The 288358-nt window shown below is 44.3% G+C and overlaps 1 protein-coding gene across 6 annotated transcripts; it reads right to left on the bottom strand.

Moving 5' to 3' along the window:
• Positions 1–57427: 57427 nt before the first annotated feature.
• LOC146796134 (GTPase IMAP family member 9-like) lies at positions 57428–266569 on the bottom strand. Of its 6 annotated transcripts, none has more exons than XM_085628516.1 (6): positions 237427–237462; positions 234630–234729; positions 188555–188680; positions 157961–158000; positions 98930–99022; positions 57428–58866 (listed from the first exon to the last, which is right to left on the bottom strand). In XM_085628516.1, the coding sequence occupies exons 2-6, from the start codon at positions 234669–234671 to the stop codon at positions 57860–57862; spliced, it is 1308 nt and encodes a 435-aa protein (XP_085484642.1). In that variant the 5' UTR covers positions 234672–234729; positions 237427–237462; the 3' UTR covers positions 57428–57859. The 6 variants fall into 6 exon arrangements, with proteins under 6 accessions (XP_085484642.1, XP_085484641.1, XP_085484646.1 ...); XM_085628515.1 differs by having other exon boundaries at positions 57674–58866; positions 237145–237442; XM_085628514.1 differs by lacking the exon at positions 237427–237462 and adding an exon at positions 266444–266569 and having other exon boundaries at positions 57723–58866.
• Between the last annotated feature and the right edge of the window lie 21789 nt (positions 266570–288358).

The following is a 288358-nucleotide window of genomic DNA, read 5'->3' as shown; positions in this document are numbered from 1 at the left end:
ATTCCCCAGTCAAATTAAATCAAATCAAAAAGTTCTTTATTCGACCTTCCGAAGAGAGGTCATAAAAGATGCAGAGGCAAATACAGTGTTAAAAAAGACATCTCATTAAAATATACCAACAATATAAAATTCATCATCACTGATCATAACGTTAAAATAGTTTTAACAGCCAATAAATAATAAAAAAATCAAACATAACATTAATACGGAAAAACACTTGTATCCCATTGTCAGCCCAACCTCTGCATTAATGGCTCAACAGAATCAATTTAAGTTCGCTCTATGGCGCATGATGTATTGTAACAAATTAGAGACAATGTAAACCAAGGCCCCTCCATCCAATTGCTGTAAGAAGAGAAAGGCTGGGCGACATGTTCGAAAGCCCAGTCGTTTTAACAATGGGATGAGTAGTTTTTTCCGGTGATCCGTATAAAACTTACAGAAAAAAATAGTGTGCATTGTGGACTGAGTAGAAGTCTCGTCGCAAGGGCAGGGGGAAAGTATTTTCACCCAATTATTTCTTAGCGGGAATGCAACTAGCCGGTGAAAAAAGTTCAGCCTAAACCTAACCAGAAGAAATAGTTCATAGGGAGTAAGGTTACAGGTTAGGTACAGCTGCATCCCGAATACCGTCTGCACGGTCAAACTATGTCTAACAGATTGTTTCATGACTTCGGAGGTAAGTCTTAACTCTTCGAGGTGATTTAAACAAAGTTTCTTAAAAACCTTCCTCGGTACCTCGCAAATTAAAAAGGGATCATGGTAGTATTTTACTAACCCTAGGTCAATCAGAAATCTTTTGACATAGGATAACCAGCTAGATTTAAGTGCATTATCTAGGACTTTACAGTCTTGAATAATTGATTGTGAAAAGACTGTTTTGTCCGATGACCAGATTCGATGCCACAATAAAAGTGGCTGAATTCTTGCGAGATCTGCCACATACGGGAGACCCAGTTCCAGGTGACAGGAAAAATTTGCGGAGCTCCTTGGCAATGCAAGAAGATGCTTCAGAAAGATATTTTCTATCCCCTGGATAGAATCCAAAGCAACATAGCCCCACACACCTGCTGCGTACAAGGCCACTGTGGTACATTTAGCCGTATATATTTTGACCATTTCCAGGGGTACTATTTTACCTAGTTTACTGGAGAAATTTACAAGGGCCGTGGTGGTTCTCATAAATTGGAGTTTCCTCACTTCAACTGCCGCCTTCCAATTTAATTTCTGGTCTATCATCACGCCTAGGTAAGGATATTTATCAGTAGTTGCCAATTTTTCCTTGTTCAGGTAAATATCCCTGGTTTTATTATTTTTTATTTTACCTACCCCAGCCTTCATGACAAAAGTTTTACTAATGTTGACCTTAAGGTCCAGGTTAGCCATGAAGGATGAGTACCTGTTTAGCGCCCTTTGTAGTTTTTTTTTTTTTTTTTTTTTAAGTTTCAAAAACCTTTATTATGATTGCAAAACAATTGTACATCATCGCGCCTACAACCCCTCGGGCCGGCTACAATTAACCACTTATAGTCGCTGTCATCTTGTATATCCACAGCCACTTGTCCGACATCCCGGAGGCTCGGAGGCGATGTATTGCACTCAAGATCACAAAGCGTCCGCACATATGTTCTGGTCAACCAAGGTCCTCATGGCTATGGTGTGAGAGTGGCCACCCCACTATAAAGTGCTACCACTACAAGGTCAGATGTTTGAAATAGGTGCACCCCTCTCGTCCAGGCGGCCGCTCCTGCACGCCTATATCACGCTTTTGTGACAACATCATCTCTCCCCCCGCTGTCTAGCGCCCGCCCATCCTTATCCAGCCGCACGGGACAACCCCCGCCCCCGGGTGCTAACTCTCCGAAGCTGCAGCGGATCCAGCGTTACTCGCCGCAGGAGATCCGGCATTCTCAGCCATTGTCTGTGCCTCCAGATATGCTCTGAGCGGGTCCCATATATCCACGGCCCTACTACTCAATGGTTGCGTGTCTGCGTATATTGTATTCTGTTCCTGACAATACAATAAATCCGCTATCCATTCCTTAAATTTCGGTGCGCGGCCTCTTCCCCACCTGCACGCCACCCGTCGTTTCGCCATCAGCAGAGCTATATTCCCAAACTTCCGATGTGCCTTGGCTATATCCATCGTATACCCCAGGAGCATCACCAGGGGATCACAGTCGATCTTGGCACCCAGCATCGCCATCAGCGCCGTGTGCACCTGCGCCCAATATTCAGACACCGCCGGGCACAACCACGCCAGATGTAAAAACCCAGCTCCTTCCGCGCGGCACCGTTCACATCTGTCGTTATCCGCAAGACGAAACCGTAGCTTCCGCACCGGCGTGCAGTACAAACGCTGCAGAAACTTATAGTGAATAATACGCAGTCTACAACTAGCCGATATCTGCGCGGTCTGTGCACAGCAATACTTCCACTGCGCCGCTGTAATGTCTCTCCCCAGATCCGCATTCCACTGGCCAAGCGCTCTGCACGCTCCGCCACCACTGTGCTCTCTAATACTACGATAGAGGTTCGATACTAGGTGTCTGCCATCCGCGGACGTAAGTAAGACTCTCAGAGGCTGAACCACATCGGGTTCCTCTGGGAACTGTGGTAAAATAACCTGGAGTCCCTGCCGCAGTCGAAGATAATAAAACACTTCCAGCGGAGTAGGCGGATCCCCTTGAAACCACTGGTCTCTCGTTTTGAACCGCCCATTCAGGAATAAATCGCCCCAGCTACAGACCCGCCGCCGAGCGCACATCCCCTGGAACCCTCTTTCCTGCAACAAGCACAACTCCGGGTGATACACCAGTGGCAGGGTCGGTGCATATAAGAGCTGAAGCGCCACCTTACAAAGAATCCGCTGCCACGCATCTATCGTACAAGTCACCGTAGTAGCCGGCGTCTCAATCGCTCTAACCGGGCCGTGAATAATGCCGCGCAGCGGCAGCGGCCTAACTATCCAGTCCTCCACAGCCACTTGCGGCATGAATGGAGTGGGTACAAACCAATGATAGGCATACTGAGCTTGAGCACTCAGGTAGTATGTTAAAAAATCGGGGACATCGAAGCCACCTCTATCATATGGTTGGGTTACAATCGACCACGCCAGCCTCGGCTGTCTCCCTGCCCAAAACAGTCGTATCAGCTCTGAGCGGAGTCGTCGGAAGAAATATGCACCCGGATAGTACGGAACATTTTGGAACAAATATAGAAATCGAGGCAGCACCACCATCTTAATGAGTGAGGCTCTTCCCGCCATAGTAAATGGCAAAGAAATCCATCTAGTCACATCATCCGTTAACTTGGTAATGGCAGTTCCGTAATTTAGACGCACCGTCTCCTCCTGTAGCCTCGATACCTGAATCCCTAAATAACGTAAGTCCTCATCGCACCATTCGATCGGATAGTCCAGTGCAAACCGGGGCACCGCAGGAGTCAGGGGGAAGAACTGCGATTTCTTCCAATTAATCTGTATACCAGACAACCGGCCAAACACCAAAAATTCTCTCAGTAACGAATTAAGATTGGCCTGTGGATCCACCACGTATAACGTCAGGTCATCTGCATATAATGACACATCTATTTGACGCTGCTCACAGTGAAAGGCGCTGCCCTTGTGCAGCTGCCGGATACGACACGCCAACGGCTCAATTGCGATAGCGAATAGCAGCGGGGATAATGGACAGCCCTGTCTAGTACCTCTGGTCAAGGAAATCAGGTTCGACATCTCTCCATTGATAAGGACCCGTGCCGTTGGATCGGTGTACAGCAACCGTACCCATGCTACAAATATTTTGGGAAACCCCATCCTATACAAGATCGCAAAGAGATAATTCCACTCCACAGAGTCGAACGCTTTAGTGGCATCAAGAAATATGGCAGCCACCGGCTTATCCGGCGCTATGGTATGCATCAGCGAAAAGAGGGTAAGGAGATTGTTAGCAGTGGACCTCCCAGGCACAAAACCGGACTGGTCCGGAAGGGCTATCTTAGTCATCAATAATGACAGCCGATTGGCCAGTACTTTCGCCAATATCTTAGCGTCACAATTAATCAAAGACAGTGGTCTATATGCATCACAATCAGCAGGATCCTTGCCCGGCTTTAACAGCGACGTAATCAACACTTCCCTCATCAACCGCGGCAACATGCCCACCTCTAAAGACTCCTCATACACCTCCTTGAGGACTGGGGCCATTATTTCAATGTAGCACTTATAAAATTCCACTGGCAACCCGTCCAAGCCAGTCGCTTTGCCATTGGCGAGGGACATGATTGCCTCCCGGATTTCATCTAATTCAAACGGCGCGCCAAGGAACTCCCTATGTTCGTCACTCAGCCAGCATAGCGCCACCTCATCCAGAAAATCCCCCCATGCAACATCCCCCACCTCGTGGGCAGTATAGAGCTCAGTATAGTGCTGAGTGAAAAGTTCCAAAATACCTTTCGTATCCCGCCGCGTGGTCCCATCTCGCGCATGCAGTTCCAATACATGAGTCATACCTCGCGGCGGCCTCGTAACCTCCGCCAACGCGCGTCCCGGCCGCTCACCTTCGCAATATCTACGGGCCTGCCAGTATTTACCCCGGAACTTAGCCTCCCGGTCCGCTTCCTGTTCAAACTGCGTCAGCCGTTCCCTGAATTCTGTCTGAACGGGGCCCATCGGTTCCCTGGTCATCCGAGACTCTAGGTCCCGAAGCTCTCCCTCCAATCTAGCTAGTGTCCCTCGTATGTTTCGTAGGACCCCGAAGCTTTTGGATATGTAAAATCCCCTAATCGTCACCTTAAATGCCTCCCAGATGGTGTCCACACTTTCTACTGACCCCTTATTGCGAGGAAAGAACTCCGCGATCTCCTCTCCCAACTCTGTCTTAAACAACGCATCTAACAGTGCCGTAGGGTGCATGCGCCATCGGGCTCTAGTGCTCCCGTATCCCGGGACCATTATCTGGACCAGAACCGGGCAATGATCCGAATACGAACGCGGCAAGTGCGCTACCCTTCCCAAATCCGACGCTATACTCCGAGACAAAAAACAATAGTCCAGTCGAGCCCACGTGTTAGCATGTGCCGTAAAATGCGTGCCCTCCCGGAGTCCACCATGTACAAACCTCCAGCTGTCTACCAATCCCCCCTCCTCTACTATTCCCGCTAGAGCATCCCGGGCCGTCGGATGATATTGCGGACTATTGTCTGGCCTGTCCACCCCAGGAACTAAAGCCACATTGAAATCTCCGCCCCATATGATATGCATAGAGCCAGTGTCTAGTATCTTTCCCCATAGATGTGTGAAGAAGGATGGCGTATCCACATTGGGACCATAGCAGTTGACTATCGTGACCGTGTCGGTGCCCAGCCTACCCCATAACACCACAAATCTCCCCTCAACATCCACCTGTTCCCCCATCTTCACAAAGGGTATCGTTTTTTTTATTAAAATCGCAACTCCCCTGGCATACCCTGAGTACGACGAAAAGCTGCGTACTGCCGCCCACCGACCCGCCAGTGTGTAATGTGGTCTGGGACTAAGATGTGTTTCCTGCAGTAATGCAATATGCACCTGATGCTGCTCTAAGTAGGCCAACACCTGTCTACATTTTCGAGCATCATTCAATCCACGTACATTCCAGGAGAGAACCGTGAGCCGTACCCCCCTCCTCATGTCAGCCATCTTACAGCGAGTCCCCACTTCCCTAGCATCCATTTGTCCCCTAGTGATAGTCTTCGCATCAGCAGTAGCTCAATGATCAACATACGTCCCAGCAACCATAGCCTCGGTCCTCCCAGAAGAAACAGTACACACTCCTCCTCCCCCAACATCCATGCTTTGTGCTTGAAATCAACTCTCAACCCCAACCCAACCCCCCCTCCCGCCCCCCCGCCCCCCCCTCTCCCAACCATGCCAGAGCAACCTCCCATCCGCCCCCCACCCACTGAAGCACTCCCCAACTTGCCAGCAAATAATCCCCCCCGCCCCTCCCACAAACACCCCAAAAACCGAAAACCGTAGCATTATCAAACCACCCCATATAAGCTAGGGTATTTCCCGTCAGGGATTGCGTCTAGGTGGCACCGCAGTTCCCCCCTCATCCGTCCCAGACTAACAAAGGACTTGCAGCCTGACTCAATGACCCAGAGGGGGGTGTCCAGCGTTATGTCCAGCAGCAGCTGAGAGAGTGCACTCCCACACAACATCTGATATGTCCCATAGAGGCGGAACTGCAGTTGTACTCACTTAGCCAGAGCCAACCCCTCAGGCCGTTCAGTAATCGTCACTGCAGCCCCTTCCCATTGCAGCATGGAAATCTTATGCAGCCCTTCAAACCAATGTGCCCCTTATGGCCATCAGATTCCACAAGTAGTGCTCCCTCATCTAGTGTTCCTGCAACCCCAGGTTAGCAACGCGCAGCTTTTATTAACCCCACTCACTGTTCACCGTCCATCTCCTCTCCGTGCTGCGGCGACCTCTCCGCCTCTGCCACAGCCCCAGACCTGGCAGTTCGCTTGTAGTGTTTGAGGAATTCCTCCACCTGTTGTGGGTTCGTGAAAAACTGTTGTTTGCCCTGGTACGTAACACGCAGCCGGGCTGGATAGAGCAATGCATAATCCAATTGTAGCTGCCGGAGTTTGGCCTTCACGGCTATAAATTTCCTGCGTTCCTCCTGGACCATCGGCGTGAAATCCGGGAACAGCGTGAAAGCGTTGCCCTCATAGGATAAGGAGCGCGTCCCACACGCCGCCCTGAGTGCCGCATCTCGGTCCCGATAGTTGAGCAATCGAGCTATAATGGGCCTGGGGGTCGCACCCGGCTTCGGCCGAGGGCCTAGAGCGCGATGCGCGCGTTCCACAATAAAGTGGGGAGATAAAGCCTCCGACCCAATCGCTGCCAGTAGCATCCTTTCCACATAGTCCTCCATCTTGCCTGTATTGGTCGTCTCAGGAATGCCTACGATGCGGACATTATTGCGCCGGCTTCTCGCTTCCAAGTCCTCATTCTTAGAGGCTATCACTCGTAGTAAGTTGTCCATTCTGGAAAGCTGCGAAGTATGCCGCGTGGCAGTGTCCTCCGCATCTGATATACGTTGTTCGGCCCCCTTAAGGCGCTCCTCATGTGCATCCAACTTTTGCACCACCGCATCCATACGGGACGATATGCGGTCCACCTTATCCGCTATCGTTGCAAACCCTTGGCGCATCTCTTGCAACACCTCGTGTAGACTGGCCTCGGCAGTCGCAGGGTTCCTTGGTCCTCCATCTGCAGTAGCCGGGGCAGGCCCTGCTTCCCCGGTCTTTGCGGCCTTCTTTCCGGAGTCAAAGGTGAGCTTAGCCTGTCGCGCCTCCGTCTTGCCCATGGCTGTCTGCAGGCACTACTGTAACTCTCACCGTGTGCAGATCCACACCGCAAATCGTCTCAAGCAAGCAGGGCTAGCCGCACCGCAGGCACCATCCTCTCAGCAGCACCCGCCTCATCAATCCTGCCGACAATCCGTAGGCCTGCCGTACGGTCAGCGGCGCCGTCACCAGAGCCGGCGTATGTGGCCCCCAACCGCCAACACTGCAACGGCGACCCGTCCGACGCCCAGCCTGGGGGCACCAGCGGTAGCCCCCAGCACTCCTACACAGCGCCCGATACCCAACAAGCGCCACTGGGAAGGAGGATCCCTGGACAGTTCTCACCAGGCCGCAGGTGTTCTGTTTATGGGTCCGCAGCTCCCGTCCGCATACCCGGGCCACAGTCGGTCCGATCTACCCAGCTCCACACTCGACAGCAATCGTGGTCCAGGAGCCCCAATGAGTCCAAGGTCTGGATCGAGTGACGATAAGGGGACGATTCCGCACACCACACCCCCGTCACCTCTGTGCCTCCTCGCACTATCTCTCAGCGTCAGTCTCCGGGAGCATCGCAGGTCCCCCCAAGTGTGTGGGAGGGTGAGAGAGGGCTCCTCCGTCGCTCACAGCCCACAGTACCGCAATTGAGCCCGCAGCGGCAGCCACGCACTCGTCTCTGGGGCCAGTCGTCTCCTTCCGCGCTCTCTCGGCCCTCAGCCGTTATTGCAGCCACACTCTGTCCCAGCCGCCGTCGCCGACAATGCGCTCCACAGTCCCCAGTCGCGCGACCCGGCCAATCTGTCCGAGCCGCTACCGACTCGAGCGCGGCACCGATTGCATCCAAACTTCGCTTAGTAGCAGTAGACCCTCCACACCACCTCTGTGTGCAGTTTCAGCTCCCTCAGCCACCGCAAAAGGATAGTTTGATTGGATAATGTCGCCGGACTGCGGGAAGCCTTACTCAGAGGCAACCATACGCCAGCGCGCCACCTAGCGTCCCCACAGCGCCCTTTGTAGTTCATTTGGGGTGCGGGCCAGTATCACGGCGTCGTCCGCATAGAGAAGGGCCGGAATAAGGCGATTGCCTACGATGGGGAGGTCGCGGACCCCCCTCAGCATATCTCTCTCCAATCCGTTGGTATAAAGGGTGAAGAGAAAGGGGGCCAGAACACAACCTTGCCTGACGCCCCTCTCCACTCCGAATGGCGCAGTGAGTTCTCCACTGGTCCCATACCTCACCCTGGCAGTCGCATCTGAGTATAATTCTCTCAAAAAGGTGACGACTCTCTGCTCCACCCCCATCTCTAGCAAAACAGACCAGAGTTTCGTGTGACTGACGCAATCAATTGTGGCAGAGAGGTCAACGAAGACCATGTAGAGGACTCCGGTCTTAATATTTACATATTTATCTATCAAAGGTGATAGATTTAAGGCTTGATCAATAGTCCCAAGGCCCTCGCGAAACCCATATTGAAGGTCGGATAAGATGTTACTATCCTCGGCCTACTCCTGCAAACGACCTAGAATTATCCGACCCATCATTTTCCCCAAGGAATCTAAAAGGGAAATTGGACGATAGCAGGAAGCTAGATTTCGGTCCCCTTTCTTGAAAATGGGGAATAAAATGGACTTTTTCCAGGATTCCGGGAATCCCACAGTGCACAGTGCGTTAAAAACCCTCGTCAAATAAGGAATCCAAAGATCAGTGTGAGTTTTAAAAAAGTCTATTGGGACCCCATCGGGGTCCGGGGCCTTCCCTGTCTTACTTGCACTTAAGGCCCGGGTTACCTGGTCTAATGAAATGTCCAGGTCAATAGGGAACGGAGAGGGCCATGGATCACAAAAATCACCAGTGGTTTTATCGGTGGATACTGGGGTTTTCATAAAGATTTTGGAGAAATAATCTACCCAGTCATTTTCATCAATAGCAACCTCAATTGTGGGGGAGTCACCACTATCCGTTAGAAATGGAGATTTTACCACTTTCCAGAAAGCGGCACTGTTTTTCGATAAGCAGCTCTCATGTAGTTGGTCCCAAAGTTGTTGTTTTAACTCCAATTTTCTTTCTTTTAAAGCAGAGTTATAAGCCCTCCTCAGTTTGGAGATCTCAGCAGGGACCCTAGTTGTCAAACGTAGTGCGGATTTTAAGTTTGAATAGGCTACGGTACAACTGTGATTAAACCAGCCCGATCTATTCCTTAATTTGTTGTTATTTTTCGCCCTCAAAGCTTCATTTATGGCTTTAGTCAAAATTCCGAAGTTGACAACAACATCAATACCTGCTGTGACCAAATCTAGACATTTTTCAATGGGCGAAAGTACATTGGTGACCACGGTTTTAGTGATTTCAACAGGATCAACAAGGGCCCACTTAAGGGAATAGCCATTACACCTGTCCATAGCTAAGTTATTTTGATCCAATAGGCTGTGGATATTAAGATTGTGTCGGTGAGAGAGCTGAATGGTGACACTCAGGGGATAATGGTCACTCAAGACAATCTGATGTAAATAAAAACAGCTATCACCAATTAAAGCTTCGTTAGACAACAAAATAAAGTCAATAGTAGAATGAAGACCTCTCCCATGAAAGGTGGGAGCCTTTTTGGATTAACTAGATTGTTGGCAATTCCTAAATCTAAATTGGACATAGCTTCATTTAGGGAGCTGCCCAGTCTTGTATGACTAAAATGGGGAATAGGGTTGTCACTCTCATCATTAATACCACATAAAAATTGGTTAGCCACTTGGCAAGGGGGCTGGTTATAGTCACCACCCCATAAGGTAGTTACCCCCTTAGATAGTTTCCTTGTAATAGATGAAATTAAGGAACTAATAGTATTTACTAGGTTCGCAGCTTCTGTCTCTGAGAGGTTATTATAGAAATTTACCAAAAGAAAAATGTCCTTTGTATTTATTTCAAAACTAAGGATCTGGTAGTTGGGATCAAGTTTTATTACCCTCAGATTGTTAATGTCGATCAGATTTGAGATGTAAATATTTAGTCCGCCCTTAGCCCTTCCAAACTTAGATGGTTGGGCGGGTGAAAAATAAGTTTTAAACCCATCTACGTGAATCTCCATTGTCAGCCACATCTCCTGTAAGCACAGAATGTTGAAGTTGGAAATGAAATTACTCCATACATCATTCCCAAGTTTGGAACATTGTCCAGCTACGTTCCAAAATAGGACGTCAATTTTAGGCTTAGTAATCTCCCGATTATGGCCAATCGTGGTATTTGAGGATGGGGAGGGGAATACCCGTGGGACGCCCATCCAGGATTGTTCAAGGGTTTGATCCCGTTGTTGAATGTTATTGTTTTGAGCTGTGGAAGAATCAGGGCGAGGAAGCCGGGAGTCACAGTTATCAGATGACTTATCACCAGACCCCAGGAGATCCCAATTTTTTCTCCCAGTAAAAAGTCAATCCACATCCTCCAAACCGCGGAGAAATGAAAAACGATTGGAGATGGGAATATTGAAATTTGGGCCCCCGGTTTGGAACCGGGGATGAATTGTAGGGTGTATGGGTTTTCTCAATAATGGCTGTGGGTAAAAATAAGTCAGATCATAAGTTCTGATAACACTCTGCCCTGCCCCTTGGTAACAATTTACTATGTGCGTTGTTGCCCTGTGATCTCTAAAATTTACAATGATCAAATCCCCTTGTATTTCTTTCGGTCTAGGGCCGACCCAGCCCAGTCTACGGACATTTAAAATTTGCCCATCAATATTTGGGGGTAAAGGTCTATTCTGGGCCAGCCAATGAACGACCTTATTCTTTAAGTCAGAGTATCCCTCTTTTTTCCTTTTTTCTAGTATTGGGACACCTGCTAAAGCGATATAGTCACCACCCCATAAGGTAGTTACCCCCTTAGATAGTTTCCTTGTAATAGATGAAATTAAGGAACTAATAGTATTTACTAGGTTCGCAGCTTCTGTCTCTGAGAGGTTATTATAGAAATTTACCAAAAGAAAAATGTCCTTTGTATTTATTTCAAAACTAAGGATCTGGTAGTTGGGATCAAGTTTTATTACCCTCAGATTGTTAATGTCGATCAGATTTGAGATGTAAATATTTAGTCCGCCCTTAGCCCTTCCAAACTTAGATGGTTGGGCGGGTGAAAAATAAGTTTTAAACCCATCTACGTGAATCTCCATTGTCAGCCACATCTCCTGTAAGCACAGAATGTTGAAGTTGGAAATGAAATTACTCCATACATCATTCCCAAGTTTGGAACATTGTCCAGCTACGTTCCAAAATAGGACGTCAATTTTAGGCTTAGTAATCTCCCGATTATGGCCAATCGTGGTATTTGAGGATGGGGAGGGGAATACCCGTGGGACGCCCATCCAGGATTGTTCAAGGGTTTGATCCCGTTGTTGAATGTTATTGTTTTGAGCTGTGGAAGAATCAGGGCGAGGAAGCCGGGGGTCACAGTTATCAAATGACTTATCACCAGACCCCAGGAGATCCCAATTTTTTCTCCCAGTAAAAAGTCAATCCACATCCTCCAAACCGCGGAGAAATGAAAAACGATTGGAGATGGGAATATTGAAATTTGGGCCCCCGGTTTGGAACCGGGGATGAATTGTAGGGTGTATGGGTTTTCTCAATAATGGCTGTGGGTAAAAATAAGTCAGATCATAAGTTCTGATAACACTCTGCCCTGCCCCTTGGTAACAATTTACTATGTGCGTTGTTGCCCTGTGATCTCTAAAATTTACAATGATCAAATCCCCTTGTATTTCTTTCGGTCTAGGGCCGACCCAGCCCAGTCTACGGACATTTAAAATTTGCCCATCAATATTTGGGGGTAAAGGTCTATTCTGGGCCAGCCAATGAACGACCTTATTCTTTAAGTCAGAGTATCCCTCTTTTTTCCCTTTTTCTAGTATTGGGACACCTGCTAAAGCGATAACATAAGGTACCGCCTCTGGAGGCAAATCTATGTGCTCCCTGTTTGCCCTGTCGGGGTAACCCAACACACTCGGTGCAGTTCCGTTTTGTCTGGGCGAGACAGTCCCAAGAGATTGCTTCCTGGGATTTATCTGCCCGTTATCTGTATCGGACACAACCGTCTGATATGTTGTCAAGAGTTTAGGGCTCAAGAAGGATGGTACTGTTTGGACGGCTACTGACCTGCTCTGTCTATCGGCAGTCAATAAAGGTGGATTTAATAATGACGGGCGGTTTGGATGTGTCACTCTATCTGAAATATGAAGTTTTATTTGATTAGTGTTACTTTGGATCGAATTTTCCAGTGACCCAATTTGGTTGGACCCTCTCTTCAATCTTTCTAAGAATGGAAGAAGGAGTGATCTAACAAGAGACTCCAAACGTTCCGTTAGATCATCAATTAAAGAATCAAAAAAGTGAGGGTCCGAGTAAGTCTCGCCCCCAGGGACCTTTGCAGTGTCTGAGGAAGCAGACCTCTTGGAAATTTTAAATAAATTAGTTTTATTGTGACCTTTTTTCCCTCCCCTTTTCCTTTTCTTAGGTGGTGGGCCGACAGAGAGGTTTTCTTTACTTTTGTTCATCTGGGATGTTACAGTGTCAACACTGAGAGTATGACTCTCTGAGATAATAGAAGCTGGGGAAGAAAGAGAGGATTGTTTGGGCACATTCCCTATGGTATTATTAGAAATTTGAGTCAAAAGAATGTTATCTTGCACAGAAATAGAAGTATTAACATCGCTCAATGAATTAATCCCCAGGCAAGGCAGGGGTAAAGCAGGCTCTGGGGAGGTGGCCAACTGTAATGAGCCTAGTGAAGAGCGCTTATTCGATAGATGGTCGGCCGATAAGCGTCGCTCCGCCAGGGCAATTTCTTTTTCGAGTACAGAAGTGGCCCTTATAAGAAATTTGTCCAGAGTACCGCGTACAGAACCTCCTAAAAGCGATGGTCTGCCTTGGGAATTACGGGAAGACATGGTGAGCAAAAAAGTATACTTTCGCTACTCAGTGGACCTTAACAGTCAATGCGATGAACACACCAGGGAAGACACAGACACGGAATTGTATGCCCTGACAGGTGATTGTCGCCTCAGCGATACGGTTCAGCCAAAGAATAAGGGTCTTACAGTAGTAGTCCGGTGAACCAGAGCCACGATATGGGGCCCTGCCCTGCCACCTTCTGCCCCTGACGGCCACAGACGGCCCGCCCTTTGCCCGGGCTTAGCCCGGCGCGGCCCGTGCGCTGTCCCGCGACACGGGAGAAAGCCAGTGATTTATAGCGCCTCCAGGCGCGTAGGCGACGTGTCCAGGTTCCGCCCTCAAACTGCTAGGTAGCCTGGGAAATGAAGTCCCTCCACACTGCAGCTGCGATGGTTTGGCGGTGCAGTGGCGGGAGGGAAGGCAGAGGGCTACTACACCCAGGTCAGCAGCGAAGAAAGATCAGGTAAGTTCAGTTTCCACGGTGTGATGCGTGATTCAATGTGGTCCCCCACTCCACCGGAGAAAGCCAGTGATTTATAGCGCCTCCAGGCGCGTAGGCGACGTGTCCAGGTTCCGCCCTCAAACTGCTAGGTAGCCTGGGAAGTGAAGTCCCTCCACACTGCGGCCGCGATGGTTTGGCGGTGGGGCAGCGGGAGGGAAGGCAGAGGGCTACTACACCCTGGTCAGCAGCGAAGAAAGATCAGGTAAGTTCAGTTTCCACGGTGTGATGCGTGATTCAATGTGGTCCCCAGTCAGTATTCATACAGTTGCAACAAACACCCTGTCACTCCCCTTGCACTCCTCCAGTGACCAATTCAGCACCATGAACTAATCCATTCACTGTACCAAAAGCCAACTACTTATAAATTCACCCAGGCACTCTCCTTGCAGTACTCTAATCATTCAGTCAGTACCCAAGTACTCATGCAGTTAGCCAGGCCTTAGCACATGGACTGCTACAAACCCCTATCCACCATGCTTGCAGACATCTAACCACCTACACACTTCTCTTTCACACCTTCAGTTCCCCAATCAGTACCCATACACTTCCGGGAAACACCCTGTCACTCCCCTTGCACTCTTCCAGTGACCCATTCAGCACCATGAACTAATCCATTCACTGCGCCAAAACCCAACCACTTATAAATTCACCCAGGCACTCTCCTTGCAGTACTCTAATCCTTCAGTCAGTACCCAAGTACTCATGCAGTGAGCCAGGCCTTAGCACATGGACTGCTTCAAACCCCTATCCACTATGCATGTAGTCCTCTAAGCATCTACAGACTTGTATTTCACACCTTCAATTCCCCAGTCACTATTCCTACACTTCCAGGAAACACCCTGTCACTCCTCTAGCACTCCTTCAGTGATCCATTCAGCTCCATGTACTAATCCATTCACTGCGCCAAAACCCAACAACTTATAAATTCACCCAGGCACTCTCCTTTCCGTACTCTAATCATTCAGTCAGTATCCAAGTACTCATGCACTGACCCAGGCCTTAGCACATGGACTGCTTCAAACACCTATCCACTATGCATGAAGTCCTCTAACCACTTAAACAATTCTCTTTCACACCTTCAATTCCCCGGTCAATATCCATACACTTCCAGCAAACACCCTGTCACTCCCCTTGCACTCCTCTAGTGACCCATTCAGCACCATGTACTAATCCTTTCACTAAGCAAAAACCCAGACACTTATAAGTTCACCAAGGCAGTCACCTTGCAGTACTCTAATCATACAGTCAGTGTGTAAGTCTTCATATAATGTCTCAGGGCTTAACACAAACACTGGTAGGAACCTTTGTCTATTACACATGCAGATCTGTAATCACCTATACAGTTATGTATACACCTTGAATAACAATTTCAATTAGTGATGAGAAAAGAAAGTGGTTAAATGCTTTTTTATATAGAATGTGTTTGTATAATAATTGACAAGTATAATTTATAAATGTATTACAATACATTTATTTATATTTATTTTTTTCAGATATTGTTTATCATCATTACAATAAAGTTATCATGCCTGAAAAATCAAGAAAGAGAAAAGAACAGTTAAAGGACACTTATGCGACGAAAATTCAACAACAATTATAGGATGACCAACATAATGTGGCTAAAAAGAAAAAGTCTACCAGTAATACAACAAAAACATTCATTAAAAAACTTACAAAGCAGAGAAGCATTGTGCAGAATGTGCAAACTACTGAGAGTGGTTCGACCACAAAGAAGAGTACGAATTACAGGAAAGGAAGAAAAGAAAATTTAAATTCAAAAGATTTGATGTATGGTAAAAGAAGGCAAAATCAGTATAAAGAAATCCATTAAAAAAAATGTATAATAGAGTTGTTTTTAACTTGCTTAAAGATGTGAAAAAATATTGAAAAAGAGCACTGTTTTATAAAAAGAAGAAGCATATTGAATCCATTATTCAAAAGGCTTTTGTACTAAAAAGGAAACTATTCATTTTAGTTTTAAACAGAATTCGATCATTGGATAAACCAATCCATTTAATGAAGGCCAAAAGCAAGAGGAAAAGAGTAATTAACATAACTAATTTTTGTGATTTTTTTTGGGTGAATGGAAACACAGTTCAAGTTCAGAGCCTTTCTTTAATGAAGAGTTATTTATAGACCAATAATTTATTGCATGCAGTTGATACCAGTGGTGGAGCTTATGAGGTTAGAAATGGTTGTCCAATTGCGAAAGAGAAGATGGTTCCCAGAGATGTAGAAGAAGTGTTAGCTGATAAAGTGTTAGCTGATAAAGTTCTAGGGAGACGTCCTAAAGCCCCAGTGTACACTTGGGATTGCAGTAGTATTTGTAGTGTACGACAAGAATCTATTGATATTTTACGCAATTTCTTACGAGAATATAGTACAAAAAGTGTTAAACAAAAGATTAAGATGTTGCAAGGACTAGACCCTTGTAGAGTGAGAAAAATTCTGGTTTGCAAGGTCATTCTCTGGCTTGTCTTTCTAGGAAAGTATGTCAAAGTGTTTTTCACCATTTCAGGATGTTAGCAGTACATCATTCTCAGATGCGGAAGTTAGTCAGAAGATTGTATTATGCAAAAAGTCCAGCACTAATGTTAAATGAGTTGAACATTGCTCTTTTGCGTGGATCAGTTTCAGATGTGAAGAAGGTTTGTGATGAAATTGAGTTTTGTTACTTTGGACGTGAACAAGAGAGTGCAGAAACTGACACATTAATTGAAAAAAAATGTTGAAGGGAATGTGCAACATAGTACTACAAAAAATGTTGAAGAACAAATTACAAAGTTTAAGGTGATATCAGGTGAAAGGCCAAAATATTCTTGTATTTGTTGTCGGCAAACTCACTGTAAAAATCAGACTAAGACTGTTGATCTATATTTAAAAAGTGAAACAGAAAATAATGATAAGTGGTAGGAATTTGCAACTTATTTGTTGGTAGAGAATTGTTTCGATTGGGGTTCTGAACAGCGTATTTGTAAATATTGTTATAATAAATTGGATGAGAATAAAATGCCTGCTAGAGCTGTGCATAATAATCTAGAGTTGGTAACTATTCCTCCAGACCTGATAGATTTAAATACCTATGAGTCTAATCTCATTCAATGTGTGCACCCATTTCAGGATATTGTTCGTATGGAGCCTAAAACAGGTAAATTGCCTCCTTCAGATTTACAGAGAGGATTAAAAGGAAGAGTTGTATATTTACCTCTAGATTTAAAGAAAAATATTGAAACAATTGGTGTAGAGAATGTAGAAAATGAACCACTAGTTATTCTAGTTAATGACATTCCTACTAAGAGCAAGAAAATCTGGCAAGAATTAGTGGATGTTAGGAAAGTGCAGAAGGCAACATTGTATCTGATTAAAAACAATGAGTACTATGAAAATGTGTATGTGGGACACTCCTGATAAAAGGGAATTTTACTATTTAGCACTTTTGCAACTGTTCAAACCGTGGCGTTCAGAATTGGAATTAATTGGAGATTTTCACAGTTATGAAGATTCCTACAATGCTTGTAAAGATACCATAGAATGTACTGTTTTTGCAAATTATGTGAAAATGTTGAACGATGAAATTGATTGCAGCTGAGATTGCTAGGGACAGTTCTCAAGACAGTCAAAGCTCTGCTCCACTGAGTCAAGATCCATTAGGACAACCAATTGTTGAAAATGAAGCAGCAATCGCCATGAATGAGGTGGAAACAGCAATGCATCAAGTTCAGGAAGATATTATGGACTTAACCAACTTGGAAGAACAACTAAATGTTGAACAGAATAAAATATGTCAGCAAGTGAGACAACAGAATGACCATGGATTTCTTCATGAAAAGAAAGAATGCACATGCACCTCATTTCAACCTATACGAATGTATGTGAGTGGACAAGCTGGAACAGGAAAAAGTTTCTTAATTAAATTAATCACCAGTTATCTGCAGAAAACAATGGACTCACATATGCCTTGTGTTGTAACTGCTCCAACTGGGTTGGCAGCACACAACATTAAAGGAAATACATTGCATCGTTTACTTATGCTACCTGTGGAGCATGAAAACAAATTGGAATATCACAAGCTATCTGGAGAAGCTTGTTATGAAGTTTCAAGAGTGCTAAACAAAATGAAACTTCTGATTATTGATGAAGTAAGCATGGTCTCAAACTTAATGCTTGCTTTTGTGCATTTAAGAATGCAGCAAATTCTTAAAACAGAGTACGATGTGTTATCTGGAGGAAAACATGTCATAGTTTTTGGAGATCTACTGCAATTTACTCCCGTAAAAGGACAACCAGTATTTAAAACACTTGCACATGAAGACACCAAAAAGTCCTTGGAAAGTGATGGAAACGTTAACATTTGGTCATATTTTGAGTACAAAGAACTCACTAAAAATATGCGACAGGCAAATGATGCTGAATATGGAAGTATTCTTCAAGATATAAGAATTGGAGTACTGACAGAACATGGCAAACAAGCTTTGCAAAGTCGACTACTTATAAACTTGTTTCCAAATGAAAATTTACTTCCTGAAAAAATATATAAAAAAGTTGGTGAAAATAATTCTATAATCTGCTTAATGCCAACAGTGCGCGAGTGCTCTATTTTCAATGAAGAACTTTTGAATCTAGAAAATGAACAAATAATAAAAATGGAAGCCATTGATAAAATAGAGCATGAAGGAATCACTATTATTTGGACGGACACATGGAAAACAAAATTGGATTCTTTAGAAAAATCTATTTCTTAAACTGCAGGTTTCGAAAATAATTTTTATGTATGTGTAAACTGTCGGGTTATTTTGCGGCGTAATTTGGATGTGGAAAAAGGGTTAGTGAATGGAGCAATGGGAAAAGTTGTTGATTTTGTGAATTATCAAAAAAAAGATGGAATTGAATATTTAAAAATCAAATTTGATCAGATTGAAGAAGTGAACCAAATTGCTCGTTGTTCTGCTTGTTTTTTGCTTGTTAAAGACTTGTATGTACGTGGAAAACAGTTTCCTCTTTCTTTGGCATATGCAGTGACTATTCATAAATCTCAAGGATTAAGTGTAGACAGTGCTTTGGTGAACATTGGAAGTACCGTGTTTAAAGAGGGTATGGCATATGTTGCTTTGTCGCAAGTCAGAAGTTTATCTGGTTTGTTTTTGATTGATTTTGATGAGTCAAAGATTACTGCAGATGCAAACTATGTAAAAGAGTATAATAGGTTAAGAAGAGTGTATGCTCCCCATTTAGGGCAATATCCTGTATTTGAAAAGCGTGTGGTAGGTCGAAAAAGAAGATATGAGAATATCTGTAGTGAAGGTATAGAGATGGAAAAAAATCATAATAATGTTGAGATTGCAAGCAAAAAGAAAAAGGATACTGTAGAAGAGATTGTTGGTTATCAGTTTGAAAATACTTCTGGTATCAACTGCTATGCTAATGTGGTGGTCAATGTTGTTTTTTTTCTTGAAAGATTGCAACAGCAAATTGTGGAGAATCAGGAAAAAAGATTTTGTTCCTTGTTGCATTCTGTTTATGAAAAATTGAGAACAGATAAAACTAAAATACAAAGCGTTTCTGACATTCGTAATCTGTTGGATATATGTTCTGTTTGTACACAATTTACGCAGAATATCCAACAAGATGCTCAGGAATTTCTAATGTATATGCTTACCGTATTGGAAAATGAAGGCATAGAAATTGAAAATCTTTTTGGCCTTCGTTATAAATGGGAACATCAATGTGAACATTGTATGTTTACATGTAGCACTGACATAGACACTGAAAGATTTATATATTTGACATTACCAGACTGTAAATCTGTGTCTTTCAAAAAACTATTTAAAGCAGCAAATAAGAACATGTAGCCAATGCAACTCAGAAATGTTATCAATATTATATTATTTATACAAAGATATGGACAATATATAAATTTAATGATGCAACGTTGTACAGCTGATGGAAGAAAATTGGAAACTTTAATAACATTTTTTTTAGCAAGTCAACTATCAATATCAGGAAGAACTTTTGTAGCAGTAGCAATAATTTTCCATGATGGTCCTTCTATAACATCTGGACATTACACTGCGTATTTAAAATGTGATACTGGATGGACATATTGTAATGATGCTCAATTGGATTTTAAACAACGTTTGCCTTGCGAATTACCAAATTCCTACCTAATATTTTTAAAGCCAAAGTTTTAGGAACATAATTCAGCGTATTAGGAATATGTTAAAGTGTCTTAATATGATTACTATTGGACAATTTCAGTTTAAAGGATTTCAGCAATACCATTTGGCCCTGAGGAAAGGTATATATTTGAATTATGGACTTTTTGTTGCACATTCTCACAGCATATATTTTTTAGGAACATCATTTACAGTGTACAGAAATTATAAAAATAATTCTTTTTTGAATCCTTATTTGAGTACTTACAGATTCAAGTAAAAAAATCGCTTAGAAGGAACCATTTTAAAAATATGTGTGATTTGTATGAAATGGTGTGTTATTGAGGATGTATGAATAATAGTTCATCGTATTATTTGATTTCTTTCATATTCAAGAAAGAAATTTCTCTTAGAAGAAAGCATTTTACATATGGGTGATTTGTATTATGTGGTTTGTTATTGAGGATATAGTTTTTGTGGAATATTCAAAAACAGTTGGATATATGATAAATATGTTAGATAAAGTTTTTTTTTTTTAAAACAATCTAATTGATTGGTTTTTTTTGCCCGCTGTTATGTGATGAGTACGATTGAAATCACTGTTTGTAGTGAAATTCAATATATTCTGAGAACAGCAAAAAAGACAAAGAAAATAATTTAACAAAATGTTAAAATTATGTTGTGTTGAAAAAATATATTATTATATATTATAACTGTATTTTTTCTTCTCTTTCACAGATACTAATTCTAATATTTGAAATTGTCTGAAATTTAAATTATAAAAAACAACAGAAAAAAAGTGGTGCTTTTCTTTTTCTATTAATGTGAAGGTAAGTTTAACTAAGTATTAATATGCACAATGCGCAGTTTTTCCACACTGGTGAAGAAAGGGGAGACGGATGGAGTAGATATGTGTGGAAAGATGCTCAGAGTGCGTTTTAAGTTACAGGATAAAGTTAACATGAATACTGAGTGTCCCTGTGGCCAAGTAACCCACCAGATATATGCAGAAAGTGCCAAAGACTTGCATTGGAGAGAGGTATAAAATGGGACATGGTTTCAGAGCACCTCAGTGCAATGCAGCTGTATGGTGTTCAATAGAGAGACATGGAGGGTTAGTAGGGCCCAGGGACTTTCAGAATTAAAAAACACAAAATTCCTCAACTTAAAACACGTCACAGAGTGTGTTTGCAGATGTGACATTAGGCTCTATCCCTTCCCTTCACTACTCTAAAAACATGTCCTATCACTTTGCCAAAACCTAAGTACTTATAAATGTATCTTCTTCTCTCTTTGCAGTAATGAAATTACTCTGTTTATTAGTCATATAGTTAAGGATTGGCCTAGCCATTAACACTAGTACAAGATAATTTATTTATATACTTTGCAAAAAAGATCTGCAAAAAGCATTAAAGTATTAATACAGTCTTCAAAACAGCAAGTTTATATCTATGTAGGTTTGGAATCTTCCTGTCATAGGATATCATGTGACCTGAAAAAAAAAGAGTTGACTGGTTCATAATATTTCCCATTGTAGCTATTGAAGGACCGCAATCTTTTCAATCATTCTTCTTTGAGCATCTTTGGAGACAATAGTCTGTGCTTACCTCCTATCATTCTCGTGCAATTTTTAAAACAATGTACTAGCAAAATGTTCTTATTGTAATAGTCTGCCAATCCCTAAGCACTTATAGGACAATTTTAGAAGCATCCTGTGCCAAAAATGTGTCACTTTTTGTAACATACTTATAGCCTTATAGCGCAAGACACTCGTCCATATTTACAAAGAGAGGAAAAGGCACTCTGTGTAACATTTCTTCTCCATGTAAATACGACCTCATCAAACACACCACTTTGTGTTGAAAGGGCGTTCTATAGGTGTTGCTGTGCGTGATTTCACAGAACACTCATAGAACAAGACACAACTCCAGATTTATCAGAAATAATAAATCTGGATTTGTGTGTGAATGCTGCACCATCCTCCAATTGGTATAGCAAGGCACAACAAGGAGATTTGTTTTCATTTCTCTTTATTTTTTCTCTTTCAATATATGCTACAATGCTCAGCATACATTGAAGGAGAAAAATGCCTTTATTGATTGTTTTTGTGCAGGAAGATGTGTCTTCCTGCACAAAAACAAACTTATTTTTTTTGTTGATTTTCTGAACAATTTTTTGATTTTTTGGGATTTTTTTCTAAAGGGAAAAAACAGAACTGGAGGAACAGAACAATGAACTTCAGGGGGAAAAAAAAACCTCTAACACCGATGGTTTTCTTGCAACCGGCAAATTAAATCGATGGACTGCTCTCCATAACTCAATAATTTGTTGCACTTCATGCAGTGCACCTTTAGGGTTGCAAATTGTGGACGTATGTCCAGATCTTCATCAGAGGCAGACGTCCTGGAAGTACTTGGCACTGCAGGTGGTGGAAGAACTCGCATTCTTCAACACTCCTCATGCACCAGGTTAACAAGATGCAGAGTCTTTAGATGTTTCATCATGCTTGCAGTCCCGCAAGAGTACTTTTTTGTGGGATCACCGCGTGACAGGACTCTTTGGCAGATCTTGCATGTCACTTTGGTGGCATTGGTTTTATTTTGTCCCTCTGGAAATGCATTTTTTTTCCAAACAATAGAGGTCTACCTCTCAGGGCGTGGAGGTTCAGCCAAAAATTCATCATCTGATGAATGCTCAGATTTAGGTGATGGGTGCTGTCCTGAAGCCATTGTTTGAGAAAACAAATCAATACTAAGTGTCCACTTAGCACAAAAAAGGTTCTTCAAAGAACAGAGATTCTCCTCCAAAGAAGGTCTAAGAAGAATGATTGAAATGGGTGGGGTCCTTCAATAGTTAGAATAGGAAGTCTAATGAACCAATCAAATCTCTTTTTTTCAGGTCACATGGGGTCTGCGCACCCTGCGCATAGGCACCACGTACCCAGCGCGACTTCTCGAAATCTCATTAAAAAGTAATACAGGTTTAAATTATTTTTATGATTAGCTCAGATTATGTCTTGCCTTAATATTTATATTAAAAACATATATATATCTTTTTTTACATTAAAAAATTTAGCGGGACTCGCACACCCACGGCGCCAAATACGTATATGACGACACACGGAAGCGTGCAAGCGTCGCGTAACGTACAACGTATGCATCGTGTATGCACCTGAAGTTGCGTACGGGTCGCATAGCAATCGCACAGGAAAATACGCACCCATCGCACACCCTACGCGGATCCTGAACAACAATTGTAAAGTGACGACTAGGTTCCGTGCATTGTTCGAGAACGGTACGCATTGGGTGCGCGACTTCCAAAAAATAATTTAAAAAACAAAACAATAAAAAATATTAAAAATATAATTTGAAAAATATCAAATAAAAAAATAAAAGTAGAGTTTAAATATTTTGTAAAATATATTTTTTTAAATTTTACATTAAAAACATGTAATGTAATTTAAAAAATATGTAAAAAAAGAAGTTTAAAAAATGAAGAAAAACAGTATAAAAAAACTAAATAAAACAATTAATACACTTAAAAATTATGATTTTAAAAACCTATGAAATTCAGTAAAAAACTATAGGTTAGAGATATGTTATAGATAGGAATTAGGTTTTAAAAAACCTTTGAAATTCACTGAAAAAAACATAGGTTTCAGGTGCGTTATAGTTAGGTAATAGTATTTTAAAAACCTTTGAAATTCACTGAAAAAACCATAGGTTTCAGGGGTGTTATAGTTAGCTGGACATTTCACTCGTACAAAACCATAGAAATTCCTCTGTTATAGTTAGTTCTACTAACAATAACTCGCGCGCCCGCAATCCACTGCTGATGATGTCGCATATGACATAATTCATGACATGGTCAGTGACATCACTGATGACATCACTGATGACATCTCAAAAGACATCACTGATGACATCATCCACGTGACAATCAGATACACCTCATCTTACACTAGAATAACCTTTCATCACTATGTAAAATACAGAGTACCTTATTTGAATCCATTGACACCAATATAAGTTTCAAAAAACTCACTCAGTGATTCCTAGATCTACACACACATCTAAACACTTACCTATAGATTCATTCATGCATGCTGACAAAGATTAATAGAACACTATCAAATGTACTTAAACACCTATATCGACATTACACACCAGCACACATCCTATTTACTTATGCAGTTATCCAACTCACTTATGCAAACAATGGAACATACTTACATTTAGTCAGCTACACACTTATACAAATGCCACCTTTACTTATTCATGTAGATAGTAACTTATACTTAGTGTGTTATAAAATCACTATTACAAGTATTCAGTGATCCATACAGTCACTCATATAATCTCTGAGTGTTATGTATACTTATTTCTATACAACAACTGTCACATACACTGCCTTTTCTTTTTCTACTTTGTTGGACATGTACCATTGAGAGATGTATTTGCACAACACCACACCCATAAAGATATTCTCTCACGCAAATAACAATTATAACATGCAGTCTTAACCACATATACCGACTGAATCAACTATTCACACATCTTTGGGCAGTCACACACCCCCCACCGAACCACAGACACATTCACTCTCCCATACAAATACTCAGTTAACTAATCAATAACTAATATAGACTTGCATGTAGCTAGAAACCAACTGGTGCAGCAGTTTACACAACAACTGACAAAGTGATACAGATATTTACACACTTTAGTCACTATCCAAAATATTTAGTGAGACACTATAAAATACTCAAGTAAAAAGCCAATCACACTGCTACTAAATCCTCCATCCAGATATTTATATATCCACTCATTCATCAATGCAGATTGGTATATATATAATACATATTTAAATAACGAACCAAACCAAATTCACTGGATGATGTCATCAGTGATGTCATTTGAGACGTCATCAGTGATGTCATCAGTGATATCACTGACCATGTCATGAATGATGTAATATGTGACATCATCAGCAGTGGATTGCGGGCGCGCGAGTTATAATTAGTACAACTAACTATATCGGAGGAATTTCAATGGTTTTGTTTGTGTGAAATGTCCAGCTAACTATAACACCCCTGAAACCTATGGCTTTTTCAGTGAATTTCTAAGGTTTTTTAAATGCTAATTCCTAACTATAACATACCTGAAACCTATGGTTTTTTCAGTGAATATATATATATATATATATATATATATATATATATACATATATATATATATATATATATATATATATACACACATATGTAGGTAGATATAGTTGGGACCTATTTTCAATAGGAAATCTGCAACATTCTATTTGAAATAACTTTGGCGCCGATTGACGAATCTTCGCGAAATTTTCAAAACTTTTGGCCAGCTCCGGTCCGCTCCTATCCTGAAAGTTTCACAGTGATTCATAAAGCGGGGGTCGAGAAAAAAGGGGGGTCCCAAAACCCGTTTTCCCCATACAATTTCCCATAGGACCTTTAGCCGCAGCTACAGCCCGAACTGCTGAATGGATTTACACCAAATTTGGCAAAGAGGTGGTCCTTAGTTCAGACTCGTGCCTTTTGCTTAAATGGTGTAAATCCGTTCAGTAGTTCGAGAGAAAATGACAGTTAAAAGTACATATATATCTATGGCCTCGGAGGGTCCCCGTACCCTAAGCGCACCCTGCCGTGCATGAGCTGTATTTTAATTGGCTGCCAACACTCTGAACCAGGAAGTGTTGGCAGCCATCTTGTGCCAAGAAACCCCCCCAAAAAACATCGCAAAACGCGAAAAGGGGGCAGGGTAGAAATACCCTGACCCCTAGGCCTGCGCATCCTGCCAATAAAAAAAAAAAATTAAGCGTGGGCTCCCGCGCTGGTTTGTTATCTAGCTCCCAGGGGGCCAAATCCCAGGGGCAATGAATTTAATGTAAAGGGTGGCCCAGAGGACTGCCACCCCCCGGGCTTTTTGAAATTATGCCCCCCCAGCCCCAGGGACCGCCACCCCCCGGGGCTTATTCAAATTGGGTGGGGGGCTCTTAGACCCCCCCGCCCCAAGGACCGCCACCCCTCGGGCTTTTTACAAATGTTGGAGGGGGCCACGCGGCCCCCCTCCTGGAGCCTTGTACAGGCCCTGGAGACCGCCACGCCCTAGGGCCGGCTCCTGCAGTGTCCCGGGGTGCCCACCCCGGGACACTGCTGTTTGCAATGGCAGGGCGGGAGCCTCGCGACTCCCACCCTGCCATTGCAAACTGCTTTGCTTCATTGAAGCGAGAGCGGGGAAACCTGCTCTCTCTTCAATGAAGCAAAGCAGATTGCTTTTCCATATGGGGAGCAGCATGTTAGCTGCTCCCCATGTGGAAAAGCAATGCCGACTCCCGCAGGAGGCGGGGATCCGGCTGGGACCGTGGTGGGATTGGGGACCCCCCATGGTCCCCAACGAGAGCCAGGCCCTGGGGGATGGGGTCCCCGGGCCATAAGTGGCCCGGGAGGGGGGCCACGCGGCCCACTCCCCATCAAGCAAAAACAAAAAAAAATGTATAAATCAATGGCCGGCCCCGGGGGATGGGGTCCCCGGGGCCTCCAGAGGAGGGGTGCTACGCAGCCCCCCCTCCATAGAAAGATTTTAAAAGTTGGCCATGCCCTGGGGATGGGGTACCCGGGGCACGGAATTGGCCACGGGAGGGGGGCCACGCGGCCCCCTTCCCGTAAATGTTTTTTAAAAATTTTGGTTTGGGGTTGAGGCCCTGGGGGATGGGGTCCCCAGGGCCACAAAAAGTAGGAAGGGGGTCCAGACAGCCCCCATTTCATTTTTTTTTTTTTTTAAAAGACGCAATCGTCCCAGGCCCCACCCCCTCACAAGCACACTCTGCAAACGCCCCCTGTGACCCGTTTTAAATTGGGGAATTCATTCCCCTTCAATACACAGGGTCCCTGGGGGCCAACTAGCCCACCAGGTACCTCCAGTAAGCGCCACATGGCTGCATTGCAGAGAGGTGATCCAGGCCATGTCCCTTTTTACACCTCTCTGCAACGCAGCCTTGTGGCGCCTACTTGAGGTACCTGGTGGGCTAGTTGGACCCCAGGGACCCTCAGGATTCAAAGGGACTTAATCCCCCAACTTAAAACGCACCACGGGGCGTGTTTGCACAATGGTGAAGGTAGGGGGCGGGGCCTGAGGTGATATGTGTGCAAACACGCCCTGTGGCACGTTTTAAGTTGGGAAATTAATTCCTCGTCAATCCTGAGGTCCCCTGGGGCCCAACTAGCCCACCAGGTACCTCCAGTAAGCGCCACGGAGCTGCGTTGCAGAGTGTTGCAAAAAGGGGCGTGGCCTCTGAACACCTCTCTGCAACGCAGATCCCTGGCGCATACTGGAGGTACCTGGTGCACTAGTTGGCCCCCAGGGGACCTCAGGATTGAAGAGAAATTAATTCCCCAACTTAAAACGCGCCACAGGGCGTGTTTGCACACATGTCACCTCAGGCACCGCCCACTTCCTTCACCATTGTGCAAAAATTCCTCTAAAATCAGCCGAACTACGAATTCTGATTTACTCACCTGTTATCAGGAGAGAATCCAGTGCTGCATCTTTTAGCCCAGCACTGACCCTGAAAAGTAATTCTAAGTGTACTTACCAGTAACTTGTATTTCCTTCCATAGAAATCCATTGTGTGGTTTTCACCAGAAAAGTTTCTAAGTGTCCATTTTTGAAACGTACAAATATTCCCCTAAAAGATCATCTGTATGACTTAAACACATTCTTTCAACTGTTTACAGAAGATTCACCAGTGCTGGATCCAGGATCCACCACTGAGTAAGAAAAGGTAACGATAACACTACTTACCTGCTAAGTGAATTTTCTGCCATAGGATAACATTAGTGATTCTATGTTAAAAAATTTCTCTGTGTCAACTTTTAAAATACAGTAATATTCCTTAAAAATCACCACTGTAACCAAAATGCTTTTACTCAACTGTTTACAGGAGATGTCCAAGGACTGAATCTAGGATCTAGTCCTGTGGTTAGAAAAGTAATCCATAAAGTAACTAATTGCATTTGACTAGAAATTCAGATTGAGCTCAATGTTGCATTGTGTTTGAAATTGTGTTGCCCATTGTAACTACTGTACTTAAAAGTCTATTGCCTATTTGCATAGTATTTAAACTAAAGTAATTCATTCTGAGAAAGTATATTTTGTATTGTAATGTATAATGTAATTATAATGTAATTAAAATAAAAAAATATCTAAAAATAAATAGTTTAAAAAATGCAGTAAATCAGTATCAAAAAAATCAGTATAACAATTAATACATTAAAAATTGTCATTTACAAAACCTTTGAAATTCACTGAAAAAACCATAGGTTTCAGGCCTGATATAGTTGGGAATTAGCATTTAAAAAAACCTATGTTTTTTTCAGTGAATTTCTAAGGTTTTTTAATGCTAATTCCTAACTATATCAGGCCTGAAACCTATGGTTTTTTCAGTGAATTTCAACGGTTTTTTAAATGCTAATTCCTAACTATATCAGGCCTGAAACCTATGGTTTTTTCAGTGAATTACCTACTGGCGGTCGCCAGTAGGTAGTTATAGTTAGGACCACGTTTCCATAGGAAATCCGCAACATTCTATTTTGAATAACTTTGGCGCCGGTCGACGAATCCTCGCGAATTTTTCAAAATAGGTGGGGCGCTACGCTCCGCTCCTACCCTGAAAGTCTCGGGGGGATTCGTCAAGCGGGGGCTGAGATAAAAGTGGGGTCCCAAAACGCGTTTTTCCCATGCATTTTTCCATAGGACCTTTAGACAGGGCTACAGCCCGAACGGCTGAACAGAATTACTAGAAATTTGGCAGAGAGGTAGTCCTCAGGTCAAGGAAGTGCCTTTTGTAGGTTTGGTGTAAATCTGTTCAGTAGATTCTGAGAAAATAGCCTTTAAATCAATATATATATCTGAGCCAGCTTACGGTGCGCTTACGGTACGCTTACCGTACGCGTACGGTGTCGTGCGCGAGCGCGATTCTGATTGGCTCTTAGATCTTAGTAAACATTCGAATCGGCCGAAACCAGGAAGCGGCGGCCGCCATTTTCTCTCTCGCACTGAGAGTGATTTCTAAAATATAAAGCCCAAAAACATGTAAAGGGGCTGTTTAGACAGCTCCCACACACATAGCCATGTTGGGGGAGTCCCCAAAGATCCCCCAAGGCCAAAAACGGAATTTTTATTTTTTCGGTAATTTCGCCGATTACGCTTACCGTACGCGTACGGTAAAAAATTTAAAAAAAAAAAAATTATCCACACTCTCTCCACCCCGTGTGCAATTGGTGCCCGCAGGGCATCAATTGTGCATGGCTTATTAGAGATGAGATAAACTAAAATATTAAAAAAAATAATAATAAAAAAAAAAATTATCCACACTCTCTCCACCCCGTGTGCAAATGGTGCCCGAAGGGCACCATTTGTGCATGGCTTATAAAATATACGAAAAATTAAAATATTACCTTTCAAAACGAAGTGCATCATATGTCCTCCATGTGCGCACGGTGCGCGAAGCGCATCGTGCGTACATGGCCCATCTAGCGTAACGTGGGCACGCGGTGCGCGTAGCGCACCGCGTGCCCACCGTGCGTGCACGGCACTAACTGCGTAAAGTGGGCGCGCGGTGCGCGAAGCGCACCGCGTGCTCACTGTGCACGCACGGTGCGCGAAGCGCACCATGCGCGCACGGAACGAACTGCGTTAAGTGGGCGCGCACGCCACGAATGGCGTAAAGTAACTTAGCATTTAAAAAAACGTACAAATTCACTGAAAAAACCATAGGTTTCACACACGTTATAGTTAGGAATTAGCATTTAAAAAACCTTGCAAATTCACTGAAAAAACCATAGGTTTCACACATGTTATAGTTAGCGGAAATTTTACTGATAAAAAACCAATGAAATTCCCCCGTTATAGTTAGTGCAGGCAACTATAACTCACGCGACCGCAATCTTCTGCTGATGACATATGTGTCTTTATGAAAAAAAAATATTTGTAATATATGTATAGCTAAAAATGTATGGAAGAAGACATGGGCAAATAAGTGTCTAAATACAGTATTAGCATCAGCAGAGGATTGCGGTCGCGTGAGTTATAGTTGCCTGCACTAACTATAACGGGGGAATTTCATTGGTTTTTTATCAGTAAAATTTCCGCTAACTATAACATGTGTGAAACCTATGGTTTTTTCAGTGAATATATATATAGATATATATATATATATATATATATAAAACAATTATAAACTTTTACAAACACTTTCACTTACTGGATGATGTAATCAGTGATGTCACTGACCATGTCATGAGCGAGGTAATATATGAGGCCATAAGCATTGCATTGCAGGGGAATGAGTTATATTTAGCTCAGGTAACTATAACTGCTGAATTTCACTGGTTTTGTATGAGTAAAATCCGAGCCTAACTTTAATGTCCCTGTGAACTTTGGTTTATTCAGTGAAGATATATATCTTGTTGGATAAAGGGACAGGTACCATTCAGTTGTGACCCAGTCACTCACAGACCTTCTGACACATCCACACAGACACTGATACACCCACTCACACACTCACACATTCAGTCACAGACCCACTCACACATCCACTCATATATCTACTCAGACTCTCTTACACATACTCGTAGACCCACTCAGATATGCATGCACCCACTCACAGACCTACTAAGACATTCTTACACCCACTCCCATTACCACTCAGACACTCATGCACCCTCTCACAGACCCACTCAGACATGTATACCCACTCACAGACCCAATCAGACACTCATGCAACCACAGATTCACTTACACTCTCTCACACCTACTCACAGACCTACTCAGAGACTCATGCACCAACTTACAGTCCCACTCAGAAACTCACATACCCACTCACTCACAGGCCCACTGACAGTCCCACTCTGAGACTCATGTACTCACTCACTGACGCACCCAGAGAATCACACACCCAATCACAGACGTATTCAGACACTCGTACACTCACTTACAAACTGCCTTAGACACTCATGGAAGTACTCACAACCCCTCTCAGACAATCTCTCAATCACTCACAGACCCACTCAGACACTCACTCATACACCCACAAAGACACCCACTCAGACACTTATGCACCCAATCAGACACTCACACACTAACTCACAGACCCACTCAGACACTCACACATGCACTCACACACCCATATAGCCACTCACACACCCACTCACAGACCCATACAGCCACTCACACCCACAAAACCACTAACAAACCAAGTCACAGACCCAAACTGCCACTAGCATACCCACTCACCGATCTATACAGCCACTCATACACATGCTCTCAAAGGTTATAGGTTACAGTTAGGAAATAACATTTTAAAAAACCTTCGAAATTTACTAAATAACCCAAAGATTGCAGGGATGTATAGTTAGGAATTAGCATAAAAAAAACCTGAAATTTGCTGAAAAAAACAAAGGTCACAGGTACGTTATAGTTAGACTCAGATATCACTCGCACAAAACCATAGAAATTCAGCAGCTATAGTTAGCTTAGCAACCTATAACTTACACACCCACAATGCACTACTTAAGACCTCACATATTACATAACTCATGACATCGTCAGTGACATCAGTGATGACATCAACTGATGACATCTCAACTGACATCATTGATGGCATCATCCAGTGATTGTGAGTGTTTTATAAACATGTATAAGTGTTAAACATATATACTTTTGTACTACAAAAGTTAAATTACAATACTTTGTGTACTAATAATGAGTGAACATATTTCTAACATGGTATATGTGAGTCACTGTGTGACTGTGTATCCCTGTGTGAGTGGATGTCTAAGTGGCTGTATGGATGTGTGAGTGGCCGTATGGGTGAATACATGGGTTTGTGAGTACAAGTAAACTGTATGGTTGTGGGAGTGGCTGTGTAGCTGGCTCTGTTGGTGAGTAAGTGAGTGTCTGAGTGGCTGTATGGGTGAGTGGCTATGTGAGTAGCTATATGGGTGAATGAGTGGGTATGTGACTGGCTATATGAATGATTGAGTGGGTGTTTGATTGACTGTATTGGTGGGTGAGTGGGTATATGAGTCGCTGCATAGGTGAGTGAGTGGCTGCATGGGTGAGTGAGTAGGTGTATGAGTGGATATGTGAGTGGTTGTTGTAGGGCCTAAGTGACTGTGTGATTAGCTATATGGGTGAGTACCTCTATGTGTAAGTGGCTGTATTGGTGACAGAGTGGGTGTTTGGTTAACTGACTGGTTGTGTGAGTAGCTATATTGGAGAGTGACTGTCTATGTGAGCGGCTGCATGGGTGAGTGAGTAGATGTGTGAGTAGTTGCATGGGTGTGCGAGTGAGTCTTTGAGTTGTTCTATGGGTGAGTGAGCGGCTCTGTTGAGAGGCTGCATGGGTGACTGACTGAGTTTTTGGGTGACTGTATGGGTAAGTAAGTAGTTGTGTGAGTAGCTGTAAGTGTGAGTGAGTGGTTGTGTGAGTGACTGTATGGGTGAGTGTGTGGCTGTGTGAATTGGTAAATGGGAAATGAGTGGATATGTGAGTGTCTATATTTGTGAATGAGTGGGTGTGTGAGTGAGTGAGTCTGTGGATCAGTGAGTGGGTGTGTGAGGTTATATAAGTATGTGAGTGGGTGTATGATTGGATGTGTGAGCAGATGATGTCATGAGTGACATGATTTGAGGTGACATCAGTGATGTCACAAAAATTGCCATGAGTGATGTAATATGTGAGGTCATAAGCAGTGCATTGCAGGAGAGTAAGGAATAGTTAGCTCAGGTAACTATAACTGATGAATTTCACTGGTTTTATATGAGTGCAGTTCGATACTAACTATAAAGACTCTCTAATCTTTGGTTATATATATCAAAAATCATTTCAAATCCAATAAAGAAAGAGAGTAGCACTCCAAAAGTGGATCCTCTAAGTGGAATAATTTCTTGAATACATACACATGACACCACACAAATTTAGGTTACTTGTAATGATGCTTCTGGAATAAAGTAATAATATTAGAACTTTTAGAAAACAAAAATATTACTCACTGAGCCCCTCAGCCTTAATACCTAGCAGTTTCAACAGTTCCAGTTTCCGATGCAGGATGTCTGCCCAGCGGTGCGCCAATTGCTGCTGGATGTGCAGTATATCAGTGTTGCGGTGCATAGAGTGCCTCACTCACTTACAGAACACTAATGCTCCAGCAGGGTTTAACCCTTTCTAGACCTGCTGCCTACTGCCAACATGCAGGGGAAGTGGTGCTGCACCCAAAAACATGAGTGTGACAACCTCCACCCTGCCAAACATAGGGTGGGGTTGCACCCCCACCCATCAATGACACCCACAGTGGGTGCAGGTGGCACTGTAGGTTTCCGCCAATGCGAACAGTCGTCGGAGTGGGATGGAACACGCGATTACACTGCTGTTTCCTGGGAAGCCTGCTGACAAGGGTGAAGCGCTTCAAGCTTGCCCCAACGTGTGTGGAACTGCAGCCAGACAGCGCTTGTGTGGGAGGAGCTGTCGCAGGTGATCCTGCTATCGCTGGGGACTGCATGTCCCACAATGCTGTGTGGCCAACACAGGTGGAACAGCCAATCCATGCCTCTAAAGAGACAGGCCAGGGCCACCCCCCTTGGCTTCGGACTTCGGAGATCTCTGTAACAAAACTGTGAGTTGTTTCTTTCCTACTTCCCTTGACTCTGCCTCTGGCTTCCCAATAGGAACCCAAGCATTACCTACTGAACCCGGTCTCAGTCCAAGGGCCTGTTTGAATTGATTGACTCTTGTCACAAACGATATGTCTGTTCCTATTCTATCCTTGAGTTTTATTAAGGATGTTTCTTGTGTAAGTTGGCGTTGCTTCATCTCACAGTTATTTATTCTAACCTGTTGTAGTTGGCACTGTTGGAACCAACTTACTTGGTTTTACTGCATGAAATTGGTCTCACAAGCTTGGCAGGCAGGGGAGTGGGGGGTGTGAATAGACCAATGTTCTTCCCCTACTCCTCCTAGGCTTCCCGTAATAATATGAGAAAAAGGAAATCGAGGGAGTATGACCACGGGGACGAAGGGGCTCGTTCTAAATCTAGTAAAACCAAGCAAGTCCAAAGTCCGCAGGTGGAAACTGCGTTCTTGACCGTATAGACAACGTTCTTGGCGAATGCGAGGAAATTCTAGCACCACCTGATGACTTACCCCTGATCACTTGTTCTTCTAGTACCTCTAGTCCTCACAGTAGCCTAAAGCTCAGCCAGCCGAAACGGATTCCAACGATGTTTAGAAAACCAAAGAAACGCAGCACACAAGACTGCTCTCCTAGCCATGTACTAGAGTCCAAAACATCAATGACCAACATTGAAATAATTGAGGCCAACTCCCCTGCCCTTTCCGCTGGGGACACAGCTACGGATCTAGTTAATACAAGTCTAATCACTGACCTCACCCTTTCTAATAGGTTTCTCCCACTTCAGCATTTGTCCCACGCAGTAGTGGCAGAGGTACGGGCAAGTCTTCCACCTTGGCTGGTATGGGGGTGGAATTGGAAGTTGGCAGAGAACCTCTAGGACCTTTAGTACTACATACAAGCGAGTCTACGAATGTGCTTACAAGTGAAACCCCCTGCATAGACCTGATGGGCAGGATACCATGAAGATCATATTAGATCTGAGGTCAGAGGTAGATTCTTTAAAAAGAGCTGTACAAGATCTAACAGAGCAAATAAAATCTTTACTTACTAAATGTGCCTCTGATATCCAATCATCCAAGCAACCATCCACTAAACCACTGACTATAGTTAATAACTCCGCCAGCCCATATGCCCCTCCACCAGCTCTGGCTGTGTATTCCACTTGTAGGATGTTCTTTGACCCTCACTCTAGAAATCCCATTTCCTACACTAACATTCTCATCGTCCACCACTAGACCTTCCTCAAGCCAATGTCTCTCCTCCCTTCCGCTCCACTGATGAACACTTTCACTGGCATCTTAACGGTAGGCAAACCCTAGGGCCCACCAAGAGCCTCTACATGGTTAACTTACCAAAGGTGTCATCTTATGGTAGGGACGAAAAGGAGAGCTCGCTAATTAATAAATGTATACATAGGATTCATCAAGTGAGGGGGTGTCATTCAGTAATTAGAGAGGATATCCTGGGGGCAAAAAGCATCATTTGAACCAACACCCAGATGGAATGCATTGAGCTGTCCTTAGCCGACGCAAACCTGGCCCATAATCTAATAGCACTAGAGGCCACGATAAATTCATCAACTTATACTGGGGTATAGTTTAAATACAGCCCATCTCTGCGACCTTTGTTGCTAGCCACCCACCATCTGGCACCCTTGCATGGCCTTGGTTCTAACTTTGATACAAATGATTGACTTGAACTCCAAACCTCCTTGATTGGCCCTACAATGTATCCATGTAAATCTAATGCTTTTCCAGCTAAGACTAGTCACTATGTGGCTGCAATATCACCTCCATCCTTGATCCCTTGCCCTATAGTGCCCCTGCAATCTATATCCATCATTGATGGCTACAATGAGGGTGGTTCCCCCCAGCACCTCAGATAGAGACTCCTATTGGTGGCTTAGGTGTAAGAACAAAGTTCCTCCCACCAGAAAACCAAGTAGATTTGAAAAAGCTCACAGTACTATCTTGGAATGTGGCTGGGGTGAAGTCAAAAGTTACACTTGCACACTGGTTACAATATGTAGAAACATATGATATTTGTATTTTCCAAGAAACGTGTTCCTTAACTCCCACTTTCATTCCTGGGTTTATTACTTTCCATTGACCTGCAATCAATTGCAAGTTCTTGATTGAACAAGTTAGGCTGTCCTGTGGGGGGTTTCCTGATTCTTATTAAAATAGAGATCCATTGCTCTGTCCTAGAGCTTCAGACCAATAGTCCAGACATATTTGCGGTCCAAATAAGGGGTAACGATGGGATAGGGGTGGACCTTTTTAATATCTATGCTAGATAGACAAAAGTGGGTGTTATATTATCCACTCTCCTGGAACTAGAGAGTCTCCTTGACACGAGGGATACCACGTCCACTCTAATACTTGCTGGTGATTTTAATGTCACTTTTGAACCTCTAGGGCAGGAGGATTTGTGTGAAAGCAGGGAGGAGGAGGAGCTGTGGCAAATGCTCGTACCAATTCAGATAAGTCAGGACCAAATACCTTTAATCGGACCACAAATTTGAGTCGTATAGACAATTTCTTACTAGACCTGAGACTATGGCCGAAAGTAATCGATATGGCTGTTGGGACCACTATAGATAGCGACCACAACCCGCTCGAGTTTACTCTGATCTCATTATGGGCCAATCGCTTATATCCCCCAAACACCATCTTTATAACCAGGGAGATCTTCCCCTTCAACGACAACAGTCATCTTAAATGGGCACGCGTTGCCATGGATAAGGTGAAGCTAAAACTAATCAACACCGATCTGGAGTCTAGTACTAGTCAGATGCTTAGTCTGCTAGAACCCCAGGGGGACTTGTCTAAAATTGCAGACTGTCACACAACCTTTTTTAATCAGCTAGCCTCCTACTTTAAAATTTCACTTCGAACACAGGGAGGGACCAAAAGTCCAAAGCCACAGTTTGCTTGTTTCAATCACGAGTGCAAATGATGTGGCTGTAGTGAGGGAAATTAGGAGAGACTACGAGAGAGCCTTAACTTCAGCCAAGAAAGAATGGGAAATTGAGCGCTGAGCGCTGATTAGTGACGCTTGTCTCAAAAACGATATCCATCGTTTTTGGGTCTTAATAACAGGGGGGGATGGAGTAAGGCCACCCCTCCTGACAATAATGTTGCCATTGAAAATTGGCACCATCATTTTTCCTCATTATATATAGAAAAGCCTAATTGAGCTAGAGAAACCCCTGGAGATGATTACAGCAATATCCAGCCTGATGGATTTTTTACCCTAGCGGAAATAAGCTTCAGCATCAGTCTAAGGACCAGATGCCATTCCTGGTGGTATATTCCTTAGCAACATAGAAAATGTGTTGACATATATGTTAGCCTTGGCTAATGGAATTGCCACTGGTTCCCCTATTCCAGCTACCTGGAGGGGAGATGAGGTAGTCCCGCTTTATAAGAAGGGTGATCGTTCACTGCCCTTGAACTATAGACCCATTAGCCTGATCGACAGTGTTCAAAAGGTCTTTGCCCATGCCCTTCTTAGGGAAATCCAAACTTGGATGGGTGACAATAACATCCTTTCCCCCTTCCAGGCAGGGTTCAGACAGAAAATCAGCACTGTCGATCAAGTTTTCCGCTATCTACTTCTAGCATGGAAGACTGTGACCAACTGTCAAGGCAACCTATTTGTAGTTTTTATTGATTTAAGATCGGCTTTTGACCTGATCCCAAGACACAAACTTTGGTGCATCCTGAAGGAAATGGGCCTCCCTGGCGAGATATTGGCATCGTTAGTACGCCTCCATGAGAATAACTATGCAAGGGTTCGATGGGGTAGCCAGGGCCAACTGACCGACCCGATTAGAGTAGACAGGGGAGTTCGACAGGGTTGTGTACTGGCCCCCACTTTCTTCTCACTCTTCATTATTGGAGTCGTGCATAAACCTCGCTGAGAGTCCAGTTGACGCGCCAACCCTGGGGGGGGGGGTCAAGGTAACAACCTTACTTTTTACTAACAACACCTTGCTAGTTTCCAAGACCCCAGGCCGTTTGCAACATCTTTTAAATCACTTTGAGTCTTTTTGTGCACTCAGAGGCCTTGAAATCAACACCACAAAGACCAAACTTTTATTGTTGGATCCGGACAAATATTTTAAGGGAAAGCTATTCCTAGATGGGTTTCCCCTTGAGAGAGTAAACACCTTTGATTATCTGGGTGTTACCCTCTCGGATGACCTAACTTGGAAACACCACATCGAGAAGCGGAATCTCCAACATAGGCATACCACAGGGGCCTTGATTAAAGAGCATAAGAACTCATGAAGCAAACCAATAGCTGCCCCTCTCCGCATATATGATCATAAAGCGGTGGGAGCAGCTTTATATGGGGCGGAATCCTGGGGGTTTAAAAAATTAGATACGCTTCTTACAACTGAAAACAAATATCTAAGATCAATTTGTTCACTCCCCCAGAGCACCCCCCTGCATCAGTTGCGTCTGGATATGGTCAGAGCCTCTATCGTAGAAAAGGCACAGCTATGCCCCTTACTCTTTTGGCTTCGCTTGAAAATTACCCCCGAGCTACTCCCCTACGCTGAGGCTCTGGATGAGGTTTATGCGCTTGACCATCTTAAGAAAATTGGCTGTCTGACTACGGTGAAGGCTCTGATGATCGCTGTGGGGCTGGAAAGTCTCTGGGACACCAAAAACATAGAATCCCCACCCAGCAAAGCATTGATTAAGAAACAATACTGGGGATGGGTGACGCTGTCCGACATTTCTCATCCATCCTGGGGTCGTTTGACTCTCGATTTCATGGAGTTCAAACTAGAAGGAGCTTTTGAGCAGTATCTGGAGGTTATCACAAATCCACAGGACCGGAAGCTGTACATGCAGTTTAGATTTGGATCCCACCCTGTGCATTCCTTTTCCGCCTCCTGGTGCCAGCCCTATCCTGCTTCGCAGCTCTGTTCGAGCTGTGCTCTTGCTGTTGAGACAATTAGCATATCCTCTTTGTATGCCCCAGATGTAGTCGTTTGAGTTCCAGGTGGATAGCCCCTGTTTGTAGAAGGTTTGGAACCCGTTGTCACAAAAACACCCTGCGCTTTTTAAAGTCAGACTCCAGTACCCAAATAGTATGCGCAGTTGCTAAATTCCTGGGCAAAAGATAGATTTTCAGGAGGCACACAATGATCATGTAGCAGATATAATTCCCTTAAAACTCTTTTTAAGAATGCTATTATATACGCAGTGACTTATGTTCAGATGAGAGCCATTTTTAGATCTGTATCCGCATGGCAGGTCATGTTGTCCAATATCGACTACATAGACATAGTTCTTTTTGGTTTTCTCCCTTTTTAAACTGTTTTAATAAACTGTTTTATTATCTTTTATTAATTTTATTCAAGTTGGCAACTGATGGATGAACTGTTTTAGCCACCTTCATGCTTTCATTGCCTCATTTGCTCCCTAGGTATTAGTACTTTGAGCGGCCCTCACACCATCACTTAAGTTTATCATTCAAGTTAGACCTTAATTTTTCTTTTTTTCCTGATATTGGTTTTAACTAGTGAGGTAGAAATGATATGCACTGCATGCATTTGCACTTTCTTGTTTTTATTCCTTCATACCTCTGCTACTTATTTATGATGTCTGATTTTATTTATTATGCAGTAATTGACCATTCCATCTAGATACTACGGCCCTGTGAGGGCTGCTGCACTGCTATTCATAAACTTGCTTGTTGTATTCTGTTCATATGATCTGTATGCACTTGGCACTTTTATGGTCGTAAGAGCCGAAATAAAGTTACCGATTGATTGGAAGGGACACAGGAGGACAGAGAGGACAGATCATGAAAGGAAAACAAAAAAAAATTGCAGAAATGTCAGAAAAATACACTCAAAAGGTAACTACACACAGGGAAAATCAGAAAGTAATACAATAAATTAAGGAAAATGTGAGATTGAGAGAAATCGTGATCAGAAGGAGTGGATTGGATGTGATTTGTATAGCAGGAGAAGAAACTAGCAGGAGCAAACTAGATAAAACAAAATGACAGTGATCTTGCACATCATGTGGTGGTGTTTGTGCTGAGCTCAATTTTAGGGCAGAATGCACTACTGGCGCTAAATCGAAGAATTCAGTGGAAACTCGTGGAGTTTTTATGAAACTCCATGGACTTCTGCAGAGTGAATTTCCGCAAGTTCTGCCCAAGCCTCCATACAACACTCTTTTCCTGCACAAGCAAGGCAGATTACTCACAACAGAGAAAGAGCTGGGAGCATTGTGGGCCGAGCATTTTAAAGAAATCTTGAACAGACAAGTACCAGTAAAGGAAAGCGGGTCTCCAAGAGGCAGTGACAGACTTGGATTTGAATTGCATCACACCACAGAAAGAAGAAGTTATCACTCCCATCCAATCTCTCAAGAATGGAAAAGCTCCTGGCCAAGACAACCTTAATGCAGAAATGTTCAAGGCAGCCCCTGAAACATCAGCCAAGATCCTCCAACCACAGTTTACATACATTTGGGAGGGACAGAAAGTACTAAATGACTGGAGCATAGGCATCATAATCAAAATTCCAAAGAAGGGAACATTAAACAACTGGTGTGGAATCATCATTCTACGAATCCAGAGTAAAATCCTGGTGAAAATTATTATACAATACATTTCTGATGCCATGCACCAGCAGTTAAGAAAAGAACAGACTGGGGCTTCAAGGGCAGAGGGTGAATTGATCAGATCCTTTCCTGTGCAACATCATAAAGCAGTGCAGAGTGGCAGCGACCAGTATACATAATGTTAACTGATTTCAAGAAAGCCTTTGTCGCACAATGACAGCCTCTGGGACACTGAGACCCTACGGCATACTGTAGCAGATAGTTCTCATCAAAAGCTTCTATGATAATTTTACTTGTAAGGTGGGAGATAGTGAGTATAGCTTTGAAGTCAAGAATGGTGTGAGACAGGGATGTGTGATGTCAGCACTGCTCTTCAACCTAATCATTGACTAAGTGATATGATGCGCAACTGAAGACCAGCTAGAGCCATTAGATGGACCTTTTTCTCTACACCAGAGAACCCTAACTATGCAAGTGACCTAGCCTTGCTCTCTTATGCACACCTGCATATGCATGAGAAGATATCACTCCTCGACATTTAGGCACAGCAAGTAGGTCTGAAGATCAGCAAGAAGAAATCAGAAGTCATTTCCCTCACCATCCCAAACACTTCACCCATCAAGGTGGATGGAGAGGACCTAGCCATAACTGAAGAGTTAACCCACCTAGAAAGTACTTCTGGACATGATGGAGGGGCAGGCAGTGACATCAAGAGCAGTCCGAACAAGACCAGGAATGCTTTTAGGATGCCAAACAGTGTTTTGAGGCCATCCAGTACATCATCAACACCAAGCTGAGGTGTTACTAGAGCTGTATTCTGTCAACACCATGGATCAGAATGCTGGTGGATGACGTAAAGGGACATCATCAAAATTTCAGCCTTCGACACCAGTAACCTGAGAAGAATCTTGCACATTTTCTGACTGTGAAACATCTCCAATCAGGAAATGCAAGAGAACAATGAAACCATTATTATGAGAAAAAGGTGGAGATGGATAGGACACACTATCATAAGAGGACAAGATTCCATCACAAGAACAGCTCTCCACTAGTCCCTAGAAGGGAAACGGAAGACAGAGAGGACAAATTGAACCTAGATGCAAACTGTTGAAATAGGAATTGGTACCCTGAACCACAGCTGGGGCACTGTACAGAAACTTTCAAACAACAAACAGAAGTAGAGATCCTTTGATGTTGCTCTACAAGCCAGTCAGCATAACGCGTAGTAAGAATTGTTGGGCAGCACCTTCATGTCCTCCATTCTAAGGAGGTAATTCAGTGGATGTCAACTGGTCATCCATCATATTAAAAGGGTTAATGACTGCAAGATTCTGGGAGCTATTTATATGTTTATATTTATTCAGTTCACTGGAAAAATAAAAGTTAAAGGAGAGATAAGGCAATAGCAGCTGCACTGCAAAGCCTCAATACATGAAAGTTCTAGCTTAATTTTAGCTCACCCACCCACCGTCCTCATTTAATCGGAATTCCAAGTCCGGGCTTATACCCTTAACTATATAGAAATTACTGTGCTGCAGGCTGTTAAAGCCTTTTTGCCCTTGTTTATATGGATCTCAATATGTTTTATATATTTGTGATATCTTACAACATGAATGGTGGTATTCTGTGTGTTTAATCATGTTCACAGTTGAAATAAGTGTTTGGTAGGAGCTTTGCTTAGTGTTACGTGAGATTATGCAGCAGTGCTCCTTTGTGTTTTGTCTTTTTTTTCTGGGAAAAATTCAAGATTACTTTGGGACATTCATTGCTTCATCAAGACCTATCTCCGCAGATTCATCTTTTAGACTTGAAATGTATCTTTGTCTTGGAAATGCTTCCTTCTGTACATTGAATCAGATGTTTGTGGTGTACTATCATATGAATCATATTTGTTCTCACTCGCTCTTTAGCTGGCTATGGAGACCTGCAAGTGTGTCTTTCACAATCTTTCCAATTGAACTGTCAATCTTTTGGAAGCATTGACAACTGACTTTTGAACCAATCCATTCACCATATACCATTGCCCATGAGGTTATAGTACAGACACCTCCAATGAGTATCGCGTGAGCTATTGGTAGCTCTCCTGCTACAAGTAAGTAGCTCTTCTGTATGCAACTCAAAGTACTAAATTAAAATCATTTGCTTGATTGCATTAATATTTGGATTCCAAAATTGAAAAGTGTGAACTTGGGGTGAAATGATGTGTATATTTTAGAATATACAACCTGATGTGTGAAGAAAAATAGTTGGGTTCCTAAAATATATTTATTGCTTATATTTTAGTGATAAGCCATAAGGAATTGGGGGTACTTATTACTTATATGTTCGCCTTTGTGCCAGGGACATTGCAGCTGTGGCTCTCAAGTATTAACCATGTAGTGGCAGTCCAAATTGATGAAGCCTTTTTCACATTTCTGATGGCAACCATGCACGATGCACGGAGGTGATCACTGGGGATAATATTGCATGTAGTGTCTGCTAATATAATCTTGTCTAACATGATCACTATTACCACACTAAAAATATTAGCAGCTCCATAAGATTTTCATTGAACATAAGTAGCTCTTGATGTTAGAGTGGTGTTGGAGGTGTCTAAGATAGGACTATTAAAGAAAAGCTCTTAATAGCTCATTCTGTTTCAACATTCTGGTATGTCATCTTTCCACATTAATGAGTAAATCTTTCCACCTGAAGTAGTCAATCATATCTCCAGTTGTATTCCATTCCAAAATTGGTATATTTAATTCTATGTGTGGGGTTAGATAAAATGCTATTGGCCAGATTTATCAAGTGATTGTGTTGCCCTTGCTTCATGCAGGGTTTCACAAGGCAATGCAATCCCTAAGTCAAATTTACCAAGCAATTCATGGCCACCTTGCATGGTCCTACATTGCTTGGCAATTCTGGAGTAACATAAGGCAGTGCATGCCTCGGCCTTATGTTACTCTGCCCTGGGAAGGCATTCCATGGGTGGAGTGTGGTTGTTCTCACTCATCCATTAATGAATTTTGGCACATTCCCAGATATACCAACATTGGTAAAACTGAGAATTTGTCAAAATGCTATGCCTTCCCTGGGGAAGTGCAACGATTAAATCTGTCTTTATTTCTCTTCATAGTTTCCTCTTTCTAAGTCTACTGCATTCCGCAACAGACTTAGAAAGAGATAAAATCCACTCCAATCTGCCCCACTCCAAGCCAAAACAATCTGCCCTACTTCAATGTGCCCCGCTCCAGTCCAGAATAATCTGCCCCACTCAATCTAAAGCACTCTGCCCCACTCCAATCCAAAACAATCTGCCCACTCCAATCCAAAACAACTTGCCCACTCTAATTTGTCCCACTGTAATCTGTCCCACTCCAATCTGCCCCACTGCAATCCAAAATGATCTGCCCACTCCAATCCACATCACTCCAATCAAAACCAATCTGCCCCACTCAAACCCATCCCATTCCAATCTGCCCCACTCCAATCTCCCACACACCAATCTGCCCTATTCAATTCTGCCCCATACACATCCACCTCACTCTAATCCAAAAACATCTGCCCAATCCAATCTGTCCCACTCCAATCCAAAACAATTTGCCCATTCCAATCCAAAACAATCTACCCCACTCCAATCTGCCCCACTCTTATCTGCCCCACTACAATCCAAAACAATCTGCCCCACTCCAATATGCCTCACTTCAATACAAAATAATCTGACCCACGGCAATCCACCCCACACCAATCCACCCCACTCGTTTCTCATCTATTTTACCCCAATCCAATGCACCCCACTACAATCCAATCCACCTCAATCCAGCCAAATCCAATCTACCCCACTACAATCCACCCCACTCCATCTACAATACACCCACCTCCACCCCATTCCAATTCCCGCAACCCCAATCAAATCTACTTCAATCTAATCCAATCCACCCCACACCAATACAGTTCATCCCACCCTAATCAAATCCACTCTACTCAATCCAATCCACGTCAATCCAAACCACTCCACCCCACCCACTGCAATTTATTCTACTCCACTCCAATCCACCTCATCCCATGCCAGTATAATTCAACCCACTCCATTCCACCCACTCTATTCCAACACACTGCAGTTTACCCTAATCCTGTCCAACCCACTCCAGTACAATCAACCCCACTCAAATCCACCACACACCTGTCCACCCCACCCCAATCCAATCCAATCCACCCCACGTCACCCCATTTCAACCCAGCCCACTCAATTGAATCCACCCCACCCCATACCAAACTAATCCTACCCACTTTGTTCCACCCCACTCCATTTTCCCACATTTAATTCTACCCTACTCCTGTCCACCCCACTCCAGTCAAATACACCCACTCCAATAAATCCCATCCACCCCAACCCATCCCACCCCATTTCAATCCACCTCACTCCAATCTAAGATCCCCCATCTAGTCCACCCCACTCCAGTCCACCCCTTCCCAGTCGAGTCTAATCCATTCCCTCCACTCCACTCTAATTCACCCCACTCCAAACCACCCTTCTCGAACCAAATTCACCCCACCCCAATCCAATCCACCCCACCTTCAACCATTCTAATCCACCCCACTCCAATCCAATCCTACTCCCCATTTCAATCCACCCCTCTGACCCCACTCCAATTCAATCCACCCCAACAAGTCCACCTGCTCCAATTCACCTGCTCCTATCCACCCCATTCCATTCAATCAAACCCATGCTACTTGAATCCAACCCACTCCGATCTATTCCAATCTAATTCACACCACAACCTAAATCCACTCCAACCCACTCCACCCAATTCCAGCCCACTCCACTCTACACCACTCAACTCTATGACACTGCACTCTATGATACTGCTATCTAGGGCACTCTCTGCCATTTGAACATTGAACTCTACACCCCTCTAATACACTCTACTCCCCCTTCTCCACTCTACGACACTCTAATTCCAACAAATCCAGTCTACACACTCTAATCCCCCACTCCACTCTAGGACACTCCACACCACTAACGTTTAGCCTTGCTGAACAGCAGCCACACCGGTGAACAACATGACAAAACCACATTGCCAAAGCCAGTAGTTCTTGTATAAGCAAGACATATTTGCTTTTTAAATGCTTGTTATTGAAGACCGTATATATGATTGAAATCTACGAGGCTGTGATGATCATCTTTCATGCTGTAAATTGTCACTTCAACAGAATGAATCTGAAGGGAAGAACAGAATAATTAGAAGAAAGATGCTCATTATATTTGAGAAACACATCACAAAGACGAGAGCTCGTGGTTCAAATTAACCAAAGCTCGTTAAAAAGCACCATGTGAGTGAATGTAGCACGAAGGTTCACCGCGCTAAATAACACAGCTCATTTAAAAAGCTTCTGTGAGCTGTAAATATGAAGGTTTCACCGCGTTAAATAGAAGCTACAGTTTTCAGAGCCGACTTACGGAATAATATAAAGGCAGAGAAGTCCTTCGTTAAGCATTTCCAGCTGAAAGAAAAGATAAAGAAGACTAAACGGACGAAAAAACACACTAGTGTACATTGCTGTCAAAAATCAAGAGCCCTGATGAGAGTCCGCATATTTAATATCAGAGACTTGAAACGAGTTGGCTTAATTATGATTCGCAATATGAACATGGAGGAATTGTGAATTTATTTTTTGTCAGGACATAGAGAAAAATCCCATGTAATTGACATTAATGTTATCCCCGTGTTTGCTCATTTTGTCATGTTTCCTTCATAGAAACGCTGATGCACACAACATTTGTTGGCAATTTATGAAATAATATCTATATATGAAATAGGATTTTGATATAAGACTTCTAAGACATTAGGATGGTTTGTTTCACATTAATGTTCATTTAGATTGTGTATTTAGAACACAATTTTGTTGTTTAAAGTTTTTGTTAACTATATGTACACAATTATTTTCTGTATATAGACATTGGGGCAGATTTATGTTGCACTTGCGCCACTTTTGCGCCGCCGTTGCGTCACTTTTGTGACGCAGCAGCGGCGCAAATCCTGCGCCATGGTGCGGGGTATTTACAACGTGACGCATCTAGGAGATGCGTCACGTTGTAAAGCCCTGCGCCACATGTAGGCGTTCCAGGGCAGGTGGGGGCGTTCCGGCGCAGGAACGCCTCCTAAAAGTGGCTGAGTGAAATCTACAAGATTTCACTCAGTCACTTTTAGGCCCATGCTGCGTCAAAACCCTGCGCCTGCTTGAAGCAGGCGTAAGGATTGACGCAGCATTGTACAGATAGGGCCCCCCAGAACATTGCTGGAGCTGCGTCGCGCTTGCGACGCAACTCCAGCAATGCGCCACTTTTACGGCACAGATGCGTCACACATCTGTGCCGTTTTTGCCCCATGGTGCGCCGCATTATAAATGCGGCGCATCCATGGTGGCGCAGCTGTGGCGCATAATAATTGGCGCATCCCTGCTGATATGCAGGGATGCGCCAGTTAACATAAATCTGCCCCATTGTCTTTTTCTGTTCCAAATATGCAACAAAGATTTTTTTTAAAAAGCTGAAGAAAAAGTTACAAATAAAGTACCAGATCAAATCAAAGAAATAGTTTGGTCTAGCGCTAATTTAAGACGCAAAAACAAAACAGGTCCTGGCCCACTTCCCTGTTACATATATAAACGGCCCAACCAGAACCTGGCCCGCCGGGCCTAACTCCCCTAGTTACAGTAAATGATCAGTTTGGCACAGTAATCCAGCAGCCATTCATCATTAAAAAAATCTGTTCAGCAATCCATCAGCCCTCTCAGTACTTATTTAAGACTGTCTGCTATCATCAGCACCACTTTAAAGATTTACCTTCTTTATGTTTTTTCTTTACTTCCATCCCTTTCTTTCCTTCTTATTCGTTCATTTCTCAATCGTCTTCCATTCTCTTATTTGACTCCCACTTCCCCTTCTTTTGAATTATTTTTTCACTTTCCTCCATTTTCTCTCTAGCTACTCTGATCGGAGCCTACTGCAAAGTTTTGTGGAACGTTCTGCTAAGGGATGTCAATAGGTAGCTGCAAAAAACAGTTCTAGAGAATTGCTGAGAAATGTTCAGCCAGTTTAACCAGTTCAGAGTTTCTCACTCACCATGCCTTAGATAGTTGTGCGATCAAGTAGTATCTGATTTCAGTGAGCGGAGGAAACCTATTAGAGCCTGCAAGCTAAAGGTAACCCTGAGGCCTACTCACTTATGTTGTTCTTTACCCCAAAATATCGCCCTCAGTTTTACTTGCTGGAAGCATTCTTAAGGAGTGCCTTAGTTTCTTGTAGTTTAAAACTCCCACCATGAACAATCGACCCAGCCACTGGGTGCCTCCAATATACCGAAATTGATGTTTTCTATGGTTAATGCAATAGATAAGATAATATATTCCTCTTATTAGCTACAAACAAGCAATCATTCACCATCTCATTAAAAGCTGTTCATGGACTCAGGACTTCCCCTTCGTTCTCATATCCTGATGCTCTTGTCATCTCCTTTCTGTTTCTTTTCAGACCTTTTCAATAACCTTCCTTTACCTTTTTATTTGCACATGAGCCCTCTTGTACTGTTAGAGCTGTTTGTGGTCGTAGATGTCTTGACGTCAAGGTATCAGGTGCTCAATAAAGACTATAGAGATTAGTTTAGTATTACTCATTTGGCTCACTGGTATTTGATTTACAAGACTGAAATGACCATGTTAACGTGGGCTCCTTCCAAAACTAACCACATCAACTGCGACTTGTCACAATAGTTGATGGCTTCTCCCTCACTCTTACCTGGAAGATACTATCACTGTTTTCCATAATTTACAAGTATGACATCAGCTTGTATATGTATGCTGACGACATGCTGCTTCATCTCTGCCAAGAAAGATCTGAAGCTAATTAATAAGTAAGCATCATCATTACTAAAAGCCTAATGAAAATTGTCTGCACCTAAACTGCCTTTACCTTAATGGTACAAAGACAAAAATCCTGTCATTTCCCTTTGTTTACCCATACACATGTGGTACTCCTCTATCAATGCAGAATGTTCTGTGGACTTCACACAAGTAGGTGAAATGACCAGGGGGGTTCTCCAAATTTTGTGGTACTATTCCACAGACTGTGGCTTAGATTTATCAAATATTCAAGCACTGCAGCAAGGCACCTTGCTGTGATGCATGAAAGGGACAGGTCAGGAGTGTGCTGTATTTACCATTATATGGCTTTTTACTGTTCTCTACTGGCCTCGCACACAAACTGCTGCTTAGTGCCAATGCAGGCACCCTTGCACCATGGTGCAAATATGCCTGCTTTGTAGGTAGGATTGTTTTTGTGCAGAAAGGAACACCTTCCTGCCCAAAAACAACCCCTGAGGTTTTATCCCCTTTTGCAGCACAAGCAGAAAGAGAAAAAACAAGGAGAAATAAAGATATTTCTGGTGAGGTGAAGTAGCATTTTGATTCACTCCCAGGTCTACCACTAATGGTAAACTTGGGAATGCACCAAAATCCATAAGTGGATGCATGGGAACAGCCACTCTGCATTAATGGAATGCCTCCCTGAGGCAGAGTAAAGCAAGGCAGTGACTTGTGCTGCCTTCCCGTACTCAAGATTTACTAAGCAACGCAGGGGCATGCAAGGTGGCCTTGGTAAATCTGATCTAGGGATTATGTATTAAGTTAGCAGTGTTAACATAGCAAGTTTATATGTGTAGTTTGTGTGATGTAACATCATTTTCATGAATAAACTGTAATAATACTTCATAGCATTTAATATATTGATGAAGTAGGTACACACAGGAGACCTTTCTGGGTCTTCAAGTATTCATTTCCCACCAACAGTGGGGTGATGTGCAAAAGAGCTTTCTCAATGGTGTTGTCAAAGTTAATTGGTAATAGCTGGTAAGTGGTTCTGCGTAAGTGTCACTTCTTTATGGTCACTGGGGTTGCTTTTCGCGGCAAGGCCAGTATCTGTCACCTCTTGAAAGTTAAAGTGTCTCTAGAAAGACTAGTAAAACTCACATTCCATTACAGCACAATTTAATATGTGTTTCTATCTACAGGTTTACATCCAGGGACTGCACGCTATACAAAAATCTGTTTTCCTGCAATGTTCCTACAACCGTTTGTGAAAAAATAACATTGACTTAAACTTTACATTTTTCTTTACATATTTATTTTGAATGCCCCTCTCCTCCCCTTCTACCTTCTGCATGCCTGTTGTGTATATAAACTCCTCCAAATTGCAATCCTGTCGTGATCTCTTTCTTATAAACCATATCCCTGCAGCCTAACAATATCTATCTACTCCATCAACCTTGGCTTCTCACATAACCCCCTACCTGTCATTAATGTCCAACAAAGAAATGAGTAAATGCATAGAATAGTTTTGTTGGGAGCACAAGACTAATTCCAATAACCAGTGGCTTGACCACTAACTTTGGGCTCCCGAGTAGCGTGCTACTCTCCATAAAGCAATTCAACGGCTCGTCAGCGGTAATAAGTGCTATATAAATGCAATTTCAGAGGGCGTGGCTTGATGCCTGAGGCGACTGGCAGCGTCTGTGTGAGGCCCCGCGGGATGGGACGGAGCAGCCACACCCTGAGGCTTCGTCCATAAACCTAGTTAGGGGCTTTGGACAGAAGAGGATGTATTGACCCCCTGTGCTTTATTTCGGGACACTTGTAGTTCCATGCGACTGGTAATCTTCTATGTCGCACTCTGCATTTCTGACACGCTGACTGCGACCGCCGTCTTGAATGCAGTGCTCCCCCTTATGACTCCTGGTGAGAAGAATTCTGCTCATATCTGTTCACGATGGAATCACCTTTTCAGTAACCAAATTAAATCACATATGGGGCCTTAGCAACACATGGAACCTCATGAATGATCATTTCTCTGCAAATTCAGCTAAATGCTCGCTATTTTGTTATCCTGCTTTGCTCCTGTCAGGAAAATGCGTAAGAGCCTGTTTGTGAAATTCTTTTATTTTTTCTGAGGTTGCACTTCACCTCCTGCTGTTGAACTATTGTGCTTGATGTTTGAACTACATCCTATTTCAAGTTCATTCAACTTACTTTTTTACTCGGCATGGTTTTGTATTTAAGGGAGCATAGCTACATTTATTTATCTTGTTTTTGCACAACTGAACCTCATTGCATCATCTCCTTTACTTTCTTATGGGAAGACTGAGAAAGCTAGGGCCCCCTACGTCACGTACCATGTACACTTTTATTAAGAATTCCAGAATCTTCTCTGAATTTTCTAAAACGGAAGAGTCATTAGCATCTATTTCCAAAGCCTCCTCTTCGTCGAGCATTGGCGCCTCTTCTCCTGTATCTTTAGATATGCTATTGGAGGAGATATGGGCGCTTTGTCCCTTCATGGAAGATACATCTACCAAACTTCAATTCTTAACTGAAAATTGGTCTCAGATGAACGAAAGCTTTACCACAGTGGAGCACAGTGTTTCCTCCTTTGCTCAGACAAATGAGAGAGTTAACAGATTTCATTACTGCAGCAACAGGTTGAGGATTTGAAAAATAGAAATAGAAGAAATAATCTTTGTATTTATGGCCTACCGGAAGGCGCAGAGGGCTCAGACCCTCTATTTTTCTTCAAATCCTTACTCCCTAAACTTTTGCACCTACCTGAAGGAACTTTGCTCGATATTCAACACGCTCACAGGCTTGGTCATCAACGTGCAGACACCTCCTCTTCTCGAAGACCAAGAGGGGTCATCATGCATTTCCTCGAATACACAGATATTCTCAAAGTGCTTTCAGTGGCTAAATACATTCAACTTGTTTCATGGTCTGGCTCTATATTATTTTATGCTCAGGACTACACCAAATCCACTGTAAATAGATGCAAAGAATTTCTGAACATGAGACCTGATCTGCGCGATACGGCCTCTTTTACCCCTGCCTTTTCAAGGTTACCTATAAAAACGACAAATTATGAGGATCCCGTTAAATTGCAGAGTTTCATCAATTCTTGCAAAGCTGACTCTATGGATTTTTCTGGAGCTTCATTTTCTCAAAATATTTGATTGGTTATTCCATTTAATATAGCAATTTCTCTTTTTGACTTCATTGTTTCTAGGTCCTAACATTTATTACATCAATTTAAAGTATTTGCCTATTTACAATTGTGTGTTTAGCCGGTTTATCTTGTTTTGTTATTGTACTTTGTATTCCCGGTTTCTTTGTTATGATGACCGTTTCTCTCTTCTTCACAGGTTTATTGATGTCCGAACCCATTATGTGCCCTTACCTTATGTGAAGTGCTGTGGTTTGTTCTCGTCTTCGTTCCGTTGAGTGTGGATGTGCCATTTGGTTCCACGTGGCCTCAACTCCCTCACCTCTTTATGATGTCTTTAGATTTAGGTATGTGGTATCTTTTATATTGTTGTGCTTTTTTTCTCTTCCCTCATTTTCTTTCTTTGTCTCACCTATCTTTCTTTAACATTCTGTATATCTTTCTTTCCCTCTTCTTGTTTAATGCTCTACACTTAGGGCCTCATGTAGGTAGCCCAATACCGGTCGGTAACGGCCGATTTTCGGTAATTATACCGTTACCGACCGGTATTTAGGCTTTTGCAATGTAGGGGGCACATTACAGGAATCGGTAATTTACCGAATCGGTAAAATTACCGATTCGGTAATTACCGAATCCTGTAATGATATGTAGGGGGAGTGTGTGGGTGTCGTGTGGAGTCGGTATTTACCACCAACTAATAGTTGGTGGTAAATGAAGAATGGCTCTGTAAATGCATTTTCAAGTGCTTACAAGTGTGCAATGTGGCAGACATACATGCCCTTAGGGCATGTATGTGTGCCACATGTGCACACATGCAGGAATCAGGGGTGCAACAGGGTGTCAATGTGACACCCTGCCACCCTTGATTGTGTTCCCCCCATTACCGAATCGGTATTTACCGATTCGGTAATGAGGCATAACTTCCCATTGATTCAATCAATGGGAAGGTATGCCTCATTACCGAATCGGTAAATACCGATTCAGTAATTACCGAATTTCTACGAATCGGTAATTTTTACCGCAGGAATACCTACATAGCATTTACCACTTCATAAATACCGAATCGGTATGATTCGGTATTTATGAAGTGGTAAATGCCAGGCCACCTACATGAGGCCCTTAATCCTTTACCAATTCTTCTTAGTTCCCCTTTCCTGCCTTACTTCTTGCTCTCATGGATGGCTTGTCATTTATTCTGTTTTATACTTGTTCATGGTTTGTTTAGTCCCACATTTGTTTGTTTTCTCAACATTATTTATATGACTTTGAAGATCGTTTCATGGAATGTCAGGGGTTTGAATTGCCCCATCAAAAAACCACGTGTCCTAACTCATCTCTCTAAATTGGGAGCCGAAGTTGCTCTTATACAAGAATCTAATTTAACAGCCACAGAATCTATGCAATTGAAGAGAGTTTGGGTTGGAGATGTTTTCTTCTCACCTGGAGATGGTAAACGTAATGGTGTAATAACACTTTGTCACATATCACTTACTGTTAAATTGCTTTCCCAACTCTCTGACGAGGATGGAAGATGGCTATATACTAAATTGCTGATTGGAAATGCTCCAGTTCCTTTATTTAATATTCACGCTCCTACTTTTAGTGATCCTTCGTTTTGGTTATCCCTTTCTCAACAACTCTCATCGTGTTTTGATGATAATTTTATCCTTGCTGGGGACTGTAATCAAATTGTAGATCCATTTATAGATCGTCATTCATCAGTTTATTTTAAGCGGCACAAAATGCATAACATGTTCCTTCAGACCTTCCAGCAATATAAACTCATAGAAGCTTGGAGACTTTGTAATCCCACTACAAGAGAATATACTTTTTACTCTCCAGCTCATCAGACTCAATCCTGAATTGATTATTTTTTTGTTTCTCATGTCATTTCCCCATCATTAAGAGGTGCAGAAATTGGTTCCATTTTAATTTCAGATCACACTCCCATCTTCAGTCAATTGGATATAGCACCTAAACCCAGCGTTCCCAGGAGATGGTGTTTTAATAACTCACTCTTATTAGACGCCAAATTTACCTCCTCTTTTACTTCCTACTTCCATAAATATTTCTCCTTAAACCAATCTGATATGATCCCCTTCCATGTATTTGGGATGCTTTCAATCAGCCGCAAGAGATTTTATTCTTGGCTTTGTTTCTAGGAAACATAAAGAATTCATGCAAAGTCACTGGTGATCTGTTAGCTGAGATAAAGAGACTGGAGCATTCTTATTACACTTCAAAATCCAAGCAATCTCTGTCTCATCTTGTTAAGACAAAGTTCTAATTTAATAAGGAATCGACTGAAAATGCATCACTTTATTTGTTAAAATCTAGTGCTAAGTTTTATGGAGGACAGAATACGGAGGGTAAGCTTTTAGCAAGCTATTTAAAAGTTAAACATAATAAATTTGATATTAACTGTATTATGGATGAACAAAACACACTGCAATCAAATGTTTCAGAAATAATAAATGAATTCCCCTCTCCTACAAGTCACTTTGCACACCTCAAAAGGTTCCCTCGCATTCTCATATTGCACAGTTCCCTGACAACACTCATCGTACCCAAGACACTCAAATAGATTTTGCTCCTTTAGAAACAGACATCTCTCAACAAGAACTTCTTGCTGCTTTGCTCTCTCTAAAGAAAGATAAAGCTCCAGGACCGGATGGTTTTAAAATGGAATTCTTTGCACACTTTGCTTCATTACTCCTTCGCAAATTACTCACTTCCTTAATTCATTTTCACATGCGGATGAATATTCTGGATCCTTTCTGGAGGCTCTAATATGTCTAATTCCTAAGGATAGCAAAGATTTAAAATATTGTAAAAATTATAGGCTTATCTACCTTGTCAACATAGATTACAACATTTTCTCTAAGGCATTGGCTTTACGTTTGGAGGCTTTCCTTGCCCAATTATTCGGTGCAGAACAATCTGGATTTGTAAAAGGTCATATTATTTTGGATAACACTCGCTTTTTTTTTTACATCCTTTCTAAATCCTCTCATTTATCCCATTCATTAGCTGCTAAAGCTTTAGATGCAGAGAAATCTTTTGATAGGGTCAATTGGTCGTACCTCTTCCAAACGCTTAAATGGTTCGGTTTTGGCTCAAAGATCATCTCTTTGATTTCAATTCTTTATTCCAACCCCATGCAGCCGTCTATGTAAACGGCAATACATCTTCGTACTTTGATCTGAAAAGGGGCGGGCATCAGGGATGCACTTTATCTCCATTCCTTTTCAACTTAGCTTTGGAGCATTTTTTGTCCAGATTGGGTCAAAATAATGATATAAAAGTATTTGAAGTGAAGGACACCCAAGTTAAGCTGGCTGCCTATGCCGATGATATTTTATTATTAATTTCAAACCCACATTCCTCTATCCCAGCCTTTTCACATGAAGTGGAGCTTTTTGCTTCTCTCTCCAGTTACAAACTAAACAAAGACAAGTGTGAAATACTCATCTTAACTAAATATACTTTTAAAGGTGATTTCAGTGCCTCAAATGTTTCCTGGAATTCTCAGCATATAAATATTTGGGACTCTTTTTCACCCCTTTACGTTCAACTACAATCTCTTTGTGTATGGAGAAATGCATACAAAAAATCTCCACAATAACAACTAGGTGGCATCCCTTATATCTCTCCTGGTGGGTTCGCTTGGATACTATTAAAATGATGCTCTCCCCTATTATTTTATACACTCTCTCTAATATTCCAGTTCCTATTCCTTAAAAAAGTTTTTATTTAAATTCTATACTTTCATCATTCTTGTGGAATAAAAATAAATCTCGCATGTCACTGTTTAGATTAATAAAGCCCAAATCAGAAGGTGGAGTGAATTATCCTGATTTTCCTAATTATCACAAATCCTTCTTACTTCGTCAAGCTTCCAGATAGCTAGATGACTCTCTGTTAGATTGCCCTCGTTGGTTAGACCTCGAACGTAAATTCCTTTTTCATTTAAAGAGTATATTTCTTTCTCCTGTAGACCACAATTTGTATCTACCCCTATTATTAAACACACTTGTAAACTTCTAGACTCTGGTCCACTGTGACCTCCTGCCGATCCAACCTCCTTTCTTAATTCCTCTTTATGGCATAGCAAAGCCATACTAATTCATGGGAAATATATTTACTGGAAATCTTGGAGACAAAAGGGCCTAATTTGGGTATGTCAACTTTTTTTCAGAATATTGTTATATCTTTCTCCAGAGCTAGCCAACTCTTTGACTTACCTTCGTCTTTTCATTCTAAATATAACCTTCTTTGGCAGGCTCTACTCAATGCTTATACTCAAGTTACTTCCCACTCTCCTTCCAGTCCCTCTCCTACTGACAAATTACATAATCTCCTATATTCCTCCCCTAAAGCCTCCATTGTTTATGCTCACCTGCGCTTATCACCTTCGGTTAGACAAAAAACTAAAGTGGAACTCGCCTGGGAAGAGGACCTTGGGGCAGATTGGTCAATTCTTATGCGGAATAAAATTTGGACCAAGATCAGAAAATCCTGTAGAGCCATGAGCACTACTCAAACATTCTGGCAGATTTATGTTGCACTTGCGCCACTTTTGCGCCGCCGTTGCGTCACTTTTGTGACGCAGCAGTGGCACAAATCCTGCGCCATGGTGCGGGGCATTTACAAACGTGACGCATCTCCCAGATGCGTCACGTTGTAAAGCCCTGCGCCACATGTAGGCGTTCCAGGGCAGGTGGGGGCATTCCGGCGCAGGAACGCCTCCTAAAAGTGGCTGAGTGAAATCTACAAGCTTTCACTCAGTCACTTTTAGGCCCATGCTGCGTCAAAACCCTGCGCCTACTTGAAGCAGGCGTAAGGATTGACGCAGCATTGTACAGATAGGGCCCCCAGATCATTGCTGGAGCTGCGTCGCGCTTGCGACGCAACTCCAGCAATGCGCCACTTTTCGGCACAGATGCGTCACGCATCTGTGCCGTTTTTGCCCCATGGTGCGCCGCATTATAAATGCGGCGCATCCATGGTGGCGCAGCTGTGGCGCATAATAACTGGCGCATCCCTGCTGATATGCAGGGATGCGCCAGTCGTCATAAATCTGCCCGATCGTTTTTTATTTATAATAGGCTTTTATTTCATCCGGTTCTATTGAATAAGAGACACACTGACATTCCTGACATTTGTTGGTCTTGCTCTTCCCCATCTGCTGATTTGAAAGACCTCCTTTTCACCTGTACGCAATTTTTTTGGTCCCAGATTAACTCAATCTTGGTTCTAATTTCTCTTTTTCCGATATTCATTTATTTCTAGGAAGTTTATCACTGATTTGGGAGGATTATACTTACAACGTAAAGATTATTGATTTAGTGTTAGCTGTTGCATTTCAACAGATCACTAAAAAATGGAAGGATTTGAATCAATTATCGTTTCAGGCATGGTGGTCTGTCATGTGTTAGAAATCATAGACTTGACACAGCTTTTGTTCATCTTATTCATTTTGCTATAAAACATTTGAATCTATGGTCACCAGTTACACTGTTCATTGATGCTAGTGCTAAGCGCTATGTTTCCCTAATACCTATTTAGCAAGAAGTTGTCCAGCCTCCGTGACATTCCTCCTTTTGATATCATATTGTCATATCTCTGTTTATTTCATTTTCATATGATTTGAAAATATACTACCTTATTGCTTATAATGCTATCTTGTTGTACTGCCATTCCGTTACAGCCATGATTGTATATTTTATTTTCGTTGTATTTATCTCCCTTTTTCCTTCTCTTTTGTATATATATTTTGTTCTTCATATTTTGTCATTTTTACTCTTTGTCCTTCAATAAACTTCCTTTTTCAACTCGATAACTGCAATTTCAATACAGTTCAATACAGTATGCAGCAGGCTGCTCTTTTTCCTGATCTACTAACAAACCCAATATTTTCACAATTTAATTCACAAGCACTCTGTTCGTGATCTACAGCAGCCAATATATTCCACTCTGTATTACATCTTCCGCAGGAGGTGCTCCGCTATCTAACTGTCTTGATCTTGAGTATCTTCTTGATACACATGCAGTTTGGTCAGTCATGGGTTACACATACGTCCCAGTGAAGTTTGGAGCACTATCCACTAGTGTTCAATTAAAAAAAAGTCTGCTAGAGAGGAAAATATTCTAGAAGTAAGGTTTATTTTTCATATTCTGCAAGAGTTCTCTAAAATCATAGGGAATCAAAGACAAGCCAAAGTAAGCATTTTATACACATTGTAGATGGTCATTACAGACGCCCAAATAGAGAACAGGCATGGGTATTCAAAGCTGAGTCACCATCATCGAAACAACCAGACAGACTAGTGATAGTTGGCAAGTCTGGGTGTTATTTTGTTAACGAATCATTAAAAACAGAAGGCAAGATTTCTTGAAATCATTTATTCATATATTGTATGCAGTGATACTCATTAGGGGCTAAGGGTGTTGATTTGATTCCAGAACAGTGACATGCAGTTTAGCTTGAATGAAACATTTTAGGCAGCAACTACTTAAACCAACTTACAATAAAAAAGAGTAACTCTCCATTGACCATAACAGTAATTTGCAATATCAATTCTATCTTAGTCTAGCGCACAGGTCAGCTTGAATTTTCTTCATGGAGCTTTTGGTAGCAGCACGCCTGACATTTCTGATGTCTTGTCTACACTTTTTCTTTTCCTTTTCTAGAGCATCTATAAGTTGGTTACACAACCTATTTTTGATTTTCTCTAGTTTTGCCATTGTATCCTCATCTTTTTGATCTAAAATGTCTTTGTACTTCGAAGAATTATACTTGACCACTTTTAGCATCCTATCAGTCTTTTCTTGCAACTCTTTCTGTAGTGTTTGTTTGTAGTCCTGCTCCAATGTTTCAAGTTTCTTTTCAAACATATCAATGTACTCTTTTATCAGCTCGGCCTCTCTCTCTTTCACTATCTTCTCTGCGTTGGCATACATTGCATTGGTGTAGCATCTGCCATCATTCTGCTTCACCATGTTGTCAATCATCCTGATCAGATCATCTACTTGCTTTTGACTTGCTTCTCCTTCTAGCCTGTTGTTAAAGGCACAGTATCGGCCTCCACACATCCTGATCAGCTCCTTGAGATCTTTATTGCCCTCATTAACATACTGTTCCATCGTTCTATTATCACTCTCTATCCGATCCCTTCCATTGAACAAGACGATCATGTATTCTGCCGCCTGTCTTCCAAATAAATCTTGAATCTTCTGGAAAGCCATCTTTTCTTCGTCTGTGAAGCGGCCGGTCTGTAGCACCAGCAGTATAGCGTGAGGTCCAGGCAAGGACTCTGTAATACTACGCCCCAGCTCCCTGACTACGTTCTTGTCTGAGAGATCTGTGTCAAATAAACCTGGGGTGTCTACAACCACAATCTTTCTGTTATTATATTTTCGTTCATGCCTTTCACATTGCTTGGTTTCTGAATTTGAAGAGTTGCTTGAAGCAAACTTTTTCTTGCCCAGGATTGTGTTCCCGGCTGTACTTTTGCCAGCTCCAGTTTTACCCAAAAGTATAATCCTGAGTTCCAATTTTGCGCTGTCATATTCTGCATCTATTTTACCTGTTGAAGACATGGAAAAATAATTATTTTCAATTCCACCAAATGAAACAACATTTTTTGTTTTTTGATTGCTCTCTCTCTCTCTCTCTCTCTCTCTCTCATAGTAGTTGAAGCCTGGATTGTTGAAAGCACCTGTGAAGACAATGATGCGGCCCTGAACTCTGAACACTAGTGTAGGATCAGTGTCGTCAACATTTCGATATCCTAATCCACAATCTCTTTTTCTCTTCTGCCTCTCATCAGGACATAAGGTAATGTGAGAGGTAGATGGTGGTCGAGGAAAAACAGTGAGCCTTCCCCTTCCTCCTCCCAAGGGTCACAGAGTGAGTGATCAGCTGAAGTCGCATGAGCCATGAAAGGGGATGGGAATCCTCTTGAGCTCATGTCTCCATACATGCCAACATTTTCAAACTGAGAAGTGGGAGATTTTGAAAAAATAACATGAAAAATGCATTTTCCCCATTGGTTATTTTCAAGCAGAGGCCTTTGTAGGTGAGAGACGCCTAAAATAAGACTATTTTTGGCTTAAAAATCAGGAGTCTCCTACCTCAATCGGGTCTATTGGCATGTGTGTGTGTCTGACTGTGACATGCTAAATGAAGAGAAGTAATTCTGTCTTTGTTAGTTTCTGCTGGAGCTGTCAATGTGGCTGTAACTGACAAACACGGAATAGTAAAAGACCATCCATGACCATTTTGAATTCTGGGCCTTCTTCACTGCTTTATTTTCATTAGGACATACTCTTTAGAGCCGTCTATTAACCAGAAATTAAAGTCCAGATTTGTTGCTATTGGTGCTTGCTGGCAGCCTAGGCTAATCACACCTTAAATATCTAGATTTCAAAAGCAGAAAGTTGTCAGAGCCATGTTGGGATGCTATCATTGCTCCCCTGGACATGAAATTATATTTCCAGTTTAGGGTTGGCGCTCTGCCCCTTAAAACATTCTCTCAAAAATAGGCCCCAATTGGAGATTCTGTATGGCCAATTAGTAAATTTCTACAGATTTGATTGGTCTTGCCTGCCCAAGTTACATCATTCCCTAGTAAGAAATGGATTAAACCATTATGCAGTCAACTAAGGACTTCTAGCAGTGGGGTTGCACTCAGAATTTCTCAGGTCAGACCGTTAGCTCACTCATGCATGTGCTATTGCCCAATTTTGGGGTGGATTTGGGTAATCAGAGCTAGGGGAATGAGGGAGCACTAAATAAACTTAACTGTCTTTGATTACCTTGTTTGTATAATCTTTTCTAATGGCCATGATGAATGATATAGTCAATTTTTTGTCTATTCAAGATTTGTTTCTATTAAATGGATGTATTATGTAGTCGTCCTTCTTATTTTTTATTCAATTTACTACGAGTCTACATTGGGGTCTGAGAAGTTGACCTCTGTATTATTGTGTACGCTTAGGAAGTTCCATTCCTATATGGTGCGATGCTAGGGTTCTCATACCTGAATGAATTCATATGCTGACTACATATATTTTATCGTACATATTTTTATCTTATAATCTTTTTTCTTTTGCTTTTTAATTGCTTTTATGACTGAAATGTTGAATGAAGCGTATTAGATCGCTAATAGTATATTATAGTATTATAGTATAGTATATTATAAAGTAAGACGTGTTTTTACATGTCCTGACAGTACAAAATCCATATTGTTGTTTTTTTCTCATTGAAAGGCTAGTAGCTCAATTTTTGAATCTGGCTCCTTATTACGATGCTTCAAGGTATGAAACAAATTGTTGTATTGAAACTGACTTGACTGAAGGCAAATTGAATGTACGGTTTGTCCAAATGGTAACTTCAGAAGATTGCCACTGTTGTCCAAAGATTTTTAGTGACTGTTTACAGCTGCACACAAGTTTCTATACTTGAGACAGCCTTCTGCCCTACTGGGGAGAAGTGTAAACGGCTCTCAGGAAGGCACACAAAGGATCTGCCAAGGCAGGAAGTATGACCTCCTCCTAGCAGGAAGTTCAAACAGGGTGTGAGCCCAAATGGTAGTTATACACAAACAGGGCTGCTCTTTCATTCTTGCAGGTGAGTTAGCATTGAAGACAGAGAGGCAGAAGCTTTTATAAAACTGGTTCTAGGGGAGTGTAGCTCCCAGGTAGCCAGACTTCTGGGTTGTGCTAGTAAGCTTCCATCACCAAGAGAATAGTTTTGCCATGTTGGACTGAATAATGTACCCTGGGATGGATAGATGCCACACTTCACAGGAAGTTGTCATCAAGAAGGAGGGATCAAGTAGCCTGATTAATTAGTTAGCCACCACAGTCCCGGGGGATACACGCTGGACATAAAAGTGGCAGCCCTAATACCCAGACCTCAGATCATGTCTGTACTGAAGAGTGGACAAGGAAGGACTGCCGGGCTGCTCCCTGACTCAGCAAAGAGAGGCTGAACCAAGACTGGACTACACCTGTGCTCCTTAGACAATTAAAAAGGGCACTGCGCCTGTGGTAGGGGTGGGCAGTAAATTCCGTTCCGCTCACGGAATTTGTGAAATTTTGCCAATTCTGTGTTCCGCGGGGAACGCGGAATTGCCAAAAGTTCCGCGATCTGCAGGCGGAACGGAATTTATTATGATCATGGTGAGACTGGAGTAGAGGTATTGCACAAAACTGTGGCATCTTCGTGGAAAAGTAGGCGGGGCAGGATTCATTCTGGCACGATGCGCCTGTCACAAAAATTAAACCTCAACAGGAAGCACTTACAGCAGGTGCCCGAGTTAAAGCTCAAATTCGGTAACGCAATAATCAGCCCTACAAAATCGTGAGCTCGGTCAAGGCTGGGCAGGTGTGCTTTCTCTACCGTGGAAAAATTAGCCATGAGGCTTGATGGAAGTCTTTGCATCCATGACTTTCTCGAGTGCAATCACTGTGTAGTTCCTGTGACCAGGAGCTTCTTTCTCCTCATCCTCTGCACTGATCGGTCTCTGACCTTAAACAAGAGGCATGTGTGAACTCGCATAGAAGCCCAGCCCCACACACACTAGCGGTATGCAACGTCTTCCCGCCCTTTACCCACTATAATGGACAGCTCACTCAAGGGACCCCGGTGCCTTTCGGCGCTGTGATAAAGTTACAGACACACATGGTCACTGAAGACAACTCTTCTCTTCTGGCACTCTTTTATGCAGCTGTAGTGTAGGAAAGAAAGGCACTATACATTTACCCAATGAGGTAGCACTTACTGATTAGCCAGTAGTACTCCAGTTGAGTAGAGGTATTGCACAAAACGGTGGCATCTTCGTGGATAAATATGCTGGGCAGGATTCATTCTGGCACCATGCTCTGAGTCCTGTCACAAAAATTAAACCTCAACAGGAAGCACTTACAGCAGGTGCCCGAGTTGAAGCTCAAATTCGGTAATGCATTAATTGGCCCCAAAAAATCGTGAGCTCGGTCGAGGCTGGGCAGGTGTGCTTTCTCTCCATATCTACTGTGGAAAAATTAGCTGTGATGCTTGGTGGAGGTCTTCGCATCCATGACTTTCTTGAGTGCAATCCCCGTGTAGTTCTTGTGACCAGGAGGTTCTTTTTCCTCATCTGCTGCTCTGATCGGTCTCTTACCTTAAACAAGAGGCATGTTGTGAACTCGCATAGAAGCCCCGCCCCACACACACTAGCGGTATGCAACGTCTTCCCGCCCTTTACCCACTATGATGGACAGCTCACTCAAGCGACCCCGGCGCCTCTCGGCGCGGTGGCAAAGTTACAGACACACATGGTCACTGGAGACAACTCTTTTCTTCTGGCCCTCCTTCACGCAGCTGTTGTGAAGGAAAGAAAGGCACTATACAATTACCCAACAAGGTAGAACTTACTGATTAGCCAGTAGTACTCCAGTTGAGTAGAGGTATTGCACAAAACGGTGGCATCTTCGTGGATAAATATGCTAGGCAGGATTCATTCTGGCACAATGCTCTGAGTCCTGTCACAAAAATTAAACCTCAACAGGAAGCACTTACAGCAGGTGCCCGAGTTAAAGCTCAAATTCAGTAACGCATTAATCAGCTCTAAAAAATCGTGAGCTCGGTCGAGGCTGGGCAGGTGTGCTTTCTCTCCATATCTACTGTGGAAAAATTAGCTGTGATGCTTGATGGAGGTCTTTGCATCCATGACTTTCTCGAGCGCAATTCCCGTGTAGGTCCTGTGACCAGGAGGTTCTTTCTCCTCATCTGCTGCTCTGATTGGTCGCTGACCTTAAACAAGAGGCATGTTGTGAACTCGCATAGAAGCGCTGCTCCACACTAACTAGCGGTAGGCAACGTCTTCCCGCCCTTTACCCACTATGATGGCCAGCTCACTCAAGGGACCCCGGTGCCTTTCGGCACTGTGCCAAAGTTACAGGCTAACATGGTCACTGGAGACAACTCTTCTCTTCTGGCCCTCCTTTATGCAGCTGTAGTGTAGGAAAGAAATTTGTTGCAAGAGACAGGGGTCCCTGAAAAGTGAAAGAATAACAATGCAAATGAATATAGCCTCAATCAGTGCTATATTTACGCCAATATCCCGCCAGACAGAGGCATTTTTTAATATAAATAATGATTCAACAATGGTACATGAAATGCAAGTCAAAAGATGGCAGTGGGATACAACCCTGTATCCAAGGACCTACATATCAGACAAACTGTAAAGTACATAGAGGCTCAGGCAGTTCATGGTTGTTTCATTCAGTAAATACTTAAATGGCGAAACAACTAATATGCTAGAGGTCACCTTCACACAAAATTATATACAAGAAATACTGCGTGTAAGGCTGACAACTGTGTCGACGGTGTTTCGATCCTTATCAGGAGGATATCGGATCATCATCAGGACAAACAAATTAAATGCCTGTAAACAATTGCCTAAGAATAAACTCAGATGACGCGATGATCGTATGAAAGGCAGGAAAATCCAACTGACGGAGGGGGAGCAGTTAGGCCAGCTGGGAGACGCGTGCAGTGGCTAAAGCTACTGTCGGGATCTCTATTAAAGCCTATGGAGAATGTCGCAGTATGATTTTGCAAGATTAAAAACACTTCTAGCAGGAGTTCAAGTTCAATACTTTAGGGTTAAGCTTTTGAAGGGCCCACACCCATGAGAGTACCGAGGTACCACTGTTACCTGCCCCAGGGAAGCCGGGTGCCTAGGTCGTTTTCAATGTTGGGTCTCGGGCTGATTTTCAATGGCAAAACGTGAAGAACTGCTGCTAGCCACAAGCGTTGTCTTTGTCGTGAAGAATGAAAATGTAGATCTTGTAGAGAAGGACCTGAAAGCAGAGGGGACAGAGTCTGGGTCACGGCACAGTGACCAGGGGGCTCAAGAGAAGGAGCCCTTCAATGTCGGGTGCTTCCAGGTAGAAGAGGTGTAGCTTGGATCGTCAGCCACGGGGTCCAGGAGGCGTCAAGGAAGGCCAGCTTCTGGGGGCCACTGTCCCACAAAGGATGGGGGTCACTGCGGTGTTAGTGTCCGAATTGGATCCACTAAGCCTTGGCAACCGCAACCCACGCAAGAAACACAAAGCAGCTACTGGTGCAGACCCACGAGGTCTGAGCGAGCTCCAGCGAGGAGACTGAAGAGCAGGCCTGGAGCAACCAGGGGAACTCTTAGAATCGAAGATTGACCTCTGCTAGGGCCCACAAGTCGAGAGACAAGGGACCACAGGAGGCAGCAATTTGGCGTGCGTAAAGAAGCGCCCACGGGTCGCCGGAGCGGGCTAGGGTGTCGATCTTTGGCACAGATGATGCTGAGAGGTTGGCTCAAAAATGGGCCAAAGCACAACTTCCCCACTCATCGGGGTCGGGTGCTATGCAAGAGGTGGCCGGTGTCCTGGGGTATTGGGGATCTCGGCACCCACGGGGTCCATGGTGCTGAGCTTTGCTGTGCACACTCACAGGCCTCTGTGATGTTTGGAAACCCACCTCAAGGTAGGAAAGAGTCGTCGATGTCCGAAGGAGCAGCGAGGTTCCAACTGGGTCACTTGCAATGTTTCAGGTGCCTGCCAAGCAGGGGGGTAACTCCTTTAACCCAAGGGAGATTTCTTCCTTTAGCTGTGCGGCAGCAAGTCGAAGTTCAACACTGTGAAGTTCAAGAATAATCTGAGGCTCTGGAGACCCAGTATTCACCTTTATCCAAAGATTAGGGGAGGGTCCAGGTCAGAGCCCACCAATGAGAGGTCAGACGGGAAAAGGGTGGCTACACCCTCTCCCCTTTGTGTGTTTCCCACCAGGGCAGGGGACAGGATGCCCCTGAACCGGGTCCAGGTGGTGTATGCAGAATGAAGGCACTGGGGAAGCCTACGTGCAACTCTGAAAGGCATCCTATGGTGCACCCACCCAGTTCCAATCCACATAGTCTGTCTGGGGAGGTGGGAACACCTCCCTGCAACAGGATCCCTATTGTCCAGCTGCCGTGGCTGGAGTTCTGCCCAGCAACAGGCAGCCAGAGTCGTGTGGGTGGCGGGTAGCATCCATTTTGTACTACGTGTGCACTTTTAAATTGGTGTCTAAATTCTGCCGCTTTTCCCATATCGCCCCTCTAGCAGGGGGGAATCATGCCCTCAGTCCCATGGCTGGATTGGGGGTATGATTCCTACATGTTTGACACCAAACACAATATGGTTCTGTGTAGCCATTCTCAAGTTATTACGCTAACGCAATATACTTATAATGCGGTTAAGAGTATATGGTATGGCTACACTACAAGCAACCCAGCAATGGTTTTACGAAGGTTGCAGAGGGGCCCTACTCAGGAAGGGGTCCCCCCACTCACATATCTGAGCACCCTGCCTTGTAGGATTAGCAAGACCTGCTTTAGGGGCGACCTATGAGGATATATGTGTTGTATTAAGTGGGATACAGGATACCTATATCCTTGTAAGGAGTGCAAGCACCACCTTACCCAGACTACAGTAGTGGTCTAGTGGTGTCATTTGGTATGGCTGTCCCAGGGGTGGCACAATAAGTGCTACAGCCCCTGGTAGGCATCTGAAGGACCCATGCCCTGGGTACCTAGGGTACCATCTACAAGGAGCTGATAGGGTGTCCTCAGTATCCAATTGGAAGGAACCTAGGGTACTCACATCAGTTTAAAGAAGAAGCAGATAGGCTGGGGTCCTGGATAGCAGGGCCACAGCCTGGCTAAGGCCATAAAACAGTCAAAACATCAGCATAAAGTTGGGGGCAACTATGCAGTCGATGCCACTATCCTAAAGGCAGGATTCATTTTCGCACGATGCTCTGAGTCCTGTCACAAACATTAAACCTCAACAGGAAGCACTTACAGCAGGTGCCCGAGTTAAAGCTCAAATTCGGTAATGCATTAATCAACCCCAGAAAATCGTGACCTTGGTCGAGGCAGGGCAGGTGTGCTTTCTCTCCATATCTACCGTGGAAAAATTAGCTGTGATGCTTGATGGAGGTCTTTGCATCCATGACTTTCTCAAGCACAATCCCTGTGTAGTTCCTGTAACCAGGAGGTTCTTTCTCCTCATCTGCTGCTCTGATCGGTCTCTGACCTTAAACAAGAGGCATGTGGTGAACTCGCATGGAAGCCCCGCCCCACACACACTAACAGTATGCAACGTCTTCCCGTCCTTTACCCACTATGATGGACAATTCACTCAAGGGACCCCGGCGCCTTTCGGCATGGTGGCAAAGTTACAGACACACATGGTTACTGGAGACAACTCTTCTCTTCTGGCCCTCCTTTACGCAGCTGCAGTGTAGGAAAGAAAGGCACTATACATTTACCCAATGAGGTAGCAATTACTGATTAGCCAGTAGTACTCCAGTTGAGTAGAGGTATTGCACAAAATGGTGGCATCTTCGTGGATAAATATGCTGGGCAGGATTCATTCTGGCACCATGCTCTGAGTCTTGTCACAAAAATTAAACCTCAGCAGGAAGCACTTACAGCAGGTGCCCGAGTTAAAGCTGAAATTCGGTAATGCATTAATCAGCCCCAAAAAATCGTGAGCTCGGTCGAGGCTGGGCAGGTGTAATTTCTCTCCATATCTACTGTGGAAAAATTAGCTGTGATGCTTGATGGAGGTCTTAGCATCCATGACTTTCTCGAGTGCAATCCCCGTGTAGTTCCTGTGACCAGGTGGTTCTTTCTCCTCATCTGCTGCTCTGATCGGTCGCTGACCTTAAACAAGAGGCATGTTGTGAACTCGCATAGAAGCCCTGCCCCACACACACTAGCGGTATGCAACTTCTTCCTGCCTTTTACCCACTATGATGGACAGCTCACTCAAGGGACCCCGGCGCCTTTCGGCACGGTGGCAAAGTTACAGACACACATGGTCACTGGAGACAACTCTTTTCTTCTGGCCCTCCTTTACGCAGCTGTTGTGAAGGAAAGAAAGGCACTATACATTTACCCAACAAGATAGAACTTACTGATTAGCCAGTAGTACTCCAGTTGAGTAGAGGTATTGCACAAAACGGTGGCATCTTCGTGGATAAATATGCTAGGCAGGATTAATTCTGGCACAATGCTCTGAGTCCTGTCACAAAAATTAAACCTCAACAGGAAGCACTTACAGCAGCTGCCCGAGTTAAAGTTCAAATTCGGTAATGCATTAATCAGCCCCAAAAAATCGTGAGCTTGGTCAAGGCTGGGCAGGTGTGATTTCTCTCCATATCTACCGTGGAAAAATTAGCCGTGATGCTTGACGGAGTTCTTTGCAGCCATGACTTTCTCGAGTGCAATCCTCGTGTAGTTCCTGTGACCAGGAGGTTCTTTCTCCTCATCTGCTGCTCTGATCGGCTTCTGACCGTAAACGAGAGGCATGTTGTGAAATCGCATAGAAGCCCCGCCCCACACACACTAGATGTCTGCAACATCTTCCCGCCCTTTACCCACTATGATGGACAGCTCACTCAAGGAACACCGGCGCCTTTCGTCGCAGTGGCAAAGTTACAGACACACATGGTCACTGGAGACAACTCTTCTCTTCTGGCACTCCTTTATGCAGCTGTAGTGTAGGAAAGAAAGGCACTATACATTTACCCAATGAGGTTGCCCTTACTAATTAGCCAGTAGTACTCCAGTTGAGTAGAGGTATTGCACAAAACGGTGGAATCCTCTTGGATAAATATGCTGGGCAAGGTTCATTCTGGCACGATGCTCTGAGTCCTGTCAGAAAAATTAAACCTCATTCCGCGAGCTCGCGCAATTCCGCGTGCTCAAAGAGATTTTTTGCGGTTTTGTGGAACTTTGTGTAGCGCGACTACGCAAATTCCGCCCACCCCTAGCCTGTGATGCCCTACTCGAGGAAAAGTCATCCCTGAGTCAGACAGAAGGAATAACACTAAGCGTTAGTTCTCTTCCTCCTTTGGCAAGTTGGTAGCCAAGAGTGCCTGACCAGAGCTGACTGTCAAAGTGCAGCCTGGGAGACCAAGTCCTGATCATCAAAAGTTGCACCCAAGCCTGTAGGATCGGAGTGAGTCATCAGAGTGTATTTTGGTCACTCAAGTTGGAAGTTATCTCCAGTTAAATGGTACTGCAGGATTAGCTGTAGCTGGAGACCAGTAGACCATTGTCAACTGTTTTTTGACTAGACTTCAACTGGACTTAAAGGGACATCAGCCCAGGGGCCAAAGTTGCCCCACCCTGCCTTGGACCGAGAGGTAGCCCTAGAAAGCCTCCTTCACCTGATCAGCATCCTCAACATCCTTTAGCATCTTCAGCGTGATGCTTTCCTTGCATGAGGACTGCTCCATTGAAGTCTTTGATGGTTATCTCACAGAACTTGGAAATGGAGTGGAGACTGCTTTCACTGCAAGTCTCATTGACGCCTGTGACTCACCCCCTGCAGAAGTTGGTCACGAAATCAGGCCGGAGTATTTCATTTACAATTTGACAAAAGTTTTCAAAGTAAGCAATAAAAACAGTAGTTGCCAATGATTGTTTCCCGTTTAAATTAGGAGTAGTTATTTTGGATATTGTTCATTTTGGTGTCTAAATTTCATATAAATAAGTTCTGTTTTTATAAATTGGTGTCGATTTTCCTTTGTGTCGTGTTTCTTTCTTATTTAACTGTTTTGGTACTTCTAAATGCTTTGCACTTGTTTCTTTGACAAAGTCTGACAGCTCAAATTCACAGCTATCCAGGGTTATGCTAAGGTTTTGCAAACAAAGCCTTGTGGAACCCAAGATTGATTTGTAGGTTTTTTACAAAGTGAGGTCGCACACCACACCATATAATACACCGCTGTGCTCAGTATATAATTTTGTACTTGCACATTACATGCCTTTTAAGACATGGCAAAGCAGAAGCACTCTTTCTGATTCTGATAAAATGAGCACAATTGAGGAATATAACTATAGCATTTGTTATTTAGAGTACATACTATGATGTAACTCACAGCTACTACTACTTCTATTTCTACTACTATCAGTACTTCAACTAGGGGTTCAGGCACTCTTTAAATATGAGTAACAATGCTGTTATTATTAGTAGTGTCAGTTGTTAACCATATAGTTTAAAATTCAAATCTGTTGCTATTCCAATGAGCCCAGCTCTCCTTTGGTTTCACTCCCTATGCCATTATTGGATTTTATTTTGTGGGGTGTCGTACCATGCAATGTTCATAGAGCCATTTTATGGGCTTTGCTTGGTTATATTTGGGTATATTATGTTGTGCTAGTTAATGTACAAATACATGTAAAGCATTGAACCAGATGGGGCTTGGCCGGCAACTCAACATGGCAGTTGTGCTGTGTTTCGGACCCCGCCTATTGCTCACACACCCAGATTAATCCCTGAGTGCTGGGTCGTCCATTTGCATCCATGCATCTACGCCGCCGAATCCCAGGAACCCATCCAGGGCAAAAAAAGGGAGTGCCCGACAAATGGGCGAAGAGCGTCGCAGTCCTAAAGGTGTCACCACAAGTTGTTGCAGGCAGTGGGCCATGGAATGGGCCTTTGCTCACTGTGCCACTTGATTCAAGCTACCTGGCTGATGAGTGGTCAAACCTCCAAAACCGATCCCAGGATGCTTGTTTCTAGTCCAGGGAGGACCTGGCTTGGCCGTCCGGGCTGGTCTTTTCCCATGAGGAGCAGGATCAAGACTGATTTTCACTTGACTGGGTCCACACTGGGGTGGCATAGTGTGCAAAAGAATGATGTTTTAAACCCAGATCTGTGACTGGGGTTGAGCGGTTGAAAAGTTTCAGCACTCCATCCATCATATTGTACATGGCTTGGTAAAAACTGGAGTGGCATAGTGAGCAAAAGAATGATGGATCAAACTCAGATCTGTGGCTAGGGGTGAGCAGTTGAAAAGTTTCAGCACTCCGTCCATCATGCTGTGTTTGCTGTGGGCCTAAGCAGCTCACAGAGAGTCTGGTGGATTTGCCGCTAAACCAATACCTGGCCCGATTGGAAATGGCCAGTACCTCTCCTGGTGAGCCCAATACCCCGGTGAGAAGCAGAGTGCCCTGAGTGCTTTGGAGTTCCAGGGCCCTTTTAGATGACAACACAGTGAGGGTGAGTCACGGCCTATTGTTTTGCCCCCTCCATCCTGCAGGGCTCACACAGTGCTGCTGTGGCAGTGCCCAGTCCTCTATAGGCTCTGTTAAGGCAGCTGGTGCAATGGAGGGCCCAAATGCACATGACTCTCCCTGCCTTCTGCTCTGGAGGTCTCTACTAACCTGTGAAGAGCCCGAATTTTGGAGCTGCTACAGTAGGATGCCCAGGGTGTATAACCCATTCTCTCCTGGGTGGGTAGACAGCCGCTTCTGGAAACTACTGTATTGGGCCTTTCAGAGTGAATTGTGATTCTCCACCAACCCTCACACCATTATTGCCTTCTCATGCCTGGCCCCTGAAGCCCTGCTGATCCCTTCTTAGAGTATGCTGCCAGCATGCTTAACTCGTCACAGAGCATGGCCTGGGCAGTCACTGCTACATCAGGGTAAAGAAACAGCGGATTGAACTCCATAAGCATAATTTATTTGCTGGGCCTGGTTCACACTGCTCATTCGGCCCCCCCGCCTGGCCTCATGTGGGAAAGAGGGTCTGCAACCTCTTGCAGAAACCGGTGCACATTGGCCCTCCTTGGAAGCCACCCATTCACTTCTGCCTTCCATCATCAGGGACACCTGTTTCCTTTGTTGGTGCCCGCTCTGCATTTGCTAGCTCTGCACTCCTTTTTATTTGTTGTCCCTGGGTCCCTGACCCCTATGTTCCGGCATCCACTGGCAGGTGGTCCCATCCCACTCTTCCAGGGACACAGACAACATCTCACATCAAAGTATTGCAACAGTGTTGGCAACAATGGACTCTCTGTGATGTATGGAGGGTGCGTAACCAAGTCACGCATCTCTCATCTTTTTATTCTCCAATCTATGATCTCTGTGTGAGGTTGAATAGGGTGATAAACAAAAGTGGTTCTACCCTATCTAAATGTGAAAGTTAATAATAATTATTTATTTTTAAATTTTAAGTGATGGTAAGTAAGGTGGAAATGAGTGATCCATGAGGTGTCACGGAAAACCTTATGTGTTTTTAAAATACCCCTCACACACTATGAATCCCATAGTGTCATGCTTCATCATGGGGGTCTTCCCGTCCCTCTACGGGGCGGGGCGTGCTACTACCTACGAATACGTGGGAGCACTGTTGGTATGAATAGATAGGCTATATGTAGTGAAGGGATGTGAGTGTTAGTGGCTGGACATCCAGTTACACCTCAATACATCATGGCGGAAAATACAGGTTTGACATTTACCGACGAAGAAATAGAGAACATTTTGTCGTCATTGGGAACCTTTGAAGGACTGAATACAGCAGAACCCTCATTTGGCAACAATGACTGGGACGAGATAGAGGAATTAAGGCGCACTCAAATAAGAACTGCCCTCCATGGTCTACTCATGTCAGAATACCTAAAATCAAATGCAGCACCACAGGGTTTGATTGTTCGCAACGAACCATACATCTTTCAACATGACATGAGGTTCAAAAAAGACTGGTCACAAATATCGTGGCATTGCACAAGAGACTGGATTGTCCTAATAATAAAAACAGCAAGCAGATTGGCATTAGAATTGAAAACGGAAATCCAAACCATAGAAATAAGACTAAAGAGTTATGAATCTCCCAGTAGCCTGAAGAAACATCTAGAAGAACTTAATAAAACGTTGAACGACTTTGAGGCTACTCTCAAACAGAGCAAATATAACAAACTAAAAAAGGATACCAGTAGATTCAGTCACGAAAAAATATATCCATATATCAGAGAAGACTACAAACCTCAACAAGAAGTGACCACAGACAATGATTCATCTGATACCGGTTCCAATAGCTCGGGGTCCAACCACGGGAGAAGTCCCAGATATCCAAGCATGAGGAGCAACTATAGACGCACTAATCAACAAGGACCAAGAGGATGGGGCAATTTTCAAGGGCCAACTATGTATCCTCCGCAATTCTTCGGACCACCCCCATTTCCACATCCTCAAGGGACATATCCACCATGGCACTATCCACCCCAAGAATACTCCTATTTTGATCAAGTTCCTTTTTTAGGAACACGCCAAGGAAGAAACAGAGGAAGGAATCGGAGAGGCAACAACGTCCATTGGACACCCAGAGAAGAAGAACAAGTGAAAGTATCAACCAGGAGCATGACGAAGGCATCAACAAGCAAGAAATGAACCTGGTAGTGAATCTTACCGATGAACCATTAACAGCAGCACAGATCTCAGTCCTAGAAAAAGGACTAGGTTTTGTGCCAACAGCAAATATGGATGGTTTCCTACTATGTAAGGAAATACAAGAATTTATGAGGAGACTCAAATTACAAGTCTTTTTTAAAGACAAAGAACCAAGAGAAACACAAGAGGGGGACACTGGTTTAAAACTAAAATCCACCTTCATACCACCGGATATCACTCTTCCCATAGAACTGCTCACTTTTGAGAAAGCTGTAATGAAAGATTTGGAGAACCTGCACCCAACCACCAATCAAGTTTTCCAGAACACAACCAAAAATGAAAGACAAGCAATACGAGAACTCAAGGGTAATCCCAACCTGGTGATAAAACCTGCTGATAAAGGAGGGGCCATAGTTATACAATCTAAAGATCAGTATGACAATGAATGTAAACGTCTACTTCAAGACCCTAGAAATTATGAAATCCTGGATCATGATCCAACAGAAGGAGTTAAAATAAAAATTATGAGCATGGTAGAAGAAGCACTCGCTCATGGATGGATAACGAAAAAAGAAGGAGATTTCCTGATTCAAGAGTCGCCATGAACACCTTATCTATATACTCTTCCCAAAATACATAAAAAACTAAAAGATCCTCCAGGTCGTCCCATCGTATCTGGTATAGGATCCATCCTAGAACCAGTTTCAAAATTCGCAGATGCATATTTGAGACCCATGGTTCAAAAAACATCAACGTACCTGAGAGACACCAAAGACGTTCTTGTGCTACTAGAAGATCTTCCTTTTGACCCCGAACACCAACTGCTAATAAGTTGTGATGTTGAAAGTCTATATACCAGCTTACCGCATACAGAGACTCTAAACATCATTGAGGAAGTCCTCTTTGATACTGATTGGGAGTATCAAACACCCAGAAACTTCCTCATGTAATGCTTCAATCTAGCACTGAGAGAGAACTTCTTTAAGTACAATGATACCATCTATCTTCAGAAGCACAGGACCAGCATGGGGAGCACCTTCGCTCCCAGTATAGCTGGTCTCTATGTGCATCATCTGGAAACAACAAAGATTCTACATCCCAACTACCCTTTTCATAACCACATTAGTATCTGGAAAAGATACATAGATGACATACTGATCATCTGGGACGGCGATGAAGATACCGCTAATCGATTCATTACTTGGCTTAATTACCAAGATGAATTTCTAAATTTTACCAGCACAATTTCTAACAAGGAGTTGATCTTTCTTGACTTGAATATATCACCAAAAGATGGGAGACTGTTGACTACGACACACTTCAAAACCACAGCAAAAAATTGTCTTTTACTATATCTGAGTTTTCACCCCAAACATCTGCGAGACAATCTTCCTTATGGACAATTTTTGCGTTTAAGACGTAATTGTACAGAAGTCGATGATTTCAAAATCCAATCGGAAGATCTCAAAGTCAAACTTGCAAAAAGACAAATGGATCATAGACAAAGCATACAAAAGAGCGCGCAACAATTGCAGAGAGAGCCTTCTTGAACCTGCTACACCCAAACTCAATGAAAATCGACCATTCTGTATCACCACATATAACACTAATTCCAACAAAGTTACCAAAATTGTGAACAAGCATTGGCGTATCCTGAATAGTGGAGGACTTAACCTCCCGAAACCGATTTTCTCACACAGAAGAGGGAAAAGTATTCGCGATATGCTTGTCCACACAAGACCAAGCCATAATGAACCTACAGGCCAATCAACAGCTATGGCTAAAATTCAAGGACACCATCCATGTGGAAGATGCAAAGTCTGTTCACTTACCAGCAAGAGTGCAAGTATTACCTTTCTTGATGGCACTAAATGGGAGCAGAGAAAATTCACCACCTTTAACAGCAACAATGTTGTGTATTTGATCACATGTCCCTGTCAACTAGAATATATAGGGATGACAACGCGAAGCGTAAAAACAAGAATTGGAGAACATAAAAGTAACATCAGGTGCAAAAGAGGTGCTACAAAAATGGCAGCACACTTCATTGATCTTGCCCACACACCAGAAGACATATCAATATCACAGGCCTGAATGACGATATTCCATGGAGTCAGTTATAACTACATTAAGAATCTCCTTCTGAGCTATGGAACTAATGCTTCCCCCTTTTGGAGATTTTCAGTACTTATTATTTTTTTCATTTAAAATGATTGTTTTCCATATGTAGTTTTTCCACCATCTATGAGAAACCAGGAAATGAAATATGTGGCATTTCAGAACCTATTATTTATTTATTTATTTATTTTTCACTTATTATTATTTTTTTAATCACTTTTCCCATAACGTTTTACCTATTACAATGACCGTTTTCCTAATGCTTCTTGCACCATCTGTGGAAAACGAGAAATTGACATGTGCAGTACTCCACAGATTGATCCGGGACAGCCACTTTTTCATGGGCCACGCTGAGAAGAGGTAATTTGCCTGGGCAATACAGGGATGCCCGTGATGTCGGTAAGCCGCCCGGAGGTAGGAAACCAGTGCTGTGCTCACACAGAAGCCATCCCAAACGCCTCGCGGCGGCCCTGCTGTTTGAGCAGCTTAACTTGGTCTCAGTGGTGACAGCACTAGTCTGAGAGGTCCCAGAGGATCCCGGACGTGCTGCCACTGCAGCAGGCCAATTTTAAAGGGCTATGTTGAGTCAGCGGCTGCCACATGTTGTTGAGGGCAGCTGTCTTTTTTGTTTGTTTGTGTGTGTTTTAATTATTACCTGCTGCACTTCATGACCTGCACCTATATCATTTGTGCCTTACATAGTTAGGATAATATTTAACTTTTCAGGACCTGCGTGGAATGCATAGTAATGATGTTTAGGTGACGTGCACATGGAAACTTCCCTTTTATTGCCCACATTGTGATGTTATGACAATTGTTTAGTTGATAAAGAGAATGTTGGTCCATGTGGTTTTGGGCTATGTTTCTATGCAATACATAAATGTATTTTTATGTCATACTGTATGAAGTCTCTTTTGTGGTAAATGTATTGTATCACTGGTGTATGCATGTGTTTGGCAAACACTTTACACACTGTCTCTGGGATAAGCCTGATGTTGGAAGGTGGGTTATTTGGAGTGGTAGGTAGGCACCTTACACCAGCCACAAGGCCATCAACATGGTACTAAGTCTAAAATCGGGTCCCTATAAGTGATTCCCTTGCATAACCCTTGGTGTCTGACACATAGCTATAAGGCTTCACTTAGGAGACAGGCATGTAAAGCATTTGAAAACTCCATTACAGTAAATAAGTAGGACACAACACACAATACAAAACCCACACCAATTTATAAAAAACTATTTTTATCTTTAAAATGACACCAAAACCTTGAAACTTCAATGCAGGGATCCGGTTGTGTGAATTTTGAAAGAATATAAACTTTCCAGTGTTCAGAAAGCAATAGCGCCGCTTTTGGAAATCTGGTTGCTCTTGACTGGGACAAAGTCAAAGTTTGAGGCCCACTGCAATGGAGCCCTGCTCGAATATTCCTTGCGGTAGGCCACGGTCAAAATTTTACCTTCGAACTTAGAATCTTTTCAGGAGTTTTTTTTGCTGAGGGCCCTCGCTGCTCTCGACCACTCCAGGTTACATGAGGGTTCACCAGCTTGACTTTCAGGGAGCTGCCAGTCAAACTCTTGAAGTCGGACCTCCGGAGCTCTTCAGCAGGACAACCCTGGAATCTGGGCCGAGTTGCTGTTGAAGGTGGCTGGCTTGGCTCTCACGGTCGGGTTGGTAACCTCCTGGAGCTTTTATAATAAAGTTTCCCAAACCTTCCCAAACTTCTAGAGTGTCCAAAACACAAATACAAGGGCCTGGAATCTCCTCAATGGTCCTTGGCAGGCCTAGATGTCTCTTCTCACAATGCACTTGGTCAACCCTTTAAAACACCACTGGACACACTCCAGGAAGGGGACTCTGGCTGGTGAAGGGTCTGTTAAGCTCTGCTAACATTTAGCTGCAGGGAGTCCATCGTTACTCCTTCTTGAAGCAAGGCAAAGTCCTCAGTGCTGTAGTGCCAGATAGTGCAGCAGTCTTCACCAGGCAGGTCCTTGGGTGCAATCCAGGATTCCAGCAGGATAATCCTCCTTCTTCTAGTAGTTTCAGGCAGAAGAACTGAGAGGCTCTGCACCTTTTACATATTTATCCAGTGATGTTTGGCAACACGCAGGGAAGGCCCCCTGTCTAATGAGGTGCAGGGCAACACCACAACACATGACAACTTCCTCCAAATTCAGAGGATGGCTTATTTCCGTAAACTCCCCACACTCACATCTGTAAATTCCTTTCTTAAGCCTCTCATCTGGCAGGGAAAGGGGTGGCACAGACTGACATGCTTGCTTTACCTGTTCTTTTGAAGCTGATGCTTTATGGTCCAAACCCCTGCTCTGGCATTCCTGTGCCCAGCAGAGCTCCCTCCATCATATAGCCTCTGCCTGGCCAGGCCACTTATCACCTAATCAAGCCAGCTTGGCTAATCCCCTCAGGGTTGACTAATCAGGGAAGAGTGCTAGAGGTTGGATTTTGGCTCACAGCAAAGAATGTCTCATAAATTCTTTTTTGTACAAGTTAGGATAAATTCCACAAGATTAATCTGTTGGATGTATCATTACCATTCTGTTAAGTCTTTGAATTATATTTATTACATTCCGAGCAATAGTTATGCATTCATATAAAATTGCCAAGTTAGCCCATGAAGCCAATTATCTTCAATGGAGAAAATGAAATGTGCAATTTTTTTGCTCTCCAGAGTTTATAAAACCTCTTTTATAAGCCCCCTGCTCATAATTACAGTACCCCCGCCCTGGAATACAAAGGGGAGACCTGGAGTTTTCCTAATATGCAAAAACAATCTTGGTTATTGCTTCACAGTGTCCACAACACCAAATTTGATTTTGTAGTGAATTTCCTACACTAGGGAAAAACAAAATGGGCAGCTTTCACTCTCCAGGGTTTATAAAACCTATTTTATAGGGACCCTGCTCATAGTTACATGACCTCTTGAGCACCTAGGGGAGACCTTGTGGGTATCCACAATGTAAAAACAAGGGTAATTGTCACTTTTAAAGGGGCTGAGAAAGTGTATTGGAGCGTTGAATTGGAAGTACGCATGGAGGAGTGGGGCAGGAAGTAACAGTGGCGTTCATGCCGTGCCATGGATAGGCCCGAAGATAAGCAGCTTGGTCAGCCAGCTATTTGTCCCGAGGAACATCACCTGGGGGGTGGAGCGGCAGCAGAGGAATCACCACGGCCGCAGGTCAGTTTTCCCACCGTGCCTGCCTGGAACCTTCCACCAACTTGTTTATGCTGTTAGTCAGCCTTCTGGAAGTCTATACTCCCTGGCCGGCTGGCTGGCCATCCATCCATGAGGTACTGGGAGGGGCCAGAGCAGCGGTGGAGGTGTCATCTTGGCCGCGGGTCAGTGCATGCCTGGAGCACCGCCTGGTTTCTGCTGCTAATAAGACCCCTGGCAGCTTGCACTCCCCTGGCTGGTCCGGAAGAGTGGGGGGGCTCGCTGCATCTCGCTGCAACTGGCTTTGACCCAGAATAGTTTATGGGTGGGGCTGTAAGACTGGGCTAGGAGAGAAAGAGTCAAAGCTTTAATGAGAGGGACTCCTTGGTGGAACCAAAGAAATAGGGTACTATCAACAAGTACATAAGAAGAGTATCCTTCAGTTCCTAATCTTTTTACAATACCTCTACTCTTTCATACCATTCGTCTAACTTTCACTCATGCACATGCATGCAACTGTAAATACGGCCCAAACAGTAAGTCCACAATAGGTCAAGCACAGCTTCTTGCTTTGATTTTAAACTAAAGCAGAAATATATGAAGTGTCAGAAAGAGTTTTTAATAAATTGTGTACTAACTTCTACTCTTGACGTATTGTGGACTTACTGTTTGGGCCATATTTACAGTCGCATGCACTTGCTTGAGTGAAAGTTAGATGAGTGGTATGAAAGAGTAGAGGTATTGTAAAAAGATTAGGAAGTAAAGGATAATCTTCTTTTGTACTGGGAGAGAAAGAGGGCAGAGGACAGAGGAGGAGAAAAAGGAATAAGGAGCAAGGTATAAACCTCCCTCTGCAGCGGCAGTTTGCAGCATTTCGCTCTACCACCTACATTCTCAGCCCACCACCAGCCCCCCAGCCTTCAGCCTTCAGCCTTCAGACTCAGAATCAATATTAGTACCAGCAACAGCACCAGCATCTGCACCAGCAGGCATTGCAAGCCATCATACGTTGCAGACTACACGCAGAGGCCTGGTTGATGGGCAGCAAACATTGAGTGGGGACGTTTGTTTGGACTGCTGGCAAGGGGATTCGGTGTCCCAGAACACCCTGAAAGTAGCGAGGAGATGGAGCCTGGGTGCACGCCCACACCGCTTGCTGAAAGTAGAGACCATTGGAGGGTGGCTGGGCCTACCCTCTTGGTCCCTCTCTTTCAACAATTGTTTAACTGACAGGGTTCGCAGTGTCATGAGGAGGATCACAAAGGACTGGGAAATCAGGTTGCCCAGTTCAGCACGGTGCAGGTAGGGAAGGACGATGTTCCCCTGTGCTATATCTTAACTTCTCATCTCCCACTGTTCTGTGACTGGGTGACTTTTTTGGGGTTGAATTGGCAACACAGCGTGATGGGCCTGCCCACCCTGTTTCTTTGTGTGCTTTTGTCACAGCAGTCTCTGTTCTGGATTTTTATGAGCTACCCCAGTCTCTAGTACCTACACTGTCTGTCTATATATGGAGAGTGTAGAGCAGATATCATTCCAGTCTGGGATTGCTATGGGTAAACGTAAGGTGGCTACGCTGCCTGTAAAGGCCTCTACAGGCACAATAGTCACCATGGACTTTTTCCTACAAAGGGCGGCTGGAGTTCTTGATAAGGAGATAGAGCTGATGACTCGGCACTTCTCTGCTCCCATGTCAACTATCTTCTTTCAAGTTCCCCTAGGATGCTGGTGATCCCTAAAACTGTTCCAGGACTGTTCAATAGCTCTTTAATACAAGAATCAGAGGATGTGGCTAGCTGCGTGGCTGGTCAACATATACCCCTCTCACCTACTATATTGGTCACCCACTTACCAGGGATTAAATTACCTACCACCCAGGAGCAAGCTATTAGTAGCCCTGACAAGCAACCAGCTGCCAATATGCCAGCTCCACAAGGGAGGACAAGAGCAAGGGTAGCGGCCGGTATAGGCTTGGGCACGAAAACGAAAGGCCTTTTGATTGGGGGGGAAGGCCAAAAGGCAGAGGGCTGAGGGGACGAGTCAAAAGCATCGAATGAGCAAGTACTCTCAAAGGCAGATATGATGGCAGCACTGGAATCCTTTCAGGGCTCATTACTGGATATATTGGACTGAAAATTTGACTCACTTTTTCAATGCCTCACCTCTATAGAATAGGAGCCCTTTGACCTTAAATAATGTATCACACCTAGGGAGGAGGCATTGAGGACCTCAATGGGCCTTATTGTAACTGAGGGCCTTAATTCAGATGATCCACATGTAAAACATAGGGAGCAGCCACCGCCATCTTCAAAGCTATTACTGGGGACTGCCACTAACTGCCCTCAGCATCGATGGCCCCCGCCTCCTTAACAGAATCAACTGGGCTCAAGTTTAGGATCTGCGGAAAGGGCACCTACCTTGGAACAAATGCTTGACCGTGAAAAGGGTAGATCTAATCAGAATTTAGTTAATTTACATCTCCCACCAGAATCGAAGCTGTATGTTATGGTCTTGGAGAATGTGCCAACTCTTTCTCTAGGTGTCAAGGAAGACTTTTCTCAATTGAAGAATAGAGTCATTCATTGGTTGTCTGTGTAACACTGCTTTGGGTACAAGAGTGGGAAAATATATCAACATGGTGCGTAGGGTCAACTGGGTGGGAAGGTCCAAAAAGGCCTACAAAGGAGACTGTGTTACTATCAACTTTAATAGACCATAGGTTGTGGAAAGGATCTTATCTTCATCTTCCAGCTGTAACTCCCTTGGCCTGCAGTCCACCATCATGGCCTTTCCTCTCGGATTCTTTTATAAACCTGAGCCCTGAGGTTGGAATAACATGATCAGTAACAGAGATGTCCCGCTTGGAAGGTAGATGTCTGCCCTCCCTTCATAAATGCTTTCAAACAGTTCAGCACCTTGGAACAATCCTAACCACACTTTTTGGGCCCCTCAAGGTGGGCAGATGTTTGTACTGCCTCTCCTGGAGTCATCTAATAGCTTAGCACCTTTGGGCACCTTGGATGCTTGTGATTGACTGAGTGGGGCTGTTCCAGTGGAAACAGGGACACCAAATATTCAGCAGGACATTCCTCAGCAAGGCCGTAGCATCATGGGTGGAAGGGATTGTAATTTCATCTCATGGAATGTTGCTGGCTTGGCCAAGTTTCTTGACCCCTCATGGATCTGATTCATAAAAAGGTTTAATTTGATTTGTCTGGAGGAAACATGGGCCATTACGAATAGTGTCCTCTTGGAGGGTTATAATTCCTTTGTTGTTCTGGCTACTCCCTCAAGTTCAGAAAGATCTAAGAGTGGGCTTGTGAGCCATGTCTCCCTAGCAATAGAGGGCCAAGTATCAGTGCTTTCCACGTACAACCTCTGTTTACAATCGTTGCTGCTGCGTTAGGGGTCCTGTAAATTGGGGCTTTTGGACTTTTATAATGCAACCACTTGTCCCCAGGGTGTGGGTAATATATCTTTGATGGCTCTTTTTTTAAGGAAACAGCTCAAGGAAGATTTCAAAAACGTTATGATTGCTGGGGATTTTAACATCCACCTATGCGGGGACCCAAGGATATCTAGCCTCATCGCTCTGGGTTTCCCACGTGTGAAGGGAATTCACTTTGAGCACACTGCACAAGTGATTCCTTTAATGACATGCTACATTTTGATTTATCCTCGTCTTTGTGTACATTAGAACCCTGCAGTAAGTGTCTTAATCCATCCATTGTTGGGTGGGGAAGAGGTTCATTTATTGATATTATCCTCGTATCAACGCCTCTCCTTGAATGGATGTCAGGTTTTACCATTGAGGCCAGCATAAATAGTGACCATAACCCCCTATGTGTTCAAATCAGCTGAAATCTACTAGCACCCAGTTTGGGCGTAGGGAAGCGTGGGATACTAAAAACAACGGATGGAGGAAGAAGGTTAAAATGGGAAAGATAACCCCTGAGTCATTCTACAAATCATTAACCGCCCTGTGTGATGAGTTAGTATTGTGTACAGCCCCGTCAATGGACCTGGGCAACAATGTAGAAGCTTTTAAGGTCATCGCCTCTACCATAACAGACCTTCTCATAGCCCCCGTGCGGTGATTCTCTGTTTTGGTTCCCAGAAGGTTTGACTCTGATTGCTCCTGTGCTGCCAGGAAATTAAAGAAAGCACTAGGTAAGAGCCCATGGGATATTGCTTTTGTCAGAACCTGTCGAAGGGAGTATAAGGCAGTACTGGCCAGGCACAGGGTAGCACTGAAGGAGGAAACCTGGAAGGAGTTGATTAAGGCCAGCACTTTGAAGAGCAGCAACAAGTTTTGGAGCATAATAAACAGCCCTTTTTTAAATGAGGATGCAGGTAATGTGGTGGGGGCTGACATTACAGAGGAGGAATAGGTGAATCATTTTGAGGTTATGTTTCAGTGTCCCCTCAACATAAATAGACCTCCCGGTTTAGCGGCAGCGGAATCTGCCCTGGCTTTCTCAGTAGAAGAGGTTAGGAAAGGTATTGGGGGACTGTCTAATAACAAAGCACCGGGTCCTGACGGTATTCCACCGGATCTTTATAAATCTGATTTGAATATTCCGGTACCTGCCCTCACAGCTGTTCATAATGCTGCAGTAAAAACTGGTCCTCCTGGTTCTTGGGCTACCTCCACTATAGTGCCAGTTTTCACAAAGGGTAATCGAGAAAGCACCTATTGTTATAGACCAATTTCTTTGTTGGACTTGGTGGTCAAGGTGGTGGGTCGTGTCCTCCTAGACACGTTAACAGGCTGGGCAGAGGATAATGATATTCTAACCGATGTCTAGTATGGTTTTCTTCCGGGATGGTCAACTGTGGCCCAGTATCTTAATTTATTTTTTATCCTTAACAAATACACAGTTGCCCGCCCCGGTACCATTTATCTGGCCTTCATGGATCTGTCACCCGAGTTTGATCTCGTGAACAGAGCTAAGCTCTGGCAGGCTATTTTGTCCATTGGGGTGGATGGTGACATTGTCCATTTTCTGGAGCACCTCCATAGCGACACCAAGGCTGAGATTCGATACTCACAAGACCTCAAGGTCTCCTTTCAGTTCTCTATAAAAAGAAGAGTACGTCAAGGGTGTATCTCACCCCCTTTTATGTTTAACTCGTATATTAACAAATTGGAGAAGGTTTTATTGGAGTCTAAGGTAGATTATCCTCAGGTCGGTCGACGTGGTCTGCCGGTTTTATTTTGCACGGATGATGTGGTCCTCTTGGCCAGTACCGCAAGAGGGTTGCAGTCACTGCTTAGCTCTTTTTCCTCATTTATCGCGGATTTGGACTTGTCAATAAATGATTCCAAATCATAAGTGATGCAGGTGGGACCTCGCACAGGAAAGCATTGTATGTTTATTGTTGGCTCTGCCCTGGTTCCCCACCCAGACGACTTTTCTTATCTTGGGGTCCTGATAGATGACAAGATGAAATGGGGGCCACTAAAGCAGAGAAGGAGGGGATATCTGGTGTGTGCTAACATGGACATTTTTGACTTCGTCTCAAGATTAGGCAAGAGACCTATTGCGGCACTTCTGCAGGTATACCAGGCAAAATGTATTACTAAAGTCTGCCATGGCAGTGAAATCTGGGACTATGTTGCCATGGAGGAACTACAAGTAGCTGAGAATAACTTCTTGAAACGTCTTTTGTGTGTGCCCCAGAGAACCTCAAACTTAGTGGCTCATGACGAGCTGGGTGTGCCCTAGCTTTCCAATCTGTTGGCCCTTCACCCCCTAATAATGAGGTTGAAGCTTTGGCTGAATCAAGGATCAACCTTAAGTAAACTGATTCTGAAGGATTGTATGGCTCTTGACTATGCCTATCGTATTCCGTTGCCTAATTACATAAAGAGTTGCCATGGGAGGCTGGGAAGAGCTGGCCGATTCTCCAAATCAGATTCAGTGAATAAGAAATCCCTGGGCTGGGTTTGGGAGACCTTTTTTAGTCAGAGAACAATAGATAGGGAAGAGTGTGACTTGAGGAAACCTAGTGTCCGCAGATTTGTTAGCTTGAAAACTGTGCAATTGACTGAGCCATATCTCCTAGGGCCTCTTAGTACTTACAATAATTTTTTATTGACCAGGTTTCATTTTGATCTCTTCCACCTCCTGTTAGCACAGCCTTGTGGGTGTAGTAGAGTTCAGAGCCTAGAGTCCTGTGGCTGCAACGGTAAGTCTCCACAGGACATGCTCCATGTTTTTATGTTTTGTAATTACTACGAGATTCCCCGGAAAAAAATTATTTGTTTGGGCAGGTGCGACCAGCTTTTATTTTTTTACAAATGTTATCTGGTAACACTGTTTTTTATGTCCTTAGTTTTTTTAAATCAACCATGAGGCTCAGAACCTGGAGTGATCAATTGATAATGGCTCACAATGTGATTGTACTGTGTCTCAGTATGTATGGTTGGGGAACATCCAACCCAGTTGGGATCCCGGGCTTACTCCCCTCCTATTTTAAAGATTTATTATATACCCACTTTTTTAATACACAATCATTTTTACGTATCGTATATGAGACTTTTAAGTAAGGTTTGTTAATCATGTCACTTTTCTGTATAATGCATTATTTTAGGTCACTTTTTTGTATAATGTACTGTTTTAGATTATTTTTATGGTTTTATATAAAAAAACGAATATATTGAAAGTGAAGGGCCCATACACCAAAGCTGAGTTTGTGGTGAATTCTACTTTAAAAAAAGCAATGCTGCAACACAGGGCTGCTTTTAAAGTGACCTCAGGCTCTCAGAAGTGCACACATGCTAGAGCAAGAAAGGCTGCAGGCCTCTAAACTGCCATGCCATGTTATATAATAGGGACTTATAGGTAGTTTTTATCCCCTTCCTCCATTATCTACTAGGGACGTATAGGGTAGGTTGTGCCAATTATAAGTGTACCTCAATGTATGTGTTTGTTTTTAACATAGCACTGACCCTGGGGCCGGTCCGTCTGAATTGCCAGATCTGGTTTGCATTCTCAATCTGGCCCTGTGTATCACAGATATATGAAAAGATTACTGTAGATATGATAATTGGCACTCAGCACTGCACTTGCACTTTTTCCAGGACCAGGTGGACCAGGAGGACCAGGAAAAGTGAAGCGGGGGGACTCTATTACTCAATAGGCTTCGCGGCCCGAGTGCCATCGCATGCCAGTCTCGTCATCAACGCGCCTGGAGGCCTGGAGGTGCACTCAGCACTGTACTTGACTTTTTCCAGGACCAGGAGGACCAGGAGGAGTGGAGCAGGGAGACTCAATTACCCAATAGGCTACGCGGCCCGAGTGCCGTGGCACGCCAGTCTCGTCATTAACGCGCCTGGAGGCGCATTTCTGCCTGTCGGTTCTCCCGCCGCATGGGACTCACGCAGGCATTCCTGGGCAAAGCCCAGCCCAAGGGCTGGCCCGTCTGCACCTGTCAGAGCCCTGAGGAGGCTGGGCTGGGCCCCCATCGGATAAGCGTGAAAAGAATCAAATAAGATTCCTCACAACTTCAAGTGATGGGTAAGAAAAAGACCATAAACGACCAAGGAGGGGGCCTACATCAACTACCCTAGATGCCTTTCTATCTAGGGCTGCAAATTTACTCTCAATCAAGATCGAATTGACTGAACGCTAGTTATCTCTGGAGGAGGGTAGGCGTGCTCCTGAGATACCCCAGTCTACTTCTCAGACCCCTCCTGTTTCACCCCTTGTACCTACGTCTAGGCTCCCCCATGAGGCTTTGCCCCCTGTCCTAGCCCCTGTAGCAGTAATGGTCTCCCCGTTACAGTTGGATCAGTTCCCACAACCTGCTGCTAAGAGGAAAAGGGGGTATAGCGCATAACCAACCTGTGACAAGAAGCTTCAAAGTGCCAAGAAAGGGCCTACCACGGGATCTGAGCGAAGAAAAACCTCATCCCCAGAGCTAAGAACTGGCATCAGCCAAAACTTTTACTTTGACTGTAATAAGTTGGAAAATCTGGTTAAGGCTCTGCTTGGTCCATTCCTTGGTAGACTTGAGAAAATTGAGAAACTGGATATCTTCCATCATAAATTCCAAAACATCTATGGCCCCTCCACCCATTCATAGGCCTGCTGGCTCCCCCAGTGGGCAATTGGAGCAGGCTGTAGCACCATCTTTGCCCTCTCTCCAGTCTCTCCATGCCCCATGCCGTGCCTCATTTACCACCTTTATCCATCCAGAGGCAGTTGGTAAATCCGAGGGCAGCAAGATGCATTATCTCCCCTAACACAGATCCTAATAGGGTCACAAACAACAGAGGGGGGCAAGAACACATTGAAGACAGCGGGTGAACTGCAGGCCAACTAGCACAATCCCGGGACTTCAACTCAGTACTGGACCTTTCTCCCGCAGCATCCCCTCTGGTTCTGGTTTTGACAAATGTTCTTCCGCTGAGGGATGGCCAAACGGAAGATACTGCACAACTGATGGACAAATCTCTCCACTGGCCGAACTCTCGGGCCCCTACCGTTGAAGGTTCTAGGGGCTTGGCCAGACACATCTGTGGTGGTAAATTTCAATAATAAACATGTCACTCGGTCCTTATTACACTACTTTCAGACCAGTCTCTTCTTTTCTTCGCAGATTTCTGTATTACCGGTAGAGCATTTCTATAGCTTTCATTCAGGTCCACCAAAAAAGGTCATTGGTCTACCAACTGAGGGTGTAGTAGGCATCACCAAGTCAGGGCATTTAGAGAAAAATGGGTTGGTCTTAGCAAATAGATTTGAGTCCTTAACCGGGCTGGTAAACTGGGAATCCTGTGACTGTCAGGGGTAGCCACGAGCCAGCTAAGGGAGTTAGCAAATACGATAAATACCCAGGACATAAAGCCTATTCAAAACTGTCAAGACAGGGAGGCTGCAATAAATGGCTTGCTCTCACTTTAAAAATAGCCACATGGAATATTTCAGGTGTTTCCTCAAAGTTGAGCAATCCAGATTGGTGTGCACAATGGCAAGATTCAGACCTTTTATGCTTTCAAGAAACATGGGCAACCAAACCAATATTTTTAGACAGGTTTCGCTCGTTCCAAACAGATGCGCTCCCATCAACCTCAGGTAGAGCAAGGGGGGGGGGGGCTACTGACTTTGATTGCAAATACCTTCCCCCTCAAAATAAAAGTATTTAGGCGCCCAGGTCCTTATTTCCACATTCTTTTGAAAGAGGGCATTAAGGAATGTGGTTTGTTATTAGTGAATTTTTACAATACTAATTTCGGGGGTAATATGAAGGATGTGGTGAACTTTAAGATATTGAAATTCAGATTAGTATTAGCGCAACTCATGGAAAAGTCATGAACATCCTGTGGGTGGGAGATTTTAATACCCAGCTATGCAAGTTCAATGAAAATAGGGTATGTGGGCTTGAGGACACCTTGGGAGATCCCATCCGCCATTTTACCCACCACGCTTATGGCCATGGCCTAAATAAATTGTTAATTACTAGAAACCTGTTAATTATCAATAAGTTAAACCCCACAACTGATAAGTTAGTTAAAACCTTTCAAGAAACGATTACGAATCAACACTTGATTTCGTAATAGTCTCAGCTTCACTTTAGCCTCATATTAAGCAAGATGAAATTAAGCCATCCCCATTTAGTGATCATGCAATTCTCTTCGCCTCATTGGAGACATGTTTGATAAATGCTCTGCCCTCCCAGAAAATCATGAAACCCATGTTGGGCAGGAAAAATGGTTTCCAATTAAAATGGAATCAAATAGATAAAGAAAAAACAGTCCAGCTAATTTTAAATAACAGTATAGCGCTTGTTATGAGATGCTTGGACCCTGACAATTCTCCAGATCAAATCACCTCTGATTTTGGGATCTTTCTTGGTAAAGTAAAAAACGCAGTGACATGTGTAAACATCCCGACTTCCCCCACCAATTCGATGGTTTGATCACTCTTGCACACAAGCACTCAAATCCTTGCACAAAGCCCTGAATGCACGCCTGCGAAATAGTGCTATGATAGCATCTCTAAGGAAAAGTTTTTCTGGAGCCAGGAAGTTAAGGGAGCGATCCCTGAGAGAAGAGGCATGGAACAATTTAGAAAAAGCTGCATTATTTAAATCCAGGGGTGATTTCTGGAAAACAATTAATGCTCCATTTTTAAAAAATCACGATGATCCCACATTAGATGTTCATGTGGGAGAAGAGGTCTGGGTGGCATATTTTGAGGGGGTCTTTGGTTCAGGAGAGAATGGTGCAGTAGAAGATCCACCTAGACCCCCTCTGCCTGAAAAGCATTTGACATTCTCTCTGGGAGAAGTACAATCAGGTCTGGGTAAATGCTCAGGTGGGAAGACACCAGGCCCAGATGGGGTCCCAATCGATTTATTTCTGACACATCAGGACTTTTGGGCCCTCCTTCTCACGAATGTGCGAAACGCAACAGTAAAAAGCCCCCCTTCCAACATGGTCATCAAGTATAATAATCCCGATCTTCAAAAAGGGAGATAAGAACAATGCCAAAAGCTATCGCCCTATTTCCCTGCATGACACAACAGCAAAGTTAATGGGGCGCTTATTGTTACACAGACTGGAAGAGTGGGCTAAAGATAAAAACATACTGATGGAAGCTCAATACAGGTTCCAAGGAGGGAAAGGCACCATTGATCAGTGCCTTAACCTGAGCCTGACAATTGATAAGTACACCAGAGCTAAGGAGGGGTTAAATCTATTTGGCATTTATGGACCTTAGTGCCGCATTTAAGTCCGTGTCCCACAGTAAATTGTGGGACCTAATGGATATCATTGGGATCGATGCTGCAATAATAACCTTTATCCACCAACTATACACCAGTGCTAACGCATCATTTCGGTTCGGCAAAAATTGAGAATGCACTCGCCCCTTCAAGATCAGCAGGGGAGTTAGACAAGGCTGTGTTCTTGCCCCCTTCCTATTTTCTAATTATACCAATGGGGTTGGGGGAGCACTCAGGGGGTCTACCCCAGATGTACCCATCTTTAGCGGACGCAATGTTCCTATACTGGTATATCTGGACGCCGATGTCTTGATTGCCAGAACAGGTTTGGCCCTCCAGCGTTTAATTAGAGATTACGTAGCCTTTATGGCCTCAGTGGATTTGTAGGTAAATGAGTAGAAATCCTTTATTCTTGTGCAGAGATCGTCGGTGGGGAAAAAAACACCTTCCTTTCACTGCGGCATTCGAATTTTGGAGGAGGTAGACTAATTTCCCTACCTTGGTGTCGTTTTTGACAAGTCTCTGTGCTGTGCAAAAATGGTCTACAGTAGGGCTCTAGTGATGAAGGGGAGCGCAGGGGCAATCTCAGCCTTCGCTAAAAGACTGGGACTAAAACTTTTAAAACAATTTACCAAGGTCAAACAGTTTTTGCCACCTCTTATCGAGCAGGCATTTGGGGTATGGCAGCTGTCACCTCTCTTCAAAGCTTGGAAGATAGCTTTGTCAATGATTTATCCTCTATCCCTAAGTCCTCTACAAACTATATATGTCATTTAGAGCTTAGCGTGCCCTACCTGACTGATAGCATTAAAATGGCACCAATCATGTTATGGCATTCGGTATGGCGTATGGATACGGTGAGCCTTACACAACGGATAATAAAAGATTGCCTTAGACTAGATAACTGGCACAAAATAGCGTGGCTACATTACGTGGAAACGACCCTTACTGATATTGGGTAGAAGATACTGTTTGAGGAGGCTAGTACTTGCAAAAAAATTCTAAGTGTGATGTTAAGAAATCTTACTTGAAAAAGCCCGCCCTTGAACGTTATGAATCGAATCGTCTAAACTTAAGAAACTGGTGATTTTATACTAACAAACACCCCCAGTCATGGAGGGAGATTATTCTTATTTAGGAATTATTAAAAATTCCCAACATAGATTCATTCTAATCAGATTCCGAATGAACTTAATTCCGTTGATGTTGGACTTTCCTGCTAATAAGTAAACCTATTCTGACCTAACACCTTGCCCCTGTGATATGATATCGAAGCAGTCTGATCTTCATATTGTTTTATTTTGCACTTTTTATAAATTGGCCTGAGCAAAGTATATTTTCCCAATTTTAAAACGTCGTAATTTTAGACAATCGCGAGTAGCATTATATTTCTTAAAATCTCTCCCAGATTCTTTTATATGCTGCTCAGTTGCTGCGTTTTTATGAGCCTGCATGAGCATTAGGAAGACCCTGCACTTTAGTACTGTCCGATAGTGTCATGGCCATCTGGTTCAGGAGTATTTACCTGGCCTTGCCTCTCCACACTTTTAGGCTCTGTTAAAATGCTGAGGTACTTTTATCTTCTATCCTTATCCTACTCACTTGATTGACTTTTTGCTTGTACTTTGCCCGTTTGTTTGTACAAAATGGATTTGGGCTTTTTATGTGTTTTTATCCAGAACTGTATATTTTACAACATTGTTTCAATCTCTTGTATTAATAGTGATGTTATGTAAATACACATTGTAGGCTGTAAAGCGAGCTGTCTTTTTTCTTGTGCTTTTATGGATTTATGTGTAAATCGGAATAAAGTTTATGAGTGACTGGTTAAATATGGTGGGCCCGATTCACAGAACTAACTTAAGACAAAATCCTAAACTTACTACCATTTTGGTATTCACAGAAGGCACTTACTCATTTCGGTATTCACAGAAGTTAGGACTCCTAACTTTAGGACTCCTAAATGCCTTCTGTGAATACCGAAAGTCTTAAAGGGGCATATCAACAAGGGCTTTATCTCTGCTTTTTTGGCTTTAAAAGCCAAAAAAGCAGAGATAAAACTAGCACCCTATCAACAACAGGGTGCTAACATTCAAATTCGCATGTTAGCACCCTTTTACTCCACGCTTCCCCTTGCATCTCTAATGAGACAATGCATCCAGTCAGTTTCATTAAATAAATCAATAATGAGGACCTTCAGGCAGACACGGAATAAAACAGCAACAATTGTTATGTAAATAATTGCTGAAGATGTTCAGGCAAGCACAGAAACCCACAGAAATAGCCATCACCAAATAATCAGTCAGCATTGTTATTTTAAACAATCTAAAAAAAGGTAGAGACTTGAAGATAGTGCTTGATAACAGCCGAATGAATACTATTGTCACTGTGGAGTTGCTGCAAAGCATCAGCAGAAACCAGCATCGGGCAACGTAAAAGCAGATCGCAAGAGACCCGATTCAGACGGGAGACTTCGAGTTGTAAAGCTGAAAATGGCTTCATTCTGGCTGTCTCCCACCTGAAATTGCCTTTGCTTCAATAGAAACTAATGAGCGAAATATACTCTCCAGATTATTTTTCTAAAATCTCCCACTTTACTCTTCTAGATTTTGGGCATGCGCGAGGAAGGTACACTTACACCTGTGGGCAGAGCAGTCACCAACATTGAAGAATATCGATATAGTAATGGAGAGTAAAATATTTTATTTTCTATTCAGGGTGCTATGTACACAAACTGGGTTAATTAAAAGCCATTCTGTGTTCTTCGTTGCTGCGTGCTGTAGGACTTTGAATAACAGAATGACCAGGCGCCCTCTGAAAATAGAAGTGGGGTGCCCCTAGTCGCTTCACGGACAGGAGCCAAGGCAGGGAGTCCTTCATCTATTTCGCCTTGAAGTGGGACGGCGCTGGTGAGGTAATGTGGGGTCGCCTCGATGCTGCACTGTATAAGGCATCGTAAGGCTAAGGATCAGCTTCTTTTCGCTCCACCGTGCACCCTGCCAACATGCCTAAGCAACCACCCACTCACCCACTCCTGAAGGAAGGAGGAATAGGCGAATTTTCTTGCAGCACAAAAAGGGAGCTACAACATTTTGGACTGATTTACTGAACTTGCACCATGGAGGGTTGTTGTTTTTTGCTGGGGGTCCTGGACCTTCTTTCCTTACCCTGGTCATGACTGGAGTTGAACGTTTTGGGGGGGGTTTACCTCGTGACAGGTACCCCTGCAAGGACGGAGAGCTATGCAGTGCCCTGGTGTATGTGGAACTGTGGGTATTGCCCATCCCTCTGAGTGATGGAGGGGAAGTTACCATTAAGTTATGCCCCTGATGCCCTTGGTGAAGTGTGTGGGCATTGCATATAGAAAAGGGACCTGCTGGCACTTTTGCATTCCGAAGTGTTGTGCTGTAATGGGTGGAGACAACTGTTGTATTGCTTGCACAATCTTTGAGCTGGTTTGCTGATCTTACGAACTCTATTTTCATAACAATAATGTCTTTGGCTGATCTCTAGATTGTGGACTCATAACAATAAGGGATGCTTACCTATGGTTATCATTCCTCACTGATGCAATGTGACTATGTGAATAAAAGGCTACGCCCTTGGTTAACCCACACTAATTGCATTTGTCTATCTCTTTGAGAATCCTTTCAGTGGGGGGTAGTGAGTTGCAAGTGTGAGTGCACTTTGAGAAAGGAGATCAACTCAAGGAACACCCTTGGCTGTACAACTCATAAATACTGAATATAACGACTTGGAAACATTCTCAATTAATACATTTGCACTTTCAGCGATTTTAAAAGTATTCAGCTCTTAAAACACAAACAATGAACCTGTCTGTGCAAAGGTGGGTTATGAATTCTTACAACTTTTCCTTGCAATCTTAGATTGCCAAATGGCACAATCTCTCATCTTCAACACTTAGGGCCTCATTTACAAGGTTTTGGTGTGAGGCAGTGCTGCAAACCTTCCTGCTGCACTGCCCTACGTCAAAATAAAAAGGCAGAATTGTAGCGTATCTATGAGATATGGTGCATTCCTGCCCTCTTCCACAGCTACACAAATGGCTGCCAATCACCAACTCAGGCCCCTTTGTACCATGGTGCAAGGGTGTCTGCAATATAGGGATGATTGTTTTTGTGCAGAAAGGCACACCTTCCTGTACAAAAACAATCAATAGATGTGGTTTCCTCTTTCTGTGTGTGCTGCTCAATGCAGCACACAAAAAAAGAGGAAAAAACAAGGAGAAATAATGGTATTTCCCCTCATTTTGCCTCCCCTTAACCTCTCCTGGGAGTCATGAGCTTTTGATGCATTTCCAGGTTTAGAGCATGTTGTAAATTTGTGAATGTGCCAAATTCCATGGGTGTTACATGGCACGCCTCCCTGAGGCAGTGTGAGGCAACACAGCAACTTGTGCTGTGCTGCCTCACATTATGTCTATGAGGCCATGAAAAGCCATGCAAGGTGACTGTTGGACCTGGCCCTTTTTACAGGGTCATCTCTGAACTTTTTTCCTTCCTCCTAGTATTTTTTCTGGCCTGATCTTGGTGGTTTTAGGACTCTGGGCACCTTATCACTGCTCTCCAGTGTTAAAGTGCATGTGCTCTCTATGGTCTACACCTATTTGGCGTATTCAATTTACCTATCAGTCCCTTGTAAAGTGGTATCTCATACCCAGAGCCAGTAAATTAAATGCTACTTGTGGGTTTGCAGTGCTGCTTGCGCCACCCACCAAGTTAGCCTTTCAAACCTGTCTCAGGCCTCTGCCATTGCAGGGCCTGCACGCACAGTTTGCTGCTGCTGTGATGTGGCACATAAAGTGGGTGCCACGTCTGTGACTCCCCTTTTACTACATATCAATCACCCCTAAGGTAGGCCCTGGGTAGCCCTATGGGCAGGATGCAATATAGGTAAAAGTTAGGACATGTGCCTTAACTGTGTGGCATGTCCTGGTAGTGACAGCCTATTTAGTTTCTCCCTTCTCTGAGGCAGCCCTCTCATGGGAATGCATTGGGCATTCTCCGATATGTGTTTCAGTGGTAATTTCTGATATGAGAGGGGTGGCGTGATCAAGTTTGGTATATTTGGAATAGTGGTACTAAATGCTGGGTAATGGTGTTCACAGATTTATTATCACTAGTTTAGAAATGCCACTTTTAGAAGTGGGCATTTCTGTGTGCTTTGTGTCTTTGTGCCTGATTGTTGGGTATTGCATGTCTGGCTCTGGGTGACAGGGGCTGTGGAGGTGCAGTGGCTCCAGAGGGGCTGGTTGAGTCAGCGCTAAGCTGATTATGCTGATCTGCATTTGGAGTAGTGGGAGTAGTAGCACCTGACTCTGAATAGGACAATGCCTGCCTTACACAATGCTGGCTTGGCCCCCCTGTGGTGTGTCTGGGGTCAGAGCCTCCAATAATAATGAGGGTTGTTGTGCACCTGAAAAGAGATGTGTAAGTGCTCCCCAGAACTGCTTTGGACCGGGCACAGAGCCCTGTGCCAGGGGGAAGAACAAAGACACTTATAGTATACATATTGGGACTGTGACCCCATGTTTGGTGGTCTCTGGTTGGAGCTGTGTTGCTGAAGGAATGTTGGGCGCCAGGAGGAACCACCATGGAAGACACCCCGTCTGCTAGAGGGCCCTGTGAGCTGGCCTGCCTGGGCCCATCTCTGCCCTTTGTCAATCTGAAGCTCAGAAGAGGAGAAGCGCTTTCTGTGAGGGAGAAGCAACGAGCGCTGCCTGCTCCCTGTTCGGTCTTCATTTGGGAGACAGGCTGGGGGAGGAAACAACTTTTACAACGCAGTCATTTCATCACACTACCTTTACATAGCAGTCATTACATCGCAGCCATTACATTGCATGTCACTGCAACGCATGTCATTACAATGCATGTCACTACAATGCAGACATTACATCGCAAGTCATTACAATGCATACCATTACAATGATTAGTACCCTTACACTATCCAACACTTACCCTACTGTTGCACTCACTGGAGTTAGAATAGTAATTTTTACCCCAACACTATCCAACACTTACCCTACTGTTGCACTCACTGGAGTTAGAATAGTAATATTTAGCCCTACACTATCCAACACTTACCCTACTGTTGCACTCACTGGAGTTAGAATAGTAATTATTACCCCTATACTATCCAACACTTACCTTAAATGCGATGTAATGGTATGCATTGTAATGGTATGCGTTGTAAAGGTATAATGCGATGTAATGGAATGCGTTGTAAAGGTAGTTTCTGAAAATGCGATGTAATGGCATGGGATGTAAAAGAATGTAAAGGATGTTGCGATGCAAAAACTGCATTGTAAAGGCATGCTTCTAAATGTATGCGTTGTAACGTCATACATTCAGCTGGGGTATTCATATTTGTCTTATTTGCCCAGGACCTAAGCTTGGAGCGCTGCTGCATGCTGGCAGTTGGGGCCCCTAAGGAGGTGTTCATCTGCGTCCCTGTGGCATGGGGACCTTGTGGTGTCCGCACACAAGAAGAGCAGTGGGGGCTCTTCCTCGTGTTTCCTGCTGAGCCCAATGAGTTGGCTCGAATCCTGAACAGGTGAAAATAGCCACAAGCGCGAACAGGAAGTCAGGCTGAGGACGCCCGACTTTGGGTGGAGCTCCCGTGTGGAAGGCGAGAGCACCGCGGATGTTGTCCGCCATCATTAGGGGTGAGGCCAACCGCTAAGGAAGGCCCGCCGGAAGTCAGGCAGAGTCTACGCCTGATGATTGGCAGGGCCCACTACAGCAAGAGATAGGCCTCAAATCCCAAAGTCGGGCGGGAGCCTGCCCCGCATTTGTGGGCTTCCGTGGCCACAGAAAAAGTCAGGCAGTTGAAGCCTGGTTGTGGGCAGGGCTGGAGGCGAGCAAAAGTCAGAGCTTGCAGGCTCTCGGAGCAGTCCAGAGGAGGGCTGCTCACCGGCAAGAGACTGAGGAGTCCCCGCCGAGGAGCCCTGTTGTCCTTTTTTTTTGCCTGATTGCTGACGTCCGCGGGTTGGCCAAGGGAGGTCACCCCGCCGGAGCAGACAGTGTATGTACCTCCCACCCTCAGGGGCCTGTATGTGCCACATTTGTTGTTGGCAGTCCCCATCGCATGCCTGCTGGACTGTCAGGCCATTACTCCTGAAACTGAGTGTTGGGGGCATTCTCCAGTGACGAATACAAGAGTGAGTTGCAACCCCATCCCCTTTGCATTGCATGCCGTGTTGCTGCTGCATCAGCAGCTAGGGGGCCAGTTTGGAAGCTTTATGTCGGAAAGAGCATTTTTGGGGTAAGCCCAGGACGGGGCCCTGGGCACCCCTGGGTGGCAGCTTGTACCGTGGTGGGGACTTTAGGAATGTGTGCACTGTACAAGTGCTTACTTTGGTGCACTGCTTCTGCTGCTTAGGCTTAATGTGCTATGCTGAGCACCCATGTGTGCCCTGATTGCTGTGGTGCACTGTTGCTAATTATGATGTATGCATAATTCTTATTACTAGGATGCGCTGATGATTATGAAGTTCATGTCTAATGCATTTGTGCTAAATGTATCCTTACCAGTAGTTACTGGTTGTCTTCACTAACTGTGAGTTATAATGGTTATGACAGTGGCCTGATTGGCCCTTTAGTGTATATAATCCCTGTAAGGTCATACCAAGTGCCAGGTGGCACAGTGCATATATGTTATTACATTCTAATGTGTTTTATGAGTAATACAAAGGCTATTTTGATATCACCTTGTGTGGAGTTTCTTTTGTGGTGTGCCTAGTGTGTCGCTGCTGTGTGAGTGTGTTGCGCAAACACTTTACACATTGCCTCCGGGATAAGCCTGACTGCTCTGCCAAGCTAGCAAGGGGGTGAGCAGTGGTTATCTTCAGTGTGTAATTCCTTTGCCCTGACTAGAGTGGTGGTTTCTGCCTGACTTAGGCGCTTGCCCTAGCCAACCAGAAATCCCATTTCTAACAGTGACTTTCTGGGCCTCTTAGATATGGCTAAGCTCTGCTTGCCACCAGAACGTCCAAAAATGTGACATTCAGGAAGCGCACAGGGCATGTAGATAAGCCCCTTAGAGGCTTATTTATGAGAGGCTTGTGCCACCGGAGTGTCACTTTTTTTGATGCTCTGGCAACACTAGCGTCTCAATCATATCTATGAGGTGACGCAAAGCAACTCTGCTTGCCTTAGCATGATCTCATATATGTAAAGTAAGATAAAGCAGCACAAGTCACTGCCGTGCCTTACTCTGCAGCAAGGAGGCATTCCATGGACATTTCAAGGGGGTTTTCCCATGCAGCACCCATGGATTTTGACACTGCCCCAGATTTACTTAATCACATCACCCAGGGCAGCGCCAAAACATTAAGCCTCTGCAGAGCAGGTATTACAAGGAGACATATTTGAAAACGTCTCTCTGGATTATTTTTGGGCAGGAAGGTGCCCCTTTCTGCACAAAAACAATCTACCTGCAATGGAGGCACCCTTGCACCATGGTGAAAGAGCGCCTATGATGGCGCTTGGCAGCAAATTGTGCATCAGTACAGGGGGAAAGGACAGAAAAGCACCTTATTTCATAAATACAGGGCCTTCAACATTGGCGTAGGACAACTCAGCAAGGAGACTTGTAGCACTGCCCTATGCCATTGCCCATAAATGAAGCCCTTACAAAACATCAATCAATCAGTAAACAATACTTTGTTAGATTAGAAATAATCACAAAAGTAAAAAATAGACAATAAAATGTAAAAAAAAATCAACTTCTGGCATTTCATAACAGATTTTAAAAATGAAGCTCACTGCAAAACAAACATCTTTCCTCTTTCCCCTTTAGGAGCTGTAAAAAGCACATGGGTGATCTACACTGAATACAATTGTATGTCTTCAGCTTTTATCCCACCGCTGTATTTTAGCCTGTCTTTGGTACATATTTGGCATTACAGTAGAGCTACTTTACGTAGACTATATACCCGATTTCGTCTAGTTTTGAAAGTAAACATTGGCGATACAAAATAAAGGCCTTCATTCACTCACACGAACGCCCCCCACACTTCAGTGAGTTCTGTATGCTGACTGACAAAAGGAAAGTGCTGAGCTTGTGCGACTCTTCGGTAAATGACAATATCTCTGTATCCATCAGCCAGGCGCTGCACTGACAAAACACTATGAGCCAGATTTACAATAAACTAACGCAGTGCGGTGTACCAAGTCATTTTGCTGCTCCGCGCTGTTAGTTTGGAAGCACAGGGATGCAATATATTTACAACAATATGTTGCATCTCTGTGCTTCCCCCTGCGCTGGCGCACAAACTGCTGCCATGCGCCGATGCAGGCACTCTTGCACCATGCTGCAAGGATGCCGACGTCACGGGGATGATTGTATATGTGCAGGAAGGGTTCCTTTCCTGCACATAAACAATAAGAAATGGCGTTTTACAACTTCTATATGTGCTCCATTAGCAGACATGGGACTTGTAAAAAGTCTTTATTTAATGGATTGTTTATGTTCAGAAAGGGGCAACTTCCTGGACATAAACAATCACCAGAGGTGATTTCCTCTTTCTATGTGTGCTGCAGAATGCAGCATGCATAGAAACAGGAAAAAAACGAGGAGAAATTATTGCATTCCTCCTTGTTGTGCCTCCCTACGCATCCCCCGGGGAGGCGTAGCATTCAGACAAATTTCAAAATTTACGATTTCTTGTGAATCTGGAAGTGTGTCTGGTTCCATGGGTGTTGCATGGGAACACCCACAGCAACACCCATGGCACGCCCCTATCACGCAAAGTGCTGTGTATAAACGGGCTGTATTTAAAAGGACAGGAAAATCCAAGCAGGGTGGTAAAATGCCATGCATGGTCTCTTTTCCTGCCCTTGTAAACATGGGGCAGAAAAATGCGCTGTCGGTGGGTCAGAAAAACGCACTGGTAGCGCAAGGGGCTTGTAAATGTGCCCCACGGTGAACTCCTTTTAACCAGCCGTGGCCCGTGGAGGGAGTTCTGTGGGGCGGTAAGGCGGGAGAGGGAGGGGCATGGTGGGGGGTTCTAAACTAATTTCGTAGCGCGCGCTGTATCGCATTTTGCGATGCAGCGCGCGCTACGAAATTCTTTTTATTTATTTAATTGTTTACTTACCTGCAATTATCCATATTCCGGTTTTTAGAACCCCCCACCCTGCCCCTCCCCCGCCCTGCCTTACCGCCCCGCCTTACCGCCCCACGGAACTCCCTCCACAGGCTGCGGCTGCTTTTAACACAAGGGATGTCAATGCGTATGACCATGAATGCTTTAAATGAAATTGAACGCTCTTCTCTGTGATAGAAAACTGCTATAATTCATCATATTTTGCATCACACATCAGTTTTGCCTAAAACAAAGAAGGACACTCACATACCTAAATGCGATGTTCTTATTTCTTCTTCGTTAGCTTTGTGACGTTGTAACAGCCGTCTTACATTTTCCTCGCACCATTCGAGTCTGTCTTTGACTGTAGTGGAAAAAATAAATTTATCAACGACTTGTGTAATATTCACACACCACATCACTAAGCCCAACAGAGCTCCTTTTTAAATCAAGACAGATCTTCTACCGATGGGGGAATTTGCTGATATACAGGGTGAAATGGCCTGCAGGGTATTTATTCTGGCAGCTCCAGCAGGAGTGGTCCTCAGAGCTGCCAGGATTTCGGCTGGCTCATGTGTGATATTTAAATGATTTCAGTGTGCTTGTGTGTGACATTTCAAAGCCTTATGTGTGACACTAAGAGTGACACATATTATAAAAAGGACGAAGCAGTTGTGTCCCTGCAATAAAATAAACCACAGAAACGATCCCTTTCATGAAATGTAATCCTCGAGGAATGACCTTTAAAGAGATCAACATCCTTCAATTGATTAAGGGCCCTACCCCAGTTCTTTCTTCCATTAATATCAACCTGCATTTGTAAAGACGGGGTCTGAAGCACAAAAAAACACTATAGTGTTTCTAAGTGATCAAGCTAGGTTTGGGGATCCCCTCCCCATTGAACATTCTAAAATAGTGTGGCGACAAAAATGAGATGGATGCAATGTAAATCAGGCAAGAGAAAGGCACTGTTCTCTTTCTGGCCAGCGCAATGGCTTAGGATGGGCCAATCTTGCCCCTTAATGCCTTCCTAGCAGGGCATGAGTGATGCTTCAAACCTTGGTACAGGGTAAAGGAACAGTGCTTTAGACAGTGCAACTCCAAATAAAGGAAACAAATGCCACAGTTGCTTACCAGGAAAGACTGGGTTCACCGAAGCTTGTCTAGTTCTCCCCACTTTTTCGTTCCACTTTCCCTCGTCCCATTCTCTCACCTCCACTCTCTTGCCTTGTTCTTTCCTCCACTCTCCTTTCTTAGGCTCCTCTCAGTGGCCACTTTTACTTCTTCACTTCTGTTCTCTACCCTGCACTTTCCTTTCTTGCATTTCCATCCAGTATTCTTCTCCTTTCTTGCTTTGTCATCTGTCAACTTTTCCTCATTCCTTTCATTCTTTCCCCTCTATTATTCTTTCACCTGCCCCCTCTCTGTCCTTTTTATCTCCTCCTCTCATATGTTCCTTAAGAGGGTCGGCTTTAGTGCTGGTGACACCTGTGCAACAATGTTTTTTTGGTGCCCCTCCAAGAACCTCCTTCTCCCAAGATTCCCTCACTACCACCCACCACCGATGCCCCTCATCTCTCTATAGTCCCTCTCTCACGTGCATTTCATATTGTTTTCATTTGTTTTATAACCCTACTTCTACCAGTGTCCACCACGCAAACTGTATACAGAGACAATGAATCAAACATGTGTAAATCAGTCTTTAGGAAATGGTACATAAAACAATGAGAATTCCCAGATGAAAGAATCACATTTCATCATTAGTATATTTTAAGAGTGTTTGCTCAGAAGTACAAACTCAGGATTGAAAACGTACCGCAGTGTTTGGGAGTTAGCTTTACTAATAAGAATGTTTTTCTATCCAAACAAATCCTTTTCTTTGGACATTAGGATAATGTAAGACTGGGGAAAACATAAACGCTAGGACCCATACAATGCAGTTTGCATGCAGCTCTTTGATAACAGCTCATAGGTCTCTATATATTGGGTTGTAACTTAATAAACTGCAAGTAACAAACATACTTCTGTGACAAAAGCAGTAGCTCACTGAGCTAACCACATAAAATCCAGTTCTGTGATCTGCATGGTGCTCTTTCTTTTCAGCAGGCATGTTAACCCTATGTGCTACTATGCTACTTTATGATGCGTTAAAACTGGCACTAGAGACAACTCAATGTCTCTCCGGCAGTTATATAAATCACCAGATTTATTCTGACCTTCTTTTTGATGCCTGAAAACTGCTGGACTTCCAAAGAACTCTCATTTGGGTGTTTTTAAACCCATATGTTATTTCTACATAGAGCACCCCCACCCCGCCACCCCCCCCCCCCCCCCCAGGCCTCAGCGCCAGGAGCGGCTGCAGAGGTGCAGATTCACTTGTTTTCCTTGGTTTCTGAATTCCACTCAATACTAGCTTTCACTTCTCTCTATTGGCCCTCTTTTCCTCTCTCTCCTCCTTCATTACTCTGCTCTCTCTGTGTCCTTGTGTTTCTCTCTTTCTCCCCCTGTTCTACCCTCTCCCTTGATTTGCTTCCACATCTCTCTTCTCTTCCTCATTCCTGTATTCTACTTCTGCATCAGTTGCGTTTTTTGCTCACTTTAATAGATGGTGCACTTAGTACATTGTTTCATGCACCACAGCAACCAACTGCGGAGATGCAGGTAAAAAACCCCACAACAAACCACTGTGTTATGAGTCAGAACGATCTGCATTTCAGATACGAAAATGTCTCCGCCCTTTACTAATCTGGCTTTTTGGTCTTCTCCATAGTCCACAAGCTGACACAAAACGCCTTCCTCTACTTGAAGGCATTGAGCAAACTTAGTACTGCACCACTTGGACGATATAAAAGAAATGTATTATATTTATTAGTATCTCATTGTTCGTTGATCGATTTTTGGAGCGCAATGCTACTACGCCCAAAATAAAAACATGCAAAAGCAACAGTTGATGGACAGAATGCAGAACAATGTCATACATTCACCCCAGTACAGAGATCTGGGCGTAAATCCATCATTTTTTTTGCTCACCATGCCATTCCAGTTTGAACCCAGCCATATGCAAATCAGTCTTGAACCTGTGCCTCATTGCAAAAGTCCAGCCTGAACTGCCAAGCCAGGTCCTCCCTGGACTGAAAACAAGCATCCTAGGACCGGTTTCAGGGTTTCACCCCTCTTCAGCCAGGATAGCTTGATTTCAGTGGCATGAAGAGCACGGGACCCACGTCTGGGCATACCCGTCCCACTCGGGGTGACACATGCAAAAACAACAGTTGATAGACAGAATGCAGAACAATGTCATACATTCACCCCAGTGCAGAGATCTGGGCCCAAATCCATCATTTGTTTGCTGTAACACTTTTCGCCCTAAGTGGGCTGTGTATGCCCAGACGTGGTCCCTTGCCCACTGTGCCACTGGATTCAAGCTAGCCTGGATGAAGAAGAGAGACATACCCTGAAACCGGTCCCAGGACGCTTGTTTCCGGTCGAGGGAGGACCTGGCCTGGCAGTTCGGTCTGGACTGTTCCCATGGGGCACAGGGTCAAGACTGATTTGCAAGGCCTAATTGCTACTACTGAAGGCATTTCTGATTTTCCTCTCCACAGCATCATCCTCTCCAGAGCATCAGGGAGTGAAGGATCCTCAGAAGCCAAAATTTAAGCAGGTACCATACTGACCAAGATGGTAGTAACCTATGACATTTGGGAGAAAATTCATATCAAATTATTCCATTGGTAATCTTTATACTAAAAATCTCAGGAAGGAAGATTTATCATAGTCTTTCCACTCCCTCAACCCCATTACTTTCACTATCTCATGGAATTGCCGAGCATCTTCCAGAGAAGCTGTATACTGCATAATGAAATCACCCTCGTCCTGTTGAAACTTTTCCTGGAATTCCAGCGTATCCAATATTGGCTGTCTCCTTTATCAACTGATGCCCTTGAATATATTTTGCTTTAGGACTCTCATCAGTGTCCTTGTCAAAGTTAAGCCTTTGTGTTTGTCATGAGGCTCAGCTAATGCTCTATTTTGCCCCTTTTTTTATCACTGATTCCAACGTTCTCCTTGTAACAGAGACTAGCTCCTTTGTCTTGTTCTCAGCAGAAAATTTTCAGATGATTCTTTTTTAAGTACTTTTCTTAGGCTTCAGTATGACCTGCAGATACTCCTCAATCAGTCTTCATTATGGCTCACAGTGGCTTAAACTATACCGTGATTAACACCCAGATGTAATCAGTCGAATCATCATAAAGGGGCTGATTACGATGTCAGTCGGAAAGCCTCCGACCACTAATCAGAAGCTTTCCTACCGCAGTCGGAGGGTTTCTGACAGACGCGGTCAGTTAGCAGTCCATCTGCTGAATTACGATGTCAGCGGTCGGAGCGTAAACTGGCTGGTCATTCCGACACAGTTCCAACTGGCTCTCAGAGTCTTCCGGGTGGTTGGAACCGCACCATAATCCCCTATGGATGGCGTTTCCGCCATCAGGATTGCTATGTCGTTTTCCACAGCCTTTCTGTGCCAGCCTGTCCGACACAGAAAGGCTGTCGGAAAGGGATTTTAGGAGCCCCTAGCAGGGCCCCCTTGCCTCCGCGGCCTATGGTTGGTAGCGGAGGGGGTACCTAGGGGAACTCCTGTAAATCCATGCACTGGTTGGCCGGCATCACGGGGTACCTGCCACGGGATGCAGGGTTTTCCACACACACCCATTTCTTTATGGGAGCCTGTATTATTGACGGTTTACGGCCGTAACACAATCTCCCATAAGAAATGTGAGTATCCGACCGAACAGTGTTTGGTCGCATTGTAATCAGAGGTCGGTTGTTCCTAAGAACGAGACGGTGTCGGTCAGAGGCAACTTCAACCAACATTGTAATAAGGCCCAAAGTGTCAGTAATTAGTGTAATAACATCACAGCTAACAGTCAGCTACTATAAATAGAAATCCTTTTTTAGGACTTCATGCCTCTCACTTTTTTTTTTCGTAGGCATCATGTCAGTATGGATAGCAGTCCGTTCTGGGGAGAAAATTTTACTTGACAGATTTTTTATAGCAGAACCTCTAGATACTCCGTTTTAAATGTCTTAAGTGAATGTTTTACTGGGTCCAAACTTAAACAGACTGCTTTTATAATTTACGGCAAGAGGAGGGCTCGTACCTTAAAGCCTCCAATTGAGATGCTCATTCCTTAGGCCACCAGTATTTTCCCTTTTTTTCAGCTATTTTTCTACATAATTACTCGCCTCCTCCCAGAACCTGCAAAACCCGGGTGTGCGACCCATTTGTGATGCACCATAGTGCCGGGATTCAACAACTGCGATTCAATCTCTGCTACAGAGCCTGCCCTGTAACCTCTCCTTGCCCCAGCTTAGCTCATGAACGTGGAGGGTGACAGGCTCTCCTATGCCACAGGAGAAGCACTGCCAGCCTTGCTAGCCACACTATTTACAACAGAGACAAAGCACTTTATTAAATATAAATCTCACTCTCACTTGATCTTCTTACCCCACTGGGACCCACTCTCCAATACGCTAGCACGCCAACACATTGGGCAAGAAGTAAGTGACTGGGGGAAGGGAGGGGATTCAATGGTAGGCAGAGTTAAAACAAGCATTGGTAAATTTGTTTTGCCTATGTGATTATTAATAATCTGTTTTTTGTTGTATGTTGTAGCTTGCTTAGTAGTTGTACAATATAAGGTACAGAAAGCCTGTTAAAGTGTTATGACTTTTTTATGTACAAAAAGGCAATATATTGTGCTGTTACTAGTGGTATAGTGTGGGTAAGTGACAGAACGTTTTTGAAAAATGAAATGAAAGAGGCAAATAATAGAATTAATTGATGTGATTGCAATATGATGTGTTTAGAAGAGTTCTGACAACTTCTGGGCCCGGTACCACTGCACCTGCTGCACCATTCAAATCATGCCCCTAGTTACTGTAAGATAACTCCATTCATGACTGGCTGTTTAGTAGTAAAATATAGCATTATTTGGTGTCCATAAATGTTATGACAACATTTAGCCCTGATGCCACTGCACCTGCAGCACCATTTTAATCATGGCCCTAGTGCCTGCTAGATAACTGCACTTGTGACCGCCTGTTTTGTAGTAAAATTTAGCAATATTGTGCGTTTAGTGGGGAACTTGGAGCTTTTGGCCCTGGTGCCACCATTCAACTCAAGCCCCTTTTAACTGCAAGATAACTACAATTGTGTCTGCCTGTATAGTATCAAAATGTAGCAATATTAGGGGTTTAGAGGAGTTCTGACAACTTTTGGGCCCTGTGCCACAGCACCTGATGCACCATTCAAAATCATGACCCTGTTGTCTACAAGCTAACCGCACTTGTGGCTGCCTGTTCAGTAGTAAAATAGCAAATCTCTTGTCTGTTAACTATTTTTAACGACAATGTTTATTACAAAATTTAGAATTTGATTTTAATGACCAAATTGATTACTGAAAAAATCTATCTGATAATGCCTACAAAGTGCAATGAAAGGTACTGAGGCATGGACAGGAAATGCCACAAACGTTCTTAGGGTAAAGCATCTGCCTAGCACAACTAAGTAATAAAATAGAGGCATACTGTTAGAAGCTGTCTGCCTTTTCAGTGGGAAGATATCTTATCTTGACAGTGAATGGGGCTTTAACTGTGTGAACAGCTTTAGTAGAAGTATTGTAAATACTTGAAGGCAGGAAAAGTTAACAAATACAAAGTTCCACACAAAAGTGAATAAACACAGTACTTTGGCTATGGGAACTAATAAGAGCCCTCTGTTTAAGATATATTAAATACAAGTGATTTCAACAAGTGAAACCTAAAAAGGGCTACCTTATGTTTTACAGGATATGTGAGGGCACTGACACGGAGGGCTGAACCTCACCTGTTAAGACTGGGATGAGGCATGAGAAGGAGGAGCTAATGAGTGCTGCAGTCTCTAGATTTCTCCAGAGGTGACTGTCTGGAAGTATGACAGTGGAGACAAACAACTATTGCTTACAAGATGCAAAGCCAAGTGAGCCTCAGTGAGGGAACATGCCTCAGCAGTGTCTCATGTTGTGAACAAGTTCAGTGTCAGCCTAGCAGAGCAACACAGCACACAACACACATGCAAATGTCTTAATAAAAATACAATGTAGCTGCGTTCACCTATCAAGGCCTGTCTGTACCATATATACGCAACCTCAGTTCTACTTGACTCTTGGCTGGGATCTTCCCTGCAGGATAACAGGTTGCACCGGTTCCAATACCTGAAAGCTGACCCTGCTTAGAGTAGTAAGTCACAGACTGAAGAGATTGCTTTGAATGACCTTACACTTCAATGTCTTGATGTGTTTGCCAGCACTGAAATGCGTTAGATGAACCCCGGATGTGTGGCACTTGGCAGAGCTGGAACTTACAAGTCAGTGTGTGGGCATGTTGTATTGTTTTTTGTGGGCCTCTTTTATGGTCTGGTGTACCAGTTTTTACTGGTGATTCCCCTGATATTATCACATATATAGCATGCAGCAAAGACAAATACATGCAGTCTTCATTTCTTTGATGAACACCCATACAGTGTGTCTTCACATTTTCAAAACTGCCCTTGTTTCAAATTTGGCTGTTTTCTAGCTATTAAAATCTCTAATGGAGGCAACGTTTATTTTGATGCCAGACCTACTTTCTGTCCCAGCCTGATCCTGCTGCTATACATGAACCAATCTCTAGAATAAATGAGCTAACCATTCACAAGTTTCTTCTTATCTGAGAAAAGAGATATTTCAACTAGTTCAGTTACAGGTTAATTACTATTTTATCACTGTGTGTTACTATCAGTCAACAGAGGATTTGAATAACACATAAAATAAAATAAAAATTATTATAAAAGATACACAAATCTCATTTCAAATCAGTTCATGGGGATGTGGCCAAAGATGAGTATGAAGAGGTTCACTTCTCTGGTGCTCTTCAAACACCAGGAAAAACAGCTTTCTCCTCCCCAGAATGTGAGCAGCAATGCTTCTGCAGATGGGTCTTCACCCTAAAGAGAAAGAGGACTTCCTATCATCTGGAGTTCTTGGGACTTGGATTACACAGCAGTTCAAACATATGGAGACATACCTGGGCTCGCTGAGACCAGAAGGGCTCCTCCCTGTATAGTATGATAGCTGGTGGTTAGATGCGCCCATGGTGGCAGGGATTTTAGAATCAGCATTTCTGGCCACTGAGGTGAAACCTAGGTGGTATCGCCATTGTGCAACACTTGCAGAAAAAAGATACAGAAAAACAGCTCTGGGTCCCTATTGTTGGCTCTTGCACTTCAGGATCCTCCCCATAAGAGACCTGAGACAACATATTTTGTCTGCCAGGATCCAGAGCCCACTTGATGTTTGTGATCACTCAAATCCATCACTGATATATGAACATCAAGCCTAAAAGCAGATACTAGTTAAGACTTTGACCCAGGCGAGCACCTGTGAAGCCATCTAATGATCAGACCTGCATTGAACACCCTTCGCTGTTTCCTAGAGTGAGTGTAACTGAAAGTGAGGAAAAACTGATCCTGGAAAGGGTCTTCTGAGTAGGCAAAAGGCCTTGGTAACTGATGCTGGCGGCGAAGTGAGACACTAGCGACAACAATGTGATCAGTTGTCCCAGATGGCGCTGTCCATCAGGGTTGCACTTCAGAATGTACTGGAGGCTTGTGTTGGCTAGTATGACTAGCAACAGGAGCAGACAGGATAAAAAAGTCAAGAACATCCTGCAACACTAGTAGACAAAGAAAGACAAATATAACCACAAATTTTCATTGTAGCCCTTTTCACCGGACAGAACACAAGCATAAGTAGAATGTGTGACACTCACCAAGACTTTCTCAAGCATTTCCTCAAGGAAATAAAAATGGGGGTAGACATGAGGGTAGACATGTCCATAACTCCATGAAAAGGGCTAAGAATAACCCACGTGAGGCTCTTTTGGAAACACGCACCAAACCTGCAACTGACATCTTGACCTGTGTTACCTCTTTTACACCTGATTCCACCAGGATCAGGAAGATCATCTTGAGAAACTGGAGTATTCTAGAGACGGGCAATCTTAACATACCCAAACCTAGGTTTGCCTATAAACGTACACAGAACATAAAGGACCTATTGGTCCATACCAGACCTAGATTAAACACGACCGCTTCACAAAGGACAATGTGGGACTTACCCCCAGTCAGAGGCCACTTCCCTTGTGGTTCCTGTGTAGTTTGTAACCTGACTATCACCTGCAAAGACATTACTTTCAAGAATGATTTCCACTGGACACTTACCAGACATACTAATTGTAACACCAAAAATTGTGTCTACATGATCAAATGCCCCTGTGATTTAGTCTATATAGGCATGACTACCCGCATGGTTAAGACTAGGATGGCGGAACACAGGAGCAATATACGTTGTCAGAGGGTTACAACCAAACTCTACACGCACTTCAAAGAAATGCAACATCACACTGATGCCATCAGCTGGGTGGTTTTAGAAGCGCACCCCCAGATCTCTCAGAATGCATTGTTTAGGCTAGAACAGAGATGGGTCCTTAGATTATCATCACACTTGACCGGCTTAAATGATGACATTCCATGGTCTGCGCTCACTGGTTGAGATACTTCCTAATGTCACTCGAGTCTTCCACTCCAGATTTCCTTTGTGTGACTGTCATCTCACACAATCGTTCAGCCATGTCCTGTGACCCTTGCCGCTTACCACTCCCGGTCTTACTTTTCTGTGACTTTACTATACTTCACAGTGACATCATATTTTTTATAGAGTTTTTCCGGTTTTTAACCCCACTGTATTTCGCAGGCATTCTCACTTGCACCCTCCTTTTTAACTTTTGTTTTATTAACCCATTTCTCCTTGTTTTGCTCAAGCGGACGAATGCCGTTCTGGTCTGTTTATACAGATGCACTTTTGGCATCCCCCCTATGTAGACCAGACCTTCCCTATCCATCATGGCCGCCATGATTGCCACCTTTTTTAAGTCTCCATTACTATTCAACCCGGGTCCATGGCATCTTTGCAATGTCTCCCGTATGGTTTCAGGTCCTTTTTATTTTATTTCACATAACTACCCGGACCACAAACCCTCCACCTATGGGGACGTTTCCCGGTTGCTAGTAGATGGATCTTCTGACCGTTCCAAGATGGCCGCACGGACCGCTACTCCTCCCCCTATGGAGAACGGCTCCTGCGGTCACGTGTTGCGTCATCCGGCTTGCAGCTTCCTTATCTGGTCCACCTCCGATGACTCCTGCACCCATCCCAGTTCCGGCGGCAGGGGTAGGTCATGGTTCATACGCGTCTACCGACGCAGGTGAGTTCAACACGCTCCTGTATTCCCCTGATTCCAGACACCTATCGAGGTGAGTCTCCATCTACGGAGGGGGTTTTTTGCTCCATATTCCACTCCTGTGACACCGTGGGCGCCACCGTCCTTGCATTGACCCTTCCGCTGCCAGGGGCCACGGCGGTCCCCGCAATGCTCACGAGGAGTCCATGAGATTATGGCATTCCCCCCTGATCATCTGGGCGGCGACACGCCGTGGCCCCTGGGTATGAGGGCCACCTTGGTTGCACACCTAACCGCCCATGGTAGTACACCACGGAGGACTAGGCTGCCTCACCTCCCTGATTCATACTCACCCCCGTTGGGGTCATGATATGAGCCAACTTCTTCAGCCATACGAGATTTGTTTTTTTGTCCTTTTTAAAAAAAAAAACCCATTCTCCGGTTTGATTTCAGGACCCACGTTGGAGTCCTTTTACCCGCCGGTCACTGCTGCAAGATTTCCTTGCCAGTAGTTTAGGTGAGTTGTTCACCTGGTTCTTTCCCCTGTCTCTACCCTTGGTCCAGTCACTGTTTTCGCCCCCATGTTTCTCCACTACCCACTTGGGAGTATGTTACCACTAATCTCTTGATGATTTCATCTTGTGAGTACAATTTTATTATGTGATATACTGTCATGTGTTGTTTTTCTCTTTTGTTTTTTCTCTTTTATTTTTTTAGGTTACCTCCAAGCACCTATTAGGTATGTAGAATCCACACACCTTTGTTGTAGATAGTTTGTTTCTTTGATCCTGAGGAATTGCCGTGACCAATTTCTGGCTACCTAGGCATGAAACATGTTGATCTCTTTGAGCGTAGGGCATACACAACTAGCTACATAAACCACTAGTGGCTATACCCACCTCATTTTCCATTTGTTTTAATTAGGCTGTTCACCACTTTAATAAATTTTTCATTCGTGGACCAACAGTACCTATTTTAAACACTTTCACTACATCTACACACTCTAGGGCCTCTTACCCCCACAGCACCCTTCGGCAGGAATAAAAGATCCCCGCTAAAGAGCCCCATTATTGGGAGCCCGTCAGGAATTGCAGCGCCGACCTGACGAGGGGCAGGCTCAAATGATGAAGCATGACACCTAGCTTGCTGAGTGTGTGAAAGCCCTAGTTCCGAAAAGGGTTTTCCCCCCTTCCGTGACACGTGACAGACCTACTAACAATCCCCCCCTCAATATCTCTTTTTCTGACTAGAGGAACTTTGTACCCTTTTTGTAATACTGGTCGACTTTAAGTCCCATTTAATTTAGCAAAGCTATGGAATTTCTTCAAACTCAAAAGATCCCTTATTAATGCAAAAGGAGGTGATGGTCAAAACTGTTAAAGCTGCTTAGGAACCCCTGGGCCCTGGAGCTGTAATGGATGCCTCTCTAGAAGCATCTCCCAGTTGTGATGAACTGGGATCAAGAATATCTAAGTGGCTGAATGTGCATTACATAAGGAAGCCTTCACCTCTAGGCGCTATTATGATGTTTGTTGGCTGAATAAGGATTTCTTTGACTTGACTTCACCTGAAGATAATGTTGTAACTCCTGCCAGTGTACTCTGACACCAGAGAGATTTGGTTAGCATACAGTGATCATTTAGGGTCATGGAAAATCAGCCTCAAAATCTCAGGGCAATGAAGAACATTCTAAGCTATCCCCACAATATGAATGTAAACGTTCTTGCTGGTAGGGGGAAGGATGGCTTGAAAGGTAGAAATGCACCACCTTAAAATGTAATCACTGCAAATTCCATTTCGGATCGGAAAACCCAACAAGCCACTGTTATAAAGCCCCACACCCCTATGTTTTTCCTTTCATGTTTTGTTAATGGGTGTTAGGGAAATACATTCTTTGGGGCTATGTTCATGTGCTATTTGATAGGATAATGGAGCGCACTTCTTTCTCATATCAGTGAATTTTGTCCTTATTTGTTGGATGCATGCGTTCACCTTGTTTTACAAATACTGAAGACGGATAGATGTAATGCCAAGGGCCTAAATGCACCAGCGAAATCCTCAGCAGTTTTGAATATGTTATTTGAGTCAATTGTGACCCATGACTTATACAAGAAATGCTCCTTCTCAAAAAGAATGGTTGTAGCTCATCTCTAGATGGTTTCCAAGCCAGTATTTTTCCAAAATTTCTACCAAACTAGATGAGCCTGACGTCTTGTGTCACAGGGTATTCCCCTTGATGTCCTTGGCATTATTTCCTATGGGGTTGTATTTTAAGTCCCTACCTCTATTATTTTCTACTGAAGGATGTTGCAGTGCCAGGGGTTACCCATGAATGGTGCCTGATGTACTCCAGCTCTCAGCTTAAAATTAAAAGTAGAAATCGTCATCTAACCAGTGGTCAATATATACATGCCTTAATTTAGCCCAGAGATGTTTTCTACCATAATAGAAGTAATGGATATAGCAATAGGGAGAAAAATCATTAGATGTATCCCAATACTCTCGTTTTTAATGCTAAATTAAATGTGTTTATATTTTCAAGAATTTTAAATATTGTCATTTAATCAAATATTTTTCTATGGGGTTTTATTTTAAGTCCTTACCTCTATTTTGTTCTATGGCAGGGTGTTTCAGTAGCAGTGGCTGGCCCTGTGTGGTGCTGGACGTACTCCAGCTATCAAGTTAATGACTGTTTTGGGTCCTTTTGACTATAGTAACTTTAGAAGTACATGTTGTGAATAGGTATGAGTTTACATGTTTGTGGGCGCATGCAAAACTTTCCCTAACACTTCCCTAATTCCTTCTTGTTTCTCCCTTAACACTTTACCTTTATCAGTAAGCATACTTCATTTTCCAGCCACTCCTTCCTGCCCTTCCCACATTTACTACTAAAATGAATGCCTATGGCTTGAGGGACCAGATCTCTGTACACAGAATAATAGGAGAAGCGGAGGTAGCTCAGAATGTGGGTTGGTGAATAGCATTTTGTTGTATGATAGTAGTGCTCTTGTAGTACTACAAAATGCATTTTGTGAATAGGCCTCAAAAGTATTTTTGACCATTCACCATCCTATTTCCACGGATTCTCTGCTACTGAAAATGAGCACCTTAAAAGGGCTGCCGTTGTGAGATGAGAATGCATCATTGCAAACCTGGTTCGTAACAATGGGTTAACGCTGTCAACCCCAGGCTCAACATTTGAGAGGTCAGCTTAATTATCATGAGGCAATACTATTTTGCAGAACATTATGAAAATAAAAAATGTTGTTTAATCTTTGCAAGTAACATTTTCTTGGATTCTCCAGGTCTCTAGTTTTCAAAAAAGTGTAATTTTATATTGGCATGGGCAAAATGTACATGATGCTGAAGAAATGTGCATAGTTTTTGTAATTTTGCATTTTGCTTGTTACATGAAATTTCCGAATCATACCAGCATGCAATTTTTTGTAAACTTGCGCCCTTCACCGTAAAAATTGCTGCGAGTGTGCATTTGCGGTAAAAAAAAAAAAAGTACTACAAACACACAGGAACAACAGAACACTAACAGCTGTTTTTTTGCCAGACAGTGAATAAAAATTGGGGTTAGGGAATCTGCACAAAAGTCAGGACTGAATTTAAACAATGATTGGTGCAGGTTGTTAGGTCCCAGGGCACAATCATTGCGAGTTTTCTTGATGATCCCAGGTATTCTTTTTTTTGTGAAGCTAGACTCTTACCCATTAGGCTCATTAGTGGTCCCCGTTTGGTTTTGCTGCATATCAAGGTGGTCTTTTTTTAACTTTATTGTATCCCTTCTGGTTAAGAACCAGTAAGGAGGACCATTTGGTCCCTGAGATGTTCGCATTATTTGCCGCATTGCTTCCCTTCTCCTGGTTATTTCCCATACTCCAGAAGCTGTTGAATTCTTGACTTTGCCTAAATGGGGCAGTTGTGCCTGAAATGTGTCATTTTCCTCTCGCCTTGAAGCCCACATCTCTTGTTTATATTTGTTCTTTACATTTTTAATTGCAGTGAACAGCGTGATGTCTTTTCATGAACACCTCAGGAGTGTCATCTACTTCTTTAGTTTATTTTTTCACAGATCTTGGGTGAACCAACTGAGGGGCATATTATCAAGAAAGGTGATCAAATTATCGCCGCTTTAGCGGCAGAGAACTGCCGCTAAAACGGCGATAATGGGCTTGATAATATGCTCTATGGAATTCCAATTGAAGCTCAGGTTAGATGTCCTTCACATCTAACATGGGCTTCAATTGGAATTCCATAGAGCATATTATCAAGCCCATTATCGCTGTTTTAGCTGCAGTTTTCTGCTGCTAAAGCGGCAATAATTTTATCGCCTGTTTTGATAATATGCCCCTGAGAAAGCTGCTCTTGGCGCCCAAGGTGTAGGCCCTCTTTGATTTGGGCTTGAATTCATCTACCAGTTGTCCTGTTGCTACTGCCCATACATTTATCTGGCAGTCTAAGGTGAAGGTCAAACTATCCAATAGCATTTGACTATTCTCCATGATCCTTTTGGCTATCTTTCCATTCCTCTTCAACTTTTTTATTATCTGGGTGCTTCATTCATTGTCTAACTCTAAGCGCTGTGGGAAGTGGTCACTTTCGGAGCACTGATCGATATTGAACACTTTTATGTAGCTGAATAGGGAAAGGCTTAGTTATGTATAGTCTATAAGGGATTCAGATTTTGTTGAAATACATGTACCGGATGGCGGCTTATGATCTTGTGCCCTTCCATTTATAAAATGTAGGCCCACTTAACTACATTAGCTTAAGGCCCTTTCACCTAGTAAGTCCCTTTGTTTAAGGGCTGCTTTCTGTTGTTCTGGGATATTACACTTCTCGTCTTGTAGCGTTACAAACCCAGCTCCATGAGGGGCATGGATCCAGTTTATTTTACACTCTCCAGTTAATAGTATTAGTATTTTCGAGCTAGGTTTTGAGATTAATTACTGCAGCTTCAAGATAATCTTGCACTTTTGTACTGGGCGAGGTGTGATATCGATGTTAACTATGACCAGTTTTCCAGTTTTATCACTAGACCCCTTTGTTCCTCCACATCAATGTGGTTGCTCTTTTGTTGCTAGGTCTAATGCAATGTAGATTGCAGCCCACCTCTTAGCCAATCTTATGGCTTTGTTTTCTGCACCAGGCTTATAAATTCAATGTAACCAATTAGCAGGGTCGAGGCCAGACTCTAGGTCTCATGCAGAATTATGATGTTAACTTCACACCAGTGGCTTATTCACCCAGGTCACATATTAGGTACTTTAAGTGTCTCACATTTGAAGACCACACTTTTAGTACTGTTGTATATGATCGTGGCTTTAGTTCCTTTGGTAGCCAATTTCCTGACTTAGTTGCTAGTACAGATGGCAGCCACGACTAGTCAAATTTAAATTCAAAATACTTTATTCGGATACTTTAAAAGCATACCATAAAAGTACATGTCATGGGTTTATACAAGTTAAAAGGAACGAAAAAGATATAACACTTATAATGCAATTGATTTCCGCAGTTTAAATTGTTTTTTTTTTAAAAACAGTAGTAGCATAAATTATATATTCGTTATCCAGGAATTGTAGTGCTAGTAATGCGGGCGACATTGTCTCAGTCCTAATTTTTTAAGCACTGGTACAATCCATCTTTTCCTAGGATTATGAAAAAATTTACAGAAAAATAGAATGTGTAAGGAGGATTGTGCGGAGAGATCATCGCACGGACATTTACATAATATTCTTGACCAGTCGTTCATTTATGGAAAACTTAGAGACCTAAATATGATATTTAAGCTAAATCTAGTTAGCAAAAATCTTTCGTAATCACTAGTAACCATTAAAATATAAGGCTGTATGTGTTCAAAGGCCAGAGTTAGATAGTGGGATTGAACTGTTATTTTGTCCGTTTCACTCAATGTTCTCTTTTCAGTTAAGAATTTCATGCAGCTGGACTTTAGGTCCGTTCTAGACACATTACATAAAGTGCGGGGATCGTAATAGTATTCCTGATGGCCTATCTGCCCTAAGAATAGTTTAACATATTCTAGCCATCTTATGCTTTTAACTCCATCAAGGCCCATGGCATCTTTTAGTATGTGGCGATTAAAAAACAACTCATCAGTGGTCCAAACCCTATGCCACAGGAGGACAGGCTGGATCTTAATTGTGTCTTCCAAGTAGGGTAGGCCAAGTTCGGCATGACAGATGGAGTTAAACGTGCTGTCTGGTACGGACAATAACAATTTAAGAAACATATTTTCCGTCGCTTGCAAAATAGTAACGTTAGAGAAACCCCAAATGCCTGCCCCGTAAATCGCAATCGCAATGCATTTTGTCTTATATATATGGAGTAATTCCCTCGGGGGGCATTTTCCCAACTTTCTGCTAAAATTTGCCAGTGCTGCCAATGACTTACTAAACAAAAGTCTTCTAGATTTGACTGCACTAGTCCAGCTTCCTGTTTGGTCGAATAGAAACCCTAGATAAGAAAATGTTTTAGTGCATTCTATGGCCTTATTATTAATGTAGATAGCGTTACACATTTTGTTTAAACCGGTACCACAATTCATAGCAAAAGTTTTTAGAGCAATTGATAGGAAGGCCAAGTTTGGACATAAAATTATTAAAAGAAGTAACTACCCTTTGAAGGCCGAGTGGCGTACGTGACATAAGAACCGCGTCATCAGCGTAGAGGAGCGCAGGGATAGAGCGAGTAAATACCAATGGTAAGTCCCTGCACTCCTCTACAAGGGTAGTCTCTAGGTTATTTATGTACATAATAAATAAAAAGGGGGCAAGGACACAGCCTTGCCTGACACCCCTTCTGACTCTGAAACTTTTTGTACATTCCCCATCCCGGCCAAAGCGGACCCTTGCCCTTGCGCCCATATAGAGTTGCCTTAAAAAAGAAATTAAAATAGGATCTACCCCAACCTCCCCTAAAATTGACCACAGCTTTTCATGCACGACGCAATCAAATGCTGCTGTTAGGTCAACAAAAGTTAAAAACAGTCTTCCTCCCTTTGCCTTTGTATATTTATCAATTAAAATGTGTAGATTTAATCCCTGATCAGTAGTCCCTAAACCTTGGCGAAAACCGTATTGTAGATCACTTATAAATCTATGTTCGTCCATCCAGGCCTGCATTCTCTCTAAAATTACTCGACCCACTATCTTCACAGTGGAATCCAATAATGAAATTGGGCGATAGCAGGTTGGACTCTGCCTATCGCCTTTTTTAAAAATTGGAACTATAATGGAATCGTACCAGGTCATTAAAAATCCCTCTGAACAACATGCATTAAACTTGCGTTAAAATCGACCACCACAGGGCCAGATTGGATTTAAATAAATCAACTGGAATGCCGTCAGGCCCTGGCGCCTTTCCACCTATGCTTGCGTTTATGGCATTTTTGACCTAATTCAGGGTGAAGACCAAGGGTAGCTTAAGGGATGTCAGGGGAGGCTCAATTTCGTCGCCAATTACCAAGGTCTCGTTGCCATTTCCAATGACATTATTGTACAGATTAGAATAATGTGAGATCCACTCCGTTTCTGTTATGGCTATCTCTATACTAGCTTTGTACCTCAAAGGGGTATTTACTGCTTTCCAGAAAGCTATCGGGTCTCGATCAGTTGATGCCTCATGCAAAGCATTCCATGGATCCTCTTTTAAAGTTTTTTTCCTTGCATTTAAGACCCTCCTATAGTTCCTTCTGGTTTCCCTGATATTATCCTGGTTCCTTACCCCCCTGTTCAAAGCATGCTTGAGTTTGGTATAAGCTTTTGTAAAATGAGAATCAAACCATCCTTCATTCCGTGTATTCTTCCCTCTTGTTTTTACCCACAGTGTGTCTTTAATGTGGGAAGCAATATTAGAAAAGCTCATAATAATTTCTTGGTCAGTGGACTTCTCATTTAGGCAAGAATAAATCATATTTTTACAATTTGAGACAATATTTGTGACAAAATCCTCTATATTCCGTTTCTCCCACTTTAATGCATACCCATTTTGTCTGGTTAATGTAATATTCCTCATCAACTGATTATGGTTGCCTTTCGAGTGGGAGTCGTGTTTCCAGACTGCAATGTCAATACTCTGTGGGTAATGGTCACTTAAAGCCATATCATATGTAGTAAATGCTTTAACACATGTGGAGTGCCTACATGTTACCAATATGAAATCAATTGTAGTAAGTGAACCTCGTCCATTAAATGTTGAAGAAAAAGGGACCATCGGGGAGCATAAGTTGTTTGCAAAACCCATATTGTACGAAAAGATGATCTCGTTTAGTAAGTCTCCTAGGAGTGAGTGTGGGAAATGAGACAAAGTGATATCTCTTCCAAGTGTTAATCCACATGCCCCCTTGGCATCCCTTTGACAGATCGGGGAGTTAAAATCGCCACCCCATATGACGATGGATTCATTAATCGAGTGAGGGAGTAGCTTGTTCATCTCACCCATTAATTTACGCAATGTAGTCTCGATCAAGTCAGTTAGGATGTTATTATGAAAATTTAATATAATCACTCGTGTACCTAAATCAGTTTGTAAGGTTATGAGTTGGTAATACCTGTTACTTAAAGTTAGTTCAGCTTTCTTCAGATTTAAATGATTAGAGGTATAAGTACATAGTCCTCCTTTGGCTCTACCATGTTGGGATCTAATTGCAGGGGGTATGGAACGTTTTGAAACCATTTATGTGAATTGGTTCCAAAGCCCAGGTTTCTTGGAGGCTTATTATCTCAAATTTACGCACAAAGTCCAACCATAAATTAATGGATGTCTTGCTTTTTAGGCCAGCCACGTTCCAAAATAGGACCTGGCATTTATCTTGCCTGTCTGTGCCCCTCCTCCCGACCTGGCCCTCATCTCCCTGCAAATTAATAATCCCCGTTTGTACAGGGGAAAGCAAAGTTGTTGCGACCGGAATTTCTGTTGTTAATCCCGCACTTGCCTGTATTGTGGTAAATAAAAATACCGGACTGAATTTCATACGGAATCTTAAAATAAAGTAAATAGCTCAAAATAACAAGAGGCAGAATCCGTGGTATAAGAGGTTTTCTAATGGGCTTTATTCCATTCAAAATGGCCGACTCGAGTCGCGGCCTTCAGGTTCCGTCACCACGAGGGTTCAGGAAGTGAAGTACAATAATTCATTAACAGACATGTATTTTTATAATAAGTGCATTACAATGAAACGAATGTAGAAGGCGTAACATTTGATAAGAAAAGTGACAAAACAGTGACATAATCGAAACTAGGCGTAATAAGGAATAAAAGAAACATGATTGGTTAGAATTATCAGACATAGGTGGATCTATAAGATAATACTTGGCATAGATGCGCGCGCGGCAGCATGACGTGTAATTGACGTGCAACTAGGGGGTGAAGGGGACTTGACATTTAGCTCTACATGTGGAGACGAGAAGTCTGGGGTCAAGTCAACCTAATCCCAAATCATATCTAACATCCTATGTTTAAAGAACTATGTTATCCACAAGGAAGAACTCTCGGACAGAATCTATTCTATACTGACTGTGTGCGTGTACAAGCGTCTAAGTGTCTATATGAGATGCGAGGGATAGAAAACTTTCCATGGCAACAGGGCTATGAATCACTTGCAGGAGGACGGAAAGGCTGAGTCCTTTGCTTGTGAGCTAAAGGAAATGTTTACCTAAATCACTGGACAGGAATGCATCGGCTGAAGAGTAAAATAGATAATTCGAAGGTGAAATACAACTTCTTGGCAGACAGGCGAAAACTGGCCGAGGCAGTCACCGTTAGCTGCACAGGGAGTAGGACAAAGTTCATGGATACAGATGCGAGCTCAAGCTGAAGCTGTCAAAGACAGAGAGCAGGGAAAGGCTTTGAGGACAGAATCGGGCCTACTTGCCTGAACTGTAAAAATGGAGTAACTTAGCCATATAAAGTCGGTGGCTTTTCATACTTAGGAATCGAATATCCAACCCTGTGATGGCGGATCTGACAGAGAACATGTCAACGGTAGACACACATATGTTTGCGTCTTAGAAACTGGAACTGGAGGGAACATACATGTACTTGTAACATGCATATAGAACCGTTGGGGTCCAAGATAGGGGACATAACTGATCAGGAAAATCCACATTTCCACATTCCCTCCTTGTCCCCTTCTTGCCCTTCACGAGACATCAATCTTCATCATTCCATTGATTTGCTCATGGAGCATCATTTCTTCTTCCTTCTTCTTCCGGTATTTTGAACGAAAACCTTGATGTGGAATACACGATGTGGCACACAGACCACAAATCGCTGGTCCACATTGTAGGCATAAACAACAACTGAAGAGCATAAGAAGGCCAATACCTAGGAAGGATAGAACTCTCCATCCCCAGGCTGATATCACACTCCAAAACCACCCGGACCACGTCCAAGTGCCTGGATTCTCGTGTATCTGGCTTACAATCTTATGAAGGCGTGTTATAGCTTTATATACAGATGGCGAATTTTCTGGTATGAATATGCAGCAGCTGGATCCGATGACCCTGCAAGCTCCGCCCCTATCGGCCAGGATGACGTCAAGGACAAGACGATTCTGGAGAACAACAATTCTCATCACTGATTGTTCCTCTGTCAGATTGCCTAGGGCGGCTATAGTCTCGTTTACTACAGCTTCAAGAGTCTTGGTGAGTCTGCGTATCAGCTTACTATTTGATATTGTACCTATATAGGGAAAGATACCTTTATTGAAATCTACATACTTGTCCCATGCTGTTTCAGTATAATCGACAACTGGGAGATCTCTTTGCTCTCTATTGTGTACTAAATGAACATTTCGATAATAATCAGGGGGAGCTAGGAAAACAGGTGGCAAAAGGAATGCTATGTAACAGGTACCATCCCAATCTAGAGGCAGACGCATATATGCCGTCTGACCACATATAAAGTAAGAATGGCGAGAAGCTCTAAATGAAGATTTACCTTGATCACTATATTCTACTGTAGTAACGCATTGGCTATGGCCCATGTGTATGGAACCAACTTTTCTTACACATAATTCACCCTTAACTGGAAATACTGACATAGTGGGCAGAATTAGTTCAACTTCGGATTTGACATTCAAAATCATAAGATTAGGCGTAAAATTACCTAATTTATACACTTCATTTTCTAAATCAGTTCCTGTTCTACTGGGGTGACCCTCCTTATTAGGGTGACAGACTTTGAATAAAACTAGATTCAGATTTCCCCATATCCAATGTTGTTGATAAACTGCTGTGTCTGGGTCTATGGAATTTAATGAACTAAACCATGCTCCACAGGAGCCATTGTGTGTGAACGGATGTGGAAAGAAAGGCAGAACTCCTTTGTTATTCTGATAGGGAGGGAGTCGGCCACACACCCAACAATTGGTGGCATTACTAGTCTGATGGGAATGATGTAACATACTAATGAATGTGTTATTACGCAGCGCAAGTCTATAGGACAACTCATGTGGCGGTAGGTCACTAAAAGAGTGTTCATCAGTTATATTGAAAACACGTTTAGAATCAGGATAATACATATGCAACAATATACTTGCAGTAACTATTAAAAAACTCAAGAAAAACAAAATTAATAAAGTCACAATACAGTGGCTACGCAGTGATTTACAATACGCCTGTCGTTTCAACATTTCTCGGGTATTTTCTCTACTCAGGTCCAAGGGATACATGTCGGAGACAATTCAACCGCTTCACCTTGGAGAGGACTTAAACAATCAAATTGCTCGACGGTTTGGGCCTAAGCTTTAATTTATAGCACTGAGAGTCATTCTTTTCAACAAAAGGAAGTTTTGAATCAGTCTGTGAGGGAGTGCAGGGCACAGTGTCTATATCTGAAGGTAGTCCATGAAATTTTTTGACGTGACTTGAATGAATCCACCCTTTACGTCCCTCGATCTTCACGGCTGTTCTTGTGGTCAACAGGACCAACTTCGGTGCTTTCCACCTGGGCTCCAATTGACTTTTCCTGTCGAAATTTCTCACAAAGACAAGATTACCCGGAACAATGTCATGGGGTTTCGCCTCAGTGTTGTCGGGAAAGGCTGCAGCTACCTGTGAACGAGAAGATTGTAGTGCAGACATCAAGGAAGCCAAGTAATCTGTCAGCATGTTACAGTCAATGTCAGTTATTTTGCGTGGTATAGGCGTCCCCCACATATTCGGTGGTCTACCAAAGATCACCTCATACGGGGATAGCCCTGTTCTAGAGTGTGCTACCATTCTCATATAAAAGAGTGCAACTGGTAATGCTACTATCCAGTCGACACCTTTCTCTCTACATATTTTGGACAGTCTGATTTTCAGTGTCTGGTTATGTCTTTCTACGAGACCTGCTGCCTCGGGGTGTCGGACACAGTGGAATTTCCACTGATATCCCAACAAGAGTGAGACATGTTTCATTAATTCGGATGAGAAAGGCTGACCGTTATCTGAATATACAACACGTGGTAAACCGTACCGTGGGAAGAATTCTCGAACTAGCTGCTTGGCAGTAGTCGGGGCAGTGTAATCTGATACGGGATACGCCTCTGTCCAACGGGAGAGAGCGCAGACAACTACGAGGACATATTTGAATCCTCGACAACGTTCCATCTGAATATAATCCATCTGGAGGACTTCAAAAGGATGGTCAGGAGGCTGAAATCCACCCTGCTCTACGGGAACACTCTTTCCTGGATTAAACTGACAACATATCATACAGGTACGAACTTTTTGTTTAGCTGCTGCTCGTAAATGTTTGTTGAACCAAATGTGCTGAATGCTGTCTAGCATAGCCTTCTCTCCTAAATGTGCTGGACTGTGAACTGTAGCTATAATGGCTTGAACCATGGAATCAGGGAGAAACCATACAGATTTCTCCTTTGTCATCCACCCTTGATCTGTCTGGATCCCTCCTAGTTCAGTCCACTTCTTTATTTCTTCTGCTGTGGCATGTGTCTGTATGTCAATTACATCAAGTGCGGGATCCTTAATTGTCATACACTGTGTTGGTGTCTGAACTATTGGCTTTGTCATGTCTAATGTGCGATTCTGAGCAGTCTGTTTAGCTGTTCTGTCAGCTAAATCATTGCCTTGAGAAATGGTATCAGTAACCTTCGTGTGTGCTTTACATTTCATAATCGATATAGCAGTGGGTAGATGTATTGCGTCTAACAAAGCATGAATGAGGGGTCCGTGCTGAATGTGGGCACCATGGGACGTTAAATAACCTCTCTCTCGCCACAGCACGCCGAAGTCGTGTACAACTCCGAATGCATAACGTGAGTCAGTGTATACATTAACTTTCTTATTTGTGGCTTGAATACAGGCTTGTGTTAGAGCAATGAGTTCTGCTGCTTGGGCTGACAAAGTATCTATACAATTTGTTTCAATAACTTCAGTGTCTGTTGTGACTGCATACGCGGCCACTAAATCTCCTGTACTTGCTCTCATGCATGATCCGTCTACATACAACGTCAGGTCTGGATCTAACAATGGAACGTCTGTCAAGTCTTGTCTAGGTTTCGTCTTTATTTCAATGATTTCAACACAATCATGAGCTAGTGGGTCTGTTCCAATTACAGGTAATAGTGTAGCAGGATTCAATGTATTACACCGTCGGATCTCTATGTGTGGTTGAAACAATGTCAGTTCATAACCGGTAAGTCTTGCTATGGTCAAGTGTTGTGTTTGTGTTCGGTTCACAAGAACCTCTACTGCATGTGGTACTTGAACTGTCAATGGGTGTCCTAATACTATGGCATCGCTTTGTCTGATTGCTAAAGCTGTCGCTGCCACTGATTTCAGGCATGCAGGCAAAGCCTGAGCTACGGGATCTAATGTACTGGAAAAATAAGCACATGGCTTGCATGATCCTGCTTGATCCTGAGTGAGTACTGACAAGGCAGTACCTTCGCGTTCTGTAACAAAGAGTGTAAAATGTTTGCTATAACATGGCGTTGCTAAAACAGGTGCTTGACATAAAGCTTCCTTTAGGCTTTCAAAAGCTTGTGTATGTTCCTGAGTCCAAGGGAGAACAGTCGATGTGGCTGCCTCCTGTGTGGTTAACTGAATAAGTGGTTTTGCTAGAAATGTCTAACTAATCGTGGTCTCTCTTTTGCAATACCTGTAGCTATATTACGTTTCAGGACTTGACAATCATGTACATAATGGCCTAGTTGTTTACAGTAATTGCAGGTTCCTTTTACAGGAACTGCAGAATCACCAGAATGTGTCACACCCTTTTTGTGACCATCTGCTGGTACTGTCTGAGAAACTAGCATTTTCATTTTTGTATCCTTCATGCGTCTATGCTCGTGTTCTTGTTCATCCCTAATTCTATTGTGATGATACTGTAACATTTGTAGCATTTGCGACGGAGTGTTACTTTGCCAGGTACTCTCGAATTTCAATATTCTATTCTTCACTGGAGGCAATGCATTTTCCACCAATTTTGTCACAAATAAATGTGGATATGAGTCACTACTTGCTTTTATACCACTATTTATACCAAAACATTTTTCAAATCGAGCATAATAATCGCTTGTGTCTTCATCTTGCTTTTGTTTGCAGGCTGTGATTGCACCCCAATCTTCCTTTTTTTGTAGTTAATAAACGTGGCAGTACCTGTACTAGTAAACCTGGTAACAGTTTAACTTTATCCCCGAGCCCTGAACCTGCAGCTCGGCTCCTTTCTTCCTCTGCTAATGCTGTCCAGTCTATCTTTTGGTCTCCCACTTCCCACTCTTTTTCTTTCAGTTTTTCATATATGCCAGCAGGCAAAAGCACCTTTAATATCGTCATAATATCAGGAAAGGTGTACTCTCCCATCAGTAACATGTCTTTAATTTCTCGGTGGAAACCCGCTGGGTCTTTGTCATGACTAGGTACTACTTTCTTCATTTCTAATAATTCCATTTTTGATATGGGTGTGTAAACAAATACACGGTGAAACTCATTGTCTTCGCCTTTTATTGGGTGCACTTCTCGTAAAGGATTTTGTCTATCCATATAGTACGGCGTTCTTTCTCTGTGGGGCAGCGAGAGAGAATCCGGACTTACAAAAAGGACGTACTGCTTACGTGACACTAATATCTCTTTAATTAGCTTATTACTAGAACCTCTCCATCTGTTTGTGAGTAGTTCCGTTAATATATCAGGTGAAGGACCAGGGTCAGCATGTTGGCTCTTATATAATATGAGAAGTTGCTGAATCATATAGATTCCAGCTAAGCGTTGTTCATCTGTACTGAGGTTGAGAAACGTGTGTGCTACGGTCTCATCACCGTATTTTTCAGGACTGTCAATCCAGTGAACGGCTGATCTGGCTAATTCTTGCTCATCCATAGAATCGAGGAGGTGGTAACCTCTTCGTTCTCGTAGTATCTTATCTGCGGCTTGAAACGAATGTTCAGGAGACTTCAGATTTATTACAGGCGTCGGATACGTTCTGCTATTATTTGGACATACGGAGTGTATGGGATCAGAAAAACATCTAGTATTTTCACAAGATCTTCCTCTGCCTACATAAGCTATGGTCTCTGACTGTCTTGCGGAATTCCCTGATTCGGACACTTCATCTTGCTCAAACTCGTCTGTTCCCAATCTCTCTTCATGAATACGCTCTATTTCTTTACGTATTTTTCGGCACATGGCTATTATACAATTTTGCTTATCGTGTCTCCCTTCTGATATATTCTGACTCCATCTTGTAAGAATAAGCATTGCATTCGGGTCTACCCCCGGACGATCTTGATTTCTGATTACACAGTTTATGAGGAAACGTAACAGTTCCCCCTGTATCTCTACTTTCTGGAATTCCATAGCTCTGTTAATACATCCTGGATCTCGTCCTGTTTGAACAAAATGATATATGTTATCTAAATGCGTAGTCATCCCTGGTAACCTTGCTAAATATTCTGCGGCTCGCCTGATACGTAATGATGCCAGGACCATTTCGTCCTCTTTACCAACCACTGGGTCATATCTACAATTTACAAGGAGTTCTTTAAGCGTACGTTCACTTACGAATTTAGGTGTACGTGAATGCGCTGACTCTTGAAAGACAAGTTTATTTATTCTAGGTGGTGTAAAAGTACTGCTAGCACCTCCCGTGGCCCTATCTGGGGCGTCGGGTGTGAATGGGTTCGTTGAACGTGACACAGCAACTATGGGTGTCGATACCTCTGTAGAGTCGACTGCGGAGACAGATGCGGAAACAGATGTGCTTGCCGAAGCTTGTATCGGGACTTGCTGTTGCACGGGGACAGATACCTGATCCTGACGTTGGACCCCTCCGCCAGACGGTCTATGTGGTGTGGCGTTAGCATACTCGGGAGCTGCATCGTCTAGATATGAGGAAAGAAAAACATCTTCTGCGGTTCTGGGATGCCCCTTTGGATGTACCTTAATTGGAAATAATGGGGGTGGCAAGTCTTTTGGCATCTCTGTAACAGCCTTAGGTAGTCCTTCGGCTAGAAGGGGATACATACCATTCATAAGAGCATTTCTTTGTCTATTCACTTGTTCTGATTTCACTCGGATACCTTCCTTAATTAATAGATTTTCTTGAACTTTATTTGAACTTTCTTTACTCCTCTCTTCTTGTCTACGTGCTTTTTCTGTTCGTCTATGAGATTCTTTACGCCATAACTCAACAGCGTCTTTCTGTGACTGTCTGACCTTTCTTTTCCATAACTCTTCCTCCACTTTCATGATGCACTCTGCATCCCAGGTTCCCGCTATGGGCCACCTTTGACTTTCCGGTAATCCTTTGGTATAATCTACCCATAGATCAAGAAACAATATGGCATCTAAGCCATGTTTATGGTACATGAAATGCCCTGGAGTATCCCTAGGAGGAATAGGAACTGCTTCTTCAAGCACCCCTTTTCTGGTAGTAATCTGTCTTAACTTCGAGAAGAGCGGCATATTTACAACTGATCTGATACTTACTCTTGAATTTTCTTAATACGAAAAACACAATAATGAACAGTGAACAATGAACAGTCATTCATACCACAATATGCAAGACATTTCTGAATACTTTAAACATTAAACATTAAACATTATAACAATGATCGACAATGATGACAGTCTGCCTAACTAATCACCACGCTGAATTCTTGACAATAACTGAATACTTCGGAATACTTGATATACTGCTAAACAGTACATATACACTGCTAAACAGTGCAGACCGGATTTGTGTACCCAAATCCGTCTTGACCGGCACAACCTATGTGCGCGTCAACACGCCTCCCCGGCGATGGTACTCACCGAGTAGCTCCTTGAAACGGAAGGCCTCAGAGAATGGACAGGACTCGATAACTGCGGACATCGGACCCTCTGGACGTCGGGATTTCGGAAAACCTGGTGGGCCTCTGTATACCTCGGATCTTGCTCTCTCAGCTAGGCTCTGGTCGGGATACTTCGCACTTCTCACCGCCTCGTCTGGGTTGATCGCAGCCTCAGTCGCCCCCGCTTGACCGGAGGGAGCTTACAGGAAATCCTGCTGGTACGCGTTTTATGGTCCATCCAGCTGTGGCAGGAGACCGGGCCTGCAACGCACCGCCGGCGCGTGAGATGAGAAAGTGTCCCTGTTCGGGCGCCATTATGTGGTAAATAAAAATACCGGACTGAATTTCATACGGAATCTTAAAATAAAGTAAATAGCTCAAAATAACAAGAGGCAGAATCCGTGGTATAAGAGGTTTTCTAATGGGCTTTATTCCATTCAAAATGGCCGACTCGAGTCGCGGCCTTCAGGTTCCGTCACCACGAGGGTTCAGGAAGTGAAGTACAATAATTCATTAACAGACATGTATTTTTATAATAAGTGCATTACAATGAAACGAATGTAGAAGGCGTAACATTTGATAAGAAAAGTGACAAAACAGTGACATAATCGAAACTAGGCGTAATAAGGAATAAAAGAAACATGATTGGTTAGAATTATCAGACATAGGTGGATCTATAAGATAATACTTGGCATAGATGCGCGCGCGGCAGCATGACGTGTAATTGACGTGCAACTAGGGGGTGAAGGGGACTTGACATTTAGCTCTACATGTGGAGACGAGAAGTCTGGGGTCAAGTCAACCTAATCCCAAATCATATCTAACATCCTATGTTTAAAGAACTATGTTATCCACAAGGAAGAACTCTCGGACAGAATCTATTCTATACTGACTGTGTGCGTGTACAAGCGTCTAAGTGTCTATATGAGATGCGAGGGATAGAAAACTTTCCATGGCAACAGGGCTATGAATCACTTGCAGGAGGACGGAAAGGCTGAGTCCTTTGCTTGTGAGCTAAAGGAAATGTTTACCTAAATCACTGGACAGGAATGCATCGGCTGAAGAGTAAAATAGATAATTCGAAGGTGAAATACAACTTCTTGGCAGACAGGCGAAAACTGGCCGAGGCAGTCACCGTTAGCTGCACAGGGAGTAGGACAAAGTTCATGGATACAGATGCGAGCTCAAGCTGAAGCTGTCAAAGACAGAGAGCAGGGAAAGGCTTTGAGGACAGAATCGGGCCTACTTGCCTGAACTGTAAAAATGGAGTAACTTAGCCATATAAAGTCGGTGGCTTTTCATACTTAGGAATCGAATATCCAACCCTGTGATGGCGGATCTGACAGAGAACATGTCAACGGTAGACACACATATGTTTGCGTCTTAGAAACTGGAACTGGAGGGAACATACATGTACTTGTAACATGCATATAGAACCGTTGGGGTCCAAGATAGGGGACATAACTGATCAGGAAAATCCACATTTCCACAGTATGTGTCCCGTTATATCCTTTCCTTGTGTATCGTTCATATCGATATTAGGGACAGTTATTAACGTACCCAGACTTGCTCTGTTTTCAATATTTCTAGATGTTATTACCTGGTAGGATACCTCCTGTCTCAGTCAGTCTACTGCCTCTAGGTTGTTGAATACATCAAAGCGATTATATGTTTGGATATTAAAAAGATTACTTGAGTCTGCCATATCGTACGAAAAGATGATCTCGTTTAGTAAGTCTCCTAGGAGTGAGTGTGGGAAATGAGACAAAGTGATATCTCTTCCAAGTGTTAATCCACATGCCCCCTTGGCATCCCTTTGACAGATCGGGGAGTTAAAATCGCCACCCCATATGACAATGGATTCATTAATCGAGTGAAGGAGTAGCTTGTTCATTTCACCCATTAATTTACGCAATGTAGTCTCGATCAAGTCAGTTAGGATGTTATTATAAAAATTTAATATAATCACTCGTGTACCTAAATCAGTTTGTAAGGTTATGAGTTGGTAATACCTATTACTTAAAGTTAGTTCAGCTTTCTTCAGATTTAAATGATTAGAGGTATAAGTACACAGTCCTCCTTTGGCTCTACCATGTTGGGATCTAATTGCAGGGGTATGGAACGTTTTGAAACCATTTATGTGAATTGGTTCCAAAGCCCAGGTTTCTTGGAGGCTTATTATCTCAAATTTACGCACAAAGTCCAACCATAAATTAATGGATGTCTTGCTTTTTAGGCCAGCCACGTTCCAAAATAGGACCTGGCATTTATCTCGCCTGTCTGTGCCCCTACTCCCGACCTGGCCCTCCTCTCCCTGCAAATTAATAATCCCCGTTTGTACAGGGGAAAGCAAAGTTGTTGCGACCGGGATTTCTGTTGTTAATCCCGCACTTGCCTGTATGTGTCCCGTTATATCCTTTCCTTGTGTATCGTTCATATAGATATTAGGGACAGTTATTAACGTACCCAGACTTGTTCTGTTTTCAATATTTCTAGATGTTATTACCTGGTAGGATACCTCCTGTCTCAGTCAGTCTACTGCCTCTAGGTTGTTGAATACATCAAAGCAATTATATGGTTGGATATTAAAAAGTTTACTTGAGTCTGCCATGCAGGATTCCCCTTCTCACCTTACTCGGCTACTGTGTGGCGGTTGGTAAAAAAAGCCTAGTGGGAGCACATTGATACCTAGTACAAGTGTAGTATGATTACCCGTTCTACTCATAATCAGGTTTACTAAGCCCGGAGTCCTAAAGGTCAAGACTACACAATCCCCTGAGAATATCTTCCGTCCTTTGCCAACCCATCCTATTCTCCTTGCCATTTTAAATTCATGAAATAACTCCCCCACAAGACCTGTCCTAATGCTGAGCCAATGAAGTGACCTGTTTTTTAATGTTTCCAATGACTTTTCTGGCCCCTGATTTGGTTTAGGGACATTTGCCAGCACCCCGATATAGGGCGTGGCAGCTGGAGTTAGGTCGAGGTATGTCATACGCTGTTCCTACTTTCCTTCATATGAGGTATTGGAGTTATTGGAGTTATTAGTAATAGTATTACATACAGGCATGGTAGTAGCTGGTGGTATAGCAGGGCAGGAAGTTTTGTATATTTGTAATGGGGGGATGATACAGTATATTATATGTGCCTGATCCTGTGTCGTGATACCCAGGGCACAGATGTTTATATAATTTCTCTGTCTATTGACTGCCTTGCCCGAGGATCTTTCATGGGTAAAAACACACCCCTGCCACAAAAGGTCCAATTTATCCAAGCATTTAATCAAGTTTTCTTCCACATGCCCAAATCTCGACAACAGATTACTTATACTATCTCTAATGTACGTTTCAAGGTTCTCCAGTTTGGCTTTTAACTTACCCACCTCACTCTGTATATACACATTTGAGCTGGGTAATGTTTTTTCCCCAGTTTCAAGATTCTGGGGCTTTGCTTTTGTAGAGACCTTTTTACATAATTTAGGTGGAGGTTTACTTTGCCTACTTTGTTTTGGACGTGATGTCTCAGGGATGGAGGTACGTGCGTCAGGGTTTCTAGGGCGCTTGGTCGGGGGTTGTATTTCATGATCATGTTCACTATTTTGTTCACCGTCAGTAATTTGATCAGAGATGTTTACCACACACCCATTTAAAGTCGAGACACTTCCCCGGTCTATTGGGCTTGAGGGATTAATATCCCTTATTACGCCCCCTTCCAAGGCTGGGCTTATTATCTGGCGTTCGATGGCCCCCACCGTGCCTGTTAAGTAGTTTAGTAATGACTGGCGTGGGTGTTCTCCTGACTTAGCTGATGCTTTGCTCTGATTAGTCGCCAATTTTCTTTTCCCCATGCTCAATCAGATGCATAACAAATCCAAAAGGAAAAATAAAGAATTAATGAATTATGTATGCAGCCTTAAAATAAATAGACATAAACCAATGATCATATGGTGGCGATCAGTTCGATATCCAAAGTCTTACTTTACGCTTGGCTCCTCAGAAGGGAGCGGCACGTGAGGTACAAGTTCAGTTATATATTTTGTATTTTGCTAGTAGTAACTCTACAGTGTTATTCTGAGATAGTCTACAGCATGGGTTTTCTAGGCAAACACTAAGTACAGTACCTTACAGATGGCAAACCAAAGAGATGTTGCCCGGCCTTGATCGGTCTAGGACGGGCTAAGACGGGCCCAGTCTTCGCCCGGGTGCGCCCGCGCGCGTCCCGTGTCGCGGGACCGCCGCCTGTGTTTTAATGTCCCTCCAGGGACCGGCCACAAAGTGCTAGGTGCGTCTAGGGCAGGGGCTCTGTGCAAAGTGCGTCGTGCAGGTTCCTGAAGATACGGTCTCCCGCGTCGCGGGACCGCCGCCGGTGTTTTAATGTCCCTGCAGGGACCGGCCACAGAGTGCTAGGTGCGTCCAGGGCAGGGCAGGGGCTCTGTGCAAAGTGCGTCGTGCAGGTTCCTCAAGATACGGTCTCCCGCGTCGCGGGACCGCCACCGGTGTTTTAATGTCCCTCCAGGGACCGGCCACAAAGTGCTAGGTGCGTCCAGGGCAGGGCAGGGGCTCTGTGCAAAGTGCGTTGTGCAGGTTCCTCAAGATACGGATCTTTTCATCCTTAATAATCCTTTTGCCCTGCTCAACCCATTAGCCTTTTCAACAGCTGATAGGTTGTAGGTACGTGGTCACTTGTAATTCTTTGTATTGAGTTTCCTCCAGTAGGACTTTCCAATATAGAATATGTTCTTTTAACAGTTTGTTTAAGATTTCGCTCCACAAAGGAGTGCTCAAGTAGCTCAATGGATAAGTGTCTTGTCTGTACCTTGTGATGTTTATTCTCCACTTTCTAAATGTTTCCTTATCTTGAAGAATTTTGGCTACCTGCTTGGCCTAAAACCATGTTGTCAGAGTTGTGTCAATTATTTCAGTGCTCTGTGGGGGAAAGAACTCAAGAGCTTCTAAGTCCCCATTTGTCACATGCGCCAATACCAGATCCTCCTCAACAAGTTAGTATGTTGCCCCTGTTAAAAAAATGGTGTGGATCTTTAGATATGTATTTGGGATAGAGCAACAACGTGTTGAACCAATGGGAGCTCTATTCACCTGTTGAGTTTGTATGAGCTCCTGGTTTGGACCTGTGATCATCAAGAGATTGCTTTCTGTTGTTCTTAATTACCTGAGATTTTGATGTATGGTGAACAAGTGCATTCTTGACACAGTTGCATGCCCCTGGGCATTGGGGATGTTTTTATCCTTTGTGTGCCAGCAGGTCTGGAGAGAGTTTTTGATTAAGTTTACAGGAGGTTGGGTAGCTTTTATTGGGGATCAATCCTTAGATTTTACGTCTTGGGCAGTCTTTGTCAGATCCACATTTCCTGAATTGTCTGTGTTACCTGTGTTGCACATTTCTACGAGTCATTGACAGGGAGGATTTCCTTCAGCCTCAATATCTGAATTGTTCTTACTGGCTTGTGGCCTACCTGTCATGAGACCTATGTGCATAGCTGTCATGAACTTAGCACTTGGATTTTTTTTGTGGGGGGGGGGGTGATATGGGCGCCTCCTAGGTTTCTGAGGGCTCTCTTGCAACCCCATTTATAATGGTCTTGGTCTGGTTTTATCCTACCTTGTTATTGCATGAGCTCTGGCAGTTAATGGGCTTTGCCAATTGCTCCTTTCTTGATTCAAAGATAGGGTAGATTTTTCAAAGTTTTTTTTCTATTGTGCTTGGTTGATTAATGCGATGTTTCTCACCCTTCTTTGTGTCTCACGCTCAAGTTTTGTGATGGTTTTTACTGGAGGTGGGGGCTCGTTCTCTTGCTCCTGTTTAACATTGCTTTTTTTGGTGGTTAGGACCTATTTTTTGTGATCCAGGCTTAATTAAAATGATTTTTGGTGTGATATACTCAGGGGTTTCACCAGTCAGAAAATGTGTATTTAGACAATTAGTCTTTAAACAACATAAAACACACGGAAATTATTAATTATAAAATATGTACATTTAGTTAGGCATCCTAAAAACATTTATAACATATAAAAGCCAATCATTAAATTCATAAAAGCTTAGCATCATAAAATATATATGGAATAAGATCACATCATGGACTTATGGAGCAAACACTGACAACACCACAAAGTAGTTTGAAACAGCTTAGAAAATAGCAAACAGTTCAGTAAACTTTTTTTCACTGTGGTCCTAAATCTCCCAACGGCACAAGCAACATTCATGTAGTGCATGTCCGTTAAGAGTGCCACTGTTTGCACACGGTTACTGGTGCCATATTTTGAATGAAACAGTCTCAAAATAGATTTCCACAGGGGCAGCACTTTTAGGCAATCCATAAGGATGTGCAAATTGTCACATTTTACACGCAAGCCACTTGTACATTTACCCGCTGCATCTATCATCGTCATTTTTATCTCATCACTATTATAACATGGATTAATACCAATTCTCAACCTTAACAGTTCATCTGAGCCAACGGTTAGAAAGTGAGTGCCCATAAGGGACCCATCCTCCAGTATTCCAAGAGTTAAGCATAAACTGGGCTAATGGCTTCAATTTTAAATACTGCACATTGTGCCCTCTAGAAATGCCCTTTCTTATGATTTGAAGTTCACTCCTTGCAGCTTCTATGTGCAAGTTCTGGGTACATATCCTAACACTCAATTCCTTACATATGACCTCAATGATTTTCCTGACACCCTTAGAACATTTTAATTTGCTAGATGTAATCTCATCTTTACACCATAATGATACCTTTTGCCCCTCTCCAGCTTTTAGTTGATTCCAGAATCTAACTGCTGCCAACCGTGCATGATAGCTCCATGTCTTCTTAACCTGTTTCCATTCTTACAGCCTGCATCATAGCAGACCATGGGAGGGACAGTACACTTGTCAGGCATTGTCTACTCCTCAGGTTCCCAACAACTTTTGTCACTTAGGCTTAACAGCATGCCACAGTACTGAAATTAGGGGCATATCATGACAGTATAAGCTTCTAAAACTAGTCTGTGAGACATCTCCCTATAATCTCTCATAAATGTTTTCAGTTCACCTACCGAGGCAAGGGCTCTTACTTTGATTTAATATGAAAAATCGACATTAGAATGTGCTCAAACCATACTCCTAAGTAATTGTATTCATTAACAGATTGCAATTTGTTGGGACCTAAGTGCCATCCAAAATTTACAGATTTTTTTTCTAATGCCCCAAACTATATTCTTCTCCATGTTTACCACTAGCTTTTTGCAGTTACAGTATTCCGTGAACACATCCAACTTCCTTTGCAAGTCTCTCTCTGTTAGATCTGTAATAGCAGGATCGTCCGCATACAGGCGACATGTTATAAGATTCCCATTCATTTTGAGGCTAACTCCCTTTGCCTATGCAAAGGCTGATGGCAAATCAGCTATAAACAGGGAGAAGAGTAAGGGGGCCAGGACACATCCCTGTCTCAGCCCATTGTTAACTGGGTTTTTCGGGGTCAGTGTCCTCTCAGTATCCAATATTTACTTTTGCCCAATTGTGTGAGTGCAGCTCTGGAGTTAAAATCACAAGGCTTTTAGAGATATGTTGTTCCACCAGTGTCTCCCATAGACAGTTCTGGTCCACCAGGTCGAAGGCAGTACAGAAGTCTATGCTATGACGCAGCAGAATAAACTACCCCTTTGCTCCACAGACTTCAGCACAAGACCATAAACAAAAGCAGTGGTCTATCGTGGAGGGGCCTTCCTTGAAAACTCCTTGTTCAGGGGGTACAATATGGTTTAATTCAGCTCATTCCTTGAGTCTACATAAGACTTTTTTTGTGAATAGTTTTTCACCCACATCCTGCAGGTTATCTAACCTGTAGTACTTTGGAACTTTCTTGCCTTAATCTTGGTAAATGTCCCAGCATTCAGATTAACACAAAAAGAAACTACCACCCAGCTTATGGACAAATCACATCACTGGCTCATCAACCACACTAGTTCAGGGCACCTAGCTCAGAATCATTTGATCATGGCTAGAAGAACCCCATGGGTAGGCACAACACCAAAGCTTTATGAGGGTGATTGTATTGTCTTAAACTTCGATAACTCCCGGATCGTAGGTGATTTACTATTCAAACCCCCCAGCACACATGGCAATGACCCAGATCCTCACCCTACCGCTGGGTTTCTTTTATAAACCGTATTGTTTCCCATGCAACAAGGCATTAAATAATGTTATGCAACCCCTCTTAGGCGGTAGAAGGCCCCTGACGAACGAAAGCATGGGCCTTCCCACCTTCAACATGTTCACCCCACTATCACATCTGGACACTTGTGATTGACTCAAGAACGATGCTCAGAGACACCAGACAATAAGCCAGCAAGGGGTTAATGAGAGGGAGGAAAATGGAGTGCTAAATTAGACCAACAGGGAGGCAGTGCAGGTTAGGTGTAATGACATCCACTCTCCAGGACCACTTCATAACGATGTTAGGGAACCTATCTCTGGAGCAAATAACTTAAATTACAACCTACTTTCCTAGAACATAGCAGGCTATAATAGTAAACGGATCAATGATGAGTGGCATAAAACTATGGCCAAATTTCAAATTGTCTGCACCCAATAAAACCGGAGACCACACTCATTTTCTTACGTGGCTACCGATCTTTCCTAACACCATCACTACCATCTAAAGGGGACAGAGCAAAGGGGGGTCTACTCACATTGATATCCAATATAGTCGCACTTAATATCTTGAAGTATATAAACAACTCGCCCTATTTTCACATCCTAATTTTTAAAGGCTACAACACTTGGGACTTAATGCTAATAAATTATTATGGCAACATTTTATAAACCCTGATGTGGTAGCTGAACATCTAGGCAACACTGTAGAGGACCTAGTTGAGTATCACTCAAACCCTTTACAACTTATCTGGGTGGGAGATTTCAACTCAAAAGCATGCCCAAGAAGCAAAGCAAAGCTATATGGGATAGTAGACCATAAGGAAGATCCCATCACTCACTTTTACCATAATCCCTAGGGAAACGTCCTAAACAACATATTGATGACATGGCAACTTGAGCTCCCTAATGAAGTCGATCCAGATACTGGGCAATTATTTCCTACCTTTCAAAGTACTGATCGTTCCTCTTCAATCAAATATATAATCACCTCTGACACCTTAAGAACCAGTATATCGGGCTTGGCACACAGTGAGTCACTAACCTTCTAGATAATCGATACAACTCCTAAGGTCCCCCTCTTTCTCAGGAATGAAGAAAAGAGGCGAGGATGCAGGCAAGGACGTTGGGCGAATAAATCCTGATTGGATGTTTCCTCGATATATTCTTTCAGGTGTTGTGTTTCCGGCTCCATCAGGGAATACACTGGGCTGCATGGAATGGTGACTTCCGGGGTCAAGTCAATGTGGCAGTCGTATTCCCCATGTAGGGGCAACTGACTTGCATATTGTTGTCTGAATACCTCCTGGAATTGCACCTATTCTGGAGGGACAGGGATAACGGAACAGATCAGTGGTATGCTACAACCCACTGCAAGGTGACCTGGTTGTATTATCCAAGATTTCTTCTGACAGACCCTCATACTACTCCAATGTTGTTTACAGGAGGAATTCATGGTTACCGACCAGGCAGACTAATTCACAAAACGATCATGCAAGGTTAACTACGGCATACCCAATATGAGGTGGAAATGAGGGGCATTGATTAAATCAAATTGTATGTATTCATAGTGGTCTTCTCCATATTTCATCAACAAAGTTTGGGTGTGGTATTTTACTGATGTAGACGTCAACAATGTTCCCTCAACTGCTTTCACTGGTTCGGGGTTGCTTTTTCGTTCACAGAGTAGACCTAACAATTTAGCATAGGTTTGATCAATAAAGTTCCCCATGGCTCCAGAATCAAGTAAGGCTGACACTCTTTGGTGGAGTTTGTGTCCTAACCACAAATTGATATGGGGGACCGACGTTTGTGCTGTGTTTGCCACTATGGAAGAGATCTCAGGGTGGATTCTGCTCGAACAAGGGATCTCAATCTTGCTCGATTTCTTCAGTTTTCCGAATTCTCCCACTGGTTTTATTCTTGTTGCAAGACAGCTTGCATCCTTCATGCGGGAGTCTTGTCTCTGGACCTTGCACGAGCTCTGCACTCCCTAAGTAAATGAACTCCTTTTCCACAATACAGGCATAGGCGTTGCTTACGTCTCTTTTTCCTCTCCTCCATGGTAAGCGGACCACGTATCCCATTAATTTGCATGGGTTCCACACCATCGGAGGAACGGGACAGCTCCTCCACCACTGGTTTAGGACGAGGAAAGTAATACCGTGTTTCTGTTTTCCCTTTATCGCCCTTACGTTCCTGAAGACGGTGGTCCAGCTGAATGGTGAGTTCAATCAACTCATCATAAGTTTGGGGCATGTGTACCACCTGGGCTAGTTTGTCCCTCAATTCACCCCACAACCCCTGGTAGAATAAAGAGGTTCTCTTGTCGACAGGCCAATCGGTTTCTACCACAAGCCGGTTAAAGGTAGCTACGTGGGACGATAAGTCCTGTGTCCCCTGTTTAAAGGTTATCAGTTCTCTATCCAGGGAGAGATGATGTGATCTCGGGTCAAACAGTTTTCGCATCTCGTTACAGAAAGCTGTAAAGTTATACAGAATGGGGGTATCTTTTTCGATCAATGGAATAGACCAATTTGCGGCATTCCCCCCTAAATAGACCATCACGAAGGCTGTCTTGGCCTGGTCGTTATGAAAGCCTGCTGATTTACAAAGGAGATGCAAACAACACTGATTCAGGAAGATGCCAAACTTTTTGGGGTCCCCAAAAAAACGTTCAGGAGGAGCAAGAGGTATATGTGGCTGCTGTATTACGTTGATAGTAGCAGTGGCGCCGTTGAATTGAGGGGAGGCATGTTCACAGCAAAAAACCCGGGATTAGGGCAACACCCTTTGTGGGTTTGTGAGGGTATATATTCAGAAGAGACAACATTTGAATGAACATGAGGTGGCAGAGCCCATTCCTTTATGAAGGGCCCCATGCTGCTCATAGGTTTGCCTCTTCTTGACAACCATGCCACTTCTCTGCGCTTAGTCTATAATTCCTTGCTTAAATCCTGATTTTCAACCCTAAAGGCCTGTTCCTCTATCTGTAATGTGGTTAGGGTCTCCAGAACTGATGTCGGCGTTTCATTGCGTTCCATCATCCAGGCCGGTAAAATAACGTGGGCTTGTCGAGCTTGGCGCACAATGAGTCACTAACCTTCTGGAACGCCCAGCGGGGATGATGGAAAAGACACTAGACCCCCCCAATTCCCTCCCACACTGCCCCACAGAGAGTATGTTAAACTCCACTTCTCTGATAAGCAATGTATTGGGGAAAAGGGGAAATGGGACAAAATAATAAACACTGCTGGGCTGCAGGTTCGCTGGCCAGTTCTCCCAGGATGTATACACTAGGACACCCTAGAACATAGACCTGACCTGAAGAATCCTGTATGCAAGAGAGGGAACAATAATAAGAGCACAGACATACCATTTGCTTGGCCCATAAACATTGTTTATGGGCTAAAAACAAGTGAGGCTACTTTTGCTCAGGCTCCCTGCCCCCGCTCAATATTCATATATTAATAAGCCTGCCCAGCGAGATACAGGGAGTGCCACCTCTGCCGTTAATAACAAGCATTTGCAATGCAATAGGTCTCTCATTTACGCAAGTTTGAACTATTGGCATTGTAAATAACAATGCCTTTTATTTATGTTTTAAAAAATAAAACATAAATAAAAGGCATTGTCATTTACAATGCCAAGAGCTCAAACTCGCGTAAATGCGAGACCTATTGCATTGCAAATGCTTGTTTTTTTCACCAGACTGACTGTGTTTGTTTACAGTAGCTCTACGAAAAGAAGTTTGGTATCTACTCATTGACCTAACTAGTAGTTTAGTATCCTTCTTGCCGGCGTGCAAATGAACTCTACCGTGCTGAAAAGGGAACTGGCAAACCTGTTGCGTGGCACTACTGAAATAAATTATTTTACATAAATAATTTACGTTACAGTATTGGTGTGACTGAAAGAGCATGTGATTTACTATTTATAGCACACGGACAGCAAGCAGGAACTACCTTCCGCTGCCCCAAGGTGCTCGCTCTCATCTCTCATTTGTAGATAACACACAGCACCGATATATTCTGACTAGATTTCGTTTAAACCATATACCGCTAATGTTGGGCCATCCATTGAATCTCTTCTCAATAAATCACCTACCTTTTTGCCCATGCGACGATAAGTCGACTCAATCAACCTTGAACTTCTTTTTTTTTTTTTTTTTTTTGTAACAGAGAGAAAAAACTTCATTATTCCAATATTGAAAAAAATTACTCTGCTACCCCAGCATTAGCTTTAACTACATTATACCAATTAGGAACTCCACTCATTTGCTATGCATTGGCTTCTCTAGCCGCCGTAAAACTCACAAGGGTTAGTGAGACATTAGTCCTACCTTAGGGAAGCTTCTTCAATTGAGTTTTCTAACTCCCCATTTTCCTAGCAGACAATCTATCTAAAACTAGAGACTGTTTTATTGCATACATCGTCTGAACTTGCACTGCTATATATAGCATTTCGCAATACATTTCTCGAATTTTAACATTTTTATCATAGGGTGTCATTTGTGTTCAGTGTTATCATCCCTGGTTTAGCCTTCTCTCACATTAATGGTTAGCATGGTTAGTGCTAGTTTCTGCATTTATGTATGGAGTGTTTAATTTTACCACCTCTTTCTATTGGGGGTAACATACATATTTTTGCCATGTGATGAATACCATTACTCCATGTTTAGCACATTTTTGTGCAAATCTACTGTGAGAGCATTGCTATGAAAAGTGCATAGGTGAGGTAACACACCTGGTCTTGTAGCTGACATCTATGTTGTGTGTTTTAGGCGGTGGGGCGGAGGTGTATCGACATATTGTATTATTCGCAGCCAGCACTGAACACTGGAAAACAATAGGCAATGATGATAAACTTACAAATGTAAGTTTATTTACTTCACATAACGTGAGTTTGTAAAGCGCTATGTTGACCCAAATGTAACCTCCTAGCGCTATTACCACATAACAGATGTTAAGCATTACCTAACTCAAGGGTAGGCATTTTATCAATCTGATAAGGATGAAAGGTGGATTCTGGATTTGTAACTGTGACCATGCAGTTGGTCTCATTCACAGCCAGCACTGAATACCTGGAGAACAATAGGTTCAGTTGTTTATGGCGACTATACAAATTGTGAAATGTATTTGATTTCCATAACTTATATTTGTAGAGGTCTATATTGACCACAATAAGCTGATCAGGACAGTAGCTACTGCTAGAGAGTATACTGGGAGGGGTCTACCCAAAGTCACCACGCCCCCTCTAACTCGGGTGCAGGGGCCACCCCAGGTGTGAGTAGCTCATCCAGTCTAGTGTTTTTCCATTGCAATATCTATGATATGTGCAGTTCTAATATGTTTGCATCAGAAATATGCGACACCAAGGGCAGATACAAAGAAAACAATAAAGCTCAAACAAACTACTCGCTGCTATCCTGATGACTTGCATGTAAAGGAAAACATCCAAGATCTCCTATCTGTTTCTAGGGGCAGTGAATACGATCTGAAGCCGCCATTTATTTGTCCCTGATGGCAAATATGTAGGTTAAATACACACAACTACACCCTCCCTTGCACTTACATTTGTTGGTAAACTGGTGGGGGCTGGCACAGTGGTCACTCGAGACGCAGAGTCCCGGATGCTAAATTGAGAAGGGCTGGAGCAGCAGCGAACAGCTGACAGTGGCAACTGGAAGGCGTCTTTCTGCAATCAGGGTGAGCTGACAGGGAGGTATCTTTCTGCAATCAGGGTGGGCTGGTGGTGGTTGCAGTGCAGGTAAAAAGGAGGAAGTAGGGGATATGAGCCCCCAAAATAAAAAGGATGGATTTAGGCCCAGATCTCTGTACTGGGGTGAATGTATGACATTGTTCTGCATTCTGTCCATCTATTGTTGTTTTTGCATTTGTCACCCCGAGTGGGAAGGGTATGCCCAGACGTGGGTCCCGTGCTCTCCATGCCACTGGAATCAAGCTATCCTGGCTGAAGAGGGGTGAAACCCCGCAACCAGTCCTAGGATGCTTGTTTCCAGTCCAGGGAGGACCTGGCTTGGTAGTTCGGGCTGGACTGTTCCCATGAGGCACAGGCTCAAGACTGATTTGCATATGGCTGGGTTCAAACTGGAAAGGCATGGTGAGCAAAAAAAACGATCGATTTAGGCCCAGATCTCTGTACTGGGGTGAATGTACGACATTGTTCTGCATTCTGTCCATCTATTGTTGTTTTTGCATTCGTCACCCCGAGTGGGAAGGGTATGCCCAGAAGTGGGTCCCGTGCTCTCCATGCCACTGGAATCAAGCTATCCTGGCTGAAGAGGGGTGAAACCCCGAAACCGGTCCTAGGATGCTTGTTTCCAGTCCAGGGAGGACCTGGCTTGTCAGTTCGGGCTGGACTGTTCCCATAAGGCACAGGGTCAAGACTGATTTGCATATGGCTGGGTTCAAACTGGAAAGGCATGGTGAGCAAAAAAACGATGGATTTAGGCCCAGATCTCTGTACTGGGGTGAATGTATGACATTGTTCTGCATTCTGTCCATCTATTGTTGTTTTTGCATTTGTCACCCCGAGTGGGAAGGGAATGGCCAGACGTGGGTCCCGTGCTCTCCATGCCACTGGAATTCAAGCTATCCTGGCTGAAGAGGGGTGGAACCCCGAAACCGGTCCTAGGATGCTTGTTTCCAGTCCAGGGAGGACCTGGCTTGGCAGTTCGGGCTGGACTGTTCCCATGAGGCACAGGCTCAAGACTGATTTGCATATGGCTGGGTTAAAACTGGAAAGGCATGGTGAGCAAAAAAACGATGGATTTAGGCCCAGATCTCTGTACTGGGGTGAATGTATGACATTGTTCTGCATTCTGTCCATCTATTGTTGTTTTTGCATTTGTCACCCCGAGTGGGAAGGGTATGCCCAGACGTGGGTCCCGTGCTCTCCATGCCACTGGAATCAAGCTATCCTAGCTGAAGAGGGGTGAAACCCTGAAACCGGTCCTAGGATGCTTGTTTCCAGTCCAGGGAGGACCTGGCTTGGCAGTTCGGGCTGGACTGTTCCCATGAGGCACAGGGTCAAGACTGATTTGCATATGGCTGGGTTAAAACTGGAAAGGCATGGTGAGCAAAAAAACGATGGATTTAGGCCCAGATCTCTGTACTGGGGTGAATGTATGACATTGTTCTGCATTCTGTCCATCTATTGTTGTTTTTGGCATTTGTCACCCCGAGTGGGAAGAGTATGCCCAGACGTGGGTCCCGTGCTCTCCATGCCACTGGAATCAAGCTATCCTGGCTGAAGAGGGGTGAAACCCCGAAACCGGTCCTAGATTGCTTCTTTCCAGTCCAGGGAGGACCTGGCTTGGCAGTTCGGGCTGAACTGTTCCCATGAGGCACAGGGTCAAGACTGATTTGCATATGTCTGGGTTCAAACTGGAAAGGCATGGTGAGCAAAAAAACGATGGATTTAGGCCCAGATCTCTGTACTGGGGTGAATGTATGACATTGTTCTGCATTCTGTCCATCTATTGTTGTTTTTGCATTTGTCACCCCAAAATAAAGGGCAAATAGGTATGAGGGTGGGGTAGTCTTGACACACCCACACAGTGACGCATGGATCTGATCGCGATTGGCTCAGGGTCACGTCAGCAGGCCAATGAAAGACCCTCATTGTAAGAAATTTCCAGAGAATCCCAAGATATATAGTCCTGCAGGTGTGCTGCGTTACTGTGGGCAGGCACACCCCTAAAATCAGGAAGGGTTGCATTGCAAAGCAACCCTGGGCTGGCACATGGCAGCGCTGCACAATTAGTCAATATTTTCCTGTTTCTACATATAAATATAACGAAAGAGTATGGGAAAAAAAACAACAAAGAAGGAGTAAAGGCCAGTGCGCGCAAAAATCAATCAGATAAGTTAAAAGAGCCCTCACTCACCAACCTGGTTGGTGACATGCTTCATCATTGGGCTCCCACCAAGGAGGTCTAATACCTCCCCGGTGTGCTACTACGCCTGTTTACAGCGGAGCTGGTGATTGGATGTGATGTGTAAGTGCAAAAAAATTGTGCAAGGTGAGATAAAAATGACAAGGTTTTAAACCAAAATTCTTTATTGTGGTAAACCCAGCATTAATTAAAAAAGGGGATTATAATAACTATTTACCAGAATTCACTTACTACATCAAAGCGCTGCACCCGCCGGAACACCTAGAGTTCCCTCAATCTGGGATCCCGTAGATGCCGGTATTGGTTGGTTTCTTAGTTTAAATATCGAAAACAACCAATTGGTGCCTGCAAATTCACACATCGCCTGCTTGTGTGAGGGGCGGAACGAGTGATGTCATTCATCATGTGACCTCCCGGTGGCCAATGATTGAAAATGGCAAGGAAAACTAACTTGAAAGCGCTAGAGCGCTGTACCCATCTTTTATTCCGCCATCACTGTGGACTTTCGGATGTGTACAGGAAAATGACGAAGTCAAAAAGAAGAAACGACAGAGTAGTGCAATAAAAAAGAGCAACTAGAACAAAATTTAGAATCACAAATTTAGATGTCAAAAGGATATGCACCAGCATTTGTGCACATGATGTCCGATGATCAGGGGGTGGCATGCTTTGTGACGTGTCAGCATGACGTCAGGATTGTTTCATGGGCGGAGAGGAAGAAGAAGTCAGAGTTTGGAACGCTAGACCGCTGACTTCTTTTTTATTTTTCATTTTTTTATTTATTTAATTTAAAAAGGAAGCTTTATTTCACACAGCGTGTACATGGACAAGCCAGCTAATAAAAACACGGAGGCTGCCTGTAATTAAAGTCTTTTTCACTCTCACATAGGGTAAAGAAAAGGCTCATATAGGAGAATTATAGTGGGTACAGTATCCAGAGAGAATACATTGCTATTTCAATGCTGCATAACTGTACTCCAAGGTATATTATCGTTTAGTCCAGAGATGTGAGTGGTTAAACGATAAACCCATCGTTGTTCCTTCTCAAAAAGTCTTTGGGCTATATTATTGCCTCCTTGTAGATGTTCAATAATGGTCCAAGTCAGATGTTTAATTGAATGATTGAACCGGAGATAATGTTCAGTGAGTTTGGTGGTACTACGCCTACATCTTATATTACTCCGATGTTCGCACACTCGTTGCTTGATTTTTATGGTTGTCATCCCTATATACCGCAGGCCGCATGGACAGGTTATAAGGTAGACAACATTACTGGTATTGCAGTTCGTATGTAGCCTTTGTGTCCAGACTTTTTCAGTCTCTAGACTCAAGGTTTTGCTAGCTTTAGTTAGATGGCATACACTGCATGAACCGCACGGGTAATGTCACGTTATTTTGGGTAGACCCAATGCATTACAAAGTGTCTGTTCGCCCTGTGTATTAGTCTTCATTGGGCATGTGTGTACTAACGCATCTTTTATACTTCTGGCTTTCTTAAATGAGAACAAAGGTTTTGCCCATCTCCTGTTGTTGCTCTCTAGAATACCCCAATTCTTGCGTATAGAATTAGTGACTGCATTAGAAGCAGTACTATAGGTGGTTACACGTGTAAGAGGAATACTCGTGTCAGTTTTTTCTATACCTTCTAGAAGAGCTTTCCTAGGCTGAGTTAGAGCTCTCTTATGACTCTTTGCCAGAATGATTTTTGGGTAACCTCGATTCTGTAGTTTCTCGGTCAGTTACTCTGATTGTTTGCGAAAATCCGCAACATCACTACAATTACGTCTCAGGCATAAATACTGTCCATATGGTAGATTTTTACGTAAAGTGCGAGGGTGAAAACTGTAAAAGGACAGTAGATTGTTCTTGGCTGTAGGTTTATAGTGGGTGCGTGTTGTTAAAGTACCATTGGTTTTGGTGATGACCAGGTCGAGAAAGATCATCTCTTTTCGATGATAAGTGTATGTAAACTTGAGATGTGTATCACAGGTATTGATCCAATTAAAGAAGTCTAATAATAGACTCTCTGGACTCTGCAAAATGATGAACACATCATAGATGTATCTGCGCCACAGGGACAAATGTTGTCCGTAGGGGTTGTTCGTGTTCAGAATGAATTTGCATTCAAAGTCAAAGACATATAAACCCACTACACTGAGGGCAAAAACACTGCCCATCGATGTACCTGTGGTTTGCAGAAACAGGTCACCTTGGTATTCTTTTTAAGTGCACATTCAATCACAAAAGATCTAGGGGTGGTGTAATCCCATTCTGCCGCAGCGAGCACCTCAGTAAGGACCCTGATAGTTTCATCCTGAGGTATACTCATATAGAGGCTCTCGATGTTCAGTGACACCAAAAAAGTGGTGTCGTTGTCCACATTCAGTGTCTGTATAAGAGCCAACAGGATTTTGGTATCCTTCTGGTAAGTGGAAGCCTTTTGAACCAAAGGTTTCAAAAATTCAATGCAATACCGGGACAGGGGCTCCAAAAGGGAGCCAATTCCGGAGACTATAGGGCGCCCAGGTGGTGGGGTACTTTTTTATGTGTTTTTGGAAGAGTGTAGAAATAGGGTATAACTCCTGCACTGGTGGTTAAAAATTCTGCCTCTTGTTTGGAAATGTGCTCATTTTGATCCTGTGTGTTACAGCCCTTTGTCTAAAGATCCTTCGATGGACCTAAGAGAAGTGATGCACACCTTGGTCCATACGGCAGAACAAAATGAGCACATTTCCAAACATGAGGCTCCTATATGAGCCCTTTGCTTTACCCTATGTGAGATTGAAAAAGACTTTAATTACAGGCAGCCTCCGTGTTTTTATTAGCTGGCTTGTGCATGTACACGCTGTGTGAAATAAAGTATCCTTTTAAAAAAAAAAGAAGTCAGCGGTCTAGCGTTCCAAACTCTGAGTTCTTCTTCCTCTCCGCCCATGAAACAATGCTGACGTCATGCTTACACATCACAAAACATGCCAGCCCCTGATCATTGGACATCATGTGCACAAATGCTGGCGCATATCCTTTTGACATAAACTAAATTTGTGATTCTAAATTTTGTTCTAGTTGCTCTTTTTTATTGCACTACTCTGTTGTTTCTTCTTTTTGACTTCGTCATTTTCCTGTACATATCCGAAAGTCCACAGTGATTGCGGAATAAAAGACGGGGTCAGCGCTTTAGCGCTTTCAAGTTAGTTTTCCTTGCCATTTTCTATCATTGGACACCGGGAGGTCACATGATGAATGACATCACTCGTTCCGCCCCTCACACAAGCAGGTGATGTGTGAATTTGCAGGCACCAATTGGTTGTTTTTGATATTTAAACTAAGAAACCAACCAATACCGGCATCTACGGGATCCTAGATTGAGAGAACTCTAGGTGTTCCGGCCGGTGCAGCGCTTTGATGTAGTAAGTGAATTTGCGCGATTCTACAACCAGCGTCTTTTTCTTTTTGCCGGTTACTTCTTTGAAGGTAACGCTTACATCCTACTTTTTCCAGAGTGTGATTACAAGTGCGCACCCCCCTCCTGGATCTATGATGTGAGGCTTACTATAGTTCTAAGTAAGTTGACCTTGTGTTTCTCCACTATAATCTTTTACTAATGGTCACTTTGGAGACTCTGATTTTTCTTCACGACATCTGTGGGGGCTTTTAGTTACGTGACTTATTAGTTGAGTTTTCTTCTTTACATATAGAATAATTATTACGAAGTACGCTCTCGAAATGAAGGTCGCGAGGCAGTTGCGTTTCTTTAGATAAAATGCATGCTGTCTATTATTCATAGCTTTTCATGTTTTAAGCACCTTGGGCACAACAAAGGTTTGGTAGCTATCCATTTGTGCTAGATACTTTTCCAATGGGCTTTGAAGTATCCTGGTTCTGCTGAATTTAACAGCCTGATTTAACAACCTTTACTAAATACCAACTTTCGTCACTCTGACATGGTGAAGGGAGTTTTTCGCCAGTTCCACTTATATTACCTGAAGACATACTCTTGAATTATGTATTGTGTCTTTTGCAAACTTTATATGTGTGTCTTTTGTGATCTATACCTGTTGGTTTGTGTCCCTATTTATTTTTACAGCCACAATGTCTTCAGAAATCCTGAAGTTTTCCGGTAAAAAAACGTGAGTTTTTTAAGTATTACTGCCAACGGTTGGGTGCACCTTAGCGTGTGCATACCACCGGGGTAGTGGGGTCCTGACGAATGCCTGGTGAACACGCTATAAAGGCAGAAACATGTTGACCATTTCTTATTTTTTCACTATAAGGGATAACTAACCAGATCTGGTAAATAGTTATTATAATCCCCTTTTTTAATTAATGATGGGTTTACCACAATAAAGAATTTTGGTTTAAAACCCTGTCATTTTTTATCTCACCTTGCACAATTTTTTTGCACTTACACATCACATCCAATCACCAGCTCCGCTGTAAACAGGCTTAGTAGCAAACCGGGGAGGTGCTAGACCTCCTTGGTGGGAGCCCAATGATGAAGCATGTCACCATCCAGGTTGGTGAGTGAGGGCTCTTTTAACAAATCTGATTGATTTTTGCATGCACTGGCCTTTACTCCCTCTTTGTTGTTTTTTTCCCCATACTCTTTCGTTGTTTAACAGTATTTTCCCAGGGGGACCAAGAGTGTGTTTTGACTCTCTCTCTCTTGTTGTTTGATTCTACACATAAATATAGACAAAGGAAAAATAGTTTTCCATCTGTATTAATATGTAAAAATCCATTCAGATGGGAAATCTGGAGCCCTAATGATAATATAATTTGTGGTAAGAGATAAATAGATACTTATTTACTTTATTTTCATCCTCTTTGAAACTTGGGATTGATTTTTCTGGGCAGAAGAGAGGGTTTTAATGCTATCTGCTTGCTTGATGGGCTACATCAAATTCCAGACCTAAATCTGGATTAAAAACTGAGACTGACGAAAAAATTGAGATCAATTTGATTAAACAATTTTTCCTAGCAAAATAGTTACCATTTAAATCATTGAATGGACTCCTGAATACAAAAGATAATTATGGACCTCGTTCGAAGCAGAGGAGAGCTTACATGTGTCAGGGAGATGAGAGAGACATCTGTGTTAATTGCTGATGTCCTGGAATTGGATTCAGAGGAATTACATTGTAGATAAAGTGGTAGAAATAACTAGACCTCTAGAAATTACATTTAAAAATCAAATTTTTATGTATATATTGTAGTTAAGGATGTTAGTTACATAATGAATAATGTAGTTAGGAGCAGGTCCCGGATACAACTCTCCCCATGCTGTTACATCGCTCTTGCTCCTGTCTTCCCCTTGCTTTTTCTCCATTTTTACTGCTTCCTCCTCACTTTTTCCCTCATTTTTTGAGTGCCTTTTTGTTTTTCCCTCATTTTCATTGTTTTCTCCTTCCTTCCCCCCCTTTTTTTGTTTTTTTAGTGCCTTCTCATTGCTTTCTCTCTGTTTCTCCCTCATTGCCACCCCCACCTTCTGCCAGGCTTTTCCTCCTCTTGCTTAGCCCCGCCCACTGCCTCCCCGACCCCCTCCCTTCTCCCAAGACCTACTTAAGGGAGGCTGCCGTGCGACCCCTTGGAACAGGTACCAGACCTAGCGCTCACTGTGCTGCTGCATCACTCTTGCTTCTGGCTTTTCTATGCTTTTTACCCATTTTCACTGTTTTCTCCATTCTTTTTCTCTCATTGTGTGAATGCTTTCTCCTTCTGTTTCCCCTCGTTTTTGGAGTGCCTTTTCCTTACTTTTCCCTTGTTTCACCTGCTTTGTCCTTCTTTCCCCGTTCTTTGAGTGCCTTCTCATTGCTTTTCCCTCGTTTTCATTGGTTTTCTCCCTGTTTCTCCTTCATTGCTGCCTGCCACCCGTATTCCCTGCCACCCGCCTAGCCCCGCCCACCGCTCTCTGCCTCTAGACACCCCTCCCTCCTAACAGGACCCAGAGGGTGCAGCATGACTCCATTGAGCAGGTCCCAGGCCCAGCTCTCCCTTTGCTGCTGTGTGCCACTCCTGCGGCTGCCCGAGGTCCCCACAGGGGGCCAGTAAAGAGGGCAGCCCTCTAGTGCCATCGGGGCACCCCACACCCCCCCTTATGGACAGGGACTAAGGGAGGAGTCCCCACCCCCCAGCCTTGCTGCGGCACACAAGGCGAGCGTCACTTCCTGTGCGCGAGGACAGGGGGAGGTGTATATATGCCTCCCTCACCATCTGGACATCCTCTTTTGCACGCTGGACACACCGTCTCTGGTCGTCCTGATCCTCGCCTGCCTGTGTCCTGATCCCGGTCTGCCTGTTTTCGGCGTCCTGGCCCTGGGAGCTGTTTTTACGGTGGGTGCGTACATCCCCATATTCACCCCCATATCCACTCACTTTGGGCGGTTGTGAATGGCCTACACTTGGCAACTATCCGAAGTCTGGGGTGGGGTTGAGGACGGAGGCATTCCCGCCCGGACCAGGCCAGGCGGTGCTGACCGGGGAGAGGCGCAGAGCTGGGGCAGGTGGAATGCCCCCCCAGCTGTGGTTTAGCACAAGGGCGCGATGTGTACTTAAGACAGGCTGTATCATCGGGAGCGGGCGCTTTATTGCTCTAGAGCTGTGGTTGTGCCTCTGTGGTATTCTTCCCATTTGAGGGCCAGTGGGCTTCTCCCGGGGTGGCCGGCGAAGGTGGGCTGCCCCGCAGGGATGAGGGGAGAGCATCGGGTTGGTCTGTGCGGTGCCCTTTCCCGCTGCCTGCATTCTGTCCTATCAGATCCCTGCTGGCTGCCTTTCCATACTCGAGTGTAGCCACGGCCTCCATTGCCCCCCCCACTGTGCCCTGGGCTTGCATGGTGGCTGTGGTGAGGAGCGATCACCCTTTCGGGGTTTGCGGATGCGCGACCCACCGGGTTCGCTTGGGGTCTTATTCAATGGAGATCGATGCAGGGTATGGTCCGGCGGTTCTGGGGTCAGCAGAATGCGGGTGGGCACGTCGAGGCTGTCTGGGGGCTCTAACCTCCCTGGGATGCGGGTGTCCCATGCCAGGAGGTGCGGGGTGGGGTTAGGGTTCACTCACCGATGCTCTGGTGTCGGCCGTCCTGGCACACACGGACATGTCTGCTGCTGCCCGTTACCGGTCTCTGTCCCCTGATTCGCATCACTTCCATTCTTCGTCGCGGCGCCCATCGCTTCCCCCCTGCATATACTGGTTGGTTGGGCTTGCCTCCACCCGTGACACGTTTCCAATGTTGTGGGGTGTGAGGCGGGTGGCCCATGACATGCACCCCGCGGATGGCCGGGTCATGGCACGCTGTCTGGTGGTGGGTGCGATGTGCGATGTGCCTGGCAGTGGGGGCCATCCCTGTGTGCACTCCGGTGGTACTGTGGCCATTCTGGCTTGTGCGGGATACCACCCCCCCCCTTGCTTGCCATCTTGATTGTGGGTTCAGTCATGGCGCAATTCAAAATTCCGCGCTTGAGCACACCGTTCGGTGTACACCGGCGTCAGGATCATGCTTTTAAGCGTGGGATCTAATCATGCCTGCGCTAGTGAGGGTTGACTTGACTGCCTAGGGTACGGTGGATAAGACCATGCGGAGGCGGCGAGCTGGCCGTGTGTCACTGGCCTGCTGCTGGCACAAGCCACGCTGTGCTCATTACAGACCCCGCTGCGGGCATTCACGGGCACATCTGCGCGGACCCGATGGGGCAGGCCACATGGGGCTCCACCGCCGAGTGTTGAATTCATCAATGTGAGTGGGATCACGGGGAGCTGGGCTGTGGGTGCGTCATCGCAGGGCTGCCAGTGCCCCTGGGGGGGTTTGCTTCGTCCGTGATCTTCCCTGAGGCCACGCGGTGCATGTTGACGAAAGAGTTGCATCCTCACTAAGCAGAGCACAGCACTGTGCAGCACTAATTAATATCTGCCACTTCATTGCCTTAGGTTTAATGCGCAGCAGGAAACTACAATGTTAGAGAGGTTGCCTGAAGCTGGCCTCATGGTTTAGGGCAAAGGACACAGTCGGGCTGGGCCCCCTTGGTCGAGGCAATCTTTTCACAAGGGGGAGAATATTACCGACTTGGAAGCGAATTCGTATTGCGGTGGTACCAAAGGGTTTTGGCGCAACTTGGTGGCACTGTTGTTTACGGGACTGATCATTGATTGGGGCTGTTTTGTTCACTTTATCGATCGAGTGGGTTGCTGTCCCATCCTTTTAAGCAACTAGGGCTGGGATGACTAGTCTGTGGATTTGTGGAGCTAATTATGGGTGTTTCTGCCACATAACTATTTCACTGGTTGCGGAGTGGTTGTTGTAGATCAATGCGCAAGCATGGGCAGTGACCTGTTTGGCCTGGCCACCAGGGAGGTGCACAGGACTTGAGTAGGGGGACCGGCTTATGGCATTGAGGAGGGTTGTCCCCATCTCCCACCTTACATCAGTGATGCCCTTGGACCTGGGAGGCTTCAGTTTGCGTCAGAGTGGTGCTTTTGTGGAACGTAGATGCCGTGGAAAATATTTGATGGATTAATTCATGACGCTTACGTAGGTACCGCATTCACAGTGAATTGTTGGTCATCTTGCCCTGCTGCACAGGCATATCCAGACAACTCCGTACTAAACAAAGCAGTGGGCAGGAGGATTGAGAAGTAGCTACTTGGCTTCCTGGTTGTACTGCGTCAAGCCGTTACTTTGTACTAGCAGGAGTAACATGGGAATGGTGTGTGTTAACAATTCTTTGTCTATGCTGTCTCAGTGAAGAGGGGACAATGGCTAATAGTTGATACACTTTGCAAGAGTCCCTTGGCTTAGTGTTTGTTAATGACTCATCTTTTAGATGGAAGGGATGAGTTGCCTAATAGCTGATATGGCCCTCGTAGTACACTTTGAGTTTTATACTCGGCCATGCCCAGCTTGTTGCAGTTAGGCTGGACGACTTTCTGTATTCCCGGCAAGTGAGTTGGGATCGTTAATGCTTTTCTTTCAAATAACTATTTTCACCAAAATATCCCAAAGTATCACTTGTATGTTATGTCACAAACATGCACACATCAACGGGCAGAGGGCACATCATCATTGAGGAATATTTGCACATGTCTTCAGGCCTCCCGTGCCATGCCGCTAGTGTGGTCCAAATGGCTGTGAAGGGAGGCCAGGTGATAGTTTGCAGTGGTGAGTAGGGACCATGGTCACACCGCCCCTTGGACGCGTTGCATTCTTGCAACTGCAGGCCCCGCTGAAGCGATGGGAAGTGGCTGGGTGAATCAGCTAACTTAATTGCAGGACTGCCCCCTTCTAAGTGCACTGAACTTCAAGGTGCAGTTTAAGCATACGATAGGGGGAGTCCAATTTGTTAATTACATAATAGGATAGAAGCAGTTTCTTTCATGTTATTAGTGTTTCTAAATCTAGCAGTGCGTACTGGTGCAAGTTCTAGGTGTTCTCTACTCTTGTCCTAATAATTCAGATATTGGAATGTTACTTATGAGTCACTGTGGCCTACTGGGTAAGGTCTCTGACTCCTACTCTGTATGTTAGGTGTTCAAACCCTGGTGCTTAAATGGTTTTCGTTCTGAAGTATAATTACCAATGAAGTGTGCAAATGTCCGGCACAGCGTGAACCCTGCAGCGCCCATAATTGGCGGCCATCTGATGGGCAGACCCCAACCGGGGGGCAGGTGGCGGTGGTGGCCGAGTACACCACTGTCTAGCTTTTCATGATGAGAAGCAAACCTCCTGATGGCATTGAACTTAGGAGCACGCTGGAGAAGGCAAGGGGCCGTGGTGGTATGGCGCCTAGGTGTTTTCTATTCACTTTGATATAATGTTAAAACACTTTGGCGTGGTAATAACGATATTATTTACTCAGAGCTGTGCTGCCCACTTTTCGCCATTGGAGGGATAAAGCTCTAAGTTTGCCTCGCTGGTATTGTCGCAGCGTTTATCTCGGCCGGTGGCAAAGGAGAGCGACGCTTCCCGCGGTTGCTACATGGGGACCCGGTTGCGTGATTTGTTGTAAATTTACTTTTGGATGCAGTCCAGTGTCAAGTGCCTACGCGCGGATGCACGGTGCTGCTTGCTGTGGTCTCCGGATGGATGGGCGGGTCTGCGTTTGCCTCGCCGGTATTTTCGCTGAGTTTGGTTTGAGCCAGTGGTTTCTGGGGTTTGGCATCGGACTCCGGCCCTTGTGGTCGCTGCCAAATGGTAGCGCTGTTTGTGTGGTTTGTTGTGTGGTTAAAGATGAGCACAGCACTTGTTTGTTGTTCAATGTGCATTGGAGACAATTAGTGCCCGCTCCAAAATCATTCTTAGCGTCTGGCGGTAGGCTCAAGCATCCTGTGAAGCAGGGCAAATCACTTAAGTTACCTCTAGCAGTCTGAGTTGTCGCACGCATAGGAGTGGCAAGGTTAGTAGTTGTGTGGGTAACAAATAAGCATTGACTAAGCCAATGGATGGGCTTGTTGTAGGTGTAGTGCTAGAAAAATGTCAGGCATAGTCTTGATGTCACTCACAGATGCACTGGAATTATGCAAACGTCATACATAGCAATCTGCAAGAATGGCAGCTATGAATGAGACCGAGCTAGCATGCTCGTTCAATATCCTCAAACTAGGCCTTTGCCAAGATAGGCAACCTGATTACGGAGCACTGAGCCTGGCCAGCGCACTATTTTGCTGTCTGCAGGCGGTGACTCAGTCCAAAGTGGGATTTGTCGGTGCACCATCAAATGGACCCGGTTCTCCTTACGGACAAAGAGTAGGTATGAGCAGATTAAGATAATCTAAATTTCTGGTCATTTGGTGGGGTGAGAATTGCCAGGTTAGGGATAGATGCAGCTTCCTCCATGAAGGGCAGTTCGCTGAAAGCACCATGGTTCAATAAAATATCTAGCCCAATGAGGGCCGGTTGCCAGCATGAGCTAATTTTGTCTCTGATGCGAGTATTGTGCACAGCCATTCCATTTTCAAAATGGCTGCTGGTTTCAGCACCTGGCATGCGTGCAGGTGACTTGTCTGGCTGTTGCGGGAGTACGGAGGGCGCTGAGGGACTCCGGTGGTCTCTACGATTCCCTGATAAAATGCTTCTAGAGATTTCGTTTGGCTACGGCTGGATTTTATACACATTTACCTGCTTCATGGGGAGGTACAGGATCTCTGTTGATTCGTGATGTGATGTTGCTTAGTGGTATTGGTCTCATTTGCGGTTCAACTTGCTTTCAAGTGAATTGAGACATTTTATTCAATGGTCAACACATTGAGAGTGACAGACTCACCATTTAAGAATAAAGCATTCTCAATACGCTATGCAACGAAGCTTAAATGCGGGCTTAATTTACCTTATACAACTAAACAAGCATTGTTTAAACCAAGGGTAGCGACGTATTGAAGGTATAGTGTGGTTTTGCAGTAAATAGCTGTAGGCAATGACAGAAGCTGCGAAATGCCAGCCGGCGGCACTCTAAGCTTATACAAAATGCCAGCGTATGGGTCACCCACACACATATGCATTGACTATGCATCCAGAAGGTGCCGACACAGCAGCTGTCAGTGCAGATGACGGATGGGTTTGCAGGCTACACGGACATGGTGGTCCACCCTTGCCTTGGTTTAGGCAAAGTGGCACACCGTGCGGCCTTGTAGGACAGGAGATAGTGTAAATTCACTCCATGACTACATGTTTATGGGCTGGCCCATTGCTTGGTCATCAGTCTGTACCCTCGTTCTGGGGATCATGCAGGTAAAGGGGCTCATTAGGGCTTTGTCACCCCTGAATGATATGCACAAAGAGAGGCGCTGCGAAATGCCGAGACTGCATTGTGCAATTGGCTACGAGGGCTTTTATGAGGATCATCTGCTGGCACCATATAGAAACAGGTACCATGTACACTGGGTGGGCATTCCTCTGCAACCAAGGGCAGGTTTCAGGTCGCTTCAGTTAAGACATATTCACCTGCGCTTTAGGCAGGGCAGCAGGCAAGTGGTGGTGGTTGTCATCTAACAAGTGTGCTGCGTTGCAAAATGGTTTGGTAAACACTGCGTTAGAGCCAAATGGCGACAGGGTATTATAGACCATTTGGCATTCCCAATATTCAGGAAAGGGCAGGTACTTGCACAGAATGTTCACTTCTGGTTCCCCCAGACTTATCTGCCCCCTGGGTTATCCTTCTATGGGCTAGTACCTGAGACTGGAAGGGGCATCTTCTGCGACCGGTGTCCCAATTACGTTGATAGTCAACGCTGGGGTAGATGTACCATGGAGGGCATGATTGCTACTTGGATTGTCCCTAAGTTTTGGGGTCAAACTAGGTTGGAGCATTAAGTCTACAGTCATTCAATCCAAGTAAGGGCAGTTAGCGATAGATAAGTATCAGCGAGAGGGTAACATACACCGGCTATTCAGCGACATCGTGCCCCGGGGGCACGCCCGCTCCACAAAAACACAAAGCTGCAACCAGAAGGGTGCCAAGGGGCAAAAAACAGTAAATAGTTTCAATATGGGTGTCTATGGCCTTACAGCTGTGTGAAGCCAGTCTCATTTTGAGGTACGCTCAGGCGAAAATTGGGTGCTTCTCAAGGTTCTCATGACCAATGTGGTTTGTGGTATCTCCCAGCAGATCCACTGAAAGTGTCCTGCAGCTAATGCAAAATTGGGAATCTGGGATTCTGACACTTTTGTGAGTTTAAGAATCCAGGGTCAGAGATGATTAATAGGTACTGGCATCTGTGTTCCAACGGCAGCTAAGCAAGCGAGGTAAGTTGTTACTACACGGAAGGGTGAGGTGTCGCCAATAGCGGGCACAATACATATATGGTCAATCCAGATTTCACACCAATAAGGTGTTCACCAGGGCTAGCACCCAAAGGGGTCTGTGCAACTGTCTGGTCAACAGGGTGAAGTAAGTGCACCCCAGAACCAAGGGTAGGTGACCTGTTGCTGCTGTTAAGCTCAAAAGCCTCGCACGGTCAGCTATATTAGCCACGCTTGGTGGGAACGGTCAGCCAACATAGTGTGCTGCCGTCCCAATACATGGGGTAACAAGGTGTCAAGCACAATGGGCTACTATGTCAATAGAACATTTGGCACGTCCAGTGTTCAACAAAAACTAAAGTTTAATGGAGCAGGTAATTTTCCACCTCTGAGGATGCTCCGGGTTGGCAGTGGGTTCCCCCCACCCACCCATTTGGGAATATTCTAGGAGGGGGGGGTAAAGTAGGACTTAGCCATTCTTGAATGTTAGGCACCATATTGCAGACAGTGCACACTGTGCAAATCAGACAGATTTGCTAAGCGGTATGCCTAGGGGGTTTCACCACAGAGGGAGCTGAGCGGGCAAAATTCCCATAAGGAATAAGGGATGCAGGGGAAGTGCTGGAGGTCAGCCTTGCTCATTGTCACATTCGCCAGCTATGAACATTCCTGTGTGTCATGATTTAGCAAGCACAGGGACTGTGCAAATGTTAAGTATATTCCTTCTCGCCCTAATAGCCAAAGCAGGCAGGCTTGTGAAGGAGCGGTATCCTAACTAGTGGGCTGCTGACCGAGAGATGGGAGACACAGGTGTCCAGGCACACACGGTGCTAGAAGGGCGGCAGCTAGGTGAGATCAGCAAATAGATGGGGCAATGGGTGCCATAGTGTCTGAATTATTTCCGCCCACAGTTGGCACGGGGTGGAGTCATGTGAGGCAGTGGAACTTTCACGCAGAAGGGTGAATAGTTAATTGCACAAGTCACAGGCCAAAGGGATCTTGGTTTCATCAGACACTAGCTGATTCAGGCTAACGTCAAGGGCTATCGTGAGATAGATGGGCTTCATTTATCACCGGTAGGGATGTATCCCTTTCTTCAAATGGGTACAGAAGGGTACCTCTGCACGGCACCATAGGGTGTGCCGGAGCCAAAGCCCAGGAGCCTCATGGGAGGTTCCTGGAAAACCGTGTCGGCGCCCCGTTAGTCCTTCGGGCGGTTGTGGGCCTGAACAACCGGGGGCTTGCCTTGCTACGCTCTGCTCTGAAAGGGGCGTGAGTAATAAGGGACCATGTGTCACGTGATCCGGGAAGAGGATCACCAGAAGGGGCAGCACAGATGGGGTTCGCCCCAGTGCTGCTTGGCTCATCTGCCGGACAGGCGGCCCAGATGGTTGCCTGCCCTTGGATCGCCCGTAAAATAACCCACCAGATTACATAACGGTGTATGTAATAAACCTGCAGCAGTTTTACCTAAACAAAAAATGTGTGGTGTGTTTGTTTATTAGCATGCATGCTATGTGTGGTGGGGAGTGTTGCCAATGATGGTGCTATGCTCCTGTCTTCTCCTTGCTTTTTCCCTTTTTTCTTAGTGCTTTCTCTTTGCTTTTCCCTAATTTTCACTGCTTTCTCTTTGCTTTGCCCTCATTTTCACTGCTTTCTCCTTGCTTCTTCCCCCACTTTTGAGTGCCTTCTCTTTGCTTTAGCCTCATTTTCAGTGCTGTCTCCTTGCTTTTTCACTCGTTTATCGAGTGCCTTCTTGCTTTTCCCTCGTTTTCACTGCTTTCTCCTTTCCTTTTTCCCGTTTTTGAGCCCTCTCTTCTTGTTTTTCCCACGTCTTCATTGCTTTCTCGTTCTTTTCCCTTCCATTAATCTACTGATCCCAGCAAGAACCCAGCACCTGGATACCCTCACGGATAATTAGCTGCGCTCTACAAATCCACGTTGAAACAAGCCCATTTGAAAAAAACATCAGATATTTGCTCTCTCTTTTCTTCATTTCTCCTCAGATAGACTATGAACAAATACTGGGCTGATCAAGTACTGGCAAAGGAGCAAAGCCCCATGGGCATCTTTAATGAACTTTGTGTCTCTGTCAATCATTTTGGGTAAATGTACTGACGTATTTTTTAATATCTGCTAGACAGAAGAACAGGCGTGAGTACGTTATTTTAATCTTTAAATTAGAGACAACACCTGAAATGCACTTTTAGACATAGTTACTGTTTTCTCGTTTCCTACAAGTTTTAATGCAGATTATGATAGATTGGATCACTGAACTCATGCCATCTGCTAGTATGTGGAAGAAGAAATTACTTAGAGTAATTCATTTGGATTTGCAGATAATGGTAGAACAATTGCTCCTTCACGGCTGAAGCAGAAAACGTGGAATTTCGTAAAGCAATTTAAACAAAATGATTGTGACCATTTTGGGTAAGGAAGACAATAAGTAATTTTGTGGAATGGTTGTGAATGAAAATGAGAAACACTTGTGGATCGATATTGTTTTTTTCTGCATTAGGTCAATTAAATGCCACCACAACGATGACCATTTAACCTAAAAATTCGATTTAAAAAGGCAGATTTGTCCCAAATACTAAAGATTGCTTATCACTGTTGCGGGCGGGGCAGGACTCTATTACTTGAGGGGTTGAATGACAAGGAATGGCTCAAATGAATGGGGCCATCGCCATTGTGCACATGGTTAGTGTTACCTTAAAATGAAAACGGTACAAGGCAATTGCAATAAAAGGAAGAACACTTGTGTATACAAAACATCATATTCAAAACTGCTAATTGAATACAAATCAATTCTAAAAATTAATGTGATACGCAGAATTAATTTGCGCTGAGAACAAAAAAAGTGCATTTTCTTACCAGACGCAGGTATTTTTTCTTTGCGTGACTGTTCACTTGACTGCAAAATATAAAACAGGTTCTTTCAAAGAGCGATTCCAAGGCACAGCATGATAAAAACCGAGACAAGTTGGGCTATCTAATACATTTTTCTAAGGACAGAAAATTAACTTTTCTGCTACTTCATCAACAATTACAAAAAATCACATTCAGCAAATGCCATTTAAGACGGAAAATTGCATTTTTACGAATATGTGTCCTACTTACATTTAAAGTTATTCAAGTTATGAATATATTTTTCCTTGACTCGTCTACTCTTTACTGTATTTCCATAACGCAGCATTGTACACAGCTTATTTATTGCCCCTGGGTATCACTTGCTTTTCAACAAACTACAAGGCTTGAGGCTCTGGTGGAACAATGTGCCCCGGCATATTTTCATGACCATGTAAAGCCACTTTACGTGGCTTTTCATGGCCTTGTAAATATGTGCCACTTTCATGCAGAACAGTGCGTGAAAAGGGCATTCCCACGCAACACCCATGGAATCTGAAGCAATCACAGATTTACAATGCATTGTAAACCTGGGAATACGTCAGAATCTTATATCACCCCGGCGTAACAAGGAGAAATATTTTCAATTCTCCTCGTTTTTTCCTTTTTCTATATGTGCTGCATTCTGCAATACACACAGAAAGAGGAAATCACCTGAATTGATTGACTTTGTGCAGGAAGGTGTCCCTTCCTTCACAAAATCAGTCAGCCCGGCTACACAGGCACCCTTTCACAATGGTACAAGGGTGCCTGCGTTGGAGCATGGCAGCCCATTGAGCGCCAGCGCAGGGGAAAATGAAAGGAATGTGCCATGTCTCATAGATATGGCGCATTCCTGACCTTTTGTTTTGACGCAGGGCAGCACAGCAAGATTCCTTGAAGTGCTGCCCCATACCAGAACCTCATAAATGAGGCCCTGAATAACTATGAACTGGAAAATACTAGGGTACATAAAAGTATATTACTTTCATATCACAGATGGCCTTCACTACAAAAATTCAGCCAATTTCTGTGTTTTCTCAATTACCGTTTACTTTTTTGTGAATTCAGTGATTTCTTTGTTTAGGGAAACCTTGATGACGGATCACATGTAATCAGTTCCCGAACTCATAGGGGCATATTCACAAGGCAAAATCCCCGCTTAAGCGGCACTTTTCTGGCGATAAAGCAACGATATTTTTATCGCAAAATTCACACGCTGTCGCTGACAGCTTCTAGGTGAAAACGACACTTTAAAACATCTCCACTTCTGTCTGCCTTAAATAACGCTAATGATATGCAGGGGAGGCGTTCCCTTACAAAAACTGACATTAACCCTACATTACCCTATTCACAAGGGGACTCCTTATTTTAAGATGAACCAAAAAAGTGGCTATAACTGCAACTAGAGGCAGTTTTTTAAGACCAGAAAAAATCAGGTCTTAAAATGGAGATAACCATTCGGGCCGCAGTTCTGCAAGTTTTGTTGCTGGACCGCGCTGCAAGCAATGTTGCTGCGCTGCTCTGCCACAAAATTACAGGGCAGGACTGTGCACCATCAAAAGTGTTGCAGCGCTGCAACAAGACAGCGTTGTAACACTTCTCAGTACGCCCTTTTTGCGACAGCATGGATGCGCTGTACCCCTTGGACAGTGCTCCATGATGCAAGTATTGACAGTTACGTCAGGAACCTTGAGGCATCTGTCTGCGCTAAGAACAGCAGACAGCCTCTATGTAAGAATGATACATTTTCACACATGGTAATGCTTTTATTTTTACCAGCCTTTAGCCTTAATAAGCCCAGGCATGTAGAGAAGAGTTTTATTGCCAACTGTAAGTAACCAATGCAATATTTCCTATTAAGCTGTAAATACTGGGACATTTACATAATACCTTTGGTTTTAAAATACTCTAGCACGAACCTTGACTGATATAAATACACTTATTCTAGTTACGTTTCAGTTATTTGTGTTTCACTGTGAAATAAAAGGTGCACGTGCAACGGGTACTTTTATGGGACTCCAGAACATGCTCAGAAAATAACTTTTTTCTGGTGCTGATATGCCGATCCCCAGGTTTTGCCGGCTAACACCAGAATAACTATCGCCATCGGGATAATGTTATCGGCTGTTTTCTCCACCATTCCCTGTTATCGGCATGTAGCGTGTGCTTGATAATACCCCGCTAACATGGTGATAATATTCAGGGTTAGGCGGCGTGAACTTTTCTGCCGATGACTGACGTTGGCGATAAATATCGCCCGTCATTGTGAATATCCCCCATAGTTTTTTCCACTTTATATATATCATTTGATTTCTTGGATCACACTACAGTTTCATACACATTTCTCTGCTAATCACAAGCAAGTAGAAACAAATATATTCTGGATTTCCTCTTCCTGTTTTATAAATCTCGAAAGAGAGCGTGTGACCTTCGAACAGCAACACTTTTATTGATACCATTTTTGCACATTCTTGGACATCTCTTTCTTTCAATTTTTCCAAAAACACCAAAGAGTTACACATTTTGAGTGTTTTCTGACATATTTTCAGAATAAGCCAAAAACCCTGTATATTGTAACAGTTTCCATAAACAGTGACAGAGGATACATATTGGACCTGACTTTCATTTGTGGAAAAAAACATGAGGGCCCAAGCATGAACTGCATCAAATGTCAATCAAGCATTATGAAAGATAGCAGGTCTGGCATTGGCTAGAATACTTTTTGCTTTATTAATGTTTGTTTTGTAGTAGTTTTTCTACAACTTTATTATTATGGCAAACAGGAAAAATTAATTTTGGTCTCAAAAAGTACACCATGCCATAGTAGTTCTCGGTAATAAGGGAACTACTTTGTGCACAGGTATGTATCTTGCGAAGAGCATGTTGCAATCACTAACAGCGAAGTTTGCCAATGGCTGAGATGGGCTGAACCTTTGCCACATGCTGTATGCTTTATTGGATGGCAGAACAACGTGATTGACACAACAACAGTCCAATAAACGAAGAGGGCTGACAGAAATTCCATATACAAAAGTATACTATAAATATAATGTTTGCAAAACCAAAAGGTCTTGGCTAATGCAAGGTATCAAAAGGCTTAGAGTTGAGGTTGGTATTGGTATTGGAAAGATTCTATAAACAATGCCGTTTTTACCATGGAATCTAGCAGGCCCCAGCAATTTTTAGCCTGAATTCCGTGTTGGAGCCTTCAGGCAAAGTTTTTTCTTCTTGAAAAGAGCTGACTTTAGACCTAGAGTAGGGACTATTTATTGATGTTTTACTTTGGGCTACTTATCTCAAAAGTCAACTATTGGAGATTGTGAGTATCGTTTTCAGGAGTCTAGTCTGTTTGTTTTGTGTGTTCAAAATATCTTATTGAATTTTATAATAAAACAAGGACAATACAAACAAGCATTTGCAATGCAATAGGTCTCACATTTATTTGTGAGAGTTTGGGCTATTGGCATTGTAAATGACAATTTCTTTTATTTATGTGTTTTTAACACGCACTTTGTACTTATAGTTGTCGCTTACGAGAAGCCAGGCTGGCAGTACATGTGCCTCTTTTACTGCCATCCTTGCTTCTCGTACGCAAGGACTATAAGTACAAAGTGGGTGTTGTTACGCACCACTTGCAGGCTTACAAAACATATATATAAAAGGCTTTGTTATTTATAATGTCAATAGCTCAAACTCTCACAAATGCGACACCTATTGCATTGCAAATGTTTGTTATTTATTGCACCAATGGAGACACCCTAAATCTATTCTAGTGTCCCTAGCATATGCATGGAAATGGATGCACAATATAGCCTCACATCTTCTAGTGGCATCCCTGTAATACAACACTAACTTGTAAATTAGGAGGAAATCAATTACTTGTATGGGTGGCAGAGCAAAGCTATGCCCACGATTAGTGGTGCTGCACCACATAATTAAATAATACTACCTTTGGACCCGACCAAGTTAAATATTTTGACGATTGATTCTTCCTCCAGATAAAGTGTATATGCAAGAATTTGTGTGCATGGAGATTGCAAACAGCCCATTCTAAAGTTCAGCCCTATGGCCGGTTGTTTTTCCTAGATACTCAATTGGTCATTTCGGTTATTTGTTAATATATCAGCCAATGATTTGGAAGAGTCAAGAAGCCTAACGATTTCTAACTGTACGGGATATTAGTGGAATATTGAAGTTAAATTTTCATGCTGATTCTGCTACGCTTTCAATCCTCTACGCCATTGAGCAATTTCAGCTTCAATCACATACTCACTAGCAAGAATTAATAAAGTTAAACAAGCTAAGCAACACCACACACCCTTTTCAAAGTAGATGAGAGAACACTATGCAAGCAAACCCAGGTACAAATCCAATTGTTTACCCAGTGTTGAGCAGTCTGATGTACACACACCACTGCAGCAGGCCTGCCCTATTTTTACTATGCAGTAGGTCCTTAAGTATGTCTGATGTATGCACCATTACAAATGTTCCTCATAACCTTTGATTGAGCAGTTCAATGCTAAAATAATAATCTGTCCTCAGTCCCTTATTGCAGTGTGCACCTGTGCAAGATGAGGGGCGCTGGTCATACAGACATGGTGCCCCATAAACCTCAGAATCCACCATTCAGTCACACCATTAAACTCGGGGACTAGCTTCTCTCCAATTAAAAGCAGTCACTCATGCTGCTGCTGTGCACCTTTGCACCGCCGCAGTCCAGGCTCCAGGCAAGCATCACGTGCAGGCAGCGGCGTAACGAAAGTTGAGGGGGCTCCCATGCCACGCACGCAGATCCCCACTCCGGATCTAATCCGAGCTCTTGGGCCAGAGTATTCTGCTGTGGGCCCCCCCCTGCAGCTCGGAGCCCCCCCCCCTCCCCACCCCGCACTGCAGGGGCTGCGGGGGCCCGTGTTACGCCCCTGCGTGCAGGCCTGTATTAATAATTGTTAAAGGCGTGTGCTTGTGACACAGCAGACCACAGCTGTGAAATTCCTTCACTCTTGATTATAAAATATCACGAAGGCATGTGTTCCTACAGCAATGTAGAAAAAATGCCCCTCTCCTTTATTATGAAGCAAGCAGGTTAGAACCTTCGGTTACGAGCTCTGTCACAGGAGATGACACCAAACCCATCAGGAAATAACATTTGCAGACAGCAGAGGGATTTCTATTTAATCCCTTTGACCTTGGGAGCTGGGGAAGAGCTTCCCCAGCTCCCGAGGCCCCCTCCCTGGTTTCTGTGCAATGAAGATCAGCTTGCACGTCACGCTGTCTTCATTGCACAGAAACCGAAACTGAAATGAGCCTTTAGGCTCATTTCGGTTTCACTTTGTATGTGCTCAGGGGGCTATCTCAGCCCCCCGGGCACGTAGAAAGACGGGAGAGGTATCATTGGAAAGGGGAGAATCTCCCCTTTCCCCAGTGAATCCCTGCTTGGGGATCGCCCCAGGAGGGCAATCCCCAAGCAGGGATCCACCCACTAGACACCAGGGAGGGGGGAGCGGCCCCTTAGGCAAGGGCTTTTGCTCCCCCCAAATATTTTTAGTGTCATTTAGTCTTTTTGCGCCCCCCTGGGGGGCAGATGGGGCAGTAGCCCCCAAACTGCCCCCGGGGGGGGGCAAAAAGCCCACTAGACACCAGGGATATTTACTTTGCGCACATCATTTATTAGGGTGGGGGCTGCCCATGAAGGGCATGTCCATGCCCCCACCCCGCATAATGTACAGCCTTTCTGCCCCCCCTGGGGGGCAGTTGGGGGCAGTAGCCCCTGCCCACTATACGCCAGTGATTGAATTTTTTCTTATAATTTGTGGTGGGGGCTGCCCAATATGGGCATGCCCATGCCCCCACCCACCCTCCGCAAAAATGACAGCCTTTCTGCCCCCCGGGGGGCAGATGGGGGCAGTAGCCCCAAATCTGCCCCCCCGGGGGGGGGCAAAAAGCCCAATAGACGCCAGGGAGTTTTTTTGGGGCAAATTTGAATTAGGATGGGGGCTCCCAAAACGGGCATGCCCATGCCCCGACCCCCCTCCCCCGCAAAATTAACAGCCTTCCTGCTCCTCTGGGGGGCAGATGGGGCAGTAGCCCCCAATCTGCTCCCCAGGGGGGCAAAAAGCCCACTAGACGCCAGGGATTTTTTAGGCCAATTTTAATTAGGGTGGGGACATTGGCATGCCCGTTTTGGGCAGCCCCCAACCTAATAAAAATTTGCCCAAAAACCTCCCTGGCATCTAATGGACTTTCTGCCCCCCCTGGGGGCAGATGGGGGCTTTAGCCGCCAATCTGCCCCACCGGGGGGGCAAAAAGCCCACTAGACGCCAGGGATTTTTTGGGGGCAAATTTGTATTAGGGTGGGGGGTCCCAAAAAGGGCATGTCCATGCCCCCACCCCCACAAACATTACAGCCTTCCTGCCCCCCTGGGGGCAGATGGGACAGTAGCCCCCAGTCTGCCACCCCGGGGGGCAAAATGCCCACTAGACGCCAGGGATTTTTTGGGGCAAATTTTAATTGGGGTGGGGGCATTGGCATACCCCTTTTGGGCAGCCCCCACCCTAATTAAAATTTGCCCCGAAAACTCCCTGGCGTCTAGTGGACTTTCTGCCTCCTCTGGGGGGCAGATGGGGGCATCAGCCCCCAATCTGCCCTGTTGGAGGGGTAAAAAGCCCACTAGACGCCAGGGAATATTTTGGGGCAAATTTTAATTAGGTTGGGGGTTGGCCAAAACTGACATGCCCATGCCCCCACCCCCTCCCTGCAAACGTTACAGCCTTCCTGCCCCCCGTGGGGGACAGATGGGGCAGTAGCCCCCAATCTGCCCCCCCGGGGGGCAAAAAGCCTACTGGACGCCAGAGATTTTTCGGGGAAAATTTTAATTAGGGTGGGGGTTGCCTAAAACGGCCATGCCCCCACCCCCTCCGCGCAAAAATTACAGCCTTCCTGCCCCCCCGGGGGACAGATGGGGCAGTAGTTCCCAATCTGCCCTTCCAGGGGCAAAAAGCCCACTAGATGCCAGGGATTTTTTTTAGGCAAATTTTAATTAGGGTGGGGGCATTGGCATGCCCGTTTTGAATAGCCCCCACCCTAATTAAAATTTGCCCAAAAAAAATCCCTGGCATATAGTGGACTTTCTGCCCCCCCGGGGGGGCAGATAGGGGCAGTAGCCCTCAATCTGCCCCTCTTTGGGGGCAAAAAGCCCACTGGACGCCAATGATTATGCTGGCTTTTTTTATGTGTGGGGGTGGGGGCTGCCCCACCCCCCAAAAAATAGCCACAGTGTTTCTGCCCCCCTTGGGGGCATATCAGGGCAACCCCCTCCCCCCGATGCCCCCCCCCCAGGTGGCAGAAAGGCAACTAGGCAAAGAGTTGTTTTTAGCAATATGCCTGCCTGTGGATTTAGGGCCCTAGCGCAGCCATCACATAGGGAAACCTACCACACCCACACATTTTTGAAAACTAGACACCCGGGGGCTTCCAGGGAGGTATGGCTTGCGTGGATCCCCCAACGTTTTCCTACCCAGAATCCCCTGCAAACCTCAATTTTAGCTGAAAAAAACACCTTTTCCACATATTTTTGTGTGGGAAAGATGTGGCATCACCGGGCTCACACAAATTTCCCACCACCCAGTGTTCCCCTAGGTCTAGCGGTAAAAATGGTGCCTCACTTGTGTGGGAGGCCCAAGTACCAGCGACAGGCAAGGGCCCAAAACGTAGTGAGGCGACATCAAAATTGCCTATCTCAAAACCAGCTGGTTTTGCAAGAGGGGTCACCTGGGTTTTTGGCCCCGTGCTCGGCGGCCATCTAGGGAAACCTACCAAACCCACACATTTCTGAAAACTAGACACCTGGGGACTTCCAGGGAGGTATGGCTCCGGGTATATAGCAATTATTGTGGGAAAATGTATACATGGAAAAATCGGTATGAAAGACACCTATGTATTTCTGAAATGGGAACAAATTACAGAGTTTAGAAACAGTGCATATTTGCACATTTTCTAAATTGGGAATACTCATACTAGCATGAGAATTATTGGTCATTTTTCAAAATGACTTTTTTTTTACACAATGTCTTTCATTTGGAAGGGGGAAATGCATCAAAAATCAATAGGTAATAACAGTTGCTTTACAAATCTGAACTACCCTAAGTCTCCCGATAAAAATGGTACCTCACTTGTGTGGGTAGGCATAGTGCCCACGACAGGAAGTGGCTCAAAACCGAACGTGAACACACCACATTTTCACAATGAAAATTTACACATTTTTTGCGAAGAGTCTAGCTGTAGTTTTTGATCTGTTACTCAGAATCCCTTGCAAACCTAAACAATTGACAAAAAAAACAAATTTTCCCCACATTTCTGTAGTGGAAAGTTCTGGAATCTGCGTGGATCCATACATTTCCAACAAGGCCAGACCCTAGGGCAAAAAAGTCAGACACTCCACTGAGACCTGATGCAGTGACAGAGGAGCAGCAGTAAGTAGTTCAAAGGCACACTAACTGCACACAATGTTAACACTGCTAAAAAACTACCACAGGGCCCTGTGAAAGGGCAGTGGTGGTCATGACAATGGGTTTGTCCTAGTGAGAGGCAACTGGAGAAGAAATTCACCAGTGTAGCTGTCCTACTGGTTGCTCCAGCTCCCTCTGGGCTGAGTTATTGAAGTATTTGCCCAAGTAGGGAGCAGGATAGAAGGGAGCTGTGCCTTCCATGCCACTGAGCTGTGTAATATCAGAACTCTGTTGCAGATTAAGCTGCGATGGGAAGGTCTATTGCTGGGTCGAGGACAGGGCTGGAGGGCTGACAGACAAAAGCCGAACACAAATAAATGTTAAAACAACCAAACCAATTTGCCCCAGACTGAATACATGTAATGAAGTCAACTTGGGTAACAAGCAACCCCTCGAGGGAGCAATATATTTGTTGGGGTATCTGCCAACTCACAAATGGAATGGCAAGTTCATTTGAAGAGAGGGGTGGTACTTGGTGCTAAGTGTTTTGGGTGGGTGGTGTGATTACCCAGAACTCTCAGCAATGGACTGAGCGAGGACTGATTGCACAGATACAAAATGCATGTTGCCTGGAAATGTCGAGTCGCCCACAGCTTTATCAGTCATCAAGACCATTAATTAGATCAGAGATGTACAACCAGGGCGTGAGAGTGGATGTAGACTACTGGACAACACATTTATACAGCACAGACTGAACCTATGTGAGGTGGCTTTGCAAAATAGAGCAAGATGAACAAGTTTACCATAAAAATGCAGTCATGTTCAGCTTTTGAAGTTACAATGGTTGTGATAAGTTGCACACTGATCATCTTGACCCTGCCTTCTCACCTGACCTCACTGTGAAAACGACACTATCTTCCCAAGTAGCCATCAAAACTAAAATAGGTGTGGTGTGAATAGATGTACACACATTTATAAGACTTATAAAAGGTTGATGCAGCACCCTTGAGAGATATGGCTAAAGGTAAACCTAGACTTATCCCAAACTATGGCACGATGGACAAATTCACAAAACAAAATAGAACCGTCTTCAATTCCCATAGGTACAACATTGGCTCTGGTTAATATGTTCATTAACTCTGTCTCCTAATCACTCTATAAGCTATCCTGTCCTTCCAAGCAGCCCTCAAAACCAAAATAAGTGAGGTAGGAATGGATTCAGCCCTTTGACAAAAAAAAGTAAGAATTACAGTTGACAGAGTGACTGAGGCTCAAGGCTAATTACAGGACACACCCAGGAAGCTAAAAACAAAGCATCACAATTGACTGCTGAAATAAAAAATCTGACAGCCATGCTGAAGTCCTCAAGGCCTGACCCGACACAATAACATGAGATTTCTGAGATTTGCTGCAAGAGCAGAAAACAATTGACCTGAAGCATTCCTAGAGAAATGGCTCCAATGGACTCTCCAAATGATTAGGGCTGCTTTGCAATTATGAGAGGCCACTGAGCACTGACTCCTACCCATCTTGCTCCTTCACCCCAGTCCAGCAGCTTATTGGTCACAGCTCAAAAAATAAAGACTGAAACATGATCTTGAAAGCAGCCATGCAATTGGAAATGGTCTTGTATGTGCGCAACAAATAATTATCTTTTCACTTTCTACCAATCTAGTACAGCAACAGCACAAGTTGTTTGAGTGTGTTCAGAAGACGCTCTAAGCTGAGGGACGCAAATTAGTGCTCCTCTACCAATAAAGAAAAACAAAGCTCAAAGTCATTTTTCAAACAAAAATATTTTTTAAACATCTGCACCAGCTTAGAACGGGGTGGAAGAAAGGAAAACCCTTACGAAACTGCAAACAACTAACCAGGATGTTTGTTGGCATGAGAGCATGTTCAGGACACAATCCAAAGAACAGTGATGCAGAACAAGATGTTCCAGGAGATTTGGCACTGATCCAGATTCTGCTTATTAATGAACCCACAAAGACTTGGTCACTGAATCAACGGACATGAAATCACTGGCAGGTGCAAGGACGCAATGCTGAACTGATGGGTATGATAGTTGGGCATTCCTGGAGCAGGAACAAGGTATACCTGTTGAAGTATCCGGGATAAGGCACTGAGTAGGTCTTACAGCTGTAGCTATGAAATTCTGGGTTCCTGATTATTTGGTTTGAATTTTGTGTATTTTTACATTCTTCTGACTCAGCTAAGGAATCCTTCTACCTAGAATTACAAAATCTAGAAGAAGATAGGAATGTGGCTCACTTACAGCATAATGAAGGTAGGAAACAGGTTAAATTCCTAACATGTAATCTCAATGGCTCCTAAATAAGGTCAGAAGAGGAGCAGTAGCGCAGGTGGGCAAAACAAAAGAGTCTTAGTCATCAAACTCCGGAAGTCCCACTTGATGGGTACAAAATGTGACTTCTTGGACAGGTATGGGTTAGGATAGGTACAGAATGTGATTTGTTCCACAGCCTCTAGGGGAGCAGCAATACTCTTCTGAAGACAATTCTTACTCTACATAACTAGAGGCAGGAATGACAGATATGGAAGCTCCACAGTGGTCTCCAGGGGTTTGGGAATTTTACATTGACATGCCTGATTACACATGTTCCATTACTGCTGTCCAACTCCTTCCTTCAAGAGTTGTGTTCACTACAGATGAAAACTCCACTGGGGCTCACATTTGTGGAAGGACATCCTGAGGGAAGAATTGTCGAAGAAAGGACAACTCCTGCAGTTTATACATTATTTCCTGGAATGAATTCTCCAAATTCCGATATCAAAGCATTAATGGTTTATCATTTTATTTGTTTTGTGAACATGTAATAAAGATAATTTAGGAAATGAACAGCCGTGACGTGTTTCCCCCATCTGTCTACCCCGCCAAGGACTTTCTCGAGGCTGATCAGTATTAAATCATTATGTATAGTGCAAAGACATTTGATTATAAAAGTAGAAAGAACAAAAATAGAAAAGGCGTAGAAAAAACAGTAAAAAACACATAGATAAAGCATGGAAAATGACACAGGGAGTGCAAGTAAGGGTAAACTGGAAGTAGCCGAGGTCAGGGGTGGAACATGTTATAGTTAAAGGGAATTGGACAGAGAAGAAAATGAAAAAATGGAGATGGAAAGAAGGGGGATGCAAAAGAATTACGTTAAGAGCATTGGATTAATATAGCACATACAAGGGTTAGTTACATCACAACATCCCATCTGTAGTAACAGCGATAGTCTTCAATACTACGTATATATGATATGATGATGTAATAATGTTGTACTGATCAGCATTGAGAAAGCCCTGGTTGATCGACGGCCTACAAGCATCACAAAAGGTTTACTAATGTTAATCAATAAATCAAGGCCGCCCATGAAGACCTCAAAAGAGTCAATCAAATTCTTAATTCAACACAAATACTGGTACTATAAAGGATCATAAAATATATCACCTATAAATATTACAGTTAAAAGTAAATTAAAAGAATCAAATAATTCCTAAAAATATATGTTACAATACAATACATTTCCTAATACGTACAGCGCCCCAAATATAAATCGCGATACTAAAACATACAAAAGGATACTCATGTGCAAATATATGACGTGCCACAGTTTTAAAATCCCTGATATTTGTGCAAGAAAAAATGGTTTTAAATAACATTATCTCAAACCTACTGAAAAAACACAGAACAAGATAAAGTGCTTTGTGTCGATACAACATCACAGGAATAGGGCGTCATACTGGCAGGATATTTATTCATATCAGGAAAGGCAACCAGGTGCTGAACAGTACCCAACCACAATCTGGTTAGGACAAAACAGTGTTGCCCATTTGTTACCCAGATAAGACGTGATTGGTACCCGACTGGCACATCGCTTGATAAATACATCATAACTGTTTGCTTCCTGCATCCTTCTCTCCAGTATATAATTCATAAAGGATACCTTGATCACACTCTTCTTAATGGAGAGGCTACTTTTCAGGTCTCTAAGCAGAGGTAAATCAAACAATAAAAGAAGAGTCACTTATAAAGGACAACCATGGAATCTTAAGAGCATAGTCTAAGGCAAGGCAGTCTAAGATAACAGACTTTGTAAAACTGGTTTCAGTTTTTGCCCAGACAGACTGGCATAATAGTAAATGTTTTAAAGCTAAAATGTCCTCTAGGTAGCACAGTCCAGTTTCCTTATGAATTATAAAAGATGATGCAGAGCTAGGTACACACAACAAACGTTTGAGAAAATGAGTCTCTTCTATCTGGAGTGATTATTGGGTGTATAACCCCATAGTCCTTCCCATAGGTAGCAGTTGATACAACTCTTGTTTTATATATTTCGACCAGCATAATCTTGATTGGCCGATAAACGATTTTATGTGAGGACCTAAGAACTATCTCACATACTGGTCTCAATTTCAGCTGACTTTTTGAAACTTGTTGAACCCATGATCCAGTGTTAGCAAATAAGATCCCTCGATGGCAAGAAGAGTTTACATTTACATTGGCAATCGGTGAAACTTCTATGTAAAAGGACCTGCACTTATGCACCGTTTTCTCCGCAGGCCATCGTGAATGGTTTTTCCTTGTTTATTTTCATCCCCCTACATGCCATAAAATACCACAAGGTCTCCATTAATTTTTGCAGGCCGACCGGCGTCCTGGATAACAGGACGGCATTGTCAGAGTACAATAATATTGGCACCGGAAAGCACTTGACAGTAGGTGCATCGGCCTGTAAAGACTGTAGGTTATCATCCACCCAATTAATAAAGAGTGAAAACAAGAATGGCGTCAGTATGCTCCCCTTTCTGATGCCCCTCTTGATCTTAGAAAGAGGAAAGCATTCCCCATTGGGGCCATACTGCACCATAGCCAGTAGATTTTCATATAAGCTAGCTAGGAAACTAGTAATGTTCCTCTGAGCACCTAGGGAAATCAGAGTAGACCAGAGTACTGAATGGTCCATCAAATCAAAGGCACTGGTTAGGTCAGCAAAACATAGTAGAAAGACACAATTTTTCCTTTGGTGTACTTCCCTATGAGTAATTCAAGATTTACACATTGCTCTATAGTCCCCCCCCCCCCCCCCCCCGAACCCGTATAGTTTTTCAGATATAGTGGAACTCTCTTCAGCCCAGTTCTCTAGACTTTGAAGGAGGATCTTACCCATTAGTTTAGGTAATGAATCCAGGAGGGAGATCGGACTATAACATTTCGGGTCAGATTTATTCCCCGCTTTACAAATAGAGTCCAATGGAGCCTGCAGACCCCTTGCAGCCTTTGACATTAAAACTGCATTGTCTGCATAAATTCACACTGACAACAGTAGTGTCCTCACATGTCAGCTTGGGTGTTCATTAAGACCGAATCAAGCATATCAACATACAGGGTGAATAATAAAGGAACCAAGTTACAACCATGTCTCAGCCCTCACCACATGTTTTGAAGCAACAGGAGCATTTCAAAACATTTGAGTATTGCACCAATGCAACTGTGTAAGCATGGAGGTCTCTCATAAAATATACAATATCCGGATCCATACACATGATAATTCACTGAAGTTTGTCTCTATTTTTCCAGTCAAAGCCTGAGGTGAGATTCATAGAAGCTAGATAGACAGAACCTGTATGGCAACAGTATATTTACATAAGGACATGTACAGATTCAGGCATTTGTCCACAGCCGTCCAACGAGGTTGAAATCCATACTGCATCTCTGTCAAAATATTGTGTTCATCAGCCCATAACACTAATCTAATAATGTTTAAAGTCATATTCTGTTCTTGTGACTCCACATCTGGTAAAAATGTAAACCACCTCTAACGAAGAAAGACAGGGTGTACAGAAAGTTGCCATTATCACCATATTGAAACCAGGTTCACCTACTGACCATTGCAACTAAGTCAACCTTGTCTCCCTTCTCAGTTTGGAAGCACAAGTGTTCACAAATACCCTGGAGTATCACCTGATGGCCTTAATGGGATCACATATGTATAGTTAAAAAAAGTGGCTTTATGCCATAAAGGTAAACAAGACGCAACATTTGTTATTTAAATGATATATATTGGGTCTAGCGGGATGACTGTACATACCACTTGCAATTCTTCAAAATGACTTTGAAAAATCATTTAATAACCTGAACTGGAGTTATCTATTTATGCTGTTCAAACATCTAAATGTGGGCACTGTTTTCCTCAAATACTCAATCTAACTAAGCTCTTGTCTACGTGAACATTGCTCAGTCTGAATCCTTCCACATAATCAGTATTTAATTTGTAAAGAATAGTTGCCAGTGTGCAAAGCTCTGCTTTGAAACCCGTTGTCAGTACAATAAAATGTGTGTATGTGAGAAATGCTCCTTTCTGCAGCGTCACCCCCAAACTGTATTACCTTCTCTCCTTTTTCTGACCTCGTTTTTGTTGGCTTTAAGACTCTGGGCACCTTACCACTGTTAAACAGTACAAAAGTGTATGTTCTCTCTGCTTAAAACATGGTCACATTCCATTATCCACAATTGGCATATCTAATTTACTTATAAGTCTGTAGTAAAGTGCACTACATTTTCCCAGGGCCCATAAATGAAATGCTACTAGTGGGCCTGCAGCACTAAATGGGCCACCCACTTCAGTTGGCCCTTTAATACATGTATCAGGCCTGCCAATACAGAGCCAGTTTAAAATGCCATGTCGACATGGCAAGATAACCCAATTGCCAGGCCCAAACCTTCTTTTTAAATACATATGTCACCCCTAAGATATGCCCTAGACAGCCCCAAGGTCAGTGTGCAGTGTAAATACAATGTTGGGCATGTACTTGTATGTTTTACATGTCCAGGTAGTGAAAAACCTTACATTATAGTTCCATACTGCAAGGCCTATCTTCCCATAGGCTAGCATTAGAATTAACTTACTTCATCACAAAAGTGTAAATTTCAACTGGGACGAGATAGAACTTTCTAATTTGATGTCTCTGGACCCACAATTTAAAATTACAACTTATGGTGAAGTCAGATTTTACATTGTAAATGTGAAAATGTCAATTTTAGAAAGCTGGCATTTTCTTACTTTAGACATTCTGTACCTCTGCCAGTCTCTGAATACATGTCTGGGATGGGTGACAATGGGGCTTTGTGCATTCCTTCTAAACAGTCACATATAAAGGGAGCTGACATGTGTCATAAACATCCTGATGGCCTATCACCAGGCTGATGGGCCTTCCTGAGCTAGATGGGAGGGAGGAGCTGAGACATGCACCTGAATAGGGCTGTGCCTGTCCCCACACAAAGAGATGCACCCCAAGTAGTAAATCCAGAACCAAGACAGAATGGGCAGAAACCTTGTGTACTTCAAAGGTCTCTCTTTGAAGTCTACCTCACTTCAAAGGGAGAACTGGGTATAAGTACTGGGCCCCTGACACCACCAACCCAGTACACTTTTGGACCTGTGGGTACTCTGTCAGGAAGAAGGACTACTGTGCTTCTAAAGGACCGCTACTCTGTGGGACTACTGCTCTGGAATAACTGCTTTTCTGCTGCCCTGCCTGCTGCCTGCTACCGTCTCTGCCTGAGTGAGAAGGACTGGATTTTCACAGCTTGAACCCAGAGTGACTCAAAAGGCTTGATTGCCTGTCTCCTGTTCTGCATTCTCAGGAACATCAAAGACGACCTGCAGCTCTCCAACCAGCAACTGGACTCTGCCAACTGTAAGTCCTACCCTGCCAAGTGGTGCCAATCCAGGCCTGGGCACTTGTTAGTGGGTTTTCCTGTCCTGTTCTGGAAAAACCCATGCAGTCTTGGCCTTGTGTTGTCGGAATCCACGCATTCTCCTCTACGCAGAAGCATTGATGCTTCGAGGACTCCACAACATCTACATGGCAGCTCGATGAACGCTCATTGCCTTTATCGCCGAAGCTTGCCAACAGCGCGGCTCGATGACAATGCATTGCCTTTACTGCCTGGAGCTCGACTACAGAGTGGGACCCGACTGTGTGACTCGCCAGTAAAGCATTGCCGGCAAAGCATTGCCTACAATCCTTAAGATTGTAGGCATCCTCCTCTCTTCACAGCCTCTCCTGGAAGTCGGTGCTTGCTCTCCGTGAAGGTACTGTTTCAGCGGGGCATGTATGGCTCCTATAGCCTACCCACACTCCATTGCTGTGTAGACTTGACTTTTCAGATTTGACCCAGTCCAGCACGACCAGAAAGCCCCAGTTGGTGCTTTGTGACTCTAAGCACTATAATTCAAGATATTCTTTAAAAACTCTGGTTTTACTTATTGGATTTGTTTTAGTTTTGGTCTTATTTTGTTAATTAAATTAAGCTCTGATTCTGTGGATTTTTTTGAGTGGTATGTTTCACTGTTTTACTGGAATAAGTGTTGCACAAATAGTTTACACATTGCCTCTTATGTTAAGCCTGACTGTCTGTGTCAAGCTACAGAGGGTGAGCACAGGTTAATTTAGGGAGTGTATCTGACTCACCCTGACTGAAGTGGTGACCCCTACTTGAACAGGGTACATACCTCTTCCAACTAGGGACCCCATTTCTAACAGAGTAGTCTTGAATCCACCCCATACGTATTTAATCCACTAACAGACACTCCCTGCTTCTATATCTCACTCCTGCAGGTTCCTGCATTCTCCCTTTATCACGAGTTTCCATCTTTCTGCTTTCTATTACCCTCTTGTGCCCTCAATAAAAGTCCAAAAAATAAGTGTCTGCCCCATACATGAGTACTGATTGCCCCCACCAGCAACAACCAGCTCAAATTACCCACGGGACATAAGTTGAGACATGCAACAGGGTTATCTCCTGTCACCACTTTCATTTGCAATTCCAATAGAACCAGGACAAACTACTTAGTGTTGATGACAAAATCATGGGTATAAAGGGTCCAAGGGTCAATGGTTGAGTCTCACTGAATGCTGGTGAATGACCGCCAGATATACATCAGCCACCTGGAAACATCAGGGCAGACAGCAGTGCAAATCATGAAGGATTTTAGAGCTTTTGCAGAGTTGCGGGCAACTGGACCAAATCCAATCTTTAGCCTACAGACGGGTGAGGGAGGGTCGGTGACAAGGTCTCCTGCTCACAGCTGAAGTTAGCAACCGAGGGGGTGTGATATCTCTCGATCTGTTCATAGGTGATAGGGCAGACCAGATGTGGGAGGACAATGTAACCTCTTTGATCGACACACTGAGAAAAGACTTGCTGTATTTGGAAACACTGTAGATACCCGATATGGCCAAATGTTGTTGGTTAAAATGGCCACAATCAGTCTTATAGATACTGTAGAATATGCCACACTAAATATTCTTCCACCCCCGTATTTCAGGTGTCTAACATCTATGGTCAGATCATTTCTAAAGAACAACCAGACCGTGGAACGAGCATTGCCAAATGATGCACGTCACCACTTTTTAACATACTAATGAGTGTGTCACTTGGCAGTCAATAATGACAGCACTGAATCTGGCCACACCTTTGGCAGCAAATGGTAGGTAAAGAGGAAATATGAATCCTCTCATTTCTTTTATGGCGAGAGACTGCCTCTGGGTACAGTTAGAACTGGTATAATATCATCTATGACAATAAAATGAAGTTTAGATAGATAGACCTACTGGGTCTCCCATAACAAAACACTTTCTTTCATATTGGAAAACAAAAGGCATCAAGTTAAAGTATTGACATGCAGTTTGCCCCTTGTTAGACCTGACATGCTTTGCGTGGTCTTCTCTAACATCTTTTATTTTCACCTTCCCTGTTTTCTGAACCGCTTTTTTGTTGGCATTCAGACTCTGCACAGTTCTTGTGCTCTCTCCTTAAAACATTGTTAATATTGGCCTACACCTAATTGCCACATTTAATTTATTTATAAGTCCCCATTATTTGTATATATACATAGGGTCTGTGAATTAAATGCTACTATTGCAGCATACAATGTGCCAACTACTAAAGTAGAAATGTAATACATGTCTCAGGCCTGCCATTGTAGCGTGCAGTACAGTTTTACACTGCCAATTCGACCTGGCAAAATAAATGTTTTGACAGGACTACGTCTTCCTTTTTAATACATCTAAATCATACCAAAGATAGGACCAAAACAGTCCATGGTGCAGGGTGCATTATATTTAAAAAGTAGGACGTGTGGTTTTAAGTTTTATGTGAGCTCGTAGTAAAACACTCCTAACTTTGTTTATCAGTACTGGAAGTCCTACTTCTCCTGTAGGATAACATTGCCTTACCTTATTGCATTTAATAAGTGCTAATGTTTGATTGGGAACAGTTTGAAATGTCATGTTTGATCACAAATGATTTGTAATTTGAAATCCTCTTTAAAGGTAAAATCAGAATTTAAGTCCCATTTAAAAAAAATGCTACTTTTGGAAAATTTCCATTTTCTTATCCCAACCATTTGGTGCCTGCTGCTAGTGTCCTGGGTTGTATGGCCGTGCTGTCAGACTTTGTGTGTTCCTATCAGACAGTGAGGAAAAGGGCTTAGGTATCGACGAGTTGGGCCATCTGGCAGGATGAGTTGGGGCGGAGCTGTTCCCTGCTCCAGTTGTCCTTCAAAAGGACTTGCTTACAGCACACACAAACAAACCCAATACTAGTCTTTTGTGACCCTAGAATTCTTGGAGCCTTTTCAGGGTCAGGAAGGGACTTTCCAGAACCTGATGTGGGGATAGCCTAGAAGATTCCCCTACTTCAAAGGCATAAATATTGGACACTTCAGTACACTACTGGACCTGTGGACTACAGAGCTTACCAAGAGGAGTGCCCTGCTGCTTGAGGTCTGCCCTGCTCTCTAAGAAGAAGACTGGACTAGTTCTCTTTGTCCCACGATACCTGAGTGAGTCAAAGGTTCAGTTGGCTTACCTCCTGTTCTGAGCTACAGGGACACAGCAAGCTCCAGAAACATCCCTGCAGCTGCTCAGCTCCAATGCTAAAACTGAACCGGCTTGAACCTGAAACTGGACTGCCTAAGCCCTGCTCGCCTATGCCAGGGTGAGTCCCTAGTCTCCCAGAGGTGCCTCCCCAAGTTCCTGGACCCTTAGCTGGTATCAGAGTGCAGTCGCTGCAAGAAAAAGAGAAATCCTGATGTTTTGGGCTCTGCACAACCATGAACAGGCTTGTCCATGCTGAAACTCTGCCACCAATGATTACTGCCAAGGCGAAGCTCCAGTGAACCTGACTCTCCATGCTCAGCGACCACCAGCAATGACCACCATCTGAAATCGCATCTTCTCACTACAGCAACTACAGACCGTGGTGACTGTCTTCGTAAAGATCCAGCAACGAACAGCCTCAAAGTGATTGGAGTTTTCTCTTTTTGGTCTCATATTACTTATTACAATGTTCTGTATTTTTCTAAATTGATTTGGAGTTTTCATTATGTGGTGTTTTGCTTAATAACTGTTTCAGTGCTGCATTGATACTTTACACTTTGACCTTAAGTTAAGCCTAGCTGATTTTGTGCCAAGCTACCAGAGGATTAGGCAGAGTTTAATTTAGTGACTTTTGAGGTTCACCCTGACAATGATTGTGATTGTTGCTTGAAAATGGTTCTACCCCCCTAAAATAATAACCCAATATCTTACACAGCCTTTAGAGCAACATTTTAGAGATAACAAATTTGGCCCAAAAATTAAAGATTTCTTCTTGTATAGCTGGATTTTGAAGTTTGTTCACCCCAGTCACAATAGGAGAAACTGCTGGAGGATCAAGGCTTTTAGCTATATCTTGATGTTGGCAGAATGAATGGCTCTGCAGGCATTTCCTGAGAAAACATGCCTCAGAGTTCTTTAATGAATGAGTTTCTAGTTTTAAGGATCCTGCACATTATAGAGAGTGGGAGTTCCCTGTGATGAGGAGTTTGTGGGCCAGGAAGGTAATAGTATCCTCTTATATTCCCTTGTTAACTATGCAGGTGAACTTGAAAGTGCTCCATGCTTCAATGGGGATCATTTTAATGTGATAGTAACGGGGATGGTACTAGTCTGTCCGTGGAGTCAAGGGCTGAATTCAAAGGTGCTAAGGTGAAGTCCTAGAAAGGCAGTAAATTAGTAAATGACATAATCCAGAAAATCAGTTTCCCTGAGCAGTCTAATATTGTATTAAGCTCCCTTCACTACTGCTTTAATGTATGTCTGGAGATGTAGACATTTGTTACAGAGAATTAGAACGTCTCACAATGGAGGGTTTACAGTTAAACAGATTATGTGTACCAAGCCAGATTTGCACCAGAGTAGCACAATGTAACTGGGAGAGCAGAAGGAACTCTAGGCATTACATTTGAGATGATGGAGTCACTTACAAGATTGTAGGCCATTTGCAGACGTGTTCAGTGGATTGCATCAATTTAGTGTCCTGGAATGAAAATTGTATCTAGATAAGGTGAAAAGGGGGGGTAGTTCTGAGGTAAGCCAAGAGGATGGAGGCAAAGTCCTGCTATTACAAGAGACTCACTTCATAAGTAACAAGATTCCATACTTTGTTAGATGGGGATACACACAAGTTTATCACTCAGGGTGTACACAGGGTTCCAGAGGCACTGGGATCTTAATTAAACCGAAAGTTCCTTTCCAGCATCTCAAGACATGGGTTGATAACTATGGAAGATACACAGCAGTTTCAGTGACGCTCTATGAAGAAACTATCACATTGTTGAGTATATATGCCCCACACCCCCTTGGAAACTCTCTTAGCAAATTACTGACAGGGCTATGGGGTGAGCCACCAGATGGGCTTGTGATGGGTGGAGATTAGAACTGAGTCATCACCCCAGCAGTAGGTAGATGGCGCCCAGAGGGACTGCCTCTGATGTCAGGCCAGACGCCCCTTTCCTCCTTTGTCTCAACACTGGGCCTCGTGGACGTATTGCAGGCTCACAACCCTTCACCAGGTGACTACACCTTTTATTCAGTAGCACATGGATCTTACTCTTGTCTAGATAAATGTTTTGTCCCCGGCAATGACTAACAATGGGTGAGGGATATAACTGTGCTTCCCGAGGCCTCCCTGATCACTCCCCAATGGTGATGGGTCTTCAGATAGGACACTTACATCTGGCTGTCCATTGGCGCCTGTCGTCATGGCATCTTCACAGCTCAGAGTACTGCAAACGTATGGAAGATTGTATAGATGGATGTTTTGCACAAAATATAGGCACAGCGAAGTCCCCTCAGACTCTATGGGAGGCCCTAAAGCCCACACTTTGGGGGTGGATATAAGTCACTGTACAGGAGTGTCAGTGTAGACTTCAGGACTTACATGAGCTCGATATGAAGATCATGGAGTTGGACTCACCCGACCACCAACCAGATGGCTAGCGAGTGCGTAGACAACTAAGCCTGGTGCAGCAGCAGTACCACCATATCCTGATGGGTGAGGCGTGGTTGGCATGGAAGGATTCTCAGAGCTGTACTTATCAGTGATAAATCAATTCAATGACTCCATAGATTATGTCAGGGGACCCCCAGAGCACCCACTTTTCCTCTAATGAAGAGTGAGATAGGTACCTCACTTATGATCCAATAGATATAGCGAATACCTTTGCGTCCCATCTTAAGGGGGGTCTATGCCAGGAAGGATGTAATCTCAGAGACACAAATAGAGGAGTCTATATGGGTGTTACCACTTAGGTCCATGTCCCCGGCGACCCCCAAATTGCTGGACGGTAAGTTAACAGAGGAGGATCTCCTTGCAGCCGTGGCAGATATAAACTTGGGCAAAGCTCCCAGGATAAACAGCTACCCCAGGGAATTTTTCAAAGTATATATGCCTAAGCTTCAAACACCTATCAACTTATGGGATATTTGTGAACTTCACAATCAATTTGTTTTGAAAAATACCACTCAGGGCAATTTTTCAAGAGATACCCAGTCCAGAAAAAGAAGACACTGGTCCTCGCAACCCCTCTAGGTTCATTCTCGCTGCCAACATGATACCCAATGAAATACTGACTTTTGAACAGGCGGTCCTTAAGGAGGTGGCCAAGGCACACAGGGATTCACCTTCCATAACTTGTCCAACTTGGAGTTAGCAGCAGTGAATTCATTGGCCAATGGTATCCAAATTACCATTATAAAAGCTGACAATGGAGGCGTTATTGTTATCATGTCTATTGCTGAATATGATGCGGGATGCACCCGCCAACTGGCGGGTGCAAATTACTACACCCCTATCTTTACTCATCCTACGGGACGCTTGAGTACTCTTAGGCAACATTACATTAAGGTACACCAAATATAGGTTATACAGTGTTTGGATTATTTTTCATTCCACCCCAGGTTCCAAACACTCTATACATTATAAATCACTAGTCCTGATGAATTGCCATTTTGATCATTATTGACTTCTTGATGGCAAGAAACATGTCAACATTTTAACTTTCTCGGCCACCAGAGATCATTGCCTGTGCTGGAAGATACCACATTTTTAACCAGACAAGCATACTCACCAAGTAAAATTTGGCTTGGAGAATTGCTTAGCCTCTTTTAATCACATCTTTGATGCACATACACCTCAATTCAATAATCTACACCTTGGGTCCTACACTCGCACTTCATGTACAGCACTGGGACGAACAATCTCCAAAAAAAGAGCCCCCTTTTGGGTGCCCATTGGGCATTGCAGCACCAGCCTAAAGAGGAGCATAATCTATGATGAAGCAAGACAATGACATGGCTGTGTGAGTGCCCTAGTTCCTAAAGGAACCGTACCCCCTGTTTGGTTCTTTCCTAACTGACCTAATACATGCCTTCCTTTACCTTTCTTAGGAACTGCAAACTTTTAGATTTAACTTTGGAATAGGTATGCTGGACCTGCAAGTGCTTCAGGTTCCCCCTCTTCTTGCGATAGGTAAGCTTCAAACTCACCTTCTGGAAGTGATGTTGTCTGCTGGGGCTGCAGGGGTCATGCCACCAGATTGGTGCCATGCAGTGCTCGTGGTCTTTCCCAAACCAGGGCGTCCGGCGGATGATTCCCACACTGAACCTGAATTTTTCCTCTTAAAGCTAGGGGTCAAGATATTGGCCAAGGCTCTGGCAAATAACTGATCACCAGCATTCCAGATTTGGACCGCCTGCACCAATCCGGGTTCATGCACTAAAGGGTGACCTGCCACAATATATAAAAAGCCTATAAAGCATTGGTGATGGTTGATGAGCTGAGGGAACCAACAATGCTTCTTTTCGCGGACATAGATAAGGAATTTGATTCTGTGAGTTGGACATATATGTTTGTCCTCCTTCAACATCTCAACTTTGGCCCACGGTTCATCTCTTATCTCCGGATGTTATATGTCTGATAGTGTCACTGTGGATGGCGGGGGCTAGGTCAGAAATCTTCCCTATGCAGCAGGGAACAAGGCAGGGCTTTCCCTTGTTCCCAATACTGTTAGCTATGGCAATGGAGCCCCTGGTGCTTTGGGTGCAGATGGATGCGCAGGTGTGGGGCTTCAATTGGGGTAACGGGCGGTCAGACAGGATCGCATTATACCCCAATGATGTTTTGTACTTCATTACAGAGCCTGACACGACAGGATCCTGTCTGTTTCAAATAATGCACATATTTGGGTAAATTTCAGGCCTCTACCTAGCCCCTACAAAATCCACATTATATGCTGTGGGTCACAGCCCAGATAGGCTTGATTGGACAGCAGGTATACGGGTGGCACCGAAGGGTTGAAATACCTAGGTGTTTATATATCCCCGGAGGCAACCCCTGGATGGAACACCAATATAAAACCTGTGTTAGCCCATCTGAACAACAATGTAAAGATATGGTCTGGGCTACCGCTGTCCTTGTCAAGATGTTTGGTGATCTTCAAGATGGTATCATTGCCCAGATTCCTCTAGTAACTACAACATTTCCCATTTGATATCCTATGACAGTAGTTTGGTAAACCGAACTTCACCCTAAATGCCTTTCTATGGGACAGGGGTACTCCCCCTGTGGCCCTCAGTAAATGCTTCCAGTCGACATACTGTGGGGGGCATTGTGGCGGCTGATGTTGAGTCCTATTATCTAGTAGCCCATGTTCAGATCATAAACAATTGGTGGTATGATACAGAGCGGGGCCCTGCATACTCACTTGATAAAATGTCGATGGGTGCAACACAGCTGCAAGCCCATTTACATGGGGGGACTGCTTCACTTTACTGGGCAACAAACGCGGTTCTGAATTTGGGGCGGTCAACTCTTAGATGGATTAAACAGTGAGGCAGAAAGAAGAAACAGAACCCATTATTGTGCACAGTCATGTTCCCACAGAAGGCCGCATTGGACGGATTCCGGAAATTGAATCTTAGTGAATTCGCCATGTACGGGGATGTCATGCAAGGCACAGTCCTGAAATCATATCAGACACTCCAGACTGAATTCCAGTCAGTTCCAGAAGTTCCTGCAGCTCTGCCTTGCACTGACCCCACACTGAGGCGCATTTCTGGATCTTCCAGAATGTAATCCTCTCGAGGGCAAACTGCTCATGGGAGACTTGGGTCCATCATAATATTGCCAAGATTTACCAGACCCTATTTACTAACAAGGCTGAAACATTTGGAACCTTACCCATTGCTTGGGAGGCAGATGTCGGTGAATTACCAAATGAAGACTAGACAAAGATTCTGGGTTACCCCAGAGGTGCGGCCATAGCAGCACGGGTCCGGCTGATTCAATTTAGGAATATTGATATTCAAGAGTGTATTCTATGCATCATAGGCTCTGGCGTGTGGGGTGATTGCCTCCCTCGAGCTTCTCAGATGTAGTGTGGAGGAAGGCACCTTAAGGCATACAGTGTAAAGCTGCCCAGAGTTAGAGAGGTTTTAGCGGGGGAGCTACATGTCTAAGGGAGGTTCTGTCATGGCAGATCCCACATAGTCCACGAATAGCCCTCCTTCACCTTATGGATAATGTAGATGGGAATACATATAAATTATCCTTGCTTAGTTTGGGACTGAATTTCACTAAACGCAGAATAGCCAAGGAGTAAAAGTCAGCAGTTCCTCTATCATTATTGGTGTGGAAAAAGAAAATGGACCACTGGATGGGAATGGAAATTGCGGTGTATAAAGCTAGGGGCTGCACCCAAAAACACCCAAAAATATAGTAGCAGTGGGCAGAATACTGGTGAATTGAATAAGCGCCAGTCCATCAAATTCACCAACTCATAGATGGAGATAATAAGACATGCCATGGCCAAAAAGAGACTGTCTCGCACCGAACGGTGGACCGTCATGGGCTAAGCAGTTAAGAATGTTTTTTTCTACTTTTTCTCTCAATGTATCAATGAATGGGGTAGAGGTGGGGGTGAACAGCAGGAATGTTTTATTTTATGTATATGAAGTATTTGGTGTACTTCCTTATTCATACTATGGGTCATTTTGGCAGTGTTGGAATGTTTACACATACATCAATACAATGTGTAAAAAAAAAGATAGAAGGCCATTGTGGGTCTTTGCGATATTGGCTACATCCTTCAAAGAAGAGACCTTAATGTTATGTGTCATTTGCATATAGCTGAAAAGAGATTTTAGAATTTCTTTAGAGATATCTGAGAAGTTCCTTGCACAGACTGAAATGTAAATTAACGAGGATGGAAACCTGAGTAACTCCTTTAAGAATAGGCGAGGAATTGAAGTGGGCATTTGCTAATATACATGCTTGAAGTGATTTGCAAACCATCTCAAAATTATTCCATTAATTCCCAACCACCATTTGAGGGTTTGTAGAGGGGAGTTGTAGCTGACCATATCAAAAGCAATGGATAGGTCATGGAGTATGAGGCAGACCTCACTATTGTCAAGGTTGCATTATGCACATCCACTGCATGTAACATTGTTGTTTCTGTGCTGTTTCCATCTCCAATGCCCAGACTCGTGGTCAAAGAGGAATCTATTTTCTCTTCTCTGTTCATCTAGCTAATGTGCTGCACAACTTTTAAGCACTTTTGCTAGGACAAGGATGTTGAATATAGACCCAACGTTGAGGACAGTGAGGTATTCAAGTATTTTGTAGAAGAAGTATGACCTGTCTGTCTATCATGCAATCAGGAACCTTACCATGATTTAAAGAGGATTTCATGATGGAGCTATATCTTTCAAAGTTTTTACTGGAGTAGCACTGGAGTAATGAGAGGATGATCTGATACATGAGAGAGTGTTTCTCAGGTCAGCCTATTTTATCTGTTCAAAAGAGGACCACCTATCTGCTGATTTGCAGGTTAAGACCTCCTGAGTTAAAATTGTTTCTAAAGCAGACAGAAAGCTGAATTATTTAGTTTTTGTCTACCAAAAGTTGAGAATCTGCCATAGTTTTCTTTAATGCTTAGGATGACAAACGTAGTCGGGGGTTGATGTACGCAAGAAGGTTTAACAAGACTTTTAGCTTTTGACTCATCTGGAGTGCTCAGGGAATATATGTAATATTCAGACTTTGTCCTATTTATGAAGTTTATGGTGGCATTTCTTCCCCCCTTGACCACCCATGTATTTGTAGAACTTTGTTTATTATTGGCTCATAATTGAATAATTGAGTACTTGGCTGTGTGCACCTCACATTTGCCCAGCGCGCTAGTTATTGTCTTGAATTTCTTGATGAGTTCAAAAAGCTTTTTCGGTTGATGTAGATTTTTCCGTTTACAAATAGTTACTATTATTCAGCAATTATAGTTTCTAGTAGAAACCAGTCAAAAGTTTGGAAATCACTAACCCAAACCTTTGCTTGTTTGTTTGCTCCTGAGTGGAGTGTAAGGAGCACAACGGAGAAATAGGTATCCAGCAATGGCCTGACAAATGGATGGATAGATATTGGGAATTGGCTCCTAGGATTTCATTTAAAAAATTGTGATACGGATGTGGGTATATAACAATGTTTGAGGCCATTGTTGCGTGACAAAAGGGACAATAATGGTACAGCATCTATTGTTTTTTTCTCCCCAGTGAAGATGAAGTACCCAAGGAAGATTTTGTAATTGGAATTAGACTTGCCTGCTTTGAGTTCTGTGAGCTGTCCAAAGAGGAGAAGATGTTTTCAATGTGGATGGTAAATGATGTGGAATATTGTATGTTTAGTTCTAAAGAATTATTTTCAACAGCAAGATGTTCAAAAGAGGGGATTTCAGCTGTATTCAGACTTTTACATTGCATTCAAGGTCTGTTGATAACTGCCACTCTTCCTCCTGGTTTTCTATCGCATTCTATGCAAATTATCAGATATCCACAGGATATATTATATTAAGTACTGTGTTGGAGGAATCTAAAAGCCACATTTCTGTTAGGAAGAGCAGGTTGAGGTTGTATATCTTTACTGCTTCCGCAATTTCAAGTCAGCATTTGGTAGCTGATCTATGGTTGTGCAGCAAACAGTTAAAAGCAGAATGCTGAATTTTAGTAAGGGGGTAAAAACAAACAGAATTGGCATGAGATAGTGATTGTCAATGGTATTTCTAATGGGTCAGTGTCGGGGCTCAACCGTGGTAGTTGAGACTTTTTACTCTTGATGTCCTGGGGCCTGACCTACTATGGATTCTGCTCAACTTGGCCATGTACTTCTTCTGTACTTGACTCTCAGTGGTAGCTGTGGTTGAGCATTCAAGGCTCCCTGAGGGGGAGGGGAGGTGTAGATACAGGTCAGTAAACTTGACTCATAACTAATAGTGCAAACAGTACAAACAATAATGTCCAGCCAAAAACATGCGTATATAAGAAAAGTAGTATTTTTTTTCTAACTCTACACATGCAAACATATGCAACATTCAAATGCAACAACACAATCCCCCTTGAAGTTGACACTCAAGTAGTTGTCAGGCTAATCCCTGTCCCACCTTCCGTCATTTAACGTGTTTGCGGTTATTCCCCATTCGCTGGTGGCTGCATCCGGGAATGCAAACTATTAGGCCGTACTCAAGAGTTCCCTTTTACTCTTCAGGATTTTAGTCAAACGTGTTGATGGTGCCTCAGAAGCTTCAGCAGCAAATTTCTGTGGGCCGCAAAGGCCCTACTTCAAGTCTTACTGGGTTCTGCAGCACTGAAGCATTCAGCATTACAGCAGGTGCCCCCAACACAGGCACTCATGGGCTCGGATTCTGCTCAGAGAAGTCATGCTGCTTGCGGTGCATGCTGCGGAGTCAGGCAGGCACAGGATGACTCTCTGAAGTAGCAAGGCTGATTTCCCCAACTATCAGAGCAGCTCCAGCTCTCAATGATGCAATAAGTCAAGTTTTCCCCTGCAGGGAGAATTCAGTCCTCCTGATCCCTGACTGGAATCTCATGAGGGCATGTCATCCTCCTTGGCATCCTCCGATTCCGCAGGGGTCAGTCAGCGCAGATCCATTGGTGTGGCTAGACCTGCCAGTCATAGCGTCACTCAAGTCCCGGTTTTGATGACTTTTACCAGCACCCCCTCCTGGCACACTGGAATGAGGTGGTACCTTTTAGATGCAAAGTAGACTCCTCAGTTGCAATCGCCCAAACCGTGGCAGCCTGCCTTGCATACAGGGTCATGGCTCAGGCGTTCACCAGTCCTGGCATTCTGGTTACACAATTTCTTAACTGGTGGCTCCGTCTGGGATACAGGGTCACTACAACAAGGCCTTGTGGGCTTGGAACCCTCCACACAGTGTTTGATTCTCGACTCAGTCAACGCCGGACCTGTCCTGGCTTATTGGGTCGCCAAAAACAGTCTTGCACATAGGCAACGCCTTAATCGGTGCACAGCCGAATCCTCAAACCTCACAAAGGGAGTCCTCATGGTAGGGCTTCCCACTGGATATTGCTGCCTATGACACTCTCCTCTTCCTCATAGGGAAATTGGCCTTGGAAAGCAGGCAGGTGATGATGCTGGTGCTCCAGGGCAAGTAGTCTTTGTTTGCCTGGGTGATGTCCACTCACTCAGCAGAGAGACGAGCAGGGCTTTGTCCCCAGTCTTGGTCACAGGCAGAAGTCTTGCAGAGCTTCCTCTTCTCACACAGACTGTCTGACTGCTTGGAAGATGACACATTTTAGTGTCTCAACTTCCCCTACTCAGTCCTTTTCCAGACACCAAATGTGATTTATACTAGTCTTTGGAGTTTTATGTTGGGGTTCGGCTTCCTTTGAAGTGTTCACTTCTCCTTTATTTCTTTCTTCATGAAAGATGTCTTTCACAACATGTACAACTCTGAAGCTGATTGTTTCACAATACAATTTGTGGGAGAGACAAGAGTTCACACCTGGATGTAAGTCACAGAGATATGTGCAAATAAAGGTTAATCATAGACCCCAGCCCTACTCTTTATGACTCCCTTATCAGCCTTCTCGCCCTTCCTGAGATGTGTACAGGCCTCTTCCTTGTCATCTATCACTAACTCAAAGAGCAGTCTTTTGAAAGATAAAGAGAGTCTTCCTTTCACCTCCTCTTTGTCCCCATCCAGCTCAAAGAAATACAGCAATACATAAATCTGTCTGAGGGATCCCTCTCCTCCTCATGTTTTCACTGGGCAAGCCTGGGCTTTCCAAGATGGATCCTAGGGTCCTCCATACAATGTACATTGCAGGCATACTCACTCTATGTACAGTTTAAGCAAATGTTGGGTCCACCGCTGGTACCTCTATGCATTGTACCCTTACATGTGCACATGCATTCAGTACACACTCAATCTGCAAGCATTGTTCAGCACCGAAGCTTTTCTATCCTTAACCAGCATGCTTTCTTTACAAACACACACACTGCCAGCACACACATGTATTGTATTTCACACAAACACACCTACACCCAGCACATGATTTTCCTGCACCTGCACTCCACAGCACTACATCTCTGCAGTAATATATTCTTCTTATGCATACATTGACCCAGCACATGTACTAACCACAAGTGCACTGTGCAGTCCTGGTCCATCCTTGTACTGTATTCTTCCCAGGCACACATACAGCCAATGCAAAGTCAATACTCCTGCGCTGCACAGAACTCCATATCTTACCTGATGTAGCCTAAGGGTGAGTTAAGCACACAGCTGCAGAACCTTTAAAAATGTGAGTGAGCCTGTAGAACTCACTCCAGTGACACAGAGTAAAGGGGTGCTTTTCACTACTACTGATCACTACACAGCATATTGCCACCACATTGCTTGTGCTCCTTACCTCCAGGTGAAGGTGGCAGCCTTCACCCACTATGAGGGTAGCTCTTTGGGTGCCCATCACGGTCCAACAAAACTGCCTTCTGTGAGACAGGCCTATGTCATGGCACACATGTATGATCCGTGTTGCCTATGACAAAAAACAAATCAGTATTAGGGATCCAGAACGCAGTACAGTTGGGCATCCAAGGAAGAGGTACACGTCTTTACCATGCAGATGACTTTTCCATTCCAACAATCAACCAGTCAGTCAATTTTTTTTACTTGGTTTTTAGAACTTTTATAACCATATAAACACTCTCGAAAATGTTTATCATATTTTCTTTATACATTATAAAATGCATGCTTGATAGAGTTATACTTAGGACACAGTCAATTACACAGTCAATTACAGTGAGCATAAAACAAAGCATAGGTAAATAAAATAAAGAATACTGCATTAAAGCCCGCGCTATTCACCACTTTTATTCCTTATACCTAATGCCTGGGTATTGTAGGTGGATAGATAACCCTCTGATGCCTGTAATTGTTGGAGAAAAGTTAGGGCAAGGTTACATTGCTTGTATTATTATTTCCTTGATGGGGGTTTGATGACAGCCACTCTGGGAGTGTCATAAAATCTGAAAAACAACATAAAGCGCATTGTGTATTCATTAAATATTGGGCCACATGGGGATTATATCAGGCCTCTTGACCCCAGTAGTCACCCTAGTTTTTTGTTATAAACCCCGAGATTATGTCCCTTTTGTGAGCCAACCCAATATGTCCTTGTTCCCTACTTCTTCAGGGTTTACCTATAACTGCTCAACTGATAATCATTTTCTTTGTCAGAATCAGTACAATATTCCGAAAAGACTCCCTGATTACACTCCAGCTGACATTGTTACCTATGATACTGGATGGAGAAAAAGAAACGGTGAAAGGGAAAAGCGGCAAGCACCATGTTTGACTTTCCAACTACAACTCTTGGAATGTATGAAAAGGATGAGGCCATCTCTAGGTTTGGTCCCTTTGAGGAACATGATAATCGTCTCAACTGAGAGTCTGATTTGTAATTTTCATCATTAGTTATGTCATCTGTGCTGTATAAGATAGACCCAATTTCAGCAATTATGCCATCCCAGACCCTCTTAATGCAGCAGAACTTGGTTTGATTAATAAAATTGGGGCAAGTCCTCCAAGTGAGAGCCCCTTAGTCAAATCAAAAATAAATTTATTCGGTTCAAAGAAATGGACCCTAAAAGTAATTTACAAACAAATATCTTTCAATTTCATGTCCAATTTATACCATAATATTGTTCATACCTCGGCAACTTAAAATCTAGGACATTAAAAGACAGATTTAAAAGCAATTTGTTTTAAAACCAATAAAACACAATTTACATTTACAATCCATACCTTTTCCTTATAGCAAGTGTGGATCTAATGAAGTTTAATACAGCAGTGCAAATCACCACAGTAGACAGAGAGTGTAGGATACAAAAACCCTCCTGATAGTTAATAGGGCGCATTTCTCTTAAAATTGGGATGAGAAACCTTGCCCTTAGCTCTTTGTAGAGTGTGCAAAATAGCATGAAGTGCAAGGTGCTTTTAAGGGCCAAATTATTACAAGGGCAGCGAATGAGATGCTCACACCAGCAAGCCGGTTTGGGGAAGGCCACAAGAAAGTACAACGTGCCAAGTCAAAACCTAGTCAAAAGAAATCGATTCTGTGTGTTCTTAATGAAAAACAGATAAAATTGTTGGTGTAAAGGGTACTGACCAAGCAAACCTGGTTGCTGACGATTTTTAGTTGACTCTGCAAAATATGCATCTTTTATAATCAATTTCGAGTTTGCATGGATACTGGCAGGGTCGTCATAATAATACCATAGCCCTATTTCTTTAAATTTAAATTTAACAAATCAGAGCAATGGAATGGCCAAGGCATTATCCATAGCTGTGCAGTCCTTGATAATATCCCTTGAGAACTGTAGATCCTCTGACAACCAAATCTTGACCCAGAAGACCAGTGGAGCAAAGTTAATTCGGTCCTCAATAAAACCCAACCCTACCTCAGAGTGGCAAAAGGCAGTGGGAGCACTTTTTGGGGTCATCAGCAATCTTTTTATGAACTCATTCTCTAAGATTTGAAGCTGGATGCTTTTTTGATGCCCCCCACACACCTACCCCGTAGGTTCCGACAGACAAGCATTTTGCCTTATATAGGGTAACTAGTTCTTCAACCAGCTTATGACCTAACTTGCAGGCAAAACGAAATAAGCCTTCAGCTGCCCGGCTAGTGTGCTGTACCCTGGTCGTGATGAGGTGATCCCAATTCAATTTATTGCTAAAAAGATTCCTCAAATATGTAAAATTAGACACTTTGTCAATGGTCTTGCCCTTGATTATGAATTTTCTAGTTTTGGTTTGACTCGGGCCACACACCATTACATAGGATTTGGTAAAATTTACTTTTAGGTCAGTGCTGTCATATAATCATTAAAAACATTCAAAGATTTCTGTAGGCTGTTGGCTGTTAAAGCCATTAGGACCGTATTGTCGGCATACGATAACAAAGGAACCGGCTTGCCTCCAATCTTGGGAAAATCAAGAGCCTGCTCTACCAGAGATGACTCTAACCCATCTGTATATCAGAGAAAAAGAAAAGGGGCCAGTATACATCCCTGGCGAACTCCTTCAGTAGAAGCGATAGCCTTAGTCCTCACTCCCCCAGGGCCAAATCGTATGGTGAACGTACTGGACGCATGTAGTCTATGCAAGAGGGTAATAATAAGCCCATTACCCCCATCTGGACCCACAATTTCTCCCTATTAACCATATCAAAAGCGCTGGACAAGTCCATGAAGGCAAGGTGGGTTGACCCCCTCCTTGCCTTCGTTTTCTTGCCCATGATCAATGCCACATTTCAGCACTGTTCATTCGTCCCCCTGTCCCTCCAAAACCCAAATTGTGTTTGGGACATAAGCTCAGTGGAATCCGCCCAAGCCTCAAGACGCGCCAAAATAAACCTCCCCAAGACCTTAACAGTTGGGTATATTAGAGAAATAGGCCTATAGCAGGCTGGGTCATCCTTGTTTCCCTTTTTAAACACCAGCACCACTATGGCCTCTTTCCAAGATGATGGAATGGGTCCAATTATTGCTGCTCTGAAAACATTGGTCAGGAAGGGTGCCCAGAGGGGAGGCTTAGCCTTAAACAAATCAAGGGGAACCCCATCCGGACCTGGGGCTTTCAAACATATCCCCTTCTCCAGATCTTCCTCTACCTCAGATACTGTCAGGGAAGAACTCAGTTGATGTGCGGAACTTAAGTCAAATGGGACATCTAGACTTACCTCCTGGTGGGTAATTCCCTTCGGGTTAAACATTTTTGAAAAATGAGATACTCATACATCCTCAGCTATCACTAAATCCATACCCCTTACATCCTTCGAGAACAATGGGTGGTTTATTACCTCCCAGAAGTTCGTAGAATATTTCAGCTCCCTGGCTCTCTCTAGATCTTCCCATGCTACTCTTCTTAAATCTTCCTTCCTTTGATTGATTGTGTTTTTATATGCCTGCCTCGAGTTTTTAATTAGGGTTTTGTCTTGCGGTAGTATATGCAGTGCCTTCCTAAGATCCCTCTGGGCTCTAGTACATTCGGCATCAAACCATTTTGTCTCCAGTGGTTCCCTTTTTCCTATTGAGGTGGTCAGTTTTTCAGACACAGCCCTACAAATCAATTGGAAGCCCTGTATAATCCTATCTGGGGGAGATTCTTGCTCCAGGCATTGTAAAATGGAACTCTTGTTATCTTTAACAATTTTCTTCTCGAATTGGGAAGGAATTATTTTGCTCCATTTTAGTCCCACCCCTTGATTTGGATTGTATTGGAGAGGCCTATCATCACTGGCCCATTTTTGGGCGATCACCTGTAGGGAGGCAGTGAGGGGGTTATGATCACTAGCGTTATTAGGCTCTACTTTAAAACTAGTAATTAAAGGAACAAAGGTTTTGGATACTAACATACAATCAATAACACTTTCACTGCCTCTACCTAAATAAGTTGGGTACTGTCTTAAGGGGTTACGAACCAGGGTATCCACAAAAACTAAGTCATTCATAGTAATGATAGCGTTTAGGGCATCACCCTGCAGGGTGTGGGTAAAGTGTGTCAATGATTGGCCCTCCTTGTCCAAAATCCCACACACCCGATCTGAGTTGTACCGGCATAAGGTACAGTTAAAATCCCCCAACCAGTAAATACATAAGGGCTGCTACAACCCAGCGATCTTATCAATTTCCTCCCTGAGAGCAACAATAACGTCACACATATTATGATCAAAGATGTTATAATACCAATTAATCAATAGCATCTTGGCCTGAAACAACTTTGTGATGAGAATAAGTTGATACCACGGCGAATCAATAATGACCTCCGCCTCAATGGATCCATAACTAACAGAGATCAATGTCCCCAGCCCCCCTTTGCCCTCCCTGCTGGAGAGGCCATTGCATAAACATTAAAGCTATAATAACCATCTAACTCAATATTTTCCCTATACCATGTTTCTTGCACAATGTCAAAGGTCTTGACATACTCTAACCACCTCTTATTTTCTAGTTTTGGGTGGAGTCCTGCAATATTCCAGGATAGAATTCTAAGAGGGCATGGTTTATGGATCCTTGTAACTGAAGCCTCCCAGTTATCATTAAAAGGAGGCTAACCAAGCACAAAATTTAAATCATGTCCCTATACTACTGAATTAGGTATAGGAGAAAGAATAACCGGGTCAAGGCAAGGCTCAGAATCCTGTATGTTAGTGTGATTACTAGATGTTTTATGGGGGGAAAGGTCGATACCATTCCCAGCCGACCCATTCGGTGTTATTCTATCCACAACACAGGGACCTCTCCTTAATCGCTTGCCTGTTGTTACTATCCTGTCTGCTCTATAAGAATGAGAAAGTAATGAGAAATAATTAACCATCCACATTTTAGAGACCCATAAGCTTCGCCCATTGAATCGGCTATTCTTGCTCATGAATGGGTGAACCATTTTAGCAGCATTTTTTGCAGTTACCAGTGATGCACAGGGAGTTCAGCTTGAGAATAGGGTCTCCATTAACATGATCTTTACATTTAGTGCTGTCAATCCTCTGGATCTCACATTAGAAGAGGCTGTCTTAGAGATTGTGAAAACCCCTACTGCAAAAGCCCCTGGCCTAAATGGGGTCCCATCAGACCTCAGATTCAGTTCTGTGGTCCCCTTCTCACAATTGTCTAGATGCCTTTGTGCAAATCGGGCAAACTCTATTCCTGATCAGAATCCTAAACTATACCAATACTCACTCAACCAATCTTTATTCGGTCACCCAGGGACCGTATAAGAATCAGAATACAATAAAACCACACAATATTCATTTAAAACAATATCAAAAATTGTAAGTTGAAGTAGAATCCTAAATCCGTAAACTGGAGACATATCAGACAAAAAATAGCATTCATTATATAATTGTGGATCACGTACATATAGCTCACTGTATAACATTTGCAGTTAAAAACATATCCTTACTGTTGGAAATGTCTGTTAACTCCATGGAAGCACTGGACTGTCTAAAATGTGCCTGCTTCAGAAAAAGTAAAATAAACATTTTCCTTAGTGAGGAATACAGTTTACAGTAAAGGATAAAATGCAGTGTTCTTTGTTCATGAGCGTCTATCGCATGGACTTACAAGCAAATTGGCAGCAAAAATACTCTTTCTGTGGTGTGCCACAAGGAATTGAACAATGTTCAACCATAGTCTAGTTAGCAAAAAAACCTATGATGTAGGTTATTGACCCATATTTAATAAGGCTTGATGCCAAGACAAGTACAAATTTGAGCATGGGAAACAACAGTGGGCTTTCCTAAGTTTTTGAACATTCTCTCCTCAGCACATTTGGCCAAAAACAATTTAGTCAATGAATTGGAAAAACTAGCACAAAAGGTAAATGGATTTCTAAACAAGTCACTTAGCACCAGCCAATTACATGACTTATACATTTATGTGATCCATGTATTTTTGATCACCTTTCCAATTTAAAACAGTCCGCTATAATTGAACGATTCAATGAGGTTTCTTTTTGGTCCATATTTTCAACCACAGCAGAAGCAGTTGCAACTTCACAGTATTGCTTAGGTACCCTATCCTAATTTCAGAATGACGTACATAGTTGTTAATAGACTTTGGCTAGCAAACCTTTTATAAAAGCATTTTCCACCTTCTCCAGCGCAGGCTGGTCACCGAAGCCCCATACACCAGCCTTATATGTAGCACTTGGACAGCACTTGGACTAATAGATTGTTACCAACTCTTTGATCGGCCTGCTACTCATTCTGTCTGCAAAACCTAACACTGCCTCTGTACTCCTTGCTAATGCTACTAGCCTACCAGCTTTCAAAGTACTCCAGGCATTTCCATCATCAAAAAATATTCTCTGGTAAGGATACAAAGTAACCTCACTGAAATTCGTGCAATTAACAGTAAATATCTTGGATTTCTTGTTTTGGAATCCCAAAAACATTATATGAGTTTTTGCTTGGCCGCCTGGCATTCTCTCATTATTATAGGGACACTCCCATCCTGGGGACCAATTCCACTTCTTCTTCAGCTTCACTATTTGTAGTGAAGCACCTATCTACTCATCCACTACAGAGTAGCACTCAAACCTACTCAGAAAATCTTCTATCCCTATGCCTTTCCCGGAAGGCAACTGAGGTAATACTGGTGTAGTGCTCAGTGTAGTAATAACATTATACGCCTGAGTGTTTTTGCCCGGACATAATCCCTGATGGAGTGAGTAGGGTTGTAGTTCTAGTACCATCACCAGTATAGTTGAGGAGTGCGATCAGTACCAAATCTCAGTATATGTTTTTTTTTTCACTTAAAAACCTGACACCATCGATCCAGGTAGTCAAGGGGTGAATATAAAGTTAGGGTGTGACTATTGATGAATTGCCATTGACCAAGTAGGGCACATGATAGACAGGAAACATGCCGACTAAAATGACATGAAGGGTCATATTCAGCCCAATTTTAGGTCTGGCATTAACCAAACCCTTTGGATTTTTTTTTTTTTAAATATGTATAATATACTTATTTAAATAGGCTTCCAGCCATCTGTCTTCATCCAATCGTCTGTTGGTGTGCCATTCACATTTGCTCCCCCCACTACTCTATACAGCATGGGGTTAGCCAACTTCAGCCACTGGAAAACCTCCGTTTGAGGGACTGGATTTTGCTGTTCCACAAGGAGCACATCCACACACAATGTAGTTCTCTTCAATGTCAGTGTTTATTTTTACTTTATTAATTAGGGGTCGCCTTTAGGTTTAGAGTTTGATGAGATAGGAGCATGCTTTCTACTAGGAGCTCTCTAAGTTAGGCAGAGGACATATTCCAGCTCTATCAATTCCTGTCCCTCCCTGATTTTCTTTTGTTTGATCGGTTTATTAAAAATGTTGTTGTTTGTGAACAGGAGTATAAAACAATACAGGATCATATAAACCACTGTTCAGAGCCAATGGACAAACATCAGATCTAAATAATATATCAGCAACACGGTGGCATGGTTACATAGTAGACACATATATACCCAGAAGTAACGTTATTGCACATCATAACAGACATGGTCTCTCCTCCCTCCACCAAGAATACTGTACAAGCATGTTGTGGTGCAACCTGACTTCTATTATGCAACATACAACACATTGTATAATTATGTTTCTCATGGCTTCACTCCCCCATAGCACATTAATCTGTTTATGGAATCAAATATTTTTATCAGAACACCATACGTGGGAAAAACTATCGGGAAAAAGGGTGGGAAGGATAGCGGGAGCCGCAGAGAGGGAGAAAAGAAAACATGAATCTTTAATGTCACCCATCAGAATCCAGTCGATCACCTTGTAGGTGAATCGGTAGACCACTAAAATATATGACCATCTGGCACAGGGGATGGGGGTCTCAGTTCACACAGCAATTCACACCTCAGAGCCAGAATTTACCTCAGTCGAACACATTAGTCGGCATGAATGGGAACATTAATTGAATCATCTGGCACCAACAACTCCTGTAGTGCACACAGCATAGCATTCCATTCAGCGGAGATGGGGAATTTATGTAAACCCAACGTATCCTCTCGTATCAGGGAGACCGCTTCAGCCTTCACCCAGTTAAGCATAGAGAAAAGCCAGGCTCTCATCGGTGGGGTTTCCTCGGATTTCCACCTACGGGTGATCAATCGCTTAGCCACAATAAAACCCAGGTCCAAAAAACGGGTAGATGCTTTGTCTTATTTTTCCCTGGGGAACACACCAACTATGCTCATTTCCCATGTGCGCAGTATCTCTACAAGTGGCTAATGCCTCTAGCACCTTCTCCCAGTGTGGACAATATAAAATTGGATTAACCTAAAACAGGCATTTCTAAGGACCTGCTTGGGGCTTTCGAGTACCATGGACCATTCCGTCTGTGAGAGGGGCCTCCCCTGATCTGCCTCCCACTTAACTCGTAACGGCGTTAGGTCTGCCAGGGTGTGTTTCCTAATCGATTCCGCAAACTACTTCACCAAGTGATGGCCTGTGCCCATAACATGCACATTTTGCACTAAGAGATGCGTTGGGGTTTTTTGCATTATATCTCCCCACCAGCGTCTCACTGCGGCAGTCCAGGAGGCATGATTAAAAAATTTACCTGGAGGGACACCATCCTCGTTCATGATATCAAGAAAAAGGCCTCAGTGTCCCCTCTCCATATAAGTCTCCCACGGTGGATATGCCAGCATCCACCCAGGAAGTAAGATCCACATTCTGAACGCGGGTCCTCGCATGGTCGGCATGCCTAAGATAGGCACATCAGGTGCGCATGGTATGACATGATTGGTGAGATGAAGGGCCCTATGGAAACATTTCCGCGCTATCCATACCAGCAGAAGAAGAGGTTCATTCAATTTATTATCAGGGTGGAATAGATAAAGAACTTTATCTAAAGAGTACGGGAGGTCATGCCCCACTGAGTCTGATAAATGTAATACCTCCACCCATTTCGCCACCCATACAATTTGGGACACCAAAAAATAGTGATCTAGATTAGGCAGAGCCCGCCCCCCCTTTGAGAGAGGGAGGTAAAGCTTCACCAACGCTACCCGGCATAGCAAGTTATTCCAGATGAAATCTCGAACAATCCCCTCCAGAGAGCGGAAAAAAGATACTGGTAAGTAGAGCGGTAGATTAGGGAAAATAATAAAGAAGGTGTGGCAGCATGGCCATTTTGATTAACTCCACCTGACCCATAACTGTGAGGTTCAGAGTCTTCCAAAACTCAATCTGAGACTTAAGTGCTGTAACCTCTTTCGTGATGTTACCATCTACAAGATCCTGAGTGTTGTGGTAAAAACGCCACTGACTGCCATTGCACTACCATCCTGTCCACCTCCCAATCCGGGTCCTCCATACTAGGATTAAAGGGATAGAGACAAGATTGCACCCCCAACCCAAACAACTGCATAAAGGGAAATCGCATGTACGCCATCCCCGAGACGTATCCCCCAGTCTGGCGCCGAAGTGCGCAGTGCCATTGCCAATGTCAATGGTTCAATCACCAGGGCGAACATCAGGGGAGAGAGAGGACATCCCTGGTGAGTCCCTCGTTCTATCAAGATAGGCTCAGAAAATAGAGACCCCAGTCACAGCCAAACCGTGGAAGCTCCGTGTAGCAGTCTTATAAGGTCTAAAATGTAGGGTCCAAAACTGTAGCGATGGAGCACAGCGAACATAAAGGACCACTCGGCGAAGCACAACACATCACCCTAAACAGTCGTCATATATTAAGCGATGTATTGCGAGCTGGCACAAACCCATTCTGGTCTGGGTTAACCAGTTAACGGATCAAAGGCGCCAGTCTATTTTCAAGGACACTCGCCAAGATCTTATAGTTCCCTTATAGGAGCACCAAGGGACGATATGCTTCCGCAGAGGTGGGGTCCCTACCTGTCTTGGGAAGAGTGATCAGCATAGCCTCCATCATCAAAGCTGGGAGGACAGAAGACTCCAGCACAACCGTGTATACCTTGAGCAGCTGGAGGCTCAAGGGGTCTGCATATGCTTTATAAAATTCATGAAGAAGGCCGTCAGGGCCAGGAACCTTTCCAGAAGACAAAGCCCTCATAGTACCTCGAATCTCCTCAAGTGTGAGCGGGGCATCCAAGTCCGTCCTTTCTCTAGCGACAGGACTGGAAACAGGAGCCCGTCTAAGAATTGCTGAATTGCCTCCGAAGGCCAGCAGACCAGCTTTATATAGCTGTGTAAAATGTGCAGTCAGCTCACCATGTATTTCGAGCTGCATAAACCAAAGTTCCTCACCCGAAGAATGGAGAGCTGTAATTAGCCCACCTGGCTGTTCTTGTTTATTCAACCAAGCGAGGAGAGGCCCTGAGTGGTCCGCTTTAGCGTGTACTGATGCGGAATGTGCTGAAAAGTTGAGGCAGCGCTGTTGTTCAAGGAGCTCTGCATGTTTCTTTCATGCTTCCATAAGGTCAGCTAATCCCACAGCATCCCCCACAGTCCTAGATTCCAGCAGCATTAAACGATTTTTCATTTCAAGTTGGTACGAAGCTACCTGTTGTCGCGGCCCACAGTCCAACCTCAGGCACTTCCCTCTCAGGGTGACTTTCATGGCTGCCCACTCCACTGCCCCGGAGGAGGCAGTCCTCGTGTTAAGTTCAAAATATTCTCCTCTCGCCTCACCAATTGTCTCCCGGAACATTGAGTCTTCCAACATGGCAGGTTGTAGTCGCCATGTAGGGACCCACGGGATCCCATCCTCACAAGCCACCACAGCACAATGAGGCTTGTGATCATAGTGCGTGCGCCCCCAGTACTCCGATTTTGAAAGGCAGGGGGACCCAAAGAATCTATCAAGCCTGATGTGAAGGTTATGAGGTGCCAAGAAAAAGGAATATACTTTCTCCCCTGGGTGTTGATGTCTCCACATGTCAACCAGGCCCCAACCCTGTGCACAGCCATTCAGCACTGCAGAATTAGTTGTTGCAGCCGTGGTCTTGAGAGGAGGAAATGATCTGTCAATCCCCACATCTAAGACGCTGTTAAAATCTCCACCCACCAACCAAGGGATCCCGCACCACCACCTCCCCAAGGCAAGAGACAACTGTCCGAGGAACTGGCGCTGGTCCACATTCGGTGCATACACACTACCCAGCAGTACAAGACGTCCATATAATTTACCCTTCACCAACACATACCGGCCCTCTTTGTCCGTAAGAACCGCATCCAAAGCAAAGGGTGTCCCAGGGAGTATCCAGATAAGGGCCCCCCTAGCAAACAAGGAATAGTACATGGCATATATTTTACCCCTCCAACTATGCTGCAATCGGGTAGTTTTTAGTGCATTTAGGTGCGTCTCCTGTAGTAGTGCTTTGTGTACATTGTGGCGCTTTAAATAGGAATACACTGCATATCTACGGGAAGGCGTTCGGAGACCCCGAACATTCCAGGTAAGTATCACCTGAATAACGGCAGAAAGAGAGGAAGTGCACAGCAATGAATAGTAGTAACCCCATCCCAAAACCCAGTGTGTAGTTGTCCAATATACTCGGAAATAGTTTAATTATCCCCCTCCTGACTCCCGCAGCAAGGAGGCAAAGGGAAATATCAACTAGTGAAGGAAAAAAACCATATAAGGACAATCCCCAAAACATCAGGTAATCATGGATACGCAACAGTAGCAACCCAGCCACCTGCCCTATTGGCCCCGAAAAGTTGGGTAAATCAGGGGGTTATATAACCATGCAGGGCACCCTCTCAGAGTCCCCATAGAGACAACCGACAGTGCATTGCCCTATTGAATATCCAATAATCAAACCCAGCAACACCCCCAGTACACACCAAGCCAACCCCACCCTGATTCATGAGACCACATATAGACCCCAGAAACACAGCAAAGTCCCCACACTAAATCAAACAACAGCACTCAGCAAGGCAATCTCAATATGAACAATTTCATACAATACCATCCGCCGTTTGGGGTGTAACATCCGGCATTCTCATAGATGCTTTATCGGATGAGTCCCACAACAAGGAGCCCCCTCCCCCGATGAATGATAGGAGGTGTCTACATTATCTGCCGGTGTCGTTGCTTCCGCCATCTTCTCTGCTATATGGATCACATCTTGCCACTCCTTACTAATCTGGTCCAGGCCGGGCACCGCCGCTAATCCCAGAAACCGCCGTCGGGACCGTCGTCTTCGAGTTCCTCCACCACCAGCTTCCCCAGCCCACATCGAGTCAGTGCCAGCAGGCCTCGGGCCAGAGTATAAACCTGATGTCTCCAACCAGTCCCAAACATCTTAAGGTGTGTCGAAGAATCTGGACTTCTTATCTGAATTAGCACGGAGTCTGGCAGGGAACATCACGAGTAAGGAAGATTGAGCTGCTGCAGTTGGCCCTTTACCGGTAAGAATGACGCCCGCTGATGCTGAACTTTCATAGTATAGTCCGGAAAGAGCAGCACCTTGGCGTTTTCATAATGGATATCATCTTGTTTCCTGGACTCCTGTAGGATCGAGTCTTGATCCCTAAAATGCAGGAGCTTGAAAATAAGTGGACGCTCTTTGTCACTGGGTGCCTGTTTTCTGCCTGGAATCCGATGATCCTGTTCTATGGTGAAGAATGGTGAGAATACATCAGCAGGCAAAATAGTTTTAAGCCAGGTCTCCAGGAAAGTGACCGCGTCCCGGCCCTCCGCACATTCTGGCATCCCAAACAATCGGACATTGTTCTGCCGTGAGCGGCCTTCCGCGTCTTCAATGCTGTCTTCAAGGTACCGGATTCGAACTTCGTGGGCGCTCTGTTGTTTATCTTGGAACTCTGGGGCTGATTTCGATTCAGCAATTTCGTGCTCCACAGCAACTACCCAGTCTTTTAAATTCAGATGGTCCGCGTGTAGTAAGCTAAGGTCCAGAGCCACCTTGTCCAGTTTAGCCTCCATGGAAGCGCTAGATCGCTCTATGGCCTGTAGTATAGCATCTAGGCGATCGTCGAGAGGCGTCTGCTCCTCCACTGATTGTGGTGGATCCATGTCGCAGTGCCCTAATGCTTGTGAGAAGGCCCTTGACCCAGCTCCTCTAGTGTACCCCATTATCTCTTGCACTCTTTGGTGTGCTCACTGTATCACCAAAATATTGTACTAGGTCACATCGCACAGCCATCTAACCCAACACCTGTCCACACCGTTGCGATTCCAAAGCAATTGCCACTTACTGGTTCCTCTCCACTCGTCTCTTCAAGCAGTGCCAGGGGGTCTCTTAGCAGTCATTCTGCTATCACCAGGGTGTCAGGGTCCCACACTGCTTCGCCGCGTAGCAGTGTGTCACCACTACTTCTTTGTGCCAAGTAGACTGGTCCAGCAGTAACATATATGTGTTCCCGCTGGTGTCTTACTTCCTCACAATGCTGCTGTTCCAAGGCGGGGCTTATCTGTGCAGCTAATTGGAATAGGACCTGCGTGTACCCATCAACACGCTCCAGCAAGTCAGATAGAGGCTGCTAACATCACTAAGCAAATGGCTGGGAATCCCCCTGTATAAAAGGTGTGCCTAGTTGGCCTGCTCACAGCCGACTCCTCCACCGGCTGGCCACTGGCATCAGCACACCATTACTGTGGGGCTCTCTCGCCGTTAATGCAGCATCCGATTGACTGTATTTATTCCCAGCTCCCCTCCAACAACGATCAAGAAGTAGCGTACATTCCATTTAGGCCGCAGCCTAAGTGCGCACTTCCACTTAGTGACATCTAGGGTAGACCTCTCACTGTTTCTCTTGCCCCAGGGGGCCTGCTCCAGAAATCTTTGCCCCACTCCGCCCTCCTGCAGGGGCACGACGTGGATAAATTATTTCCAGGCCGGAGGGTAAAGGCTCCGATTCAGCCATCCCGCCAGGCAGATCGGGTCCGCAGCCCTATCGTCGCACTCCAGCATTCCATTAATGAGCACAGCTCTGCACTGAAGGGGCACAGACTGTTCTGCCGCCCAAATCAGTTAGGGTAAGGCCCCGACAATGGCGCCTCGTTTGATCGCTCAAGGCCTGATACTTGTGCAGTATGCCAACGTCTTTTGGTGTCGCGGACAGCCCAACCCTGGGATTCCGCTGCGTCCTCCACGAACTCCCGGGGGTGTCACTAGGATGTCACTCACTCGTCGCCTGCACCAGGTAAGAGCAGTGTAGGATAATTATGGCGAATTAAGGGGACATACGACAGAGCGTTTCAAAAACGCGTCCGCCATGCTGTCCCTGCTGGCCACGCCCCCCCTTCCTGTCTCTCCCTGATAAATCTGTAAATTCTATTTTGGAGTGGCCTTTTTATTATTTATCTGGCTGCTACTTTTACACAACATACCTAAATTATGTCATTGTGAAACGTCTTCATGAAGTTATCATTGTTCTTAGTGTGCATACAGTGAAATGAGGGCCATATGTATGACCATTTGCTTTTGCGACTCGCAAATTGCAAAATAATTGTGAGTCACAATTTGCAAGTGGCAAAAGCAAATGTACAACAGTGTCAGAGACACTGTTAGCGATTCCCAATAGGGTCGCAAAATGCGAGGCTCATGAATATTAATGAGCCACTCACAATTTGTGACCTCATTGAGAATGGCTAGCTCTCCCAGGGATGGTGGCCTGCTGGGCTCAGCAGACCTCCGTGTCTGGGACTGCTTTTTAATAAAGCAGGTTTATTTTTTAAATGCAGCCCGTTTTCGTTAAAGCAAAATGGGCTGCATTTTTTTATTAAAAATGAAAAGGTTTAGTTTCATTTTTTAAGGGCAGGTAATGGTCGCTGGGACCACTGCCTGCCTTTAAAAAATATTTTTGGAGCCAGTCACAAAGGGGTTCCCTGGGGACCTCTTCCCATTTACAACTCCATTACTAACCTCTTGAAGAGAGTGGTAACTTGCGAGTGTTTTGTGACTGCAATTGCAGTCGCAAAACATTCTTACATAGGGTAGGGACTAGCTATTAGGAAGGGACACCCTTGTCAAACCCCTTCCAAATAGCGACTTGCAATTCCTAAATAGCGAGTCGCAAATAAATTGTGACTCGTTGTTTAGGAATGGTACATGGCCCTGTAACGTTTTCTATGCACAAATGCGTCGCAAACCCGTTTGCGCATGCAATTTAGGGTCGTACATCTGGGTCCTAAATGTATTACTGCACACCCCTCTGTTGCATGCTTCTATGAATTCTAATTGAAGAGTAAAGTTACATTTTTAAACCAATTTAGTTTGTATGTCAATCTTGTATGGCCTTCTATTTTACTTTCTGCATGCTTGTATGTCGTTATTTTTGTAAGCCAATTTAGTCAGTATGTCTTGCTTATATGGCTTTCTACATTGCTTCCAGCGCTCTTGTATGTCATGCTTATATAGATCATTTAACTTTTACATTACCAATTTTAGCTCTGTTGTTTAATCTAATTTTGTGATCTATCTATCTATCTATCTATCTATCTATCTATCTATCTATCTATCTATCTATCTATCTATCTATCTATCTATCTATCTATCTATCTATCTATCTATCTATCTATCTATCTATCTATCTATCAGTCTATCTATCAATCAGTCTAGCTATTCAATCATACCTGTCTGTATGTTTGAATACCTATCTAGCTATCTGTCTGTCTGTCTATTTATCTAACAATCTGTACTGCACGGTGAACAAGTTGCTCGACATAATAAGATTAGAAGTGTGTTACGAAAGCACATATATGTAGAGCTCCCAAAGCATTCCTCCTGCTTTACGTGGCAGGGACCCATTCTGCCAACAACATGCATATAATCTTAATGCTCCTTCTCGGTCTCCTCTGCTTCTTTACCAGTAAGAAATTGTTTATACAGTCCCCAAAAACGTTTAGATCGACTCTGAAGGGGTAGCAGTTCATTATACAACTCAGTCTGCATATTACAAAACAACATATCTTTCAACCATTCTGAGATTGTAGGAACAGGTCCCCAAGCCCACCGCATTGCCACTCTGCGTTTAGCAAGCAGCAATCCCAATGCCATCAATTTACAGACATCTCCCTGTAGCTCCTTAGTGTAACTCAGCAGTGCCAGTAGGGGATCAATGATCTTTCTAAGCCTCTGAAATAGTTGACACCAGAACTCGGCAATCCGAGGGCCGTACCAGGCCACATGAAGAAAACCCGCAGGGTCTTCACCACAACGAACGCACCTGGCTGAGTCTCTCAAGCCATATAGCCTCAATTTCTCTGGTGTGTAGTATACTCTGTTTAGAAATTTAAAGTGTATGAGTCTATGCCTGCCGTTTAAAGAGACCTTCTGTGTGACCTCACAGCAGTATCTTCATTTTTCAATATATATTACTTCCCCCCAGATTGTTCTACCACTCTAGTCTGTCTGGATTTTCTATACTACTTTCTTCTAAATTCTTGTGATATGCCATACAGATTAGAGATTATTTTTTTGGGAGACTTGGATCAAAGCAAGTATGAGAGAGTGAGTAATTCAAGTGGCTCCTGAAGTTCATGTCCCAATAGCGACTCGAAAGCATTCCGTACCCTGAAGAAATGAAATTGTGCGTGTGTCGTTAAGTCTTGCCCCTCTGCTGCTACCTCATCCCACATGCGGGCCCTGCCCTCGGTCAATAATAGAACTATTAACGGATCATAAAGCCCGCACAGTCTCCCTCTCCACACTCATTGGGAGCCAATGACACCACTCTACAGGCAATAACGGAGAGTATAACACGGCAAATGCTTGCCTCATTGATTAATCATGAACTGTTGAATTGATCGAGTCGAGAATGCTATGCTGTCTATTGGATTACGGGGCAGTCTCTGAGGGAGAAGGTCCGGTTCAACCACAGCCTGCTAGATATACAGATGAGGGAGATGCAGAGGGCCATGCACCAAAAAATGTGCGTGTGAGCATTGAGCAATTCTGTAATATAATTCTAGATCGGGGACTCCCAAACCACCCATAGAATAGGGGAGTGTAAGAGTATCCCATTTAACTCTTGGCTGCTTGCCGGCCCAGGGTAATCTCACCAGTAAAGAGCGTAGGATCTGAAATATGTGTTTAGGAAGGACCATAGGAGGGGATGATGGAGTCAGCGTGAGCTCTCGCGCCGCTCACGCCAGCCACGTAGACGATCGGCTAGGTGGCCTGCGATGCTCAGACAGACGTACCGATTGACAAAGGGAGGATCGCTAACATCCAGCTCGCGGTCTCGAAGAAACACAGCAACGTTGACAGTCTGCCTCCTAAACCCTGCGGATGGTCGGGTGCTGCCTGCCTGGAGCCTGCTAGCTCGGCTCTTCTGGATTATTTCACTTTTGGCCTTTGATCCGCCCGCTTTTACCACCTCGATCTTCACGACGCTTAGTCTTCCAGGACACGAGGGAAATCGCCAGCGGCAGTACCATCATAGCTCCCTGACCATAAGCAGCAGGGGAGTCAAGAAGGGCAATAAATCGAAAGCTGCCACCACTAACATTGAGCCTAGAGATACGGCTCCTACCGAAAACACTTCCAAATCCAGACATGAGGTTAGTGGGAATAAAAAACTGCTGGGGCGACCAGGGGGAGCTGGGGCATCTAAAGATTTAGCTGGCGCTCAGTCACCGCTTGCCAAAATGTTTTTGTGTGCCAAAGGACAGCCATCCACCGCAAACGCCAAGACCCCCTTATATGCCCCCTCCCTCGAGACCGCCCCCCTGGACCCACTAACTTCCCAATTGCCCGTGTCAAAACAGCATCAAGAGACCAGCTCAGCAGAATCAAACACAGTGGACGTGCCGCCACCTGGCGCAGGAATTATTGTGGACTTACAAGGCTCAGCTAAGATACTGAGCAATTCCCCTTGTCTTTCTAAAGTCAATAGTGGCAAAAAGACGATCGAACTGGGAAACCAGCCAACTTTAGCTGACACAATGCTGAACTCTGAAGGCTGGCCCCATCCAAATAGTCCTGGTACTCCCTCTATAGCCCCAGAAACCGGTATTGCTAACTACATCCAGGGCTTGGAAGCTGCTGCCGGTGCACAAGCACCTTGGATCCCAGCAACTGGACCCGAGAACTTCTGCTCGGTATCTGACAGTGCAGAGACCACCTCCGACGAAGGGGGGACTGACTCAAGCGAAGATGACAGCGAGGAATCGATCAAAGACACCGGTACGGTGCAGCGGCCCAAGAGATAAAAAAGCAAGGGCAAGAGACGCAGTCAACTCAAGTGGGATTATTCTGATTCACAGATGTCTTATCCCTTGAATGAAGATGACTCTCACTTAGCAACCTGGGAATAGACAAAGACAAAGAGTTTACCAACGGTGACCACTGAGTCCTCACTAGCATCAATCCTAGCCTCAATTAAAGATTTCCAGGAAGAGGTCTGGGCAGATAATCGAGCAGCCAAAGGGGCTGCTAAAAAGTTGCAAAGAGGCTTAAGACGATTGAATAAGACATGCACCGACATAAGCGATCGCGTCTCCATGATCGAGGGACGCACCGAATGCTTGGAAATAGAGACCACGGCTGCTAAGAAACAGAGCGAGACCAACGCCGCCTGTCTAGTGGATATTATGTCGAAAATGGAGGAGCAGGAAAACCGCCAACACAGGAACAATCTTCGCTTGCTTGGTATTCCAGAGGGTTCATTGTAAAACTCCTACAAGAATTTTTCCCTGAACACCCAGGCTGGGACTGGGACCGTGAGGTGCAGAGGGCACATCGCTTCCCCTTCAACATAAGGAGACAACGCGACAGCAACAGCGCAGCAAGTGGACAACCAAGAGTGTTTTTGGTATACTTCGGGAACTTCCTATTGAGGCAGCTGATATGCGATCAGGCTCGCCCAAACTCTAAGAAGGGGGCCAACGGAATAGCCTTTTTTGCAAAACACGACTTTTGCCATCAGACAGTGGAGCGTAGATGGCGTTTGAGACAGTTAATCTCCCCATTTCAGCAGTTAGGAGCAGAAGTTTACCTCATGAACACTGCCAGACTTAAAGTAATCTTTAATGGGGGCTTTAAAATATTTCTGTCCGAAATTAAGGCTGGGGAATATTTGGAGGAGATCAAGTCCAAGAAGGGTCCAAGGTAGAGAGTCTACCACGGACACAGGCACAGGCACGGGCATGGGTACGGGTAGTGCAAGGGAAGGACGGGGAGGGCTAAATAGTGATACCTATGTTTTTTGGCTCTCTCCACTCCTTTTTGTAACCTTCTCATCTTTAATTTTCTGGGGGTTCTTTATATCAGCTTGGTTTCAGGCGAAGTATAAAGTCTGTTGATTTAGTAATGTTCTACTTTAACTCTTACGAGCAAACTAGCCGAACATACGCTTATCTTATTTAGGCGTGGTTAGCAGCTGAGACTCACCACTGACCACCATCATTCAGGTTTTTCCTGATTGCTCCAAGAAAAGGGGGGGAGTGGGCTGGGGGGGTAGGGTTTTTTTTAGAATTACACAGAAGAATCAAACACCTTCTCACATACAAACACTCACTCACTCATATAATGGGCACGACTAAAGAATTCACCAAGGAAAGAATACTTAACGAATCAAGAAATCTCTGGCCTATTTCACTCAAAACACCCAAATGGCTAAAATAAATACTCTCAGGTTAATTTCTGCCAATATTTGTGGGCTAAACGATGCCTTAAAAAGGCAAAAAGTAGCGCAAGGTTTACGTTCTTTGGGGGGGCGATATCATCTGTCTCCAGGAGACACACATAGAGGGATCACAAAAACACCTATTAAACTCACTAGGGCTTAAGGTTATAGGGGCTACCACACAGGGAGCCAAAATGAAAGGGGTAGGAATTATGGTCGAAGGAGACATCCTCTAAAAATTCCGCGTGCTAAATCCGATTCACTGTGTAGATGGGTTATCTCCGAATGCCACCTCTCCCCTAATCCTCCTTTCACTTTATGCTCTATCTATGGCAGCAACGCTGATGACCCAGGGATCATTACTTTGATTTCTGGGGAGCTAGCTCACTGGCCCACTCCAATAATCATCTGCGGTGACTTTAACATTAATTTGCTCTGAGATTGGAAAATAGACAGCAAGTGGAGGTATAAAGGCAGGAAACGCTTAGTGTTTCAAGCAATAATTAATCTAGCCCAAATCCATGAGCTGAGCGACGTCTGGTCTAAGCTTAACTCCACTCAACCTGGCTATACCTACTTTTCTGCACCGCACCGGTCATTTGCTAGACTAGATTATTTTTTTATTTCATCCTCCCTATTCGGCAAATGCACCATAGACACGGCACCTCGTTTCATGTCAGACCATAATCCGCTTATTTTGAACATCGGGGGCTAGAGAATTGGAAAGAAGCACCAAGATGGAGTTTCGAGAAAGCACTTTTGCAAGATGTAGGCTATCGGGCTCATATGCAAGCTTGGATTCAGGAGTTTCTGGAAATAAACACTGGAACGGTCTCAACCATGGTAGTCTGGGATACACTAAAAGCGGGTATTCGGGGAGAGACCTTAACGTTCTCAATTAGGAAAAACAAGAAAGATAAATTACAAATGATCGATCTCCAGGAAAAATGCAGAAACGAAACTAGTCAAAATTGTTCATACTGGACAGGATGTTGAGAACACACAAAATTAAGTAATACTCATCAAGGCAGAAATAGGGGCGATATTTGTTGAAAAAACCCCAGCCAAGTGGGCGGCAATGCGAGAAATGAACTACGAATTTAGCGATCGCATCGGTCATCACCTTGCTGTCAAAACCAGACAGCAGGCCACAGACAGCAAAATACTTACGATCCAACTGCCAACAGGGATAGATACCAGTGATCCTATTAAAATACAAAAGGGTTTTCTAGATTATTATGCCAAGCTATACTTAGAGGAGAATAGTAGGTCAACCGATTTAGGAGAACTTGAAATTACCAAATATATAAAAGAGGTAGAGCTAAGACAGCTCAACCAGGATAATTGCGAGCAGCTAGAAGTTACCCCAATTTGGGATGACATCTTAGAAGCCCTAACGAGCCTCCCAGATGGGAAAGCCACAGGAATGGATGGCATTCCCGTGGAGTTCTATAAAATATTTGCATCCCAAATCATATTTATTGCTGTAGTAACTGCCATATTCAACGAGACTTCCCCTCCTGCCTCCTGGTCCAATGCCAAAATGTCTATATTTCTTAAAAAAGGCAAATCACCTTTAGAGATGGGCTCCTACAGGCCAATCACACTCAAAAATTGTGATTCCAAAGTCTATTCCAAAATACTCGCAACAAGAATATCTACTGTAGTTGAATCCCTGGTGTCAGAATGGCAACACAGATTCATTCCAAAGAAGGGCACCACTGAGCACATTAGGGGGGCCATTACTCTGTTTGACGCAGCGCAGGTGACAGGAGACCCGATGTCTCTGATTCTACTAGATGCTGAAAAAGCATTTGATCGGGTCTCCTGGCGGTTCCTGTGGTGTGTCATGAAGAGGATGGGCTTTGGGCCAAAACTCACGCAGGCTGTATGGGCTCTGTACCAGAGCCCGACAGCCTGTGTGTCGATCAATGGGAGGTTAACCGAGCAATTTAACATCTCTCGGGCCACTAGGCAAGGATGCCCCTGCTCCCCTTAGCTCTTTGCCCTCTACATAGATCCCCTAATTAAGAAAATCTAAAAGAATCCAGCAATTCTGGCAGTAAGCATGCAGGGAATCGATACCAAAATTATGGCTTACGCTGACGACCTGGCCATAACCACTTCTGAACCTAAGAGCGCTATTTTGGCATTGGAACTGGAGGCACAAAAATTTGGAAAAATCTCGGGATATGCATTGAACAAAAACAAAACCCAAATAATAATGAATAATGAAGTCAATTGGGCTGATAGCCGGATTGTTACGCAGGCCAAATATCTGGGGGTCACTATTACTGCCAACATAGATGAAATTGTAACCGAGAATCTATCCCCCCTGATTACCGAAAAAAGGAAAGCCCTCAAACAAATTGACAACTTACACCTGACTCTTGTAGGTAGATGCAACGTAATCAAAATGACCTACTTCCATAAATTGCTCTACTATTTTCGCTCCATCCCACTGGAATTTAGTAAGGCAAAGCTCCAGAAATTTCAACAACTTATTACGCAATTTATCTGGGCTTACTCACAACCTAAGCGGGCATTAAAGCAACTGTCTTTTCCCCGGAAGCGGGGTGGCTGGGCTTTCCCTAACATAGTACTTTATTACTGGGCCTCAGTTCTGCAATACAGCACTGAATTGGTGAAGGAACATTCCCTCTCTCCCTCAACCGGTCTTCCTTCACCATTTCGGCTTCTATTGGGAGAGGAGACTCGCGGCTGTTTGTTCAGGCAAGTATCCTTCAGATACTACAAACACGTTAGGTTCAAGACGCTGATGAACTCCTTTAAAGTCTTTCGCAATATCCGCAGAACCTACGGGCTGGGAACATTCAATTACTATACTCCTATTAGTGAGAACTCCAATCTGCCTGCCATTTTTGGCAGATCGTATCTATTGGACTGGTACAAGGCTGGTATCACTAAGCTAGGAGACCTAATTTCCAGTGAAGGAGTTAAAGCCTTTGCAGATCTACAAAGTAAATATGGACTAAAAAATCAAGACACCTTCAAACACCTTACTATTCATGACTTTCTCTCCCGAAAAGGCGAGGGACCTGCAGGGTTGTTGGAGATTAAATTTATTAAAACGCTGCGAGCCCCAATGACCCCCAGATAGGTCTCATTTACTCTGCTTTCAACAGCCAAAACCCAGATGACCTGCCTAGGATAGCAGACAAGTGGCTCATGAAACTAGAGGCCCGCATAGTATGTTATACAACTCACTGGCACTCTCCAAAAGCGACCTGCTGTCAGCAAAATTACAGGCGGAACATTTCAAAACCATCTTTTTTCTGTATATTACACTCAGGAAAATTGCCAAATGGGGAGCAGGCAAAGGGACATTGTGCCCTCGGTGCTCGGAGTTTGGTGCTGATGCAACACATATGTTCGCCGCCTGCCCAAAACTTACTCGTTCTTCTCAGAATACAGGACTTTCTTGGGAGGGTCATTACACAGACTATAGCTCTGACTCCCATAACCATACTGTTGGGGACACAGGAAGAAGTCAACAGGGAAAAAGGTGAAGCTATGACAGTATGGAGGATCTGCGTTGCGTCAGCATGGATTGAGACCGATCCACCTTCTTTACCCCAATGGCTGGCTAGGTTAGTTGCAACTTACCATCTCGAAAAGGCTGTGTATGCTAAAAAAGGCCATAAAGGCGAAAGAAGGGGCTAGATATCTGGGGACCTTTTACCACCTGGCTGGAACAGCCTGAACAGTCTGGACCACACGGCTAATCTGACTTCTTTTTTCTTTTGTCCTTTGCCCTTCCTTTCTCTCTTTTTTTCTTTTCTTTTTTTCTCTCTTTCTTTATCTCTTTTTTTGCTCTCTCTCTTACCTTGTAAAATTCTCCTTGGTGATTCTGAACTCAATATTCCCAAATTGTATATTCCTCCGTGTCCTTGAAATTTAGTATTTAGAATCGTCACAGTAACAGGGGGTGAGGGGTGGGGGGATGGGAGTCGAAAAAGTCAAATCTCTGTATTTTCTGCACTTGTAAATAAAACAAAATTTTTTAAAAAAAGGAAGGACCATAGGAATGTGTAGGAAGAGAAATGAAAATCTATGCAAGACTACCATCTTCATTAGTGAGATACGTCTCATCAGGAACAATGGAAGGTGAATCCAGCGATCAATACCTTCTTCTAATTTCGCGATAGCCCTGCCATAATTGTCGCTGATTACGAATTCTGAGTTGGTGTGGATTTGTATCCCAAGGTATCGCACCGGATCCGAAGACCACCAAAGGGGGAAGTCCAGGGCAACCTGCTCTGTTGACGGGGTCAGCGGGAATATAATAGATTTAGCACAATTAATTTTCAAACTAGAAACACCTCCAAATCACATCACTTCATTTATTATTGGTGTCAAGTTGGATCGCGGATCCCTGACATACAGTAACATCTCGTCTGCAGAAGCAGATATTATGATATTATAATTTGGGAAGCAAATTCCTCTGCACCCGTGGTACTCATGCAGCGCGCAAGCCAGAGGTTCCGCTACAATTGCACATAATAGGGGAGACAGAGGACAGCCCTGCCTCGTGCCTCTCAATATCGTGCATTGGTTGAGTGATCACGTCCCCCACCCAAATCCTAGCTCCTGGACTATGATAGAGGACCGATACCAGCTTGAGGAAAATCTCTCCCACCCCGATTTGTTGCAATACCTGCATCATAAAGGCCCATTCGACAGAGTTGAACGCCTTTTCAGCATCTAAGAAGACCGTGACTGCCTCAATCTCGGACCTAACGTGTTGGATGGTGCCAAATACTGTTCTCAAGGCATATGTCAAGTTATATAGTTGTGAGCCTGCTCCGGGCCCACAACTATAGGGACCAGTGCGGCCAACCTATTCGCTAGGAATATAGCATATATTTTAGCATCAACATTGAGGAGTAATAAGGGCCTATAGGATGAGCATTCATCAGGTGGCTTTCCATGCTTCAACAAAATGACTATTAAGGCCTCTCTCATAGATTGAGGCATCGCCACAGTTTCCCCCATCTCTTCAAATAAAGTACACAAATGAGGGATTAAGATATCCTTAAAAGCTTAGTAGAAGCCAACTGCAAGCCCATCTTGTCCCGGTGTGCTCCCATCTCTCATTGAATTTAGGGTGGCCAGAATCTCAGAGGGATCTAGAGGTCTCATAAGATATTCTCTATGGCCATTGGTGAGCCACAGAATTTGTATATATTCCAGGTAGTCCTGAATTACAGTGATTTCCGGCGCCACTTTAGAGCGGCATAGGTCCATGTAATACCGACTAAATCTGTTAGCTATCTCCTCAGGATGTTTTAGCAACACGCCCCCTGAATCTCGTATTTCAGTTACTAAGTTGGCTTCTTTCTGGTGGTGAACAATTGCAGCGAGCACTGGGCCCAGCCTCTCCCCCTCCCCATAGGTTTTAGCAACTGCATATTTACCCATATGTTTTAACTCGCTGTCTGCTGCCTCATGATACTCCTCAAGATTTTTCTTAAGTTCCTCATCGACTTGAATGCTCCTGCTAGTCAGAGCCTCTTGCTCCAGTCTGCCTAGCTTTTTCTCAAGCATCATTAGTCTGTTTCTAATATTGCAAAGAACTCCTGAATGTTTGGCGATAGCCACCCCCCTTATATACACTTTGAAAGTTTTCCAAACCATGGAAAAGAGCTTGACCGAGCCTATATTTATGTAAAAAAATCCTCTATTGCCGTGTCAAGTTCGGACTTAAATGCTGCATCTAATAGAGAATATGGAGGGAAACGCCATGCAAAAGGAGCCTGTCTCCTAGAGGAGACCGCCACATCAAGCACAATCGGTGAGTGGTCAGAAAATGAGAGCGGCAGAACAGAGCAATCCTGAACCTGGGTGAGAAGTGTTTTCGAGTTCAGCCAGTAAATTATTCTAGTGTGTAAATCATATAGGGCTGAATAGTGTATGAACCCCCTCAAGCTGGGAAATCGAGATCACCAAACATCCACTAGATCCAACTGCATGGCTATGTTGCATAAAGCTCCAGCAGATGCTGACGGGCGTCGTAATGTGCCACCGGAGTGGTCCAGGTGTGGGTCAAGAACACAGTTAAGGTTGCCTCCCCATAGCTGTGGAAGAGCAGTGTCCCTATGCAATATGGAGAAGAGAGAGTCATAGAATTGTGGGTTGTCGAAGTTGGGACCATAAATGTTAACTAGTATTAAATCCAACCCTTTAGCAAAACACCTAGTGAGTGTGTATCCACCATTAGGGTCAGTCTGTCATACTTCTAGTGAAAACCCTGATCTGGGGTTAACCCAAGTAAGTACTCCCCCAGCATGAGATGGGCACCCCGCAGCATGGAAATTACCGATAAGTTTCTTATAGGACAATATATTACTACTCAGGGAAAGGTGTGTTTCCTGAAGCAATGCAACATCAGCATTATGCCTCGTCAAGTATGTAAGAATTTTGCTGAGCTTTCGGAAGTCAATCAGGCCTCTCATATTCCAAGTTATAAAGTGAATTCTGTTGATTGATCATGTGCTATCCCTTGTTGTGACACTTAGATCTTCCTAACATGAACATCATCCCTCTGTACCTTCCTCTGGTGCAAGATGTATAAAATATGTGCTCAGTCATGGCCATATGCAAATCAGTCTTGACCCTGTGCCTCATGGGAACAGTCCAGCCCGAACTGCCAAGCCATGTCTTCCCTGGTCCGGAATCAAACATCCTAGGACCGGTTTCTGGCTATCAGCCGTCATCAGCCAGGATAGCTTGACTCCAGTGGCGTAGTGAGCACGGGTCCCACGTCTGGGAATACCCATCCCACTTAGGGCGAAAAGCGTTACAACAAACAAATGATGGACGGAATGCTGACAATGCAGACATTCTCCCCCAGTCAAGAGATCTGGGTTAAATCCATCGTTCTTTTGCCCACTACGCCACCCCAGTTTAGACATGGCCATATGCAAATCAGTCTTGACCCTGTGCCTCATGGGAACAGTCCAGCCCGAACTGCCAAGCCATGTCTTCCCTGGTCCGGAATCAAACATCCTAGGACCGGTTTCTGGCTATCAGCCGTCATCAGCCAGGATAGCTTGACTCCAGTGGCGTAGTGAAAACGGGTCCCACGTCTGGGAATACCCATCCCACTTAGGGCGAAAAGCGTTACAACAAACAAATGATGGACGGAATGCTGACAATGCAGACATTCTCCCCCAGTCAAGAGATCTGGGTTAAATCCATCGTTCTTTTGCCCACTACGCCACCCCAGTTTAGACATGGCCATATGCAAATCAGTCTTGACCCTGTGCCTCATGGGAACAGTCCAGCCCGAACTGCCAAGCCATGTCTTCCCTGGTCCGGAATCAAGCATCCTAGGACCAGTTTCTGGCTATCAGCCGTCATCAGCCAGGATAGCTTGACTCCAGTGGCGTAGTGAGCACGGGTCCCACGTCTGGGAATACCCATCCCACTTAGGGTGAAACGCGTTACAACAAACAAATGATGGACGGAATGCTGACAATGCAGACATTCTCCCCCAGTCAAGAGATCTGGGTTAAATCCATCGTTCTTTTGCCCACTACGCCACCCCAGTTTAGACATGGCCATATGCAAATCAGTCTTGACCCTGTGCCTCATGGGAACAGTCCAGCCCGAACTGCCAAGCCATGTCTTCCCTGGTCCGGAATCAAGCATCCTAGGACCGGTTTCTGGCTATCAGCCGTCATCAGCCAGGACGATGGATTTAACCCAGATCTCTTGACTGGGGGAGAATGTCTGCATTGTCAGCATTCCGTCCATCATTTGTTTGTTGTAACATGTAAATAGGTCAGCCAGGCCTAGTGCATCAAGATGTCCTCATGGTCAGGAGCAGGCAAGTTGTAGAGGTGATTCCTGGACAGCTGGGCAACTCATGGACTGGGTCTAATGGTTCTCAATGACCCTCATTGGGTGCTTACTTCCTGGGCAGTTGGAGTCTGGAGTGGACCCCTTTCGTGGTGTATGCTGCAGGGGGTCCTGCACCCCGAGTATTAATGCAGCATGTTTCCAGTAGGTCATGCCATCCTCTAACTTGGGGGGGGGATGCTCCTCCCCCCCCCCCCCCCAGAGGTGGTGCACCACCTTTGGTCTGGGTGATGTGTCGGGGCTGCCAAGGAGCAGCAAGTCAGTAAATCAGAGTCTGCGGTTTGGTGCCTGCTGGTGCATGGGAGTAGAGCCTCTACTCCTAGGGAGCTTCTTTGGTAATTTATTGACGTCTGGAGGGGCTTTGGGGTGCTTGTAGGCCTCTAAGTTGCAGGACAAGACAGCAAAACCATTTTTGTTGAGTCCATGAGGCAGCAGGCAGGGTTTGGCACTAATTTCTCAGCAGCAGGGCTTCAGTTCTCTCATCAGTAGCTCTTCTGTGTCTGTATCTTCTTTGTGTCAATCAAATCAGAGTTTGAAGGTCCAGGGATGCCACCTAGTGCTAAATTTAGGGGCATTAAAGGGAGTGACAATTAGTAATCAATGGGCTAACTACCTTTAGGGTGCCTACACCCTCTAAGTGACTACTTTCTGTGTGAATGGACACAACCCTTGCCCTGTTAAGTCACTTTTCTAATATCTCAATCAATCAATCAATCAATCAATCAATCAGGGGATTGTAAGCGCGCTACTCACCCGTGAGGGTCTCAAGGCCCTAAGGGGGGGGGTACGCGGATCTGTGTAGCCGAAGAGCCAGGTCTTGGGGGTCTTCCTGAAGGTGTTCAGGGAGGGTGCGCGTCTGATGTCTGCTGGGAGCTCGTTCCAGGTTTTGGCCGCAATGTGAGAGAAGGATCTTCCGCCTGCTCTGGCTCTGTGGATGCGCAGGGTTTTGGCTAGTGCGAGGTTGGAAGATTGGAGGTTTCTTTTGGGTACGTGGAAGTTGATTCTGTCATTGAGGTATTTGGGTCTGGTGTTGTGTAGGCATTTGTAGGCGTGGGTGAGGATTTTGAAGGTGACTCTTTTCTCCAAGGGGAGACAGTGGAGCCTTCGTAGGTGTTGGGTGATATGTTTGTGCCAGGGGATGCCGAGGATGAGTCAGACGGTGGTGTATTGTATCGTCTGGAGTTTGTGGAGTAGGGACTTGTTTATGACGGGTAGAGTGCGTTTCCATAGTCACGACTGCTGGTGATGAGTGCGTGGGTGACCGTCTTCCTTGACTCAGGGTGAATCCATTTGAAAGTCTTGTGGAGGATGCACAGGGTGTTGAGGATGCAGGAAGTGACAACGACATTGACCTGTCGGTTCATGGTGAAGGATGAGTCGAGTACGATGCCGAGGTTTCTGGCGTGGTCCGAGGGGGTCGGTGGGCTTCCGAGGGCGGTCGGCCAACATATGTTGTCCCATGCTGAAGGGGTGGTTCAGAGGACGAGGACTTCTGTATTCTCTGCGTTGAGCTTTAGGCAGCTGTTGGTCATCCAGACTGCGACGTCCTGCATTTCTTTCTGGAAGTGGAGTCCGGTGGTGGTTGGGTCTTTGGTGAGTGAGAGGATGAGCTGGATGTACTCAGTGTAGGATACGATGTTGAAGCCGTGTTGTCGGACGATGGCGGCGAGGAGGGCCATGTAGATGTTGAAGAGGGTCAGGCTTAGTGATGACCCCTGTGGGACTGCAGGTAATTTCCATGGGATCGGAGAGGAAGGGTGGCATCTAATTCTTTGGCTTCTTCCGGTGAGGAATGATCGGATCCAGTCTAGGGCTGTTCCTTGCATGCTGGTGTTGTGTAGACTGGTGACGAGTGTGTGGTGAGAGACAGTGTCGAAGGCTGCTGATAGGTCAAGTAGGATAAGGGCTGCCGAGTGGCCTTGGTCCAGGAGGGTTCAGATGTCATCTGTGGCAGCGATTAAGGTGGTATCAGCGATGTGATTACTTCGGAATCTGGATTGGGACGGGTCGAGGATGAATCGTGTTAATTCCCTGTTGACTATTTTCTCTGCAACTTTGGCCGCTAAGGGGAGGAGCAATGTGGGCCAGTAGTTCTTGAGGTCGGTGGGGTCAGCTGTGGGCTTCATGAGCAGGGGCCTGACTTCTGCGTGTTTCCAGTCGTCTGGGAAGGTGCCTGTTTTGAAGGTGGTGTTGATGGTGTGTTGTAGTGTGGGTGCGATGGCAGTGGCGGATCTGTGGTAGATGTGTGGAGGCCAGGGGTTGGTGGGGGCTCTGGAAGGCTATTCCTGCCTGGAGGAAGTGTGAAGAACCAACGCTTAGAGCAGGATATGTTCCTGGCATCTGAGAGCACGTGCCCTCATCCTATGAGGTCAGAAACACGTCTGGTGGTGGCAGGCTGGCTAAGACTAGTCAAAGACCACACCAGTGCTTAGTCGGTTTTCAGCGGCCCTTCTAAAGTGTCCCCTGTGTGCATTTAATAATAAATCGGCATAGGTCCATGTAATACCGACTAAATCTGTTAGCTATCGCCTCAGGATGTTTTAGCAACACACCCCCTGAATCTCGTATTTCAGTTACTAAGTTGGCTTCTCTCTGGTGGTGAACAATTGCAGCGAGCACTGGGCCCGGCCTCTCCCCCTCCCCATAGATTTTAGCAACTGCATATTTACCCATATGTTTTAACTCGCTGTCTGCTGCCTCATGATACTCCTCAAGATTTTTCTTAAGTTCCTCATCGACTTGAGTGCTCCTGCTAGTCAGAGCCTCTTGCTCCAGTCTGCCTAGCTTTTTCTCAAGCATCATTAGTCTGTTTCTAATATTGCAAAGAACTCCTGAATGTTTGGCGATAGCCACCCCCCTTATATACACGTTGAAAGTTTTCCAAACCATGGAAAAGAGCTTGACCGAGCCTATATTTATGTAAAAAAATCCTCTATTGCTGTGTCAAGTTCGGACTTAAATGCTGCATCTAATAGAGAATATGGAGGGAAACGCCATGCAAAAGGAGCCTGTCCCCTAGGGGAGACCGCCACATCAAGCACAATCGGTGAGTGGTCAGAAAATGAGAGCGGCAGAACAGAGCAATCCTGAACCTGAGTGAGAAGTGTTCTCGAGTTCAGCCAGTAAATTATCCTAGTGTGTAAATCATATAGGGCTGAATAGTGTATGAACCCCCTCAAGCTGGGAAATCGAGATAACCAAACATCCACTAGATCCAACTGCATGGCTATGTTGCATAAAGCTCCAGCAGATGCTGACGGGCGGCGTAATGTGCCATCGGAGTGGTCCAGGTGTGGGTCAAGAACACAGTTAAGGTTGCCTCCCCATAGCTGTGGAAGAGCAGTGTCCCTATGCAATCTGGAGAAGAGAGAGTCATAGAATTGTGGGTTGTCGAAGTTGGGACCATAAATGTTAACTAGTATTAAATCCAACCCTTTAGCAAAACACCTAGTGAGTGTGTATCCACCATTAGGGTCAGTCTGTCATACTTCTAGTGAAAACCCTGATCTGGGGTTAACCCAAGTAAGTACTCCCCCAGCATGAGATGGGCACCCCGCAGCATGGAAATTACCGATAAGTTTCTTATAGGACAATATATCCTTGAACCTTGAAAGCTCCTGAGGCGGAAGCCGGGAGACTAACCACTCTTTTTTAAAATTGTTATATGTGTCACAAACTCGCCGGAATACTCTGTATTTTTTAAAAAAAAAACCTCACTCACCCGTTTACCTCTCTGGAGCGGGCTCAGAATCACCTAAACAGCGACCCCTTCGCTGCAACGCCAAAGCACCTAACAATCTTCTCGGCCGCCATTCTCGGCGAGGGAGAGAGGCCACGCCCACTTTAAGGCGACGCCCACCCGCCGCCCACGGTATTTAAACGCTGCCTTCAGCGCGACAAATATCAGAACCTTGAAAGCTCCTGAGGCGGAAGCCGGGAGACTAACCACTCTTTTTTAAAATTGTTATATGTGTCACAAACTCGCCGGAATACTCTGTATTTTTTTTTAAAAAAAACCTCACTCACCCGTTTACCTCTCTGGAGCGGGCTCAGAATCACCTAAACAGCGACCCCTTCGCTGCAACGCCAAAGCACCTAACAATCTTCTCGGCCGCCATTCTCGGCGAGGGAGAGAGGCCACGCCCACTTTAAGGCGACGCCCACCCGCCGCCCACGGTATTTAAACGCTGCCTTCAGCGCGACAAATATCAGAACCTTGAAAGCTCCTGAGGCGGAAGCCGGGAGACTAACCACTCTTTTTTAAAATTGTTATATGTGTCACAAACTCGCCGGAATACTCTGTATTTTTTAAAAAAAAAACCTCACTCACCCGTTTACCTCTCTGGAGCGGGCTCAGAATCACCTAAACAGCGACCCCTTCGCTGCAACGCCAAAGCACCTAACAATCTTCTCGGCCGCCATTCTCGGCGAGGGAGAGAGGCCACGCCCACTTTAAGGCGACGCCCACCCGCCGCCCACGGTATTTAAACGCTGCCTTCAGCGCGACAAATATCAGAACCTTGAAAGCTCCTGAGGCGGAAGCCGGGAGACTAACCACTCTTTTTTAAAATTGTTATATGTGTCACAAACTCGCCGGAATACTCTGTATTTTTTTTAAAAAAAACCTCACTCACCCGTTTACCTCTCTGGAGCGGGCTCAGAATCACCTAAACAGCGACCCCTTCGCTGCAACGCCAAAGCACCTAACAATCTTCTCGGCCGCCATTCTCGGCGAGGGAGAGAGGCCACGCCCACTTTAAGGCGACGCCCACCCGCCCTTTCCCTACACATTTAAGATGTGCAACTACCGGACGCGCAGCGGACGGGCGCAGCGGGCGCGCCGTCAGCGCGCCGAAGGCGCGCCAAAGGCAAGCCCGTCTGGGCCCGTCCGGGCCCAGAAGGCCCTAGGCCCCGTCACTATGCCGGGCACCCCTCAGGCTCGAGTAACGTATACATCGGATACTTTATACGACCTACGACCTAAGAACACTCTAGCCTGCCATCACTCGTTTACTGCAGGTAAGATATTCACGACCTGTCCACAATGCAATCCGACCCCCATCTCGAAATCACCGACCCTGTCTTTGAAACTAGGGCTTCTTAACTGTCGCTCCCTCCCCAAACATGCCACCGAACTGAACCTCCTGATTCAGAACCAGGAGCTTGACCTACTGTTCATAACGGAAACATGGCTCTCGGACAATACCGACTCGGATATTATCACGGCCCTCCCCACCGGGTATATCTGTCAAGCTCTTAATAGATCTAAAGGGAGAGGAGGCGGGATAGCTATAATCCACAGGGAACAATTTACCTGCCGCATGACCAATTCTGGTATTGAGGATTGCGAGAGCGGCCAATTCTCCATCCAACTCGCCCCAGCTCTCACCCTCGCAGGGCTTCTAATTTACCGCCCCCCAGGGTCCCCGGGTAATTTCATCAACGCTGTATTCGAATCCAGTTCACAACTAGCTTCTACCACCCCCAACGTCCTCATACTAGGTGACCTAAACGTCCATTTTTTGGACCCCACGGATCGAGCAGCATCGGACATTATATACGATTTAACATCTCTAGATATTCGTTTAGTGAATAATGAGCCCACCCATGATAAGGGCCATCTATTGGACCCGATCCTCACCAACATAGCAACAATGACCTCTGATCCACCGGTGACCCTACCTTGGACGGACCACTTTCTGGTCCCCTTCTCTTGGGAAATCCCCACTCCCACTTATTCAACCCCAAAAACCCAAGTTACCGACAGACAATGGCGCAAACTATCTCCTGAGATATGGGCTGACTCTCTTGCAGAGTCTACCCCTGCGCTCTCCTCTGACCCCAATATAGCTGACAAACAATTCAGAGACTGGATCACTTCTTCTCTGGATACGTTGCTTCCGAAAACTACCACCCTGAAACAACCCAAAAGAATACCATCAGCTTTATGGTACACTCCTGAGCTTAAAGTTCTGCGTCAGGAGTGTAAAAAAACCGAACGCTCCTGGAGGCGCGACAAAACAGCAACCAACAAGAGCTCCTACTCTATTTCCCTTCTGACATACAAAACTGCTATTCATAAAACCAAAAGCATGTTTTTTCAGGAGAGAATAGAGAAAGCAGGATGCTCCAGTAAGGAAGCGTATGCCATCCTTAAAGAGCTGTCTAAACCCCAAGGACAAGGTCCAGGACCCATTTCCGATCCCGAAGTCGACCTGGAGAAATGCCAGCAACTGGCCAACTTCTTCCACGATAAAATCAGACTAATTCTGGAATCTATCCCCCCCTCCAGTCCTGAGGAAAATATCGCTTTCCCACAGACCTCCACCTGTCTGTCCACGTGGGGCCAGGTCACTGTCGATGAGGTGAAAAATACGTTCAACTCCATGAAGAGCGGCTCCCCTAGTGACCCTGCTCCTCTCCGCATCCTTAAAGAGGTAGCCCCCACTATCATCCCTTCCCTTACCCATCTGATCAATACCTCACTTCAACAAGGAGTTGTACCCTCAAGCTGGAAGAGGGCGGTGGTAAAAGCCCTGCTGAAGAAACCTACGCTTGATCCCGAGAACCTAGCTAACTACAGGCCCATCTCTCTACTGCCTGGAGTGAGCAAGGTCGCAGAAAAATTGGTCAACAAGAAACTCTCGCAATTCATAGAGGCCAATAACAAATTAAAAAGCTCCCAGACGGGTTTCCGACCAGGACAGGGCACGGACATTGCCCTTCTGGCTGCTGTAGAGGAGGCCAGAGCACTATTGGATGGGGGAGGATCAGTGGCAGTGATCCTCCTCGACCTTAGTGCTGCGTTCGATACAGTAGATCACCAACTCCTCATCGAAAGACTGGCTAGAGTGGGAGTGGAAGGTACAGCCCTATCCTGGCTCTCATCCTTCCTGGCCCAACGGTCCTACCAGATCTGGGAAAAGAACGCCCGCTCCTCCGAAATGCCCCTCCATTGTGGTGTTCCTCAGGGCTCTTCCCTGAGCCCTACGTTATTTAATATCTATATGTCCACATTGGAGGAGGTTATCATCCCTTTCGGAGTGAGCGTCGTCAGCTACGCCGACGACACTCAACTAGTGGTGTCTTTGTCCCATCCCAAGCAACAAAAAGCTGATCTCTTCAACTGCCTTACGCAGGTCCATCATTGGATGAACAGATCAGCCCTAAAACTCAATGGGACAAAAACCGAGGTCCTTATACTTGGCCCTAAAGGAGCCTCACTTCCCCTGGACAGCTGGCCAGCTTGTTTGGGTCCGCCCCCCTAAAAAAGAGGTGAAAAGTCTGGGTGTGTGGATCGATTCCGATCTCTCTTTCACCTCACAAGCTAAGAAAGTGGCAGGGACCTGCTTCGGTCTCTTAAAATCTCTGAGGAAAGTCCTGCCCCTTCTTCCCCCTAAATCCCAAAAACTATTAGTCCAAGGTCTCATAGTATCGAGGCTGGACTATAGTAATGTGATTTACCTGGGTGCCCCCGAAGCGACCCTTACGAAACTGCAGACAATTCAGAACACGGCCGCCCGGATCATCACCAACACCCCGGCCAGATCATCTGCTAAACCCGCTCTTAAACTCCTTCACTGGCTCCCCATAAGGGAGAGAGTCAAATTTAAAGCCCTATGTCTCGTTCACAAAACACTGCAGAACCAAGGTCCTCCTGTTCTCAGCAATTTTGTCATCCCCTACAGAAACTCTAGGTCCCTCCGCTCCAATGCAGAAAACCTTATCAACATCCCTAGATTCAGGAAAACCCGAGCAGGAGGAAGACGTTTCTCGGTACAAGTCTCCCGCCTTTGGAACTCACTTCCCCGTAACCTACGCCTTGAATCTCAATACCTGCGTTTCAGGAAACTGTTAAAAACCCATCTCTTTCCCTAACCTGTATATCCCCTCCCCCCCCTTTTTGCCTTGACCTCCCTTCCTTCCATCCTCGTATCTCAGTCTCTTGCTCCGCTGACTTGGTGAATTCAGGGCTCCTCAGCGCTGGGATACCTCCGGGTGACTATCGCGCTTTACAAAATAAATTAAATTAAATTAAATTAAATTAAATATATTACTACTTAGGGAAAGGTGTGTTTCCTGAAGCAATGCAACATCAGCATTATGCCTCGTCAAGTATGTAAGAATTTTGCTGAGCTTTCGGAAGTCAATCAGGCCTCCCATATTCCAAGTTATAAAGTGAATTCTGTTGATTTGATCATGTGCTATCCCTTGTTGTGACATTTAGATCTTCCTAAAATGAACATCATCCCTCTGTACCTTCCTCTGGTGCAAAATGTATAAAATATGTGCTCTGTCTCTATGTTTACTGTGGATTCAAAATTAACAACATTCCAACCTCCACCCACGCTATGCTGACCCCAACTGGGCATAGTAGATGTATTGAAAACCCTCCCAGAACAAACAATTACTTCCAAAATTACAATAGCATTAAAACAGTAAGAATGGCATTCCACCATGTAGTGGTAAACACTTAGGGGCGGATGTTACCAGCCGCAATTCCTAATAGCCCTGAGCCCCGTTGCTGTCCATCTGTAATGTTTTAGTCACCATTGAGAGGTGCCACCGCAACACAGACTGGTGGCGCTTTATGGACTTATGCAACTGTCGCCAAATCATAACTTAACCACGTTACAATGAGAGGAGACATACATTACCAGCTAGAGACCATTCTATGGAGCCTATCTGTATAAACGGCCCGTGAAGTCCATGTTTAAAGCCTAGCGTTGAGTTCAAGAATGTATTGTCCTGTTTAAGACAGTTCAGGTTTGTTTGATGAGTTAGGACAAGGTACTTTAATAAGTCTCTTTTTAATCATTTTATCCAGGCTTCCTGATGTGCCTTTGTTGCGTTCCGTCAGTTCTAGTAGCTGCTCCCGTGTGGTTGGCCTGGATAGGTCCTTTAGGGCCTTCTGCACTGCCTTGTGGTCCGTGTAGATTCTAGCTTTGCCATTCATCATAACTCCCAGTTTAGCAGGATATAACGTAGCATATTCAAGCTTTTGTTCTCGTAGTTTCTGTTTTATAAGAATAAACTGGCGTCTTGCTTCTTGTACTTTTAATGTGAAATCTGGAAACTGTGGGATTGCTGAACCCTCTTATTGGAGACCGCACAGGTCTCTAGCTTTTTTCAGGGCAGAGTCCCGATCTCTGTAATTTAGTAGTTTGGCGATCACCGGTCTCAGGGGGCCCCTGGTGGTGGTTTAGATCCCAAGAAGCGGTCTGCACATTCTACAATGAACATTTCGGAGAAAATATCTCTTCCAAGCAACGTCACCAAGAGCTTCTCCACGAACATCTCCATGTTACCTGTTGATGTGGTCTCCGGCAGTCCCACAATGTGAATATTACTGTGTCTGGACCTGGCTCCCAAGTCCTCCGCCTTATCTTGAAGCGCCATCAGGAGCCTTCCCATATGCTTCTGGACAGTGTCCATTGTTGTTTAAGCATCTTCGACTTCCAAAACGCGTCACCCTGCCATGTCTAGGCGCTCAGCGTGTTTGTCCAAGCGCTCCGACATAAGATCCATTCTGTATGACAAAGTGTCTATCTTCCCGTCAATTGTGGTAAGGCTCTTCTTCATGGCTGTTAATATTTGCTCTAGATCTCCGCTCGTTTCTTCGGTATATTCCCCAGGTCCCGTTGCCACTGTGTCTGTCCCCTCATCGCAGTGTCTGGATTTGCGCTGTTCGAATTGGAGTTTGGGTTGGGACTTGTCTTCAATTCCCATCGTGGCACAGTTAGCGTGATCAAAGCCGTGGTGTAGTTTTAATGGTTCCCCACTGGCGAAGCCTATCGTAACAATCACGTGCTGTCAGTGCACAGTGCCCTAGCTGTGCAATACCAGGCGCTCCTCTATGTAGCTCTAGTTATGTTTGCTTAAAAATTATGAACATTTAAAAGGTAATGTCAATGATTAGGAAAGGAAGGAAGTCCCTGCATTTACATCATCTGGGGGAAGGAGGGAAGCTCCAGTTGGTGGCCCAGTCCATGCACCAGTGTAAGCTATCAAGGCTCTCCTTACCGGCCCTAAGTAGTTACTTTCTGTCTGCGCACTACCGTTGTAAATGAATGGGGACGCTGACCCCCCAGGATGCAGCCATCGAGATCTTCCTTACACGGTGCGCGGGGTCACCAGGTCTTGCAAATTGAATGCCCTGTGGTCTGTCCTCCAGAGCAGCACAACGCTGTCGTGCCGTCAGGGACTGAACTGCCTACCATGGCGCTGCACGGAGGCACACAGCCACAGCTGGGCCTCAGATCTATAGAAGGCTGCTGATGCTGTGCGTACGCCACCCCACGCACTCACCGTAGCGTCCCAACAGAACCGCGGCACACCGTCCCGTTGGTGTCGCCCTGAGCCCTCAGCGCCCACCAGTCCCTACACAGCCATAGGAACCAGGGACCTTGACTCAGCTTGCGAAGGGCTCACAATCAAGGATATTCCTAGGGCCGGGCTGAAGCGCCGACGGGTCCAGCTCGGAGCCCTCGCCTGCCGGGATCTCGATGCTGGGAGCCACCAGAGGGTCTCCGAATATCTCCGCAGTGAGCACTAGTCCAGCGCAACATGTTGCAGTTTGATTAAGATGATTCTATATATATCAACCTGCTTATCTACCCATCAACCTGCCTATTTAGCTATCTATCTTTCTACCTGGCTCTATCTATCTATCTATCTATCTATCTATCTATCTATCTATCTATCTATCTATCTATCTATCTATCTATCTATCTATCTATCTATCTATCTATCTATCTATCTATCTATCTATCTATCTCTCTGTCTGTCTGTCTGTCTGTCTGTCTGTCTGTCTGTCTGTCTGTCTGTCTGTCAGTCTATAGTTCACTACAATGAAATACACTATTTACAGAGTCCAATAGACCCCTTATTGGTTTATTGAGGCAAAAGTAGATACTACTAACCCTCTATTTGTGGTAACGTTGATGGGCAGTTAGGCATATGGGAGGATAGTGCCAAGTATTTGCTGTACTCACAGCCACAATAAATGAGACACACACTCAAGAATAAACCTGAGACCAATTTGCAAAAATAATTTTGACTTTTATGTAATGTTTGAGACAAATAACTTTATTCTACAATAAGCACTTTCAAAGTGGTTTATTTTTAGAGTTCACAAAATAATTCACCTGTGCACAATTTCGCACCATTGAGGTCAACAGGGGAAAAGACAAAAATGCATATAAAATTGTACAGTTGACTTTCAAGGTTCTCCTCTTGGATCTCAGTAGGTAGAAAGACCAGGTCCAATTTTCCACCAGCAGATTCTTGGGAGAGTCCCAGATTCAGCCGGGAGCAGGGTGCTGAGGTCGCTGGTAGCTGGTTCGCTATGGAGAAGGGGTCTCTTGGAAAACACACGGCATAGTAGGACTTAAAGGTAAGACTGGGGGGTGCACTCAAGGAAACAGGTTGCAAGGTCCTCAGGACCACTGGAGCACAGCTGCTTTGTTGGTACCCAGGACGGGAGGGCTGGGTGCTGTGTAAATAGGTCAGCCAGGCCTTGTGCATCAAGATGCCCTCACGGTCAGGAGCAGGCAAGTTGTAGTGGTGATTCCTGGACAGCTGGGCAACTCATGGACTGGGTCTAATGGGTCTCAATGACCCTCATTGGGTGCTTACTTCCTGGGCAGTTGGAGTCTGGAGTGGACCCCTTTCGTGGTGTATGCTGCAGGATGTCCTGCACCCCGAGTATTAATGCAGCATGTTTCCAGTAGGTCATGCCATCCTCTAACTTGGTGGGGGGGGGGCGCTCCTCCCCCCCCGAGGTGGTGTACCACCTTTGGTCCGGGTGATGTGTCGGGGCTGCCAAGGAGCAGCAAGTCAGTAAATCAGAGTCTGCGGTTTGGTGCCTGCTGGTGCATGGGAGTAGAGCCTCTACTCCTAGGGAGCTTCTTTGGTGATTTATTGACGTCTGGAGGGGCTCTGGGGTGCTTGTAGGCCTCTAAGTTGCAGGACAAGACAGCAAAACCATTATTGTTGAGTCCATGAGGCAGCAGGCAGGGTTTGGCACTAATTTCTCAGCAGCAGGGCTTCAGTTCTCTCATCAGTAGCTCTTCTGTGTCTGTATCTTCTTTGTGTCAATCAAATCTGAGTTTGAAGGTCCAGGGATGCCACCTAATGCTAAATTTAGGGGCATTAAAGGGAGTGACAATTAGTAGTCAATGGGCTAACTACCTTTAGGGTGCCTACACCCTCTAAGTGACTACTTTCTGTGTGAAGGGACACAACCCTAGCCCTGTTAAGTCACTTTTCTACCATCTCAATCAATCAATCAATCAGGGGATTGTAAGCGCGCTACTCACCCGTGAGGGTCTCAAGGCGCTAAAGGGGGGGGGGGTACGCGGATCTGTTTAGCTGAAGAGCCAGGTCTTGAGGGTCTTCCTGAAGGTGTTCAGGGAGGATGCGCATGTGATGTCTGCTGGGAGCTCGTTCCAGGTTTTGGCCACAATGTGAGAGAAGGATCTTCTGCCTTCTCTGGCTCTGTGGATGCGCAGGGTTTTGGCTAGTGCGAGGTTGGAAGATTGGAGGTTTCTTTTGGGTACGTGGAAGTTGATTCTGTCATTGAGGTATTTGGGTCTGGTGTTGTGTAGGCATTTGTATTTTTTATGACATACAAGTACCTCTGACACCATAAAATGTATTTTTCCAGCTAGCCTTTTTAATGACTGCGGTTTGTAAATAGATTATTATACTTTCTTGTTATTTTCGAGGTTGAACGAACACAACTTCATTTTTCAATACACATGTTCTACATATAACACAGTGACAAATATATACATTTATACAGTGACATATAAACGTATTATACACAAATCAAAAAAAGGAATTGAAAACAAACACTTGAATAATTCTTGCCTAACAGTAATATGTTGTCCGATTTTCTATATCTCTAAGAACTGAAGCAAGCTAATTCCTCTAGTTCATAAAGTTAGTACGGTCCTTGGCAGAGTCAAATACGTGACGCAGTAATTTGAGGGAGCACTGGACTTATTTGATGTTTGCTGTTTTTGCTCTTTTGGGGAGTTCTAAAGTCTAGATTGATCTCTCCCAGTATTTTCTAGATCTCTTCCTGTTAGCCACCGCGTTTTGACCTGTATCACGGGGGACCTGTGTTGTGTTTATGAGGTCGTCTTCAGGGCTGTTGTGCGGTTAGAGTCGGACATCTATTCGTGCACTCTGGTAATGGTGCATAGCTCCATGGTAAAGCCGGAAATGTAATGAAAAAGAAACGCCGAAGAAGAAGAAAAAACCACGACTGTCCAAGTTAAGACGGCTCGTCACTCAACAACACAGAAAAAGTCCCGCAGAGAGAAATCAGTTGCATTAGACAAGACGAGCTCAATCGTGAAAGCCGGTCATTTTGAACCAAGAATCGCAAGACAAAGTCGAAAAGTCACCATTACCAGAGTGCACGAATAGATGTCCGACTCTAACCGCACAACAGCCCTGAAGACGACCTCATAAACACAACACAGGTCCCCCGTGATACAATAATCTATTTACAAACCGCAGTCATTAAAAAGGCTAGCTGGAAAAATAAATTTTGTGATCAATGGTGTCAGAGGTACTTGTATGTCATAAAAAGTTAGTATAGATTCCAGCCTCTGATCACCTCATTGAATCCCCCCCAACTTTACATATCTCCGTGTAGGCATTTGTAGGCGTGGGTGAGGATTTTGAAGGTGACTCTTTTCTCCAAGGGGAGCCCGTGGAGCCTTCGTAGGTGTTGGGTGATGTGTTTGTGCCGGGGGATGCCGAGGATGAGTCAGACGGCGGTGTTTTGTATCGTCTGGAGTTTGTGGAGTAGGGACTTGTTTATGACAGGTAGAGTGCGTTTCCATAGTCACGTCTGCTGGTGATGAGTGCGTGGGTGACCGTCTTCCTTGACTCAGGGGGAATCCATTTGAAAGTCTTGTGGAGGATGCACAGGGTGTTTAGGATGCAGGAAGTGACAACGACGTTGACCTGTCGGTTCATGGTGAAGGATGAGTCGAGTACGATGCCGAGGTTTCTGGCGTGGTCCGAGGGAGTCGGTGGGCTTCCGAGGGCGGTCGGCCAACATATGTTGTCCCATGCTGAAGGGGTGGTTCAGACGACAAGGACTTCTGTCTTCTCTGAGTTGAGCTTTAGGCAGCTGTTGGTCATCCAGACTGCGACATCCTGCATTTCTTTCTGGAAGTTGAGTCCGGTGGTGATTGGGTCTTTGGTGAGCGAGAGGATGAGCTGGGTGTACTCAGTGTAGGATACGATGTTGAAGCCGTGTTGTCGGACGATGGCGGCGAGGAAGGCCATGTAGATGCTGAAGAGGGTCAGGCTTAGTGATGACCCCTGTGGGACTCTGCAGGTAATTTCCATGGGATCGGAGAGGAAGGGTGGCATCTAATTCTTTGGCTTCTTCTGGTGAGGAATGATCGGATCCAGTCTAGGGCTGTTCCTTGCATGCTGGCGTCGTGTAGTCTGGTGACGAGTGTGTGGTGAGAGACAGTGTCGAAGGCTGCTGATAGGTCGAGTAGGATAAGGGCTGCCGAGAGGCCTTGGTCTAGGAGGGTTCAGATGTCGTCTGTGGCAGCGATTAAGGTGGTATCAGCGATGTGATTACTTCGGAATCTGGATTGGGACGGGTCGAGGATGAATCGTGTTAGTTCCCTGTTGACTATTTTCTCTGCAACTTTGGCCGCTCAGGGGAGGAGCAAGATGGGCCAGTAGTTCTTGAGGTCGGTGGGGTGAGCTGTGGGCTTCATGAGCAGGGGCCTGACTTCTGCGTGTTTCCAGTCGCCTGGGAAGGTGCTTGTTTTGAAGGTCGTGTTGATGGTGTGTTGTAGTGTGGGTGCGATGGCAGTGGCGGCTCTGTGGTAGATGTGTGGAGGCCAGGGGTTGGTGGGGGCTCTGGAAGGCTATTCCTGCCTGGAGGAAGTGTGAAGCACCAACGCTTAGAGCAGGATATGTTCCTGGCATCTGAGAGCACCAGCCCTCATCCCATGAGGTCAGAAACACGTCTGGTGGTGGCAGGCGGCTAAGACTAGTCAAAGACCACACCAGTGCTTAGTAGGTTTTCAGCGGCCCTTCTAAAGTGTCCCCTGTGTGCATTTATTAATAAATCCATCACTGGCATCAGTATAGATTTATTCCAATGAGTTGTTAGGTACTAAACATCTTAGGGTACAGTGAAGCCATTATGGAGCTAAGAAACTCATAATGACAAGTATACAGCCCATGTACTCTCTATGGCTTCCCTGTGCACTCACAATATCCAAGAATGAACTGGATTTTGGAGGGTCATATTTGGTAATACAGATATGTCCACACATGGACTATAGTGCACCCTGCCTTAGGGCTATAAGGCCTGCAGTAGAGGAGCCTTGCCTATATATCATGCAGTGTCTGTGGGCATGGCGCACTGGGATGTGTGCGATGTCGTCTCTTCAGTTTCTCTGCACCAAGACATGCTTCCTTCAATGGCAGTTTGCATGGTCTTGGTGAGGGGTCCCTAGGGTGGCACACTTTGTGCTGCAGCCCTAGAGGACGGTCTACAGCACAAATGCCCTAGGTACCAGGGGTCCCATTTATTATGGACTTACAGAGGTTGCTGAAGCTGAGCCAATGTTGGTACAGTTTAAGGGAAAGAATACTGGTACTGGGACCCTGCACTGCAAGAACCCAGCACTCTGCAGTCAAAGTTGCATTAGAAACTAGGCAAAAAGTGTGGAGGGGTTATTGCAACAAGAACCGAGCTTCTTATACTATGTGTGTAAGCAACTCTCACTATCTGTGCAATATTCGTCATGCATGCAACTCTATCTATCTATCTATCTATCTATCTATCTATCTATCTATCTATCTAAGCAGCTGTCACCATCTGTGCAATCTTCTATAGATATGCAAACCTATCTGTCTATCTCTATATATATCTGTGTATCTAACTGACTGTGTGTTTCTATCTATCTATCTATCTATCTATCTATCTATCTATCTATCTATCTATCTATCTATCTATCTATCTATCTACCTATCTATCTATCTATCCATACAACTTTCTGTCTGTATTACCAAGCCTCCCTTTCCACCCATCTTTTCAATGCTTCTTATCTATTTGTAATAAATAATTGCAAACGCATTACAAAAAATCATTAGCAGAGAGGCTTCCAGCCAATCACAAATCAACTGACTTTTTTTTTAGGTCTGGTGTTATCCAAGACCTTCCAATTTTACTAAATTAAAGTGTGTAACATAGTTAATTAAGGGGTTATCAGCCATATTTCATTCATTAGTCTCTTATTGTGCCATTCACATTGTTTTCCACCCACTGTAACATGCATCATGGGGCAATGAGCCAGTCCCCTTCATCCATTGGTTGACTTCACTGTGAGTTATGGCACGCTGTATTTTCACAAGGGGTACATCCACACAAAAAGAAATTGTTATCTAACAGTGCTAGGGACTACTGTAGTATTGTTTGTGTTTTGCAGACCCCAAAAATAATTTTGCCTTTAACTACTTTTTTTAGATTGATGAGGGCCCTGCAGCTTCCTGAACAAAAACGATTTGCTAAATTCACCATAGAAAAAAACCCAAAATTGCGAAAGCAGAAAGGCACCAGACCGCTTGGTTTGCCAATGCCTACTTAATTTAATATAGGAAGACCCAAATAAAAACTCCAGATTTAGTCTACCACTGGCAATTTTCCTATGCTGGTCCTATTTGTTCTGCACATTCTATGAAAGCAGAAAGCCTTCACTCAACCTACCAATAAATGGTGAAAACTCACTAAGAGCCCCAACTATAGTTGAAGCCCCAACCCACCCACCCACGCCTGGGCACCATATGCAAATTCTGGGTGAAGAGCAAAACACTTCACTCAAACATGGGGAGAGGATGTGGTCCGTCTGCTAGATTGATGACTTTGGTGCTGGAAACCAGGGTTCGAGCCTCGGGGTGGCGTCCACATCCTGTGATTCTGGGCAAATCACTTAATCTCCCCGTGCCTGAATATGTAACGTAACCGGTGCTCATGTAAAGCGCTTCAATACCTTCGGGTCGAGTTTGCGCTATATAAATCTGCAATAAAAAAAAAAATGTCCCAAAGGTGGGGGGAGGGTTCTGTGTCGTTTTAAATAGGGAGCTCATCCAAAAAAGTTCTGTCCAGCTTAGTAGACTAGGCCTGGGTGAAATTTTAATTATGCATGAGTAATTTCAGTAATTAAGTGTTATGTTTGTGATGCACAATTACAGATATTGTACAATTATGCCAGCTGTAGGTTTTATGAATAATTTGGAGCAAAAATCCAACAAACAGAGCACAAGAACAACAAACTAAGAGAGAGCAAGCAGCTGCTGTCTACTGCTGTTTATGTCCTGTAGAATGTAATGTTATTTTCTTAGCGCAAAATGCATTCTCTGGCCCATTTGGCCAGTAAGGGTGCATTTTGCTCTACGAAAATAGCATTAAATGCTGGAATATGCTTCTCACAAAATTGCATATAATTATGAGTAATTTTGTGCTAATTACGAGTAATTACGCAGGGAGAATTATGCCAGGAATGCCGACCCCTAACAGAGACAAGCCTTCATAACTACTGGCCCCACTTATTGCACCCTATAATTACATACCAACTGACATTACAGGCTCAAAGTATTGAATTTATCTGTGAGGCAAGCACATGATCCATTATAGTAATTGTGACTTAAGGTGCAGAGCTTTAAATGGTCCGGTACTCACTAATATTGAGTACCAGCACTTCTTAATTTTAGCACTTTGAGCACTGGCACTTTTCTACTACAGAGGAGAGTACCACAAAGCATGAAAGGTAGGCTCATTGACTGCTAGTGCTGGTGAGCCATAAGCTGTCAGAGTGGAACCTGTCTTTGACAGCCAAGGCGCTTCTGTAGCCATGAGCTGAGCCACTGTTGAACTATTCAGCATGGGCTCATTGGCTGTTCACTTTCACACTCTGGTAGCCCACTGATAGTGGCAATGATGAAAACCATAGGAGGTAAGGAGTTTAAAATGGCTTTAATCCCATCTGAGTCTTTTGTGTGAGTGTTTGCTTTTGTCTGTCTGTTTTCCTGCTTGTGTATATGTGTTTTTATGTGAGAGAAAGGTAAAGAATTTGGACACTCTCAGAAGGTATTTTAAAGGAAATGTGTGGAATGCTTTGTGTTCATGTCTGCTTGTTTGTTTCTATGTTTGTGCACACTCGAGAATATAGAGTTTTCTGACAACCAGCAAATAACAGTATGGCATTAAGAAGCTGCAAACATTACAAAACAAGGAAATGAACGCTTTTTTAATGTGTTTTGGTTTGTGCTGCAACTGGTGTAGAAGCCCTTAAGCATCATCAAGTCTTGCCCTGAGCACCGCCCCTAGACCCGCCCACTCGCCACACCCCTAACACCTTAATGAGCATCTGCACTTATTGTTTTCCTTTTAAAGCTCTGCTCAGGTGTCGAACAAAGACACGCCATAGTGATGGAAACAAAACAGACTGAAAGCACTTACACTTCCACGATGGTTACTGCCCAGGTGTTTGCTCGAGCTCATGGTGGAGTCTGCAATTATCCTTTCTGCTAATCACAGTCTTCTTTTAGGTAATAATTACCTGTAACAATTGGAGAACAGTGAAACCAAAAGCGACTTAAAATGACAATGGAGACTTTAAAAAAGTGAGCGATTTGCTCTTTCGCAAAATACCTCCCATGGACAGTAAAGCAGAATATCCTGTCACGTGACTGACATGACCGGCACACACTGAGCTAATTGTACAGCTAGAGAAGATACACTCCACAGACCTTTTCACCTTCACAGACACGGCTTATGCAACAAAGGGGCAGGTGCTATAGTAACAGCCCATTGAAATACATTGCCTAGTTTGTGTTTTTAAGGAGCCATAATTAAAGAGCAACACGGCTCTTGGCCCCAAACTCTGAATTGTTCATAATAAACAACCATTTAGCAGCGTATCTCATCTTTTGACTTTCGACTCCATCTGTGCTTAAAATGTGTACTTTAAACATGTTTCGTCTCAGAGATTGATAAAGAAATGTTATTTACATTTTTGAAACCCCTGATAAACAGAAATAGAACATGTTGTTTATCACTGTTCCAATACAGGTGGGAAGTGGCGGAGTTTCGCTCTACCATCTCTTCTCGAGACAGAAAGGGTTCCACGTCAGCCTATACTAACAGGCCTGCCTATATCCAGGGCCACTAGAATTATGCGGCATGGGACGAACACATTATGCAGCAGGCCTAACTAAATTAGTAGCATAACAGGCAAATAGTTGGCAGAATAAGGCGCATTTTGTGATAGTGTTAGTACACTTTTTTTTGTCTTGTCTAAACCTGTTAATCATTCAATCTGGATTTTTAAAGCGCAGCAAATCACCAGTGATTTGGAGTTGCTGGCTGGGCAGAGGTTTCACCTGATTAGGACCAGTTTGAAACCCACATACATCAATATGCAGCGGAAATATGACAAGTCGACCTATGCGAAGGGCCTTCCACTTTTGATGCGATTAAGCTAGAAGCATTTTGTTTTGTTGAAATGTGCAAGTCGTGCAGCAGGTGATGGAATATGGGGCAATGCGGAAAATCGATAATTATACTGAAATTGTCAGTGCTGCATAATTACATATGAGACTCACAAAAAGTTAAACTGACTTTAAAAATGTTCTTCTCGCTTTATGTTTGACTGCATTATTTTTAGTGCTGACCTACCTCACCAAAATCCGCATGTGATTAAAACTTCTGAGCATTTTTCACCTCTTCAATTCCAGCAGGTTTAACCTGCTTCTCCACATGGCAGTGCATGCGCTGCATAGGTCTCAGAGCCGGCAGTCTACACCAATAAATAAGCAGGGCTACTGGAATTTTCACATACAAATGTGAAATTTAGCTGGAAGTGTCCAAAAGTGACAGCATTTAAAAGCAGGCATTTCCAATGCAGTAAATAGGTCTCGCATTTTGGAGAGTTTGAGCTATTGGCATTGTAAATGACAATGCATTTTAGTTATGTGTTTTGAAAACCTGCAAGTGGTGCGTAAACATGCACGTGGTACTTATAGTCGTTGCTTATGAGAAGCAAGGCTAGCAGTAAAAGAGGCGCAGTTACTGCCAATAGCTCAAACTCTCGCAAATGCTGGACTTATTGCATTGCAAATGCTTGTTATTGCTGTCTGAAAGCTATATGCACAAGGAACTCTGTAGCAGGTGCTGTGCTTTTAAATTGTACGGCACCATGCAAGGAAATTTGAACCAAAAGAAAGTGGCGCTTACTACTTCTACAGCTTCTGTTGCGTCAATGGGGATACTTTACGATATGTATCTTACTACAAGAATGTTTCTCTTTATTTTTAATCACAATGAGGCTTCACTACAAGTGTTACACATAAAGCATGGAGTGTGACTCATAAGCACTTTTAACGATAGTAATGTCACACATACGCAATCTGAAAACTTGGCTGCTATTGGCGAGTATGATCATTTGACAATTATTTCACCTAAAGCTCCTACTGGCTTTTTAGCCACAAAATGTTAGCAAGTATGTCAATGGAGTGGTCACATGCTTATAAGTAGGAATCTTTTGGTGAGTTATATACTTTCTTCTGAATTTATATGCCCAACTTTCTTTATAAGTAGTTTACATTTTTCGTTCAACATCCTCTTTCTTATACACAGTGTTTCTAATTACGGTCATGTAATGCATTTCTTTTCAGGAAACGTGCCCAAGCCTGCGAACGGTTCTTGAAAATGGTAGTAAACTGGGTGGAAAAGTTTCAGGTAGAAAAATGCCCTATCATTCATTCTAGTGATAAGTGAAATTTTCATCGAAGGCACCTGTGCAAATTGATTAAAATAAAATTAATATTGATACTGAAGCTTGCCTCCTAGGCTGTACTTCATTCAGTAGAAGCGCTCTAACATGTACAACGATACAAAATCAGCCGCATATTGTTTTACATTGAGGGGAACGTGTAAAAATAAGTGCTGAGCAGGCGAATGGTCTGTCACATACCTGCAACAAGCTACAAAAGAGGAAATAGTGGCCACGTGACAACAGGACTTAATCACTGAGCTGTTTCAAGGTCGAAGAACAAAACTAGTGACCCCAACAACAGAAGTCCAGCACATGCTCTACTTGAGGTAACTGTCAGAGCTCTATCTCAGGGTCACTGTTCGACTCTTTCCATATCTGCAAACAGTTCTGGTGTTCCTTCCTCCTATTCCGCTGCTCTTGTTTCACCCTCACTTTCTGCTGCCACTTTATCTCATGTGCCAGGTGTGGCTTTGTACTCACCACTCCTCTGTACAGTGTTGCCAGATTTTTAGACCCGTCCCAAGCCCAATGCAGCTGAAACACAAGCCCAAAACAAGCCCAATCAGACCAGTTCCAGCCCAAAAACCAGCCCAAATTAGCAAGTGTCCAATTAAGCGCAAATCGACATCAGAACCAATTTTAACGACAAATATACATTCTATTCAATATACAGATGGTGGGAGGGTGTTAGCAGCAAGGCACATACTTTGCATATGCTTCATTCAAATTGTTTTTATCATTAACATGGCCATGGATGCAAGGCAACAATAAAAAATGTCCAGCGAACTGGTGAGTAATGATCCTGCTGGAGAGCAGCCCTTTGCCCGTTTGTAGTTTTGAAATGCAGATAGGCTGTATTTTATTTGGATAGCTCAGTGGGTTACTGCCTTTGTCACAGAGATTCTTGTGTTATTTGCAGTTCACAAATTACAATACTAACATAGGACAGTGACCTATGAACTGTCATCAAAGAGCTGCATACAAACATGGATGGTATAATTAGAACTTTTTTTTGTGTTACTATATAGATAGAAATTCCCCAGTCTTTCATTATTTTAATGTTGCTCAAATGAGTTTGGGCCGATATACATTTTTATTAGTAAAGCCAACCCCCAACCACTGGGTATGCTTTAAATCCCGAGTTTGTGCTTTCCCAGCCCAAACCCTCTTAAAATATACTGCCCAACAGTATGGATGACATTTAATTCCTACACCTTGTAATCCTCATTGACTTATGTGACATTCCCTATAGACTGAATGACATACTTGTATGATTCATTGTCTCTGTATATTGTGTGTGTGACACCCTACACTGATATGAATAGCGCTACACAACAAATAAAATGCATATGATAGTGGGCAAAACACAGACATGAAGGCACTGTTGGAGGTTGGTAGTAATGGTATCTGCTGAAAAAGAGGTCATTGATGAGGCGCCAAAAAAGACTTTCGCACTAGCGCGCCGCTAAAACACGATTGCGTCATGATGTATCATGTCTCACTGGCACTTACCTGGTCGCTGGTGAGTCACACGGTCACCGGTGGTGGGTGGCTGGCAGACTGGACACTAACGCTGCCTGGCACTGCAGGCTGGCAGCAGGCGCAGTGGCTGGGCCTGGCCGCTGGCGGGCCAGGGGGCTGGACTCCGAGTGACTGGGGCTGGTCTGGGGGGGCTGGACTGACTGGGGGCTGGGGCTGGAGCCGCACTGGACTCGACTCTAGGGCTGGAGATGGAGCGAGGTGGGCCTGGGGCCTGGGCCTGGGCGGCTAGGCCTGGTCCTGGGTGTATGGGCCCGGGCGGCTAGGCCTGGGCCTGGGTGTAACACTGGGCCTGGGCCTGCGGACTCGTGTCTTCGACTCGTCGTTGTTACTCGTGACTGTCTATCTCTCCGACCTCAACAGTGAGTCTCACACCGTCTTCACTGCCTGGTGCGTGCCTGCCTGCGCGGCGCGCACGCCGCTACTGCACAGTACTGCTGCCTGTGAGGTGAGGTGACTCGTGACTGCTGCCTGCCTGTGCATTCAGTGCTGCACGCTGCACCCGGCCGCAGTCCGACACTAGTGACTACTCACTGACTCCGACTCCGTCCCAGTCCGCAGTCCGCACAGACAGTCACTACTCACTCGTCGACCGTCAGCGAGCAAACCAAGCAGAGTCAGCAACTCAGCAGAGGAGAGACGACTCAGACTGTTACAGACTAGAGTCTCACTCTCCGTCAGTGTCTCGAGATTAAATTACCAAAATGGATGCAGTCTGAAAGAACCAGGATATTTTCTCATAAATAACCAGTCACCGACAAAATACTATTTCTCACCACAGAGAACATTCCATTCAACTACCCTGAAGTTGAATGGAATGTTAAAAACATACTGCACTGTACAAGTAACAAACCAGTGCTTAGATTTATTTTATGGTGTTAGTCAATGTAATCACACACGACCTGAAATATATGGAGCGATAAACACATTTGTATTGTAAATACCAACAGGAAAAATGCGATACAAGTGAAAAAAAGAATATTTACGGAAAATACAGGGCAAATTAGTACTTAAAATATGTATAGCAATAGGGAGCGGTCATTTGTCCCTGTACCACCCACCTTAGTTTCTAACTTACAAACTCCAACACAACACTCTGCAGTAATAAGAAACCAACGAAAAATAATGAAAATGACAAGTCGTGCGTGCTGTGAGAGTCAGTGCTGGAAGAATGATAGGTGTCAGTGGAAAGAAGAATGAAGACCGACAGAAGCGCGTGCACCCTTACCCGGAGCCTGCGAGTGACAGCTGCGGTGCGTCGGGCGCTCTTGGCCGGGCTCTGTGCTGCTCCAGGGGGCGGCGGCTGCAGCCTCTCTCGCTGTCCTCAACTGGCACTCAGTGCCGCCTGCGCGGCGACCCCCGCAGCCGCAGTTGCGCCGCCGAAAAGACCGTCACCGTGCTCACGTCAGCCCCCGCATTTATGGGAACCGCGGGGGCTGACCTAAAATGAATTCCCAGGGCCGTCATTGGTAGCGTTTTCGCGCGCTACACCATGAAGGCCCTGGAGACCCCCCACATTGGCTAATAATTGCCACGGCCACCACGAGGGGTATGGTAAAAGTTAGGTGGTGCGTGGTCAGGGGCTCTTCTCTCCGTGTGTGACGTCACGTCCATAGAGTGTGTGTGCACTGTGCTGCTATGCAGAACACACAACAAGAAGAAGACTCAGACAGACTTGTGTAGTTGGTGTGGCAGTGGCACGTGACGCAGGCCCGGCAGCCGCAGGCAGCACCAGCAACAATGTAGCTTGGTTCGTTGTTGGCAAATTCTGAGTTGCTATGCTACCTGTAACCTGCCTGCTGTGTGTGGCTGGCTGCCCTGAAGACGACGTGACGTCACTTGCAGACAGTGCTGCCTCTCTCAGGGTAGGGGCCTAGGGGGGTGGGTGGGCTGGGCTAATGCTTGCTGATTGCTGGCCTGGCTGGGGCGCTGCGGGGCAGAGACAGAGAGGCATGATGCATGATGCAAGCAACGCGCAGGTGCATGGATAGTGGTAGTGAGCGTGGGCGCCCGCCCAAGGCCAGTATTTTCCGCACAACGTGACAAAACCAGCCCAAAAATTAGCCACCCGCCAGGCATGGGTTTTTCCCGCACAACTTGGAAAAAAGTAGCCCAATTGTGCGGGAAATAGCCCAATCTGGCAACCTTGCCTCTGTACTGCACAAAGGTGCAAATGCATGCATGGTCAGCAACATAGAAGCGGGACTGACGACTACAGAGCGGTCCTGCCTATGTGAAACTGACTGATAACGCGGCAGTGTGAAGGAGTGGAACTGAAAGCAGCCGCCATCTTGGAAGAGAAACTGGTTTAACGCACTGAAGTAATACACCAGAAGCATAGGTGCGGAAAGGCTCCTAATACTTCCTGCAATTTAAAACTGCAAACATTTCGATAGTGACTTAAAACAAGCATTTGCAATGCAATAGGACTCACATTTACGCAAGACCTATTGAATTGCAAACGAGATTGCGGGCAGGTGGGGCGCGTGGGCGAGAAGGCACGAACAATGGGAGTGGGGGGGGTGAGAAGGCACGGACTGCGGGAAGGGGAAGAAGGCAAGAGAACTTTATTAAAGAAAATAGTGCTCACAATCTAAATAACACATAACGTGCAACACTCGAAGTAAAGGGGCCAGTAGCCATGGAAGGAAACAAATGATGACATGGCCGTCATAAGGAGGGACCAACAAGCCTATAAACCAATCGGAAGGCAGCATTTAGGAAGGACAAAGACACAAGTCAATGAAAAAGATGGGGGGGAGTGGGCGGGGCTTCCCTCATGTACTGAACTACCACAGATCAACCCAGAGCATCACTTGTGACTTGTGCGCTGGCTCAGGGCTCGACCTAACAAAGGTTTGGAACTTGATAATTACATTTTACACGTTTTGCAGAATAAAATATGCTGGATATTTGTTTTTTAAAATACTTAACTTGCGTTTTTTTTCCTACATTAACATTTCTTTGAGCCAAAAAAGAGCTAATAGGCTCCAGTAAAGAGCAATAAAGTAATCTCCTGCTGGGACATTAACACAAATAATAAGATTTATTATTAAGTTGAAAAATAGTCAGTTTTTATTATGTGCTGTGTGAATGAGTATTATTACTGTCCTTCCAAACATAGACATGCTTGTCATTTCTGGAGAGAATGGATTTTACTTTTTATCTTAATTGTTCCCACAACCTGGAAAAGTTAAATAAAACATTAAAATCTCCTGTGTCTCTTTTTATTTTTTGTGTTGCAATTCTTTATGGAAAATATTACAGATAACAAGGGTTCACTGAGCGGGGAGCAATTCTCCTTCAAGCATTTACAATGATTACATACATTGATAACGTGGATGAGGGTTACATTGTAGTTATCAGTGAGAAGTGTGGGGAAGGTATGGGATGAAAGACCCCTGACTGGGCTGGGGGCCATACATGTCCATGCTTGTATAGGGTGGGAGAACATGGTTGATGATGAAGCCTGTAATCACTGAGGGGAGTGGGTTAACGGAAGTTGGAAGCCATGACAGTTATGTCCATTATCATTTATGTAGGCCTATATCGCTGCCAGGGTAGATGCGGGCTACGGGGGGGGTGGATGGTAGGGACGGGCAGGAGTGTGTTTTTCTATCTAGTGGTGTTGGAGGTCTCCTCTACTATCATCAAGCCAGAGGGAGGGGAAATCCTCTTACTGAAGGTCTGCATGACAGGGGGGAGGTGGGAGGGTGGGGAGGGAGGTGGAAGGCGTGGGATGGGGGAGATATTGAGGGGGGTCTCCTGTGTCTCTTAACAGACTGTAACCTTACACTCCAGATGGTTTACTTGTTTGTACTTGATGGGCTCCTGAGCCAGATTGGATGTTGCAGCTGCTTCTTGTGTCCTCCAACTCTTTCCACCTGGGACATCACTTAGATAAAAGCAAGTAGGCGTACTGTGAAGTGAGGCATACCCCTCTCAGGCTCTCTTTACGTTAGGCCTCGTGGTAGGGGCAATATATATCACAACTGATAAATTATGATACCATAGGGTATGTTATATATCCAGTGCAATATATAGCACCTATTATGAGTATTTCCCCCAAAAAGAGCATAACATGAGGATTTTATTGTAAAGTACATTTGCTTATAGGAGACCACTTCTCATTCTCAATATTTTTACCTATGTCTGTGTCTCTTTCTCGCTCTCTTCTCCCCGTACCGATGTCATACACCTTCACATCTATTCTTTGTTCATATGTTTTTCTCTTTTTATCACTGTCCTGCCGTCTCTCACCTTTCATTTGCTGACCTCTTCTCTCTCTTATCTTGCTTTGACTCACCCTGCTATGTTCTTGTCCCAGGCTCTCCCCAGGCTTGCTACAAAGTATTTTAAGAGACTCACGTACCTGCCTTTGCTGTGCTCATAAAATTAACACGGGAACCCACAACATCCTTGTAAAATTGGTTAACTTGATAGAAGCACAGGAGACGCAGGCGCCAAAAAGTGGTGTTTATTTCTTCAAGTACAACGAAAGGACCCCAGCCATAGCTGTTCGTCTTTAAAACCTTCTCTCACTCCTCGCAGGGAGCTTGCCTCAGAACGTTCACCACTGTGACATTCTACAGCATGTCACAGTGGCGTGAACCACTACAACCACAGGGGAGGGGGTGAGTGGCAAGGTCAAGGTTCGCCCTATGACTGTGTGGTCGATACCACACATCCCCCTCCTTTACCCAACAAAGAACATATCGAACATAAGGGAAGAAAATGCATAAGAATACTTATTGAGCAACGTAGTGTTCCAAATACCTCGGGTGGCAACCTTTCCTGTGACTTGTCCCGGGAAAGGGGTCGGCCTGTCTTGAACAACCCGGCTCAGGCATATTGCCCCTTCTCTGTGTTCCGCTCCCAACCCCTAGTGTGTTGTCGGTGCCCACCGTGGGAGCAGTATACCTTACCACCCTCCACAAATTCCAAATCATCCCTTCTTGTGTCTTGACAGCATTCCTGAATAACTTTACAATTTTGGTAGGCTCAGTGAACTCGGACCAATTTGCTCTGCCAGTGGGTGCTTTTATTTTTACCAGATCTCCCACCTGGATTCTCACGTCTTTGTCAGTATGTAGCCTGTTGAACCCGGTCTTCATATCATTCATGGCTATACGTTCTCTGTCTCGCCACTGTTACTCTTTAGAGTTGCCTGTCCAACCTTTGTACCACTTCATCCACCCGGGTACTAACTTGGTGTCATGCCAGTGGTTTGATTAGGGGTCAGCCTGTAGGCTTCCAGACGTTTCATGACCTCATCCTTCCAACACAACCCACTAGCCCTCGCTAGTTGGAACCCCTCCTTGATGGTCTTGTTGAATCGTTCGACCATCCCATTCGTCTCTGGGTAATAAAGTGCACACCGCTTGTGTTCGATCCCCTTACACTCTAAGAATTCTCTCATTTCTCTAGAGCACAGTTGCACCCCATTGTCCATCAATAAGCTACTTGGCAAACCTTCCCTGATGAATACTTCTAGTAGAACGTCTATGACTGCCCTCGTTTTGACCTCTGACACAAATTTCACTTCTGGCCACCTGGAGTAGAGACCTATGAGTGCCAAGATGTAGGGTGTATGATGTTCCCCGGCCAAGGGACCCACAATGTCTAAAGCCACATCCACCCATGGACCCACAGGGAGAGGCCTACACTGCATGGAGGGTGTGTGCTGTTTTAGAACCTTGTCACTGGCAGAGCAAAGCACACAGGTTCTTATCTTCCTCTCGATTTCGAGATCCATGCTGGGCCACCAGTAGTCCAGCCGCAATCTTTGTTTGGTTTTGGTAATTCCCAAGTGCCTCTCATGGGTCAGGTTGACTAAAGTCTCTCTCAAGGTTTCAGGAGGGACCAACCTGGTGCCCCTGAAAAGACAATCATCTGTGAAGGATAGTTTGTTTCTGACCATCCAGAATGGTCTATGAGCCTCTTCCTGCTTGTCTTGGTCCATCCAACCACCCTTCGTCTTCTCACAAACTTTCTGAAGGAGCACGTCAGCTCTGAGCGCTTCCTTCCAGTGTTCTTCTTCAATAGCTCCTTGAGTGATGACGCACACGTTCTCCACCTGCATCTCTTTACCTGCCTCATTATCCTCCTCCACATCGACTGCTTCGTCACTACCTTCACTTACCAGGCAAGAAAGACAGTCAGCTGAAAGATTCCTCACTCCAGGTACGTATTCCACCTCGAACATGTACTCTTGGAGGCTCAAGACCCATCGTCTGATTCTGCTCGAGCACTTTCTTGCTGAATACTTCGACCAGGGGCTTATGATCGGTCCTCAGGTTAAACTTCACTCCCCACACAAAGTCTCTGAATTTGTTTATGGCCCAATATGCCGCTAGTGCTTCTTTCTCGATTACCGAGTAATTGAACTCGGCCTTACGTAGCGAGTGATGCAAACGCTATCGTTTATTCCCCTCTTTCTCCAACCTGCATCAGGACTGCTTCCAATCCTTTTGAACTGGCATCGGTGGTCAGCACAGACTTCCTGCCAGGTATAAAAGATTGGAGGTTTGGGGCTTCGTCTAATGCTTCTTTTGTATCTTCGAACTCCTTCTGGTACGCCACGCTCCAGTTGAATGTCACCCCTTTCCTGAGTAGGTTGCGTATGGCATATGTGCGTCTGGCGAAGTTCTGCACAAATTTGCTATAAACTTCCACCATCTCCATGAAGGATTTTATTTCATCTTTGCTTTTGGGTGGTGTGAGGTTGATAATTGTGTTTTGAAGATCTGTTTTGGGGCGAATGCCGTACGTTGTCACCTTGTGGCCCAGAAACTCTATTTCAGCACAGCCAATCTTGCACTTTTCTTTCTTCACCATGAGTCCTTGTTCTTTGAATCTTTCCAGAACCTGTCTAAGCCTGAGCTCGTGTTGTATGCCGTCCTCTCCGAAGATCAGCACGTCATCCTGGTAGCACATGACCCCAGGGATGCCCTTAAAGAGGTTGCTCATTATCCTTTGGAAGACTGCCGCAGCAGATACTAGTCCAAATGGCATCCGCTTGAATTTATATGCCCCCAAGGGTGCAATGAATGCTGTGAGTTCTTGTGAGTCAGGGTGGAGCCTGACTTGGTAGTAGGCTGAGGTCAGATCCAGTGTGGTGAATACCTTTGCCCCTGCTAACGTACTCATCATCTGTGAAATGTTCGGGAGGGGGTACTTATCAACTATAACTTCCTTGTTTAACGCTCTAAGGTCAATGCATAAGCGCACTGCCCCATTCCCCTTCCTAGCTGCAACTATGGGTGCCAACCCCTCAGTGGCCTCTACTGGTTCGATCACCTCCAACCTGCACAACTTCTCCAACTCCTCCCTTACAGCCTCTTGTATGGAAAAGGGCAGATTCCTAACCTTGGCTGAGGCGGGCTTGGAATTTTCTTTGAGTTTTATTCTGTGGGCATAGTTTTTGAGGCATCCTAATTTCTCTGTGAAGACCTCCTTAAACTCTTTCTCTATCCCCTCTAGGGTTTTCCCCACCTCCTGTACCAATATCTGGGGATTCTTGTTGGGATTAAGGTAGATGCCTAAGTCTTTTTGGGCCTGCCACCCCAGGATGTTGTCACCCTTCTTTGACACATAAATCTTTGCGACCGCCAACCTGTCCCTGTATCCTACTGTGCCCCGGAAGTAACCCTTCATTTGTATGGGCTGCCCACCATAACCTCCCGGTCTTACAACCATTCTCTGCAGCGTCAATTTACCTTTTGATACTTTCTCAAAATCTTCTGCGGATATAATTGTCAGTTTGGAACATGAGTCAAACATCACTTCAATTTTTGTCTCTTCCACTGCTATAAAATCCTTAGGATTGCTCTCTGTCTCACCCTGAGCCTGTAACACAATCTCATCACAGATACGGGTAGTGCCATCCCTGTTCTGTTTCCTGTAATTAGCATTGCTTCTGCAGCATTGTCTGAAGTGTCCCCTCCTTCCACACTTGTTGCATGTTGTTTTTAAGGCGGTGGTGAAAATTGAAATAACGATGTGAGTAAGCATTCTCTAAAGACATGAATACCCCTTTTATGACCGAGTTTCTCCCGTTATGTTGACTAAAGTCTGGACTCCATTTTGTATTGTCATGCCTCCACGTGCGTAGCACGAGAAGAGTCCTATCTTCGTGTTAGTTGCTCTTGTAATCTGCCTAGTAACAGTCTATAAATAGTCCCTTTGTCCGTCTGGCGCATGCCCAGACTTGACCACATCTGTTATCAGTTAGTCCTTGCTTGACCATGTTTTCGCGGGCTCAGGAAATTAGTTACTCCGCCCACATATTGATTCTGTATTGAAAATGTCCATAAAAGGCAATATTCCTTGCTTCATGTTGTATCCACCCACTTATGAGCCCCTCTGTTGTGTATAAAAGGGGACCGTGTACGCAAGTTCTGTGTGCTACTCTATGCAATACTGAAGAGTGTTGTATGGGTTGTAGGACCACCCTTAAGGGTTAATAAACATTGTCTTTGTACTTTGCAGTTTCCGTGCCAACTTCCTTGTAGATTCCATTTTGCGGGAGAGCGAACCCTTGTGTCCTGCTGGCCTAGCTGGGGCCTATTCTCATCAATTGGCGCCCGTCACGTGGGGCTCATCGGCGACTCGGATGCTCGAAGGACTGGTCGTGACGAAGGTGAGGAATTTGGCCGGGGATGTGATCACTGCCAGAGGCACTTTAGTCCTGGCATCCCGAGGTTTTCTTCCTCCCCTTCCGAGCTGACCATCTGGGTGGCGCCGGTCCTCGACTGAGACCTCTTCTGTCGGTCCTGCCGTGACAGCCGTTTGGGCGAATTTTGGAGCTTGGCAGTTGGAATCTGGACACTCTTGATTGGTAAGAACCGCTGTACGGTACTTGCTCCGAGTTTTTGAAGCCGGGTTTGGCTATTTGAGTTTGATTTGTGATGACCGGTCATATCTTGTATTGCTTATTGTGAGAATATATGCGTTGCAACACATATAGGCAGGTAATGTGGAGATATTTCTCCGAAGTTGTGTAAATTTGAACGGCACAACGTTTAAGTGCCATTTTTGATAATACTGCATATTTTGCATTATTCTTGAGCATGCCTGCTTTTAGCGCACTCCGTAAGTGGTGCTGCTGCTTTGGAAACCGGTTAAACCTCGAGGAATCTGCTCCAGCTCCCCCAGAGGGGACTCCTAATAGGGATATGTATGTGAAGCATGGTCTTTCCTCTATAATGTACAGCACAGTATGGAGGAAATACACCAAGAAGGATCCTGAGTTACGATGGCCTTTGTATGGATCATTTGATATGCGTAAGATTGAGTATGTGGAACAGTGTATGTGTAAACGGCGTGCTCGGCAAGACATGTTTGAATGTGTGCGATTATGGGTGAAGGAAGTGCGTGAGCGAGAGAAACGTGAGAAAGCGCTGTTTGATAAAGAGCAACGGAAGAATAGTCATGTGCGAGCACAGGAAGCGAAGCGTCGGGAGGAAAGAGAACAGACGGAGAGACAAGAGAAAGAGCGTAGGCTGCAAGTCTCGGGTCAATATGCTGTCCGTCAGCCACTTTATCCTGTCCTTACTAATCTTGACGATGATTTTTATTTACTAGATCGCTCTCCGCCCCCTTATGTTGGCGCGTCTGCCTCGAGGCCACAGGATTCTGGATCGGCTTCGGGTAAGGTAGACACGCGGTCCATGTTATCGGTTGACCGAATGGGTGAGCTTCGGCAAGTTTCCTTTCGTGCACTTAAGGGCAAGTTATCCCTCGCTGAATTGTTGGACTCTTGGGAAAAGTGGCAGGATAGAGAGAAGTTGTATTTTTTGGGACACTTTTCTGATGAAGTGATTTCTGTTTTTCGGAAATATTCGGCAGTTTTTGAGCCTGATGATGTAGTATTAGATGCTAAAGCATTGCGTAACGGTGTTTTTTCTCCCTCTAAGGCGCCTGATGTGGCTCGACGGCTGTTTGCATTGCGGGACGCGGCGAGTGACCTTAAAGAGAGAGCGCGCCTAAAAGCAGAGGAGGAAAATCAGTCGGATTTACGTGTCGGTGATGACCAATCATCTACCTCCCACTCAGATAAGAGCGACCTAGTGCATGCTAAACCAATGCGAGAGGCGGCACCTTTGTATGTTCCTCCTAAAGGAGCGGGAACTAGTGCGGATATTACCTCCGCCGATGCTAAGGGATATTTTGTGTACAATTGGGTTTATACTCCCTGGCATAGGGCTGATGTTATGGCATTAAAGAATGCACTGCCTGATCCCCGCAAGAATCCAGCGGCCTTTTACGAAGAAGTCGAGGGGGCCTTGAATTCTTGTACTATGACCTTAGCAGATATAGATCTGTTCTTTGGGCTTATTTTACCACCGGATATGTGGCGATCTGTACGGAAGGTGGACGATGTTGCCGCTTTTAAGGCTCGGTGGTCTGAGCTTGAGGATGAGGATAGGGAGAGGAAGCCCGCGCAGACACCACCTCAGATTATCCTAGATCTCCCCGCTGCTATTTTGACCAAGTTAAAAACAATCATTCCCCCTAAAAAGATTGACTGGAATATGTTAGCTTCGTGTAAACAGAAAGTTGATGAATCAGTTGCAGATTTCTTTACGTGCTTTGAGGAGACATTTCATGATTTTAGTGGTCAGTCACTTACGGATGATACGGGTCGACACCTCTTTGCTGATAAATATGTGGCAAATTTATTACCGGCAATAGCAGCCCGCCTAAAAGCGAGTGAAAGTTCTTGGTCCACCGCGTCTCCGACAGCCCTCCTGACTATAGCTCAGTATTATGAGCGTCAGGAGCAAGAAGCGAAGGGGCAGGAGGAGAAGAAGTCGAAAGATTTAAAAACGAAGGTGATGTTAGCGCAAGTGTATGGTCCGCCTCGTCGGGGTGTTAATAGAGGTAGGGGAGGATCTTATGGTCCTCCTTTGGGCCGATCTGATTTGAATAGGAATCAATGTGCGTATTGTAAACAAACAATCGGGACACTGGGCCAGAGATTGCCCGGCGTTGTATGCATCGCGTCAGGGGCATAATCAGGGTGGACCGAGAGGTAGAGGGGTTTTTTCGAATTTTAGAGGGAATTTTAATGATCACGCTCGTTTTGCACCTACCGGGCAGCAACGAGATAGACCTAATGTCTTTGATCGACAGAACCAGTACCAAGTGTCAGGGACTGACCGCTCTGGGTACCATGATTCACAGCATGCATAGGAATGCGTTGGATGGGGGTTAGAATCAGTTGAGGTGCCGGTTGATCAGAAGGGTCCTTATGTATCAGCGGAGGTTTTGGGTTCTACTGATCAGTTCCTAGTAGATACAGGAGCGACTCGTAGTGCGCTGTCTAAAAAATTGGTTTCGAGGGCTCCCCCATCTGGCTTAATGGTTACATCGGTAGGGTTTGACGGTACACTCTCCCGAAGCCCTCTTTCTCGACCCCTCACATTTCAGGTTGATTCTTTTTCTGCACCCTGTCCGTTTTTGCTTGCCCCGAACACGCCGGACAACATTATGGGTCTTGATATGCTCAAGCACTTCAGAGCTACGATCCGCTGCTCCCCCGCTGGTGTGCGTGTGATATTAAATGATAATCACCCTCTGTCTGAACGGATGTGTGTGGTTGCAGAGGATACTGTGTTAGCAACTCTCCCTCGTACTTTGTGGGCCATTTCGGATACCGATGTGGGACAGATGGTGATTCCGCCTGTCCATATTAGTGTCCAGGAGGGGGCGGTGTTACCACGCCTCCCGCAGTATCGTATTTCCCAGGAGGGGGAGGAGGCCCTTATACAGATTGTGCAGGATTTGATTAAGGTGGGAGTAGTGGAGGAAGTTCCCTACAACGTCTGTAATAGTCCGATTCTACCCATTTTGAAAAAGGATACGGATGCCAAAGTTTATCAGTTTATAATTGATTTGAGGGAAGTAAACAAGATCGTGATACCTCAGTATCCAGTGGTTTCTGATATCACGACGTTGCTTACTTTGGTCCCGCCTACGGCGACGACGTTTTCAGTCATTGATTTGAAAAATGCTTTCTTTTCGATTCCTATTCATCCCGATAGCCGATACCTTTTTGGTTTCACTCTGAATAATAGGTCTTATCGATTTTGTAGAGTTCCTCAGGGCTACACAGAAAGCCCTAGCATTTACAGTCAAGCTTTGAAAAGACAATTGGACTCCTTTGTTCTGCCCGAGGGTGTCGCCCTCATTCAATATGTCGATGACATCTTGTTGGCGGCTGACACTCCGGAGCTGTGTGAGAAAAGCACGTTATCCTTGCTTTCCTTTTTGGCATCTCACAATCACAAAGTGTCGAGGAAAAAATTGCAGTTCTGTAGACCAAAGGTGACTTATCTGGGTCACCTTTTGTCTAAGGAGGGGCGTGCACTCACACCAGATCGTATTCAAGTAATTTTGGACACACCAGTGCCTTCCACGCAGAAGGACGTGCGTGCATTTTTGGGTCTTGTTTCTTTTTGTAGGCAATGGATACTAGGGTTTTCACACATAGCCAAGCCATTGTTAGCCCTTTTGACAAAAGACACACCTATTCCGCTTCCTTGGTCAAATGAGTGTGACACTGCCTTCCAGAAATTGCGACAGGCACTTTGTTCAGCACCAGTGTTAGGGACCCCTGATTATACAAAACCCTTTTCGCTGTATGTGCATGAGAAAGATGGATGTGCATTGTCAGTTTTAGTACAGATGCATGGCGACAAGCAGCGCCCTTGTGCGTATTTTTCAGCTGTACTTGATCCTGTTGCCCGAGCATTGCCTGGTTGTTTTCGCTCGGTTGCGGCGACAGCTGTGTCAATACACCAAAGCGAGGGAATTGTGTTATCTCATAAGCTGTTGGTATTAGTCCCCCATGCTGTTGATGCCCTGCTTAATCAGACAAAGACGCAGCATTTGACCAGTGCCCGTTTAACGGGATATGAGCTGACGCTTTTGGCTCCTCATATTACGTTAAAGAGGTGTGTAACGTTAAATCCGGCTACATTGTTGCCGTTCCCGGAAGCTCAGTCTGAGGCACGGAAAGCACATGATTGTATTCTTGTGACTGAGGAACAGACAAAGGGTCGTATTGATCTCCAAGATACGCCCTTTCCAGATGTAGATGTAGATGGAGAATTGTGGGTGGATGGATCATGCCTGAAGCTACCAGATGGTACGACCTCAGCAGCGTATGCAATTACCACACTGCAAACAATAGTGGAGACAGCACGCATACCACAGAAATCAGCTCAAGCAGCGGAACTGATAGCATTAACACGAGCATGTGAGCTCAGTACAGGATTGTGTGTGAATGTTTATACAGATAGCCGCTATGCTTTCGGAGTAGCGCACGATTTCGTCCTACTCTGGAAGGAGAGAGGGTTTCTAACGTCGCATGGAGTACAAATAATGCATGGAGAGTTAGTTCACAACCTTTTGACTGCATTGACATATCCGAGGAAAATTGCTATCATTAAATGTAGTGCCCATAAGAAAGTGGTTGATAAAGTCGGAGAAGGGAATGCTTTGGCAGACCGGGTGGCACGGGAGACTGCGATGCAGCCCGGCGCTACTGCCATGTATGTAGTAAAGTCGCAGGTAGAAAGATGGCACGATGCGAAAAGAGAGGTGCTGGAAATACAGAGGACCGCTTCTGACAAAGAACGGGAGCAATGGTCTAATGATGGAGAATTGGATGATGAGGGTTGTTGGAGAAATAAGCAGATGGATAGATGGAAGTTACCCACAGCTTTTGTACAACCTATGGTTCAGATGGCACATGGGCTAGCACATGTTGGAGCTTCCGCAATTGTAAAATTGCTTACTCAAGTCTGGGAGCATCCAGAGATTGCTAGCACGGCAAAGAGGGTAGTGCAGACCTGCATGATTTGCCTAAGGTACAACCCAGGAAAGGGTACTCGAACTCCAGCAGGAGGATTTGCGACACCTACTGCACCCTTTGAGGTTTTGCAGATGGATTACATCCAGCTTGAGCGCTGTAACAATTTGAAGTACGTTCTAGTAGTGGTATGTGCCTTTAGCAAATGGGTCGAGGCATACCCTACGAAAGATAATACTGCAATGACTACCGCCAAGATGCTATTGAAGGAGTTCTTCCCTCGATATGGCGTTTGTAGACTGCTGTGGAGTGATAACGGACCCCACTTTATAGCGGATGTTATAAAGTATGTTCTGAAGGGTCTGGGCATCACCCAGAAGTTCCACGCAGTGTTTCACCCTCAGTCTGCAGGACTGGTCGAGAAGTATAATGGTACACTGAAGCTCAAGATCGCTAAGATCCAAGCTTCGACTTCTTTGACTTGGCCAGATGCTTTACCGCTGGCATTATTGTCAATTAGATCGATACCGCACTCTCGAACTGGTCTTACACCGTACGAGATTGTTTTTGGACACCCAATGAATATTTGGGGTCCACCACGACCTAAGGCGGTGTATGATGTACCTTGTGTAATGATGAATGATTATCTGGCACAGTTAACGGATAACTTGGTTTCTATTCATCAACAGGTCCGGGAGGCGCTCCCTGATCGGTCCACCGGCGAAGGTCACAGTCTCCGACCTGGAGACTATGTTATGGTGAAGATTTTTGAAAGGACGAACAGCTTGGAGCCGAGATGGGTTGGTCCTGAGCAAGTCCTGCTTGCAACGAGGACGGCTGTGCGGGTTTCCAACCGAAATAATTGGATCCATTCCCTGCACTGTCGCAAAGTGCCGCCCGGATTGGTGGAGCCTGCTGTATTGACCGACCATCGAGAAATTTTGACTGCAGAGAAAGGCCGTGCTGTGGAACCGAACGACACTGAGGAGCTCTTTCCGGACCACGTGATTCCTGGAGGAAGGCGATATCATCTCAGACCAAGGAAGTGAATTCTTCAGTTTCAGGAAACGGCCCTTGGGTTAGTGAAACGGAGAGCCAATGAGGCAAGGGGGGGGGATCAGCCCTGCATTAGTGTAGCGACACCCGTCTTGGCCCGCTGGTGAAGAAATCAACCGCTGCCTAAGGGGAAGAGTTCTGACAACCTTTTAGTTTCAGGAAGATATTGATTTTTTTTTATTCTGACATGGAGAAAAAGAAAATCCTTTGTGCATCAGGTTTTATGTTTACAGTAGCTATTGGGATAACCACATGGTTTGTGGAGGATGTGACTCCTGCTCGAAAGTTACTTGTTTTGACTACTCCAGTGCCTGAGGAGCACTACTTTTATACACTACCGTATCAAGAGTTGAAGCATCGTCAGTCTTATTTGAATAACACTTTCATCCAGATGTTGCATCATACCCATGTTGCCACCAATGCTACGAACTGTTGGATATGTGGCATGATGCCAGCTCACCAGAAGAAAGGAGGAACTCCGTTTATACCCCTTCCTTTCTCTCATAACGGCTCCTGTAGAGCATGGTACACCTTACTTTTTGCCACCCGGAAACCTACAGTGGGACGATTACTCTTCAGACTTAATAGGGAATGTCATCAAGATAAAGATGGATATCCGCAAGCGAATGGGACAATTTGGGAATGGGAAGAGTATCGACCGGACAATGAATCGATTCCTTATATTTTCACGAACACCAGAGACACTGTGGGGAAAGACCGATTTGTGATTCAAGTGGCACAAGCTCAAGCGGACCTGTGTGTCCAGAGTGTGGGTTATATTCCTGTTGGTGTTAGTGATTGCATCACTATCTTAAATATCGACGGGTTGAATAATAGTACCTTCTTAGCATCCCATAAAACATACTTCGTGTGTGGAAATAAAGGTTATTACCGTTTGCAAGCCGGTTGGTCTGGAGTATGTTATGTAGCATTTCTATTACCTCCTGTATTCTTGGCACCTGCATCTTATCATAAAGATTTGAAGTTGTTGAATAATGTGACTGTAAATAGGTATAAACGTACTCTATCGATTGATGACGTGGATCAGACTGACACTAGTCTGCAGCAGTATATTGATTTTAATTTAGGATTGTTTTTCTTTGTTGGAGCTGCCCTAAATAGTAGGAAAGTTCGAAGGTTAACAAGAGTTGTAGAGGCTGTGACAAATCAAACCGCTGCTGCTCTTGGGAATCTTACGGAAGAATTACAAATTACTAGAATTGTTGCATTGCAGAATCGTATGGTGTTAGATGTTATGTTAGCTGACCGAGGTGGAGCTTGTAAAATTATCGGAAGTAGTTGTTGCGTGTTTATTCCTGACCACACGCCATCAGTTTATAATGCTATCAATAAACTGCATAAAATTGCAGCTGAAATCCATACAGAAAATGGCGCTTGGACCTTTTCTGGATGGTTTTGGGCATTGATTACCACATGGGGATGGAAGGTTCTAACTGGTCTCTGTATCATTGTAGCAATTCTGTTTTCTTGTTGCATTTGTATCCAATGTGGTCCTTTACTCTGTTCCCTATGTGTGTCACTCTGCATTCCTGATAAGAAAGCTATTGCCAATGTCACTTACCAGAAACATCTGACTAAAGAAATAGAAGAAATGATGAAGATTGATATATACGATGATTATCCTAACAAACCGGATGTCTTCAGTAAATGCTGAAAGGGTCGTCTGTTGAAAATTGAAATAACGATGTGAGTAGGCATTCACTAAAGACATGAATTCCCCTTTTATGACAGAGTTTCTCCCGTTATGTTGACTAAAGTCTGGACTCCATTTTGTATTGTCATGCCTCCACGTGCGTAGCACGAGAAGAGTCCTATCTTCGTGTTAGTTGCTCTTGTAATCTGCCTAGTAACAGTCTATAATTAGTCCCTTTGTCCGTCTGGCGCATGCCCAGACTTGACCACATCTGTTATCAGTTAGTCCTTGCTTGACCATGTTTTCGCGGGCTCAGGAAATTAGTTACTCCGCCCACATATTGATTCTGTATTGAAAATGTCCATAAAAGGCAATATTCCTTGCTTCATGTTGTATCCACCCACTTATGAGCCCCTCTGTTGTGTATAAAAGGGGACCGTGTACGCAAGTTCTGTGTGCTACCCTATGCAATACTGAAGAGTGTTGTATGGGTTGTAGGACCACCCTTAAGGGTTAATAAACTTTGTCTTTGTACTTTGCAGTTTCCGTGCCAACTTCCTTGTAGATTCCATTTTGCGGGAGAGCGAACCCTTGTGTCCTGCTGGCCTAGCTGGGGCCTATACTCATCAGCGGGGCACTCCCTGTCATTCGCCAAGTGACCCGGTCTGCCACACCTGTAACAGTTTCCCTTGAAACTCTACTCTCCTTACTCTCTTTCTGTTCCTTTTTTAGCCCTTTGACTGCGAGCACGTTCTCACTCTCCACATTGACTTCACTCACTTTGGCTTTTCCCTCACTATCCTGCTTAATTTCACTCACACATTGCATCATGTGCTCGATTTGTTTAGCAACAATGAGCACCTCCCCAAGGGGCTGGTCATCTTTTAGCCATAACTCCTCACTTACATGCTCAGTCTTACAAGTTAAGAGAAATTGATCACGTATCCGCTCCTCACAGGCTCCCCCAAACTTGCATGTAGCCGCCAACTTATGCAGCTCAGAGACAAACTCCTCTACCGTTTCTCCCTCCTTCTGTCCCCTCTTTCCGAAGTGGTATCGTCCCATAATGGTGCTTACCTTTGGCAAGAAATGAATGTCTAATTTCTTCAGACTTATTTCATATTCATTCAACCCTCTCGCATCATTTGCATTCAGATCAGGAAGCTTTTCTAATATCTCTTGCCCTTCAGCCCCCAGAGAATGCATCAGCAAAACCACTTTCCTTTCAAGCCCCAAATTAGGTCCACACATCACTGCGAAATTCTGGAAAACCTTTCTCCACTTATTCCACTTGAGAGCTGGCTCCCCTGGAGTGGACAGGAAGAATGGCGGAGGTGTGACATTCTGCATGATGACTAAAGTGGTGCTGTGTTAAATGACAGGGAGGAAGGTGCTCTGTGGTATTTACCCGGGCAATAAGTCAAACACGCGAAGTACCTTACTCTACTGACCTTGCACAATGCGCTAATCTGACCACTAGTATGCAGAGGACAACAATGTTATCGGGAAGTGAATGAAAGCAACTCCAGTAGCATAGAAAACATTGAAATAGCATTCAGCACCAGAACGATGAAACAGGTGGAAAATACTATGTAAAAGCTGTGCCAGTCAGCGTGGACTAAGCTGGCAGGCAAGGTAAATTGCAGTCCTTAAAGACCAAATTGAACTCCAAGAAAGCAGGAAGGCTGTAATAGGTTGAACTTCTTGCGCAGGGCAGGTTCCATGCACACTGTGAAGTAATTAACTGCACAAGACTGAGCTTTTCCTTTAAAACAGCTCAACATTTATGGTAGAAGTCCACAAGGTGGTGTTGTTCACTAACTGATCTGTCCCTGCGAGCGTAGGAGCTCCACTCACGCTCTGCTCATTGAATTTGACAGTCTCCTTTCTCTAAAAAAATCAAGGAAAGAAAAACCCAACCAAGTCTCCTTTGTGACTGCCCACCTAGTTAGCGGGATAGCTCTCCCAGAAGTCTGTTCAAACACTATTATTCGGAGGTGACAAGGGCTAATGTCAATGTCTTCCCGTGGTGTTGAAAATGCATGCGATGTAACTGTCAACAGAAGCGTAAGTGAGAGGAAGGCTGTGCCAGTCAGCACGACCAGCAGCTGTTCACACTCCCCTTGGCAGCCCTCAGCACTTAGTTCCTTGGTAGTAATCACTCATGAAGCTGTGCCAGTCAGCGCGACCAGCTAAAGATCATACGTTGAAAAAAGTACCTCTTGACAACCCACAATCTTCCCTTCAGAGCGGGCGCCACACATCCAACAGGGTGAATGCCTCACAGTCGCTCCCCAGGGTTTCCTCCCGTCAGTGAACAAGAGCTGTGCCAGTCAGCGTGACTGGTCTGGCATTCCTATCCGCTGCCCACTGCTACGAAGGACTGCGTGCACAGATACCTTGTGCACACAACCTTTGACCTTTTTCCTCAGAGCCAGAGCACCGCTCGCCCAGGCGACAGCATTCAAAACTTAGCAGTTTGAGATGAGAGCAGTGCGTAGCCGGTACTTCATGGGGTGAAATTAAGCAAGTCTCCGGCAGTGGGTAAGGGAACAAATTTCCTTTATTTTACCTGTAATTATTCTTCTGCTCACGTCTAGGAAAGTGCACTCCACTCTTTATAGCATACGTTTCCCAAAAGGCAACATGAAACTCTTCTTGTTGTACTCACAATACCGTTGCCGTACACCATCTGAATCTTAGTAGCGTGTTAGGGTCACTTTCTCTTGTGCTCCTATGCTCCCGAATCCCATCCTCCGTCGCCAGTGTAAAATTGATTAACTTGATAGAAGCACAGGATACGCAGGCGTACAAAAAGTGATGTTTATTTCTTCAAGTACAGCAAAAGGACCCCAGCCACTGCTGTTCATCTTCAAAACCTTCGCTCACTCCTCGCAGGGAGCTTGCCTTAGAACGTTCGCCACTGTGACATTCTACAGCATGTTACAGTGGCGTGAACCACTACAACCACAGGGGAGGGGGTGAGTGGCAAGGTCAAGGTTCCCCCTATGACAGAGGATACCACAATCACCTGATCCCCCTTCCCTTGAGTTTGCAGCACCCTAGTAAATCAGTGTTTCACTGAACCACTCTTTGATATGGGTGGCTTGGGAATGGCACTTTTCAACCTGGATTTTTAATTCCTGACAACTTTTTGCCTTCAAGTGGAACTGAGAAATATTGGGTAGATGGTCTACGGAGGAGAGAAAGTATGAAGAACAGTTAGGCAACTAAGTGGGTCTTGGGCAGGGGTGGTTGCTCAAGGGGCGTAGACAGTTCTCAGGTTGTGCATGAGCCCAAGTGCAGTTTGAGTTCCTATATTGTATAAAATGCCTGTACAGCATACACCATTGTACAGTATGTTCTATTGTTCAATAAACATGTGCTGTAATGTGAACTGGTGCACTGTATAAAACGTTCTGTACATATACCCTATACAGTGTGGCAGTCCTTCTGTATATGCCCCTTAAGCTACGTCCCCTGTACTGTTTCTTCTTGATGTACAGCAAGAACACACTTTTAGCTGTACATGAAGTGTATTAAATAATCCATTATTTCATACATATAAATTCTTTTTTTAACTTACTGGCAGTTGCCAGTAGGTAGTTTTAGTTGAGACCTAGTTTCCATATGAAAAGCATCTTTTGCCTTGCCTATAACTAAGGCATCCTTTGACCAATCTTTATGACATTTCCCCCCAAAAAATTCAAAGTAGGTTCTGTGTGTCATAGAAATTTTGGGAGTGATCCGTGTGGTGGGGATCGAGCTGTAGGGGTGCAAAAAAGGGTGATTTTTTTAACCCCTTCAGCGCTGCGCGGATTCCCCCGCGGTGCTGAAGGGTTCGAGCGCGGGTGGGGCCATGACGGAACGGTTCCGTCATGAGCACAGCTCAGCCGATGCTCATGACGGAATCGTTCCGTCATGAGCATGGAAGGGGTTAATGTTCATTCCCATAGGAACACGTTGTTGAACCTACAGCCCAAACTGCTGGATGGAATTACACCAAATTTGGAACAAAGGTAGCTGTTGTCATGCAGATTGTTCTTTTTGTTATTTGGTGTAAATCTGTTCAGTCATTTTTCTGAATTTTAAGAAGAAAAAGTTAGATACATCTCTGGACGCAAAGTCTTAGTGAAAAAAGACAAGCTTGTGCAAGGAAATGCATCACTTTGATTGGCTGTCAACATTTCAACAAGAGTTGGCAGCCATCTTGGGACTCAGCTTCACCGAGCCCCACCAAAAAAGTGAAAATAGAGAACAGGGGGCAAGTTTGGAATACCCTGACCGCAAGCCATGGTTTTGGTGTCCCCCAAGGCCCTGCCACAGCATAATAGCATTTGTTTTAAAAATGCAGCAAAATTGCAATAGTCGCAAATGCACAGCAATTTGTTTTAAAAAAAGCAAGTGCAGGCTCCTTGCGCTTGCTTTAAAATGACCCCCGGGTAGGCCAGGTCCTTGGGCATATGCTAATTATAGGAGGGGCCCATGGGGCCCCCTCCTAATGCTTATCAAACCCACCTTGGAGGGACGCCGCCTACCGGGGGCTATTTTCATTATGAATGCAGGCAGGCCCACTCGACCAGCCCACAGCCTTGGGGACTGCCACCTTCCTGGGGCTATTTCCAAATATTTGGGGGGCCTCGCCGACCTCCCACACCCCTGGGACTGCCACCTCCCAGGGGCTAATTTAAATATGGTAGGCCTTGCAAACCTCCGTTGTCCCGGGCACTGCCACCTCCCAGGGCTAATCTCAATAATAACGGGGTGCCTCGTGGACCTCCTCTGCCCCACGGACCACCACCTCCCCAGGGCACACTTTTTTAATAAGTAGTGTGGGAAAGGCCGTAGGGCCTCCCCCCCTGCCCCAGGGACCACCACCTCCCCAGGGCACAAACTTTATGAAAATAAGCAGGAGCAACCCTATTGCCTTCCATAAGCCCCAGGGATCACCACCTCCCTGGGGCACTTTACATTATGAATGCAGGGGGGCTTGCCGGCTACTCCTGCAACCCTGGGGACGTCACCGTCCCGAAGCACAAGTACACTAATGAAGGGGGTCTATTGCAGACCCCCAGTCCCGGGGACCACCACCTTCCCAGGGCATACTTTACAAAGGGGGGCGCACAAACCCCCTCCTAGAGCCCTATTTCTATTTTCTATTTCTATTTAGGTGGTTTTATAAAGCGCTTGGTGACGCCCGGCGGCGTGTCCCCGCGCTAAGAGCAGATACTCACTGGAACCTACAAGGGAGGAATACCCTACTGTTCAAATAGTGCAGTTTTAAGCTTGGCTCTAAAGATTGATTCTGATGGTTCTAGTCGCAATGCTGTAGGTAGTGTGTTCCATCTAGAGGCTGCAAGGTACCTGAAAGATCTTCCGCCCATCCGTGCTCTGGATACCTTCGGAATAGCCAGAAGTCCTGAGCCGGAAGATCTCAGGGAGCGGGACGGCTCATAAGGCGTCAGCAGTCCTTTCAAAGGGAGAGGAGACCTCCCGTTGATGATCCGATGGCATGTGCATAGTGCTTTAAATTCTACCCTGCTTCTAATCGGGAGCCAATGCAAAGACCGGAGGGCCACTGAGGACGCGGCTCTCCTAGGTAATCTGAGCACTAGTCGGGCAGCGGCGTTTTGTAGGACCTGTAGGCGGCTCAAGTTCTTCTCCAAAGTCCCTAAATAGAGAAGATTGCCATAGTCCATCTTCGATGTGACTAGTGCATGCACCAGGGTTTGACGAGCTCCTACAGGTAAAAACTTCAGTGCCTTCCTAAGACTTTTGAGGGTCCCGAAGCATGAACCGACCACCCGATTAATCTGGGGGCCAAAGGTCAGGTCAGTATCGAACCAGATGCCCAAGTTATTTGCTTTCTGGCACGGGATAGGTGTTGGACCTAGGCATGGCGGCCACCATGCCGACGTCCATGCCGATCGGCCTCCCCCCACAACCAGCACCTCGGTCTTGCCTCCGTTAAGCTTGAGACAATTGGCGGACATCCAGGCGGCTAGATCCTGCATGCAAGCTCTGAAGATGTCCGCCAAAAGATCGGGTGCACGCGACAGGGAGATCACCAACTGTGTGTCGTCGGCGTAAGACACCATTTGGAGGCTGTGACTCTCTACTAGGGTAGCAATCGGGGCACATGGCACATGGCCCTTGGGACTGCCACCTCCATGGGCTGGCTGCAGCAATACCCTGGGGTGCCCACCCCCGGGACATTGAAGTTTGCTATGGCATGGCCCGAGCACTGTTCCAGCCATAACATTGCAAACAAGTAGTCCACTTTGAACAAGCGATAGCATTTTGCTCTTGCTTGCTTAATGCAGATCACTTTGCTTTTTACACACAGGGCGCTGCATGTCAAGAGCTCCCTGGGTGTAAAAAGCAATGCCATCTCCCGCAGGAGGCGGGGGGCCAGCAGGGACCACGAGTGCCTCCAGGCACTCGTGGTCCCCTCCTAAGAGGCCAGGCCCCGGTGATGGTATCGCAGGGCCAAAGTTGGCACAGGGAGGGGGGCCATGCGGGACCCCCTACCTATTAAAAAAATATATAGGTTAAGGCTGCACGGCCCCTCCCCTTTAAAAATAAAAAAGTATAAAGGCCTGGTCCTGGTGGATTGGGTCTGCAGGGACAAAATTGGCATTTGGAGGGGGGCCACATGGCCCACCTACTTTTTTTTTTAAAAAAGGGGGCAGGCTCCTTGGCTGAAAATGTCCTGGGCACGGGAGGGAGGGCCCCCCCTTCTGTCTCACTATTAAAAAATATAAAAAGGCCAGGAAATGTGGTCCCCAGGGCTAAAACCAGCCGGGGAGGAGAGCCACGCACACCCCCTCTGTTTCAATTACAAACAAAATCAAGAAAAAGGGTCAGGCCCCGGGGTATGGGGTCCCCAGGCCCAAAATGGTCCAGGGAAGGGGACAATGCGGGCCCCCTTCATAAAAAAATTTCAACAAATGAAAGTAAAAAAAATACAAGTAACTCTCCGAAAGCCCTGCCCCCTTTCTCCACCACTCTGCAAACACCCCTCCTGGCCCGCTGCTGGGGGGTGAAGTCCCCTTGGCTGCTGAGTGTCTTTAGCGGTCGACAAGGACTCCCGTTATCTCCAGTAAGCTCCACACAGTGGGATGGCAGAGATGTGGTTTGAGACATGCCCCCTTTTTTTTTTTTACAGAGTTATATATAGCGCAAACTTGACCCGAAGGTATCGGGTATCAGAGCGCTTTACATAGCAGCAGTTGCGTTACATGAGGATGCATTCATTATTTTTTTTAGGCACGGGGAGATTAAGTGATTTGCCCAGAATCACAGGATGTTCAGCGTCATTGCCGAGACTCGAACCCAGTTACCCAGATTCGAGGTCGACCGCCCTAGCCGTTAGGCCTACTCTGCAAATGTGCATCATGGGACCCACTCATACCCCATATACCCTTTCATACACCCACTTCAACTTCCACATTACCATTCTCAAAACCATTGACACACCCATACCAGTACATACACACCCATTCACTAATTCATAGTTCTACATACACATCCACTTAGTCACCTATACAGCCACCTATACACCAACTCACTCACTAATGCAGCCACTGAAATATCCACTCATACACCCATAAAGCCACTCACCACTGTCGATCACTCATGGAGCTACTCACACACCTACTCACTCACACAGACAGTCAATCACACAGCAATGTATTCACTTATACAGTTATACACATACCTACTCACTTATTCATACTACACTAACACATACTTACTCCCTTTACAGTCACTGACAAGCACACACTCACCAATACAGCCACAATCACAATCCCTCACTCACATATACAGCCACTCATATACTCCAACACTCACCTATACTACCTTTCTCATATCCAGTTACTCACCCATATACCACTGACACCTCCATTCACACACTGATACAGCCATATGCACACTCAGTCACCTATGCAGCCCCTCACTTGCATACACACTCACCCATACAGTCACTTACTCTCTCACTCATCCATGCAGGCAGTCACACACCCTCTCACCCAGCCACACAGGCACTCAGAGAGCCATACAGGTACTCAGACACCCAATCAATCACCATCACCCATACAGCCACTCATGTACCCACTCACCAACCCATACAGCCACTTAGACACCATCTGACAGACTGATACAGACATTCTCAAAACCTAGTCACTCACCCATACATCACTGAGACACCTAATCACTCACTTATACAGTCAGTCACACATCCACTGAATCATCCATACAGGCACTCTTACACCCACTGATTCATCAATACACTTTAGTATATATATTTAACACATAAACATTTTTAAAACACTGACAGTCACTGGATGATGTCATCAGTGATGTCATTTGGGATGTATTTGTATTTGTAGAGCGCAGCATTTATCCCAAGGGACATCACGGTGCTAATATCATCAGTGATGTCATTAGTGTTGTCACCTGACTATGTCATGCGTGATTTAATATGTGAGGTCATAGGCAGAGCATTGTGAGAGTGTAAGTAATAGTTAGCTCAGCTAACTATACCTACAGAATTTCTCTGGTTTTGTTTGAGTGAAAGATCTGCCTAACTATAATGTCTCTGTAACCTTTGATTTTATTTTTATGAAAAAAATATATTTAAATATATATATATTCACTTAAAAAACCATTGGTTTCACACATGTTATAGTTAGCTGGACATTTCCCTCGTAAAAAACCAATGAAATTCCCCCGTTATAGTTAGTGCAGGCAACTATAACTCACGCAACCGCAATCCTCTGCTGATGACGTCAGATATTACATCACTGTATTTAGACACCTATTTACCCATGTCTTCTTCCATTAATCTTTAGCTATACATATATTACAAATATTTATTTTTCAGAAAGACACATATGTAATCAGTGATGTAATATCTGACGTCATCAGCAGAGGATTGCGGTCACGTGAGTTATAGTTGCCTGCACTAACTATAACGGGGGAATTTCATTGGTTTTTTACGAGGGAAATGTCCAGCTAACTATAACATGTGTGAAACCTATGGTTTTTTAAATGAATTTGCAAGGTTTTTTAAATGCTAATTCCTAACTATAACGTGTGTGAAACCTATGGTTTTTCAAGTGAATTTGTACGGTTTTTTAAATGCTACGTTATGTATTGATTAATATTTTTTTTTTCAGGTTTTTCACCGTGCGCACGCTGTGGGCACTCGGTGCGCTTCGCGCAGCGAGCGCCCACGATGCGTTGATCGTGCCGTGCGCACACGGTGCGCGCACCCCGTGCTTTTTCAAAAAAAAAATAAATGGTTTTTTCACCCTTGGGGGTCCTTCAGTGACCCTCTGACAAATGCTAGGGGGTCAGGAACTGTCCACCCTGCCCCCTTTTCACGTTCTGCACCTTTGTTTTTCACTGCCTCAGACTGCGAGAGACAAAATGGTGGCCGACACTTCCTGATTTCGACTGATTCGAATATTTACTGACATCTAACAACCAATCAGAATTGCGCTCGCGCACGTCACCGTCCGCGCACCGTGCACGCACGGTGCGCGCCTATAGATATATATGTACTTTTAACTGCAATTTTCTCAGGAACTACTGAACAGATTGACTCCAGATATGCAAAAGGCACATCCCTGACCTGAGGACTACCTCTCTGGCAAATTTCAAGTAATTCTGTTCAGCCGTTCGGGCTGTACCTTGGACTAAAGGTCCCTATGGAAAAATGCATGGGGAAAACGTGTTTTGGGACCCCCCTTTTTTCTCAGCCCCCGCTTGACAAATCCCCCCGAGACTTTCAGGGTAGGAGCGGAGCGGAGCGCCCCACCTATTTTGAAAAATTCGCGAGGATTCGTCAATCGGCGCCAAAGTTATTCCAAATAGAATTTTCAGATTTCCTATGGAAACACGGTCCTAACTATAACTATCTACTGGCGACCGCCAGTAGATAATATATATATATACCCCCATATCCTATATAGGATTACAGATATATTAGGTCTTGATATCTATATTATATTAACTGTCTGCTGTCTGTGACCGTATTTGGAAAGGTTTTAAATGTATTTAACCAACTCGGTGTCATGATTACACCATTCAAAGGTGGCCACCCCATTGAAATGTAATAGAGAGGGCTGTGCTGCCGTCATCGATTTTGTTGTAATGAGCATGACGTGAATGTATTTAACGTTTGCGCGCGGCTTTTGAAATGAGACACTGATGAAGGAAACTCTGAAACGCGTCTGTCTTGCTGTTCGATTCATCTGCTAAATTAAAGAAGAACCGATACGTAACCCCTCCTGTGAGTGCTTGACTCTGTTGAAAAACAAGTGAGTTGGGAAGCTATATATATATATATATATATATATATATATATATATATATATATATATATATAGCATCTCAACATTGACTGTAAATATAGCATTTCAACATTGACTGTAATGTAGCCTAGTCCCTTTTACATAAGCAATATTACAGGGGTGTGGTGTCAAGTTCACTGCAAGACATCAGTAAATATGCTAATTAGCCCCTCTTATTTTTATGGTCTGGTTTGACAACGCAGCAGTCACCAGATAATTATGTCAGCATCACAAAAGAGGGGCTTTGACTTCACCAACCTTTTGAGAGTCATAAGTACATTCTTTGATTGGACAGAAGTTATGTGCTGTCACAAAAAAAGTGCTTGCAATCCACAGCTATGGTTTCTTTGTTTTTTTTATCCAGCTGCCTAAGCTTGAGCGTTCAGGGGTGCTTAATAATGGTATGTTTTTAAAGTGACTTAGATAATTAGATATTTTATGTTGTTTTTCACTAGCAGCAGCACAGATGGGAGAAGGATAGTCATTAACTACCATAATTAACTTACCAGTATTATGGCCTGAAACTTGCTTGATTTACATATGTCTCTGAAGCATGTGACATAACCCCCTAAAATAGCTTAGAATCCAATCTGTTTGAGACCAATTAAGTATACCAAAGCAGCTTCACTTCATCATTTTTGTGCAAAATTTGTAAAAAAAAATACATAGGGTAACCAGTAGCTCGGTTCCTCATGACCCTGCCTCTGTTGACTCTGCTTCTAAAGATTCAAACCCTTTCGGTCGTCAACCTTAATTGTCGCTTGCTGTAGTGACGTTTTCTCATTTCCAGAACGGTGGTCTGGCTTTTAAACTGAATGCTTACTGTATGAGTGTCACACACTGTGCAGAAATGACACTGCACTTAATGGTGGTGTTATCACAATCCGCGGGGCTTTCTCTCTTATCATTCCAAATGGGAATGTGTAACAGGAAATCTCTTTTCAGACATAGCCCTGACTTCACTGATCTCAAATCTGTACAGGTCAGCCAACAGCAGCATCCTACGAGGCCAGCTGTAGTAACATTATAGTCAAGTCGCTGTTAAACATAGTTAATGTCATTACTCACCCAGATCGAGAAAGAATCCAGACAGAATTCAGCGCGCTGAGCCTGTGGGGCTAATACAAAATAAAGACTCGAGTACTACGGTCTCTGAGTGCTCCGGCACTGTTGTGCAGCTCTGCTCTCGAGACGAGACGCTGAGAGCGAAACTGATGATGGACTAATTAACCCGCTGCCTTGAAAAAAAAAACCTTCGTCAAATTGACGAGCGGTAGGTTAACTCCCCAGCAACAAAGCTGTGTCCTTAAACCAGAATGGAGAGCTTACTGAGAGCCACTTTGGTTGCCAATACAAAGGGTGTTTATCTATAATACCGCGAACATTCCACTTAATGTATCATCTAGAGAGTCTTTATTGAGACACAAAACAGGTGTCGCATTTCAATGAACAATGTTTATGTAGTGGTCTGTATTTAGGCTTGAACCTGGAGTGAAAGATTTACTTCGACGTGCAGGTTATAATATTTGCACTAGGGAGTCATTGCAAAGGTGCACTGTGCAGTTATACAAAGGCTCTCCTTGGTGAGCAGCAAACGTATTGCCCCTGCTCAAAAAGCTAGTTAGCAGCTGCTTAGACAATACTTCTTTTACTCTTCCACAAAAATGAGAGTACGAATTTTCAGATATACTTCTTATTAGAATTGGAATAATCACAGTCACTGGCAAATTGTGGAATGCAACATCAGTATTTACACTAATGTTGCTGAATGCGTCAAAACTCTCTTCAGATTATGATATGTTATGTTATAGGCATTTACAGAGCTCAAACAGATCACTTCATAATGAGTATTTCGACTCTGTAGCCAAAAGCTACAAATGTCTTAATGCAGGTGGACAAAAAGGCAGGCCGTTAGCTAAAATTTATAAATGTATATATATTACCTACTGGCAGTCGCCGGTCAGTAGTTATAGTTAGGACCTAGTTTCCATTGGAAAAGCATTTTTTAACTTGGCTATAACTTGGGCATCGTTTGACCGATCTGCATGAAATTTTGCCAAAAAAGTGTCTCGGTGGGTACTATTGATTGGGAAAGTTTGGGTGTTTATTTTTTAGATCGTATGCGATATTCGCGACGACACCACGACCGCTAGAGCGACCCCCTGTGTACTGTCGCGTGGACATCATAACTAACAACGTCATCGCGAATTTTGGTTTTTATAGAGTTATTAATTTATTGAGTTATCGACTGTGATGGTTAGAATTAATTGTATAGTTATAATTTTTTTATGTGGTGGTGGCTATTGAAATCCTGCTTTTGCTTTCCGCTTTCGCGATGTAACTGCAGGGATCGCGATGAGCGACGTCATCACGATCTCCGGAGTCACCTCGAAAATGAAAAATACGTTTTAGAGATGGTTGTTCTCGAAATACACAAGAAAAATATGAGTTTGAAGTGTACAGTTAAAAACCTCTAGTGTGTTAAATACTGTAAAGTGTGTGCATGTATGTCGCGATGAGCGATGTTATTGTAATCTCCGGAGTAACCTCAAAAATGAAAAATACGTATTAGAGATGGTTGTTCTACAAATACATTTAAAAAACATGAGTTTGAAGTGTACAGTTATAAACCTCTAGTGTGTAGAATACTGCAATGTGTGTGCATGTATGTGTTTTCACTTTATTGAAAAGGCAGGAAGTTGCAGTTAACAATGTAATTGTGATGCCCTGAATAACAGTAAAAACTGAAAATAGGTCTGAAAGATGGTTTTAAAAGAAACTTAGTACAAAAATGTGGCTTTAAACATGCTTTGAAAGAAGTAGGTATATAGTAATAGGTGTAGTGAAATTTTCAGAATGGATTTCTCTATATATTATTGTTAGATGAGTTGTTGGACATTAAATGTCTGCTTTTGTTTTCTGTTCTCGCAACGTGCTTGTAGGAATCGCAATGCCATCGCGAAGATCCCCAAAAACTAAAGGAAAAAAAGCTCTAGAAAAAACTTCACAATATTTCAGATACTAGGGTGGCTCTGACAAGAGCCATTGCATTGGTTGTGTGTATATGGCTGCTACACATAAGAGCAGAGGCAGAGTTTCAGGTTAGTTAGAAACACCTTGTTGCCTTCATCTGCTAAAGTGCACTCCATCATTTCTATAAATTCAATGCATGTCAAAATGCAGAATGTTGTTATAGATACAGCCCATATGATGTTCTCTGAGGAATGCAGACACAGTTTTGTTAACATGTTCGCTGGCTTTGCCAATCTGTGGACAGAACTGATTTGACCACTTCCATTTCTCTCTTTGGCATATATTAGTGTACACCGAGACAGTGTGTGGGAAAAGCGACATCAGATCTACAAAGGCTTCTTTCATTAGGATTTCCAGCCCTACTCCAGTCAATGTGCCTAGGCCGTTGCCACCACAGTGCACAATCATGCAGCGAGGAGCTAGGGAATCCCTAAAGGATTTAACCAAAGCCAGCAACTGAGGAACCTTTAACCCTCTCGGTCCAAACCAAGTAATCTGCACATTTGGCAAACCTAAGTCTCTGTCAATACCACTCTTTTTTGCAGCCTCTTTAGCCCAATACATATAGCTGTGGGCCACAATCCATGCTCCAAGCATTTTGAAGTGAAGGCAAAACAGCAGTTAGGAGAAGATTGGAACTAAATATGGTAGTTATCCAAATAAAAAGCAGTTAAAATGGAGGAGTCTTTTTTTAAAGATGTATTTCATTGGATGCTGTCAGCATGAAAGTAAATAAAATTAGGTAGTGTGTTGGATGCCTTAGTAAGAAGTCTTATTATTGGCTGTTGTTTAGAAAAATAAATGTAATACAGATATTGATATGCTCTTGAATCTGTGGAGTAAACAACACCTGCTGTATCTCATTTGGAAGTAGCATGTTTCTTCGAAAATGTGCTGTGAATTTGTGACCTACTAATTCCACTAGGTTGCTAGGTACACTGAGCTAAGACGGTATTGGGGTGAGGGTGTTAAAGAGATAGAACATTTTTTTAAACACATGACACAATGTAAGTAATGGCAAGTTTTAATTTACAACTCATGACTATGTAATAAACTGTAGTGCAGTGTTTAAACTCAAGAAAATTGAAGCTAGATATAGGTTTGGACTCTCGATTATTCCAAGTTTATCGCCAAAATATAGCGAAAACATGCTGACAGGAACCTTGTTTTGGAAGAAAGGGAAAGCGTTAACAGATGCTAACCATTCACAACTGGAGATGCATCAGTCTAAAATGAAAGACATGATTTCATTTCCTGCTTTTCTCATGATAATAGAGTGGAAAGTTGAAGAGCTTGACATTTTAGAGTTGCTTTGTAAGAGAGTGGTGTACCATTCTTGTGCTTAGTTTTTACAAATCTTAACAGTGTCACAACTATGCAGAAAGAACTAAAACAACAATATAATCTACAAACTAAGTTCAGTGGTATGTATATAACTTTGTAATTCTTTAAAAATGTACTGTACATTAGAAATGAAGATGTATAAAGGAGTTTGATTAAAGGAGTATCACAGTGATGAGAAAAATATATCAAAGGGACTGTATGTTTTATAGGGTATGTGTTTAAGAGGTTAGTGGTGAATGTTTTGGGAAGTAACAGGAAATGAATTAGTGCCTCTGTATTACATTGTGTATTTTATTGAAAAATAAGAGTATAGTCTTGAGAAAAGTTGCAATGAGGAACTAAAAATGTTTTAAATGTCTAAACATCAGAAGTAGTCGGACGCATAAGTGCTCATGTGCGTCAGATAGCTCCCGCACGTCTGATGCCATGGCACAGGGAATCCCTCTGCTTGGGGTTCGCCCCAGGAGGGCAATCCCCAAGCAGGGATCTACCCACTAGATACCAGGGAGGGGGGAGCGGCCCCTTGGTCAAGGGCCTTTGCTCCTCCCTAAAAGAATTGGCAACATTTAGTCTGTCTGTCCCCCCGGGGGGCAAAAAGCCCACTAGACGCCAGAGATTATTTGCTGGCAATTTTAATTAGGGTGGGGGCTACTAAAAATGAGCATGCCAATGCCACCAGCCGCGCCAATATTACAGCCTTTCTGCTGGGGGGCAGTTTCCCCAATCTGCCCCCCTGGGAGCAGAAAGCCCACTAGACACCAGTTTTTTTGGGGCGCAATTTGAATTAGGGTGGGGGCTGCCCTAAATGGGAAGGCCAATGCCCCCACCGAGGAAAAATTACAGTCTTTCTGCCTCCCCTGGGGGGCAGAAAGCCCACTAGAAACTAGGGATTTTTTTGTATTCATGTAGGGGTGGGGGTTGCCCAAAATGGGCATGACAATACCCCCACCCCATAGAAATTCCAGTCTTTCTGCCCCTCCGGGGGGGCAGATGAGGGCGGGGGGGGGTAAAATGCCCCTTAGGTGCCAGTGATTACGCAGGCTATTTTTATGCATGGGGGCTGCCCAGAATGGGCATACCAATGCCCCCACCCCCTAAAGATTAGCCACAGTCTTTCTGCCCCCCTTGGGAGCATATCAGGGCAACCCCCCCAATTCACCCCCAGGGCTGCAGAATGCCCAGTAGGCACAGGCACAGACTTTTTTTTAGCAATGTGCCTACCTGTGAATTTTGGGCCCTAGCGCAGCCGGCACATATGGAAACCTAGCAAACCTGTGCATGTTTGAAAACTAGACACCCAGGGAAATCGACGATGGGGTTACCTGTGTGCCTCTCACCAGGTTCTGTTACCTAGAATCCTTTGCAAACCTCAAACTTAGTTAAAAACACATTTTCCTCATATTTCTGTGACAGAAAGTTCTTGTATCTGCGTGGATCCACAAAATTCCACCATTCCCCAAAGTCTTCAGAGAAAAATGATAACTCATTTGTGCCTGCGACAGGAAATGGCCCAAAACACAATGTGGACACACCACATTTTCTCAAAGAAAACTGACCCTTTTTTTGCAAAGTGCTGAGCTGTAGATTTTGAACCCTCGCTCTGCCGAAACCTATGGAAACCCAGCAAACCTATACATTTTTGAAGACTAGACACCCAGAGAATACAGGATGGGGTGACTTGTCTGGCTCTCACCAGGTTGGTTACCCAGAATCCCTTGCAAACCTTAAACTTTTTTTTAAAAAAACACATTTTCCTCACTTGTTTGTGATGGAAAGTTCTGGAATCTGCGTGAATCCAAAACATTCCACCCACCCTACATTTCCCTAATTTCATCTGAGAAAAATAGTACCTCACTTGTGTGGGTAGACCTAGTGTCCGTGACAGGAAACGGCCCAAAACGCAAAGTAAACACACCAGTTTTTCACAGTGAAAAGTGACCTTTTTTGCAAAGTGCCTAGCTGTAGATTTTGAGCCCTAGCTGTGCCGGTACCTAGGGAAACCTAGTAAACCTATACATTTCTAAAAACAAGACACCCTATATGTATGGGGTGACTTGTCTGGCTCTCACCAGGTTCTGTTACCCAGAATCCCCTGCAAACCTCTACATTTGTTAAAAAAAAACACATTTTCTTCACATTTCTGTGGTGGAAAGTTCTGGAATCTGCGTGCAGCCACAAAATTCCACCCACCCCGCATTCCCCAAAGTCTTCCAAGAAAAATGGTACCTCACTTGTGTGGGTAGGCCTAGTGCCTGCAACAGGAAACGCCACAAAACGCAACAAGGACACACTACATTTTCACAGTGAAAATGGACCCTTTTTGCAAAGGGCCTAGCTGTAGATTTGAACCCTAGCTTTGCCGGCACTCAGGGAAACCTAACAAACCTATACATTTTTGAAAACTAGACCCCCAGGGGAATCCAGGATGGGGTGACTTGTCTGGCTCTCACCAGGTTCTGATACCCAAAATCCCTTGCAAACCTCAAAATGTGTCCACAAAAAACATTTTCCTCACATTTCTGTGGTGGAAAGTTCTGGAATCGCAAAAACAATTGATGGACAGAATGCAGAACAATGTCATACATTCACCCCAGTACAGAGATGTGGGCATAAATCCATGTTTTTTTTATTCATCATGCCATTCCAGTTTGGACCCAGCCATATGCAAATCAGTCTTGACCCTGCGCCCAATGGGAACAGTCCAGCCCGAACTGCCCGGCCAGGTCCTCCCTGGACAGGAAACAAGCATCCTAGGGCCAGTTTTGGGCTTTCAGCCCTCATCATCCAGGATAGCTTGACTCCAGTGGCATGGGGAGCACAGGACCGAAGTCTGGGCATACCCGTCCCACTTGGGGTGACAAATGCAAAAAGATCAATTGATGGACAGAATGCAGAACAATGTCATACATTCACCCCAGGACAGAGATCTGGGCCTAAACCCATCGTTTTTTGCTCACCATGCCATGCCATTCCAGTTTGGACCATATGCAATTCAGTCTTGACCCTGCACCCAATGGGAACAGTCCAGCCCGAACTGCCAGGCCAGGTCCTCCCTGGACTGGAAACAAGCATCCTAGGACCGGTGTCGGGATTTCAGCCCTCAATAGCCAGGATAGCTTGACTCCAGTGGCATGGGGAGCACGGGACCCACGTCTGGGCATACCTGTCCCACTCGGGGTGACAAATGCAAAAAGAACCATTGATGGACAGAATGCAGAACAATGTCATACATTCACCCAGTACAGAGATCTGGGCCTAAATCCATAGTTTTTTTGCTCACCATGCCATTCCAGTTTGGACCCAGCCATATGATGTTCTGGAATCTACATGGATCCACAAAATTCCACCCACCCTGCATCCCCCAACGTCTTCCAAGAAAAATGGTACCTCACTTGTGTGGGTGGATCAAGTACCCACAACAGGCAAAGGCCCAAAGCCCATAGAGGTAACATCAAAATTACCTATCACAAAACAATCTGATTTTGCAAGTGGGGTCCCATGAGTTTTGGGCCCCGGGCTCCGCAGCCATCTTGGGAAACTCACCAATCCCACACATTTCTGAAAACTAGACACCCGAGGGAGTCCAGCAAGGTATGACATGCGTGGGTCCCCCAGCATTTCCCTACCCCGAAACCCCTCCAAACCTCACGTTTTGTTGAAAAAATTAATTTTTTCTCACATTTCTGTGTGGGAAATTTGCACGATCAGTGGGCTGACACAAATTTCCTACCACCCAGCGATTCCCAAGGTCTCCCGATAAAAATGGTACCTCACTTGTGTGGGTAGGCATAGTGGCTGCAACAGGAAATGGCCCAAATCATACTGTGGAAACTTCAAAATTACCTACAACAAAACTACCTGGTTTTGGGGGGCACCTGGTTTTTTGGCCTTGGGCTTGCCTCCAGCTAGGGAAACCTATCAAACCCACACGTTTCTGAAAATAGGATACCTTGGGGAGTCCAATGAAGTATAGCGTGTGTGGATACCCCAATGTTTCCCTCCCCAGAATCCCCTGCAAACCTCAAATTTAGATGAAAAAACCCAAAATCCACATATTTTTGTGTGGAATCACCGTGCCAGCACAAACGTCCTAGCCCACAGCGTTGCCCTCAGTCTCTCGAGTAAAATGATACCTCACTTGTGTAGGTGTCCATTGCAGAATTGGCTAAAAACTTATTTTAAAAAAAATGTAGCGCTTAGAATTCTCGGTGCTATACCCTTGATCCCTATATTTTGGGCTCTTTCCAGTCAAAGGCCCTTGCCCCACACTCACAAGTGAGGTATCATTTTACTCGGGAGACTGAGAGGAAGGCTCTGGGGCCGGCACGGTGATTCCACACAAAAATATGTGGAAAATGTGTTTTTTTCAGCTACATTTGAGGTTTGCAGGGCATACTGGGTAGGAAAAGGTTGGGGGATCCATGAAAGCCATACCTTGCTGGACTCCCCTGGGTGTCTAGTTTTTGGAAATGTGTGGGTTTGGAAGTTTTCTAGGATGGCCACCGAACCCGGGGCCAAAAACTCAGGTGACTCCCCTTGCAAAACCAGGTTGTTTTTTTATATGTAATTTTGATGTCTCCTCAATACGTTTTGTGCTCTTTCCTGTCACGGGTACATGACCCACCCACACGTGTGAGGTACCATTTTTATCGGGAGACCAGGGGGAATGCTGGGTGGCAGGAAAATTGTGGATCCACGAAGATCCCATAAGTTTCCCACACAGAAATTTGAGAAAAAAGCAATTTTTTTTAGCTAAATTTGAGGTTTGCAGGGGTTTCTGGGTAGGAAAATTGTGGGGCACCCACGCAAGCCATACCTCACTGGCCTCCCTTGGGTGTCTAGTTTTCAGAAATGTGTGGGTTTGGTAGGTTTCTCAAGATGGCCACCGAGCCCGGGGAACTTTGAAAAAAAAGGTTCGTTTGCACTGTGAAAATGTGGTGCTTCCACGTTGCTTTTTGGGCTGTTTCCTGTCGCGGGCACTAGGCCTACCCACACAAATGAGGTACCATTTTTCTCAGAAGACTTTGGGGAATGCGGGGTCGGTGGAATTTTGTGGATCCACGCAGATTCCAGAACTTTCCACCACAGAAATATAAGGAAAACGTGTTTTTTGTTTTTACATGTTTTGAGGTTTGCAAGGGAATCTATGTAACAGAACCTGGTGAGAGCCAGACAAGTCACCCCATCCTGGATTCCCCTGGGTGTCTAGTTTTTAAAAATGTATAAGTTTGCTAGGTTTCCCTTGGTGCTAGCAGAGCTAGGGTTCAAAATCTACAGGTAGGCACTTTGCAAAAAAAGGGTCAGTTTTCACTGTGAAAATGTGGTCTGTCCACATTGCGTTTCTGGGCCGTTTTCTGTCGCGGGCACTAGGCCTACCCACGCAAGTGAGGTACCATTTTTCTCGGAAGAGTTTGGGGAATGTGGGGTGTGTGGGAATTTGTGGATCCACAAATATTCCAGAACTTTTCACCACAGAAATGTGATGAAAATGTGTTTTTTTGCCAAATACAAATGTTGACGTTTGCAAGGGATTCTGGGTAACAGAACCTGGTAGGAGCCAGACAAGTCACCCCATCCTGGATTCTGGTGGGTGTCTAGTTTTCAAATGTGTATAGGTTTGCTAGGTTTCCCTAGGTGCTTGCAGAGCTAGGGTTCAAAATCTACAGGTAGGCAGTTTGCAAAAAAAGGGTTCGTTTTCACTCTGAAAATGTGGTCTGTCCACATTGCGTTTCTGGGCCGTTTCCTGTCGCGGGCACTAGGCCTACCCACACAAGTGAGATACCATTTTTCTCGGAAGACTTTGGGGAATGCTGGGGGGAATTTTGTGGATCCACGCAGATTCCAGAACTTTCCACCACAAAAATATGAGGAAAATTTGATTTGTTTGACAATTTGCAAGGGATTCTGAGTATCAGAACCTGGTGAGAGCCAGACAAGTCACCCCATCCTGGATTCCCCTGAGTGTCAAGTTTTCAAAAATGTATAGGCTTTCTAGGTTTCTCTAGGTGCCGGCAGAGCTAGGGTTCAAAATCTACAGGTAGGCACTTTGCAAACAAAGGGTCAGTTTTCACTGTGAAAATTTGGTGTGTCCAAGTTGCGGTTTGGGCCAATTCTTGTTGTGGGCACTGGCACTAGGCATACCCACACAAGTGAGGTACCATTTTTCTCAGAAGACTTTGGGGAATGTGGGGTGGGTAGAATTTTGTGGATCCACGCAGATTCCAGAACTTTCCACCACAGAAATGTGAGTAAAATGTGATTTTGTTTATAATTTTTGAGGTTTGCAAGGGATTCTGGGTGTCAGAACCTGGTGAGAGCCAGATAAGTCACCCCATCCTCGATTCCCCTGGGTGATTAGCTTTTCAAAAATGTATAGGTGTGCTAGGTTTCCTTAGGTGCCGGCAGAGCTAGAGTTCAAAATCTACAGGTAGGCACTTTGGGAAAAAAGGGTCCGTTTTCACTGTGAAAATGTGGTGTGTCCATGTTGCGGTTTGGGCCGTTTCCTTTTGCGGGCACTAGGCCTACCCATACAAGTGAGGTATGATTTTTCTCAGAAGACTTTGGGTAACGCGGTGTGGGTGGAATTGTGTGGATCCACGCAGATTTCAGAACTGTCCACCACAGAAATGTAAGGAAAATGTGTTTTTTTGCCAAAATTTGAGGTTTGCAAGAGATTCTGCATAACAGAAGTTGGTGAGAGCCAGACAAGTCACCCCTTCCTGGATTCCCCTGGGTGTCTATTTTTCAAAAATGTATAAGTTTGCTAGTTTGCCTAGGTGCCGGCAGAGCTATGGTTCAAAATCTACAGCTAGGCACTTTCCCAAAAAAAAGAGTCAGTTTTCACTGTAAAAATAAAGTGTGTCCACTTAGCATTTTGAGCCGTTTCCTGTCGCGGGCACTAGACCTACCCACACAAGTGAGGTACCATTTTTATCGAAAGACTTAGGGTAACACAGAATTGTAGAAAAACTGTTATTACCTATTAACTTTCAATGCATTTCTGCCTTCCAAATGAAAGACAATGTGTAAAAAAGAAGTCACTTTGAAAAATGTCCTATAATTCTCATGCTTGAATAGGTACTCACAATTTTGGAAATGTGCAAATATCTACTGTTTCTAAACTCTATATTTTGTTCCAATTTCAGAAGTACATAGGTGTCTTTCATACCGATTTTTCCATGTATATATTTTCCCTAAATAATTGCTATATACCCGTTACATAATAAAAAGTCATTGCAAGACACTGCTCAGTTATTGGCTCTCGGTTCGTCGGGTTCTTGATGAACCTACAAGTCCTACATATCCACACAACCAAAAATGTCCAGCAGATGTAGCGGTATATTGCTTTCAAACAGCTGTCATAATTAGAAGAAGTTACAGGTGAAAACGTTGGCACACATAGCTGTTTTTTCAACTAATTTTCAATTTTCCTCTATTCAACTGTTAGTTTCTATGAGGAAACCTTGAAAGGAACTACACAAATGACCCCTCACTGAATTCAGAAATGTGTCTAATTTTCTAAACTGTATAGATTTCCAGGATCCATTATTGTTTTCATACCCATTTCTACCATTAACTGGAAGAAGGTTGAAAGCACAAAAAATTGCAAAAATAGACTATGTCCCAGTAACAAGCCAAAACTGTGCAAAAAATGTTGGTTTTCTGAAAAAATTCTGCTTGTCCCTAAAATCTGGGAAAATGGTGATTTCATCCCCACAAACCCTTTGTTGATACTATTTTCAGGGAAAAGACCAGACACTTTCATTTGCAGCACTTTTTTCCAATTTCCCCCCCAAAAAATATTTTTGCTGTATTTTGGCTAATTTCTGGCTCCCCTGCAGCGGAATCCACAAACCCTGGGTACCTTTATAATCCCTGTGATGTAGGAAGAAAAGGACGCAAATTTGGCATTGATACCTTATGTGATCAAAAGGTTACAAGGTCCTAAACATGAACTACCCCAAATAGCCCAATAAAGGCTTAGCACTGGGGTGGATGCCTAGCAGGAAAGGGGTTGAAGATGTTGTGAGGTATATATTTTGTGAAAGATGGCTTGAAGGTGCACATTAATTAAGAAATTGCATATATGTGTACATAGTGATCTCATTATAAACTTAATTTGGTCATTACAACCATTAAAGTGTGAGTGCTTACAATACAATGATACAACATTATACAAAGAATAGGACATCATTAAATAGTACACATCCAATAAAAAAATAATGAAAACATCGCTGTTGAAATAAAAGCATTTAAAAAAAAGAAAAAATCTATTAATGTTTTTAAAACATGTACCATATTAAAAAGAGAATCCGAAGAATGTCAGAATTTGATCATTTTACAGAATATGACATTAATTGACTGTTACAAATCATGAAATAACTATTTTAAGACAGTTACAGGGAACGTACTATTACATCTTGCACGCAAGCCTTCTGATAATCCATATTTTTCCAAGGAATTTTGCAACTCCACATGCTCCTAAAGGCCTACAATCTGATTTTAAGATGTGGAGTGCTTCCTGTTGGCAACAAGTTACTAGTAACCTTCAAACAGGGGTTAACCACTGTTGTCTTGGGGAGTTGTAGAGTGGACAAGCAAAGAAAATATGGCCAATTGTTTCAATCATTTTGGGGCAGCCCGGACTGTGCTGTGTAGTGGACAAGGGCTGACGCCAAGCAACTGTAAAGGAATTCACAGGCAGAGAACCTAGTCTGAACTGGATATAAAGTTTCCTGTCCTGCGAGATGGTGATATAATCCAAGTAGGCTTCAAAGGTGCATTGTAGTTTATATTCCATACATTCTGACGTAAGGCAACCCACTGATGATTGTGCAACAAAAAACTGTGCTACCCAACTCGTGTTGGGTTTTAACCACTTATTTGCTTGGCATCTCTAGTTTCCCAAGAACTTCCCAGAAATATCGCTATCAAAAGTGATCTAACTTAATTAAGCCACCTAATCTTTCTAAAATTATCAAGCTTGGAAACCTCGTCAAGCACTGCCATATAATGGGAGAGCTCGGGGGTTAGCCTAAGACGCAACCAAAATAATAGGGGGCGCAGCTTTGCTTTGGCCAAAATTGAGTGTCTACCCATATCTGACCGCAATGCATGCAGTGGTGTGCTCTGGGGGAGTGAACATAAAAATCTTAAATATTTATTTTCTGTAGTAAGTGAGCTTTCAGTTTTTTCGAATCCCCAGAGTTCGGCCCCATAAAGGGCGGAACTCACTACCTTTTGGACATAGATCTGCAAAGGAGCGGATATTGGGCTCTTTCCTCACATTGAGGAAGTTGTAGCCCTCATTAGGACTAGGTTTTCCCATTGGGAGGAGAAACCCATATGATGAAGCATGCCACCTATGGTGGGTGAGGGTATTCATCCTAAAAGGGATCTCTCCCCTGTGGAGATTTGGACAGACAGCAGGCCGTCATCTCTTAGTTTTTCTTCGTGCTAACATAGACCAGAGGATTTCTTGTGATATAATTAGTTTGGGAAGTTTCATGTTCCCTAATCAGCACCCCAATCGAGTGTCTCTGCTGAAGGTTCCGCTTCATAATGTGATCTTTGCATACCATTTTCTCAGATAGGGTAATGCCCAAATATTCAAAGGTAGCCACTCTCTCAAGCGGTATCCCCCCAGTAGTATTTTGCCCTTGAATGTTCTGTGTGGATTCATTAACAAAAGGTTAGTTTTCGAGGTATTAACCTCAAGACCTCTCTGATCACAAAAGGCCTTGAAACGATTCAAAAGCATTTGCAGACCACTGGGCATTTTGGACACTATCAATGTGTCGTCTGCAAACAGAAGAGTTGTTACTTTTACTCCCCCCAGGGCCGGGGCATCAGCTGACACTTCCGCTAAATATTGGACAACACCATTGATAAATAGTGAAAATAAAGTGGGTGCCAGCACACACCCCTGTCTGACCCACCTTTCCACACTGATTGGGTTCGACAACTGCCCCTGGTCTCCCCAGCAGACCCTGGCATAGTTATCCTCATGAAGACAGTCGACCAATGCCAGGATCTCAGGGGGAAGACCCAGCTCCTGCAGGACATGCCACACTTACACCTGGGAATGAGATCAAAAGCAGACTTCAGAACAATGAAAGCAACATATAAACTCCCCTTTTCAATACTCATAGTTTTCCAGGCCAGTAAGCTAAAATGAAAGACCTGGTTGATCATGCTAATCCTTCTTCTGAACCTTGCCTGGAAGGGGGACAGAATGTATTCCTCCTCCATCCATGCAGTGATTTTTGCTAGAAGTGCCAGAGAAAAAACTGTCTGCGCACCATCAATTAGACTGATGGGCCTGTAGTTGGTTGCTAGCGAGCGATCACCTTTCTTGAAAACTGGGATCACCTCAGCTCCCTTCCACAAAGATGGAATGGGAGCCCCTGCAGCAATGCCATTTGCCAGAGCCCAGATGTATTTGGACCAATTGGGAATGTTACTTAAAAACACATCACCAGGGATGCCATCAGGCCCCGGAGCCTTACCCCTTAGGATAGATTTTATGCTAAACATAAGTTCAGATAAGGAAAATAGTCTTGGGGTCCGACGGCTGCTATGGTCCATAAAAAAAGCTTCATTAGTCACATCCCCTAATCCAGTATATACCAAAGAAAATGGTCATACCAAGTGGATATAGAAATATTGTTAGAGGGTGGATTTGGTTTTTACACCCCCCCTTGTCACTAGAAGCCAAAACTGTTGTGAGTCTTTCCTCATACATGCACTACTGATCTGGAGCCATCGATCTTCCTCCCAAGCTCTTTTTGCCTTGATTATTGCAGATTTATAATTTCTCCTTATTTCTGGAATAATGTTTGCTCTAATGGCGACAGTTAATTTCGATATTATGGCCCTACACTGCCCATTAAACCAAGTGGAGCCTGCACTGATCGGTTTGGACTTGCCCTTGGGCCAATGGGGCTTGGTAAAATAGGACGTCAGTTGTTTGAAAAAAGCTGAGTTGCACTCCGTGATCTTGGAAAGCCAATCCTGCTGCTCAAGTAAACTTCCCAACTCACTGTAACTATCTAAAAGTCCAATCTTTATATTTTCGATTGCTGCTGTGCCAATTGCGACTCACTCCATTTAATTTGCCTGTTGTTATTTGACGATAGATCTCCCTAGTTATGAGTTGTATACTTGGGGTGGTGGGAGCCCATGCCCACAATGAAGACATTGTGAGCTCAAGAGGGTTATGGTCACTGTCAATGGTTGTTCCAACCACCATATCCAACGCATGAGGCCACTATTTGATATCTAATAAGAGATAGTCAATGCGACTCATTCTAACTGTCCTGTTGTAAGTATTCGCCCCCTTCCTATCCGATCTTGTCTGCCCATTTGTAGCCCTGAGCCCATATTTGAGCGTTAATGCATGAAGCTGCAATGCTATACATGTCCACTTTTTAATGGGTGGTAGATCAAGCACCGGTACACACCATAACTGATCGAGCTTGCCAAAGTCAGTAATATGCGCTACGTCTATGGGTTTGTAGGTGACATTAAAGTCACCTGCTATTATTAGTTGATCAGTTGACTCCCTCCCCTCCAGACAGTCTTCTAGCAATTGAATAATAGGGGACCCGCTGCCACCTTTAGAGCCTCGGGCATAGACATTAAAAAGATCTAGTCCTATACCATTTCTGCCCCTAATGTGGATGGCTAAAATATCCGGGCTATGAATATTGCTCTCACATAGAGTTAATTGGAGATCTATTTTGAACCAGATCACTAGCCCCCCAGTCAGGCTGACCTTGCTTTTTGTTAACTGCTGGGTGACAAAAGGTTACATACCCAGGTATAAAAACTGGAGTGGTCGACCAAGTTTCCTCTAAAATACATATGTCATATTGTTCTATGTTTTGGACCCAGTGCGCAAGTATCATTTTGGACTGCACTCCAGCTATATTCCAAGATACCACCCTAAGCTTTGCTGTGGGACCTCCTGTTGACAAACGTAAGGGGTAATTCCCTTCCAGGTCACAATTTGGACGCGGGTCTAGGGCTATCTCATGTGATAGACAAGGGCCTTCTTTGAGGATACCAGTACCGGTCTGTGAGTAGTCTTGGTGTCATTCACCTGTGCCTTTCTCAGATGTTATCATATGATTGATTATAGGCCTAGCTTTTTCATAGATCAGTCAATCAACAGTGACAAGTGAAGAATCAGACCCATTAGGGTATCAATGCCACTGGTGGTTTGTGAATGAGGTGAGGTACGATGGCTATATTTTATTTGGATACCGGTTGGCGTCGGGGAGCAGCATCTAGCCTCCAGAGCTACAAGGTTGTAACTCAATGTAATCCATTTTAGAGGTGTGATCTGCAAGTCTTTGGCCCATAGTGATCTATGTTCAGTAAGGCTGATTACAATTTCATGTAAGGGTAGGGTTTTTCTTTGAACATGGTTTGTTTAAAATTGAGAAATATTAATAGCGTAGAATATTATCGAGAGTTCTTGTGCTAGCCTCATTTTGAGTGTAACATTTGTTTGGGATATGCTGAATATATATTTTAGAAGAAGAAGAAGTATTTGAGAAATAATGTAGGTATGCCATTCACAAAAGGTTTCGAGCTTTGAAAAATTTCAAAATGTTTTCCGTTTTAGAAGCATACTGATGCATGTGCACGCTGAGTAACAAAGCAATGTATGTTCCTAGAAAGCTATGTATGCAATTATATATCAAGTGTGATACCTAGATCTCAATGAAACAAAACTCAGAAGAAAAGCATATATAGAGTAAAGCAGGTAGTTTGATACTGACAGAAGGTGATAACCAATGAGGCAGACATATAGAGACAACTGTTATGTATGTATGTAACAGCAATGAAGGTACTTTTTCAATTGGAGTGTATTCAGGCACTCATGGAATCCCCCAGCCACTTCTCAGGCAGTCATACAATCAGTAATTCACAATCCATGGAGTTATTCAATTATCCAGAAACTACAAATGAACTTTATCAATCAGGCAGGCAGAAATTATGTAGTCATTGAAGTGTGCAGGCACTACGTATATATTCATCTAATCACCTAGTTTACCAACTATGCATTCATAATAACATTTGGGCAGAGCCTATGCAGCCATCTAAACACCCAATTACAACCCATGCATTCACTGAAATACTGAGGCACACTTGTGCACTAATGAAACACTGGCTCTATTCATGCACTCATGTAATTAAGTAAGTAAGTAAAATTTTATTATGCATGGTTAATTAAAACCTTTACAAAAAAGTAAAATTGAAAAGAGCTTATTCCATTTAAATAAATAGTTTAAAAAACATTTACGGCTTTTTTTTTTTTTTTTTTTTTTTTTTGTTTGTAGAATTGAAGTCCAACTTTCATTGTCTATTTTCAAAGTCATTTATTCCAATAAGACTTTAGGTTTTGCCCAATAGGTCACCTCTTTTTTCATTTTCCTGCAGAAGGCGACTAGTTTTCTGAAAAAATCTGGTGGCCCTGCAGGCTGTCTGCAATTGTTGGCTGTTCAATACTAACATAGCTGCCGACCGACATGTTCTAATTTGAAAAAGGCGGAATATCTGTAGGAGATAATACCGTCTCAATTTACTCAGAAGAGGACAGATGCACAGGACATGGATCAAAGTTTCTTCAGAGAGACCACAAAGCCTGCACAGCGCTGTTGGCCATGTTTGCTGCCATGCCGGGATCTGATCTTTTGTGGTATAGGTTCCCAGCCGTAGTCGTAGTAGCATTTGTTGCGTGGATGGTGTTATATAGCTAACTAGATACGGTTGCGGTTTGCATCTCTCATACGTGGCCAATACCATCCAGCCGTGTTTTTTCTTTGCCAGAGCTGCTTTATCGGCCATCCAGGATTTGTGTTTTGCCGCTCCATTGGCTATTTTTTTAAAGGCCGCGAAGGTATGTTTGGAGTTCCACGTCTCTTGCATGTCTAAGCTTTTCAATGATTCTTCCAGTGTTGTTTTCCAAGCCTTTTTTCCTTTTGTTTGATTGTTAATTTCAGACCAGCAGTGACCCATCAGTGTGTCTTCTTGAGCTGCTCTTAATTTCCAGCACGTTTTTATTGTGGCGGCTTGTCTAGCATGGTGCTGATTTAATAACCCGAATTCAAGGCGTACCTGCGCCTGAGATGCAAACTGCGGAATTTGAAAAAGATGTTTAAACAACACTGACTGTTGGAGGTTCAGGAAATTAGCGTCTTTGCCTCTGTATAGGTCGGAGCCATACGTGAGGGATGGTAAAAATTTGGCAGCAATCACTTTCAGCAGGTATTCATTCGATGGGCATTTTAATTTAGTTAGTAGTATGTTTAAGGCGAACCGCAGTTTGTTTGCCTGGGCTTTTCTGTACAGGGTATGTTCTCTCAATGACCATCTTGAGTCAACCAGTACTCCCAAATACTTGTAGGTGGAACTTTGCTCTATATTATGCCCAGCAATGTACCATCTGAATGTTTGCTGTCCTGGGTGAGACGCAAAACAGACCACTTTCGTTTTTTTGTAGTTAAATTGCAGCCCATGCGTACTGATATATTTGTGCAGCCTTGTTATAGCTCGTTGGAGACCCAACGGGGTCTGGCTGCAAAGGACTATGTCATCAGCGTACTGCATACTCCTTATTTTATGTTGGGCTAAATTTGGAGGGTCTGTTTGGATCTCTGAGTTGCTCTTGTCAAGGTCCGCAGTAAAGATATTGAAAAGAGTGGGGGCCAATACACATCCCTGCCTGAGGCCAATGTAGGTAGGGATTTTTGGTGTTGTTCTGTCCCCGTTGCCAAGTTTTATCTTAACCCAGGTAGATGTGTAGAAGTTTATAATGGCCCGTAACAACTTCGGAGGTATGCCCCAGCTGGCCATCTTTTCCCATAGGATCTCCCTTGGTACTGTGTCGAATGCCGCTTTTAGATCGACAAAACAGGTGTACAGTTTTGTAGATTTAGCCTTTGCTTTGTCAACAAGAAGATTCAGCGCTGTCAGGTTACATGACGTGTTGGTTCCAGGCCTGAACCCTGTCTGGGTGATTGGGAGTATGTTGTTACTACTAACCCAATCTTCCAATGCTTTCAAAAGATTGGATGCATATGCCTTGGCTTCTACGTCTATAAGCGCAATCAGTCTGTAATTTGCTGGATCTGAGCGCACACCTGTTTTGAAGATTGGGTGCAAGATGCTCCCTCTCCATGAAGGGGGAATACTTCCTGATTGAAATGCATGGTTGTACAACGGGGTAAGGTATTCTGCCCAAAACCATTGGTCATATTTAAAAAGCCCATTCGGCAAGCCGTTCGGACCCGGCGCGCCTTTTGACTTTAGTTTTTTCAAGACCATTTGGACTTGGCATTGTGTAATCCAATTTGCAACAAAGATTTGATCTTCTTCATGCTTTTCATTCAGCAGGTGATTGGAGGGAAGTTGATTCCTTTCATGTGCACAAGTCTTTTGGGTTTGCTCTAGATAGTGGATCCAGTCTTCCTGTAATATGTTTACGTTAAAATCGAGGGCTACTCCATTGGCTACTTTGTTTATTTCTGCCCAAAATTTCCTGTTGTTATTGGATTTGCTGGCTTCTAATAATTGTAGCCAGATTTCTGTTTGGTGTTGTTTCTTTACGGTCCATACTTCTTTTTTGTATTTTTGCCTCAGAGTATGTATTTGCCTCTTAACGTCATCACCCCTCTTTATGACTTTCCCTTTAAGTTTTCTGATTTCCTGATTGAAAATCCTTTTTTTGCTCCCTATTGCTCCCAGGTGCACTTTATGTATCTTGGAGGATTTTCTTTTGTTGATCTGATTGTTTTGTCCAAATTTATCCGTCAGAGTTTTCTTTTGTTGATCTGATTGTTTTGTCCAAATTTATCCGTCAGAGTTACGATCATTTTTTCCCAGTTATCCTGGTATGCTGATGGGGTTTTTTCGTCATCTTCTGCCGACGTGGTTTTAACGTGATCCATGATTTCACCTACATTCTTTCCATTCCAAACTAACCGGTTAAGATTGTAAAGGTTCGAGATTACGGTCAGATCTTTGATTTCTGGGGCCCTTGAATGTTGTAATCCGATCTCTATTACTTGCGCACTATGATCACTCTCCAGTTTGTGGATTATTCTATAAGTAAGTACTATTTGTAGTACTTCAAGGTCAACCATTGTATAATCCAGTATAGATTGAACCTTCTTATCAATTCTGGTTGAGGATGCCGGCTGGTCCTGTGGAAATCTGCCATTCAAGGTGATCAATCCAATTTCGGCCAACATCTGTGCACACATCTTGCCATATTTATCTTTTTTACGATGGTCTATTATTGTTGGGGGGATTAGTTTCCCGTGCAAGTTGTTTCGTTGGCTTTCATAGGCAGGATCTGATTGTAGTAGAAACATGTTTAGGTCACCAGAAACCACCAAACCAACCTGTGGATAAGTGGCTTGCAAGGATTTAAGAAGTGCTTTAAGAGTCAAAATGTTCTCTAATTTGCTCTTTGCTGCCGGATGTATATAGATATTGCATATGATCAGTGATCGACACTCTTGCAAATCCTGATGTCCTGAACTGGGGTCAAGGGGGAGAGAAATTTTAATACATTGGATCCATGTTTGACCTGACTCAATTGACTGAAGTGACCATGGGACATTGGTGTTCAAATAAATCGATAGACCTCCCGCTGCCCTGCCCTTTCGACCTCTTTTGATGGCATATTGTTGAATTTCTTTGAAGCCATTTAAGTGTTCCGGAGAGATAGACCAAGTCTCTTGGAATAATATAATGTCAAAATATTTGAGGAAAGCTATTAGTTCAGGATCATTTATTTTTCCTCCAAGTCCGTTTATATTCCAAGAGCATACCTTCAAGTTCGGTTTTCATGCTTCATCCGTCTTGTTATCCAATAAGCTTACTGTTGGAGGTAAAACTTTCCGCGTCGGACTAGTAACTCCTGACCAGCCTTGATGGATGATCCGTAAATTGGACCATCCTCCCTTACTACTATCCGAGCCACCAACTGCTCCCCGGAGTATTCCACAGTCGGACTTTGAATTTTCATTAGCCAGCGTGGATAACGGGCCCGGGTATCTTTCGGTTTCAACCGGTCTTATCTCGATTCCCCATTTTGCGAACTCTTCCCTATGTTGCCAAAAATCTTTAGCCTTCGAGGGATCCTTCCATGTTACCACTGTCATTTCTCTTCCATTTCCGTTTGGAATTATTTTGAATTCAATACTTTCAATATGTATGGTCTTCAGGCGTTTCAATGTTTCGATTGAGTTTGAGAGTTTTAAAATAGCGCTCCGGTTAAGAATGTCATGACTCCCCCTGGAGCTATAATGCGGGATAAGCTCATGAGCAAGCACCTCAGCTGAATGTGGAGCCTCTGCCTCTACTTTTGACCTCACCTGCCTGATTTGGGTGGTTTTTAGGTTATTTGCTGAGTGACCCTGGTATAAAATATTTATCTGAGTTAATTACATAAAGAGTACAATTGTAGTAAACTTAGCACTCATCCAGTACCTATGCAGTCATTTATTTATTGAGGGAATACTCTTGCACTAATAACACCCCAGCAGTATGCTTGCTTTCATCCAATCTCTCAAGCTTTAACAATAGAATCATGCAGTCACTCAGACACTAGTCATACACTCAACTAATTAGGTAGGCACTACTGATTCACTTATTCAATTTTCCAGGCACGAACCATGTAGTTATGTAAGCATCCAGGCACTACCTGCTCAGTCAATCAAAAAGAAATGGGCAGTATCAGTAGTTGCTGAAACACTATTTATACACTCATCCAATGGGCTAGGTGCTATGCATGGGCTTAAACAATCATTTATTCACTATCCATGCACCTATATACTATGTGTGCACTCTTGCAATTATCCAAGTACTTAAGTTGCACTCATTTAATCATCCTACCAGTATCCATGCATGTATTGCATGTATTGAATTATTGAAGCATTAGTCACACACTTGTTGAATTATTTAGGATCTATAAATGCACTCATCCAAACACTATTATACAATACTAATGGTATACTCATGCGTATGACTCATGGAGCTATGACATAGTCAGGAAGTCATCTAGACACTACTTGTATCCTCAGGGAATCACCTAGGCACTACCTATGCACTCATTCAATCATCCAGGGAGTATTGATGTATTCAAACACAAACCCATGCATTTATAAGTTTTACTTAGGAATATGTAGTCTTCAGACAATATGGGTGATAGGTTTACTACAATGGCATTCACTACATAACTACATGAGTGCATGAGTAGAGCTTGAGTGTTTCATCAGTGCACATGTGTGCCTCAGTGTTTCAATGACTTCATTGGTTATATGTGGGTGTTTAGATGATTGCATAGGTTCTGCTCAAATGCTATAATGATTGCATAGTTACAGCCTTGTAAATTTAGTGAGAAGGAGAGATGCAGTGAAACTGAAAGAACGAGTTGCGTGAATACTTGATAAGGCCTTTACTTTGAAAAGGTAGCTTTTCATTTTGATTCTAAATAGAGTAACGACTTTTGACAAATTAGTGTTATGCATGAGGAGACAAAATTAGAAGAAAATATTAGTGAATAGATGTAACTGCTGTACATTTTTT

Source organism: Triturus cristatus, chromosome 10, assembly GCF_964204655.1.
Source record: "Triturus cristatus chromosome 10, aTriCri1.1, whole genome shotgun sequence".
Classification (NCBI taxonomy): Eukaryota; Metazoa; Chordata; class Amphibia; order Caudata; family Salamandridae; genus Triturus; species Triturus cristatus.
Note: the sequence above shows the minus strand (reverse complement) of the source record. Positions and strands in the feature narration are given on the sequence as shown.

Coding starts and splice junctions, on each gene's coding strand:
- LOC146796134 (XM_085628514.1), bottom strand. CDS start 234,671: ATGAGCTCGAGCAAACACCTGGGCAGTAACCATCGTGGAAGT. Junction 158,001..188,554: donor GCTGCCACCTTCACCTGGAG/GTAAGGAGCACA, acceptor TATATTTTGCAG/TCAAGTGAACAGTCACGCAA. Junction 99,023..157,960: donor AGAAAAAATACCTGCGTCTG/GTAAGAAAATGC, acceptor TTTCCACTACAG/TCAAAGACAGACTCGAATGG.